Source organism: Crinia signifera, chromosome 2 (genome assembly GCF_055691185.1).
Source record: "Crinia signifera chromosome 2, ASM5569118v1, whole genome shotgun sequence".
NCBI lineage: Eukaryota > Metazoa > Chordata > Amphibia > Anura > Myobatrachidae > Crinia > Crinia signifera.
This window is the reverse complement of record NC_139218.1, coordinates 212,873,756-213,081,064: the sequence shown is the minus strand read 5'-3', so window position 1 is coordinate 213,081,064 and position 207,309 is coordinate 212,873,756. Positions and strand designations below refer to the sequence as shown.

General features: G+C 43.2%; 1 protein-coding gene and 1 pseudogene across 6 annotated transcripts; both read right to left on the bottom strand.

Annotated features, from left to right (window-relative positions):
* Positions 1 to 5,259: 5,259 nt before the first annotated feature.
* Positions 5,260 to 170,432, bottom strand: KCNQ4 (potassium voltage-gated channel subfamily Q member 4). Of its 6 annotated transcripts, none has more exons than XM_083173678.1 (14): positions 169,739 to 170,429; positions 74,197 to 74,287; positions 68,764 to 68,890; positions 51,013 to 51,188; positions 49,067 to 49,192; positions 39,696 to 39,806; positions 39,514 to 39,609; positions 32,402 to 32,490; positions 28,270 to 28,314; positions 23,621 to 23,838; positions 19,459 to 19,561; positions 15,963 to 16,094; positions 14,222 to 14,363; positions 5,260 to 12,134 (listed from the first exon to the last, which is right to left on the bottom strand). In XM_083173678.1, the coding sequence occupies exons 1-14, from the start codon at positions 170,014 to 170,016 to the stop codon at positions 11,916 to 11,918; spliced, it is 1,953 nt and encodes a 650-aa protein (XP_083029804.1). In that variant the 5' UTR covers positions 170,017 to 170,429; the 3' UTR covers positions 5,260 to 11,915. The 6 variants fall into 6 exon arrangements, with proteins under 6 accessions (XP_083029804.1, XP_083029802.1, XP_083029803.1 ...); XM_083173676.1 differs by lacking the exon at positions 28,270 to 28,314 and adding an exon at positions 29,813 to 29,953 and having other exon boundaries at positions 169,739 to 170,428; XM_083173677.1 differs by lacking the exon at positions 28,270 to 28,314 and adding an exon at positions 29,813 to 29,953 and having other exon boundaries at positions 19,459 to 19,558; positions 169,739 to 170,427.
* Positions 170,433 to 172,340: 1,908 nt separating this feature from the next.
* LOC146060905 (U2 spliceosomal RNA) lies at positions 172,341 to 172,471 on the bottom strand (annotated as a pseudogene).
* Positions 172,472 to 207,309: the final 34,838 nt, after the last annotated feature.

Sequence of the window (207,309 nt, the reverse complement as noted above, 5' to 3'; positions counted from 1 at the left end):
GATTCCATTTGCGAAGGGTTGGCCATTTATTTAGACACATACCTACAGCCCTGCATCCAGAAACTTCCCACATACCTGAGGGATTCAGGAGCCTTGTTGCTAAAATTGGCAGAAATTACCACGCTCCAAGACAATTTAATCATGGCCACTATAGATGTTGCCAGTCTCTACATGTGCATTCTGGCTCAAAAAAATTGTGAAAAACCCCATGCCGACATTTTGACTGTCGACCTAGCCCATGTTGACCTAATGACCTGTTGACCTAGACCCATGTCGACCTAGACACATGTGGAGCTTGACCCATGTCGACCTAAACCCATGTCAACCTTGCTGCCTGTCGACCTAGTGGTGTCGACCCAATGCTTTTCGACCTAGTTGGTGTAGACCTAACAACCCACACCTGTTTGATGTCAGGAGACCTCATAAATGAGCTTATTGTACCATCTTGTGGCTTTCAACAGTATTGCTCAGTGTGCACCATTAAAAGTATCCATATGAAGTAGCTAAAAGTATCATTACCACAGCCAGCAGTGTGTGCAATTCAAAGTATCATGCTGAATAATGGCCGCAAGAAAGCAAATAAGCAGAAGAAGCAAATAAAATGTGTGCTGAGGCAATTTTTACTTTTATGGAAGGCGAATCTGTATATTAGCATTTTAGAAGAAAGTATTTCAATTTGTTTATATCATTTTGCTGCTATATTCTGCCATTATGGCAAATTATTCTAAATACTACTTATTGTATTATTAAAGACATTTTTGTAAGATGAGTTTTCATGATTAACTCATCATTTACAAACCCGCCCTGGGAGAGGTGATATGGTGATTAAACCCCGCCACTGAAGGGGTTAAAAAAACTGGCGTGAGCTCCTCCCATGGCTATAACCAGCTTCGGGTTCAAAGAACTGGAAGGGTAGTGGGTAACAATTTACTGACTGGTGTAGGAGGCGCAATTGATATGAGATGCTCTGCCAAGCTGCAGTGTGGAAAGGGGGTAGTCAGCCCCCGTCTGGGTTCAAGAAAAAACATGAGAAATACCCTTACCCAGTTCTAAACTTTGCTATATGCTACATGGATCCGGACCAGTCTCCCTTCCATCTGGGGCCCACACTTGCTTCAACCAGGACAGAGGTGTTACACCAGGAGAGTGCTACTCCACAAAAAACCTGCCTTAGGGGCCACTCTGGACACATTGTATACTAAAGACAAGTTGCTTTCCAGGAGACATTATAGGAACGGACCCATCTACCTGTGGACTTTACAAAATACAGTATCGTATGAACTGGACTATACCATATATTCCTCTTCTTTTTAACCCCCCCCCCCTTATTTAAAGGGGTCTATTGTGTTTTATGTTTTTTTAATAAATACTTCATATTACTTTTTTTACCCAATTGGCACACAATTGTTATTTACCAATAATTTGTTGTTATTGCATGCGCAGTCTAATGCCAGGCAGCGTCTGAGCTAGTGCTCAGACGCTGCCCGGCTTCTCCCATCCTGGGCAGCGTCGCTTTGCGCAGCGTGACGACGTCAGAGGTCACGCTGCGCAGGCCACACAAACAGCCGCCTCGTCCTGTGCGCACCGCGCTGACCTCCGGCCGCCTCCGTGATACCGCCCACCCACCCAGGCACTCGCCTCTTACCGGACCCCGTAGCATCGCCCAACGAACCACCCAGGCTGTATCCTCCTCCACTTGCTTACAAATATACATCAATAATAAATATAAATGAAAATAACAATATAAAATAACATCATGCATTTCCTGTATCAATGATATATTTTTGTAAAAATACCTGAAAAGGGAAAAAAACTATCGGTAAAAATAACTTACAAAAACTACTCATGAATAACAACATATAGAGTTTTATTGATAAGTACAGGATTCTTTAGTTAAAAAATCTGTCTCTTCAAAATCATTTTATTTATTATTTATTTTTTATTATTCATTATTTTAAATTTTCCATTTAGTGTTCAGTGTCAATTTATCTCCAATAACAAAAGTATGTGTACCACCTTTCGAGATCAACATCTAGATAATGAAAGAACCTTTTTGCTACAAATTGTCTGTTTTTTATATATCTTAAAAAATAACTATTTGGATGTATATACAGCTCCCAAAAAGATCCCTATAATGTCCACAAATCTAACCTCACCTTATATATGCCGTTTCTTTATCTTTATTTCATTATATTTCTTTGTTTATATCTTCATTTAGAATAATATGTGTTAATTACCACAAGAGGGCGCAAATAGTACTAGACTTCTAAGTGTTTACTGTGTATGAACAATAAAGTTGAGTGATAAGTCTGGATTAATGTACTAGAGCTCACTTCCTAGAATAGCTCTGCCCCGCCACAGCAAACATCCCCAAAACCATGGAGATGAACTCAATATCCCCCGGAAGCACTACAAATCCATAGATACACGGAGGACGTTGTGACGCGGTCACGCAGCGTCATTTGGTCACCCACATTGTGACGCAGTCACGCAGCGTCATTTGGTCACCCACATCATGACCAATAGATCTACATCACTTCCGGCAAATCAGGAAGCGATCAGGAAGTAACTAGCGGCAGGTGGAACGCATATGCGTTCCACCCACGCAATTCAGCCTAACACTAAGCTTTAAACACTCGTTTTCCCCCTCCAAATAGCCTCACTGGTAGACTGAACAGCATTGTTCAGATAGAATCAAATAAAATCATATAAACCACTGAATATGTGCCTATATTAAACCCGGATAAGACATATGACCTCCGACCCGGAAGTAATACATTATGTCTTATTGCTTTTTCTTTTATATTTTCTACATTTCCACTGTATATAAAAACAAAATGAAGATACTATTTATTATGTATAAGCTACTACTGTCTCCTGTTTAACAGAAAATAATAAAATTGTGAATTTTAGAGTTGATTGTTCCAATTGAATGACAATTGGTCACCTATCACTGGGGGTATATATACAGCTACCCTCCACACCATAAGGCACCTTTGAAAAAGCCACAAGCTAGTGGCAAAACGCGTCAGGTGTAGCCCCTCACATCTGTGTCATTGGATCGCTTTATGACCTTCACTATCTGCCGTTTGGGATCACAACTTCCACCTGCCTCTGGAACCCTTCATAGATACAGAACTCCAGGTGAGCCCTGCCATCTTAGCCACCTGTAGAGACTGTGTTCCATCCTAAACCTAATCGACCATTGGGTCCCCACCACCTGCTCCACCCACCAGAGTGACCGGGGTGAACAGCCATCCAACCTCCAGGTGAGCCAGCAACACCATAGCCACCTGTTTTGAGGTCCAGGATCCCCATAATAGGGTCACATTTGGAGAACCAACACCTCTCCTTCCATTCGTGTGTGCTAAAATTACTGTGACTCTCATCTATCCAAGTCACACAAAGGAGCTCTTCCACCGTAAGGGTACAGAGTGCCCCACTTTCCATAAAAACATCTTTGAAGGGCCCAGGATATAGGGACTTATCCGGAACCCCCCTGACTGACCCCTCCAGCGGCATCAAGCAGCTCTCCGTGTTATAGTGAGGACCAGTGAACCGGCATCCCATCAACCTTCATCTATTCCCATTTGGCAGATCACCTACCAAAAAGTGCACCCACAAATTGGACAGACACTATCCGGGCAGTGTCCCAGGTGCCTTTCTCGATCCAACCACAGAGTGAGATCCATTTCAATACTTTATCAATGTTTTTTATTTCAATGTATGTACTGTATATGTAATTGTGATATTTTAATTGATTTATAAACTTTTTCATATATTTACTCTAATTGTGTTCATTGTAACTCCAGCGCTGCTTCTTTGTATATTTTGTGTATTCTCCTCCACGCCCAGCTCCATCGCCCACCGGCCCAGCTGCACCGCAATTGTAAGTAAATAAGCGGGCGGCCGGGCTGGATTTTGTATAAGGGAAGCCAATCCCGGGATTGGGCATTTTTTAATCCTGAATTACGGGATTGAAAAAATGCCCTGGGGTTGGCACCCTTAGTAGTGGCACAAGATGCCTTACATGCTCCCACATAATTGAAAATAAAACAACAAACATTGTTTTTAATATTTTATTATGCTTTATTAAATTTGTTAAAGATCATCCAATCTATTTTTTTAATTATTGGTTTTCAATACTTGTGTGCTGCTCCAGTCTCTTTTTCTTTATGGTCTTTCCACAGGACTAACTGTCCCGTTCATTGAGCAGCTGCAGGAAACTTCACTCCTGGTGAGCACCCCCTGGTACTGCCCCTTGTGGGTCAGTCCTAGTTTCCATACCACATTTTCTTGAGATGGCAACATTGGCATACATAGTGTTTATCTTTGTGTACACATGGGAAATTCTGAGATGGATCTTGGTTGTTTCTTGACGTACAGAAAAAAGTAGCTTCTGAATGTGTGCAATGAAGAGAGCTATCACTTCGGAGTCTTGTCAGAGTTACTCACCAGTAGTGCATATGCAGTCTGTATGCCATCTATCTTGTACCCAGCACAGGGTAGGTGTACGTGGTATCCCCTGCTCCCAGCACAGGGTATTTGTATTTGGTATCTCTGCTCCCAGCATGGTGTAGGTGTATGTGGTATCCCCTGATCCCTGCACAGTGTAGGTGTATGTGGTATCTCCTGCACCCAGCACGGTGTAGGTGTATGTGGTATCTCCTGCTCCGAGCACAGGGTAGGTGTATGTGGTATCTCCTGCTCCCAGCACAGGGTAGGTGTATGTGGTATCTCCTGCTCCCAGCACAGGGTATTTGTATTTGGTATCTCTGCTCCCAGCATGGTGTAGGTGTATGTGGTATCTCCTGATCCCTGCACAGGGTAGGTGTATGTGGTATCTCCTGCTCCGAGCACAGGGTAGGTGTATGTGGTATCTCCTGATCCCTGCACAGGGTAGGTGTATGTGGTATCTCCTGCACCCAGCACGGTGTAGGTGTATGTGGTATCTCCTGCTCCCAGCACAGGGTAGGTGTATGTGGTATCTCCTGCACCCAGAAAAGGGTAGCTGTATATAAAGGGTGTACATGTCAAAGACAGTTATAATTGCTGCATACAAAGGTGTTGATGGCGGCTGACATGTGGCATACACAAGGAGGGGTATAGTAAGGAATACCTCTGTAAATTTGCATAGTGATTGTGTTGCAGGTGCGTATGCATTATTTGTTGCAGTCTACAGGAGTAAAGCATTCTCTGTGCGTTACCTTCTGCGTAATCCAGCATTATGAAGAAACTAATAAAAACCAAGAGACATCCAACTTTCTAAGTAAAACTTTAATGAAACCAATAAATTAGTGAGGTACATAACAGTTCTATTGCAAACGCATCTATTTCCAAGTCAAGTTTCAGTAGCTCAAAGCATTCTCCTAAGCCCTTCTAACTAGTTATTCTTCCCCTTAGGAAAATAATCCTCCCTATGCCCAGTGGTGTCACTGGGAAGGGAGAAGCAGATACTGTCTGTTTTTGGGATGAGCCTCCTACATTGGATGCAGATTCTAGCTCCATGCTGGTGCATGCATAGCATTCGTTTAGGGAGTGCAGGGTCCTAACATGAACCCAGTACCAGGATACAGGGGGCACCAATCAGAGAAGACTCTCACCTCACTATTAGACCTGTGTACTATGCTGTCAGAATTAATAGTTAAACCATTTTAGTAAATCTCTATTTTGTATCCATGGCAGTAAAACAGAATTGTTTGAATATAAAAGTCAGATACCAGACGCAGAGTATGCATACTGTAGTTCCTAAGAATCAAACTCAGCACTGCTAATGCATTTACAGCTGACTGAGCGATGGTTTCCAGCTTGCTGCATGTCAAATGCAAAGTGCCAGTTGAGTGCTATTCTGACGGGTCATCATGTGCATTGCTTTTAACATCTTACAGATGAAATAGCCACACTATGGGCCTGATTCAGAACTGCTCACTGGTATGCGAGTTTTTCCAAGTCCAGTGAGTAGGTAAAGTCCTCCCCACCCGAGTGAAATTCTGCCCATGTGCACGGCTGCAGATGTGGTCACAGCCGTGCACATAATGGAAAAACCATTCGGAATCACTCATCATGGAATGGTTTTCCCCTCTATTTGAAGTGCTACAAAGGCTGTGGGGAGAAGGAGGTCGCTGATGTCGGCAGAGGCCCTCTTTCCTAACGGCCGAGGAAGGCCTAGGTTTTCTGGGACATGCCCAGAGAATGCTGTGTTACCACTCCCAAAGGCCCTCAGGGTGTCAATTACCCTGCGAGCTGTCTTCGTAAGGACACCTCGCACATGCACACAGCATACAGTGCGCATGCACAGCTGTCCCATAATCGCTCATGCTGCGAATTTGCAGCAGAGTGGACAGGCCTGAATTGGGCCCTATGTACTTGAATTTTGTACAGGATACTTGCTTACTTGGTGGCATATGTATAAAGAGTGCAGTGCAGTGCATGCAGTCCCTGAGTCAGGATGGACTAAGCTGCCTACCCTCCACCAATGCAATGTGTTACCCAGCAGCCATCAGTTCCATGGTTTAGGTGAATTCTTTGTGAATTTGGTGCCTGCACCATGTTTTTTGGAGAAATCACTGGAAACATGAGCGCCATATCATCTATAAATGGCCTATATTTTCAGGGGGAGTTGGGCCCGGACATTAAGCTATGACCCCTCGTGTGTTAAATTGTTTATGTCATTTACAGCGTGTTGAGAATGACCGAACACTTCCAAATGTTCCCACATAAAAGCTAGGCCATACTAATGTCCTCTCCGCTGCATTTTGTGTGCTCACAGTTCCTTAGAACTTTAGTAGTCATGGAACACACTCTTCTCTTCCCAAGAACCACCCTTCATCTCCTCAATAACACAGCAATGAGTGTGCACTTCTCATTATATGTCAATGGGTTTAGAATTTGGTCATAGCACCTAATACAGTACCCAACCGAACAGTATGGAGCCAACACATGGGGCGACTGTGCTGAGCGATCTGAGCAGTGCTGCACAGCAATGTGTGCTGAGCGATCTGTGAGGATCAGTGTTCTCCGGTGAGAACACTGGCCCTGCCCGGCGATTAACTAGATTTATCCAGCATGCAGGATCTTAATTGCCCTGCGATAGTGCCGCGCGGGGCCGTGCATCGCTATCAATATGGCCCATACGCACAGAACGATGTAGAGGCATTTTCTAAGAGATCTAGTCAGATTAATTAGAAAATGGCCTGAAATCATCCCATGTGTAGACCCCATAGTTAAGTTTAACCAAAGGATATAATTGATACAGTACATTCCAATAATGTCTTTACAAAGAACAGTAAGACCAATGTCTATATTTTATTTGTCTCAATGTGTAAGACGACTTAGGACTGTCTCTGTACGAGTTTTTATACAGAGCTAAAGAAGAGGTGAGTGGTGGGCAAATCCTGAAGTGTTAGCAGTATAGTGTCTAATCGCAGTCTAATTTGAATCTAAATTAAATACTGAGCAAACATTTTGCTATGGAAGAGAAATAGTTCTACGCAGAGCTTTGCGGCATGTTGTGTCTATATATTTCAGTGTTGTGGGCTGCTGTATAAAACAACTGGGCAAAAATGAATAAAGGTGTAGATTTGTGGGTGCTGTGCAGGTGTTCTAGTAACCCGAGTGTCCCTCTACCATGACAGGTTGAGCAGCAGTACATAGATACCACCCACAGTATGCATATTACACCGTTTTGGAGGTGTAACCTATCATTAAAAAGGTGATAGATTCTGACAATGACTGGTTCCATATTCTTCTTCACACTATAAATGCTAAAAAGTAAATTGCTTTAAATTGCGGACATTCCAATATCAACATATTTACAATTTATCAGAATTGAAAAACTTTGAGATACAGGTTTGATCATGGAGGAGGCATTTCCCTGTGCACATCTAATTTCCTGTCAGTAAGAAAAAGTAACGACATTACAGGGAACCCTTATAAACCTAAACTGTTTGACAACAGAGGACAACAGTCTACAGTGAGGTAGATAATAAGGTTACAAACATACATACAGAATTTTCATTACTATCAAGGTAAGTAACTTTTACGTATTAGACTGAAGCTTCCTTTAAGTCAAGATACATAATTATATAAAGTATCCCTTGGCTTTACTTCCACACACCTACTACAGAGCCTGTCCTGATTGGTGCATTATGTTAGGGATGTGGCCTTATAGTAATATGCTGCGTGGTTTGGGTGGATCTGGTTTATGTGGACAGTGGGAACTTATTGCTCTGATAGTCTTGCAACATTGGGAGGTCTGCTTTGTGCACCTCTACATGTGCCCTATTCATCAATAAAACAGATAAATAGGTAACTTTTTTGGTGAATTATTTTGAATGACTTGATTCAGGCAGAGTGCTCATCTTTGGTCCCATGTCCTGTCCATAACAGCAACCAGAGGTTATATTGTCTGAATGCATAATTGTAAGTGAATGTTTGCTATTGCTTTGGAACTTGTGTAACTTGTTTTAGACACAAATTCAAATTCCAGCGCCCCAGTTATGATTACCAATGGCTAGATATACATTTCTAATGGCCTTGGAGCAGTTTGCCATTGCAGGAGAGGGATGATAGAAATGAGCAGATACAAGCACAGCTAGTGATAAATCTGTATAAAATGAAGGTATGGAACCCAAGTGCATGTTGGTCTTACCTGGAAGCTACATGCTTAGGATGTGGGATGGGGGAAGTCATGCTATGTGCATGTTACTGGAAGACTACGGAAGACAGAGCAATACAAGAAAGCACAATGCTTTGCATATATTTAAATATTGCTTCTCCTAGAGAGACAGCTGTGCAAATAATATTACTGAGTGATCATAGTAGATCACCCATGTACATACACATACAGACCACATATTACATTCTACATTCTTTATACGCAATAGTCTGTAAATACAGCTGCGCACAGATCACGCTCTCACACATACAATAGCTGAAATTCCATGCATGTACAACGTAATCTCAGTAATGGGTGTTTGTGTAAAGATATTTCATTGTATACATTTATTTTTATATGGGAAAAGTTTGAGAACAACATAGCATAGGTATACAGTGGTATAGGCCATCGCAGCCTTATACAGTCAGACCTGGCAGATATGGTGCCGCAGGATCAGGCAATCTATGCCATCACAGCACAGCCCAGCCCTCCTTGCAGGCAGTTTAACATTTGGTAGACATACAGAAGATGATATGTTCGGGTACTGTGAGGAGATGTATGTGAACATTATTGGATTTGGGAAATAAATAAGGTTTCATTACTTTATATATTATTATATACTTTTATACTATTATTTCACTGGGAGGATGGTGCCCATCCGTAAAGGTTTGCAGCTGAGCCCATTGTAAATTTAGGCTTGGAATCCAGCAGAGTGTATGTTCTCCCGGCAAAGATCATGATCTTGACCAAGCTAGCACTAAGAATCCCTGTATTAGAGTAGCACAGAATATAAATAATTTCTGCCCTTTACGTCAAATGGAGGTTTTGTGTTTATTGCTTGTGAAAAAAGGGGATAAAATGAAAAGGTCAACAATAACAATGTTAGCATTCATGATTACGACACAGTGTTGACATTCATGATGTCAGTACTGTCAGATTGTCAACATTAGGGTTAGGCTGGGAGTGGGGGGGTAGACTGCGGAAGGGTTATGTTTAGGTAACAGGTGGTTAAGGGTGTGGGGGTGGGATTGTTAGGGATAGGAAGCAGGAGGATCAAGGTAAGCTGCGGAGGAAGGGGGTGTGTTAGGTTGTGCGAGGAGGGGGATTTAAGGTTAGGCACTAGAGGGAAGGTTTGGTGTAGGGAATAAATTTGGGGATAGAAGGGAAACATGAAGGATTGGAGACCTGACCCGGAAGTGAGAATTCATCGCTAGGCCACCAGGAACAATATAATTCGACATTTCACCATTGTCTGTATGATGAATGCTGACAAAATCAATATCTCTGATGTGCTGCTAACTGTATCATTGCTCTATTTCCATCCCTTATAGCAAATTGAAGTATTTCTTGTGCAAAGAAAAATCTTGTTTTTGCAATTTATGCCTTGAAATGCGGCATCTGCTTTATGTTTTTTCCGGGATGCAACCAGGACGTGTGGGATGTAACATGATGTATGTGCCTTCTGGTCTGCCTATTATCCTAAGAAGACATGTTTATATTAAATATTCACAATTTTGCTCCACAAATCCATTCACCCTGTTCTGATGGTTCATGCAGTAGCTGACTTGCTGCACGTAAAAAAATAATGTCCCTGTCATCTGACAGTATAAATGTATAAGGAACAATTTACCCTGTGCTGAATCAAAAATAGCAACGTTTTGTTCAATCCTACTTTGTTTAATGTGGAATCAACCTAAAAAGGATAATGATAGGGTTCAGAGGTGGATGGACTACACTATTATGTCTGTTACAGCATACTGCCATGTTTCTGGGAAAACCTACCGCTCAAATTGAACAACTTAAGTGTTCTGCTAGCATAAAGGAACGGCACAAACTTTATCTACAGCTCTTTCCCTGCTTACAAAGCCCGCATTAAACATTAAACAAGAAACAGTCAATCAAAGCAAATAATTTCCATGATATCATTTCCTTTACCCTCAGTATTTACTCACAATGCCAATCAATAGCACAAACATCAACAAAGTAAATTCTATCTGGAAATGTTAAATTTAGGCTCTATACACACTAGAGGATATAATGATATTGCTCAGAAAGGTCTTTCTGAGTGATATCTTTTACTATTATCTTCTAGTGTGGACACTTAATATTGATAAAGATGCGCCCATAAACAGCATTGTTACAGAGCAGTAGTGACCCCTGTACCACTCCGTGTTGTGATGACATCACACATAGAGTTCGGAAATGATGGTTCGATGAAGTAGAGCACTGGCCAGAGATTAGAGTTTCTCAGGCTGCCTGTCCATGGTATCCCTCAAGTGCTCCACTGATCTCTGGAGTAGCGCTACTGGCTACGGGGTGAGGTTCCAGGTATGCAGGCGCCATGTTACAACTACAGTGCCTCCACAATGGACCTCCACCCTGTGTATTTACATACCCCTAGTTATGGCCCTGAAAACTTTCACTTGTATATATTTACACAAACACCGCACTTGCTGATCTATACGCACATATTACAATTATACTAAGAATACAGTCAACTCAACAAGCATTCCTGCTAAACACAAACATATGAAGACATCAGTTTGTCATCAGTCACCCACTCATTTCACGCCATCAGATAAGTTATTCCACTCCAGCAGGTGAAATTCTTCAGTATCTGATCTGGAAGATGTCCATCTTCTACCTCTGGAGATGAAGTTTGTATAGCTGAAATCCATGCGTAAAATCAGTTTGTCTCACTGTCAGGTTGAGCAAAACATTTCATTTACCAAAGAGACCATTTAGTAATAAGCTCAAGTTTCATGTGCACCAACTTCCCCCACACTCAGGAGATGAAAGATAGACAAGAGCAGCATCTGCATAAGATCTTTGAGGCACTTTCTAGAGGCTAAGTGTTACAAAAATGGCACTCGCCAACTTCGCAGGACATTGAAGCAAGAAAGGACAATGTAGAAGGACTGTCGCTAATTTTGGCCACACGGCAGCTCATTGTTGCGACCTTATAACGTGACATCTTATTCACCTCACAAAAGAGACTGATGGTACAATGGCAATGTGATACGGATAGAATATATGGCTTGTAAAGTCCTTCCTCTGTTACACTGCCAAATTAAGTGCCGTTCCCAGAGGAACCAAGGTACAATTGCATAAGAATAATCTATGTGCATTGTTTCATAAGATGCAGAGAGTATACAAGTCTGTGGTGTCTCTGTGCCTGTAACAATGGTGGAAAAAAGTCAGACTCCCGTATACCAATACAGAACAGAAGAGACATCCTTTCCACTGTGCCGCATAGCCTTCAGTCCATGTTGGTGCTGTCAGACCGAGAAATGTTCAGTGTCTGTGCAGACACAGATATATCAACCTGATCCACAGGGCTATGGTAATCAGATGTCATATCCTGGTCTATTAGTGGCATATGCATGGAAGACATTGTAAAGGAGCTGGTAGGACCCTTCCTTAAACACTGGGTGTAAAACCCAAGGATTACATCAAGTTTATCTTCAATGGACTGGACCTGCAAAAGAAAGACCTTATTAATATTTGACATTACAATTTAAGGAAAAAGACATGATGGTCACCTGCAAGAAGTAGGAGCTTGCAGTCAGTGGTGCTCATTCTGTGCCATACCTCTACTGAGACCACGTGCTCTGCAGCATCAGTTAAACAACTCATTAAGAATAATGGCAGCTGTATTCAGACCTTCTCTACTTATATAATGTAGCTACAAGCCTACCTACTTGTAGATCAGATCTACAGGAAGGTAGGCCACTAAAAACAAAGAGAATTGGAATATGCAACATGAGGCTGATGCTGAACTGAATATAGGGCCTGATTCACTAGTGATCGGTCCCCGGCGTATTTGCTCTGGGGACCGATGGTGCGGCTCCGCGTATGCCTATAAGCGAATATATGCATGTACAGGGGCGCTGTGCGAATGCTTTTGGCGACTATCACAGCAGAGGCATTCGCACAGAGAGGGGGCGGGCAGGTAGAGGACAGGGGGCTGGCGCATGGGGACACCCGCATACAAATGGATGTGTCAGCGTACATGTCCATTCGCATGCTTCCACGGCATTAAGCCATTCGTTAAGCAGCATACGACCACTGCTTAGCGAGCTGTACGGAATCAGGCCTTTAATTTTGGTTGTAGAGCAAATCTTTTGTGTTCTCACAGAGGGGGAAATTTACTAAGATGTGTATTCTACTTCACATGTGATGTTGCTATGGGAAACCAATCAGAATCTACTTCTTATTTATTTAGCACCCTATAGAATATAGTAGACAGGATCTGATTGGTTGCCCATAGCAACATCACATGTGAAGTAGAATACACATCTTAGTAAACTTTCCCCAGTGTGTCTGATTCAGATGTGGTTGGAGGAGCTATCGCTGTATCATACATGGATGAAGCAGAGAGAGCAGTAATATGTTAATGCAGCAGGAGTTGTCATGCCTTCTGTATGCATTATTGATCCCAGCTGCATCCAAAAAAGCAGCTTTGCATCATCTGCTACACCATCAGCTGGCTACATGATCCATGGGTCTTGCAAACTGGCCGCTGCAGTTACAACATACAGTAGATGTCCTCCAACTGCGATCCTGGCCTTCTCCCTCCCCGGCAACATCGGTAGCACATGTCTGTTTTGGAAAATGAAGGCTGTTGCCGTACCCTCCCTGCCACCAAAAAACATCAAACTGGCTGATGCTGTAACATATCCTCCATCGCAGACCCATACCCCTGGCACACATCGGTATTTTGCAACATGAAATGCAGCTCCGTCCTCATCTGACTAAGGCCCAGTGTGCATGTAAAAACAGGTGATAGAGAGTTCTTTGCGTTTCAGTCGCATCTACACTTATGACTGAAGAGGCGTAACAAGCCATTCTCACATGGGCATTGTTCAGCGAGGGCATATAGTTGACAGCAATTGTAAATACTACCGTTATGAGGATTTCAAATAAGCTTTACTTTCCTTAAAAGTAATAGCAACCCATCCCACCAGTGCTGTCACTATAAGGGCCAGGGCCTATTTCCTGCACTCAACTGATTTTCTATGGCGGTCAATTACAGTGAAAAGCTAGTGGCACCACAGTGACAGTAATTTCACATTCCTGAAGGCTGCTAAGGTTTGTACCTACATAATACAGATTGGGTCTGTGTGAGTAACCCTTTATAAGTGGTTGGTGGACTGCGCATATGAACAGTCTTTTGTGTGCATGTGCAGGTCCACTGTGTGATATGCAATGTCGCTGGGCCGATTGCACGTAGCATGGCGAGTCGTGGCAAGGGGCGGCGGACTCGCATCACACCCATGGGAATGCTGGGCGTTCCAATGGAAATGCGAGCGTGCCCAAGTGTGCCAGGGGCAGGCGGCTGATGTCACATGCGAAGGGATTTGTCTTTGTGACACATCCTCTTGCATGGTTGCAAGGGGATACAGGGAGGGGGGGGGGGCAGCTTACTGTGTTAACCAAAATGAGGGCCACTGTACTAACAGGTGTTTGCAGCACATGATGGTGAAATGTCAGCTCATAATTATAGTGTGCCTTTGTTACATACATACACATGTTCCTGCACATGTGAGGGAGATTACTGCTCACCTGCCTCTCTACCTTCACCACTCTTCCCATCATGCTCAACTCATCAGCGGCATCTGCTTCACTTCCGATAGGAAGCTTCTCTCCTTTCTCTCGTGGCTTCTTCTCCATAGGGATAGGGCCGCGGCCAATGATCTGTTCCACCCTACAACAAAATTGGTTACCAGTAAAATCCATGACACATACCTCTTAGCTTTCCGGGATCTGGTTGAGAAGTACTCTATTAGTAATGCCGCATTTTTTATGTACTTACAGATTAGGTACTATATTCAAACTATGCCCCAGGCGATGGTGAGAGAGGGGGCCCAGAACCCTTTGACTGCTGTTTTCACCCTGGGTTCTACAGGTCCATACAGACTTAGGTAATTATATTCAAATATGTTACCAACAGATCCTGAGACGTTATGGCAGGGGTGGCTGCGCTGTGGCACTCAGACGTGCCATCGGTTGCCTCTGACTAAACATTTAGAGAAGACCATGAAGATCTTGCATTCTGCTATGCTGCAGGAGGTACACTTGAAGACCCTGCATAGAGCTTACATGTCACAGGCGCAGCGCAGACACTTTGTTCCCTAACACCACCTTTTTCCATAGTATGTGGGACTGTGTAAAATAAGACGGTTCTGGAATAAAGTTATGGGATTGATTAATGATGTATGTGGCCTACGCCTAGTAAAGGACCCCTTAGCTATGTTGATAGCGAACTTCTCTAATTGGAATCTGGAGAGAAGAAAAAAAATATTGAGCCCATTCCTAACGGTGATAGTAACGGTAGCTAAAAAGGTGGTGTTGCGTTCCTGGACGTCCCCCTCGACACCGATGTTGGCGTCGGTCAAGGCAGATCTGAACAATTTACTCTACTTTGACAGACGTGCCACGCTGCCGGACATAGAGAATGGGGTAAAGCGTTTCCACAAAAAATGGGGAGTCTATATTGACTCGTTAGATCTTCCTGTGAAAACACTGATTTTTTTTAAATGTTTGAGGGTACCACATGGTATCTACTTAGGACATTGACGTGAGGCACGCTGGAATATTTCTGCAACGGAGGGGAGGGAGGGGGGGTGTTGTTGCTTGGGGCAGTTTCAAAGGGAATTTGTAATGTAATAATACGTTATCTATGCCTCAATTATATTTTCACGTTTCATATGTATAACTTTATGTATGTATCCCTTCAGAAACTTAATTTGATTTTGATACCATAATATCAAAAATATAAAATTAGCAACTTGTGAACTATGTTATATTGTCAATTGGAAATAACAGCTGGACTGTGCTGAATGTTGTAAATTCACAATTGTTCAATAAAAATGTATAAAAAAAAAAAAAAATCCATGACACATAAAAGGGTGGTGGAAGTGGAGGGCAGAGACCCACATGATATCAATGGGACAGATCATTAAATCACTGATAACATTTTGTTACAGTAGCTGTGCTGCTAGTCACAGACAATTCTGCTAAAATAATCATCATATCATTTAAATCAGATCACGATTTATTTGCAAGATCTTCTAAGAACATAGAGCCACTAGCATGTGTTTTCTCAGGGCTAATGACTTAAATCATATCATTGTATTGTATGGTGGCACTGCATGCACCTTCATGTACAGTGAACTACTATCTTGCACTACAACATGTTAAATATGAAGCATATGGAGCCAGATTCAGTCCCGCTTGCTAGGCAGCGTATATACGCTGCCTAGCAAGCAGGTAAGCTTCGCCTGATGAATGCCCGCCTACTAACCGTGTCTGCAGACTCTTTATTCGCCCAAGCATGTCCAGATGTCCTGCAGAGTACTGTTCAATCACATCCTTTACGTCATATGGACGGAGAGTCTCCTTGAATTTTCTCTTGGCCACCAGAAATTTTAATATCCTGCATACAAGGAAACACGTTGGGAGAATAAGAACTGAGCCACCTCTCTAGTTAGCAGTATGGGGTTAATGCTCCTGTCTCCAATAGATACCGTGGCACCCGGTTTCCACTAGAAAAGGTAAAGATTTCTCATTACCTATTACTGACTATAACAGAGTAGCCCCCCCCCCCCGCAATGGTGAGTTTGCCGTGGCTGCTTGGCAATGCACTGGCATGCAAATTTGCATGGGAGGGAACAAACCAGAATAACCCCCACAGACACCCAGTTTATTCATTCACCAAATACCTACAGTTTTAGCAGGTTTTCTATTGGATGAAGCAGGCCCGACCTGTGAAATGCATCATATAAAAATAGAAACAAAAGAGTTACCTGCTCTACTACTGAAGAAATTAAAAAATCACTGGAAAACTTGGGCAGACTGTAATTATTAAAGACAATTAGTGCCCAATTGAGGACACTACATTCTACTCTTTCAAGTTTACATGATCTCATGACAAATCTTTACCTGTATTTTGAAAGGTGGTTCAAATTAAAATGCAAACTCTAAAGGGCTTTAAAGGTGCCCATACAAGGTGCGCTTTGCGGGTGCGATGTGTGCTCCCGCGCAGTGCAAAAAGTATTGCTGCACAGCGCGGGGCGGCTTAAAAGCTTCTACCCCCTATGAAAAATCGCTGGTCAAGGGGGAACTCGTTTAGTAAGTTTGGACCTTTAAATGGCATCTATTCTACACACTGCAGTTTATCTAAAATTAGAATTTTTAGCTTATTTCTACAAGGAAGAAATGTAATAGGGAGCATGAAGCCTCTGGTGTGTGAGTTTGTCTAAGAATAGCTGTATTTGTAAAAGCATCAATCAGGTACAATATACTGCTTTCATATCGCAAACCATGGTCAGTCCTGGGTCACTGCTTTCATACTTTACCCGGCTTGGCCATTATATACAGGGCGACCCGTGTTTAACCTTTCTTTAACCTGGGTTGAATTGCTGGGTTGCTTGACCTGGGTAAATTATTTTGGTGCTTTCGACCCGGCAATAACCTGGGTAAAAAGTGCGATGTGAAAGGGGTATTTCAAGGCAGATCCAACCTGGTGTTGTCTTGAAAATTATTGCAGCTTTAAAAAAAACTCCCATTCTAAAACAAACTCCAGCACCTTTCCTCGCCCTATTACATTTACACCAAAAACATATGTAGTAAATATAATTTCACAGGATAAGGCTGGGGCCAGACATAGCATTTCAGTGGGACCTGCTTGGCACAAAGGAGACTGTACACAGTCTCCTATGCTGCCGTCCACACATATGCCGCGAGGCCGCAGCCGCCAGATACACCAGCAACTTGCTGCGATTGGACTGGATGGCAGATGACAGGATTTCAAGAAGAACATATACATTTGAATGTATGTGTTCTGCTTGAAATCCAGTCAGCAGTGGCTGGATCCTGTCCTGCAGGATCTGGCCAAAAGGCTGTGTGTTACTCCATACAGTCTCCTTCAGGCCTAGCGGGTCCCGATGACCACTCTGTGTGGCCCAAGCCTAAGAAGATTCAGATCAGACACAACTTGCTAAAGTTATCATAGGGTTAGTAGATCTTTTTGATTTATAGAGCACCAACATAAACATTAACCTCTATTGATATTTGTAAATGAGAGCAGTACCTGAATGGACAGTTAACCAATCATAATTAATTATGAACAAGAAATTTCAGACAGAAGTCCTATCTCAAGTATCAGCAGTTATTCAAGTGTCTTGCAATGAGTATAATTATATAAATTAGGCAACTTTTTTTTTTTTTACGTTTTGTAAGCAGCGGCAGCTACTGCCACTGGATAAATGTATTTGAAATGTGCTGGGCATTACTGGGCAGTGACTGAGAGGTGGCAAAGGGATGGTCCACCTTATGGGAGTAGTGTGGGCATGTTGCTGAAGTGTTTGCTGACACTGACGCTTTATCGCTCACCTATCATAGAGCTGGTGCAAGTTTCTGTGGTGCATTACAGTGGGCCTCCCAGTCCTTGCACAGTCAGATGGTCGCTTGTGCACCAGGGGAAGAACTGATATAAGCATTTGCATATTAGCGCAGATGTGGCTGCATTCAGAAGACCAGTGCAAGAAGTTTGAAAGTTTCAGAATGTTGACGCCAGAATACCAACAGCCAACATCCCAATCGTAGAGTGTGGCAGGTTAAGGTCAGGGCCAAGGAAGGTGGGCAGGGTTAGACACTAGTGGGGGGACTTAGGGTTAGACTGTATCGAGGAAATTAGGCTGCAGGGAGGGGGGGGTTAGGTTTAGTCACTTACACTTTGGGGGGGGGGGGTGTCACGGTTAGGCTGTAGGGCGGGGGCTTAGGTGTAGGTGGTAGGGTATGGGTTAGGGTTAGTCACTAGCGGGGAGGTCAGGCTGTGGGTTAGGCTGCTAGAAAAGAGGGTAATTATACTTACCTGACCACTGTTGGGATTCCCTCCTACAGGATGCTGGCATCTGTATTCTGACCACCAGTATCCTGGCCGCCAATCATGCTTATGTGTCCGGGCTAAGGCAAAAGATGCTATAGCAGTTACAGTGGCGTGTGAATCATTACCAGCTCCTATGTATTATTTATGATCTATTACATTTAGCCATCGGGTGGCGCTATTACAATGAGCAGGCTGAATCGCCAATGCTCCATTGCATGTAAGTTTGGTGCTGTACCCCTTTCTCTGAGGGTTATAAAAACAGCTCACAGAAGAACAGCCTAGCCCCTGGTAATGTCCATAGGCTCATTGCACAGTAGCAGCCACTACTACCACAACCTACAGTTTCATATCTACACCATCTATACTCTTTTCAATATACTGAAAGCTGCCTGACATTGTAGCTTGGGGTGAGAGATGTACCTATTTCTGAAGTTACGTTCAGACTACTAATATTAGTGCTGGAGTGATCTTCATACTGCCAAAGAAGCTCCAAGCTCCTTTGGCAGCTGAAAGGAGCACAAAAGCACTGTCCTGTAATGTAATCTACCCAAATTGCTGGCGGTAAGCCCCATACATAATAGAGGAGAAATGAAAAGATAATGACCCCTTCTGTCAATATCGATAGGTTTGATGTAGAAGCATGCAATCACCCATAGACTCTGAGCAATGTAGGCGATTTTCCATTGCAAAGCAGCAAATGGGCCCAACATCGCTCCAGTGTGTACCCAGCACTTCAAATTCTTTCACACCGATCTACAGTTTGACTTACAGCAACAAGCACACTGAGCCTACACACTAGGTATTCAGGCTCTGACCTTGCTGTTGGCAATTTATGTATGGCTTTCCTATTATCCTCATTTCAGTGTTACTGCAGTGCCTCAGTGCTACTGTGTTTGTACATTACATTCACCTAAAGGCTCTGATCAAGGTTTTCACAGTTGGCATAACATCTTCCATGGTGAGATCACTGGCGAGTCTCTTCTCATCAGTACTATCTTCTCCGACGCCCTCTGCTGGCAGAAAGCATAATGTTCACATCCTTGAGAGAAAGGTACCACTTTTCATAGAATAAAATGAGCACTTACAGTATCAATACATCTGACTACTAGTAATGCTATGGTATGTATTAATTACACAAATACACCAGTTATACAGGTAAGAGCAAGGGGTTGTTCTCAGGTTGCAGAATGATTTGATACATAACTCTACTTCCTAATACACTACTGCAATAAAAATATTTAATTTTTTGGCCTTAGTATTTAAATAAAACAAACTGATGAAAAATACACATCGGGGTACAGTTACTAAAGTGCGTGTACAAAGAAGCAGATAAATATTTCCCATTGTGGTAGATTAAGAGGTCCATTTAACATTCAATATATACAGGTAAATCCCTGAAATCACCAGTTTACCTGCAATATTAAGTATCCCCTCAATGTATCAGGAGGTGCCGCAGCAGGAATCCTGGATACCTGCTGCGATCTCTCCTGCTATGATGGCATCTGCATTGCCCATAGGTTTCCATGGGGAATGCGATGCTGCCCAATGTTTCAATATCGGGCAGCATCGCATCGGGTACCTGGACTACTGCCATTCTGAGATAGCCCATCATAGCCTATGGGCTACAGACCGCACTGCTTGTAAAGCTGTGCACTCAGCGGGGTCAGTGGGGTGGTAAGTGCTAACCGCCCATGCGCAGACCCCCGGCACCCGGCTGAGCGCATCGCATGGACAAGATCCTTTGTATATGCGATCCGTAATAAATGGGCGCCTAAGAACCAGGGATAAGAGGATTTACACAAATAATGGCAATGTGACATTTTTCTCACATACAGCTATCACGTTACAGTGGAGTGACATAAGAGCTTTGTGTAGTGCTGGATAATGATGTCTGCTTCAGATGGAGGACATGGTAGACTGAAGAGAATGTGTTTATAGTGCTGGATGATGGTCATGGAATGAGTAACCGTAGAGATGAGTCACTTTGTCATTCACACTTTTCTCTAGGGAGTTATCTCTATGAAGTATCTGACTGTGCATTTGAATAATACTGGTGTGAGTACTTGTTTTTGGTGAGGCCATGACGTTGTTTATGTGATTTGTTTAACCTAAAGTAGTATATACTGTAGATGAGTCACTTGTAAAGAGTCATAGGGTGAGTAATCAATTAACCTTGAGTTTTACCGTGTGACTAAATGCCGGCAAAAATCCATGCGGCGCACTATTTATTTAAATAGCCTTTTGTTCCATGCTGAAATATTGGGATCTTCACACGGAACCCCACTGAATCTTTGTAAACTGCATCACTGCTAATTGATTTTGTGGGTTTTTACATGGATTTTTCTGTTCATTCCGACTCTGTGCAGGACTGCAGGGACTAAAAGCAGGGTAAATCCCCGTAATTTAACATTTCCGGCCCGTCAATTAGCAGCAGGGTAAATTCCCCCATAATTTTGTCTTTCTTGGTATTTTTGAAATGGTGGTGTAATAGTGCACGTGTGGTGGTATCTGTATTTAGGAGGTTATTCTAATTGATTCGCTCACCTGGAGGGGAGCAATTTTTAGAGACTGCGCATGCGCATAAGCATTTATGTGCATGTGCAGCCTCTTTGTGCGAGCGGGCATGGCGAATTGATTATTTGCCACCTGGTCGCACACAGCAGTGTGGGTGGGGGGTATGGGGCAGAGGGCCGTGGTTGCGCCCATGGGAACGCCCATCATTTCATGGGCGTGCCCATGAAAACACTGGGTGTTCCCATGGAAATACACCGTCAGCAGATATCAGCTGCCTGCCCTCTTCCCGTACAGGGCGACGCAGATCTAAGGCCAGCAGAGACTGACTTAGATCTGCGAGCGCTGGTGAAATCATCCAATGGTCGGCGACCATCTAATGATTTCTCCCACACACGTAAGCTGCGAATGGAGGTTTATATGACTCGCAAAGCTGCGAATTTCGCAGCTTTGCAAATCAACCAGAATAACCCCCTTAGACTGTAGTTCATATAATTAATTTATGGATTTGCCTCTATTTCATGGCTTGTATTGATTTCCTCTCTAGTGGTGGGGCTTTTGTCTATATTGAAGTGATGGTATCTCCAGTGCTCTAGTGCAGTGGAACTAAAGTTTCTCCGTAACTTTGCATTATGGGTCAATATTTATTGGAGGTCATTTACAAGCCCAAAATGGTAAAAAGCAGCTTTGGACACACTTATACCCCTTTTACATTGTGGACCCGAGTTGCGGATCCCGGGTCCGGTGCTTTCACACTAAACTTGTCGCCCATTCTACAGAGGGCGACCCGGGTTTAACCATTCTTATAACCTGGGTTGAATTGCCCGAATACTCGACCCGGGTTATAAGGTTTGGTGCTTTCACACCACACCTTGACCCAGGTCGTTACATCAGCAATCTGACAATATCCCGGATTCGGGGTGAATTGTGAAAGGGACCTATGGAACATATGGTCACAGAGCAAGTCAGCTGTGACTGGAGGAGCAGTTTGCTCAGGGTTGAGGGGGATGTTCCATTTAATGAGGCATTTCTAGTGATGTATGAAATCAATGCACTGATGCGCCTCCTTTTCAGCAGCAATTCAGAAATAGAAGTTAATTTTGCAGGACTAGGGAATGAGAGAAAGGTGTAGAGATCCCCTTTTAGGGGTAAACTTTGTGTGGATTGGCTCAAAACTGCCAATCTCCTGGTCACCTTATTTCTAATAGCTTTAATTCCATGGTTTTAGTGGGACTAGTTTTGCAACTCCAGGTTGCATGTTCAAACTGAATTTCAAGCAAATTAAAATAACGTTACAGTACACACACAATTGTCACATGTAAGACAATCTCAATATCCCCTTAAGACGCCCATACACGGTACAATAATTGGATGCATTTTGGACTACATCACATCGCGAGCGATTTGCATACAATTTGTGTGCGATTTGTGTGCGATGTGATCCGAAGCTAGTTCAAAAAGAATGTGCAACACTTACTTATTGAACTGTGCGATGGGATGTGCCAGAGCGGGCATTGCACCTGCAGAATGCACCATGTATGGGCACCGTTACTCTCATGTAATGTAAGCCAGTGTTCCTCAACCACAGCCCTTTAGGCACACCAACAGTGCAGGTTTTATGGCTATTCAGGCTAAGGCACAGGTGACTTGGCCCTTCATTCTGGTTGACTCGGAGTCCCAGAGTGCCTGCCCCAAATAAATGCCCCAGTGAATATATGTACCCCCCCCCCCCCCCCCCTAGGCAACCATGTGAGGGGATGTGTTATGAAAACACATCCCCTCGCATGTGCCCGCTGCTGGAGAAATCAATCGATGGTTGCTGACCATCGAATGATTTGTGCAGTGCTCGATAATATAAGTCAGTGGAGACTAACTTATATTTGCAGGCTTCCGGCCCAAAGACAGGGTGGGCAGCTGATGGGCGTTCCCATGTCGAAGTGCCGCAGCACCCCCCACCCCTCGTGCGAACGCCACACTGACATAACAGGTTGGCTACGGCGAATGCACAGAAGTCCTGTACATGCGCATATGACAATATGCACATACGCAAAACTTCACCATCGGTCTTACATGCGCACGCACAGGGAACTTTTGGTAACTAGAATGAGGGCCTTAATTTGTACCTCAGTCCGCTGAGCCATAAAGATTTGGACTGATGGTGTGCCTGGAGGGCCGTGGTAGAGGACCACTGATGGAAATTATATATAGTATAAACCAAGAAGATTTTTAAGGTGAAAAACAGAAAAGCCTATTTTATTGAAATGAATGGAAGTAAAGTGTTAGATGGTTGTACTTTTTACACTTTTCCATATTGCCTGATTCAGACTTTATGGACATCAATACAGCTTGATGGATTTTTTATTTCTGCGGAGGTGTCTCTCAAGTGTGGAGGGCAGGTGTGCAACCTGACATATACATCTAGTCACATTGATGCATAACCAGGAAGTTCTGCAGTAAGTACGGAGTGTGTTTTGTAAATGGCCTCTATTGTGTATCTTAACATTACTAATGCTGATAGTTTTCAAGAAAAAGCCGTTAACATTGAATTTCTCTATACTCACCATCTGCCTGAGGTTTTGATTTAAGTCTTAAGGATGCCCGAAACCTTGTACGGTCATTAAAGCTCCAACTTTTCTGCACCTTTGTAGGGCTAGGTGTTTCTGCTGTGTGGTCTGGTACAGGAGAGGTTTGCTCTGGAGGAGCCAAAAACTGTTTGCTCCGTGTGCTCTGTTTGGGGACAGCAGCACCTCGTATTCGATCTTTTAGTCCTGCCTTATTACTGGGGAACAGCAACAGAGAACACAGACAGTGGGTGAGAAAGATGACGTAGAAAGCAGGCAAATGAAATATTTGATGAAGGGATTAGAGAGTCTGAGGGATGATAAATGAGGAGGAAATAAGAAGGGTGTGAAAGAGATAGCGAAGTGATAAATGACAAGGTTATCTGGCATGTTCTAATTGTGAAGATTGTAAATAATTCAAACAATGGAACCCTTTACCATGTTACTAGTATGAGTTAGAGGTTTGCGCTTCTTAAAAGAAATTCATGCATGTTCTAAACTGAATGACCTGAAATACAAACAGTAACTCAACATGGTGAAAAAAATGTGCAGTTAGGGCTTGGAATCCGAAACAGAAATCTTGGTTATCTCTGTCCCAAAATATGGAACAGTAATGCAATTATGCTGAAACATTACCAATCAAATAAAGGTGGATGCAATTAAAAAAGGATTGGCAAAAACATAGCAAAAGCGACCCTAAATAACTTTTTTTATCACCATGACGAGTACTCATGCCAAGAGCTATCAAATAAGCCATTCTCGGAAAACAAAGGGGTGTGCCAGCGCTGGCGGAATAACATACACAGACGTTCCCAAAGATAAATAATATTTAACATTAACTAGAATTAAGATAAATGCAAATATAAATATAAATAATATTAATGCTAAACACAATATATAAAAAAAATAAGAAAAGGTATATATCACAGACGTGACTTCAACTGTGGAGTATATTGTTGATAAAATTCAGTAAAAAGTCACAAGTTTTTCCAAACTGAACATGAGATGATCCACTGATGGGTACTGGAAGGCTGAGGGGTATATTGCAGTCCCTTTAATTGCAGATAAGTCAGAGTATTCCCCCAAAAAGCTGTATAATTTCAAGAGCTAGAGATATCCCGAAGGCGACCACTACTAACAGTACACAGAATTTCCCTGAATTCATCTGGGGGTTGAGCTTTCAGCTTTGTGGCTCCAACTCTATGGAACTTTCTTCCTCGCACAGTGCGAGAAGCCCCCACTGTAGAATCATTTAAAAATAGACTAAAGACTTACCTATTTACTCAAGCATTTTACTGATATCTACTGTTAAGCTTGTTATGTATTTTGAGGTGTAAAGAAAATTGTGAGGCACTTTGAGTCCTATTGGGAGAAAAGTGCTATATAAATATCATTATTATTATATCTATATGGGATATCTAGCCCAATCCCTAAAATTCACCAGATGCTGAAGTGGTCGCTATCGGGATATCTTGAGCTCTTGAAATTATAGAGCAATTTTTTTCAGGAATACTGTGACTTATCTGCAGTTAACGGGACTGCAATATACATAGCATTCCAGTACCCATCAGTGGATCACCATAAAAACTTGTGACTTTTTTACTGAATTTTATCAACAAGATACACCACAGTTGAAGTCACGTCTGTGATATATACCTTTTCTTAATTCCTCATATACTGTGTTTATCATTAATATTATTTATATTAATATTGATATTTACATTTATCTTAATTCTAGTTTATAATAAATATTATTTATCATTGGGAACCGTATGTGTATATCATTCAACCAGCGCTGGCATACCCCTTTTTTTCAACCATTTACGTCTGTTTAGGGGAGTGACTACCCCTTGCCAGCCGCTGATAACTGCGCACCACACATCTACTTATTCTCGGAGAACAAACTATTCTGCATTACACTATTCAAGCAAACAATCTGCTATTCAGAAAACACATTCCGTTTCAACACAAACCTCACAAAACTACTTCAGATTTCAGATCCATTTATAAAGCACCTTGAATGTGACGCCCACTTCTCCTGCAGATATCCTCTGGGAGTGTGTACAGTACAGTGCAGTAGTACATGCTGCTAAGGCAGGCGATCCTTCACACCTCATTCCTCTACTGCCATCCTGGGAAACAATCTGCATGCAAACATATCTTAAGGACACTCTTAAGTCCTTGTCTACCATTTGATTCATGTTCTCATGGCAGTGAAGGGGTTTAATTTTACCCTCTGTGTGCCAGCAAAAGTAATTTTACTACTTTTTTTTAATGCTTGTGCTGGTACTCAATGGGTTAAATTAAGTACTTACAGTTTTTAGGGGAGTGACAATAATACCACAAATGAAACATACACAACAGTAAGGATGTCTATGTATTAGGATTTACATACGTTGTATTACACCCAGGAGGCCTGCATTCTTTTACCCCACTTTCACATCGCATAACCCGTGTTGATCCTGAGTTGTTGCCAGATCCACCTGGGTCTCTAAGCGGTGTGAAAGGGTCTTTTCAAATTTCCCAGGTCCAGCAACCCGGGTCGCTCCCAGGTCAGACCTGTGTCCAAATCCCAAGTGCGACCCGGCATTTGCGATGTTAAAGGGGTATTATTGGCCAACCAACCATCTCATCTCTTATGTTGCCCTCCTTACTCTCGCCTTTCTCATCTCCAATCCATCCTTAACATTGTCTTTTGTCTCTCCAGCTTGGCATCTAGCTTCACTTTACATTGGCTCCCCTTCACCTAGAGTCCAAAGTCAACACCTCAAACCTACCAATAAAGCCCTCACACAATAAATTTTTCCCTACATGTCTGACCTCATCTCCGTCTCCACTGCCGACGTGACCACCCACTTTATTCTACCGCCTCTCTTATTGGTAGACTTCCAAAATGCTGCTATGCGCATGTGCAGGGCTTCGATGTGGGCACCTTTGGAGACTTGCATAGTCTCCGAGGCACTTGCAAAGAGGGGGCGTGTATGAGGCAGGCAGGGCGTTTACCCATGAAAATGTTGGGCAAACTTACGAACAGGGCCACCATCTGCCTTCCAGGGGAAGGCGGCTGATGTCACCTGATGTCCTGATGTCAGCTGCCCGCCCTGTTCATTGGACCATCAAAAGATTTCGGGTCCGCACGCAAGCCTGCAAATGGATGTTTACGGAAAATGCAGGGACATTTGGCTTGTAGTGGGGGGTGGGCATTCGGGCCTGATTCTGGTTCACTTGCAAAAGCAAACTCCTTCTTTAATGGACAAAACCATATGCACTGCAGGTGGGGCAGATGTAACTTGTGCAGAGCGATTTAGATTTCGATGGGGTTTGTACTTTAAACTGATATCTATATTGCAGTGTAAAAATAATGCAGCCAGTATTTAACCTGCACAGAAACAAAATAACTCACCCAAATGTAACTCTCTCTGCACGGTAGCAAGGAACCGGTAAAAAAGAAGGCTTCTTTAACCGCTTCTTTGCCGTGTTCCCTTGCAGTGTGAATGGGTTGTTGTTACTGGGTTGAGCGACCCATTTCCGATTCACACTAATGGAGCAGCACCAGCTCTAAGTGCTGCCTCCTCCCCCGCCCCCGATAATGCTTCGCCGCTCTGCCCCGCCCCCGCATAACATCAGCGAACTGCCAATATTGCCAGTTCGCTGAGGGGAACGGACCAAAATGCAGGGTTACACTGCAACTGAAAAAAGCGGCGGGGGGGGGGGGGTTTGGGTAATCACTCTAGGGTGAAAAATCCATGGGCGCCACTAGGTGGTATGTTTTAACCAGCAGCTCACACACAGATGGAGGTCACTCCTCAATAAAAAATAGCATGTAGAGAAAAAAGAATGATATGTGAGGCGCTATAACATGAATTGGTTAATTCTAATTAGTCAAGAAATTATTTTGATCAATTAGGTATCACAAGATTAAAAATATAGGTATTCATTTATATCAGAGTAAATATAACAGAATAAAAAATATATATAATATATGTAATTTGTTCCAAGGAAATGCAACATGTAAGAAATAAGTATAATATATATAGCAGCTTTGATATACTTATATGAGCTTTGGGAATAAAAAAAAACCAGTAAGTAAGTGGTATACTTATACCAGTCAAGCGGATTGGTATGTATATATATATATATATATATATATATATATATATATATATATATATATATATATATATACATATATTATTATTATTTTTATCCTGTTATTTTTACTCTGATATAAATTAATAAATATATTTTAAATCTTGTGATACCCAATTGATCGAAATAACTTCTTGACTAATTAGCATTAATCAATTCATGTTATAGCGCTCTCCACATATCATTCTTTTTTCTTCGCACCGCAACTGAACCATTTCAAAGTCCCGGTGCGACCCTGCATTTTGCAATGTGAAAGCAGCATTAGTTTGCGATTTCTTTGGTTTTCCTCACAGAACTATACTGCAGGTGGGAATATGTAAATAAATATGGATTTATAAGCATCTGTTTCCTGTTTTCCTTTAACCCAATACATAGAAACCCTTTGACAATTTCTGCTGGTCAGTAGAAAAGTCTTGCTAATGGATTGTTGGAGAGCAGGCTGGTCTAATGCCTTATATAAACAGGCACATGCAGATCATCCCATTCCAGTAGGTAAATACCTGGGCTTCCAGCCAGCATACAGACGAAAGAAACTCCGCTTATTACTGTAAAGAGGTCATGGGTTACTGTTACACACAGTCCAGTCTGATAAAGAAAGACATTTTTGGGTAATATCAATTGTACATTAATCTGTACATTTAATCTACCAGCTCTGGTCATAGAACAATGGGAAATAGAAGGCAAACATATTATTTAAAAAGTTCCGCTCTACTACTCTTAGCCAAGTATGGGTGTATTCCTTTACATACATCCCTGCTACACAACATGACAAGGCAGAAATGATTCCTGATAACACAAATCCAATGATGGTCACGGTGATACTGAAGAGAAAAAGAACCTGGAGAAGAAATATATCCCTAATTACAGTCCTTCAATCCCATATGTGTGTGTATGAGTGGTGATGGTATATTACTAGCTGTGCATCAGAGAAAAATAGTTTAGCTTTACTGTGAGAAAAGAGGGATTGTAAAGTGAGATTAGTGATGAAGTTTAGGGAGTAAAGATAAAGTGACATCAACAGAAAAAAATACTGACAGTCACAAAACAAACATGGAGAACACTGGAGACTTCAGGCAGAGGGGCTGGCAATGCTGTGTACAGGAGAATGCAATGCATACTGCAATTATACAGTGTATATCACATTGCATACCACATACAGCACCCATATACAGAGTATTACATAATGCACACTGTATACTGCACTCATATAGAGTATATCATATTGCACACCACATACAGCACCCATATACAGTGTCTATCATGTTGCACGCCACATACAGCACCCATACACAGAGTATATCACATTGCACACCACATACAGCACCCATACACAGTGTATATCACATTGCAAACCACATCCTGCACTCATATACAGAGTATATCGCACTTCACACCACATACAGCAACCATATACAGTGTATATCGCACGTCACACCACATACAGCAACCATATACAGTGTGTATCAAATCGCACACCACATACAGCACCCATACACAGAGTATATCACATCGCACACTGTTCTGCAACACTGTCATCTGTGTACATGAGTAATGCTCATGTGACGCCTATGCCGTAATCCTTTATATACACATGGCCACATGATGATGGAGATTAGTTTTGATTTTGACCAGGACACTTTTGTAATATAATTTCTGTAAAGAAATTGTCATTGCCACATATTTAAAGCATAGTTACTTAAGTGCTAACTGGCAGCACTTGCAGCAATTAACAATAGACCCTCTCGCACCCTTGTAACCTGCAACAGAGAGATTTGTATCTATAATGTTTCTGTTGCACACATGGAACATTAAACCTCGGTATGGAGTTTCCAAGTACATTAAAACCTTCACTTTAAGAGCAAACGATTCAACCAGCACAACACACTGCTGTAAAGTCACTGACAAACAGGAAGGTCACACTGCTATTCATGCAACTTTCAGAAATCACACAAATATGCATTGCTTTTCTCTTTTGCAGGCCCCTCTGCCACGAAGACACTGGGACAAACATTGGGCTTGGTAACACTGGCGGGGGACCCATACCTTTCCCCTGCACAGAAAGGGGGTGCTGCAGATTTCAGAGCAGAGGGGACTGGGTGATAGCGTGGAGACCCCTGACAGAGCCTAACCCCTCCATTTCGGCTGCGGGTTCGATGCCAGGTATCAAACAAAAGAAGCAGCTCTCTGAAGGGGTCAAATATATGATAACAGGTTACATTTCTGAAGGGGAATGGTGGGAGATGAATGTAGATCTTTAGAACAATAGTGTCCCTCTCTCCCAATAAAAATTATTGGAAACTCCTTGACATCACATGGCACAAACATATGGGTACTACAAACAGCCTTTTTCACTTACTGTGAATGTTCATAGTACAGAATTTGCTATGCAGGGCCTGTTGTTTATCATTCTCCATTTGATTACTTTTTGAAGTTTGATACATCTGGCCCCTGATAAATGGTAGCTAGAAGATCATTGGTTGCTATGGACAACTCCTTTATTTGTCCTCTTTAAAATGTTTAATAATTGATTATGTACAAAGAAGCTCCATTGCATTGTAGATCACGTATGAGGACACCAGCTAAGAAACAATTTTCAGGGAAGGTTGCTTTTTTTGAAGAACACCATGTGCCACAACACATCTTGGCTTTGCACACCTCAAACTGCACTCATCCACTAACAGTGCACCTTGATGAGGAGAGGTACTGTACAACATTGTTTTTGTGGTGCAGAGTGGAAAAGTTATAAACTCAAGTCAAAGTCAGAACCTTTTTTTATTTTCTAAAATACCTCTCAATGTAGCATTAATAATGGCTTAAATAAATCATGAGAGTGAGGAGACTTGGGCGCTGTTTATATTACATAAGTAACTTTTGTGTTTGGGAAGCTTATTATTACATTGCTTTGAATCTGCCTAGTAATGCATTTCTCTGCTGAAGACGTATACTTTTAGTGGGACCCATTAGGTGGAGAAGCACTTCTGCATGTACATTAGCCACCTGCAATAAAACATTCCCCATGTACATTGTGGTGCTTAAAATAAAATACAGAACTAACAAACATCACTTCTCAAACATCGGTTTTGTCTTGTAAAAAATATAGGCAGACCTACAGAAAATTCCAGAACAGCATGCACCTTGCATGCTAGTACATATTGTGAGTCTGTGGTAATCTGCAAGGTTTGGACTCTTTTGTGGAAACAAGCACCAGTATTGTAGAATAGCCAAAGTAGCTTTATAATACTGCTTCTTAATTGCTGGGGTTGTTATGTCAGAGACTGATACATTATATATGAATATATGTATTTTCTTTCCTCTCTCTCTCTCTCTCTCTCTCTCTCTCTCTCTCTCTCTCTCTATATATATATATACACACACACACACATATATACACTTACAGTACATACACACAGCATCTTTTGTCGTTGGTATCAGCACTTGGTAATGTAGTTTTCTATATACCAGGTGGGGAAACTGGAACTGACAGGCCTCCCATGTGATAGCTCCTCCAATGGAGGTTAACTAATACATCTAGGTTTAAAATTGTTTCATAAAGTGCCTTCTCACTTGGGGGCCCATTTATCAATAATCGCATAATATTACCGCACAGGATCCCATTGTAAAATGTGATCCTAACGGCGGGATGTATCATCCCTTGCTCGCAAGAACAGGGTTTCAAAAGGAACCCGTCACTGTGATGTGCTGAGCCGGGCACCGGGGGAGGGTCTGCGCATGCGCGGTTAGCACTGACCCTCCCCGCCAACCGCACTAACCTGGCAGCAGTGCGGTGTGTAGCCCATAGACTACAATGGGCTACCGCCATCTAAGAATGGAGGTAGCCCAGAGATGTGATGCACTGCTGCCCGAGGTTGATACATCAGGCAGCTTCGCATCCCCCATAGAAACCTATAGGGGCAGACGGAAGACGGCGCTGCAGGAGGGATCACAGCAGGGTCCAGAGATTCCTTCTGCGGTCCCTCCTAATACATTTGGGGGGAACTTAATACTTGCGGCTAACCCCCAAAACGGGTGTTTTCGGGGATTTAGCCACAAATATAGAATGATAAATGGGCCCCTTGATCTTATAGACTAAAGTTTAAAAATGTTGGACACATTAGATGAACTAGAATGGTTAGGAATCTCTTATTGTTTGACAGCCAAATAAATAACCAGTTTTTGTCTAATTGGAGTCCAGTGTTTGTTTGAGTGCAAAGAGACACCATATGGGGGCAGATACAGTAAGCGTAAAAATATTTCTTTTTTCAGGGACCGTGCAATCATCCTTACTCTGATGTCATTTTTGTGTCTGTTTACTTACCGGAAGCAGTGGTTCTGATACATATCCTAAAGTCACATGCTGTTTACAAGGTCCTGTACATAGTTTTGAAAACTATTTGCGATGCTATGATATAGGAGAGGAAGGGCTGGATATTCTTCCTGTGAAACATCCTGTTCAAGTAAGTCCAGAAAAGCAACTGAACCCCTTCAATTTGTGCAGACTAAAACTTATGAGGTGGTTTTATACATGATAAATGACTGCTGTAACCATGCATACACATCATGCTGGCATGTAACAATGGGGGGACTGATCCCTCTTTCTATAGGAGACAGCTTGTTAGGAGAGATAGGACTCACCTGAATGAAGGCAGGATACTGTCGTAGTAATACCATGTGGCTGTGAGGTAAGAACGACTCACATCTGTTGAATACAGACGCCAGGCAGCCTTAAAAGAGAGAAGACTATTATGCTCCTCACATTGTGACATTTATTTGGTTGCATAAAGTCATTGACATAGTATGTGCTTTATTAAAGCAATTCCTTAATTTAAATGTTAATGCTGTAACACAGCCACAGCATCCATATCAGGTATGTACTTCCTGAGAAATCATCACTAACAGAAGTACACACCACTGCAATGAGCCATCTGTGCAGCTGGGTATACACTAGAATGACTTGTCCCCCAACCTGCTGCAGCACCGACCTATTCAGGTAAGACCAGCTGCTCGATATGTTCTGCTGGCGTCACGTCAGTCCCTACAGCCAGTGTACAACGGTCGGCACATCCCTGCAACCAGACTATGAGCAATTGTTCCCAGACATATTGGGTGTACACACCGTCCAACCCACTAATGACAGCGAGTGATATACCGCTAGCTAGTGATATATTGTCCGTTTGCTCAAACAATAATTTGCCCAGAGTTCACCCAGGATAACACATGGGACATTACTGCATACAACATTAAATGTAGCAGAATGCTTATATTGTAAAGAGTCCAGGGTAACCATTCCTAAATTCTTTATAAACATAAGTTACTGTTGTGTTTGACTGACACATTAATTTAAATCCATTCTTTCAAAATTTCCAGTTGATTACATGAGATACAGTCAATCTTGGGGGAGAGATGTTGCCCATATGTAGCAAACAAATTCCAGCTCTCATTGCATAAAAATATAAATTAGTAAAATTATGATTGGTTGCTAAGGGAAACAGCTCCACTTGTTCTCTATGAGTATCCCGGGATTGAGAGTATCTCAATCCCAAATCCTGGGATTGAAAAAATGGCCTGGAATTGGCCACCCTAAGGGCCAGATGTATCAAGCTTCAAAAAGTGATAAAATGGAGAGTGATAAACAGCCAGCCAATTAGCTCCCAACCCCCAGCTTCTACCTGAATTGGCTGGTAGGAGCTGATTGGCTGGTTGTTTATCACTCTCCACTTTCACACTTTTTGAAGCTTGATACATCTGGCCCTAATTCTGAATGCCAATATTTCATACCACACCCATTTTAAGCACTTTTATAAAGAATCGTATATGAATCACGTAGCACAGATAGCAGGTGAGATTTATCTAGTCTACAGTGTGTAAATCGCTGTGACGACAGCAAATAAAAAAAAATATTATGAGCTGTAAAAAGATGACCTAGATTTAAGTGCAACTTGTTGCTTCTTATGCATACTGTATTGCAGACAATGCATGCAGCACACACAGCTGCTGGTGAACATAACTGAGCAGTCTATGATTAGATTGTGATTTGACGTGTCACATTTACTTAACACTCGTACATCTTTTACATATTTGTCTCCAAGTCTGTTTAACATTTTCTTTTGTATGCAATCACTATAATAAGGTTTAGAGTGCTAGCTTTGTGGATTAGTGCTCTGCAAAACATACTCTAAAGATCACACCATTTTCCACTAATAAGAGACTCTGCTTTGTGTTAACTGTCAGAATACTGAGTTCCTTCTCTCTCTTTCCCTCCTAGGTTTGACAGTTTCCAGCATCCATAAAGTTCCCCCCACCTCAAAGTATAACACCCTCCATGCAGAGGAGCTTAACATTTATAAACCAGCTGCTGCCAGGGGTTAGAGAGCGGGGAGCCCTGGGCTTTTTTATTTTGATAGGAAAATAAATACCTTCCATAGCAACCTTCTACTTTCCCCTAAATATTATGGCAGAGGAGAGAAAATTCACTTACAAGGATGTGAATTATGCATATCGAACACAGACACATTTAATAACAAATGAACATAAGTAATATCAGTAGAGCATTGGTGTACTTGCAGCAGCTACATACACATACACCTGAACATTTATAAACAGAGCATGTGTGTACCTCAAGGGTAACTAGTGGCGTGTGAGTGGTGTTGTCACTCCCAGGGAGCAGGGCCAAGGGTGAGGCACAGTACCACATCTAGCAGCCTGTACAGCCACCTGGGACATCCTGCAGATGTTCCGGGCAGTGGCATACTTCTTTGGGCTAGTTCGCCACCCCCTTGGTGCACTGCCCTAAAGTCATGTGCTCAGGGGTGGAGATGGTACAGGGCACAGTGCAGTTCTGTTCTGGTACCGTGTATATGTCACTGTATTAACTAATAGTTCCATAAAGATGGGAACCTCAAATTATTAAGTGGCTTCCAGATTTTTTGAGACTTCTCTTAAAGCTATACACCAAAGGAAGCCAAGAGATAGTGAGAGAAAAGCTGCATAGACATAAGGAGGAATGGGAAGTGCTGACACTAAAGGTTAGTCCCACGCGTCCACATGCCCCATTGTGATGCTACTGGCCTATTTTACAAAAGTGAGCTAGTAAATATGAGTCCGTGCATGGATGTATACCTCATCGTGGAGGCATATACGGTAGGTAAGTCGACACTATGAAGGTTGAAAAACATTAGGTCGACCACTAAAGGTTGACACATCAAATAGGTTGACATGGCTTAGGTCAGAAGGTCGACACAAGCATAAGGTCAACAATGGGAAAGTCGACAGTCAAAAGGTCACCATGAGTTTTTCACGTTTTTTTTTCAAAACAGGCAGTATTTCATACCCTACCATCCACTAGATTGTGCTGTGCCCGAAGCATGGCAAGCACAGCGAGCCATGCGAGGGGACGAGGTACACTGATACAGTGTACTTATGTTGAAATTTGGGACAATAAAATGTGAAAAACTCACGACCACCTTCCCATTGTCAACCTAATGCTTGATTCGAACTTCCAGCTATATCGACCTTCGTTGTGTCGACCCTATGACCCATACCTGGCATATGTAAGGCTGCTGTAACTCTTGTGGTCTTTGTGTTGTCACTGAGCAATTGCTGTTCACTTTCCTACCAATATGTTGTCACTCCGCCAGTGCTTTATGTCCTGAGATGCTTGGCGAGACCTAGATGCCTCTAGGAGAATATCCAATTTCATACTGTTGCATCCTTTTCGCACTGCATAATGTCTACAACTCTGTTCGTATGCAGCTGCATATGAACAGATTTGTAGTTTACTGGGTCAATCTAACTTTTCTCGGTACTCTTTACCTAGAACGGCGCCCATCGCGGTGATCGCGACATCGCGGGCAGTACATAAACGGCCGCGACGCGATGCCCGCGATCACCGCGATTTTCCCATAGGGAACAATGTTAAAAAGCCTGATTGACCGCGATTTTGCATTTAATGCCTCAATGCCCGCGATTTTCACATAGGAATCAATGTTAAATGGGCTACAGAGCCCAAATAGGCAGAATTAACCCTTAAATGTCCCCCCAATTTTTGTACGCCACCCCACGATCCACGCCAACCCGAAGCGTGGCGAGCGCAGCGAGCCCGCGACGGGCGGCGGTACGCGTCCTCCGACCTTTTCATGCCCTACTATCCACGTCGGCGTGGAGTTGAGAATAGAATAGTGTGGCGAGCGTAGCGAGCCACCGAGCCCGAAGCGTGGCGAGCGCAGCGAGCCCCGCGAGGGGACGCGGATACCTTCACAGGTAAACGCGTCCCCTCGCGGGCTTCACAGGTGTCCGCTTTTCGCCACGGATACCTGTGAAGCCCGCGAGGGGACGCGTATATCTGTGAAGGTATCCGCGTCCCCTCGCGGGGCTCGCTGCGCTCGCCACGCTTCGGGCTCGGTGGCTCGCTGCGCTCGCCACACTATTCTATTCTCAACTCCACGCCGACGTGGATAGTAGGGCATGAAAAGGTCGGAGGACGCGTACCGCCGCCCCTCGCGGGCTCGCTGCGCTCGCCACGCTTCGGGTTGGCGTGGATCGTGGGGTGGCGTACAAAAATTGGGGTGACATTTAAGGGTTAATTGTGCCTATTTGGGCTCTGTAGCCCATTTAACATTGATTCCTATGTGAAAATCGCGGGCATTGAGGCATTTTAAAGTAAAATCGCGGTCAATCAGGCTTTTTAACATTGTTCCCTATGGGAAAATCGCGGTGATCGCGGGTACACGATTTTTATGTACCTGCGATTTACCCGCGATGCCCGCGATGACCGCGATTTTTTACCCCCGACGCCCGCGATTCTAATCGCGGGCGCCGTTCTAGGTAAAGAGTACCCTTTTCTCATTGTGTCTAATTGTGGTAGCACAGATGCTACATGCTGCTGTCTGGTGCAGTGGTGGGATGTATGGCGCGGCTCAGTCATAGTAATGCTCGGTCTCTTCCCTTATATCTCAGACTAATGTTTCTTTCACTGATAACGCATCCAAATACACTAGTGGTGTATAGGGTATGCATGATTTCTGCTTTTATCTTTGTAGCAGTGCAAAAAGGACTGTATGTATGGCAAGGAGGCATGCCTGCAGGCCTCATTTCCTGCACCTCATGGCTCCTATTTTTCTCCCCTCCCTCTACATCATAGGTGTCAAACTCAAGGCCCGCGGGCCGAATCCGGCCCGCCAGACCAACTCTACTGGCCCGCGCCGCCAGACCAAGTCTATTGGCCTGCGCTGCGCTGCCAGTCTATAAAGCCGGCTGCCTCCTGAGAACGCTGTGGTGCTGAGCGTTCCCAGGAGTCCTTTGCGCTGCCCGGCGACGTGCGCGAGTGCGTCATGCCGTCATGCCCGCGCAGTATGCTTTGCCTTTGGGAAAGGAGCGTGGGGTGCGGCTGCGGTGACGGCTGTCCTGTCCTGCCCTGCCCTGGCGCGCGACGGAGGGGGGATCTTTTTGCCTGCTGCCACATCATTGCAGTAAGTGGCTCTCCCTCAAAAAAAAAATATATATAATAAAAATGCACGAATGCTGGCTATGGTGTGACTCACCTGCTGCACGCTGCAGCACAGAGTCTTGTCACATGGTGGCTTGGTGGGCTGCTGGTGGCATATTGAAATAAGTATATTTAATGTACTTTTTTAATAAATAAGTATTTGAAATATGCTTATTTCAATATGCCACCAGCAATACAGCCCACCAAGCCACCATGTGACAAGACTCTGTGCTGCAGCTTGCAGTAGGTGTGTTATATATTAATAAATATATGAATGATGCTGGCTATGCAGTGACACACCTGCTGTAAGCTGCAGCACAGAGTCTTGTCACATGGTGGCTTGGTGGGCTGCTGGTGGCATATTGAAATAAGTATATTTAATGTACTTATTTAATAAATAAGTATTTGAAATATGCTTATTTCAATATGCCACCAGCAATACAGCCCACCAAGCCACCATGTGACAAGACTCTGTGCTGCAGCTTGCAGTAGGTGTGTTATATATTAATAAATATATGAATGATGCTGGCTATGCAGTGACACACCTGCTGTAAGCTGCAGCACAGAGTCTTGTCACATGGTGGCTTGGTGGGCTGCTGGTGGCATATTCCTATACGCATAGTCCTATACAACCGGCCCTTTGAGGGTGACCAAACTGCTGATGCGGCCCCCGATGAATTTGAGTTTGACACCCCTGCTCTACATTGTAAGCTCCAGTGGCATAACTATAGAGGGTGCACCCTATTGAATGTATATATTTTTTTAACTAATGCAGTGCCGAGGGCAGGTTGGGCCAGGGGACAGATGCCCTTGCTCCCCCCACCCAACCAGTCCCATTTTTAGTATCTTGACCAACCGCTGGGATCTGTGGAGCTGCAGGGTGGGCTGTGCCCTGTCAATCACCATAGAGTGCCCATCCAGTGAGTACAGTGCAGACTTGTGGCTTTGACTCCTCTCTATGCCTCTGTCCTTCCTGGCTGGCTTCCTGAGGACTGTTAACATGCTGATAGTGCTAAACAGCAAGGTATTGTAAGGATATTATACCTCCTTCCCCTATGCCCTGTCATCCATCTGTCAGACTATACCCACATATGATGCCATGTCCCATCCTTTTAATCCCCTTGTCTGTCCATCTATGCCCAACCCCCATCCTTCTGTCCAACAGTGCTCCTATATAGTGATCTGTTTGTCTATGATGCCCCCACATCCATGTCTATGCCCCCAAACAATGCTGTCTGTCAATGCTCCTCCCCTCTGTGCCATAGTTATGTTGTCAGGTAGTATCTCTCCTGCTGGCTACCCCTCCCCCCCCCCCCCCTCTTTCTTCCTGACACGTTCTCTCTCCCTGTCTCTCTGTTAGCTACCACTCTCCCGCTACCTCTGACAAATGTACTCTGACTGTCAATCACATAGTGAATAAATCCTCTCTGTGACTACTGCCGCAAGACTATCACGGCACATATACTGTAGATTTTCGCAGATGACTACTTATCACTCAACTGCAAAAATATAGGGTTTCCGTCCATCTCTGAATTAGGCCCCTTAGTACATAACTGGTATGTTCTACTGCTTCATGACCTAGTCCCACCTCTCCCTTGGCTAACGGCCACTTGTAGTTCCTGCTTGGCATGGAAGATACACAATATACTTCAGCATTGGGGTGGGGAGCTGGGAGTAGTTCTAAAGGTGCCCATACACGTTACAATTATTATATACAATATTGTATACAATATCATATCTCATCGCATTTTGGTTTTGCGATGAGATGAGATCTCGTACAAAAAGTACCATATATACTCGAGTATAAGCCTACTTTTTCAGAACATTTTTTATGCTGAAAAAGCCCCCCTCGGCTTATACTCGAGTTAGGGTCTCACATGAGTCAATAAGTTTTCCCAGTTTTTTGTTGTAAAATTAGGTGCCTCTGCTTATATTCGGGTCGACTTATACTGAAGTATATACGGTATGTGCTGCACATACTTTTTGTACGAGATCTCATCTCACCTTATCGCAAAACCGAGATGCGATATTGTATACAATAATTGTAACGTATATGGGCACCTAAACCTCCACTAAGGGTGCCCTTGTACCTATTTCTTCTCATGAGACCTTGTGGTTGACTCAACTATGAGACCATCTAAACAAAGTAAACAGCCATACAACTATGTATTTACTATTTACACAACTATAGTCACACTTATAAGTGTCGTAATAAAGAAGGTCCCAACAAGTACTCCTATGAATATCCAATATGTAGCCATACCTGTATAAGGTTAGCTGCTGGGGTCCGGCGCTTCTCAAAATGTTTCTGTCTGTGCTGTTCTTGAACTTTAAGGGCGAATCCCGAGCCCAGAATACCCTGTAAGATAAGAATGTCTTATTACACCGCTTTCACCAGTTGATAATGGTGGAAGAGGAAAGTGAGGGGGAAGCTTGTTTACTTACAGCAGGTAGTGCAAAAAAAGAGATCCCCAGTAGAGCAAACCCAGCAGCCAGGACTCTACCAAGCCAAGTACGAGGTGTCTTATCACCATAACCAATTGTTGTGAGTGTAATCTGTCAGCAGACATGGAAAGACAAAAATAATATTCAGTGTAAATATGTTCTGAAACAGAACAACTGTAATAAAAATACTTTACAGTTTAAATACTAATGAAGATCTATGCCAATATTATTAAATGCATTGTTCAAAAAAAAAAAAACATGTGTTTTGAGGTAAAATAAATAGCTTATATTGAGGCAGATGTATTAAGCTTTAACAAGAGATAAATCCAAGGGTGATAAGGAGAGATAAACGTCCAGCCAATCACCTGCTAACTGCCATGTTACAGGCTGTGTTTGAAAAAAGTCAGTAAGCAGGTGATTGGCTGGACGTTTATCTCTCCATGGGCCTTATTCTGGTCTGTGCGGCCGGAGCCAAATATGCGGCCAGGATCGTGCGTCCTAAACCCCGCCTTCCGTACGGATCGCTCACTCCGTCCGAATGCGGTAAGCCGCTGACCGCACGGAGCACGAGTGGATTTCTCATGTATACACCTCCTCCATCTCTGGGAACCTCCCCCATCATTCGATGGTCGCATACCATCGAATGCAGGACCGAATAGTCAGCCAGCTCCCGCGAGCTCAGACCACTCGGGCATTTCTCCGTGCAAAAAGCAGGGATCTGGGCGGGCAGCTGACATCCGGCAATGTCATATGTCCGCCCCCTACACGTGCGTCACGGCCGCATTACCATACGTACGCCCAGCGTTTTCATGGGAACACCCATGAAACGCGGGGCGTATGCATATGTTAATGAGGCCAAACAGCCGTTCAGGCCCCTCTCCTCCCCCTGTTCGTAGTGTAAACAATTCATGCGGAATTTAGACGTATGTCCCTTTCGCACATGCGCAGATATGCCTCTGCACATGCGCAAACACAAAACATCGGCGGAATGAACGAACGCGGACATATCCGCACCAACCAGAATAAGGGCCCTTATCACCCTTGCATTTATCTCTTGTTAAGGCTTAATACATCTGCCCCATTGAATGAGAAAGCCACTAAATCCCAAATATTTACATTTTCATATGAAATTGGAACACAATTTAATGGGATCTGATACACATTAATACATTGACAACCATCCTAATAGGTTGTGCCACCAAATAGCTCTGACCCATCGAGCCGTGGACTCTACAAGGCCACTGATTCTTCAAGCCCACTCAAGGTGTCCTATGGTATCTGAACATTCCCAGCAGATCCTTTAACTCCTGTTGTGAAGCCTCCATGGATCATGGGCCTTATTCAGATCTGATCGCAGTACAAATTTGTTCTCAAAATGCTCCAAACCATGTGCACTGCAGGTAGGGCAGATGTAATATGTGCAGAGAGAGATCAATTTGGGTGGGGTGTGTTGAAACTGAAACCAACATTGCAGTGTAAAAATAATGCAGCCAGTATTTACCCTGCACAGAAACAAAATAACTCACACAAATCTAACTCTCTATATAAATGTTACATCTGCCCCAGCTGCACTGCACATGGCTTTGCCCATTTTGAGAACAAATTGTGCTGCAATTAGATCTGAATAAGGCACCAAATTTGTTGTTCCAACACTGATGTCCTGAATTGAGATTTAGGCAATTTGGAGGCCATGGCAACACCTTGAACGCTTCATCGTGTTACTCAAACAACTCTTGAAAAAAATTGTGCAGTGTGGCATTCTGCTGAAAGAGACTTCTTCCATCAGACAATGCCATTAAAGGATGTACCTAGTCCATAACAATGTTTAGGTATGCAGTAGATGTCAAAGATGCAGCTTCTGTATGAACTCTGTCCATCTATGAATTAGGCCCCCAGTACATATATTGCGCCTGATTCTGGTTCACTTGCAAAAGCAAATTCTCTCTCTAATGGACAAAACTATATGTATTGCAGGGGGCAATTGTAACATGTGCAGAGAGAGTTAGATTTGGGTGGGGTTTGTACTTCAAAGTGATATCTATGTTGCAGTGTAAAAATAAAGCAGCAGTATTTACTCTGCACAGAAACAAAATAACACCCAAATGTAACTCTCTCTACATGTTACATCTGTGTATACATGAGCTTCTTTAAATCGGATTGGTACCTTTTGTTTTGTTATTTTTTTTTGTTTTTTTTTTAACCCCTGGGTGCTTACAAGAAAAGAAGAGGACACAATCTACACTGGATAGTATAATTTTCTTTTCACAGGCACCCTTCTGGATTATACATGGAGAAGTTGACTGAACCTATGGCCCTTATTCTGATTGAGTCGGATGGCTCAGAGTGCGGACGGACAGCCGATGGTTGGTGTTTGCGCATGTGCAGAGGCGTATCTGCGCATGTGCGAACGCCTCACACGTACGAACACAGCGTGAGGTTCGTGCAGAAAATGATCATACGGAACTATCCGAGCAGGGGGTGTAGAGGGGCGTGAAGGGCTGTTTGGGCTCATTACCATATGCGTACGCCCCGCGTTTCATGGGTGTTCCCATGAACATATGGTTATGCGGCCATGACGCACGTGTGGGGAGTGGACAGTTGACATAGCCGGATTTCAGCTGCCCACCCATATCCCTGCTTTCATACGAAGAAATGTCCGAGTGGTCTGAAGCACTCGGTGATGTCTGACTACTTGGTCCATCATTGAATGGTCGGCGACCATCGGAGGATGGGGGAGGTTCCCACAGATGGAGGAGGTGTTCACATGAAACATCCACTCGCACTCCGTTCGGTCGGCGTTTTACCATTCGTAAACAATTCATGCGGAATTTAGACGTATGTCCCTTTCGCACATGCGCAGATATGCCTCTGCACATGCGCAAACACAAAACATCGGCGGAATGAACGAACGCGGACATATCCGCACCAACCAGAATAAGGGCCCTTATCACCCTTGCATTTATCTCTTGTTAAGGCTTAATACATCTGCCCCATTGAATGAGAAAGCCACTAAATCCCAAATATTTACATTTTCATATGAAATTGGAACACAATTTAATGGGATCTGATACACATTAATACATTGACAACCATCCTAATAGGTTGTGCCACCAAATAGCTCTGACCCATCGAGCCGTGGACTCTACAAGGCCACTGATTCTTCAAGCCCACTCAAGGTGTCCTATGGTATCTGAACATTCCCAGCAGATCCTTTAACTCCTGTTGTGAAGCCTCCATGGATCATGGGCCTTATTCAGATCTGATCGCAGTACAAATTTGTTCTCAAAATGCTCCAAACCATGTGCACTGCAGGTAGGGCAGATGTAATATGTGCAGAGAGAGATCAATTTGGGTGGGGTGTGTTGAAACTGAAACCAACATTGCAGTGTAAAAATAATGCAGCCAGTATTTACCCTGCACAGAAACAAAATAACTCACACAAATCTAACTCTCTATATAAATGTTACATCTGCCCCAGCTGCACTGCACATGGCTTTGCCCATTTTGAGAACAAATTGTGCTGCAATTAGATCTGAATAAGGCACCAAATTTGTTGTTCCAACACTGATGTCCTGAATTGAGATTTAGGCAATTTGGAGGCCATGGCAACACCTTGAACGCTTCATCGTGTTACTCAAACAACTCTTGAAAAAAATTGTGCAGTGTGGCATTCTGCTGAAAGAGACTTCTTCCATCAGACAATGCCATTAAAGGATGTACCTAGTCCATAACAATGTTTAGGTATGCAGTAGATGTCAAAGATGCAGCTTCTGTATGAACTCTGTCCATCTATGAATTAGGCCCCCAGTACATATATTGCGCCTGATTCTGGTTCACTTGCAAAAGCAAATTCTCTCTCTAATGGACAAAACTATATGTATTGCAGGGGGCAATTGTAACATGTGCAGAGAGAGTTAGATTTGGGTGGGGTTTGTACTTCAAAGTGATATCTATGTTGCAGTGTAAAAATAAAGCAGCAGTATTTACTCTGCACAGAAACAAAATAACACCCAAATGTAACTCTCTCTACATGTTACATCTGTGTATACATGAGCTTCTTTAAATCGGATTGGTACCTTTTGTTTTGTTATTTTTTTTTGTTTTTTTTTTAACCCCTGGGTGCTTACAAGAAAAGAAGAGGACACAATCTACACTGGATAGTATAATTTTCTTTTCACAGGCACCCTTCTGGATTATACATGGAGAAGTTGACTGAACCTATGGCCCTTATTCTGATTGAGTCGGATGGCTCAGAGTGCGGACGGACAGCCGATGGTTGGTGTTTGCGCATGTGCAGAGGCGTATCTGCGCATGTGCGAACGCCTCACACGTACGAACACAGCGTGAGGTTCGTGCAGAAAATGATCATACGGAACTATCCGAGCAGGGGGTGTAGAGGGGCGTGAAGGGCTGTTTGGGCTCATTACCATATGCGTACGCCCCGCGTTTCATGGGTGTTCCCATGAACATATGGTAATGCGGCCATGACGCACGTGTGGGGAGTGGACAGTTGACATAGCCGGATTTCAGCTGCCCACCCATATCCCTGCTTTCATACGAAGAAATGTCCGAGTGGTCTGAAGCACTCGGTGATGTCTGACTACTTGGTCCATCATTGAATGGTCGGCGACCATCGGAGGATGGGGGAGGTTCCCACAGATGGAGGAGGTGTTCACATGAAACATCCACTCGCACTCCGTTCGGTCGGCGTTTTACCATTCGAAATACAAATCCGTCCGATTCAACTAGAATAAGGGCCTATGTGTCAAGATAGGTAAGTATGGATGCGTGAAGGGTGTAATAAAGTTATATTTTATTTGCATGGGTCTAATTTATTTTCGTATTGGCTCTGTGGTGGGACTACAGGTCCCAGCGGGCCCACTAATTGTAGTTCTCCAAGTCCCGGCATGTGTGGAAGGCTGGCTGGGCCGTATAGTTCTACTATAGAACCCAATATCTATTTTTTTTACTTTTTGGTTACTTATTTTTACACAATCAGCCCAGCGTCCATAGCCCGTTATTGGGGGGTCCCCACTTCCCCAGGCTGTCCAGCCACCGACCACAGCAGTAATGCTTTGACCGCGGGACCATATATAATAAGAGTCCCCCGGATGTGGCGTTACCCTAATAGCTTTTTGCACCCCTACTCCTTTTGTCCTCCATATGTTGGGAACCAGGACTTGGCCAAGAGCTGGTGCTGGTTATAAAATACCAGGGGACCCCATTTTATTTCTCCCCCTGTATTTCTGCAACCAGGACTGGCTCAATGAGCCCGGGGCTGGTTTTGCTCAATGGGGGGGGGAGGGGGGGAGCCCACGCTTTTCTTTCAGTTATTTAATTATTTTTCAATTGTTTTACACAGAGAATGAAGAGTATTTTTCTGTTGTATTTTCTGCTGAATTACCAGCCATATTCAGCAGTACTATTGATACTAAATGAACACATAGAACTCGGCCGTATATGGCCATAGAAATCATGGCCATATACGGCTGAGTTCTATCGATGGATTTATTTAGACACCACAATCTAGAATTCTACTAATTTACCAGCCGTATTTGACATATATTGGGTAAGAATATGTGCATTCATACTCATTCGATCTTAGCAAATTTCCCCCTTAGGATTTCTTTTTTAGTCATAAAGAAATTGGTATACAAGGTGCGGCTGTTAAATAAGGAGACTAGTGCTATAATTTACATTTATAATTTTCCACATTTTGGTTTGTGTTCGATGTTCAAGGCCTTCCGGACGTTAATCATCTTTGATATCCTCATGACTATCACTTAAATATTTTGTGCCACTCATACATGTGCAAGTAACTTACAATCTGCCTCTTAAACCTTGGTAAGTGTACGGAAAGATTCAGTGGACATTCTGTTTAATTTAAAGTTGCTCTACTTTTGAACTAAGCTTTTTTTTTACGACACACAGGAATAATAACTTTTTGAACGCTGTGTGACAGAAAACTATCCATACGAGACTGGGGAAACTTGCAAAAACTTTTCGGGATAGTCCAAGGTCAATGCCCCTCACTCCCTTTCAACTCATGCAGTATGGTTTATTTTTACATATACAGTCTTTTTATTTAATAGTCACAGCTTGTAAAGTTGCAGAGCATAATTGGATTTGATTTTTCCTTTTTACCCTAGTTTGAGTGTTTTTTCCTTAATTTTGTGTCTGAGTTTGATTATAGCGTACTAGATACTTTAGGATTATTATTTTGGCCTGACTATGTTGAAAAGTTCATTGTGTATTAAACGGGACTATTTGGTGCATTTTTTTTAAAGACTGTTTATTCAAGGATTTTGTATAAACAATTGGAGGGAGGGTAGACAAAAGAGAAAATGGTAACATGGGTGTAAAGGGAGGTAGTTTAGCATTTAACATAAAATAATCATGTAAAAACATATTTGGTGCATTTGAAAGTTAGGGTGTGGACACATACAGTATGTATCAAAGTCATTCAGGACTGTATGCCTGCATTCAACAAGCTGACTAGGAATATCTAATGTCAGCTTATCGTCTAATATGTTCCTGACCTTGGCATCAACCCTTTTTACAAGATAGTATTGTCTTTCGCTTAATAAGGAGTGATTACATGCGGTTTGAATTAAGATTGCAGTTATATGAGTCATAGTAACATTATTGTCACTACCCCTTCTAATAAATATACCAATTCACAAAGCACCTGCTTCCGAACATGACAACCTGCTGTAGAAGAGGGCAAGGAGACACAGTAGACAAGTTTAGATAAAATAAATACTCCAATTGCTTAAATGTAGATTATTCAGCACAGAAATGTATAGACTTTGGTATGTATAACAGATACAAAGATAAATACAAGATATTGACTGTGCCCAAGACACTGCAGCCCGTAAACAGCCAAGGATATACCACATCCAAAATAACACTAGTAGAACAAAAAACATTGTCACCAGCACTGTACCCCTGTGCTCTTACAAGCCTGAAACACGTTGGTTTGTGGAGGGAACAGCTGGATAATCCTGTTGAGACCATTGCTGTGAGTCATACTTAGCAATTTTTTGGGGCCTCCCTAATCTGGATATGGGGAACCCTGATAGTCTCCAGGTACCAGGTTGTGTGTTTTTGTTTTTACCTTGTTTTTTACCATTCATATTTTGTCATTTTTCCATCTATGGAATACAATTTTTATTGTTTGTTGTGACACTAGTGTTTTTCATTAAAATACCTTTTTGTACGGAGGATTTCATCTCACCGTTTTCTTCATGCACTCCTTGAGGGAAGAATTAAAAAAGGTACCATTCAGTGAATATATAGGGAACTTTATCTAGGAGAGTTGTATACACAAGGGACACGATCTCTGTGGATCCAGGGTCAAATGTGCCATTGACAGATGTGTGGGATATAGAAGAACAAAGTAAACTTTATGTGCACATAGGTCACAAAAAACAGGTCAGTGAGTGTTTTCCATTACTCATTGAATGGTATAGAAACCCCTATATGTATATAGGGCCTTGACCCAAGATCAGATACCAATGAGTGGATCTAGCGACCAGATCAAGGAATTAACAGCTTCCATGAAATCCACCTTGGTGGAATATTTGTATTTAGTGTGTAAGGGGGTACAGCACCAGCGACAACCTTTTTGTTCTACTAGTGTTGTTTTGGTATGTATAAGTAATCAATACGCCTTTCATACTAAGCTTCTGATCCTGGATATTGTTTTTTTTTTTTTTTTAATACTATTTTCATAGAAAATTAGGATTTGTTGTTATTTTCTTAAAAAAACTACTTGGCATTTGAAAAGTTAATGATATTCAAAAAATGTGTTTCTTTACTTCTATTAAATAATTACATTGTTATTATTATTATTATTATTATTAATAATAATAATAATGTCTATTTATACACTGACCATACTCTATAGCACAACATCCTACAGTTGTGTTGCCTAGAACCAGGAGGGTTCAATATCTTACTGGGGACAAAATTACAACATTTAAGCCTACCACTCCAGTAAAACACTATAGAGATATTAAAAGCTATAAATTGGGGTGTGCTATATCCAATACACTCTGGGATTTCCTTCATTTGAAAGAGGAGTGACCCCTCTCTCCCATGATGTGTCCCATGAGAAGTTAAGATGTTCAAAAATGTTGGTTGGCTTCTAATGTCCAGATCTCCACATCCTGCCATCAATAAATACAGGGTTCTCCACATTTGATGCACAAGATTGTCTAAACAAAAAAATAAAATATATAAAATGCATTATCATTTTCAAGTGCAACATTATTTAGAGCTTATATTTTATAGTTAGGCAGCTGAGGATTGATGGAAGCTCTATGTGCACCTCACACGCCCTCAGAGGCAATGCTCTTTCCTCCATCAGATTTTTACTATGAAACATATTTATCACAAACTTTTTTGGTCCTATTACCTGCGATCGCTGATTGCAGGTAATAGGCTCGACCAGGGCTATCTTATTAGTCCCAAGAAGTCAGTTTGTCACGGCTTATCAGGGACTTTGTTTGCCGGACTCAGACAGGCAAAGCAAAACCCCCAAAAGCAGCCCTGTTTTCTCTGAACCTGTGTGATTTTTTCTGAGAAACGGAAACTGTTTTATCAGGTGATTCAAAAACAGGAAAAAACTGAACAAGACCAGAAATATTTGCCAAAAACTAACGTTTTTCGGTCCTGGTGTTTTAAAGTGGATAATTATATATCCACTTAATGTTGGTATGATTAATATAATTTGCATAAACTCAGAGTGTGAAAATACATTTTTTAAGGAAATTTTCTATTCTGCTCTTATCAGGAGATGAATATACCGTGCAGCCGCATGTGAGGGGATGCGTTAGCAATAGACATCTCTCGCATGCTAGAGGGGGGGATTTGCAGGGTGGCGGGAATTCGGACGGGCTGCGTTTACCTGTTTGCTAGGCTGCGATTCATGCAATTTATGATAAATAGGTCCCTTGTGAGTCTATAAGAGTGACCCGGGACAGTGACAGCAGAGCCATTCACTGACACGAACAGCAGAGAACTGGTTTACAGGTACTGTACTGTAAATGTCTCTCCTTAATGCCAGTGGCTGATGCTCCATGTGGCGACATTGTGGGATATTGGGGATGTCACGTAATGGTTAGAATATTCCAGAGGAGGCCATATTTACATTAGTAAGATGCAGAAGTTGTGGTTAGTATCCAAACATTGTATTTGATAAGACTTAATCATCTACATAGTGGCATAATGTACAGCAGATGAAGAAATCCATTGATGTTAAGTATAAAAGACACATATACTGTACCAAGCTATACATTAGTTAGGTGGTATACATTTTTGAGTTACCAGTAACCTTAAGATAAGAAATGGGAGAAGAAAAAACTTACCGTCCCCCACCAAAGAGAGTCAGCATAAGTGGAAAACTCCTTATTAGCATCTTTCTCTGCCAGGTATACCAGAAAGGAGGCAAAAATTAGCACCAGAAATCCAATATACCATGCGGTGATCAGCTCCTGGAGTGACAGTGGAACAATACGATCATTCAGATGGACAAGGGTAGATAAAGTCTCTCTGAAAATACTACATTTTATATAACTATCAGGTGAAAATGATAAAATAGTACTTGTGTATTATCACGGCGCCTGTTACGTAGTTAGCATAGCGTCCCTGTCAGAATAGGCGTAGTGTTCCCGCGGCCAGCATAGACAGCGTAGTGTAGTGTTCCCGCTCGTTTGCGGCTAGCCGGAGCTTACGTAGTTAGCGTAGTCAGTCTGGCGTCCCTGTCAGTATCTTAACCTGCCTGACCTGACAGGTGTGAATGTGTTCCTAAAACACCTCCACTATCCACGCCAGTCCGAAGCGTGGCGAGTGCAGTGAGCCCCGAGAGGGGCCGTGTTACGCGTCCTCCCGACCTTTTCATACCCCCACTATCCTTGTCGGAGTGGTGTTGATCTTCTAAAGCGTGGCGAGCGCAGTGAGTCACCGAGCCTGAAGCGTGGCGAGCGCATCAAGCCCCGTGAGGGGACGCAGAACACATGTAAAGCAATGCGCGGCTCTCGCTACGCTCGTCACGATTCGGGCTCGGTGGCTCGCTGAGCTCACCACACTTTATAAAGTCGACTCCACACTGACATGGATAGTGGGGGTATGAAACACTTTATTAAGTTAACTCCACGCTGACGTGGATAGTGGGGGTATGAAAAGGTCAGGAGGATGCGTACGCTCGCCGCGCTTCGGGCTGGCGTGGATAGTGGGGGTTTAAAATGGAGACATTTGCCAGTATGTAACATGGAGCACTGGCAAGTGCCTCCTAGCACCACTCATAGGTGGCATGCCTCTGCTATCAGTTCGGAACTCAAGGTCATCCCTGCCTCTCTAAGGTAAGGGCCAGGTCCCTCAGGCAGTGGGGCCCACCCTGCTCCCTGCAATGGGCCATTCATTCAACATTGCTCAAAATGGTCTATGGGAGGGCCAGCGGTTAACTCATTGCAGGTATGGGCAGCAGTGTGTCCCTTTGTCCTCAGGGCCCCAGAGTAATGCACCTGCTGAACCAATAGTAGTTCTGCCTCTAGTGGCTTAAATGCTAGCTAGTCAGGATAGAGCTACTGTATGTTAGGGCTTATAATGATGTTAGATCCTGTACGTGGAACTACTGATCGATCAGAAGAATATTAGTGACCATCAAGAGAAACTGGATGTGTGTTTAATGCGATTTGATATCCTGACAGTAAAGTGCAAGCACAGAGCACAACAAATATTGCAGAGGAGCCATGACATTGCCATTAAATATAGGCACAGATAATTGTATTATATACAATAACTAGTTTGTGTCAGTGGATTCCACACACACATTTCTCAAATAATCATTGACTGGTATAGACATAAAAAGACTTTAATACATTTCTGACCATATATATTACAGACTAGTACAGTGGTTCCCAAACTTTTATTGAATCACTGCACCCTAGAGTATTCACAGCACCCCTAGTGCAAAAGGTTTTTATTGAGAAATTTGGACAAAATATATTAAATGAAGTAAATTGTGTTTAAATGTCATCCTTAAGGTAAATTATGTGGTGAGGGATAGGATTACCTTCTGTTTGTACACATATTTTATAATTAGAATCCCCAAACAATAGTTTTACTTATTATACTGACCAATTTGAATTACTCTTGGACCACCACCCTGAGGCGCCCCTGCAAGTGTCTTAAGGCACCCCAGGGTGCCACGGCACACAGTTTGTGAACCACTGGACTAGTAAATCTACTGTTTTTGTTGAAAACATACCAGAGTATATTCCATGATTACCACATTTCTAGTGTGTAAACTTACCTTACTGTGAGCATACACCACGGAACCCAGCAATTTCCAGGTGCCTCCTCTTCGGTCCATACGCACCATACGCAGGATCTGCAGGAATCGCATACTGCGCAGGGCTGATGTTGCAAAGATGTTACCTTGAGTCCCAGCTGCGATCACAGCCAGGGAAGCTACCAGGACTATGAAATCTACAAAGAGAACAAAAATAAATTATTCACTAAATATCGGTTTATTAATCTTGAAATACCTGAAAAACACACTTGCAGTCTCCTGCCTAACAGTAATGTTCTGCTGTCTTCATTGTGTTCATGTATTGACTTAAAATAAGCATCATTTTTATCATACAAAAGCAGCCTTCCAAGACCTCTAGAGAGAAGGGTCCATGTGAAGAAAGGAGATAAAAATCAAACAAATGCAGTTTAGTATTTTAACTGTTTTCATTTTAATATAAATTGTGTGTAAACACTGCAAACAATATATGTACAAACATTGTTTAAATATTATTAGTATATACAAGCAAGTTCCAATACCATCAAGCAGCGTTCATTAGAAAATGTGTGTACATGTATTATGTATAAAGAGAAACAATCATCCACCTCAGATGTCATGTGATGGATACAGTGTACCTCAAATACCTGTGTAAAACCTGCCACAAATTTGATATAGGTCGGACAAGTAGATGTTTGAAAACTAGGATTGGAGAACATCTGAGAAATGTTAAAAAAGGTTTAGAGAGTCATGCTTTATCTATGCACTTTAAAACGACCCATAACTGTGATGTCAAAAACATTTAAATTCTTTATGAAATAAAGAAATTTAACCCCAAAGGTAGAGGGGGAAATCTAGGAGCCAAATTGACAAAAACAGAGGTAAAGATTGAACAAGTTTTGAACAAGGATTTCGAATTAAAATAGTTTTTATAATGCTTTTATATTATTTTCATTCCCTATTACATATGTTTCTATTATACTTTATATGCTGCTTTTTTTTTTAAAGTATTTTATATGCATTTATTTACACTTATTTTTTTTCCTTTGAGGATCACAAAAACATTGATTCCTGTCCTTAAAAATTAAAGTATGAGGCTTCAAAAAATGGCTGCCCCAATTCTACTTCCACTTAAAAATGGAGAAAAAATAAAAACTTTATGTGAATAGTGCCAAAACCGGAAGTGGACAGTGGTGGAATGCATTCCTGATGCCAAACCCGGAAGTAGGAATTCAATGGACCGCAAAAAAGAGTCACTTCTGGTGACGCGCGATTTTGGCACCATAAGCCAGCCAGACACATGAAAAACATGGACTGGCATCCGTTTTCTATATTATGTATTGTTTGGGGTTATTAGATGAAGGATAATCCATGTCTGGAAATAAGTGTTTCCTTATTGTGTTTGGGGAGGTATAAAAATTGCCCACTGGCCCCATTTTAGAAGTAAAGGTCCCCATACATGGTACGTTTAGCGGATCCATTTTGTACTTGTAAAGCACGCATCGCATGCCTTGTGCATGCAATGCGATGAAAAGCAAGTACAAAAAGTATGTGCAGCACATATTTTTTGTACTGTACGATGAGATGATGTGGGAGCGCACATCTCAAAGTACAAAACGGATCCGCCTTGAACGGACCTTAAGCCTTGAGAAAGATAGCTTGTCTATCAAAAATGGTCGGCCAGAGACTTTTTGATGCAGAAGAGGGACTCCACCTTGAGGAACCAAAAGGACTGCAGGGATGCCTGTGTTTGTAACATCTTGTGCCTTTATGTCTACTTCTTAAGTGGACCACCCCACTTGGTGAGATTCCGGTCTGCATGGGGACCTTGATGTTTTTAATATTTTATTTTTATAAAAAAATGTGCTGCACTATTATGTGATTTATTTTATTTACACATATCCGTTGGGAGCATGTGAGGTGGTTGCCTTTGATGACATCAGTGTTGTTCCAAATGCTTCCATAGTCTACTTTTCTTGTAGACCACCTTCAATGGTACGGGTTGTGAATACCCTATGATATACTTTGGAATTGTAGATCAAGGGGGGTATGCAATGTGCCGCCGCTATTTCTGATGTGGGAAATAGCGGCGACTCCCTATTCAATGCTGTCTTTAATGACAGCATTGATGTGGGATCACGGCAGAACGGGCTCGACTTTAGAAGATGTCGGGCCCATTCTGCCGATAACGGCTGTGGATTGTCACAATCCCGGCCGCAGATCGACAATCCACGGCCGTTTTCGTGGCCACGCCCCCTTTGCGCCGACATTGCAGGCAGGACTTTGAATCCCATCTGTCGTTATGTGGTTGATCAGACTGCAAACGGGCCAGGATCACGGCTGTCGGTGGGGATCGACAGCCGTGATCCAAAATTGCATACCCCCTTAATGTTTTAACAATACTTCACTATCCTCTTGTATCTCTTTTTGGGTCTAACTATACCGAAAATTGGGGAACATCCAATTCCTAGAGTATCAGCGCACAGAGACAACCAAGTCCTGTTTTTGGTATTGTATGCGGAAGTGTGAGGTGTCACATTTTATTTTGGAAGTATCTCAGAGCTGCTTAGCGCACCATTCAATTTCTTCACTTTTTAAGTAGTACCTGTGTAATACCCCTTTCAGACAACCCCCCCCCCCCCAAAAAAAACACGGGTATTTCCCGAAAGCAAAAACCCAGGTAAGACTCAGCTAAAAGCTCTGACCCCCTTTCACACAGCATAAAAAACCTGTGAATTTCCCATGTCGAACCCTTTTACACAGAAGACTGATTAATGGTGAGGTGAGGTGAAAGGGGGCGTGAGAAAGAATGAGGTGATGGGGGCAAGATAGCATGATGGATCCAGGTGATGGTGGGTGAGGTGGTGACAGGAGGAGTGGTGAAGGGGTGGCAAGAGCGAGTGAGGGGGGAGGGAGGAGGCTAGTCTTATGCTTAAGTAGCCTCTTCCAGCCTTCTGTTCATTGACGCCAGGCTACCTTTCTGCCCTGCAGCGTGCTGTACAACTCCAGTTGCCGGGTGCTGCTGCTGTTCCCCACCACTGCTGCTGCTCCCCCATCTGCTGCTCCTGGCCGCATCTGCACAGTGCCTTTCTGTGTATTAAATCGAAGAAACCCGGGTCGCACCCTTTCAGACAGCCAGCGACCGGGTTTTTGGAATTAAGACCTGTGAAAAACCGTAAATTTCAGGGTCAAAGCGCTGGCATTTTAGACCCAGGTTGACCCTTTCAGACAGGAAAAAAACCCTCCAGGATCAGGGTAATTCCCGGGTTTTGTTTTCTGTCTGAAAGTGGTATGAATGGTGCATATGTGGTAGTTGTGTTCTCAAACATATTGGATAGAACTAAACAGAAAGCTTTCTTTGCTGGGCATGCCCAATACACTAATGCTTATTAGGGTGTTGTTTTTCCCTCTGGATAAAAATACAAATACAGTATGTCTATTCTGTAAATGGTGGATCAGCAAGACAATGTTTTTCAACTGAAATGGCCTCAAATTTTTCTAATGACTGCTCTGAGCTGTATTCTGTCAGGTTCCATCATTATCTATATATGTCTAGTGTCTGTATGTCTCCGAAACACTGCCATCTGTTGGCAGCAAGTAGAACTACATCTACTTGCTTTCAAAGCATTTGCTTCGAGTGGGCTTACTAGTCTATATATGTCTAGTGTCTGATTGTATGTCTCTTTATTTCTCCCAGATTATTACATTCCTATATTCTTACCATCTGGTGAACTAAAGTTTGAGATTAAAGTTTAATAAATTTATAAAGCAAATGATCCATCCAAACCAGACAGGTTATGTTTATCACCATTTGATTACACATTTACAGTTGTCCCATGGTGATGTTGATTAGGTAGTGTTCCGTGATGTGTTTGATTCTGTAGAATGTATCTCCGGAAGGTGTCCTAACTTCATTAGTTGTGTTAGACTGCTGTTTTTCTGCTCTTACAGCAAGGATTAGCATATATGGCTGTTATTCAGGCATCCTTCAGCTACGTAGGGGAAACTCCAAAAGGATGCCAGCTCTCCTATATAGCATAGGTCCAATTCATGTTTGTAGTATGCCATACACATGTTTTCGCAAAACAAAGCAATTATCAGCAGACTGCAGCTGTGCCATGATCACACAGTGCACGTTCCAAGGTACTGTATCTTTGTAATCACTCTTGAATTTCCATTTTATATGCAGTGTGATTGACAGGAAGGGACTGTTTTGGGGAGTTAACTTGGGAGCAGAGGCCAAAACAGAGGAAAATCATGAGATGTGTATCTGCCTTCAGTTGCTTTCATGTAGAGAAACATGGAGTCAACGTCGCTACTGCCATAGCCTGTGTTGTCATAGGACAACCCTAGAAGGTCCATTATTATTGCTTTGGTGCTGCTGAGTATGCAATTGTGGAGGACTTTGCGATGGCCCTGGGGGTGTCTATCTTCTTTTCTGAGTGGCTGCTTCACTTTTGATTAGCATTTCTGTGACCTAGAAAAATGCAACTGCTTATGGGTTTGCATACAACATGAATTAGGCCCAATTTGCTTTGCAGGAATTTATAGTACTATATGGTGATGAAATGTTGCTACAGTATCTCTTGCAGATGCGTACAATCCTATAAAAAGGCCATGCTAGTAGTGGATGAGAGATTCTGAAAATCTCTTCACCACTTAAAATTTGATAGTGACTGTGAAAATAGAAATTACATCTGGTATTCAGGTATATGAGATAGCAATGCTCACAGGTAGTCAGCTGGCACCAGGACATACAGTATGTGATTGTTATTATAGTTTTACATAGGTCGGTGTGGTAACAGACAAATATATATACAGTAGCTCCAAGCTTTCAGGAGTAGTGTATAACAACAAGGTATGCTGGAGATGACTAGGAGAAGCAAAATAATGACAGTGAAAAAATGGCCATGTATGTAAGAAGCCAGAATCTGGCCAAGGGGAGGAGGTCACAAGCAAATGCAGGCAGCAGACAAGAATGGTCGTTACACAAGCAGATTCAGGAAGGGCGGCAGATTTAGATGGTCAGTACACAAACAGGGGTGGCAAACATGGATAATCAGGTAAGAAAGGTCAGCAACAAGCAGGATATTCAGATATGAACTACATTACACAGAGGCTATTGCTTACAACCTGACCATACTGCTACACTCCAAGTTCGGAAAGGGTAGATGGTTATTTAAAAAATACTGGTAGGTAATCCAAACTTCATCACACCCCCAACACATTCCAACCTGTGGGGAGGGGGGAGAGTGATGAGATTTCAAAGATGAAAAAAATGGAAGGGAGACAGAGATGACAGTGAGAGAGAAAGGGGGTAATGATAGAGACAATGGGGAAGAGGGGACAAAGATAAGACAAACAGAGAGGAGAAAAGATGGAGGCAAATGGAGGGGGATGGCAATAATGAGAGATAGAGGGAGAAAAAGGTAGGTGGCAAGAGGTGAGAGAGATGCAGATGGGGGTCATATAGAAAAGAGACAAGAGTATGACAAAAATGAGAGAGTAGTGAAGTGAACGGGGATGAGAGAGGGAGAAAATGAGGAGGGAGACAGATATGACAAACATACAGATGGTAAAACACATAGATTTAAGAGACAGAAGGGTCACATGTATGACCATGGACAGGATGTACTAAGAATTGGTTCTGCGATGCGGTACATTGCTCCCCTTACCGCAAACATACAGTACTAACCGCATACGTGCTAACATATGTGATTAGTATAATAGTATAATAATAATAATAAGGACAACTCTCCTAATAAGAACTGTCCATTGTGATGTCAGGACTTCCAGGTTTTGGCCCCAAGAGTCCCTCTACACATAGAGGTGTGAGAGAGATAACATGGGAAGGTGGCAGGGATGAGACACAACTAGCCTCCCAGTGAATGACGGGTACAAAAATACTAGTTACAGATGTGTCCTCATTCAGCATTACAGCGATGCATATGGGTCATGGGTGCAAGCATACACATAACGCCAGGTAAAAGTGAGACGCCTGTCTGCGACCATAGAATGATGGGGGAGGTTCCCTGAGATGGAGGAGGTGTATTCATGAGAAATACACTTGCGGTCCGTTCGGACAGCTTCTTACCGCATTCGGACGGAGTGAGCGATCCGTACGAAAGGCGGGGTTTAGGACGCACGGTCCTGGCCGCATATTTGGCTCCGTCCGCACAGACCAGAATAATGCCCAATGTGTTTTCATGTTCCATATAAAAAAAAAAAAAAAACCATAGCTAACACCTGCAAATTGAAATAGGTCACACACATTTAAAAAATACAGTATTCCCAGATGGTACCTCTGAAATGTTATATATTATTTTTACTTGCTTTACTTACAAACATGAATCAGACCTTAACTGCATCATTTGTCCATAAATTAAGCCTTTTATTTACAATATGTGTTGGCCAGTTCCTGACCATTTAGCCATCATTTATGAATAGCTGTGTTATTATTAGCACTGCACAGTTTATCTGGTATTGAAACACTACTGTATAATGTAATAATATCTTAACAAAAACTACCTAAATTTCGTATGATAACTAAGCCTACATTTATTGTGTTGCACTGATATGTTATCAATCTTTTGACAAAATTCATGTATGGATAAGAGCGTGAACAGCTCATACACAAACAGAAGTATGCTCAATACATATGTGAAAAACATTCTTTGGGATAATAAGAAACGGGATGCAGCTGTTACATCGGAACTAGAAAGTGTCGACCGGGTCCTTAGGTTGACCGGCGGAAGGTTGACAATGCATAAGGTCGATATGGGTTTTTAGATTTTTTCCCTCTTTGATTCAAGAACAGGCGGTAGTTCATGCGAGAAGCATGTCGAGGGGCTGCCGTACACTTAGACAGTGTACAGAACTAGACGTCTAGATCTAGATGCCTAAAAAAACTGAAATAAAAAAATACACATTGACCTTCCGCCTAAGGACCCTGTCGACCTTCTGGTGCCGACCTAATACTGTGTACACACGGTCCGATTTCCTTTTCCGATGTTGACGATATAGTCAACATCGGATCGGCATCAGATCGACACCGGATGCAGATCGCAAGGGTTTTAACCCTTGCGATCCCGATCCGATCCGCGTTCACGTATCGGAAGCCAGAAAGTCTTGGCTGCCTTGTCTATATAGTGCAGATCTGTACTATATAGTCAAGATAGGATGCAAATCGGATGTGCCTTAAGATCCTATCCACGATCCTATCTGATCAGATCGTGGATAGGATCTTAAGGCACATCTAACGTGTGTACACACCTTAAGGAGTGTCGACCTTTCTTGGGTCGACCAAATGATCCATACCCATAAGAAACCAGTTTCTGTAGACTGGGACAGATGTGTTCGAATGGATGAAAAAGTGAGCTTTAGCATATATCGAAAGCACTGAAGGGAATGGGCCGAATTCAATGGTCTATAGCACACGATCTCCTGTCTAATGCAAAGGGAGATTTATGTTGTTTTCATGCCGATTGTGCTCAATAGGGTTGGGATCAGCCATGCATAGCAGCTAAACCCAACCAAACTAATGACCAAAAGTCCTGTTTGAGTGCTCAAACGGGGGACTTTCCGCAGACTTCAGCTCTTCACCCCGGGGGAAGGGGTAAGCTGAAATGCTGGTGCCAGCAGCCTTACACACCTGATCAGAGCTACATTTCAATAGCTCTTTTGGGCACCCTCTGGTGGCTGTGATCTCTCCCTGGATAGAGCAGCCCAGCTTCTGTTTAAATACTGCAGCCTGGTACTGTTTGTTGGAAAGCTGTACTACGCTAGCCACCCCACAGTACCCTCTATTGGTGACTCTGCTACAGTGTTCATAATTTACAGTGCCCTCTACTGGTGACTCTGGTATTGCTCATATTACCATCGCCCTCTATTGGTGATTCAGTCACATGGCTCTGATATATTTTAATGGATCCACAGCACCGTCTATTTGCTATTGCTGGTATTCTACTGAAATAACCTGCATAACAGGACCTGCATAATTGGATTACAAATAACGGCACAGTTTCAATTTTATTCTTCATTCTCATTGGAGGACATTATCTTGTGGGACAGTTTAGGTTCCAAACAAACTGAACACAATAAATATATCCATGCCTGGCGGATAATACGGATGCAATACCAGCAGTGATTATATGCATACAGTATATGCCTAGTTATGATCACCTGATTCCTGACCGGTTCCTGAATAATAAATCTTTGTCGCTGCTCATTGTTGTAGTCTTTACTCTGTGGGGTCCTCTGTGGGGTCCTCTATGGGGTGTTCCATCTCCTGCCACGGGCTCTTACAGAAGAGACTATTAGAAGGTCCTGAGGCGGCCAACGTCATCTTCAAGGAGAACAGGTATGACATTACTCTGTTACAGGGGTCTTGTTACACCACTTTTCTAAGCGATCTGACTAGATCGATTAAAAATGGAGCACTGATCGCTCTGTTTGTATGCCCTGCAGCGATGGCGCTGTGCAGTCCCACACTTTGCTATCGCCCACAGGGCGAAAAATGCATCTTCTCTGCATCAATATGCAAATTAGATGCACAAATGAAACGATCGTCGGCTTCAGGGCCACTGTCTAAATGTTAAAATATTTGTTGTTATGCTCCTTATTCTGAATGATGGCTCAGCGTAAATGTGTTATGAGTAACCATTAAAAAACTTATATGTATATGCGGGAGACCGGGTGCCAGATTAAAGCACGGTAAAACGGCGGGGAGGCTGAGAGCGGAGTCAGTGATCACACTGACCTGGTAGCTCTCGGACCACCCAGACACCGACCGTCCCTGTCGCCCTGCAGCGCAGTTAGAAGCCGCTAATGATCCAGCAGCCAGCTAAGATATTGAAAGCCGGGGATCCAGACACAGGCGGCTTAACCGCATTTCAGTTACAGCATACGAGGCACCTTACAATATTTAAAAAGTAAGATGTTATAGACTATTTAAGTGTAGGCTGTGCGGTGAAACCCGATAGACCATATTTTTTTGAAAAAATGCATGACGTGACAATTAAACATTTTCTTGAATGAATTGTGTGACTTGCAATATTAAACTTTCAATTGTCTCCTAGATAATTATAGGAGATAATACACAGCCCCACATATCCTGATATTTAAAAAGTACAAAACTCTCACATGTATATATTAATAGCTGAGACAGAAGTGAATTAGATACATATTAAGTGCAATAATACTGTTACAAGTGAAACACAAATAAGGATTCAAATTGACAAATGTATCAATCCACTCTGCAAAAATAGTAGAATTGTGAGATCTTTATAAAGAATAATATATTCTGACTATAAAAAATATACAATAAAGCCTCACACTCACAAACTATAAGCATAAGGACCGTAACTGAACACATTAGACAGTGGCCCCTTTTGTTTTAATTCACTTATTTTCATTTCTTTTTACATCTATCAACTATGTTTTAAATATTTCACCAATTTTATCCAGACCTTAATAAAAGTTATATCTTAGATTACATTTATCTAATAGGATTAACAGTGCACCCTATTACTTTCTTTTTTCTATGGAGTAGTAGATGCACAAATACTCTGCTGATTAAATGATATGCAGCATGTCCAAATTCTGTGTGCGACTTCATCTGTATCTGCATACAAAATGGAACGTTACAGTTCTTGTAGGAAAACATTGTAGAGCATTATTTCATATGCACATACTTCCACAGTGTCACACATAATATAAGCATACCACATATCATTTTAATCAGAAAAAGCTGCTTGTATGGCCAAACTGCATCATTTTGAGTAGAAGATGGCGTGGCGTGACTAGAAGGGCTGTTAGTTGTGAGGGAGGCTAGATGTAATTGGAAAAATGTCAGAATCAGCTTTATTGGCCAGGTACATTTGCATATACTAGGAATTTGATTTGGATTGCTGTGCAACAGACAGTTAGGTAAGAGTTTAAAGTGACAGTACAGATATACACGACACATACAGGTATATGCTACATATACCCTGGGGAGGTTGATGGACATGTACAGGGGGGACACAGGAACATATACCTGCCAAGCTGCACATCGCCTAGGGAGCCAACAGCAGCGCCACTGGTCGCCGAAACAACCAGGTATGTAACGCTATAAGCAGAGACACTACAGTTATCACACAGGGAACATATACCCGCCGAGCTGCACAGTGTCTAGGCAGCCACCAGCGGCGCCACTGGTTGCCACAACAGCCAGGTAGGTAACAATATAAGCAGAGACAGGGGAGACATGGGAGTACATATGGCTGAGTGCACAGTTCCTAAGCAGCCATTAGCAGCACCTTCTTGATCATGCTGCTCGCGGGCAGCAGCAGAAGTGCTCAACAGTCCATCTCCCTACAGCCCTCCACAGGATGGACATAAGGCTGTAGGCTTGGGAGGGCAGAGTGTTAGGGCCCTGGCTGGAGCTGGAGGGGAGCCAGCGTGCAGGGAGAAGGGGGTAGAGTCAGTCAGTGAGGCCGGAGGCAAGAGTTGGGGGTTTGTTTTGGAGTTTTGGGCCCTAATCTCCCTGAGGTTGTACCCAGGACAAAGTAGAAAGGGGGCTGGGGACCGCGGCCATTGTTTCACCACCTCTCATGCTGGGATCATCCACTTTCTTCCTCACCTCCGTCCTCCTCCGGCCACAGGCTGCCGCGCTGGAGGTTTCCGTTACTTCCATTGAGGCTGTGGGGACGCGACCGTTGTTCTGCTGGCGCTGGGGTCATCCACTTCCCTCCTCATCCTCCGTCCTGCTCTGGCCACAGGCCGAGGGGGGGCATCACTGCCACTGAGGCCCGCTGCTCTGCCGCCCGCCGCACAAGGTGACCTTGAAAAAGCTGCATCCATCAGCGAAACGCGTTGGCCCAGGCACCCAGCCTACCCACCCCTTACGCTGCTGTTCCAGTCATCACCCACCACCACCTGAAAGCTTCAATAGGAGAACCAGACCTTCACTGGCCATAAATACACTGACCGGAGCGTAGTGCATACCATCTGAAGGCAAGCCGCCTCTCTAACCACCCACCCGGGTCACTCAGTGGACCACCTACAAACACTTCTGATATTCCAACCAGGAGGAACGCCACCCCCACCATTCATTTGGAGGAAGTACTGTATGGATCCCACTTTGGTCAAGTCTGGAGGATAATTCCATCATCCTATCTCCCTGCTTCACATTGAACTGTGGACCTTTAAAGGTGATGTTACACTAAAACTGGATGCATCCCTCATTCCCTCTTGCTATTTTCCCAATTTTCGCCTAATACTTGGTATTCTAATATCATATTTTATTTGTGCTAATTTTAGTGTGTTATTTGTACTAATAAAGTGTTTTTTTACTTTACCTTGTTCTGCCATCAATCAAGCGCAATCTATACTCTTTACACATAGTTCCAAAGTTGTCATGTTTGTTTTCCCTTGCCCTCAGCCAGACTTAGGGGGGTATTCAAACTCGGCCTCTATTTCTGCAGGGAGAAATAGCAGCTGCCGTCTATTCAATGCTGCATTTCCGACAGCATTGAAGGTAGATTTTGACAAAACAGATCCGACTTTAAAACAAGACGGATCAGCGAACAGGGACATCTCTTGATTTGACCAGGTTAATACCATTAAAATGTACATACTCCCTTGGCTATCATACTTGTTCAACACTTTGCCTGTCCCTATCCCAGTTTCGACCCTGGACATTTTTATTTTGGTAAATGGTAGAACACAGATGAAGCGATCCATCTTAACTAAACTGGTGCCAAAGAGTGGCCTTTGTTTCTTGTCACTTTGCTCTAAATATTACACAGCACAACAATCACATCATATCTCAGCATTCCGACCCAGATCATAAGAGATGGGCGACTCTTGAGAACACAATGCTTCAGGACAGGAAGGTTGAAGGAATCATATGTCTAGTCCTTTGATTTAGGCATGTACAGAGTAAATTTGGCCCAGCATCATTTAGGACTCAGTGTTCTCTTCCTTCCTTGTGCTTCTACCAATATTTTCACATTATCTTTTTTGTTGCCTCTCAATCTCAATCTCATAACATGTAGCCTCTATCCGCATTTGAACACCTTAGCATCTACTTGATAGGTCTTGAAAGGCAACATATATCTATTCTTTCAAACCATTTCAGCCCCAACCACTCTTCATAGGGAACACTCTTGAAGTCGTTTGGAAAGCCAATTTACCAGCTTCTATTGATGATGATGGTCTGCTATTAGGTCCAGGAATGTTAGTGTTATGAGACAATAAATTATACTAAGTACTTTCTAAGCTTCATGCCAACCTTTGATCAACATCAAGCTCTTGCTGTAGATAACGTAGAAAGAAGGGTACATTTTACAACACTTGATAGTCTTGTTACCTTGTGGTAACTGATATCATGTATTATAGGTTTGACTCTGCCACTGGAAGTGTTGTAATTCTATTAGGGTCCCCATCCTGGATGCCATTAGACATCAAGACAAGCTTAAGCTCCATATTTGCAATGTGCAAAATCCTTAATTTCCAAAAATTGGAAACTCCAGTAGATCCCTCAATGATGGCCTTCTGTGCCTGTGTCCTTTTGTGACCATTATACAGAATGATACAATAAAAAGTTTTAGAATATATCCAGAGCGCTGTCCGTAACTTTTCAAAGGATGGGATTCTTCTCTCTTCTTCAATTCTCACCAAATGGATTATGGGGAAAGAAGTGAAGAATTTAATGTGTAGGATTGTCACTTTAACTAAAAAGGTTTAAGGAGAGAATAGATCTGGCCGGCTATCTGGACTTGCACTTGCATGGACTGCCTTTCTGTTTTCTGGACATTAATTTGAGGTACTTTTGTGTGGTGGATTCTCGGACATTATAGACCAATCTGGAATGTCGTTTTTGCTCGGAGAGTCCGTAACATCACCCACCTACTTACATTTTTTTCCAGTAGACTTCGAGGTAGATCCTTCTTTTTATATATATGTATTTGAGTATAGGTCGTCTGAAATTTCAAAATAAAGATACCCAGAGGTCTCATTCTTTATTGTGAGTTCTTGGTACGCACATAAACAGAAACCGTTATATGCATTTACCAATGTTTAACTGATTTAGTGAAAACATACGTTTATATTTGAACTGGTGGATTTGGTGAAGGCTCCTAACACCAAAAAGATACCTTTATGAGCTTCTCTTTTCACACTTTATTGTGAGTGTGGTACGTCATGTGAAATTCACATTTATTCTCTCCTTGAAACGTTTTAGTTAAAGTGACAATCCTACACATTAAATTCTTCTCTTCTTTCTGCATAATCCATTTGGCGAGAATTGGAGAAGAGAGAAGAATCCCATTCCTTCAAAAAGCTACGGCCAGCGCTCTGGATATATCCTAAAACTTTTTATTGTATTGTATATTTACTTGTTTTTTTGGTTGAACAAGTCTTTGGGATATTTTGGAGTTGCTCCTCCTCTACAAATACACCCTGGTCTCTCCTATCCTCCCCTCCTTATGCTCTTTCCCTTTCTATCCCTAACCCTCTTCCCCCTTCAGTTTTGTCAAACTGCAGTCTCTATTTTATTTAGTTCTATATTATATTTATTTCTGCCTCTACATGTTACCTTTCCCTACTCCATCCTTTTTGATGCTAGGCAATTAACTGGGTTTCATTTTCCTACAAGTCTAGTGATAATGCGCGTTATACTCCTGGACTCCTCATTGTCCTTTCGATAGTTGTTCAATGCTGTATGGGCTTTTCTTGCTCAATTATTTGCATCTTATTCATTATTGTTTTGTTACTCTGGTTTTATTGTTTAGCTTTCTGGTAATTTACTGTTATTGTACTGTATATACCCATTACATTGTTTTCTTGTTTATGGAAATAAACACATTGTTTTCAAATGCACACATTATTTCAAGACCTCAAGTATTTGAGGTAATAAATGAATGTTAATTTCAATTATATATCAAATGCATAGCATTCTCTATATTCCAACAAGGTGTAACAAACTGAGAAAATGCTGAGTATAAAGAGTACAAAACTCAATGAATACTAAAATACTTCAATTCTTAAGTCTGTCATATAGCCAAATGAAACTAAGCACTAAGGTACAAAAATGCTTCATTCAGCATGTTTATTATTCTCTGTGAGATCATGTGACTACTGTAGCTCCACAGGGACAAATGATCCCTAGTTCATCATGCATGCCATGTTCAAGGTAATGGGACTAAACACTGTACACCTTAAATGACCTGAACCAAATGTGTTCTTCCAACAAGACTTTTTGCTGACTATGCAGGATGGAGGAGAAAAACCACAACTAATATTTCTACATCAGTTATGTGTCTAATGAGGACTCCACCCTGAAGGCTTCTATCCATACTCTGCAGGGATTTACTAAAAAATGACCTTTAAGACACATAACTGATGTAGCAATATTAGTTGTATTTTCATATTGCTTAGTTTAGAGATATCAACTGTAAAGCAGAAGAATAATGTTAATTTAAAAAAAAAAAAAAAAACAATTTGAACAACATACAAGCAATGGTGTAACTTGATATCTTCCACCACCTTAAAGGACTTCATAGGACTAGGTCTAGCAGCAAAAAAGTTGTGTAATTAATATGTGTTCATTACTAAAGCGATGATCTGGCAACCCTACATGCAACCCATGCTACAACATGATTGGAAATACTTATTTGGGGATTGAGTACATGCACTTGCCCCAGGGCAATATAGTTTTTGGAGCTGGGACAGATTCAGAGTGGGTAGCGGAGCAAAAATGGCAAGAATCTTTAAACCTAAATCAAACCATGGTGTAATGCAAGGGGTGGAAATATCTTCATTGTTTTTATTTTATTTTTATAATGAAGGGTAAACCGACTGCCAGTGCTCCGACAGGGGGATCCCAACTCACAGGGGCTATTCTCCCTTGTGGGAGTCCACGACCCCCATAGAGGGAGAATAGAACCTGTGGCGAGCATAGCGAGCCACCAGGCCCACAAATGGCTTCTCTGCGCTCAGCCCCTGTTGGAGCACCGACAGTCGGGATCCCAAGGTCTGGATACTGACTATTGGGATCCCTACTGTCGTAGCCCCATACCACACCCCTACATCTGCCCTACCTGCAGTACAACATGGCTTCAGTATATTACCTGGGCAGGTTTGTCCTGCCCCCAGAAATACCCACCACAGCACTTAGGGGCAGCCCCCCCCCGTCGCTCACCACTAGCCAGTGCAGTCCTGACTGTCCACCCCGGATCACTGGGTTTCTCCTGCCACTGCACCTGCCACCATTCAGACAGCAGTGACCAGGCAGCAGGCTAAGGGATGTTCGAAGCAGCTCGGGCGGACTCGGGCACCTGAACTACCGAGTCCTCTGAACTTTACCGAGCAAGGCCTGCCGTCTGCTCACTGCTGCGAATAGTGGTAGCAGCAGCGGTACAGCGGGCATACACCAGGGTCGGGAGTCAGCACTGGTCGGATGGAAGAACCTGGGCGAGGGGGGGGCGACAGGGGGAGTGCCCCCAGTGGTGGTGTGCAAGTGGTGGTGCAAGCATCCAGGTAAGATAAAAAAATTATAGAGCAAATACCCGAGCCAGACCGGACTGTGAGGAGATGCCGCACGATGAGTTTGTTTACATCGTGCAGCTTCTTCTCCCGAATACCGCTATTGGCCACCTAGCGATTTGTAAAGCGCAACGGAATCTGCTGCGCTATATAAGAAACTGTATATAAATAAATAAAATAAATGAAGCAGTGATAAGGGAGGAGAAATTATAAATTGCCTGGTACATTATCACCGGCCAATCAGCCCCTAACTGTCCCTTTTTAAACCCAGCCTGTTACTTAACAGTCAGGAGCTGATTGGCCAGGGAACCAAAGTGGTTTCTCGGAGTAGAAGCTTAAGCAATAGGCCTGGCGGATGTTGGACTGAACATGATTAACTATGCCAGTTGTGAGATTGCATAATTACCTCTGTGATATGCCTTGATTTAAAATGTACACGTAAATTCTGAGTATAGAGTCTATAAGTATACTGCACTATCTGCACCCCCTTTAATACTTTCTCTCTCTCTCTCTCTCTCTCTCTCTATATATATATATATATATATATATATATATACACACACACACACATATATTCATGCATGTGTGTAATTTTATACCTGCATTCTACACTAATTCATTGGTGAGGCAGGAGTTGATGCTTTGTGGTATTGCTCTCTCATGGTAAAGGGAAGTTGTGACACTCATTGTTTAATATTTGCTGAGCAGCCCTTTTCTCCTCCATAATCCATCTACTAGCCATGACATTGCTGGCTCTGCAGTATCTCCCACTAGCCCACCTCTCCATATTTTTCTACACTACTACAATGGGAGACAAAACCCCATTCTGCAGCTGCTCAGCTGACGGGGAAGATGGAGAGAGGAGAAAGTCTTTGTCCCTCAGGAATGGGAACATCTGGAGGATATATAAACCAGAGTAGGAAAATAAAGAAAAGAAGGAGAGAAAGAGGCACTGGCTGGTTCACATCAAAGTACACTAAAAATCAAGTCTGTACCTATGAAATGAAATTAATACAACTGATTGGGCAGCTTCACAAGCAATGCCATACAAGCTGCTGCAAAAGACTAGAGTAGATAATAAGATTACTCTTATTTGACTGATAACACTTTGGGTTTGATTCAGAGATGATGTTGTGGGGGCTCTAGCGCCCTTTTCAAAGGTGTGATTAAAGGCAATGTTAGTTTCAGCCTTCCCCTTGTGCAATAGTGTATGTCGAAACGTACAAGCTCTGAGATGCCCATTTTCTGCAGTAGCCCCACAGATCACCATTGCTTCTAGCATCAACACTTGTGTCTGCTTTTTTCAGGCCCAGGTAAAATCTAACATCGACACTTGTGCCTGCAACAATCCCGTAGTATGGCAAAAAACACTCCTCGCTTTTCCTCTCCAGCTCTACATTTGGTGCCAACATTGGCATTATGGGCCTTATTCTAGTTCACTCTTAGAGGCAAATTCCTTCTTAGCTGGACAAAACCATGTGCTCTGCAGGTGGGGCAGATGTAACATGTGCAGAGAGAATTAGATTTGGGTGGGGTTTTTCTTCAAAGTGAGATCTATATTGCAGTGTAAAGATAAAGCAGTCAGTATTTTCTCTGCACAGAAACAAAATAACTCACCAAATCCAACTCTCTCTGCACCTGTTACATTTGCCCCCCTGCAGTGCACACGGTATTGTCCAACTAAGAAGGAATTTGCCTCTAAGAGTGAACTAGAATAAGGCCCTATGTGTGGTTTGTCTGCACCGCTGAATAACAATTCCTGCAACACCTTGTTAATGTGATTATTAACATCTTGTGTGCCGAACGGGGGGGGGGGGGATATGGAAAGCATAACCCCCACCCTGCGTATTTGACCCCCGTGCATCAGTTCAGACTGTCTGCCTGGATAACACTTCTGGGCATGTGCAAGATTTTACTATTAAATCTTAAGTGCAGCCTGGAGACAGCAGCAGGGTTAGCATTGTCCATGCTGTAAGTATAGAAGAGATCTACCCAAGGGCTGGCGAAGCAGACACAGCCGCTTTAACGGGCGATGTATGCCTGACAGATAGTCATACATCGCCTGCACTGCAAACACTAAAGAAGCTTCAAGGGGGCAGTGGCGCCGAGCATTAAGTGGCGGGCTACCCCTAGTGCACGTTAAGTGCACAATTAATACATTTAAATAAAAAAAACAACTGATTACTAGCGTTAAGTGCAGCATATGCACTTAACGCTGGTTCATACACCTCCCCCTGAGACACTTACCGATAATACAAAAAGGCTTCCTTGCAAATCTTAGCCGACCTTTCCATCCTCTGTAACGACAGCAGCACCCAGCAGACCAAATTCGAATTACGTACTCCATACCAAACACGACAATCATCACAAATTCCTAATGAACACAAAAGTAAAACATGTCATACAATGAATGTAGCATTCTGTACACAAGCATAGATGAAACGATCCACTCAGCTATTTTGTTGACACCTCTTAAGAAGCAAGAGTTTAAGGGGGGTATTTAATGTGTGCTGATATATCCGATACCTATTCAGTGTGGCTGTTCTCTACAGCATTATCACCCAAGCAGATTCAACATTTTTAAAGTAGCCACACACTCGCCATGCAGCCACTGCAACCCGGCACATGGCCAGAGATGTGCAAGCAACTTGCTATGTAGCGTGCGCAGATCTATTGAAATCGCATAATAAAGATGTTTGGAGATCTGCAGAGATCTATGAATCCGCTCCCAAGATAGATTTTCTACTGCGATCCTCTACACTTCTCCTGCCTTCTATGCAAGCCTCACTTTTGAGAACCCAGAACTCATAACATTTTACCCACAATCTCTTGCAGCACTGCATATTTCTCATTTGTACTAGAGACTAATGTGTTGTAAAGTAGGTTTCCATGAGCTCTTTCCAAAATAACGCTACTGTGGCATGGAGAATTTTTACCCAGGCTGTGGACAGGATTCATTGCTATAGTGGGGTTTTCACAGCTTAGCAATTATAAGCCAACCAAACATTCACAGATTGAAAATGGTTGGAATACAGTGTGGATCATTCAGTTTGGTTTCAATACATGTCCATCTGCCAAATGTTGATCAGCTAACTGCAATCTGTGCAGATCACTAGAATACACTGTTCCCTGTTGGCTGCACTACAATGCAGTGTACGGCCAGCATTTACTTTCAATTAAATCCCAAATTGATTGGGATCGGATCGGGATCGGATCGAATGGTACACAAAATGCATTTGATTTAATGTATAATACAGATCTGTACTAGATAGTCTTGCCTGCCAAGACTATTTTTCTATTCGATTTACACTACATGGGAGCGCGCACTGGGATCAAATCTACATTGAATGTAGAAAAACCATTCGATGCCCATTTGGTTTTCTATTTGATTTTGCTTCTATAAGCAAAATCAAATAGAAAAATAGTGCATATCTCACCGTGTGTACCCTCTATTACATTACTTATCTCTTCAGCGAGGTCCAGCGATATCACTCTTTGCTCTGCTGCTGGATGCCTAATGCTGCCAGTGATGGGCTGCTGTGTCATGTGCATGTGTGACACCCAGTCTGTGCATTTGCTCCGCCAGGACATAGCAACATTCAGTAGGCGTTGCGTTTTTCAGAAAGGCTTTTGCTGAGTGCCTGTTGCCGACAGTAATAGCCATATAAATATCTTCATCTATAGATGGCGCAAGCGCTACAGTAAAAATCAGCCTTAATTTAAACTTACCGCTGTTTGTTAAATACTAAAAGGAGGTTGTAACAACTAGTGATTGCTATAGCGGTTACAGAGGTTATTCTGGTTGACTCGCAAGGCTGCGAATACAGCAGCCTTGCGAGTCTACAAGATGCTGCCTGCCTACATGCACGGACACCACCAACCCCCCCTCGCACACCGCGATACACTGCACAGCTGCACATGGATGCTTAGCATAAACAGCCATTCGCAGCCTTGGGTGTGGGGGAGAAATCATTATAAGGCCGGCGGCAACTATCGAATGATTTCTCCAGCAATCAGAGACCTGCGGGCACCCTCTGTGGGAAGCGGGCAGCTGACATTCACTGACGTCAGCTGCCAGCCACCTGTATTCACTCATTCATTGGGGAACTACCATGAGAACGCCCAGCATTTTCGTGGGAACGCCAATGAAACGCTAGGCGTTCTCATCAGCGAATCCTCTGTTGAGTGTGAGTGCCCAGCCAATAACCTATTCGCCATGGCCACTCACACACAGTGGCTGCACATGCACATAACAAAGTACATGCAGGGGAGCGTATCAATCAGCATAGGGGGCATATGTCTCATAGGTCCCTATGTTTAACATTTGCCACTTCGCCTTTATCCTATACATAGGAAGATTAAGAGCAGGGCCCTCCTACCTCTATATCGGTCTGTTACTACCCAGTTTTTTTTTTTTAATCACTGTTGTCTCCAATTGTAAAGCGCTACAGAATATGCTGCGCTATATAAGAAACTGCAAATAAGTAATAAATGATCCTTTACCATATTGGATGTACTGATCTCATGTGTAGAAAAATAGTAGTAGTCATGAGTCAACACAGAAGTGTCTCATTGATATAACAATGTTGGGTCATGTTACCTATCCTTTTCTACAGAAATCCTGTATGCAAGAAGAATGCAAGAAGAAAACTGTTTTTGTTATGACGGACCAGTGACACTGATCCATTCTTCCATCACACTGATCTGACAGAATTGGGAAGGTCTGGTTTCCTAAACCTCAGCAATGTACCCTCTGCTATCTCTTGCACCTTTCCACAAACAAAGACAACTGTGCTTAATCAAAGGAGAGACAAGGACTTCTTAATTTAGACTTTGCCTCCGGAGTGAGCAATCCTGACGTCAGCCATTTGAGACGCGGAGACGGGGGACAGGAATTGCAAATTAGATGAGAAGGGGATTGTGGTGATCAGCAAAAAAAAAAATGGGATTAGGAAAAACAGATGATTATAGACAAAGCTTAATATAAACATTGTGTGTCCTATTTGTATGTTTCATTCAGTTAAAACAATATATTTGCATTAAATTCAAGCAATACAATTAAAACTCACCAAGTGAAAGAAATGTTAACTCACTGTTTACCAATAGAAAGATGTAAAACACCGATAAAGTTAGTGTTTATGTAAGCAATGCCACTGATTGCAGCGAATGGGGCGCGCATGCGTGTAGACAGCAAAGATAACCGCAACTCCATCTGTAGATCACCCATTTAACCAGGTGCCTATGTGTGTATGGGTGATCTGTGCTAACCAGTGTTCTCAGATTACAATACTAGTTATTTGGCTAGATCTTGACTACATGTACATGTCAAGTAATGCGCGTCCCCTTGCGGTGCTCACTTCGGGCTGCCGTGGATAGTGGGGGTGTTTCAGGAACACATTCCCACCTGTCATGTCAGGCAAGTTAAAATGGTCAATGGTTCCCACACAATGTAATAAGCGCTGACTGACTACGCTAACTGCGTAACGCTGACTGACTACGCTAACTACGTAAACTCCGGCTGGCCGCAAATGTACTGACTATGCTGGCTGCGGGAACACAACGCTGAAACTGACAGGGATGCTGAATACCCTAACTACACTGGCTGCGGACGCTGACTATGCTTGCCATGGAAACCCTACGCTGATTATGACAGGGACATTATGCTAACTATGTAACAGGCGCCGTGATAATACATAAGTACCGTCAAGCCAAATACCACACCCAGTTTTACTATAAAATGTTATCCTAAAATGTATTCCTTATATTTATGTACCTCCCAGCTATCCCTCTTTAGGGAGCACTAAAAAGAAAACACAAATTACTTTGTTTAAAGAGCTACTCACAAGAATTTTTTTAACCACTGATTATCAGCACAATTTAACATATATGGCAGCTGAGCCCAGAAACTCCGCCTGGAGGGGTAAGGAATACAAAAGGTTTCTCTTGAACAAGAATTGTCACAATACTCCTGTAATGAAATAGCTTCCCCATGCCAAGGTAGATACCAATGTTTTTTCTGCCTGTGACCATTATTAGTTAATGAGTTATGCAACAACAAGCATTTGACCAGTAATTAGGTTCCTGTGTGAGTCCCTTTGGACACAAAACCATTGCATTCATCATCAAACTTGACATAATTAAAAGATTATTACAGATTGGTTAGTAGGCGTTCCTGAGCTTTCCTTGTAAATGATCAACATATTATTAACACTGTGATTTTTTTTTATGTGTTTTATATCCAAATCTTACACAATTGGAATGCTAGGCAAACAGGACTATTCAGTATATTTGATTTATTTATTAACAGTTTCTTATATAGCGCACACATATTCTACAGCGCTTTACAGAGAATATTTGAACATTTACATCAGTCCCTGCCCCAGTGGAGCTTACAATCTATATCATACTTGCCTACCTGACCCTCTCCATGCGGGAGAAAATGCTCTGCTCCTGGACTTCCCTGGTAATGTATGATTGCCATCACCTGTAGGGAGCTAGGTAAAGGTGTTTCACCACAGGTGCTGGCAATTATACATTACCAGGGAAGTCCAGGAGCAGAGCATTTTCTCCCGCATGGAGAGGGTCAGGTAGGCAAGTATGATCTATATTCCCTACCACATGCACACACACATTCATTCTAGGGTTAATTTTGTTAGGATCCAAATAACCTACCAGTATATTTTTGGATTGTGGGAGGAAACTGGAGTACCCAGAGGAAACCCACGCAAGTACGGGGAGAATATACAAAAATCCACACAGTTAGGGCCATGGTGGGAATCGAACCCATGACCTCAGTGCTGTGAGTATATTGATTTAACTCAAGAATGGAACAGGATAGCACAAGTAAATAACTACTGTACTGTATATTCCAAATAATTCAAAGTCTCCAGGCCACAGCCTGTGACATGGCAGATAGGAAATGTTTGGTTGGTTGTTTATCACTCTCCATTTTATCACTTTTAAAGCCTAGTGCATCTGGCCCCTAAAGCGAAGAATCTAATGTGGTGCTGGTATGTTTTGACACAGTGAGTGAACATTGGCTCACGTGCAGAGAAAACGGGGGATTAAATATTTGGAAGCTATATTTAGAAGGCTTGATTCTGATCATGGTATGACAATGCTGTGCTTCCACATCATAGCAAAAAGTGATCTCAATGTCTACAACCTGACCTATTGCTTTACTTCATCTACTGTTTAACCCTTTGAGTGCCAACACTGCTGTGAGAGATCCTAAAAATATCTATTAAAAATGCCAGCACCGCTGACAGCGACTGTTCTTTTTTTGGGTGCAATATTTAACTAAACTTCAATGAATTGACTTGGCTGTATTTGTATTTATTTATACTAAAAGAACAGTCGCTGCGAGCGATGCTGGTGTTTTTAGCAGATATTTTGGGGATCCCTCACAGCAACGTTGGCACTCAAAGGGTTAAAACCTGTCAAATGTACATAGCAATAATTCTCAACCATTAACAGTTTACACAGAGTCTTGTAGTGTATGACAAGATAGTATAAAAGCCAACCAGCTGGAGAGAATCAGTGAGACAGGCAGATGGGAGGGGGCTGCAGAATAAGTGGAGAGATGAGGGAGAAGACAGTGGAATGTAGTTAGATTAAGGGGTCCAAAGCCGAAGTGGGCACAGGAGAGTCATAGTAAAACATAGTAAATAGGCTACTCACCAGTATAAATAGGCCTTTGTTGGATAAGTTATGATATTCGGGAATTGTGGAGAATACAGAAAGGACCAGGCAGCTGAACACAAGGAAGAATCTGTAAAAAGAAGAGAGCAGAGACATCAAACATAAAAGTATAGATGACAAGTAAACCACTGTTGTAAATGGAATTTTTGTCTACCATAATATTCTGACTGTATGACACTAGTAATAGTGTTTTTATCCTTATAGAGCTGGATGAAGGAACATACTGTACCTGTACATAGACTTATGACAGTCCTCTTTTGGCTGCAAGCTCTAACAAGCGGGACCCTCCACCCTCCTGGTTCCTACCTTCCACTATCTGCAACAGTGACTTTTCTCCCTTCTGTCTGCCCCTTCCAGACATGGGCTTACCGAGTGCTACTGTTATTCACTATATCTACTCCTTGTTTTACTTTTGCCCCTGTAATGTCTGTTTTATACCTATTTAAATTTTATATTGTCAAATTTGTTTATTTTACTGTAATTCTCCATGTACGATGATAAATACATTTTGTGCCACTGTATAAATAAGATTTAAAGAGATAAATAGAATAATAATAATGACTTTACACTCCAATATCCCTTTTGGACTCTAAGGCCACTTGATTTATTGGGGTTTCAATGTCTATTTGGCTCCTGACTTTCTTATAATCACACGACTGTGACTAAAAGAAAGTGCATGTGCTGTTTTATAACAAAATTTAAGTGCATTTGAAATTATGCACGATAAATGTAATATTCCATTCATTATTCTTGCAACCAATAAATTGCATCTAAGGGTTGTGTATACTTATCACCTGCTAATAAATTAAGGCAGTGGTTCCCAAACTTTTTTGAATCACAGCTCCCTACAGTATCAGAAATTTTTGTGGCACCCCTAGGTGAAAAAATGTTATGGAGTAATTTAGAAAAATATATTAAATTAAGTAAATTGTGCTTATATGTCATCCATAGGGTCAGTTATGTGGTGAGTGACAGAATTTGCTTCATATATTTTATGATTAGAAGCCACCAGCACTGGTTTTGCCTATTACATTGACCATAAATAATTTTGAATTGGTCCTGGACCACCAAGCCAGGGCACCCTTTCAGGTGTTCCGAGGCACCCCAGGGTGCCACGGCACACAGTTTGGGAACCACTGAATTAAGGGAACATTTTATATACTCACCGACACTGGAGTATATCTTTTATCAGCTTATTATTTAGAAAACTTACACAATCCACCTCCCGCTACTTGGATTCCCGCCTGAGCACTACCCAGACATTGACTTCCCTGTATCTTAAAATATATGTCTGTGTTCAGATTGCAGTTATTGATACATTAACAAAGTCTGCATTACCTTAGTATAGCCAAAAGAGGGAGCAAAATACTCAAGTTTAAAATGTAATGAACTTTGAAACACCCATGGAAGAACATGAACAAGTGCAGGTTAAGAAGCAGCGATGTACAATCTATTGATACTGTATTAAAACTTTTGGATGCAGTAAATAGGGGACATATATATGAATTGTCGAGAATCACAGGCATGTATTATTATTCACATTCATGAACAGGAGCACTTTTGTGCAGGCACCGTTATGGCTACAGACTCAGAGGAATGTTGTGATTGGATACTTGCTTAGTACATACCTCCCAACTTCTGCCGTGATGAAATAGGGACACTCGTGCGGCGAAGCGGGGGCGGGGCGTATGCAAATTAGGGCTTATGCTAATTAGCCGCGACCTCATTTTCATACGAAAATAGACGCTGTGCGCATGCGCACAGCGTCTTTTCTACTAGATTGGGGGGTCTCCCAACTGCCACCCCCCGCAGCGGGACAATGCCTGCCGCGGGTGGGACAGCGGGACAGGACCCGAAAATCGGGACTGTCCCGCTGTAATCGTGACAGTTGGGAGGTATGTTAGTACACACTGGACAATATACGTAACAGACCAACAAAATATATATATATCGTCAAGAGTGTACGCACTATGTCGCTCTTGCCCGTCATTAGCTACATCCTCCATCATCTGTATATGCAGGATGACGGAGGACATCAATAACGAGAGCCATGCTCATGGGTGCCGATTTATGTTTTTGCTGGTGGGTGCTCAAGCCAAAAATATAGGGGCGTGGCTTCATGGGGAAGGGGCATGGTCACACAATAATACCAATTTATATTACGCAGCACAGTTGTCTCCAATATTCAAATTACGGCAGCAGAGTGCCAAATACATAAATGCCCCCACAGTACCTGTGCCGGCAACAGTCAGCACAGCACGCACAGGCTGGCCCACCCCACGTCCACGTATTACTCCGCGGATGTAATACACTGTTCCCGCAGTCACAGCATACTGTTTCCCAGGCGGCGGGTCCGGCAATGCCGGTGCTGCAGATGCAAATTAGCAAGTTAATACAGCGGGCCAGCAGCAGGACTCGGGCCCGTGGGTGCTCATCAATTTCCATGGAAGCTCGGGCCCTTGAGCACCCACAGTATCAGCACCCATGCCCATGCTAAGGAATGCATCAATGCCCCCGCTCGGGAGACCCCCTCCTGTCATCACTCATCGTTGCCAGCACCGACAGCAAGTGTGTATGCACTTGCAGATGCCGGCACCCCTCCGGGTCCCCAGCGCTGCCAATCTCTCTGGGTACACACATTGTTTAGTGTTTACTAAGCTTTAGGCTACAATGGCTAATGCAAGAGTGCTCTTAAGACCCCCATACACTACCGCAATTTGGCCCGATTTCACTTGTTCCCAAAGGAACGGGCCAAGATATCAGCCCAAATCAGGTGCGTATGATGTCCAACCAGGTCCAATGCGCGGTTCCGTGCCTCGGAACCTCCTCCCAAGGGCGGGGAACAGGGGTCGCATCTAGCACATGTGAAACGACTGCATGTGATATATCGCATGCGACCTGCTTCCCAGGCAGCTCGCAGGGATCGACTGGCCATACACTGCTGTGATCTGTTGGTACTGTGTGTATGCTCCTACGCCATTAAATATTATGAATGGAAAAAAAAATGAACAGCAAAATAAAAATATAAGAAAGATAGATTGACATATCACAGTCCTCCAAACATAATATAGTCTCAATGTACCAATTTTTTAATGCATTATCCAGTATGTAACCAAGCTACAACATGTTTCCCTATTACCACAATGTAGTGTATAGTGCCTTTGCCTGTGCTTAGCAGCATTTATGGGAATATATAATCAGACACCAGTTCAGGGGGGCAAATGCCCCTTCTTGAAGGTCCTTACAATCCTTGGGACCTGGGCAAGTGCCCAAGTGTTCTCATACATTAAGAGATGGCCTGGTCTATGACCAATATGTTTACAATCTATGATCCTTAATCAACACTGTATAACAGCACCTATCTATGTGCTATCTAACTGTGTGCTAACTGGTGTCCTTTCAACCCAATGAACAAACTTGCAAACATCTTCTTCACTATCATGTGCCAGCTAGTGCCCCTCTTCGCCAATACCATGTATTCCAACCTGTATCCTCAAGCTAATGCAGTAAGCCAGGCGGCCTGGTTTTCGGAAACTAGAAGCAATTATTTGACTAAATGACCCTTAAAAATCTAGAGAACATCATGGAGGCACCAAGCAACCACCAGGATGGGGAAAGGATACATATGTATGACCGATGGTGGGGATGCCAGAGGTCAGTATAGAGATGCCAGAATCCCACAATTCCCTCCCCTAATGCTACCGCTCCCCGCATACTTATGGTTGGCACCCCAGCAGTTGGGATCCCGGTGCCTGCATTCTCATTGATGTCGGCATTCCTGCCACGTCAGTATTGTGGCTGCCAGCATACCATCCGCCGGGCGCGGAACACCTCCCTCAGAGAGAGAGAGAGAGAGAGAGATGTCTGGCAGTTATGTACAGGATATAGTTTATAACTAACATGCGGCTTTTGACAGGAGAAATTTTTCTGCAAGTTGTGACTTACAGGCCCGGTGAAGTAGGTGCATGGGAGCAGTGGGTGAGGGGCACCGTGTGTGCTAACACATAGGGCAGAGGGCTATGGGCCTGTGGTGGAGGGGAATGGCAAAAGCCCATTGTGCTGTGGGGCCACAGTGAGCCAATAGGGATGCATTTTTCAAAACCTTAAGGCCCCCATACATTAGGCTGGTTTGTTCTGAGGACAAGTTGGACATAATTCCCCTTGAGCTCCCCCCAGAAGATAAATCAGCAGCCGAACCCGCTGCCGTCCACCCCACCCTCAAGACCCGCTGCTGCGCGCTCAGCAGCTGCCGCCCGGACTTGCTGCCACCAGCCCTGCTGCCCACCCCACCGGCAGGAACCCAATACAAAAGTACCCACGTGGCGCTGATGCAGGAGGTTCAATCTCTAGGGTCCGACCCGATGCCCATGGGACCACGTAAATTACCTGCCAATATATCAGCCCGAACTGTTGGAATCGTGTGAAATCGGACCAAATCGCAGTAGTGTATGGGGGCCTAATACTAACTACAAAAAAATTTACCTGTGTGAAAAATGGGCAGATTGCTAATTAAAAAGATAAAATACAAATAAAGCCACAGCCACTATTCTGTCTATTACACATTATTGGGCTTTTATTTTTATTATTATTATTATTTTTATTATTTATTATAAAAGTCAGTGGAGACGAAGACACGGTGCCCCATAAGTGACACCGAACCTCGCCGCTGTCGGCCGTCGGCCCGCAGTTCACCAACCACCGACCATTGGAATGGTGGCGAATTCAGCTTCGTCCGAACAGACAAGAATCACCTCCTGATTCTTGTCACACACAAAAATGTTTGCATTCCACTATAGAAGTGAGTCATATACATTGTAATCTGATCTTTTTTAATCTGATTACAAATCAAAAAGTGAATGATTGCTCCACAAGTGTTATTCTTTAATAATTTTACCTGCATTTATAATATGAAATGCATGTATATACTCGAGTATAAGTCGACCCGAATATAAGCCGAGGCACCTAATTTTACAACAAAAAACTTGGAAAACTTATTGACTCAAGCGGGACCCTCACTCGAGTATAAGCCGAGGGGGGCTTTTTCAGCCTTAAAAATTGTTCTGAAAAAGTAGGCTCATTGTACACCTGATGGCTGGCTGCTACACATTCGTGGTTGTGCGGTCAAGTCTGAATCGTTCCCCTTGTTGGGTGGAAAATATATAAATGTCTCCAGAATTGCGGAAAAAGGATGCATTTAACACAAGGCTTTCTAGCAAACTACAAAAAATGCACCAACTTCATAACAGAACATAATGTAAAAATGTTCTGAGAAATAGCATCTATGTCCCAATGTTGAATTTCACAACAATAAATAGGTGGGGAAAAATGTTTGCATCACATTTTATACATCCAGGCGTATATTTTCGAGTTGAAGGATTGGCCATACTCTGTTAACGGTTAAAATTCTGTCCGCTGAGCTCCACATAAGGTGGAGTGAGAGAGGAGATCAGCTCTGCAGACGTTGCATTGTACCACTTTAACAACTGCTGAGCATTAACAGAAATTAAGACGGACATTTATTTGCCGGCTCTTGAAATGTTTAAACTGGGATTTTAAATATTTAATAAGGTGCGAGGCTGCCGCAGAGAGAATGAGAGAGAGAGAGTCATGCTGTGAGAAAGGAGGGGATGGTGTTGTAAGCAGGAGGGAGGCTGTGCATTGTATTTTAACCCCTCAGAGGGAAATAATTACACACACATACTATTTAATTTTGTAACATATATCAAAATTTGGTAACAGATCTACTGTCACTGTTTCTGTCAAGCTGCTTAGTGTGTCTTGATATTGTGGATCACAGGATTCTTAAAGGGTGTATGGGAATATTTAACATTCTGATGCAAATTAGTCTATTCTAACTATGTGCCCAATTCAGACCTGCTTGCTCGGTTGCGTGTGTTCGGAGCCCAGCGAGCAGGCAGCTGCCGCCCTGCCGCACACCCCCCCCTGCCCATGTGCACAGATGCTAACAAGTACACAGCCGTGCACACAGGGGGAAATCATTCACCATCTAATGATTTTCCCCCTTCTCGCATCGCTGAGTGAGCCACGATTCATTTGGAGCTGTGAAGGCCGAGGGGAGAAGGAGGCTGATGATGATGTCAGCGGCCCTCCCTCCCAATACACGAGGAATGCCTGCCTTTTTTGGGGCATTCACAAAAAATACCGGTGACATGGCCTCAAAGGGCCGTACGGTGTCAATCAACCTGCGAGCAGCAAGCGAAGGCTAGCCTTTGCGTGCTGTCTTCGGGTAGACGGCTCCCTCATGGGCACTGCATAACGTGCACATGTGCATTTGTTCGGTGATCGCTCATCCGGTAAACAGGTCTTAATAACTCGCTATGGGCTAGATGTATCAAGCTTCAAAAAGTGATAAATTGGACAGTGATAAACAACCAGCCAGTAAGCTCCTACCTGTCATTTTTCAAACCCAGGATGTAACAAGTCAGTTAGCAGCGTATTGGCTGGCTGTTTTCACTCTCCAGTTGGTCGCTTTTTGACGCTCTATATCCTTTACCCATTTAGGGCGTTATGTATTAAAATACATCGCCGCCCGCCCACAGCAATGCCAGCGCATATATACTATCATATGCGGCTGGCATCGCGGTGCCCCCCCGCGATACCTGTACTGTGGTGTGCGGGGGGTCTCCGTCACCTCCCTGCCGCCTGGCTCTCCCCTCACGCCGGGGACAGCTAAGCAGGCTGTCCCCGGCACCTCCTCCTCCCCCCTGCAGCCGGAAGGATGTCCGGCTGCTTCACTAGGGGGAGGAGGGGTTTACCTTCAGGAAGGTAAGCCAGAGGGGGGTGGGGGGGGTGGGTGAGGCGGCGGGTTTGTGTTGGAGGTTGCAGGCGGCGAAAAGAAGCCCATAGGCTTCTATAGGGTATCGCCACCCAAAGGCTATACCCTTCAATGCAGTATCAGTTTTGATACATTGGAAAATGCGGTAAAACCAGGGGTTTTACCGCATTTTTAGTTTGATACATCTCGCCCCTAGTCTGACTTTTAGCTATCTGTTGTTTGATCCTTGTGTATGATATGTGTGATTCCATAGAAGACTCTTAAAGTGCATACACACTGAGTGATTTTCACCCGTCTAAGCGACTTTCCCAGGATGAGTGGTGGCGGCCAGCAAAGATGCGGGAGGGCCGTTCACAAATGGCAAAACTGAGCTGCTTTTAGCTCAAAACAGTGCGTATGGGCCTTTATAATGACATACAGAATGCCATCTCCTTTCACAGATGATATGCCAAAATGCTATCAGATTTGGGCCCTTATTCTGGTTGGTGCGGCCAGAGCCGCACACGGTGCTCTGGCCGCACAAACCAATCCCCGCCCACGAGACGGATCGCCACGGCCGTCCGTACACGGACGGCTGGCGATCCGCATAAAAATGGTGGGGCGTACGCCTCCACCATGGTGGGAGCTGCCCCCTGCATTCGATGGTCGTCGACCATCGAAGGCAGGGCCGCACGCCACAGCAGCTCCCGCAAGCTGAGACCACACGGACAATCGTCCGTGTGTTAGCTTGTATGGGGGCTGAGAGCTGACATCCGGCGACGTCAGCTTTCCGCCCCCATCAGTGGCGTCATACCCTCATTAGCATGCATACGCCCCGCGTTTGCATGGGAACGCCCATGAAACGCGGGGCGTATACATAGGGAAATGAGGGTATGAAGCCCCTCACGCCCCTATACGTCCCCTTTGCGGCGGACGAAATACGTCTGCGGCGAATGGGGCTGCACATGCGCAGATTGACCTCTGCGCATGTGCAGACTAAAAACATCGGCGGTACGGCCGCACGCGGGCCGTACCGCACGATGCAGAATAAGGGCCCTGGTGCCAAAATCAAACAAAACGATTAGCTGTACAGTATGTATACAGTACTGTTACTGTAATGGAGCACTTTTCCGGGATAATAAATAACAGGAAGTGTATAGTACAAACTCGTCACCTCCTTCTATCAGCACAATCTTTAACAGCTGCCAGGGGATGAATTTGACTTACACCACCTCTTGTTCTAGCATCACTTCCCCCGAGAGACGCTGCACACACCCGTCTTGCTTACCTTGCACTACTGTGGTCCGCTGTAAAAAGTCTATACAGTCCTACTGTCTGCTCCCTGTTCTGTCAGCCTTGCTTCTCAAATTTCTTCAAAAGCATATGAGGAGTTAATGGAAAATCTGTATACAATAAGTGAATTTTTACTAACATAAGGTGCTGTTTGGTAATAACAATTATTGGTGATTTGCATTTTTGTTGGATGTTATGTAGGTATAGAATTATAGGTACTTATGTAATATCTGGGCTCCCGTTTTTCTTATGAGACCGTGTCCCCTCGCGGGGCTCGCTGCGCTCGCCACGCTTCGGGCACGGTGGCTCGCTGCGCTCGCCACACTATATAAAATCAACTCCATGCATATTTGGATAGTAGGGGTATGAAAAAATGGGGTTCATTTAACATGGGAGCCCAGATAATACATAAGTACCGAATTATACCCCTTTTATACCAAAATTGCTGGGTCGCACCCAGGTTTTTGATCCTGCTTCAAGCCGGGTACAACCCGGCGTTTTCTGCCTATTACACTGCCGCATCCCCCAGCCGCCGCTTGGAGATGACGTCATCTTCAGGTGCCGATCGCCGCCGCCGGGACCCGGACCACTGCGCTGAGGGCAAGCCCAGCACCAAGGTAATCTGCTGGGCTGCGCCCAGCCCCATGCACCCCCCCAGCCCTCGTCCAGAAGGTGAATGGATGCCGCACACAGGCATCCATTCACCTTCTCCACTGCCGCCGCTGCTGTCTGCGTAGTATAGGACCTGGGTAGAAGTCCCGTGTAAAGGGACACGGCGTGTCCCATTTACACCGCTGCTGACCCGCCGAAGACCCGGGGTTCTGCGGCGGTGTAAAAGGGGTATTATTTATACATTTATGTAATAGTAATAAAGGTATCTGTGTAATTTATCTTATGAGTGAGAAATACAGAGATCTAGACAAGGGATTAAAAGTGTAAAAAACATTTCTGTATGTCACAGCAGTGAAAACTTGAATATATTCTGAGGGCAGCATATTCCCTAAAAAATAAATTGAAATACAGTACTAGGTACAAAGCAGTTAATGCCATAGAACAATGAGGGGAGGGAATGACAGAATCACGCTACAAACTCCAAATAGTATTTTTTATATAGATTTTTTCCCTTAACCAGCATTTCTAAATGTAGAAAGCTCTGAGTGCAGTCATGTGCTTCCCAGATGATACACTAGTGCCTATACTGCACAGATCTGAGCAGTAACACTAGTTTAGTGATCGCAGGAGAACGGCTTAACCCGCTGGAGAACAAACCGTTTTTATTGCTGGAAATGATATCTCATCCATGAAGCAGAGTGTAGTACATAGTCCCTGTTTTGAGGTACAAATCTGCAGGAAAATTAGGCATAACCAGAAATTACTGGGCCCATAGGAAATGTTAAAAATGGTCTCACGCTGTTCATACACTGAGATCTTATCATCCTACCAACGTCTTCTCTATCCCTAAACACTGCAAAGCACTGATTCAATTTGGCACAAGTGCAAAATATACATTCCTATTTACCATGAGTAGCTGCTGAATCGTGGTTCTTCCTGAACAAATCAAAACACAGCCAAATGGAGCAGCTCCTTTGAGACACACATTTTCATTTGGATCTAGCAGAGCCTTATAGCAGTTGCATATTTCTAGCTATGATAAGGCAGTTATATAGTTCTATGGTTTCTTATGGTAGCATTTTTATCATGGGTGGATCTGGGGAGGAAGCAGTCTTTAAATGTAATATCTGCCCACTACCCCTGGCCGCAGATTCTCACATATTAGACTACATTAAGCAAAGGTATAAACTAACAAACTGGTGTACTTATACACATTTGCAAAACCAATAAGGAATGATCCTACTAGGTGCGAGAAAGTGCGGCTATTGGACACCTCTACCTCTGGACATAACCCCCCCCCCCTTTCCTATGTTTAGGTCAGCAGTCACTAGGTTGACCACTATTGGTCAACAATTTTAGGTCGACACCTGTAAAATGGTCGCCATGCACTAGGTCGACATTGACAAAAGTTGACCCAAGAAAAAAGTCAATGTGAAAATGGTCGATATGGGAAAAGGTTGACACGAACTTCACGGGTTTTTGGTGTCTACGTCAACATATGTAGCGCGTGTGATCCCCATGCTTCCGGCACGGTGCCTCACTGCGCTTGGCACACCATTATATTCTTACTATGCCCACTGGGATTGGAAAGTATGAACAAGTGTGTTAAAAAAAAAACCTTTTCCTGTGCCGACCATGTTTATGTCGACCTAATCACTGTTGGCCAATTGTGGTTGACCTAGTGCCTGTCGATCTAGACACTGTCGACTGGATACCACCCCACACAATCCTGCATATAAAAAATATATTATTCCAGGGCAGATTGGGCCATGCAGGTGGCTGGCGGGGTTTAGAGTTCCCACATACGCCATTCCTATAATTATTAGACGTTACTGGCTGTGAGCTTCAGTTCACAGTAAAAGCTAAGCAAGAAGAAAACTGCTTGATAGTGGAATAGTAAAATGTGAGATGTAAACAATATTTTCATTAAAAATAAATAATACTAATTCTGTACTGACTATTCCTTTTCAACATTAAATCTTGATTTCAAATTTTCATAGTAATAACATGGGGGGTAAACAAAAACAACAAAAAAGGGGGAAACAAAGGGAGTGGGGACTGAGGGAGCAGGGTGTACAGAGGTATTGATGATTTAAAGTAATAACAAAGAAAAAGACAAAGGAGGTAAGATAAGCAAAGTACATCGAATATGTTTGACATCAGAGGCCGTTGAAGGCGACTCGTTTAAAACAAAAGGAGAAGGCTGAGACTGTGACATGGTATGTGTTGATGGAGCTCCCTTTCCCTCTGTGACATAGACATGCCATGGGAGCCCTTTCATAACAGGAGAAGAGAGTGCTGTGGAGTAAGGGGTTTTCCAGTGTTGAGCAATAGTGGCTCTGGCGTATAGTAGAATATGGCCTAAAACATAGCGGGCAGACTAGGGTACTGAGCTAGGATACCAATGTAATAGAGCCACAGAGGGGTCTGGAGATAGTGTGAGACCGAGGACTTCAGAGATGAGGGTAAACACTTTAAGCCACAAAGACTGTATAATAGGGCAATCCCAAAAAAACATGAAAAATAGTACCTTCATGGCTGCAGAGGCGCCTGCAAAGTTTAGAGATAGCAGGCCTTATTCTGTGTAATTTAGCTGGGGTAAAGTACAATCTATGGAGTAATGTAACATGCATTTCAGCATGATTGGTACATTTAGAGAGGTAAAAAGAAGACCGATGGATAGTTTCCCATTGTTTGAGAGTAAAGGTGCGGTGGAGGTCATTCTCCCAATTCAGTTGAGCAGGGGACTTAACTAGCGAATCCGGAGGGGACAATAAGTCATACCAAAAGGATATGGCACCACGTGTTGAAACTGTAGTTAATCTCTTCAAAATATGGTTAGGGGGGAAATGGAAAGACTTGGGAGCTCCACCCACCTTTTCTACCCAACATTTATATTGGGAGTAATAAAACCAAGCTGAACGACCCAATGGAAACTTTTCTCTAAGGTCAGAGATTGATAGAAGATAGATTGTGAAAAGAGGCCTGTGAGGGAGTCAATACCCAGGCTATCCCAATAGGAGATAAGGAGATGAGGCAATAATATATCTAAGGCCCTAAGGCAGGGGTTCCCAAACATTTTTGAATCACGGCACCCTAGAGCAGTGTTTTTCAACCAGTGTGCCGTGGCACACTAGTGTGCCTTGAGCTGTTCTCAAGTGTGCCCCCACATCTAGAGATGCCCAAACCCATTTACAGCAACCACCAGTTCAAATGTTATTTACTGGTCTCTTCTTTTCATGTAAAGGGTCAATGTATTTATTTTTGTTATTTGTGGGGATCAGTGTGATTGTTTTTAATGTGGGGGCCAATAGGTTTGTTTTTTTCCTGTGTTGGCCAATGTGTTTTGCCCTGTGGGGATCTTAGGGTGTGCCTTGGCAATTTTAAAGTCCTATTTAGTGTGCCGCGAGGTAAAAAGGTTGAAAATCACTGCCCTAGAGCATCAAAATATTTTCAAGGCACCCCTAGGCCAAATGCTTCTTATCGAGAAATTCAGAAGAAAAATATTAAATGAAGTGCATTGTGTTTATATGTCACAGTTATCTGGTGAGGGGTAGGATTTTCTCAGTTTGTCCACATATATTATGACTGTCAGCCACCAGCGCTGGTTTTGCCTGGTACATTGACTATAAATAATATGAATTGATCCTGGTCCACCAACCCATGTAGGGAGGGTACAATCAAAATGGCTAGAATGTCTAAGGTCCCATACTCTCAAGGTGTCAAGAACAGAAGCAGGGGACAGAGGGGAATTAGGTCGAAGTTTGTAATGACTGTTCCTAACAAGGCAGTTAGCTAATTAACCCTAGTCACAATTTCATTACATAGCTGTCTCCAAACATTACTACCAAAGGTTTTGCATATGAAGATTATAATCAAGAGCTTAAAACATCTTTAGCCCTTTGAGTGCCAAATGAATTTGTCAAAATAGGTGTGTTGAATTTATACAACAAATGTGAGCGACGCTAGCATTATTAGTGGATATTTTATTATTTATTAACAGTCCCTGCCCCAGTGGAGCTTACATTCTATATTCCCTACCACATGTACAAGCACACAAATTCATTCTAGGGTTAGCTTGTTGTGAGCCAATTAGCCTACCAGTATATTTTTGGATTGTGGGAGGAAACCAGAGTACCCGGAGGAAACCCATGCAAGTACGGGGAGAATATACAAACTCTGCACAGTTAGAGCTATGGTGGGAATCGAACCCATGAACTCAGTGTGTATTGCTAAGCATTGGCAGTGTACTGCCCAATTATTATATTTTGCACATCTCTCACAGAGATGTTGGCAATCAAAGGGTTAACCTGCATCAGCACAGCCAAGTAAATAAATGGACCTGTACACATATGTTTTCTGACAAGTGTTTGCTTCACATCAATTTAGACTATTAACGCTTGGTAAAATATAATGGAGTACTATGTGAACGCTCACTTAGTGCCTGTGAAAGCACGGTGGTACACCATGCCACAGTTCAGCTAAGGCACAGTAATGAATGCATCTCAGAGCTCTCCTGAAGAAAGGTCAAATTATATACACTTCAATAAGCACATTTTTACAACACTCACCTATATGTAGACTAACAATTGAATGCTAGTTCTAGGTTAATATAGCTGATCAGTAAATTCTGTGATGTATCACTTCCTTCAGATATATTGTTCTTCCCTGTACAATAGAATATTTCTGAACCCTTGCACAGTAATATGCACATCATGCACTGATTTTCTTGTTAAATTATTATCTCCGATCCCTAGATGACAATGTTTTGAATTCACATAAACACTTGGGGAATAATGCTGAGTTGACTGTACATTATATCTGTTTGCGGCATCTGTAGGTAGATTAAGACGAGAGAGGGCCGTGTGTGGGCTCTCTGGCAACAGCTGCAGCGCGGTTGACACTGTCTACGTGCATCTGTGCAAATCACTGGGAAAATGGCTGCTGCGTCAAATGCCCAGTAATGCGTCAGTTGCCACAGAACTCTGGAGGGATAAGTATATGGAGTGCCGTGCCCCCTAAACCCATTTGCCCAAGTGCACCGCACACCCTGCACCCAGTATAGATATAGCAATAGCTTGCAGACTAAATCTTGCTTATTGTAGCTCATTTGTAGACAAATTTATAAATTAATAACTGAAAACTTTCTATAATTTTCCTGTATTTTCATCAATGTTGTCCAAAGGCTGTAGGAAGCTGGCTGTCTAATCTCAAAGCAGTATATGCCACACTGCAGGCAGGGTAGCTCATTTTGCCCACCACAAGGTTCTTTTCCCTCTCTATGGGGGTCGTGGACCCCCACGAGGGAGAAAAGACCCTGTGCTCCAGGATATTGGCAGTCGAGATCTTGGCATTGGCATCCTGACTGCCAAGATCTCGACTGTTGGCATATTAACTACAACCCAATCTAATAATTAACACGTCCCACTCCTGACCTTTTTGCACCTCACAGTGACATCAGGCAGTACTAGAATTAGAACACTTTAAATCCTTAAAAGAGCACACAATGGTGGATCTGGCTGCTGCCAACATTTTTCTGAAAGTACTGATTCAGAGAAGGACCAAAAAAAATGGATTGTTTGCGCACTACCCTGATGTTAGAAGATAAGCGCATGCACAGGATATGTATTGCACATGCACTGGAATTCTATTGCAAGATCTCTCACAGTTGCCCAAAGCTCCCATTTGGGGGAGGGGCAAGGGCATGGATGGCCTTGGCATGGGTGCCACCTCCCCTTTTCTTGGAGTGAGGAGACCAGGGTCTGCATCTTCTGATTCATATTTAATGGCTTTGGCTCCAGAATTGCAACAGCCTCAGGCTCACTCTGATGGCCTATATTTTGCAGAGTGAACCAATGCTTCACCTTATTCAACAGGTTCTCAAACACGGTCTTCAAGACCCCACACAGTGCATGTTTTGCAGGTCTCCTCACAGAATCACATGTGAAATAATTAGCTCCACCTGTGGATCTTTTCAAACGTGTCAGTGAGTAATGAATGCACCTGTGCACCTTATGTAGCGGTCTAGTGTAAACCTCATGTCTATTTCTGTTTGCTGCATATTTTCACATTGCTGCTGCATACAAAGGCACACCCGAATTTTATAAAATAGTTCCAGACGCCTGCACCTCGGACCACCAACAGCTGCAGTACTGTATGTCAATTATGCTGTGGCTTAGGGGTCACTGCAAGCAAACTCGCAGTCACAAATCAGTACAGGTACAGTACAGAACCTGCACATGTGCTGATCACCAAATATCAGCTTTTTTACGCAAACCATTCATTTTGTGTGCAGCTCTGAATCAGACCCATATGTATGTATCATCCTCCTCATCAATGATGTCAGGAAAATCATCTGTCGTACCCCAGTTTTTCATCTTCTTCACAGCAATCTAGACTTGTTTACCCATTTTATGAAAGATGACTATTACTGCTTTCACATCGCAAAATGCAGGGTCGCACCAGGACTTTGAAACGGTACAGTCCCGATGCCACCTTGTATTTTTCACTTTATGGCCCCTTCAGAAAACCGGCAATATTGCGGGGCAGAGCGGCGGAGTGTCATCGGAGGCAGCGCTTAGAGCTGCTGGTGCTGCTCCAAGCACTGCCTCCTCCATTAGTGTGAATGGGAACTGGGTCGCTCGACCCAATTAACCCATTCACACTGCACAGCAACCCAGCAATGAATCAGTAAGAAACCTTCTTTTTTACCGGTTCGTAATGCCGGGTTGCTCCCGGATTGCTTTACCTGGTAACACCTTTCAGATTGCACCAATTACTGGGTCGAACCGGCAACAAACCGGCATGAACCCGTTAATTGTGCGCTATCTGAAAGGGGAATATGATGTTCTTCAGATAACATCAATTTGTCTACATGGTTGGGCAGTAGGATTGTGTATAAAAACGTCTTTGTTCTGAATACCGATTGGTACAGATTAGGATGTGTTCCTCTGTCTGAGGTGCAGTTTGCAGGGCAGTCAGAACATTTTCCATGGTGACTTCTTAATGGATCATAGAAGGAAAATAAATGCTATAAGCTACAGTACACTTAGTCTTTGTGAAGATTTCACCCTGCCTGGAACTTTCCCTTGCGATCCTCATAGGGATCAATTATCCTTTTACAGTTACATTTCAGTTGCCTTATGGCTGGAATGCAGCTCAAGCAGGCAACAGCATGAGTTAATTGTTTTGTAAACTATCCGCTATTTCTGCTATTTTCCTGTAAGTTGTTTAAGTTTAGGTACTGTATATTATATTTCAGTCATTAATTGCGTTATATAACAAATATGGTTATTCTGCATTTAAGTGACTACTTCTGTAAGTTTGTGTCTATTAAAAGGTATGCGGCTACTGGGTAGACAATGTCTAGGTCGAGTAACTAGGTTGACCACTATTGGTTGACAGCGACAAGGTCAACACCTTGAAATGGTTAACATACCCAAAGTTGACATTGACAAATGGTTGACATGGTCAACGTGAATAAGGTCGACATGAGTTTTATTTAATTTTTTAAGGTGGTTCTTCATACTTTACTATAAAATTGGGTATAACGCGGGAATACAGGTTGAGTATCTCTTTTTCGAAATGCTCGGGACCACGTGCATTTTGGATAAGGGAATTTTTTCAGATTTTGGAATATTTTTTTTCATATATACCTGGCCCCCCTATGGTCCCTGATGTCCACGGTGTCCCCCGGTGGCCTCCGGGATCCTCTTCAGCGGCATCTCCGGTCCCAGTGGTGCATTGCACGAGCGCGTTGGTGACATCACAGCACGTGCGCATTCGCGCAATGCACCCCTGGGAACTCAGATGCTACTGAAGAGGATCCCGTGGACATCGGGGATGAGGTAAGTATGAAAAAAAGGGACTGGGGGAAAAACCCAAAATATTCTGAAAAGCCACAGTTTTCGGAATATTTCCGTTTTTGGAATACACGGATAAGGGAGACCCGACCTGTATAATAGTGTGCCAAGTGCACACATGTCGACATAGACACCAGATAACCTCATGTCAATCTTATTCAGGTCGACCATGTCTATGTCGACCATAAGATTGTTTCAACCTTTTGCCAATGTCGACCATTTCAAGGTGTCAACCACTAGTGACCATTGCTCGCCCTAGTGACTGTCGACCTAGATATTGTCTACCATTTATACCATAACCCTACCAAAGTGAGCTCTGTTTCTCATGGCAAGGCAATTCCCCCTCAGCCTGCAGTCAGACGGTGCCCTTTGCCTGCATAGTGCTAGTGGCGGTCGGCCTGACTGAGGGCTGAATGCAGTTTGTAACTGGCCAGAATTTTGTTTAATGCACATGCATCTAAGTCACACTGCGCAAGTGTTGCGATGGTCTTACGACAGAAGCCGCAGTGTGGATTTAGATGCAGGATGACTGACAGCAAACATCCATTTGGAGGAGTGTTGGTTAAAACACAGACATGTCGTGACCATTTGGGGGCATGTTGCAGCCAACAACTGTATGCTTAGCGCTCCGATGGCGTAACCAATGTTCCTAATGTATTGTTGATGCTGGAATCAAGTGTCAGCTCTGAGAAGCTGCAACTGGGTATCTCATTAACGGAGACAACACCTTCAGTATTTGCATATTTTCTTGGTACTTATGTATTATCTGGGCTCCCATGTTAAATGCACCTCATTTTTTCATACCCCTACTATCCAACTACGCATGGAGTTGATTTTATATAGTGTGGCGAGCGCAGCGAGCCACCGTGCCCGAAGCGTGGCGAGCGCAGCGAGCCCCGCGAGGGGACGCGGTCTCATAAGAAAAACGGGAGCCCAGATATTACATAAGTACCATTTTCTCTTTTAGCAGCAACAACCAGATGTGCATGAACCATTAAATCAGGCCCGGTGTGAACTCAGATGTGCAGAAATAGGTGGCTCAGCATGCATTATCAATGCGCTTTATAACTGGAAATATGCTCTACATGCTCTGGTCCATAGAGCTAACAGTGTTTTTTTTATTTTATACCTCTCTCTTTCTTCATGGCTATGTCTTCCCTTCTCTTTTCAGCGCACCTCCCTGTTTTTGTCCTTTTATCTTCCCCTTTTATTAAATCTCTCACTTTCTTATCTCTCATTTTCACTTTCTTTATTTGTTACTCTTCCTATTTATTTATTTCCTGTTACTCTGTCTCTATTGCCTCCTCTGTGTCTCTTTTTACACCTTCTCTGCAGTGGCACTAAGAGAGGGGGGGGGGGGTGTACTAATTTCCCATGCCCGGTTTGGATGGAGAGACCCAGTGGGGCCCCCTTTATTTGCAGCAGCAACTCTTCTCATCCTAGAACACATGCCTCTCAACATTCTGTCCATGGTAGGGCGCTGTGCGTGCAGGAGGAGGATGGATGTTGTGCACAGCGCACAGCGTCTATTCACAGGGGACAGGGGGGACTGCCAACTGCCCCCCTCACCACGGGACACTGCCGGCCCCGGGAGGGATGTGGGAACGTCCCAAAAAAAGGGACGTTCCTGTGAAAAATGGGACAGTTGGGAGGTACAGTATGAGCACATGCTGCTTTTTCGCTGAAGTATGGTCAGTGCAATGCTTAAAGTGCATTTTTTTCTCTGTATTTTATTCTGAGTGCATGGGCCTGCCTCCTACAATTAGGCTATGCCCCCGAAAAAGGTCCTGTCCTGCTCTACTGGTTTGCCCCTATAGCTTTCATGCACATCTGGGTCTGTCTATCTCCTTCCCCAAAGTTGCTTCCCCTTCCTCAGGGCCATCTTCCGTTTTTCCAGTTGTTGCCATACCCACAAGACACTTACTGTGGTTGCAGAGTGTGGAATCATATTTTAATAAGACTTAGCAGTAGATGCCCGCTGTGCTGCTTAGGCTGTACGTATTGAGGTATTTATTATTTATTTATTAACAGTTTCTTATATAGCACATACATATTACGCAGCGCTTTACAGAGTATATGATCCCTTGTTCTTCTCTGTATGTGGCCTATGCATCCCTGTGTGCCCTTTTACTATTGTCTGTATTGTTACACATATACAGTATTTGAGTAAGTGTAGTTGATTGAAGAAGTGTTTGGAGTTTTGGTGTTTGTTATGGTGGAACTCTGAAATTAATATCACCGACGCTGGTGGTAGGTGTCAGAGTCTGTACCAGCTGTTATTGAATTCAAACAAATGGACAATTATTATCACCGGTCAATTTCATTATATAGACTCACTGCTACCCAAGAGCAATAAAAAAATAAAAAAGCATGTAACAAGAGTGAATGTGCAGATGCAAGGCTTTGGGCAGAAAAGAGGCAATGGCCCTTATTCTGCTTCACCCGCAAAGGCAAATTCCTTCTCAAATGGACAAAATGATGTGCACTGCAGGGGGGCAGATGTAACATTTGCAAAGAGAGTTAGATTTGGGTGAGTTATTTTGTTTCTGTGCAGGGTAAATACTGGCTGCTTTATTTTTACACTGCAATATAGATCTCACTTTGAAGTAAAACCCCACCCAAATCTAATTCTCTCTGCACAAGTTACGTCTGCCCCACCTGCAGTGCACATGGTTTTGTCCATTTGAGAAGGAATTTGCTTTTGCGAGTGAACCAGAATAAGGGCCAATGTGTATATATATAAAATCACCTGATAGCAAGTAATGTAACCCTAACATTCATGTTACTTTTATAAAGTAGCCAATAATAAAACATTAGACACAATGGGTGAGATTTAATAGGATGAGAGATTCAGAAAGTGAGAGATTTGGGAAGAAATCTCCAGGGGTTTTTTTTAAAGCGACAATCATTTACACTTCAAAATCAAACTGGTTTTGCAGTGTAAATGATTGCCGCTTTAAAAAAAAAAAAATACTGGAGATTTCTTCCCAAATCTCTCACTTTCTGAATCTCTCATCCTATTAAATTTCACCCAGTAACTTTGTTAATGTTAAAGTTTGGTATTTGGAGAATGGAGCTGCAGCACAGTTCAAAATTCAAATATAGCAAAAACACCAACTGCCAGTGACCCAGTTGAAAAGTGGGTGTGGCTACCCTATTTGATTTTCAACTGTGCCTCTGGAGCTGGAGCCGCCCATGTAAATAAATCAAACACCTCCCATTCTGTTATGTTATAGCTTTTCACAAATATTTTTGTGAGTATTGTTATTAGCCCTGTTATATATGGCAAGTCAATCAAATGCTCAGAGTTATTGCTGCTGTAGGGTGCATAACAACACCCCTCTTGTGTGAATAACTATTGCACGCACCACAGCAATCCCCTGATTGTGTAGTAGAAAATTACTGCAACTAGGCTGTCTCGAGGCTGATAATGCAAAGCTGAAAAATGTTGCAGAGAGGCGCACTCGCCACCCAAACAGGTGCTGAGTCAGCAACAAAAAACCACAATGACTATATCCAGACACTAACAGGGAAATTTACTAAGAACTACTTTGTGTACGAGAATGCAGCTTATATAATAAGCTGAGGAATTCTCAGGATTAGTATTTTCCGATGGTGAAGTCATTCTTATTTGGCTGCCGGGTTTACTAGCAGTCAAACATGGCCTACTCTGAAGAATCGCACAGATCAGTGATATCTGTGTGATGCTTCAATGTGTTAAAGGGAAAGAGTTAAAGTTAAATTCAGAATTCAGTTTTTTCAGAATCGGAGTAATAACTGCATGTTTGAACAATGAAGGAAAGACAAGTAGTAGAGAAAGAGAGGTTACAGATTTTAGTTAAGTATGGGATGAGCACAGGAGACAGAGATTTACTTATTTATGAGGGTATAGGGTCAAGAGGAGAGGTAGTAGAGTGGGAGGAAGAGAAAAGTGCAGATACTTCATCTTCATTCGTGGGATCAAATGAAGTAAATGCGTCAGAGGGCTAATGCAGGGAATTGAGCAGATCACCAATTGAGTTGGAGCATACCAATTCCTCTCTGATCTTGTCAATCTTATCCCTGAAGTAGGAAGCAAGATCTTGTGCATGGACAGTGGCTTGGGTGAGGGAGGGTTGAGATGCTATACTGTGTAAGGGTTAATTTTTCTTCTATACTTTCTTCACTACAGACCACCAAAAAAGATAATTTCCTACATTAATAATTCACAGCATCATGTGCGCTCACATTAGCCTTTGTAATCTTAACATCCCCTTTGCCCCTTGTCTAGGTTTTATAAACCATATCCCTTCCTCTTTAATTATACAGAACTCTCTTACATAGGCTTATTATGAGCTATGCATTCTGGAATAAGTGTATTGACTCTTAGAGTCTGAGCAAAACATAATGTATTTCTTTTTAATTTATTGATTGTACTACTGGATAGTAAATAATTCCTCTGCCAAACAAAGCACTCTGGGTTACCATACCACATTCATAGATACATATAATTATTTGTTTATTACTTAAATAACCATGACACAGTAAAACTCAGTGATAATAAGAGGACATCCCCTCCATCACAAAAGCAACTGTCTCATTCCTTCAAGGTAGTAAAGAGTTTTTTTGGCACAGACCCCAGATTACAGTGGCAATTTCCATATCTCTGAAAATAATGCTCGTTGAAAACCTTACAATAAGAAACAAATGTATACAGAATAAGTTTTTCAGGGCAAAAGTATACTTGGATGCAGTCCCTGATAGGTATAGCTCTTGCAGATACTGGTGAGTTGGTGCAATATGAAGCAATCATAATTATAACAATCAGTATCCCTGGCTCGCCATTTCTAATTAGCTTATTGTGCATTGCCCCCTCTAGAAACCAATGGGGGCTGCTTTCCTCACATATTAACCATATTTTGTAAGTGAAAGCATTCCGGAGCTTGGCCCCAGTAGCTACCGCCATTTGATGATGGCATTAGCCATTGGAAACTACATGCCACATGTTGCAAAAAAGTACTGTAGCATCCATTACCGTTACTCACCACTTGCGTGAGTTTGCTTATTGGACACGTGCAGTAATGATACCATACCTGGGAAATGAGCTAATACACATTGCTGGTGCATGCTCCTAATGGAGCCCCTGTACCTGCATGTGTATAACAGTACAAACGGGATGCGGTCCATTTACCTACAATCAAAATTCTGACGGTCAAAATACCGACAACCGTTTACCCAAGGTCAAAATACCGACAAGGTCAAAATACCGACTTGTACATACTTTACCATCCCAGTGGACATGGAGGGGAGATATAATAGTGTGCCCAAAGCACGGGGTTCATGTCGATCTATGTCAACATACAGACCTAAAAAAAATATGAAAAACATGTGTCTAATTTTTGACCTGTCTATATTTTAAATGTAGGTATTTTGACCATGTCGGTATTTTGACCGTCGGTCAATTGCTGTCGGTATTTTGACCATCGGGATTTTGATTGTAGGTAAATCATACCGAACCTGTACAAACTGTCAGTCCTTAATTTCCTATGGTCACAAACTGCAGCAATAGTAAATGATAATTATTGGGTTTAATTTGTAAACATGCGTGTTTTTGCTACATTTGTCAAAGCATGCCATTGGTTTTGCTATAAATTGCAGCTGAATGTATAGCCTGAAGGTTCCTGACACCTCAGGAAATGGGAAAATAAAGTTGTGGAGAGAAAAATAATTTGCAGACGCCACTGAACAAGTATTACCCCCATATATATATACCCATTTGAACCCTAAATTTGAATTGACATTACCTAACTTATGCATGTGCCTCTAGGCACATTCAGCAAGAAGCACCATACCCTGCCCATTGTGGCCTACAAATCCATGCATAAAAAGTGTGCATTTGCTGAAAAATAGGCATGTGACATCACAAATGATGATTGCATGATAAATAAGATGTAAATAGTCACAATAGTTAAGGTTAAGAGGCATGTACACAGTTCAATCTCAGTGGCCGTCGATACTGATTCGATATATGGGACTCAGCGGGTTAATGGAATCGAACAGGAGGTAGGAAGGGTGGCAGTTCACCAATGTTCCCATAGTTTCGTAGAGTGTAAACGAATGGCTGCTATACAGTGGTATTCAAATAAAATTTATTATAAATTACAAGTGTCAAAAGAAGTCTGCACTATAGTTATGATATTTTTTTTAAGTATAAGTGAAAGTCACAAATATGAGAATAATAAAATAACTTAAGTCATGCATATGGAAAATGCGTAAATGTAGTTGCATAGATCAGAAATTATTATAACAATAATCATTTTTTTGTTCTCAAAATAGGGCCAATTAACACTGGGAAAATGGATGTAATATATTAACATCTGCTTATATTAACAAAACGGAATCCAAGTTGTTTTGACCCCTTCATTACCAGGATAGAATACTTATGTATAGATTTAATTAAGTTTCAGTAGTTTTTAGTAGCACAATTTAAAATCCTATTAACGTTATTTAAAATGTTTATGTAATACAGTAATGTAGAAACAGCTCTAAATGAGTCTGACTCCTAATTACAATTAAAGATAACCTTTTTTACTGCTGTGAAATTTGAAGCTGCAATGATGATAAATTGTGTTTCAGCTAGAGCAATAAAAATAAACAACTGTGGTTCATTTAAATACAATTCAAACAGAGTTTTTATTAAAAAATCCATTACTCCTGAGACACCACCCTAGATGCATTGCTACACACTCCAGTTTCTTCTTTCCCGGCACACTTGAAAAATAAATAACCCATTAATTTATTCACCCTACTTAGCTTGGCGATCCACCGGAAAACGACTTCACCTCCCAACTACTGTATCTATGTTTCTACCGTTGACTCATAACACTGGTTTTCATGGAGGAAACCCTGATACTGTATTTACTAGTTTACTCCGCTCAATTCACCAATTTTTGGAAGAGGACCAGTCTACGGTTATGAGCTTGTCCCACTTGAGGGAACAATACCCCCTAATCACCACACCCTTGTTTTTGCATACTTCCAATTGCAAAGCTATATGATAAAACTCATCCCCAGACTTTTAATGGTGGAGTCTGATAAAACATTTGATACTATGGTGATCAACCGTAAGGGAGGTCATATGCCCACATCTTTGCTTACAATTATGTCCGTGTAAAAATAGACCTCTCCCAGGTTACCACAGGGTTGACTCATTGGTCTGAGACCTTCCCGGATCTTACAAAAAAATCCTTTATTAAGTCATTAGTCACACTGAATAATCTCCGCCTCCTTCATGGAGATGCAATTCAAAATACTGCACAGGGCCTACTATACACCCAAACTACGTTATCTAATGGGTGTATCGGATAATGCCAATTTTTTTAAATGCTCTATTCCAGAAGCCGACATGTATCATTGTTTGTGGTCCTGCGATATAGTGCAATCCTTTTGGTTTAAAGTACAACACTACATCAACCACACACTATGTATCCCTTTGACTGTAACAGATTCTTGGGCATTTTGGAATATCTACCCCCCTAACGTCTCTACTATTCCACCTCAAGCAACTAGAGGTCTACTAGCTAAGGTTACATCGGTTGCCAAAAAAATCCCATACTTTCAAATTGGATACATACTTATACGCTCCCCTTGCAACTTATGCTCCCACGTCTACAGTTTCTCTTTCAGATGGACTGGATTGAATGCTCAGTTGATATAGAATCAAGGGCACTGAAATTCTTTAAAGTTTGGTTGCCATACGTTACTTCCCTTACAGATCTTGAAAAAGACCGTATTAGACAATTCATTAAACTGTCTACATGGTACAATATGGCTACCCTAGAACTAGGACAACCCCCCCCCCCCTCTGATACTTCCACAAAATATTTGTATATGGTGACCACTTGCATTGTTAATATACAACCACTTCTTTTTATGTTCCTACAGTGTATTATGTTATTTATATTACTGTATTGAAAAATGCCATTTCCCTGTACTGGGTTGAATATGCATTGGATTTTATATGCATCCCTGTCACGTATGTACCTGCTATATGCTAATTGATTATGTTAATTTTTTGTACCCTTTTTATACTTAATAAAAATATATTTTTTAAATCCATTAATTTTTTTGTAATACAAATACATTATAACTCATATAACAGAAATAACTACAGTGTCAGATATTGAAGGTTGTAAAGGTTAAGGTGCCCATCCACTAGTCCGATTTGGGCCTTTTTTATCTGATTTAGACGAATCGGGCCGAGAAATCAGATGAAGTGGCAAATCTGATGTGTTTTGTCTTTGATTCCGATCCGCTGAATGATCCATTGAATCATCCAGCTGGGACTGGGATTGCGTACAATATATTGTATGCAAAAGGAACAGGTGAGTTGGCAGGGTATCGCATGCTAGGTATCGCATGTGATATGGGGACCTTTATTATGGGAATACACATACAGATATAATGCCTACCAGCTTTAATTGTATACTTCTACTTATTAGTTTTACCAGGTACAGAGGAGGAGTGCAGGCAGTGTTGGTCTGGGGAATAAAGGGCCCACCGAGGAAATGCAGTAATGCAGTCTCCTGTGCAGAGGTGTGTCCAGTCTTTGGGGTATGGCTAGCCACCACAGAGGCTTGGCTAATCATATAGTAAATAGTGCTAGTGTATGCATGATAATGTACCAGATTAATAACAGGAATGCGCTATAGAAAATATACCCTAGACCTGTGCAGTATAAAGTAACATGTGTATAATGTGTAATTCAAATGCCCTGTCAGGAACCTGATTCTTAGATGAAGAGGCAGGGCCCACCGAAGGCTTCCTCCGTATCCCTATGGGCCAGCCAAACCAGGTGCAGAGTGCAGGTGTCACCACCATACTTGCCAACTTTTAACTTTACTCTTCTGGGATGCAGATGACAGCTTATGGGGATGGAGCTAGGTGCAATGCCACAAAAAGTGTTTCTATGAAATTGTAGGATTTTCATAGAAACACAATATATGTTCGCATTGTCTATATTGACATATACCTAGAGCTGTAATTTTTGGTATTTTACTCTAAATCAGTGAAGGATGAATTTTATCTTTTGAGATGGAGACACAGCTTTAAATCTGGGCATATTGGAAGTTCTAGGACTATAAGAAGGACACTGAGACTCATTTGCAAATGTTGTGATTAAAGAATCTACCTGGAGAAAATGTTATTGTATCTCTAAAGGCCCATACACACTGGGTGACTTTGAGCTGAAAGTCGCTCAAAACACCCAGTTTGAGCGACTTTCAGCTCAAAGCCGTCCAGTGTGTGTCCCCCGGCGATGAGTGCTGCTGCGTGCTCCCGCATCATTGACGGGAAAGCCATTCATCTGCTGGTTATACCAGCAGATGAGCGGCTTTTAGGTGGGCTTTGCATAGCTCTGCGCTATGCAAAGCTGTCCTCCCCCCTCCGTCGGCGCCGGGCAGGGGGAAGAGGGAGCAGCTTTCCAGCTTCCAGCTGTCCATACACATTGGGCATAGTAGAGAAGACCATCTGCTATAAGACTCCTAACCTACCTCAGCTAGAGGGGGCGATTATCTAAGACAGAAATGCGGTAAAAACCCCGTTATCGGGTTTTTACCGCATTTCTGTATGCTCTAACCCCCCTCCGCAGTTTTATCGGGTTTACTGGCTGCAATCGGATACCCTGTCTTGGAGTATTAGCTTGTTTCACACCTGGATCGTCCACTGAGCAAAAATTCCTTCATATTCTAAACTTGGGACACCACCACCTGCACAATAAGGATTACAAAGGCGCATACCATATCATTGAGGACACCCACAATCCATCGGGTTTACCATCTTCCTCCAGCGCTCCTTCATCCGGCAAGGTTTATGGACCCCACAACAATCTAGCCTCAGGACGTTAAAATCCAGCATCCACAAGCACCTCCATAAAAGGACACTACCAAGGGAATCCATGCCATAAGTATTACCCATATTCTTGTATTTTATTATATGTACCCTTATAATATTTTTTATTTTTATTTTTAAATTCTTTTTGTACTTTGCTCAATTATGTCTATATGTATTATTATTTTGTCAAATATTTTATACCTATTAAGTGGCCTTAAATCCACATATTATTAAGCAAATAAAACCACGTGTATATATTCTTTGAATACCATATTGATCCAATTTCTAGCGCTCCACCTTTTCCCTTTGTTTTCTCTATACTTTATTTAGGGGTGTGACACCCCCTAGCAGGAGCTGCTTGGCACAACATCCTATTAGGCGCTTGTATACTCTTAGCCGCAAGGCTATTAGTTCAGTTAGGGGCTGGTTGGCTGGTAGTTTAGCACTCTCCACTTCATCCCTTTTTGGGCAGGATGCAGCAAGCATACATTTTGCTTATGATGCAGCTCTTCACTCTCCGCATGCATATCAGTGTTTACTTATGCCGCTTGAGGGGACAGTGCCTGAGGAGAGGGAGAGATTGAAGAGATAGGCAAGATAGTATGTGGCACATAATAAATGCAAATCCAAAGCCCACTCATACTTATGATTAGTTAAAGATTAAACTGGTCAGTATTTTAGTACAAAAATGGAACTACTATGTCATCCTTTTTGTTCTTATCTTTCGAATGCAAAGTTCTAAAAGTGAATACAAGAGATGAACACAGACATACAGATGTCAACATGTTCATCTTTATTAGCGGCTTGCTGTATGGCGCGCCAGACTGCAACTATTCACAGCTGGCAATCATTCCATTCATTACTGTGGATGTACAGTTGTGGACACATTGGTCACGCATACACATCGCACAAAGGAGAGCATATTATAAATTTTAAGTATAATGTTCCCTTAAGAAGAAAGGCAGTCTGTAGATAGCCATTACACTTATACTGTATATTTGTGATCCTATAAATATAACTTAAGCAATCAAACAAGTACATAAATACACCTTAATACCTGCGGTTTGTGCATTTTAGGAATTCAGAGTAAATAAGAAAACGCCAAAGACTTTCATTAAAATGCAGGGTTGGATCACAAGGCAAGGTTGGATTAGTAAAGGAGACATTCGGGATCTCTCTAGTACATTCTCATAGCTCTGAAGGGTGAGAAATATTTAAATCCATAGTCACCTGCTTAGGATTACACTGAGCCTCTTAAAGAAATGGCAGCTCTATTGCCAAGATCAGAATTAAGAGACAGGCCATCATTCTGCACACCTCAGATGTCAGTCCAGGGGTCCTGCCATGTCTTAGCTTCACTCAGATAAATGACCTCAAGAAACAGAAGAGAGCTGACTGATATCTTGGCAAACTCACTACTAGATCTAATTACAACATAAGACAATCCAGTTATTTCACCCATGCATTGCAAAAGACTTATTAGGATAACTGTGAGATCACCAAATATCTGTTGCACATACAGTGATGTATAACGCCTTAGAGAGAGAGAAAGTAGAGAAGGTAACAAACTAATCAGCTTTTAACTGTCATTTTACATTCTGTGCTTGCAAATGACAGAAGTTAAATGGTCGGTACTATATCACTATACACTTTTTCTCTCATCAAGGCTTGATATTTTTCCACCATAATGACTGCAGAACAGAACACCATACAATGATCACAAATTAGTAGCAGCAGACAGATTCTGCTAAATCTTGTAGTTTTGGATTAAAAAATTTGCTAATGTCTAGGAAATAGTTATTTGCACCCCTTCTGTGCAGGAAAGAAAATAGAGGGGTATTCTATCTGTGCTGATATTTCCCGACGCATTGAATGTGTCCGATCTGACTTTTTAAAAAGTCGGATCTGTCTTGTTGGAATGGCTGCGGATTTACAAAGTCACAGCTATTTTTCAACAATCCGCGGCCGTTTTCGCCGATCCACAGACTTTACGACACTCGACAATTGGAACATTGAATTTAGGCTGTCAAGTTATAGTCCTATCGGATGAAAAAGGCCCGGGATTCCGACTTTCGGGATGTTCTGACAGTCCGTATCCCGGATTGAATACCCCCCTTAGTGTGAGAGTAGGCAGCATACACTGGATGCCGGATGAGTGACCAACAGTCGGGATTCTGATGGTCATTTCTCCAACATCAGAATCCTTACTGTCAGTAGTCCAACAGTCGAAATGCCGACTTACACGGGCAATTTTTCCTCATGCAGGTCTATGACCCTCATAGAGGCCATCACAACCGAGATCAATGTTTGGATTCTGAGCCAAATACACAGGCATAAATTTACTAAGATGGGAGTTCTTAGTAAAATAAATGATTTATCTTGGTGCACCAATCAGAAAAAAACATAGTCATAAAATCTAACTTTTATTAGTTTAATTGTAAAACAAGCGAAATATAAAAAACAAACATACACATGTACACATGTACCCAACCTCTCTGTCCTTAAAGTCCAGCCAATTAAACCATATACCTCTAAAGGCTTTGGGGAAATTTACTAAGATGTGTATTCTACTTCACATGTGATTTTGCTATGGGCAACCAATCAGATCCTGTCTACTATCTTCTAGTGGGTGATAAATACATAAGAATTATATTCTGATTGGTTGCCCATAGCAACATCACATGTGAAGTAGAATACACATCTTAGTAAATTTCCCCCTTTGTGCCCAACATATGCTAAAATAACGTCCGTCTCTGTATACATGGTGCAATATATTGCTCAGTGTCTCCTTTTCATCAGCGACCAGAGATGTTGTCACACTGAGATAACTGCCTTAGCAGCTTTAGTCACAGAGTATAGATTTTTGGGGATTTTAAGATTGGTAGTGGGGACAAATGAACCCAGAACACATGGTCCACCTGAACTGGTTCCCCTAGAATTTTACCAGCAAAATGAATCATTTCATCCCAGAAGTGGTGGAGGCTTGTGCATTGCCAGGTCAGGATGATGACATTTCTGCATTAAAATTTTAAACTGTTGTAATGGCAGATTGAGCTGTCACTAATACATGCCTCTAGTTTATGCAGGTTAGGAAAAGAAAGTGGACACCTGATTGCAATAATATCCACCTTTCCAGTGACAATGGTTAAGATACAGTACTTTTAATATATAAATACACAAACAATTTGATAAAACAATTCAAAATATTTGGTATCCATTTTCTCGGGAATAGTAGTATTTTGTTTACTATGAAAAGAAAAACATATAAAAATATAAAAAATTCTAAACTACAGAGAAACTGTTCAAATACTTTTCCCAGTTACATCTCAAATATGGTCTGCTTAATGACTATTTTGTAACTACAAAATAGTCATTAAGCAGTTAAAAGGAAATTTCTAGCCACAAATGAAAACAGGTATTAATTAATTAATTAATTAATTATTAGTAAAATCAATACGTGGTGTAGGAAGTCCCTAATCTACTCATAACATTTTTCTTTACATAAACGTCTAGAATTTATAAGAAGCTGTATTTTAATTTGACAAACATATGAGGTATGCACATAATTTTATGAGTTACAAATATGATATAAGCAGTTATTAGAAAGAACGAAAGCTTTTACGTTCACTTTTAGGAAAAGTGTTTAAGATGTCAGTTCTTCTTTATCAATTTATTGCAACGTACCTACCATTTAAAGTGTGAAGGAAACGGAAGAAAGTTAAATATAAGCAAGGGATAAAATTCAAATATAAATATATTCAAGCATTTTTTTTCCAATTCTGTGTGGCTACAATTCCTCAATTTCTCTAACTTGAATGGCAAACTGTGCACATTTTATGCCATGCAGTGCCCTCAGAGGCATACACACAATATCCTGGTGGTCAGGATGCCGATACAGAAAATCCCGACAGGGGCTCCGTTAGTAACTTAACCCTCTACCCCTAACCAGGGGTGGATTAAGCCTTCGGGGGGCCTGGGTCACTTTAGACAGGGGGGCCCCCTCCCACTTATTACTGGCCGCAAACTGTCAAAACACAGAGTAAAGGCAGTAACTTGGTCAATGGGTAACTGCAGGGTGGGGGATTAATATATATATATATATATATATATATATATATACATGTAGGGTGACGGGCGGCACTCTCGGACCTTCAGAAGTGTGAGATGTCTGGAAAAAAGATCTTACAGCCAAGTGTAGATACTTGGCTGTGAGATCTTTTTTCCAGAAATCTCACACTTCTGAAGGTCCGAGAGTGCCGCCCGTCACCCTACATGTATCAATTCCCTTGGGGAAGGCACCCGGCAACATAATAGCCTACATTGGAGTACCTGAGTGCCGAGCAAACCATCCACATATATATATATATATATATATATATATATATATATATATATATGGAAAGAAGAAAAGGGGGGTTTCAGGGTGCACTTAACCTTTGCTAATTGAACAGAATCATTCAAATATAATAAAACATTTTAATACAAAACTGCCCAAAGGGCATAGCACTGTACAATAAAGGTTCTAATCACTACAATAACGAATTTTCCAACTGATGTACAGTCACAACGGGTATTTCTATACGCCCATAAGCCCAACGCGTTTCGTCATTTACATGACTTCCTCAGGGGCACAATGCGACAGTTGAATAAGATGATCATACAATTATGAAATGAGACAAATTTCTCCAAGACGGTACATGATAAAGCGAACGTGTTTCTCAGGTAACATCAGAATGATTCTATGGGTTATATTCAATTGTTTTTCACCAGCATTTCATCTCTCTAACCTCAGGCAAAGACGTAGCAAAACCTGGCAATAATGAGTCCAATATACGCATATGATTATCGATGAATGATTCCGATGTTTGGAGCTGAGCAGTGTACACCTATTTATTGGATCACTAATGCGATTTGTGGACGTATCAAGCAAAAAACTATATTTATAGTGTTTGAAAGCCGTTACTTTCACCTTAAAGAACCTGAGGTGCCATTATTCTATATAATACATTCAGCAGCCAGTGGACTTCTGATCGTTTATAATTTTTGTTACCTGAGAAACACGTTCGCTTTATCTTGTACCGTCTTGGAGAAATTTGTCTCATTTCAGACTGACCCTAGCCATCCCTGCTAGTGCCTAAACCTAACACCCTCACCCCACTGGCTAAATCTAACCTCCCCCGTCTAACACTAAGCCATATCAGGATTCGGACATCGGCATACTTATCTTTTTGGGGTTCTGGCCCCGGTCCTCTGACCACAATACATCATTAGTGCATCAGGGCTGCTTTTTCCATCATAGTAGGGCCTGCCCAGCAGGGTAGAACCAGCCCCAGTGCTTTGAGTATGGAGGTAATGAGCAAATATAATCATAATAATAATAATAATAATAATATTGTTCTTTACAGGTTGACTACTGATCTAACAAGGCCAGGTCATGATGGTACTTGAAGAAGCACAAGTACCACATATGCCGGCATCAAGGGCACGCTGGTGCTTGTAGTTCCCCTGTAATAACAAATAAAATCCTGCAGCAAAGTAAAAAGTCATTAATTAAAAAACAGTCACCTCATTTATTTGCACTAGGGTTGGTTCTACCCAAGAAGTGGGACCATCCATTTTGGACTATGTGCCTCAATACCTTTAAGAAACCAACCCGATGCTAACTGGCCTAAGGCTAGTTCAATCATGGCGAGGGTCTCTTCTCTATGGTTCGACTAGCCCTGATTGGTCAACTCTTGCTGACAATTGAAACATGCTCTTTGTCACTCGATATTTCCAATACCAGTAAAGTAAAAGCACTTGTGCTGGACCTTTTAAAGTGGTGGGCATTATGCTTTTATTCGCTTCAAATGATTTCAGTTCTAGAAAACATGCTGTGAAGCCAGCGATATGTGGCTTTATAACACACCACATATCGCCATAAGGTTGCTGGCACAACCTCAAAATCTCAACCTACTACTTTTGCCGAGCTTGGTTGAAACTCAATGAATGCTCACTGGAAACTTGCAATCTATTGTATTTCATCTAAAATGTGAGTATTGTGCTGAGTAATGATCTGTCAGGACCTAGGATAGCTCAATGTGTTTACTGGCCAATAATGAACAGGAATGGCTGTGAATTTCTCAGACTTGTGCAGGATCTCCTACTATTGATTAGCCATTGATCATAGCTGCCTGTTAAGTGTTGTTCCGACAGGTCATCACTATGGAGTCTCAGATGAACAGCAACCTCACATTTAAAAAAAAGACTGAAAAGAGTACCTCCCCCTCCTCCACACGTGTGCGCACACACATACATACACTTGAGGGTAACCTGATAACTACTCTGTGGAAATCAGCGTACCTCATTAATCTATTTACAGCTTTATAAATCCCTTTAGTTGCAATCTTTCAATTAATTTGGTTGATTGATTAGACTCATTTGAAAATATGCAGCGCTGCACAGTGAGGGTCTCTCTCCAGTTGTGCTTTATCATACAAGACATGGGGGAAAGTGTTGAGTTTCTAAAAGCCAGTAAAAAGACAAAGCTTTAATGTTATTGTTTCTTTTGCCACCTCTATCTAGAATTAGACCCACTATAATATAGAATAGTACTCAACCAGGGAGGCATCATTCAGAGTGAAAAATCTGGGGTCAGTATTGGACAACAAAAAGCTCTGTAAAGCCTAAAGACCTATTTGTCAATTAAGTAATTTATTTGGATACATAGGGACAAATTCATTTAGCCCCATTAATGTAACAGGGGTAAAACAAGGTGGTAGCCTTGTGTTTTAAAGCCATCTAAAGTGAAGGGAGATTGTGGGTCGATAATCATTTGCGTATATTGGACTCATTATTGCCAGGTTTTGCTACGTATTTGCCTGAGGTTAGAGAGATGAAATGCTGGTGAAAAACAATTGAATATAACCCATAGAATTAAGAAAATGTTCCTGAACCTAGGTGTTAACACAGTGTATGCATCCAATAACAGGCCATTTATTGTAGCTTTATTTACTGCAGCCATCTGAATCCTGGCGTAGTGATACTATGATTTCTAGATATAACTCTTCCTCCATTTTATCAACAAAATAGCTGGCACATACCATTTTTACATAGTGAGGGGTAGAGCGGTTCAACTCTAACTCGACTACAGAGAAATATAAAACGTTATTACAGCTGGTGGACTTTATTGAATGGTTGTTATTATGTTCAAAGTAAAATCTTCTATGGTTTTGGGGTCTGTGTACTAAGCATTAGGGAAACAAAGTGGATGGAGATAAAGTTACAACAAATCAGCTCCTAACTGCCATGTTACAGTCTATAATAATAAATTGTGCCTTAGCCAACCAGCTCTCAACTGACATTTTTCAAACAGAGCCCAATTATCTTTACCAATATCGTTCAGTGTGTATACTCCATAACTGAGACCCACAGGATATTGATAACTATATCGGCCAGAGCCAGCAAAGTGTAGTGTGAATGGGGCTTTAGAGCTATAGTCACAGAAAATGTATAGACTCACCAATCTGCGGCCAGATATGTCTGGTAGCAGAGGCATTTTATTATACCGGCTCACTTTGTGACATCATATTTAATGGCTGCAGCTGTCGACCTAATGCGTGATTAGCAGGTTGACCGTACACACCACTAGATGAACCAATATATCTACAAGATATATTGACATTTGGTGTGCTATAGGTACAAAGCAATTTGTCAGAACACCGTTTGCAGACTTATTATTTGTGATATATCATTTATTGATATATCGCATAGTGTGGAAGTATACACATGCAGTTGTCCTAACAATTTTTGGTGCACATATCAATCCTATAACAATACAGAAATGCAAACAGTAGATTTATCATGTACCATGATATGGTTGATATAGATATGTCCTGAGAGCCAAAGTTTAGAAATGGACATTATCGGGCATATTCAATTAGCGGCTAATTGCCATGCTAATGGTCTATCCAATTAGTAGGGATTCACCATGCATGAGTGTGCTCTGTTCTACACAGCTTATTCAGTAATCCATTATTTTAGGTGCGGGGGAAACGGCTATTTGCCTTTCCTCACACAGCGCAATTATTACCTGCGAATTGAATATGTCCCAATATATTTTAATACAGTATGTGTAATTGAAGCTGGCCACTGGTTAAGCACCTACATATCAATACATATAATGGATACAGATATGTGAGATATGGAAAATTAGATAGCATTTTTTCAGTTGCAACAAATATATATATACATAAATAGACTGATCACTATACCAGGGCCAAAATAATAAACCTGAATGCACAACAAACAGTAACACTGTATCGAAGGGCAATATGACACCTCAGTGGTGCTTCGATCAAAGCACCTAGTAACCATGGTTGATACTACATACAGAAGGCAACAGAGATGAGGTACAGAAACCAAGCATAAGGATTAACTAGGACCTGATTGTTACTTATATCAATATACACAAGATGCTCAAATTCTATCTATTCTAAGGAGGTGATTGGGAGCAAAGATGTTCATATTAACTACAAATCCAATCTATTTCTATTCCAGTGACAAATATAAATAACATGGTACAGGTTGAGTATCTCTTATCCAAAATGGTAGGGACCAGAAGAATTTTTGATAATGGATTATTCCATATTTCAGAATATTTTATATTTAAATGATGTATCTTGGGGTATCTTGCATTTATGTTGTACAAACACATTAAACACATAAAATACACACAAATGTATTTTATTTGTACATAAAACAAAGTTTTTGTACTTTCTGAGGCACTGAATTTGCATGCCAAGCAATAATTTTCTTGCACATATTTAGTGCCAGTTACATATCATGTTCCCAGTAGTGCCAGTTACATATCATGTTCCCAGTAGTGCTGTTACATATCATGTTCCCAGTAGTGCTGTTACATATTATGTTCCCAGTAGTGCTGTTACATATCATGTTCCCAGTAGTGCTGTTACATATTATGTTCCCAGTAGTGCTGTTACATATCAAGTTCCCAGTAGTGCTGTTACATATTATGTTCCCAGTAGTGCCAGTTACATATCATGTTCCCAGTAGTGCTGTTATATATCATGTTCCCAGTAGTGCTGTTACATATCATGTTCCCAGTAGTGCTGTTACATATTATGTTCCTAGTAGTGCTGTTACATATTATGTTCCCAGTAGTGCTGTTACATATCAAGTTCCCAGTAGTGCTGTTACATATCAAGTTCCCAGTAGTGCCAGTTACATATCATGTTCCCAGTAGTGCTGTTACATATCATGTTCCCAGTAGTGCTGTTACATATTATGTTCCCAGTAGTGCTGTTTCATATCATGTTCCCAGTAGTGCTGTTACATATTATGTTCCCAGTAGTGCTGTTACATATCAAGTTCCCAGTAGTGCTGTTACATATTATGTTCCCAGTAGTGCCAGTTACATATCATGTTCCCAGTAGTGCTGTTACATATCATGTTCCCAGTAGTGCTGTTACATATTATGTTCCCAGTAGTGCTGTTACAGATGTCCCCAGTATGTTTTTATCAAGAATTTTTGTATGGTTTTCGGAATAATTTGGATAATGGATATTTGGATATGGGATACTCAACTTGTATCCGGTTGGCAAGTTGACATGCACAAGGTTGATATAGCCAATAAGGTTGACACATGAAAAGTTTTTGGAATTAAATTTCTTTGCACTTTTTCATATATTGTCATCTATGTAAAATCCGATTGGGAACAGTAAGTCGACATTTTATCGACTATTTATCCTTCTGGTATTACGCGTCCGCTCGCCACACTATATAAAATCAACTCCACGCCGACGTGGATAGTGGGGGTATGAAAAGGTCGGAGGACGCGTACTGCCGCCCCTCGCGGGCTCGCAGCACTCGCCACGCTTCGGGTTCACGTTCATAGTGGGGGTGGCGTGGGGGTGCATTTAACATTGTAAGCCCCCATTAGGGTGCTTATACAATTTAACATCACATCGCATTGTATGCCATATACAATGGTATACAATTTTTAATTGTATACCATCGAGTGCCAATCGCATCGCATACCATCGCATGCCTTATGGTCTGCGATGCGATGGGCGCCGTGATAGTACACAAGTACCAAATATAGACTTAAAGTAGAGATAATGTGTCCTCATACATCATGGCAGTGTTGCCCCCATTTTGAAGGAGCGACGGGCCAAGAGCATCGTCGGATGCAGGGGCATAATACTCAGACTAAGGGGGTCATTCAGGTTGGTTTGCAAAAGCAATCTCCTTCTTTAATGGACAAAACCATGTGCACTGCAGATGTAACATATGCAGAGAGAGTTAGATTTGGGAGGTTATTTGGTTTCTGTGCAGAGTAAATAATGGCTGCTTTATTTTTACACTGCAATTTATATTTCAGTTTAAACACACCCCACCCAAATGTAACTCACTTTGCCCATGTTACATCTGCCCCACCTGCAGTGAACATGGTTTTGCCCATTAGAGAGAGATTTTGCTTTTGGGAACCAACCTGAGTAAAGGTGCCCATACACGTTACAATTATTGTATACAATATCACATCTCATCGCATATCGGTTGTGCTGCACATACTTTTTGTACTAGATCTCATCTCATCGCAAAACCGATATGCGATATTGTATACAATATTGTATACAATAATTGTAACGTGTATGGGCACCTTAAGGCCCTAACTGCACACAGGTGTCTATCTGAAGGACAGCCAAAGTAATCTTCACCACTGAACAAAAAAAAAAAAAATGTTGTTATTCAGTGGTCTGATAAACTGACTGCAGAGCATAGGGGAGCCTCCACCAGTGGGGTTAGGTTATTACCATCATTGACTGTAATCCAAATTATTTTTAAGAAATGTGGCGCAGCGCAAATATCCCTTTTCAACAATAGCAGGATATTTTTGGGGATAAATCAGCTTTTAATTTTGTAGTTAAGTTCCATTGTAGAGAATGGGGCAATACAAAATGGTATTCAGTTATGTACTCTGCCAATTCTGTCCATGGGACAGGTCTATGTGACAGAGAGAGACCTGGCAGAGAACATTTTGCTCTGATAACACTGCTGCCTCTGTTCCTTTATCCTTACTTTTTCTCTTGTAGTTTTCGCTAGCTCTGGCCTTTTCTTTGTGTCTTTTATTAGCTAATTAATGCCTTCCTAGAACCTGAAGACAATTAGCAAAGCTGCAAATACTCATTTCAATTAGAAGTTACTCAGTGAATAAGGGGGACTCCTTTGCTGCTGCAGGGCAATTAACCCGCTTTCACATAAGTCTCTGGCATTTCTTAGCTGCTCACGCTGCTACATGCTATTGGTGTAATCAGCATCACAGAATGCAGGGCTCAGCCTGGGGGTGGTGAAAGGATTTATTGCATTTGCAAACAGAACACCTCATATCAGAGACCTTGTTTTTTTTTTTAGGCCCACCCATGTAAATTTACAATTAGCTAGCATAATTAGTCATTTTCCAAAAGCAAGCCTTAAGAGAACGTGCTATGCGATGCTCTGCGGACTTAATTACCTGTCAGCAGAAAATCAGACCAAGTCAACATAGAAATACACAGTGGAATGATAGATTTTTAGGGTTAGTTCACATGGGTGATTTTATTGCAGGAATAATTGCTTCTTATAAAGTCAGCTGCATGGCACACAGTTGCTGTCACAGTGAAAAGGAAAATAGGTTCACATAGATTCAACTGAACATGAATAAAAATAAGCTACATGGACCATTTTCTTACTACACCTTCTTATTTTAAGGTGATAAATGAAACACTGATCTAAATGAAAACTATTGTTTTCAGCAACAAAATGCAGGCAGGACTAATACCATAGTGTATGGTCAAACGATATTGGCATTCCGACGCTGAGGCAAAGACATTTGGCCGTTCCTGCACTGTGAAGGAACAGGAGAAATGTCTGTCGGTGAGCCACAGCAGTGCATAGACTGCCCGATGCTGCTGACTTGCAACTTTAAAATATTGGACGGTTGGTGTAATGGTTAGCATTACTGCCTCACAGCACTGAGGTCATGGGATACCCACCATGGCCCTAACTGTGCAGAGTTTGTATATTCTCCCCGTACTTGCATGGGTTTCATCCGGGTACTCTGGTTTCCTCCCACAATACAAAAATATACTGGTAGGTTAATTGGCTCCAAACAAATTAACCCTAGAATATCTGTGTGGTAGGGAAGGTATAGCCAACTCCAGTCCTCGAGAGCTACCAACAGTTAACGTTTTCCAGATCTCCTCACAGAATCACAAGTGAAGTAATTAGCTCCACCTGTGGATAATTTATAATGTGTCAGTCAGTAATGAGTGCACCTGTGTCCCAGCTAGGTGATCTAGAAAACGTAAACTGTTGGTAGCTCTCGAGGACTAGAGTTGGCTACCACTGTGGTAGGGAACATAGATTGTAAGCTCCACTGGGGCAGGGACTGATGTGAATGTTCAAATATTCTCTGTAAAGTGCTGCGGAATATGTGTGCGCTATATAAGAAACTGTTAATAAATAAATAAATGGACACCTGATCAATGTTTTCAGATTGGTTGCATAAATCTCTAGAAATGTATGGAAGATCGGACAGATAATTATTATGGAAGTCGAGTTACACACACGCCATTTTAGGATAGTATGGCCGCCATTTTGGTTCGCAGAGTTGCGCAAATAAAGTTTCCATACCCGAGTATGCGTGGCAAAGTGGACCAGAAGAGTAGCCATACTATCACACATAAATTCATAAATACATACTGACCCTAAGTAAAATATAGTTAAAGGTTTAGAACGCCACACATAGCTTAGTTAGCCCTGCATACATCTATCTGTATCGTGTTTAGTACCGTTCCGTTCAGCTCATTATGCGAAGTATTCCGGTCATTGCGAATATATCGCAATGTACATTGCCCGAGAGATATGGACATAATCCATATTCCAGAGACAGTTTCTGTTGTAAGTAGTTAACAAAGGAAACTAGCTCAAACCGGTTCTTATCCTTGCTGACGCCGAAACCACCAAACAAAGGACTCTTAAAGTTCACTCCCCTGCACCTGGTCAGACCAGGTACAGCGTCTAACCTCCAATCACAGTGGACCGGACATATGATCTCTGACCAATGAGAATGGCCTTTGACCTCCCCCTTCTGACCCTATAAGATAGGCGACCCAGAGCAGCCAAACTCTCTTCGGCACATCTACTTTCCCTGGACCTTCCTACCGGACTATAGTTCATTCCTGAACGATAGTGAGCTCTGACCGGACTGCGCTTCGCATATTTGATGAGACGGGTAAACGGTTGCATTAACGGTATTTATCCTTATTGTATTGATTGGCTGATTGTGTCTTGTATCTGTTTTCTCTCCCCTTAGCAGAGTCTGTTTAGTATTCATTGTTAGTATATTGTATCACCTGTTATACCTGTTTACTCTTATTTCTGTAACCCCCTTTTGTCCATTAGGGACTTAAATACAAACCTTTTACGGAGTTCTAATCTCCTTATTCCTATTCAGTGGTCGTGTCTGTTTATTCGCATAATAGCGATAAGGTATATTGCGGACACAGTCCGATAAGGTATATTCGCAGATTAGAGACAAAGTACTGCGAAGGAATCTCTGAATAAGGTATTGGTTCTTGGTATACATAATACAATAAAAGGTACGCTACGCTGCGCTACGCTTTGTTCGCACGTAGCTAGGTATAAAGGGTACGTTGGTTGCGGACTTATTACGTAACCAACGCTTTTCACTTATCGTCACTCTGGTTATATTTTAATCACCATTAACAATTGGGGGCATCGTCCGTCCGCTCCACATTCCAGAACTCAGTACCAGGCGTGCGACCCGACCTATACCAGCAAAAGGGTGGAAGTATTTATTTTGTTTCCATTGCTGGATAGGCCGAGTCCGCGGCGGTGCGGGGTTCGGGAAGTGCTAGCGCTGAACCCGGAGTACAATAAGTGAAAGCCACGTGTGTTAAAGCATATCATACCTAAGTGTTTAGTAGACTGTACTTCTGCCTGCCACAAGTAGTTTAACGGGGTATAGTGTCTTGGGCTGCTTGTTTATTATAGTATATGTACCACGTGCGATAAGGTTCGCACACGTGGAGTCTGTGTTTATTATAGTACATAGAGGATCCCCTCTGTGCAAAGCTATAACTTTTTGTTAGTTACTGCAAAACCAGGGACTCAGCCACGTGGCGACAAGTCCTGGGCCTTTTTGCAGTAACTTAAAGCGTCTATTGTGTATTACGCAAGGTGCGCGCGCACGTGCCCATATCGGGAAATTTTCGCATCTTTGTACGTGATTTACGGATTAAGTGCGGGATTTATTTCGCATCTTGATACGTAACTTTCGGACGGAGTTAAGGGATTTATTCCACATTTAAGCGCAATTACTGCGTATAGCGAAACCCGAGTGCAACCTTGCAAATACACTATAGAACACGTGGGTGGCCGATTCATCGGCGGCCTGTGAACAGTGCATGTACACACGTGGCTGTTCATTGGTACTGCACATGCAGCACACATAGGAATTCAAAGGTGAACAGTATTTAACCACCAGTTTTATTTAAACAGTATAGCAATATACTGCGAATGAGGCGGTGATTAATAAAAGAAAATAAGTTTTTTTCTTTTTGTTCATTTTTTTTTAAACAAGCAACGCAAGCATTATTTTAATAGATTCCTATAGAGTGTTATAAGGGATTTATACCTGCATAAGTATCCAGTGAAAAGCTACCAACTTGGGAAGATTTTCTGTACAGAAATATTTCAAATATATGCATAAGACCAAGGTGTAACCAGCGCCCAGTGTGAAACATAACTGAGGCGAACGGGTGTGTGACGGCACGACTCAGCGCAGTGTAGTCCAGTGTAGGACAGTCCAGTTAGGACCCGGGTTCACGTGACGACGTGCCCATAGGAACTGCCCCTTCAGTGGAATTGATTCCGCTAGGAGGGTACAAGAAGATACATCGGAACGCACTTGTTTCCGATTAGCTACTTTAGAAATCCGATTTTTGGGGGTATAGGAAAACAAGTTTGTTATACCCTGGAAAAATTGTGCCGCGCCAAGCAAGTTGGCTAGAAGTTCGCTGCTAGTTGAAAGACTTGGTGATTGAGTATCATACCTCGTATCCTTCGCACCTGCTTGACTGTGGGATGTTCTAGGAAGCTGTAGAAGTGAGTGTTTGGGGAGCTCTCAGATAAGTAATAACCCACCGATTATCTATTAAGCTGTGAACGTTTATTCCTGTAATTATGGGTAATAACGGGTCACGCTGTGATAACGTGCATGTTAGGGAGGAAGCAAGCCGGCCAAAAGGATCGGCTGCTTTTATTATGTGCAAGAAGCACGGTGAACTCGCAGTTGTTTACCAAAATAAATGGAGAAAAATGACACAAGGCAGCAAGTTAGAATTTCCCAGTGTTGGTAGCTTCGATCCGGAAATCTTATCGGCAGTAAAAGATGAAATATGCCTACTCTCCAGTCGTAAGGAGAGAGTGAAGCATATAAATATTCTTAAATTGTGGCAGAAGGAAGGACAGGAACAATGGGGAAGCAGAGGTTTGGCAATACCTGACGCAATCAGCCACAATATAAATGCAACCGCCGCCACAATAGAAACAGCTCCCCCACCCCCATATGTGCCGAAGGGGATAATGACTCATAAGAAAAGTATAAGTAATAATGTATCCGTTGCTAACCTGTACCCTGTCTTATCCCCTTACAAGGAAGCCCGAGAGGAAAACGAGCAGCTGTTGGCACTGGCCGTCTCTCATGCAATTAATATGATTGAGGGAAAAGCTCAACCCGCTGTTGAGGCCCCAGCACAGGAGGAGGAGACGGCTGATGCCAACAGCATAGTATTGGACTCAGGTAATGATGCACCACACAGCACAGACACAATTGACTCCCAAGCAGGTCCCAGTAATGCGAATGTGGTACAAACATACCCTGTACGCACACTGGAGGTTCCCTATGGTAAGGCAGACAGAGAGGGTGTGATACCTACCAGAAAGATGACCATGCTAAACCCATGGACACGGTTAGAGCTGCGGTCCATCATTACAGATTTCCCTGACCCAAGGAAAGATCTGGCAGTGTGCCGGAAATTTGTAAGGGATCTAGGAAACTCTGATGAGCCCACCAACAAGGATTGGAGAATCATGTTGAGGGCCTGTCTCCCCACTCACATTGACATCCCGAAATTCATTCAGGATAGTGGATTGAAAGTGGACAAGGAGATAAATGATGAGATCAACCAGGAGAATATACGCCTGATTAACTTACAGTTGGGAGTATATTTTCCCGCGGCAGTAGAATATAGCAAGATTTTCACCATCAAACAGAAAGATGGCGAAACTGCTGCTGATTATTTTACAAAAGCCTTACTGGAGGTATCAAAGTACACTGGTGTCTCCGAGCCTAAGGACGACCCCCACCTGAGGGAGATGATTGTCTCTGTGCTGGTGGAAGGGCTTAGGGAAAACCTGAGAGCCAGAGTCCAAACTTCTTTTCCAAATTGGCGTGGAATGACAGTGGATGCCCTACGGGAATCTGCTGTGGACCACGACCGCAACATTAAGAAGCACAGGGAACTGCAAACTGACAAACTGATGATGGTTAGCATCCAAGCCCTTACTAATGCCCCAAACAAAGCTGCATACCAACAACCACGAAACACCAGGGACACAGGTAGAAAACCAATTATCTGTTACAACTGCAATAGGGAAGGTCATTACTCAGCTCATTGTAGGGCAGGAAACCCCAGGAATTACCAAACACATAAGCGAGAATGGGAATCTCACAGAGGTGAGACACGGAGATACCCAGCCCCTAGACAATGGGAGGAGACAGACAGGTCACGCAACATGCCTCCTCCCCATCTGATGGCTGACACTGTGCTAAGGGCAACGCAGGTCAGACAATAGGAAACAGGTCATACCTGTATCCTACAGCCAGTTAGATTAACTCAACACCTTGGAGAAGAACCTCAGGTGAAGGTTGATATAGCTGGAGTAAGGCAAACCTTTTTGGTTGATACAGGGGCGGCCAGATCTGTTCTCAACACTCCTCTTCACTTGGGTTTCACTAACCAATCAGTAGCGGCAATTGGGGTAACAGGAAAAATACAACATTACCCACTGACGAAACCAGCAGAGGTTACAATCGGGCCTTTGCATACCAAACATTCTTTCCTGTTGGCTGCAGCGGCCCCGACTAACCTTCTGGGTAGAGATTTACTATGCAAAATGGGATGTGTCATCTATTGCACCCCCGATGGGGTATTCCTGGACACTCCTAAAAATCTTACACAAGAAGTGCAAGATATGCTGGACAGTCCTCAGAGGCTAATGTTGTGTTCTACTGTTGTAGAATCAAATCCATCTAGGGTAGCTGAAATTACAGCACAAATACCGGGTTCCCTTTGGACTAAAGATGGACAGGACGCTGGGCTAATGGCAAATGTAGCTCCAGTAGAAATCCGCTTAAAAGAAGGCAGGATAGCCCCAAAAATACCGCAATACCCTTTAAAACCTGAAGTTGAGCTAGGAATATTTCCAGTGATCCAACGATTGCTCCAACAGGAAATCCTAGTTAGAACTTCCAGCACGGCCAATAGTCCCATCTTTCCTGTGAAAAAGAGCGGGGGGAGGGGCTACAGACTAGTGCAGGATTTAAGAGGGGTAAACAAGGTAGTTGAGAGCCAATTCCCCGTAGTGCCAAACCCAGCTGTCATCCTAATGCAAATCCCACCTCATTGTACTCATTTCACAGTCATTGATTTGTGTTCAGCATTCTTCTCCGTCCCTTTGCATCCTGACAGCCAGTATCTGTTCGCCTTTACTTACAGAGGAGTACAGTATACCTGGACACGACTCCCCCAAGGATTCATAGACAGCCCCAGCATCTTCTCCCAGGCCTTGCATGATTGTTTACAATCCTTTCAACCCATGAGTGGTTCGATACTGATACAATATGTTGATGACTTATTGTTGTGTTCTGAGTCACTGGAGTCATCAGTGGATGACACTAGACAGCTGCTGATGCATCTCTCAGAGACAGGACATAAAGTATCAAAGGATAAGCTGCAATTATGCCAGACCAGGGTTAAGTATCTGGGCCACTGCCTTACCCAAGGGCTGAGACACCTCACCGACGACAGAATCCAAGCGATTCAGAATATGGTACTGCCACAGACCCAGCATCAGATCCGTACGTTCCTAGGCATGTGTGGATACTGTCGCAACTGGATCCCAGGTTTCTCTATTCTGGCATTACCACTACAAGAGATGGTTTCCTCAACTAAGCCAGATCGGGTCTCTCATACTGAGGAATCTGAACTGGCTTTCGAGGAACTAAAGGTGAGCCTAACAAAGGCCCCAGCACTGGGAATGCCAGATTATGGGAAACCCTTCGAATTGTACGGAACTGAATCAGGTGGGTGTGCGGCAGGAGTGCTTGTACAAAAACATGGTGATGCCAACCGACCAATAGCGTACTACAGTGGCCAGCTGGACACAGTAGCACGCTCACTCCCAACTTGCTTACGAAGTGTGGCTGCAATAGCACAACTAGTAAGTAAGAGTGAGGACGTAGTGTTGGGACACGATTTAACTGTTCATGCTCCCCATGCTGTCTCTGCCCTCCTAAATTCTGCCCAAACACGTCATGTGTCCTCAGCACGGTTCACTAAGTGGGAACTGGCGCTGATGGCCCCAGTAAATATTACCATCAAAAGATGCAACACACTAAACCCAGCCACATTCCTTCCTCATGTGCCTTCCAAGGCACAAAGGGTGGAGGGTGATGGGAATGTTGCTGAATATGGTAAAGCAGAGTTTAGTGAGAGTGAGGACAAACATGATTGCATGTCCTACCTGAATCAGACCTTCACAGCACGTCCTGACATAAGCGACAGCCCATTAAGTGAGGTAGACATAACCTTATTCACAGATGGTAGCTGTCATAGACAGACGGACACGGGAGAGCTGTGCACAGGTTACGCAGTAGTAGATGGAGAAGGTATTGTGGAAGCTGAACCCTTGGGACCACCTCACTCAGCACAAGTAGCGGAACTGGTGGCACTAACCAGAGCATGTGAACTGGCCCAAGGAAAATCAGTCAACATATATACCGACTCCAGATATGCTTTCGGAGTAGTCCATGATTTTGGAGCCCTATGGCGCCTCCGAAATTTCATGACGGCGGCTGGCACACCAGTGGCGCATGCGACATATATTAGGAGACTTCTGGGAGCTATTCAGCTTCCAGACAGAGTGGCTGTTATCAAGTGCAAAGCTCACACATCAGAGAAGGACCCGGTGTCACTTGGTAACAGCCGCGCTGATGAGGCAGCGAAAAGGGCCGCATGCCCTGTAAATATTTTCACCCATCCTACCAACCTTTGTACACTGAACATAGTATCCACATCCAAACTGATAGACATGCAGAATTTGTGTTCCCCACAGGAAAGAGCAGTATGGAAGTCGAAGGGATGTGGCCAAGAGTCTACCGGACTTTGGAGAGATGGACACGGGAAACCAGTGGCCCCCAGGGCATACCTTCCTAGTCTAGCCGAGGCGGCCCATGGGCTGACACATCTTGGGAAGGAAGGTATGTGCAAGCTGGTAAAGGCCTACTGGTGTGCACCAGGGTTCGCTTCTCAAGCAGGTAAAGTGGCAATGTCATGCCTCACCTGTTTGAGGAAGAACGTTGGAAAAGCCATCCCAACAGAGCCATCCCACATCCCTCCTACAGAAGGCCCTTTCCAGGTAATACAAATCGACTTCATACAGTTACCACCCTTTAGGAATTTGAAATATGTATTAGTTTGTGTTGACATGTTTTCTAGCTGGGTGGAGGCTTTCCCCGCTGCCTCCAACACTGCTACCTTTACAGCAAAGAAAATATGTCAGGAGTTTGTCTGTAGGTATGGTATCCCAAAGGTCATTGAGAGTGACAGAGGCACTCATTTCACAGGAGAGGTCTTCCAAATCATGTGTAAACTCCTGGGGATTAATAGTAAACTTCATACTCCATATCGTCCCCAGGCGAGCGCCAAAGTTGAGAGAATGAATGGTACTATTAAGAACAAATTGGGTAAAGTTATGGCTGAAACAGGGTTGTTATGGCCAGAGGCACTGCCTATTGTGCTGTATAGCATTAGGACCACTCCCAGGACTCCGCTCAACTTGTCCCCCTTCGAGATATTGTTTGGTCGGCAGCCACACATCATGATAGACCCACAGGATGATCTCAAATGTAACAATGAGCTAACTGTACAGTATCTCCTAAAGCTAAACAAACAGCTAAGGGAGCAACAAAAGCAGCTGAAATTACTGAACCCTGATATGCCTACAGAGAATTGTCATAATCTTAAACCAGGAGACTTTGTTATGATCCGAAATTTTTTACGCTCAGGTTGTTTGATAGACCGTTGGGAAGGACCGTACCAAGTTTTGTTGACCAGCACTACATCAATTAAAGTCGCAGAGAGAGAGACTTGGATACATTCGTCCCACTGCAAGAAAGCCAGTAACCCAGAGTCCCAGTGTGCAGAGAGCGAGAGAGAAGAAGTGTCGCTAGAAGCATTGTTTCGGGAACACTGAGAAGCAGCCAAGGTCGAGCAACCTGAGCGAACAAAGGTCTAAGAGCAGAGCAAAATAAAAGTCCCCTGGTAGAGATGATGGAAGGACTCCAAGCAAAAGGTTCACAGCTATGCATATATGTCTTTGTTTTCTTTCTGTGTTCTTTTATTCACCCAAAGATACTCGGTGGCTGCCACATCCTAGAGCGATCGGAGCGGAGTTCTGACAGTGTAATAATGGACCCAGATATGGGTGAGGTAGAATCCCTAAACCAGCTTGACACTTTGCCCATGACAGGAGAAGGTAAAAGGTATGAGGGAAACGTAGTTCAAGGGCTATGTGATGAGTTATTGTCTGGTGAGTACTGTGTCTGTAGATATTGTCAACCTAAAATGGAAGAAGAATGCATCCAGCGATGTCAGTCGACAAGTAAGGCAACTACCGGCCGACATCCCTTGAGTGATTACCACTCACTAGTGGGTAAGGTTTTAAACCAAACAGAATGCTGGGTGTGTTCACAAGTGCTACATAAAAGGAGTAGTGTAGGCCTAGTCCCATACCCGCTTAATATTTCAGAGATAAGCGTATTAAATAAGGGGAGGCCATTGGATAAGAGATACCTGTATACCAGGTCCCCTAGTCTTAGATTACACCCATACCAAGTGGATAAATCCCTGGTATGTATGAACTTCTCAAGTTCCAGAGCGATTGGTACTTGGGAAGTGACATGGCATAACCAGACAATAACTTACTCCCAGCGTCCAGATGGAGAGCCTATTGATAAAGAATTGTTGTTAAAAATCCGAACCAGTGGGAGACACTATAAATATGTCTACACGGTGAAGAGAAGTAAAATGATGGCCGGCAGAGTATCAGCCGGCTACTGTAATGTAACCCTACAGCCAGAAATCTGTGAGGAACAAGTCAGGGAACAGGGGACGGGGATGTTCTTATGGATAATGTGTGACAAGATCATGAAATACTCTGTCCCCTATTTTCTCCCTGACGATGTTTATTATATTTGTGGTAGGAGGGCGTACAAATGGCTCTCCATGAACTACGTTGGTATTTGTTATCTAGGCAGAGTGTTACCGGAAGTGATGACCCTCACACATGATGAGATGATGAACATACACAGAGGTATTTCTCCTCCTTACACTCATACCCATTATGACCAAATCCATAAAAGGGATTTAACCATCAGGAAAGAACCCCTAGCTTCCGAAATGATACACGAGTCGTTCGGTATCCAACTCCTCATTGCTTTAGACATCACCCATACCGCCAGAGGAGTCATAAATATTAAATATATACAAGCATTAGCCAGCTTGGTAGATAACATCACTGAGATTTATGATGACACCTTTAGATACACTGGAAAAGAGTTGCAAGCATACAAAAGAGAGCTGGTCCAACATCGGATGGTGTTGAACTATCTGACAGCTATGACAGGAGGATATTGTGTCACCCTTTCTACACAGTTTGGGGTGAAATGTTGTACATACATCACCAACAATACTGAAGACCCAGAAGAAATCATCGATCACCGGATGGATGAGATTCTTCAGCTTAAATGGGAATTTAGAAGGGAACATAATATCAGCCTGGCAGAAATAGGTAACAAAGTTAGTGAATGGACCTCCTGGTTGAATCCAATGCACTGGTTCTCTGGTTTAGGAGAATGGGCGCAAGGGATCATAGCTAGCATAGGAAAACTCCTTCTCTGTATCGGTGGTGCCATCATAGTCTTTGTGCTATTGTTCAAATGTATAAAGGTGGTGACCCGGGGAAAGACAAAACGTACCGAAATCATGAGTGTAAGAACGAGAGATACAGAGGAAGACCAGGGTTTGGTATATGACCCTAAAATCGAAACCACCTCCCTTTAAGGAAACCATATTTGTGAACGTGTATATGTTGTAACCACCCCTGTTTTTATTTTTATCCCAAAATTGTACATTATCCTTCGTGACCCTGAGTAGGTTGTTCGATAAATGCGGCCCATCGTTTATCCATGATCCTGGATCGGCCGAGAGCAGATGGCTTACTCCCCTTATATGTTTAATTCATGTATCCCAATTTCTCTGTTAGGATTATGAATTTCTGTATTGTCGTGTGAAATGTTTTTATATTGTAACAGTTTTATAATTACTGTTAAAGGGTGGACTATGGAAGTCGAGTTACACACACGCCATTTTAGGATAGTATGGCCGCCATTTTGGTTCGCAGAGTTGCGCAAATAAAGTTTCCATACCCGAGTATGCGTGGCAAAGTGGACCAGAAGAGTAGCCATACTATCACACATAAATTCATAAATACATACTGACCCTAAGTAAAATATAGTTAAAGGTTTAGAACGCCACACATAGCTTAGTTAGCCCTGCATACATCTATCTGTATCGTGTTTAGTACCGTTCCGTTCAGCTCATTATGCGAAGTATTCCGGTCATTGCGAATATATCGCAATGTACATTGCCCGAGAGATATGGACATAATCCATATTCCAGAGACAGTTTCTGTTGTAAGTAGTTAACAAAGGAAACTAGCTCAAACCGGTTCTTATCCTTGCTGACGCCGAAACCACCAAACAAAGGACTCTTAAAGTTCACTCCCCTGCACCTGGTCAGACCAGGTACAGCGTCTAACCTCCAATCACAGTGGACCGGACATATGATCTCTGACCAATGAGAATGGCCTTTGACCTCCCCCTTCTGACCCTATAAGATAGGCGACCCAGAGCAGCCAAACTCTCTTCGGCACATCTACTTTCCCTGGACCTTCCTACCGGACTATAGTTCATTCCTGAACGATAGTGAGCTCTGACCGGACTGCGCTTCGCATATTTGATGAGACGGGTAAACGGTTGCATTAACGGTATTTATCCTTATTGTATTGATTGGCTGATTGTGTCTTGTATCTGTTTTCTCTCCCCTTAGCAGAGTCTGTTTAGTATTCATTGTTAGTATATTGTATCACCTGTTATACCTGTTTACTCTTATTTCTGTAACCCCCTTTTGTCCATTAGGGACTTAAATACAAACCTTTTACGGAGTTCTAATCTCCTTATTCCTATTCAGTGGTCGTGTCTGTTTATTCGCATAATAGCGATAAGGTATATTGCGGACACAGTCCGATAAGGTATATTCGCAGATTAGAGACAAAGTACTGCGAAGGAATCTCTGAATAAGGTATTGGTTCTTGGTATACATAATACAATAAAAGGTACGCTACGCTGCGCTACGCTTTGTTCGCACGTAGCTAGGTATAAAGGGTACGTTGGTTGCGGACTTATTACGTAACCAACGCTTTTCACTTATCGTCACTCTGGTTATATTTTAATCACCATTAACATTATATAGTGTATGCCCAGCATTAAACAGGATCTCTTGCAGAAACAACTTGCTGATCATCACAGACTTATGTTTGATCACAAAATAGTCTTGCAGTCCCATGTCTAAAAATGACTGAATAAACATCCTTTATTCCAAATGTCGGGTTTCTGCGGTTCGGCAAACAGGAGCTAGTGGATACACTTAAATTAACAGCTGTCTAATATGAAAAACGCCTTTACTTTGTTCTCACTGCATTACCTTGACTTGCCATATGGCCTCATTCGTTCTGGAAACTACGGTGATTTTCCTAGGTGAGGGTTAAAACAGTCAGGACCTTTTGCAATTAGCATTCCCTTCTTAACCCAAAGGACTCTTGTGGTGACCATCTAAATGTTTCCACTAATAAGTGCTGAATTCCTACTCAACCTCTCTGTAAAATACAAATGTATATAAAGGTATGAGAGGAGCTAGGATAAAGGTCCTGATTCTGACCCATGCGAAGAACCCCAAAAGTCGTCTGCAGATCAATTATCCCGCAGCATCTTATTAAATCTAACCCTACCACATTGAGCTACCCAACAGTTGCTTGACCCTCATATACTGAATGTTTGTTCATATCTTGTGACAGAAGAAGGTACATTAAGAATGCTTAATAAAACATTTATAAAAAATTCTAAATAAAAACAGGAAATCTGTCTGTTTATTTTAAAATACAAAGAAATGTATCTCTAAAATTCACCAAAACCTCAAAAAGATCTCAGTTCTCTGACTAATTCACCCTTAAAATATATCAATTAAGACAATCCTGAATGGCTACTGTTCTGATAGAAAATGTATATAGTAATATACTGTATAGCAGTCATTCACAACCATTGTTTTATTTATTTTATTATTTATTAACAGTTTCTTATATAGCGCTGCATATTCCTTTGCACTTTACAAAGGAGACAGTGACACAACAAACAGGGTATTTACAGACAGTCAAAATTTAGGAGGGCCCTGCTCGCAAGCTTACAATCAATAGGCAAGCTTACTATCTATTCTATATAGTATCTATTTATCTATAGAATGTTCTCAAGGCCCACTAATGGTCCAGGTTTTAGTGATATCCATGCTTCAGCACAGGTGACAGATATTTTGATTTAAACACCTATGCTGAAGCATGCATATCACTAAAACCTGCACTGTTAAGGCCCAAGCACACTAGTCAATTTTGAACTGAAAGAGTCTCACTTTTTGCCATTTGAGCTGCTTTCAGCTCAAACCCCCTAGTGTGTATCGCCGGGCGATGAGCAATAGCACTGATGCGGCTCCCGCATCATTGCCGACCACTGCCCTCCTGCATCCAGCTTTCTGGGGGCGATCTGGCATTTGCAATGTTTTTTTTTTTCATTGAGTGATTTTTATTTAAATTTTTCGATACACAGAATAACATAGCAAACATAAACTACTTTATCGATTGAATTTGAGGAAAAAAAAAAAAAAAAAAAATATTAACCCCTTCCTGACAGAGCTAGTTTTTGCGTTCCTGACAGAGCCATTTTTTTCAAATCTGACATGTCTCACTTAAGTGGGGATAACTTTTTTTTGCTTTTACTTATCCCAGTGATTATGAGATTGTTTTTTCGTGACACATTGTACTTCAAATTAGTGGTAAATTTGGGTCGATACAGTCTGTGTTTTTTTGTGAAAAATACCAAAATGTCGTGAAAAAAATGGAAAATTTAGCAATTTGCAAAATGTTAAATTTTCTGCTTGTGAGACAAATAATCATACCACTCAAAATAGTTAATAACTAACATAGACCATATGTATACTTTATGTTGCCATCATTATTTCAACTTCCTTTTAATTTTTTTGGACACTAGGAGGCTTCAAATATGAATAGCAAATTCTCAAATTTTCAAGAAAATTTCAAACACTGATTTTTTTAGGGACCAGTTCAGTTCTGATGTGACTTTGAGGGACTTGTATGTGAGACACCCCCATAAATGATGCCATTTCAAAAACTGCACCCCTCACAGTATTCAAAACAGCATTTTGGAAGTTTGTTAACCCTTTAGGTGTTTCACAGGAATTAAAACAAAGTGTAGGTGAAATTTCAAAATTTCATTTTTTTTGCAGATTTGTAAATTTAATACATTTTTCTAAGGAACACAGTACATTTTACTAGAGAAATGTGACTAAAAATTGATTCCCCCAATTCTTTGGTTTTCATAAATATCCTATATGTGGCCCTAGTGTGCACGGTGACCAAACCACAGGCTTCATAATAGAAGGAGCACCTACTTGATTTTGGAGCCTCCTTTTTATGAGATTATTTTTTAGGCACAATGTAGGTTTCTAGGCACCATAAGATGCTAAAAGTTAGGTACCCCCCCACAAGTGACCCCATTTTGCAAACTACACCCTTCAGGGAATTCATCTAGGGGTATAGTGTACATTTCAAACCCCCAGGGGTTTCACCAATTGTGGTACAACTGGGCAGTGAAAATGAAAAAAATAAATTTTTCATTTTCACAGCTCAGTTGTATCAAAATTGGTGAAACCCCTGGGGGTTTGAAATGTACACTATACCCCTTGATGAATTCCCTGAAGGGTGTAGTTTGCAAAATGGGGTCACTTGTGGGGGGGTTCCACTGTATGGGTGTTTCGGGGGTCATTCAACCAGAATCTGTGCTGCAAAATCCAAAAATCACTCCTTCCCTTCTGAGTCCTGCCATGCACCCAACTGGTATTTTTTGGTCACACATGAGGCATTGCCGTACTCGGGAGAAATTGGGGCACAGATTTTGGGGTGCTTTGTCTCCTTCATTCCTTGTGAAAATGAAAAATTTTGAGCCAGATCTGCATTTTTGTGTAAAAAAATGTAATTTTTTACACAAAAATGCAGTTCTGGCTCAAAATTTTTTATTTTCACAAGGAATGAAGGAGACAAAGCACCCCAAAATCTGTGCCCCAATTTCTCCCGAGTACGGCAATGCCTCACGTGTGACCAAAAAATACCAGTTGGGTGCATGGCAGGACTCAGAAGGGAAGGAGTGATTTTTGGTGGCGGAATGAATGGTGGGTGCTATGTCGCATTAGCAAGACCCCCGAAGCACCAATACAGTGGAACCCCCCCACAAGTGACCCCATTTTGCAAACTACACCCTTCAGGGAATTCATCTAGGGGTATAGTGTACATTTCAAACCCCCAGGGGTTTCACCAATTGTGGTACAACTGGGCAGTGAAAATGAAAAAAATAAATTTTTCATTTTCACAGCTCAGTTGTATCAAAATTGGTGAAACCCCGGGGGGTTTGAAATGTACACTATACCCCTTGATGAATTCCCTGAAGGGTGTAGTTTGCAAAATGGGGTCACTTGTGGGGGGGTTCCACTGTATGGGTGTTTCGGGGGTCATTCAACCAGAATCTGTGCTGCAAAATCCAAAAATCACTCCTTCCCTTCTGAGTCCTGCCATGCACCCAACTGGTATTTTTTGGTCACACATGAGGCATTGCCGTACTCGGGAGAAATTGGGGCACAGATTTTGGGGTGCTTTGTCTCCTTCATTCCTTGTGAAAATGAAAAATTTTGAGCCAGATCTGCATTTTTGTGTAAAAAAATGTAATTTTTTACACAAAAATGCAGTTCTGGCTCAAAATTTTTTATTTTCACAAGGAATGAAGGAGACAAAGCACCCCAAAATCTGTGACCCAATTTCTCCCGAGTACGGCAATGCCTCACGTGTGACCAAAAAATACCAGTTGGGTGCATGGCAGGACTCAGAAGGGAAGGAGTGATTTTTGGTGGCGGAATGAATGGTGGGTGCTATGTCGCATTAGCAAGACCCCCGAAGCACCAATACAGTGGAACCCCCCCACAAGTGACCCCATTTTAGTCACCAGCTTTGGGAGGGGGGCTGGCGCTGCGGCTGGCGGGGGGGTGGGAGGGGTGCTGGCGCTGCGGCAGCCGGGTGGGTGGGAGGGAGGGGGGCTGCCGGGTGGGAGGGGGGGGGGGCTGGCGATCGGTGGGGTATATACACACACACACACATATATATATATATATATATGTGTGTGTATATATATATATATATATATATATACATATATTTTCAGTGCATATATTTTATTTTACAACTTTTTCAGCAGCTTGATGCTGCTGCTGCTGCTGCGGGGGGGAGGGGGGAGGAGGGCAGCGCTGCGTGCGCTCCAGACGCTCCGGGGGAGCCGTGGGAGCCGCTGCTGCTGCCGGGTGAGTGCCCGGCGGGTGCGAGGGGTGGGCTGCACATCGGTGGTGATCGGTGCTGTACCTGACAGCACCGATCACCACCGATCCCTGTGTTACCGAGCGGCTTAGCCGCCGGTAACACAGGAAACGCTGTGAATGGCTGTTCAGATTTGAACAGCCAATCACAGCGATCGCCGACCGGGGGGGGCACCCCTGCCCCCCCTGGGCGGCGAGGGGGGATGTCTGCTGTCAGGGACAGCAGACATCACCTAACTGTCACTGCGTCTCGAGACGCAGTGACAGTTAGAAGTCATGACGTACATTTATGCCATGTGTCGGGAAGTACCTCCCGGCCATGACGTAAATGTACGTCAAATGTCGGGAAGGGGTTAAATAAAATAAATAAATAAAGTAAAAAAACACATATCAATACAGTAATAAATTATATGTTACATTAGTAGTGGTATCTTCCAATTGAACAGATAGCGTTATCAAATTCACATGAATTAATAATTAATCTTTAATTAATAAAATTATATCTTATGCGATGAATATTTTGATGAAAGCCAACGGGACGAGATAAGATAAAATTTAGATTCTGTTTTGCGATTAATATACAAATATCTCTCATGTAGCACTGTTACATTTACTAAGGAAATCCAAGCCTTAAAATCAGGCCCTGATGAATCCATCCAAAGTCTAGCTATGCAAACCTTAGCCAATGTACACAAATTAGTTGTATATTGTCTCGAATGTTTATCCAGGACATCATTACCAGACACTCCAAGGCAACAAAATCTCGGTGTTAGCTTATTTAAGGGAATTCCTGTTACAGATATAGCTTGAAGCACTTTAGTCCAAAATAATTTCACCACCGAACATTCCCATAATAGATGCCAAAATGTTCCCAAGTTGCATTTACATTTAGGACATATATCGGAAGTTCTTCCTCCAAAATGTACTAATCTAACTGGAGTCAGATACGTTCTATGTAGAATAAACAATTGAATTTGTTGAAATCTAATTGAAGCAGTGGAATTACGAGGACATGTAAGTGCCTCATTCCATTCAACCTCAGACAACCCACCCACCTCCAATTCCCATTTCTGCTGCAGATTCGGTAGGTCATCAGTATGATGATACGATTGAAGAAAATTATATAAACATGAAACAGCACGTTTAGAGCCCAGTTGTAGGAGGAATGTTTTTAAAGGAAAGTGTCGAATAAGAGGAGGTCCCTGAGGAAACTGCAAAGACAATGCGTGACGAAGTTGAAGATATCTGAAGAAATACATAGATGCAAAATTAGATTCATCTTTCAGCTGATTAAAAGATTTCAAAACTCCCTCCTGATATAGCTGACCCACAGAAATTACTTCCCTTTCACCCCACACCATTCTAGGCTTAAGGGAGGTAAGTTTTGAATAATTTAGAAAATTCCATAAAGGAGTGTCTGGGTCAATATCCCGAAACTTCATTAAAACATGTATTTCTCTCCATATTTTTTGTGCCTGAAAAACCAGTGGTATTTTCTTTTGTGAAACAATTTCACTAAACAATGCCTGAATGGGTGAGAGTCCATGTTTCATTTCTAAAACCAATAAGCTCGGAAGGGAATCTAAGGGGCAATCCTGAAGCCATAGTCTCAAATGAGACATTTGCAATGTTTAGCCCCCAAAGTGACCTGGCAATACAGGGAGGAGGCAGCCCTTGGAGCTGATGCTACCTCCTCCCCATAGTGTGAGCAGGACCCAGGTCGCTCGACCGGGGTTACCCATTTACACTGCCCAGCAACCCAGGTCCGACCCAGGATTAACCCTTGTTTTAACCGAGGATGGACCCGGGTTTTTTCAAATGGCCCTTTCACACTGCACAGTGTCCCTGGTCAACCTGGCAACAAGTTATTTGTGCGATGTGAAAGGGGTATAAATGTACTCCCTTTAGAAAAGACATGTCCAAACTATGGCCCTGCAGCTGTTGTGAAACTACACATCCCAGCACGCCTTGCAAAAGTTTTAGCATTCCCTAATAGCAAACCTGTGGCAAGGCATGATGGGATGTGTACATGAATAATTTGAACATGAATGCTTTAGGATCAAGGCAAAAAGCGTCACTCTGGTCTCACTTGGGACTTTGTGGATGCTAACATATATCTTTTTGGAAGCACCTTGGAGAATATTGATTTGCCAGGAATACCCCATTGTATCATAGGGATCTCAGATATATTTATTAATTTCTATATTTCAGTTTGGGCATATTATTCAGTCTTTTAAATTACACTTAGAATCCCTATGGAGACTTGATATGCAATCAACTAGAATAGTCTGTGCTATAAATGGAATCTTTAAATTGGTGCACAACACCAACATCCGCTGCTGCCGATATCCCGCACACTTTATGGAACGTATGCACAGTCCACCCAGCATCATTAGCAAAAGCATGTTTCTCATGCAACTGGCAATTGTCACCATTTAACTGCTCTAGCTGTATGGAAAAATAGGCGGTATGATGATGTCCCAAGGCAGGTACCCAGCTCCAGCTTTGCACACTGACATTTTCCACATTTATAAATGACCCCAAGTGAGCCTATTTATACACATATAAATCAGAAATGTGAAACAAAATCGCAGATCCCAGCCCACTCACACCTTGTAAACAGAATTTATAGACATACAGGAAAAACACAGTCCGCACACTGCTTGCAAATGTCCGCAACTGTCCCATCACTTTTATGAGAAGCAGATAATAAGGACATAGTTAAAAGCATATATATTTTTACATGGAAAGAGAGATTTATTCCATCGTTCATGTCTTTGCCAGGTTCAAGAGCTTGTAACACATGAGGGGAAAAATATGTTAATCTCCCTTGAATCTTGTAAGATTCCTAAGGAGTGAGTATGGCTGTCAGAGAGAAGATCAGAGGACAGCTGTGAAAGAAGATCAGGACCACAAAGACTTTGCTGCCAGGATTTCCCAAAACAATTTTAACTGTGCCCCATTAATGCAGGCAGTTTGAGAAGATGAAAAGTGCAGACATACGTATGCGCTAGTTAATGTGGAAGAGACAACCCCAGTAAGTGACTCACATACATTGGGATCTTAACAGTGTTCCCTATCAACATGAAAAAATTAAATTTTCATATAAAATTGATAGTGCATATCTTCCAGCATTTCTAGAAGCCAAGAAAGGATGTAGACATGCCCACACATCATGGAAGCTTTGCATATATATATATATATATATATATATATATATATATATGATCTCCCATCCACGGAGCTCCATCATCCCTGGCCTCCGGAGCAGCGTGGCGGAGGAAGCGGCGGGGGTGGGCAGAGGAGGCGGTCGGAGGGAGCAGAGCCGAGGAGGCGATCTGAGGGAGGAGATGGTGAGGAAGCGAGCGCTGTGTCCCTTGGCGCAGGATGCAGCGACACCCGGCCAGAGGTGGGCAGCGCTGTGCCCCCTCCAGCACCATCAGGCAGCACTGCGGGGCCACCCCAGCAGCCCTATTGGGCAGCGCTGTCCCCCCGGCAGCACCATCGGGCAGCATTGCGGGGCCCCCCAGCAGCACCATCGGGCAGCGCTGCGGCCTCCCCCATGGCAGCACCATCGGTCTAGGGAAGACCCCCCACCGACAGCACCATTGGTCCGGGAAAACCCCCCAGAAAACAAACTACAGGATCGGACGATCACCGAGCACACTGCTTTTGGGGAAATGGCAGAACAATGCAGGTGGGGGAAGGGCAGGACCTGCATCACGCCAGCTATCACCCAGCCAGGTGAGGGGGCACATTGACCATGGGGGCCCCAGCATGACACCCAGAGGCCGGCAGGATCACCCTCCCCCCCAGACCATGCACAGGATTTCCCCCCTGCAGACCCCAGCGGACTGCACCAGCTCAGAGGCAGAGACACTCTCCTGGCTTCATCACTCTTCTCCAGCCTTATTGACTCCCCCCCCCCCCGCAACCTGCCCTGACCCCCACGCTGGCCCTTCGTACACCAAGATGGCACCGTGTGCGCAAGCATACATGGCCAATAAAGTTGATTTTATTCTATTCTATTCTATATATAGCCGAACACATCTTCAATCACTAGAACGCACTATGATACTCATACGAAAGTTGGGTGCCAACTATTATTATTATTATTATTATTAATAATGATATACTGTATGCACTGTAATTTAGGTCAACATTATATCAACACATTAAAGCTTACTTATGTTTGTAAATAGGCTTAATACATAAAAAGTCAATTTGCGAAGCGCAGCCCAAACTCTTGCAGAATATTCTTACATCCTGGCAGTTCACACTCAGTAAGTTGATATTTGTGAACACTTTATATGTACTAAGTGGAAACATAGATGTACTTCTAACTAATTACACACGTTCTGTGTATTAATTTCTTCTCTGTTATAAATAACTTCCAGTGTCACAACTTGGTGTAATTAATTATAACTACAGATCTGGCAGCCCGCCCTGGAGAATTTTGTTTATAGTAATAAAAAGTGAACATAAATAAAATAAATGTAATTGTTTTAATAAACATCTTTCTAGTACAGTGGTTCCCAACCCTTGATTAGGCTTCTCATATATAAGTACCGCTCCTCTTAATTTGAAATATCCACAGTACTTACGAGTGGAGTAGAAATAAGCTGTATGCATATCCTTATGCGTGTTCTTATATTAAGGAGTAGCGGATTAGTGTGCGGTCAGGAACGTTTCCGTCTGTGTCTGGACGCTGGCTGTGTACTGTCTTTGGGGTTCTAGCTAATGCCTGTTAATGCTGCTGCTTCTTCTATTCATGTCAGCATGGGGCAGAGTAAAGCTGATGTCTGAAGGCATCGCAGGTAGCTCCCAGTGGTTTGCTGTTCGGGCAAAAGCAGGAGGAGATGCTGATGACGCTGCAGACAGACCGAGAAGTGATGCAACGAGGTTTGTCTGTACGGTAATGGGAGACTTCTTCCGCCATCGGGAGACTTCTTCTGCCTTACCAATTTTATTTTCAAGTACCTCAGGATGGGAACCACTGTTCTAGTGCTTGTTGTCCGAACCCCACATATATTACCCACGGCTCTTCATAGAAAAATTAAGGAGGTGTAGTAAGTGGTGCTTCTGTCACTATATGGGAATTGCCAGAGGTTATAGCTGTGGAAACCCCCTTAGTAATGTGCAGCTTATACAATATGGAGGAGATGTATCAAACTTACTAGATATTGCCCATAGCAACCAAACAACTTCTAGCTATAATTTAATATAAAGTACTTCACAAATTATATCTACAGTATAAGCTGGTTACTATGGACAGCTGCTCCACCTGGCCATTCAAGAAGGTATAATGCATCTCCCAAAAATTGAGAGTTGAAATTGACTGTGTCATTCGCTCACCAATAGAGCAAAGGGCATGATTCAGAGATGGATGCAACATTGATGAATGCAATGGAGAGATTTTTTTGGTTATTGCCGTGATGGGCTAAACAGCAGTCGAAATGTGGGCTTATTTGCAAAGTAAGTAATAGGACGAGAGTATATGTGGGAGGTAAGAGGGTAGTGGCTACTCAAATGCAGATGTTATGACTGTTTTGAGGGTTTGTCACAGCTGAGATCTAGTACGCAGTTAGAATGGCTTAAGTGTTTTACTACAGACTACCATGCTGCGCAGCCTTAGGGCCGGGCCATATATAGTGGCACAGCGGGTCCCTATGCTGCCAAACATTAGTTTTTGTAATCGCACGGGAGGACGACCGGTTTTCACAGTGAACACATACATTTCAATGTATGTGTACACACAGTACGGCTGCACACAAATTACACTGCGCCACACTTTGTAACACTAGAAATGCTGCGCAGCCTTATAGGGCCTACACACATGCCGATATTAAGGCATTTTCTAAGCGATTTTGCTTAGTTTGGCAAAGTCGCTTAGCAAATGCCCTCACATCGGTGTATGTGTGGGGGCTATATCGACAGCAGTGCGCGTCCCCGTGCGTCTTTATCGCTGGCCGAGATTGATGGACAGTGTCCATCAATCTCGGCATCGGCAGGGTTCTCCCACCAGAGAACACTGGCGCTGTCTGCTCGCTTAGCACACAGAGCTGACAGCTCGCTCTGTGTGTGGGCTGTCAGCTCTGTGTGCTATGCGATAGCGGCGCAGCACAGCCCGACCTAGCATAGCTAGGTAGCCCTGCACACATCGCTATGTGTGTAGGGCCCATTAGAGCCGGGCCATATATAGCAGCACAGCGGGTCCCTATGCGGCCACACATTAGTGGCGGGGCCGCAGCAGCCCGGTCCTACCGCACAGCAGGTCAACTGGTTTTCACAGTGAACACATACATTTCACTGTATGTGTACACACAGTGCGGCTGCACACAACATTACACTGTGCCGCACCGTGTAACACTAAAAATCAAGTCGGCAGTGGTCGGATACTGTTCTGCAGAATCCAGCCACACCGCTGTGTGTGACTACCCCTTCCTCCTTGCAACCAAGCCGATACAGCCGCTATGTGTGGCCCGGCCCTTAGGGTCACGCAGAATACCAAATATTAGGCTTCTGAGGGGCAGGTTAGACACTAAGAAGATAGGGTTAGGCACTGTTTTATTGGCTAAGCGGTTTATTTATGAAGATTCCAGTTGCAAAACCAGCCACTTGAAGTCATGTTTCTGCTCAATATTTAAAAGGGCAATGCCTCTACTAGCCATGCCTTGCTAATAAAAAACATTGCCCTTTTAAATACAAACTGACTCTTCACAATAAACCGCTTATATTTCCTTACATCAGCATCCTATGTGTACTAATGCCCATCACTAGATCATCCCTTGTGCCTTCACCTATGAAAAGTTGTGGGGTGCCTTGTTCAATGCAAATAGTTCAGCAATGTGAGTATATACAATGTGCTTATATATACATACACCATCTCCTTATATACCTATATATACATTGTGGGTGATTCTGGTTAACTCAGTAAGCTGTGAAGCTTGCAGCATACCGAGTCTTAGAAACGCTGTCCCAGTGAATAGTTTGTCAGACAAATGCACTGCATTGATTGATTATTTCAGACATGGGGTACATTTTTCTAAAGCTTGTTAAAATGAAAAGAGGTGATGTTGCCCATTGCAACCAATCAGATTGTGTCTACTATTTCTCTATTGCTTACTAGAAAATGAATGACATAATCTGATTGGTTGCTATGGGCAACATCCCCTCTTTTTATTTTTCGAAGCCTCAGTAAATTTACCACATAGAGGCAAGGCAAGTGATGTCATAACATCCAAAATGACATCACTCAATTTTGCCTGAGGCAGGCGAAACTAAACCCATGATAAGTACCAGCAAAGGGGCTAATAGGATAGTAGAGTCATTTACAGCTGCTAAATGGATACTGGTCAAAGATCTCAAGTAAATCACTGCTCTTCCAAACCATGTCACTATTCTTACCCCATTCCAGTGTTCAGTATGTACAGTACAAGTAGCATGTGATTTGTGATAGAAGCAAAGTTTCATAAACACTAGACCTAAGAACATTTGAGATAAAACAGGCCAACTAATGCATTGTTTTAACACTGCATTCATTTTTTTCTGGCTATGTACTATGCAGTTACATTTTATTATATTTGCCTATGTTACGATACCTTGGAAGTGGCGTCAGACAGTACTTAAAAACACCTGGTATTCTCTGATTGAGGCGCTTCAATCATAAGTTCCTAAATGTGCTGCTAGCTAAGTATGCTGCAGAAATCAAATCTGGCCTTTACAGGCAACACTAGAAATGCAATCACATTTCATCTTGTTTCCTCCAATCTATATAGCGTATATATGCCTTAATCCCCTTCTTATACTGTATGTTATTTCCAATCTGTATGCAAAATGCTTGTTAGCTCTCAAAATACTTATGCACATATAATTAACCAAGCACTCAATCATGGAGTTTGATATTTAAAATAGGTGTAACCTAAAATAGATGTGTAAAGACCAGCACTTCCTTACAGAACTGAGCTCAGGTAAAAATATCCAACTCGTCTCTCAAAGCACAATGGACTATAAGTGCAATTCAAATATGGGCACGTTGTTTGCAAGCATATTGCAACACAGTTTTAGAAAAAAAAGAAATGGCTCTTATTTTACCCTGATTCTGCTATAACACATTTCAATGATCATGTACTGTACTTTAACAGGGTGTAAATACATTTTTTAACTACAGTATAATACAGCAAAGTCTACTGATGACTACTTTGGAGGGGTGAACAGGACTGAATATATGCCCTTGGCAAAATGGGTCACGTTGGAAAGCATTTTTTATTCGGAAACAGGGGTGGGAAATTATTAGAGCTACTGTAGCTACAAATTAGCAAGATTAAGCAAAATTTCAAGGACTACTAAAGGGCTGTATGGGCAGAGGTAGGAGAGATACAGAGAGACACAATTAGGAGCAAAATCAAAAAGGTTGAAACCGTTGGAAACACAAATATGGACACTTCCTTTCTAGATTACTAGATGATAACCTGTATACATTGCTTCCAAAATGCAGATGTGCTTTGGAATGTGATTTAGAAGGTGATGGTGGTTTGGGTAGAAATGAAACATTAGCATAAAGGGTTAGTTGCACCACCTATCACAATTTAAATGCATCCCGCCACTGATCGCATACATTGATTCATTTATTAACACATTACACATGTAGCTTTAAGGAAGGACAGCTCCCCCATTATGTATGCGCTATATAAGAAACTGTAAATAAATAAAAATAAATTGTCCTTTGTGGTGTGGGGATTTCCAGTTGTATGACCCAGGGGTCCTGATGCCCATGGGCGGCTGTCACTCAGCACATACACAAGCTGCAGGGAACACTGTGATATATCTGATTGGACCCCTCTCAAGGAAGGATGTGCAGAGAAGCCAATATGCTTCTATATGCTTCTTTTAAGCTTTGTGCCTATTGGGAATGTGGTCAACCTCTGAAAACAACATTCTTGCAGGTTTCACCATTGCTGAATCAGATCACATTTGCTGTCTGGTGATGCAACTGCAATAGATGTTCTATTCAACCTATCGTGATGTACTGCAGTATTTAAACTTCCTGCTAAAGATAAACATTAGAAGTAAGCTCTGCTCTTCAGAGTGCTCAATAATTGTCTTATTGAGATAGAAAGTTAGACATTATACTACTGAAAGTCCAGAATCCTAGTTACATCATTTCAAGACAATGTTGCTAAAGCAGAAATCAATGTGCATCTGAGGTCCTCACCTCCCACAGACATTAGGGAATGGCTAGCAGTATTGACCTTTATATGAATATGGATTATATTTCAGTGGTTTTGTAAAATCATAATCCAGGATCTATAGTTACTTGGATACAATGGTTGGAATATAAGGATTCTCTCAAATAATGTTACTATCCGTTGATTAAACTCATCTAAATATCTTTATATTCTCCTACTGGGATTGTCCAAATGTTGTTTACTATTATAATACTAAATACAAAGCCATATCTAAAGCCCCTCCCCTTGAGAAGTCGCATTCGATCTCCCTTTAGCATGTGATAAATTGCCTGTGAACGCATTCCCCACCGAGTCAGTGGTCAGACATGCAAGCAGGTCTGATCACAGACTGATGTCAAACACCTGCAATTTATCCACTTTTCATCTGATTTCTCAGCCTGATCCATCGGAATTGGGTGAAAAGTGGCCAAATGGCTCTAGTCACAGTGTATGACTAGAGCCACTTATCAGTTCTACACACCACATCATAACCCTATGATTACACTTGCTCTCATTTTGTAATGATGATGAAGATTCTGTTTTTTTTTTTATATTCAAATGCACTCGGGCAGAGGCGGATTGGCCATTAAAGTTACCGGAAAGTATCTCAGTAGGTGGCCCGACCGTGAGGCTGCTGGATCCCTGGCCCGGTGCCTTAAATTTAAATAGGGGGGTAGGGGATGGGGAGGTTTGGAGCTGTCCTCCCAGAAGGTTTGGACTTGCTTACAGGGGGAACCACCAGTGAGCTGCACTACCTGGGGGCTCCTCCTCCTCCTGCTCTAGGGATTAAAGAAAAAGAGAGAGAAAAGTATGTCTTAGTTAAAATATAACCTTTAATGGTTTCATTAAAACGATGTTTTTGAAACCATTAAAGGTTATATTTTAACGAAGACCATTTAGGTCCACCGGTCAAAGACATACTTTTCTCTCTCTTTTCCCCCCCCCCCCCCCCCCCCAACCGCGTAATCGGACCATTAGCATGAGAACGCTCAGCGTTATCATAGGAACGCTCATGAAACGCTGGATATTCCCATATCTAAATGGGCCGGCCACCGCCACACCCCCCCCCCCCCGACCCACCGTCCGCAAGGTTGCAGCATGGACCCATGCACATGCGCAATGGTAAACATTGGTCCCATGCCGTTGCACGTGGCACTGCGAATGGACATGAACAATCCACCAATCTGCTCATGCACATGACATGGCAGCTGTGTGTGTGTGTGTGTGGGGGGGGGTGCTGAGAGGGATCCCAAGATTTTAATACAGTAGCAGCAGGAGTTACCCTTCAAATGAACAGCTGACCTTACAGGGTTTGCTTACCTTTATGTCCCTCACATTCCAATTTGATATCCAAAAGATTCAGCACTGTTATGAAACATATTCTTAATGCGGTTAAAGTCTTAATGGCAACTCTTTGGAATAAAAAGAACCACCTAGATTGCCAGCACTGAATTATATTTGGCAAACATATCACGTAGAATCAATTACTACTGTTTTACATGATACTCATAATAAATTTATTCAAATACATTCCCCTTGGCATCTCTATTATGAAACCAACATTTATGCTTATTTATAAATGTAAAATCTTTTATGAAAAGGGTAGATTAGTTCAAACAGCTTGTGATGGTGTCTCTTTATAGTTTTAGGTTTCTTTATTACCCATTTCCTATTTTTTTCCGTATTGCGCACACACAGCTCCCTCTTAACTATGGACTAAAGCCCCATACACACTAGAAGATAAAGTTTCACTTGTTCTTCTAGTGTGTACATTCAATATTGTTAAGTTGAACGTACCCGAGCATTGTTAACGACCCCCTCCCTCATCCAGCATGTTCGGGTGAGGGAGGCCCTAGGTAATGACGGGCATGCTGCATCGGCAGCACGGTTGCTGCTCCCCTCTACCGTTGTTAACTTCAGAGCTGGCATCAGCAAGTGTGTATGCACTTGCCAATGCCAGCACCCCCTGGTTTATCCCCCTTGCCGCCAATATTGGTGTCAGCAGGGTCGTCTAGTGTGTACAGGGCTTAACTTTGTTAAGATCTTCTTATTTACCGCAGCTTTTTTAAATGTATCTACTTAATTTTTTTAATTGCTTTAGATTTTACTGATCAATTTAATTATATTAAGTAACATTGATAGCACAATGCCGGCTCCGAAGTGAGCGATGGTGGGGGGCAGTGTTCCCTCTAAGCTGTGCGCGTGTGCACGCGCACACAACTCACCGAGCATGCGCACAGACATTACAATAGAGTGCACAGTAATTTTAGTGTAGTCATTTTTTCTTTTACTATTTTTTGCAATTTTGGTGACCCCGGACACTGTGTATAACAATATGGCTCTGCTGGGCTGGCTGGCAGTCAGCCTGTAAGCCCACCCTTGGTTGCCGGGGTCTGTCAGGATTGGCTCCCCTGCACATCTGATCTGTGCAGTGCAGAAGAGCCAATACGCAGATGCCGCCTTCCCACTTTCCCGTCCTCCCGCCTTACCACCATTGCTGTTGTCCACCCCTAGAATGTGCTGGCACCACTGCTGCCTGCCACTAAACAGCCTGAGCCTGGGGTCGGCTCCCAGAGATGGGAGTGCCAACAGAACACAAGCACGATAGCCTGCCCGCCCATGACATCAGATGCTGAGGTGGCGGCTGGCACGGCAGCACTCATCGGTCGAGAAGACTGGAGGAGCCTGTAGATGCCATTCTGCACTGGGTCTGGTGAATAGTTGAGCAGCTGCACAGTGCTGGTCTGCTCTGTGGGGAGAGGGACAGAAGCCGCAAGGCTGGAGGCTGTTCAGCTGGCTAGTGACTGCAGTGCTTAATGTGGTGGGGGGAGGGGGGCATCAAAAGGGCACAGTATTTTCTCCTCACTGCACCTCAGGACAGGGCCTGCCTGGAAGGGGCCCTGTCCTGAGGTGCAGTGAGGAGATGGGAGTGGTGTCAGACTTATAGGCTGCTTTTTTGAATTGGCAGCTTTTTGGTATTGGCAGTAATGTGTAATGGGCATTACAGAGTACATTTCTGATGTGTGTTGATGACCCTGTTTATAAAGCATATTGTGAATTTTGGCTTAATCCGTGTAGCATTATGTGAATTTTGACTTATTGCCTATGGCATTAAACAGTGTTAGTTAATTACTGTAATTATTAAAAATTAACCATTTCGTTTACTAGGCTTTTATACCGTTATGTGATGCACAGAAATTCAAATTTCTTTCCAAAGTTGCACAACCAATATCTTTTGCCGCAAACAGCCTTCATAAAATTAGAGGGAACATTGGGGGGGGGGGGGGGACAGCATGGGCTTCGTTAACGAGGGCCTCTCTCGTCTGAAGATGCTGGATGAGGGAGGGGGTTATTAACAATGTGCGGGTGCAAGCACTATTAACCATATTGAGTGTACACACTAGAAGATATAGTGAAAGGGTTTTCTGAAAGATATCTTTCACTTTATATTGTAGTGCATATGGGGCTTTAGTTCATAGTTAAGAGGGAGGGAGCTGAAGTGTGCAGTAAGGAAAAAATAGGAAATGGGCAATGAAGAACCCTATGCATATATAGAGAGAAAGAGAGAGAGTGTGTGACAAGGTATCGCATACAGTAGATATGGATAAAGTCTATGGGCCTGATTCCTGGTGGTTTGCAACTTTAATGGAATAAACTATGTGCACTGCAGGTGGGGCAGATGTAATATGTGCAGAGAGAGTTACATTTGGATTGGGTGTGTTCAAACTGATATCTATATTGAAGTATAAAAATAAAGCAGCCAGTGTTTACTCTGCACAGAAACAAAATAACTCACTAAATATAACTCTCTCTGCACGTTACATCTGCCCCACCCACCTGCAGTGCACATGGTTTTGTCCATCGCAAAGCATGATGCATTTGCAGAACCAGTCACAAAAAAAGGAACATCGTAGAGTACCTTCCAACTGCGCTAGTCAAAGGCATCCATAATATTGCTAAAGCAACAGGCTGACGTCAAAGACTCACTGGGAAAACTCTTTGGCACGTCTGCATTTGGACGAACACACTCACAAAACGTCATATTTTCTCCCCTTAACATTGGCTTCCTGTCAAATTGCGATTGCACTGAAGCAGAATACGTACACAAAATAAATCACAAATTGCAAGCGCCTATGCGATAATCGACCAGATTGCTTTTTCTTATCTTAGCGTTCCTTGCTGAATTAGGCCCATAGCCAAGTGTTGCACTTTGTGATTTCCTTACTTCCCTTGAAAAAGTTTTTATATATAACAAGTCAAAGTACATAATATTATCTGCTCTTCCAAAATACAAAAAGGCACAGTATTAGTTCACTCTAGACTCCAATTGGGTGAATACTTATGTGGTTTGATGTTACTCTTTCACTCAATCACCCCATATCGACCGACTGGCATGAAAATATTATATTTATAATATTACATATGCAGGAGCGTTAGTCAGGTAATGTCTTAATACAGTCCTACAACTGGTAGAACAGGAGATTGCAACTTATGTGTGGTTTAATATTTTAGATGCTGACCTCCTGATCCCATAGAATCAGAATCATAGAATAGTGGTTCCCAACCTTTTTCTCTCCCATACCCCTTGATTAGGCTTTATATATATATATATATATATATATATATATATATATATATATATATATGAGTACTCTTCTCAATTTTAAATATCCACAGTACTTACAAGTGGAGGGGAAGTGAGCAGTATTATATTAAGGAGTAGCGGAGTAGTGTGTGGTCAGGAATGGGGTCCCTCTGTGTCTGACCTCCGGCTTTGTACTATCTCCGTGTCAGCGTGGGGCAGATGAGCGCTGATGTCTGAAGGCAGCTCACATTGATGATGCTGCAGATAGAACTAGAAGTGACGCAACGTGGTTCATCTCCATGACAATGGAAGACTTCTTCTGCCATCTAGAGACTTCAACTTCTTCTTTCACCATTACCAATATTATTTTCAAGTACCCCCTACTGGTCTGCAGTGTACCCCCTGGGTACAAGTACCCCAAGTTGGGAACCACTGCCATTGAATAACAAAAACACTGAGCTATTCCTAGCTCAATGTGTATGGGGTTACAGGGGGTCAAGCTGGATACACAATACTAATGTACACATAGTAATTGTACACCAGCATTTCTGAACACTGCATATTTACAGTATAAAATATGCAGCACTGTAATTGTACAATCATATATTGGGCTAGGACCTTGTTTTCCTAGCACAGAGGAGCACTTCATCTGTTAGAACTCTGGGTTTAGTGTGTTGGCAGCTGAAACACTATGAAAGCACTCACATGTGCCAGGGGAACAGGGTTCAGCAGTGAATGCAGTGTCCCAATAGTAAAGTGGTTTTACAGTCAGATTACTGCAGTTTAAGTGTTTTTGACAAAGATTTTTACAATAGTTCTTTTTTTGGTGATGGGAAATTGTATTATGTGTAGGTCAGATATGCAGGTATATAGGCTGTATAATATTTAACTACAACATACAGAATAACTGTGCAACTACAAATTTCAGCATTTTGCTATAATGTGAAGCAATCAGTTATCTAGCATACTGAGTAATAGTTGCATAAAAGAAGAATCACAGTTTAGTTACTTTCAAATACTTAGAGTGGGAGGCATCAAGCCTTGTAGATATAGAGAGACTTAGAGATGTTGCTCAAAACAACCAATCAGCTTTTATAATTTTCTAGCAGGTGACAGTAAAAGCTGAGTATTGATACAGATCATGGGCTTCCGGTCGGGTCGGGGATGGTCGCACACACGCGAGCTCCCATCCACCGGAGCTTTTATCCCCGGCCCCCGGACAAAGGGCGCCCTGATGGCTGAGGACGGAGGGGGAGAAAGAAGGGAGGACCTTGCGGGTGCACAGCTATTGGCGGCACGGTGACCACCCGGCCGGGACAAGCGCACCGCCACGGCCCGGCATGAGGACTACCTCCGTGCAGGGGGTGCCTGGAGGAGCCGGAAGAGGATGCGGCACTGGACCCGGCCACCGGTGAGACACCAGCGGCGCACAGCTCGGCCCCGGGATGACACCAGACGCTCAGGACCCAGCCACTGGCTCAGTCACCAGCATGACCTCTGAGGCGGTGGCGACCCCCCATCGGCACCCAGCCGACCCCCATTGGCACCCGTGACAGGAGAAGAGACCAGGCCTGCAGGCCCCAGCTGCTGATCCCCAGCACCATCAATTGACAGTCAATAGGTCAACCAATAATGGTCAACAGTAACCAGGTCAACACCTTGAAATTGTCGACATGCCCAAGGTTGACATTGACAAAGGTCGACAAAAGCTTATGCTCGACACAGGCATGGCCGATATGAATAAGGTCGATGTGCGTTTATCATGTTTTTTTGGATGACTATATCGACATGGACACTGTATTAGTGTAACCAGGGGCGTAGAGAGGGCAGAGCTGGCAGAACGCGAGCTCCAGGCACTTAAAAGGTCGCAGGCCACTGGAGCCACGCACTGCAAACGGTCCCCCGGCAGTCTCTGGGCTGGCACATAAAACAATCACAAATAAATATTGGGCAGGGCAATAATAATAATAATCATTGATGGGGGAAGGTTTTGGTGGAGGGTGTAACTAAATCTACTGTAACATAACAGTAGGAAAGTTGGGGATTTATATAGTAAATATAATAAATAAGGGGCCCATTTATGAAGGATTGCATATACAATGCAATCTGGGTGCACATGTTGGTGACGTTCCGAATTCATTACAGGGGAGGGGGCCTGAAACATACCCTTGCTCCGGGTACATGGCACCTAGCTACACCGCTGAGTGTACCGCGTCACCTTCGGGCACTATTATATTACCACTCTATGCCCACTCGGATAGTAAAGTACCAAAAAACACCATTGAAAAAAAATAATGAAAAACTCATGTAGACCTTATTTATGTTGACCATGTCTATGTCGACAATAAGCTTGGATCACCCTTTTATCAATGTTGACCTTTTGTCAATGTCACCCATTACAAGGTGTCAACCTAGTGTATGTCGACTTTTAGTGGTCGACCTAGACATTGCATACCCAGTGACCGCATACCATAAAGAATATGGTGAACACCATGAACTAGTACTTAGACTAATATAAAGGGATATAACCTTATGCCAAAGGTTTTGGTTTATTTATTTTTTGTATTTAAATTCATTTTAAAAGAGAATTACAATATAAGCACAGGTGCATAGAATACCTTTGAATCTGTACAGTAGATCTGTTGTCGTATAAATGGCAACATATATATCTGTCTGGACAAGTGGTCTCAGAGGGTGGATTCTCCCTCTGAATTTAATTCATATTGCTCCTTCTAGGAAAGAAGAGACACTCCCTTTAATGTTTAAAAAAGAAAACTAGTGAATCGGTCTATCGCACATCCAGCTGCCAATGAATTAATAATACAATGGTCCCTCAAAAACCTTCACCAACACCACAGAGAAAAGAAAGTGGAATACAACTTATGAGGCGCTTGGGATCTTGAGTACACCAGGATTCCTCCCGTGCAATTGTCATAAAAAATAAAAAATAGATAAAATAGTGAAGTACATTTTCAATAGATTTCATTAAGTAGCTTCATAAAACATATTTTAAAATGACATAAAAAAAAAAACTTCAACAATGCAATAGAGTAAGAGCTATTCCTTAGTGCACAGAAAATCCATAAGCTGACAGAGGCTAAGAATTACCGGGTGTGAAGGAACTGACATGCGAGCAGTTTCCAAGAACAGAAATGTGAAATGGGAAGAAGGCTATATATTGGTAACGGCCGATGTTAAATCGCTTTATACCATAATTGAACACCAAAAAGGTATAGATGCACTAAAAAGGGCATTGAGTAGGAGTGATCTAGACATAGTTCTACAAGACTTTTTAATGGAAGGAGTGCGTTTTATTTTAGAGAACAATTATTTAATGGTAGTTTTTATCTTCAAAATGTGGGCACCGCGATGGGCACCAGGTTTGCCCCTAGTTATGCTAACATCTTTATGGGGCAGTGGGAGGAAGAGGTTATCTGGAACCACTGCCCCTTAGGGGCGAACCTGGTGTTCTGGAGAAAATATATTGACGATTGACTTTTTATATGGAAAGGTGGGGAGGAGTCATTAAAAACATTTTCAATTACTTTAATATAAATCAAATTAAACATTGAATTTACATTTGAGAACAGTTTTAAAGAAATACATTTTTAAGATATTTATATATATATATATATATATATATCCAATTGCTTTGTCAAGAATATATATATATATATATATATATATAATATATATATAGAAAACAATAAAATACAAACTACGAATTACAGTAAGCCCACTGATTCGAGTGCTTATATCCAAGCCACCAGTTGCCACCACCCCAACTGGCTCAAATCTATACCAGAGGGAAAGTTCAGGCGGTTAAGATGGAACTGTACAGAAACAGATGTATATAAAGATCAAGCAGTGGCTATGGTATATAAATTTATATCATCAGGATATGAGGAAGAAAATATTAATTTGATCAGCAATAGGGTAGCTGAATTAGACAGAACACAACTATTGAAACCACTAGGTAATACAAAAAGAAAACACATCTAAATTTGAGTGGGCCTTTGTTAGCAGCCAGTATAAAACATTGGAAAGGTCAATCCAGAAACATTGGGAAATACTGCAAAAAGACCCAATAATCTGAAAATTAATACCAGATCGACCAAAATTTATTTATAAAAAGGCACCCACCATAAGGACAAATTTGGTAAAAAGTGCAGTCCCCCCAACAAGATCAATGGCCATGATCAAATCTAAAGGCTTCTTTAGAGTTGGATTATGTTTGGGCTGCAGGGGGATTCCTGGAGGATTCTCAAAAATAAATGAGGTGACCATTAATCAAAAAGTTTTGAAAGATTTTATGACGTGTAACAGTAGCAGTGTTATTTATGCCATTGGTTGCAAATGCAACCTGTGGTATATTGGACGTACATCTAGGCCACTATAGTAACGCATTAGTGAGAACCTTAGAAATATAGGAAATGGCGTTAATACTCATGCACTGTCAGAGCACTTTAGGCTGCATCATAACTGCAGCACAACTGAAATTATAACCTTTTGTGGATTGAGGCAGATCAAGGAAAATTGGGGACAAAAGGGATTAGCTAAACAGTTAGCAAAGGCGGAAATGCAGATGATCTATGATTTAAATACCCTAATCCCTGGAGGCCTCAAGTCCGATTTTGAAATTAAGTGGTTTCTTAAAATTGGTACTGTCTTTTATTAGTTTCTATTAATATTAGTATGATTCATGTTTTATTGTCACCTTTTTAAGAGACAAATGGATATGTGAGGAGAATGTTTCACAATAACCGAATGGGAGGCATTGCCTAGTAACAGAATCACAAAGAGAAAAAGTTACGATTCACGGAAGTGACGTTGCGGCATAAGAAAATGCTGCTGGAACATGAAATCCGCACGATTCCTAAATCTAGACACGCCCGCCCGAAAGTGACATAGCAGCACCCGACACTCTGCTTTGTCAGAAAGCCATGGTTGCAGGGGATACCTTGGACGCCGATCACAGCGACAGGAAGTCCTGCTTCTCAGCGAAGGACTACGGCACCTGTAGTTTCCACATTAATTAGAGTCTAGCTGAGATGCGGGAAAGGATTAGGTATATAAAGCATTCATATACAGATCTTCAGTACACCTTGAAAAAGTCCTTCAAGGAGGAAGAAACGCGTTGGTGAACTGTAAATGAGCTGAGAAGCAGACGGAGGAGCCGGGGGATTATTTCACAGGAAGCCCAGCAGATGTGCCGCTGTGAGACTGTTCTATACCTGTTGGGAACTGCTGGCATGTCAGTTCCTTCACACCCAGTAACCTAAGGAATAGTTTTTACTGTATTGCATTGTTGATGTCTACTCCCTTTAATGTGTCATGCATTACTTCTTACAATAAAGAGACGGGTAATGGAGACATCTGTGATACAAAGTGATCATAAATTTGTTTGCTGGCTAAATCTTGTGGAAGGTTTCATTTTTTTTCAAAATATATTTTATTGAAACACTATAAATCACAGTTTACAATTAGATGACAGAGAAAAAGGTATTGAAATTGGCAGGTACAATATGAAATCAAGGTTCTTATTCAATATTATTATGTCAGATGTACAGTTCGACATTGAGTAAATATGTTGGAAAAAACATAAGTCGTGTCTGTGTCTTCTTACGTGGCGTGTAGGCCAGTACGGCCCAGGGCTGTCTCAGGGAGTGCATTATAACAGGATTTACTGTGTTAGACATCCAAAACCACCGGAGGGTCCCCTGAGATAGTTCTCAGCAGATACCATTGCGTATCTTTGAGTGAGTTATGGAGTTTTGTTCTAATTTCCAAGGAGAGTATTGTTATGTAGCTCTCCCAGGTGTCAAAGAGTTTTTTAGTGTATCGTTCCTTGTTCAGTAAACATTCAATCCACTCCATGTTAAAGACATGGAATAACTTTGTCTTGAACAGCTGCAATGAAGGGGGGGTAGTGTCGATCCATGTCTGCAGGATGGACTTGCGCGCAACCACGCTAACAATCCCCAAGAGTCTTTTGCACCCCCTAGTTATTCTTTGATCCTCCGGCAGTATGCCGAAAATAGCCCAATGATCTGTGAGGGGTACATAGTTCACTAAATGATCTTGCGCAAACTTCCTAACCTGTAGCCAGAATAATTAAATTATAGGACAATTCCAAAAGTAGTGATACAGGTTTGCCTCACCAGTCTGACACCTCGGGCAGGTTGCCGAGGGGGTCATCCCGGCTAGGAATTGCCTGTGGGGAGAAAAGTATGCTTTGTGAAAAATGTTGAGGAACATCTCCTGGTATTGAATAGCGGGCAGTAGCCTTCTAGAGCGCAACAGTGCCTTGGACAACTGGGTACAGGTTAAGTACGGCATTATTTGGGTCCAGGCTTTCATGCCTGTGGTGATGGTGTCGTGATCTATAATCTGCCGTAGGAAGTTATAATGTATTGATATGGCCTTGCGGTCGGCCACCCCAGACAAGAGGATCACGTCGAGAGTGTTCGCCCAGTCCGTCTCTGAGAAGTTGCGTGTCACCTCTAAGGTATAGTGCTTAGCCTGCATATATATGCAAGAGGGTGTCTGCCCAATGTTGGGAAGGCCTCCGAAGCCTTGTCAAATGACATTGGCTTTTTCAGGTCCCAGTCAATCAGAGCTCTGACGGAGGACAGGCCCTCGGCACGAAGACTCCTAAATGGGTGGCCGGCCGCACCATGTTGAAATTCTAAATTGTGCAGGAAAGGTAAGAAGAGGGATTTATGGGCGTTCAGATGTAGCCTATGTCTAAGGATGTGCCATAATCTGCGAGTTTACCACAGCAAGGGGTTAATTCGGGTCTGTTCATCCACCTCCCCATCATGAATGTGCAGAAAGCTCACCAAACCACCGTCAGCTAGGAATTCCCCTTCTATTTGTGTGTTAGCGTAAACTTCACTCCCGTGCAGCCAATCCCTTAAAAAGCGGAGTATGGAGGAATGGTTATAATGTAAGATATTAGGGAAGTTTATTCCTCCATTAAAAGCTGGCTGCTGCAGTTTATATAGCCCAATGCGGGGACGTTTTGAACCCCAGATAAATTTCCGAAAGTGTGAATCTAGCAAGCGTAAATCGCCTTGTGTCAACAGTAGTGGTAGGGCCTGGAGTAGATACAGCCAGCGGGGGAAGGTCACCATGGAAGTTTTTTTTTTTAAATCTGCTTACCAACTGCCGATGCTGTGTGAGGGGAGCAACTGCATGGTTTGGGGTAATGTAGAGTAGAGTGTGGGGGGTGGGGCTGCAGGGTTTGAAGTACTGTAGTGAAGTTTGGTATAGTGTGAGCGGGAAACATCTGCAGGGTAAACAGTAGTGTAGTATAGTGTGTATAGGGAGCAGCTGCATTGTTAGATGTAGTGTACTGTAGTGCAGTGTGTGGGTTCGGGAGGAGTAGGTGCAGAGTGAACAGGAGTGTAGTATAGTGCATATGAGAAGCATGTGCATTGTTAGCGTTAGTGTAGTGTACTGTAGTGCAGTGTGTTTGAGGACTAATTGCAGGATGATCAGTAGTGTAGTGTGTATAGGGAGTAGCTGCATTATTAGGTGTAGTGTAGTATAATGTAGTGTAGTGCAGTGTGTGCGATTAGGTTGAGAAGTAGTGTATTATAGAGCAGGTGTTAGGGATAGTGTAGTGTACTGTAGTACAGTGTGTGCAGGGAGCAGCTGTATTGTTAGGGGTAGTGTAGTGTGTGTGCTAGGAGAGAAAACTGAACTTTTGTAAATGTATTTTCATTATGGGTGATGGTGAGTGCTACCTGCATTCTCCTTGGCAAGTATTTTAATCACTTAACAAAATATCTCTGGTGAGTCTGGTGATGGTGAAGTCTGCTTCCATCAAATATAGGAGGCCATGGGAGAGACAGATGTAAATTGCACTTTCGATCAAGCTGTCAATGTTAATGTGACAAACCCTTAGCATGTTCTCCCTCAGGGTTTTATTAAAACATTATATGCCCACCTGCCAGTGTGCTCTTTTCTCCTCCCATCCCTCCTACAGGCTCCAGTGCACAGACTTCTGGCCTTTTCTGCTACACTGACGGGAAATGAGAAGAGGGAGGGGAAAGAGGTTACGCCAACTACTCCATACTTGTTTAACAGCAGTCCATGGGTTAACAGTTTATTCCATTCCCTTAGCCAGGGGAATTGAGATGAAAGCTTGCTGTTCATTCAGAACTGGTAACAGAGCCTTCTGTGTACCATTTAGTACTGAGAGGCCTCACAGTGAGATGAAGCAGACACAGCAGGTATTCAAATGTTTGTTGGGGACTCCTTGAGCAATACTACAATGTGATTTCTGGAGTAGTCATAGGCTAAAACAGTGGTTCCCAAACTTCATTAGTGTTTTCTTATTGGTACACCTAGGCCTAAAGTGTCCTATTGAGAAATTCAGGGAAAATATAACATTTTGTAAATTGTGCTTATATGTCTTCCTTATGTTGTTATAAGGTGGCTGCACCTTTGTTTGTCCACATATTTTCTGATTTTCTGGTTTTGCCTTTGACATCATTGACCATTATAAATTGTGGCACCTCTGTAAGTGCCGGAGCACCAGTTTTAGAACCACTGGCTAAAACATAGCAATATTTGCTTTGTAATAATAATGGACACTAAGTTGTTACTAAGCATGACTTCTGTTTGAAGTATACAGATAAAGGAGCACTGCACAAAAAAGAGGGTGGCAAGACATGAATACTTTGATGGATGAATTATTGAAGGGAGTTTCTGGAATCTCCATTTTAAAGTAATAAATATTTAATAGAAATATTATCTCTTGTGAGTCTAGTTATAAATATAATGCCAACGTACTGGCCTAGGCTGGTGCCATGCTATTACTACAAGAATCATACTTTCAATTCTCATTAAGTGACCGATTCAGGATCGCTCGTAGCTTTTGAAATTCGACCTAGCCCCGATGGTCGGGGTTTGCGCAAACTCCGGGCACCAAACGGCTTTGGCGAGTTACACACTCACTGGGCCATTTACTGCAGGGAGGGAGGGCCTGGGGCGGAAACAGGGCTGGAGCAGAGGAACACCCAGCATTGATGTTACATGACAGCGCCTGACCCTCTTCACCGATGAAGAGAAATGTGGAGAAAAATCATTCCATGGTTGGCAAGGAGTTTCAGTAATCGGTAAGCAGCGAGTTTTGATGCTTCCCAAGCTAATCTGAATTAGACCCTAAGTACACTACATGTAACTCTGTCTTCACTGCTGGTTTAAAGAGTAAAAATAGCTAGTTGTTTGAATTACAAAAGTCACATTACATAAAAATATAAAGGGGCAAAAACTTCTGTGCATCAGCATTGCATAGTGATTGATAGGACAGCACGGATGGTGTAATGGTTAGCATTACTGCTTAACAACACTGAGGTCTTAGCTTTGATTGCCACCATGGCTCTAACTGTGCAGAGTTAGTATATTCTCCCTGTGCTTGAATGGGTTTTCTTCGGGTACTCAGGTTTCCTCCCACAACCCAAAGATAAAATATAAGTTTAATTGACTCCAAACAATTTTACCCTAGAATGTCTGTGTGTGTGCGTGTACATGTGGTAGGGAATATAGACTTTAAGCTCCACTGGGGCAGGGACTGATGTGAATACTCAAATATTCTCTGTAAAGAGCTGCAGAATGTGTGTGCGCTATATAAATAACTGGTAATGAATAGGAAGGAACCATTTCAGGGAAGTAACCGGGAATGGTGGCAATAAGACAGGCATGTCCCTGCCTGATTGTGAGCCCGGCCACGATACAAATGGCCGCTATTTGGATACCACAATAATGACTATCGGTCATTATAGCTATATATGGTAATTTTTATTGGCCAAAACAGTATCAGAGCTAATAGGACATCGCCCTTAGGATAACAGCCCTTGGTTATGTCTTTGAATGTCTAGATTTCATCTTCACTCAAATATGTATTACTTATTTTAACATCTTTGTATAAAGAGAAAAAAAAACTTAAGGTTTCTTTTTGCCACAAAAACCATGCTTGCATATCTGTAAAACACATATGCGAGAGCTGTTCCATTTGACATTATGAGGTAACTGGAAAGTTTGTCTTTAAATACCAGTCTAGAGAACCAGACATTACACAGAGATGTTGTCCTACCAGAAACCAGAGGATATGCAAGCCATGCCTTCAAGTGTTAACATGTTCAGTCCCTGCTAGGAGAGACTAGGATGCAAAACTGTATTATGACAAATTTTACAGAAAAAAATGCTAGTCTGTGTTTTGCACAGTAGAACTCTTTATTGGGTAACTACTATATGCGATCGTTTTTTAATTTTCCAAGTTTTCAAATATAAACCGATATACAGATGGAGTACAAGCCATCCTTGCTGGCGGATCGCCAGAAAGTCCCCGCTAGCGACCCGCCAGCAGCCTCGCCAGCGAACATACTGAGACGCGCGTGCGTCTCACTCGCACGCACGTCTCAGTCTCCGTCGCCAGCGCGACGGAAACCCTGTCCATCTCCGCTTCAGGGAGACGGACAGGGTTAGGGGGGGTTAGGGGGGGGGTGCGGGCAGGCGGCGGGGACCCGGGGGAACGGATGGAAGCGCCGTCGGAAGGGGACGCGCGTGCCTCTCGTGCGCGCGCGTCCCCTTCTCGCCATCGATATGGCGCTGGCGGGGGATGGCGGCTGGCATCGCCAGCGCCATCCCCTGCCAGGATGAGCTGTACTCCATCTGTATCAGGTAGATGGAATTCTTCTACAAGTAATTCATCTAAAGCATACATGCATAACAAATTAGGTCTGCAAGGTTATTGTTTATAGCCTGCTGACAAACACTTTAAATCGCCCATTGGTTTGTGCTATAGAGTTGGAATTATGCCTTTTTTTGCGTAAAATATGCACTACTGTGCTGTGTATGCACATACCCATAACTTACATACTGTATGTGTCCACATGTAGGCTCGTCATATATTCTACTTGGAGAGGAGATACAGGGGAAAAAAGCAGGCCTTAGACATATTCATGGTCGGCAAACGTCTATGACATTTGAAATGCTTAGGAGCATTCAAGAATTCTTAGAGCCGGCTGAGATCCTGCTTTGGGCTGGCTACCATTATCAGAGCTCTCTTCAATTGGGCAGCTCAGCCAGAAACTGACAGAAACAGGAACCAGCTGACAGGACGAAAGCAGTCAGTGAGGGCAATGGAGAGCATAAAAATGGCTGCATACATTCGCTGAGCTGCCCAATGCCTAGGCAGCCATCATCAGCGCCATTGGTCACTGCAACAGCCAGGTAGATAACAATATAAGCTGAGACAGTACCGTTATTACACAGGGAATATATATTCGCTGAGCTGCACAGCACCTAGGCAGCGCCACTGGTCATTGCAACAGCCAGGTAGGAAACAGTTAAGCATAGACAGTACAGTTTTAGGTTGCTATACAGTGTGCGAGACAGGGGAGACACTAGGTACATATTGCTGAGTGGCACAGTTCCTAGGCAGCCATTTGCGGTGCCATCTTGATCATTCTGCTCATGGGCAGCAGTAGAGGGGCTGAACAGTCCTTCTCCCCTACAGCACCCACAGAAGCCAGCCAGCATGGATGGACCTGAGGCTGTAATGCTGTGGGGGACAGCATGTCAAGGGCCTTGGTTGGAGCCATGTCTGGAGGTAGAGCCAGCATGTGGGGGTAGGGAGAGTCAGTGAGGCCAGGTGGGGAGTGGAGAGTCAGTGAGGCCTAGGACCAGCTGCCCCCCCAATACTGAAGCCATACCTCCTCCTTGGGGCTTTCTCTGGGAGGGGGCGTCGCTGGGTTCACCCTGGAGCTTGGGGCAGCTGGGCTCTCCACCACCGTAGGTCTTTTCAGCCGGGGCCCACAGGCCAGGAGTCCCCCCTGCTGCGCAGGACGGGATTCGGGGGTCTTTGTGTAGCAGCCGTGGCCGGGGTCTTGCTGTCCGGGACGGTGTCACAGCGCTTAGGGGACATGCCGGGGGCCGCGGCTGTGACAGCACCTGAGAAACTAGGTGCTCCTGCGTCCTCAGTCGCCATCCCGGGGCCGTAGCGACGCCTGATACATTTGGCGCTCCTGTGTCCTCTGTCTCTGCCTCCCTTGTTCTCCTTCTACCACATACTCCTGTTGTCCACGAGGCTCCCCTTCTCTGGGAGCCGGGGATGAAAGCTCCGGTGGACTGGAGCTTGCGTGTGTGCGGCCATTCCTGGTCCCACTGGAGGTCATATCAGGTAAGGTGCATTATTTTGTGGCATTTTGTGCATAAGGGCAATACTAATGTGGGGAATATATGTAAGGGGCTTTAAAGTGTGGCATTATGTATATAAGCAGCTCTATTACTGTGTGGACTAATGTGTATAAAGGGCACTACTGACTGGTATGATGTGGAGTGATACAGTGTGTGTAACACGAAAAGGGGCACTACTGTGAGGCGTAAAGTGAATGAGGGAAATTATTGTGTAAATTAATGTGAATAACATTTTACTAGTGTGTGCGTCATCTCAATTGGGTGTACTATTGTGTGGCTATGCCCTTTCCCAGCAAAAACATTCCCCTTTTTGGCCCATGCTCCTTCAACTTCAGAGTGCACTGTCCCAATTTCAAACCAAAGTGGTGGGGGCACAAATGCTCTTGTTGAAAAGATGAGGATTGCTATGGGTAAAGGATGTGTGTTGCTGGCTACTGCTTTGATCTGCAATTCTGGGTGTTGGATGAGAGTTGGAACTAACGGTGCTAGGGGCCACCAACCAAACTCTTGCCAAGTGCATTAAATTGGTTAGGGTCAGATCTGTGACTTAATTAGACTTAAATACATCCTCTGTTAATATGTATCTCATATATATTATATAATGATGATGATGAGCAGTACTATTGGCTGCTTCTGATTAGCTGTTTACATATGGACCTCCAGTTGTCTATTCATATTACTTATTTGTCATTTGCCTTTTGATTACTGAAGACATCGGATTCCCATTCTCTCTTTGAATAGGAAAGCAATTGATGTTGAAGTGTTTGCATTTACAGTAATATTTATATAGGGAATGCAACATTCACTTTTGTTGATTACTGTGAAGACATTTTTTTAATGTATCTGACACTTTGTGTCACTGTTACTGTATGTTGTGCACAAACAGGGTAAAGTGGCTGTCAAATCATATCTTTATACTATTTTTAGACGTACATACAGAAAATACTATTTTAATCTTGCTGTACTTCAGTTGAATGCAGTTTAAGCTATCTCAATTCCATATACAGACAAAAATATATTTTTTATTTCTAAAGGTGCATACACACTGAGCGATTTCCGCTGCCCATCGATTTTTGCCACTGTGAACGGCTTTCCACAGAAGGACGCTATGGAAAATCATTCAGTCTGATGGTAAAACCAGCAGACGAACAGTGGCTGCCAGGGATTGTGCGGCAGTGTGAATCAGCATTTACTGCTCATCGCCTGCCCATACACACTGGGTGGCTTTGGAGCCGAAAGCAGCTCAAACGGTGAAGCTGAGCTGTTTTCAGCTCAAAATCACCAAGTGTGTATGGGCCTTTACTCTTCGTTGCTTGGAGTGCACAATTCATCCTGCTCTTAATGATGGCCTTGATTACATAAATCTTATGTGATTGTACAAAGGGAAAGCTTTTCGCTTTGTGTAGAGAATCAGACTTTAGAAGAAATTATAACTCTACAAGACAGTAAAGCACATTTTTAGTTAAATGTTGTCTTTCAAGTATTTGCTTAATGTGCCGTTGTGTGTATTAGATGACAGGTATGCTTTAAGGACAGTGCTTAGGAATGAGATAGCATTCCCACAAGGATGTGCTCAGTTACCGTATAATGACAGAGAATGTGGAAAATGTAGTAACACAGTAGCAAAACAACACATGCAGTGCATTCATAGCTTATAGTCATTTTGGTGTGACCACAGCGTTTCCCGTTTACTATCCTTATATGCTGACTGAGCACTTCATGACTTTTATAATCCCTATGCTCCTAAGGGCATATTTACAATTATCAGGCTTCAAATGCAACAATTACAAGTTTCTTATCGCCACTATTCACAGCAGTAACAAAGGGATCTAAAAAGAAGGTAAATGACCGCAAAAGCCATAATTTCCCCTTTCTATTGAGAGCTGTGACCATTCTGGCATGCTCAGTCAGCAGACAATGCATGCTGTCTCTCCTGGCAATTTTTGTGAAACAGTAGCCCATAGGCTACTATGTGATAATTTCATCTGGAGATGGTATAAATTTTATTGGGGTCAAGCTCCAAATTGCTTATTCTGGAGCTTGGTAAATCTGACAGTGTTTTAGCCCCCATAGAAACTTATCACGGGCCTGGCTGCTGTCAAATATGGAGGTGCCACTCCATAGTACATTTAACGGATGCTTAACATTTGCCGATATCCCCTGAAAATGTGTGTTTACGAGGAATATCCCACAATTATTATTTGATAAATTGGCCCCTAGATTAGCAAAGTCTTAAGGTCGCCGGCAATCCCCCCTTGAGTTGCCCAGGACCCTCCCGGATGGCAGGATCGCATGCAATGTATCACATGAAGTCCTTTTGCATGCAATACATCGCATGTGATCCTAGCCAAGCCTGCCCAGCTCAGAAGCCATCCAAGAGATTGCTTGTGCAGCGGTACAACTTGCATCACATCTGCTGTCAGTCACCTGCAAAAGAGAGCCCAAATCGCTACAATATCCAATCCAGTAGTTTATGATGCATGTAAACATATAAGGTTTGTAATATTTCTGCTACCAAATCAAAAAAAAATGTGCCTTGATCAATTAGTGCTCTTCACACAAATATAAAGACTTAAGGTGGCCATACACTACTGAGAGAAGTCGCATCAGTGTATGGCCATCTGATCACCCTTGAGTCACCCGGGACCTTCCGGGGCAGCAGGATCGTATGTGACCCCGTTCCCCTTCTGGGAGGGGTTCTCAGTCAGACGTGAGTCGGGACTGCACATTGAATGGGATGGGATGTCGAACAAATGATTTTGCCCAATTTCACCCAATTTCTCGGCTCAAAATCAAGTGAAATCGGCTCAAGCATATGGAAGCCTTAAAGGAAAGATGTATCAAGATTTATATAGAGATAGAGTGGGGAAGTTACATAATGTAACTAAACAGATTCCAAAATATATTAGGCATATTGCTCAGTGTGTATGCCTGATATGGCTGTGCCTTCAGTGTTATGCTCACCGAAGGAGGGTCACGAACCCTGGTAAGGGCTTCCTGGAGACATTCAGGATAGGCTGTGTGGAATCCCAGCTGACGGACCTCTGGACGTCTTCTGCGTAGCCACCCAGGACCCCCAGGCCTAAGTCCACATAGCTCACAAGCGAGTCTTTGAGAACTGCCTTACGAAGTCCTTCCAGAATAAAGAGACGGCCTTGAGGAGTCTCCCTAGGTGCCAACGATTGGGAGGCCAGAACTTGTGAGGCCAAGTCCTGCGTTAGTCCTGCCACAATAATGGAAGACGGAACAATAGGTATTTCCTTGAGCGGAGTATCCTGAACTGACTGAAAGCTGTGGGAGAGAGCGTCTGCTTTGACATTTTTAGGCCCCGGTCTGAACGTATTGACAAAATTACATCTGGTAAAGAATAGTGCCCACCGGTCTTGTCTCGAATTGAGTCGTTTGTCTGACTCAATATAAGCCAAATTTTTGTGATCGGTAATTACCGTGACCACATGTTTTACTCCTTTTAGCCAATGGCACCACTCTTCAAATGCCCATTTAATAGCTAGGAGTTCATGATTACCCACATCATAGTTCTTTTCTGTAGAAGAAAACTTGCAGAAAAAGTAAGCACAGGGGTGCATCTTGTTTTCAGATGAGACCCTTTGCGAAAGCACTGCCCCGGCACCAATGTCAAAAGCATCCACTTCTACAAAGAAAGGGATTTCAGGATTGGGATGGCGTAACACATGAGCTGAGCAGAAGGCCTTCTTCAGCTGCCGCAATACCAATAGAGCCACAATGTCCGAAACAGAGCGAATAACTCTCCTGTAATAATTAGAAAAATCCAGGAATCTTTGGAGGGCTTTCAAAGTGGTAGGACGGGCCCAGGAAAGGACGGTCTGAACTTTATTGGGTTCCATAAAAAACCCTTTCGGGGAAATGACATAGCCCAGGAATGAAACCTGATCCATTTCAAATTCACACTTCTCTAACTTGGCGAAGAGCCCATTTACACTGAGTTTTTGAAGGATCATTCTGACATGCTGTCGATGTTCAATCAGACTCCTGGAGAAAATCAGTATATCATCCAGATAGACGACTGAGAAGCACCCTAGGAAAGAACCAAGGACTTCATTGATCAGGTCCTGAAAAACTGCTGGAGCATTGGATAACCCAAATGGCATTACCAGGTATTCGTAATGACCCGTGTGTGTATTAAAAGCAGTTTGCCACTCATCTCCTTCCCTGATTCTAATCAAATTGTATGCTCCCCTCAGGTCGATCTTTAAGAAGACCACGGCTTCTCTGACTTGATCAAAGAGAACAGAAATAAGTGGAAGTGGATAGGAATTCTTGATGGTAATTTTATTCAGTGCCCTGTAATCTATGCAGGGACGAAGGGTGCCATCTTTCTTTTTTACAAAAAAGAATCTTGCCCCCACGGGAGACTTTGAAGGACGAATGAAGCCCTTAGCGAGGTTTTCTTGGATATACTGATTCATGGCTTGGGTTTCAGGCACAGAGAGGGCATAAAACCCCCCTTGGGAAAGGGAGCCTCTGGAATTAAGTCTGTGGCACAGTCGAATGGACGATGAGGAGGCACAGTATCTGTGTCCTTCTTGGAAAAGACGTCTGCAAAATCACTGTAAAGGTGCGTACACACGGGGGGAGATATATTGCAAGCAATATATTGCTTGCAATATACTGCTGAGCAATATATTGCTCAGTGTCTCCTTTTCATCAAGCGACCAGAGATGGTCGCTGATGAAAACGAACCTCTGCTGGGGGTGCCGCAGAGGTAATTAGCTGGTCGCAGGAGCAAGCTCCTACGACCAGCGATTACAATGGGACCGCTTGGGTAATGCGTAGAGGAAGAGACAGGCATCTTTTACCACAATTAGGGCCCCACTGGACAATTTCTCCTGTCTCCCAGTCAATTCTGGGATTGTGTTCTCTCATCCAGGGTAACCCCAGGACCACTGGAGCCATGGGACAATGGTATAAAAAGAAAGAAATCTACTCTGAATGAAGAGCTCCTACGGATAATTGGAGAAGAAGGGTCCACAGGGAAATGCAGCCGTTGGACAATGGAAGTACTTCTAGCCCGCAGGCGGAAACGGGGAACTCTAATGCTATGGGTGTAAGGCCCAAGGACTTGGCCAACCCAGTATCCAAAAAGTTACTGGTGGCCCCACTGTCCAAAAAAGCACTGACCCCGGTTTGAATGAATGCGAAAAATAGATAGGCCTCAGCGAACTTCCTCAACACCACTTAGGCCCTGCCTTTTACTGGCTTAACAGAACATGCCAGAACCCTGTGACCCGGGCTTCCACAATAAAGACAGAGTCCCTTAGCCTTTCTACAGTTTTTCTCAGAGGTGGATAGACAAGTGGCCCCTATTTAAATAGGTTTCTCACTGGCGTCTGGAGAGGACTCATCCAGGTTATTGGAGGGAGAAACCCCAATTTCTTTCTCCCTCTGGCTTTCCCGAAATCGCCTATCAATCCAAATGGCGAGCTTCATTAGCTCATCCAGGGAGGATGGAGTGGAATACTGCACCAAGCAAACTTTTATGCGCTCAGACAGACCAATCCGAAACTGACAGCGAAGAGCCGGGTCATTCCACCCGGAATCCACTGCCCAGCACCGGAATTCAGTGCAATAGACCTCAGCTGGCCCTTGTCCCTGTCTGAGCGTGCGAAGGTTAGCTTCAGCCGAAGCCGCACGGTCGGGGTCGTCATACAACAGACCCATGCTAGACAAAAAAGAGAATGGTAGAAAGCATCCGGAGGCAGGTTTAAGGGTCTCCCTGTAGCAGGGAGAGAATAATACCGACTCGTTGGGCCTCAACGCCAGGTGAAGAAGGCTGAAGTTTGAAATACAACCTACATGCCACCCAGAAATTAAAGAATTGGGAGCAGTTTCCATCCAGAAGATTCACCTAGGGCTCAGAACTCCTTGATGTGGACAGTACCACGCGTTTATCCTGGGAATTAATCCTAGCCTAACCCTCAGAGACAGAACATAAAGATGACAAGAAACACCACAATCAAGATGCAGAGGAAGAGTCCTACTATAACATAAGCTAAATGACCCTAGTCCCTAATTGGGATGGTGAGGACAAGATAAAGGCAGGAACAAAGTATATCTTTACACAGATGAGAGCACATAAAGTATATACACAAACTGAAACAAATATAACTAAGGTATATAAATATATCCTTACACAGATGTGAGCACATAAAGTATATACTGTACATAGACTGACACAAATATAACTAAGGTATGTACAAGTATTAGCATGCGTGGCCTAACGCCACTGCCTGCACAGGGACCCCAGTGGGGCTAGCTACAAATGACAAATGCAGAGCCTGCTAACTTCAAACACTAGAGTGCTAAATGGAAAAGCTAGGTGGTACTTGCTTAGCAGGAAAAAGGGAGTCGCAGTCAGTCGGTATTTCAGGGTGGCCTCCCGGAGTTTCAGGTGACAAGTTGTTAAATGACAGGGACTGGACACCCCAGCAGAGCGAGAGCAGAGCCTCCAAACTAACTCTATATCCGGCGCCGGAGCGGCCCAAATGAACAACCTATAAAGATTTCCTCACAAAGTGTCCGCCCCGATTAGTAATGACAAGCAGCTGAACGCTGCATCAGGTGCGCTCAATGACTACTCCCTGCGGCTGCCAGGCGTCCCCGTCACTTAGGACACCGCTGGGGAAAAGGGAGTGCCAGCAGAGGGCGGGGTGCTGAACGCCTGGCAACAGCCGTGGCGACACCGTCCCTGCCCAGAAGTTTGGAACCGGAAGTGCCGTCCCCACTGCCTAGCAACAACTTACACATATTCCTTTTTTTTATTATTATTATTATTATTATTATTATTATTTTTATTGTGGTTTTGCAATAAAGAACATTGATACAATCAAACAAATATTGCATCTGTATTATATAAAAAAAAAACGTCAGAAGGTGCTATTTACTTGATCGGAATTGCACCAAGCTAGAAATAGCATATAATACATAATATATAGAGTTGACCCCTGTGAGTGGGGGGAGAAAAGTCTCCATCGGCTCCCCAAAAACAGTAAACCAATGGAATATGGGGGTAGTATTTGGTGGTGAGGAAGAGTGAGGCGTAAGTGAGGATGGAATTGACAGTCCCCAGTTTTCCTAAATAGCAACTGTTATTAAACTTACACCTATTCTTAAGCAAGATGAGCCAAAAGTGCAGGGGGTTTTATATTTATTTTTTTGAAAAGTGACATTTTTGTAGCCCATGTATGCATTTTTATCTTTTCGAAAGGACAGGATATATCACGGCCAGGGCTTGGACGCCTCATGTTCAACTCCAAGACCTACTCATACCAATCATGCTCCTGATCTATATGTCCCAATCAATAGCCCTGATATTATACTCACACATTTTGGGGGGTATTCAATGTCAGGGGCAGGGCTGTCGAGCAAGCTCGACAGCCCTGCCCCTGTCCCGTTCTCGCTTTGCTCGATTTGAGCTCGGCGGTCAGGATTCAATGTCCCGACGCCGAGTGGTGAGAAAGGGGCGTTGCCGTGAGCTGAGGGCGGAAATAGATGAGCACCGGCCGGGAGCTCGCCTATTTCCGGCTTTTCTCGGCAGAACGAGCCCGTCAGCTTGTGATGTCGGGGTTGTTCTGCCGAGAACCCCTGTTCAATGCTGTCGGGGAAGACAGCATTGAATAGGGCCCCCTAGCCATCTTCCCTGTCGGGAGATGGCTGCGGGAGCACGACAAACATTGAATACCCCTCTACTTAGGTACACACACATTAAGCGCTGGAATGCTATCCCTTCCTGCAATTCACCTTGCCTGTCAAGATACAGCGAGATACCCTACCAGGGCACATCCTACCTAGTCTGTTGTTTTACTGTTCAGTTATTTTTCTAATGATATGTCAATTTACATTTACTGTACTTATGTCAGTTGAAACTGTTAATGGGGCTTTGGACACGAAAGGAGTGTTGCCCAGTGTGTATGCACAGCTATGATGGGGAAAATAACCGGGCTGAAAATCATTGCATACACACTGAGTGATTTTCACCCATCCAAGTAACTTTCCCGGGGGGCGGACAGCTTTCCATAGCAGGACGCTATGGCAAGCCATCCACACCATTGCTCATCTGCTGGTGATACAAGTCAATTTTTACCAGTGTAGTCCCCCTCCCCTAAAGTAAGGAAATGATAAGAATAGAAAAATAACTTAATTTTAAAGTGCTATAATCAAGCACAACACAACACCATCTCATTAATACCCAATGCTGCTGCTTGGATGTCATCTCCAAGAGCCGCCACTGGAACTGCACCCATAGAACCCGCAGTGGAAGGCAGTCTCCCCTCGCCTGACTTGGTTTGGAACCGTGTTCCTAATCCTGGGTCAGACCTGGGACTTTAGTGGTCATCTTATTTACAGTGAGTGTGAGATTGTTCATGCCAATGGTGTCATACTGTATCTATAGTATCTCCAAAGTTGGAGTTTTCATAGGCTGATAGTCAAGCATGAATAGCCTGACCACAAGTTCTAAAAGAGTGTAAGGGGGCAAAGAGATTTTTGGTCAAGAAGTGAATACATTAGTGTTTCCAAATTACAGATTTTGTGCATGCACTATTCCTGGAGCAAGAGCTCACACTGATTAAAGAACTATAAATAGTTGCTTTGTAAGTTTCTAATATTTTTTATGGGACAGGCATCAAAGTCATCTGAAAAAGAGGGCCCAAACTCCGGCACTATAAGTTAATTCAAGTGTATGAAGCCATTTAAATGCAAAATTATACTGTGAAGGCCACAGAAGATCAGAGGAAAAACTCCGGAGTGGTGCATCCAGGAAAATAGCATTATCCTTGCAGAGTAGTTATTTCGTGAGAGCAAATCGGAGACAAACAGTATGTTAATATGGGAATAAGTGCAGGATGAAAAAGTGACAGAAAAACTTTAGAGAAATCAGTGGTCAATGCAAATGATGAATTTCAAGCAGGGAGGCAGACTACATGGGATTTCTACAGTTGGTCAAGGCTTCTGGAGTGGTCTAAAGTTGTGATCAGAGCCAGATTAACTGATAGGCCTCTCTTTGTTCTAGATCACGGGTGTCAAACACAAGGCCCACGGGCCAAATCCGGCCTGCCAGACCTCGTCATGTGGCCCGCGCTAGGAGATAGCACGCAGGGGCAGTGTGTCCCAGCTCCTGCCTAGGCCACCTCCTCTCACCCACCCCGCGCGCACTTGCTCGCCGGAGCTGCGGGGTTGGTTGCTGGGACTGGGACGTCACGCAGCTGGCGATCCATGCTGGACTGCTGGTAGTAGCGGTAACCGTGTGTGCGAGGCGGCTGACTGAAATAGGTTAGTAGTGTATAGCTCGGACTGGTCGCTGTACGTGGGGATCTCTGTCACTGAGGGTGACATTTACACACCAGGCCATGCTCTCCTCTAGTCACTGCGTGTCTATCTTGCTAGCCCACATTAAAATGTCTTTCCCAAAATGGTGTCACCTCCTCTAGCATCCCTAAGGCAGCTCTGTACCTTCTGTCCCTGTCTACCACTGAACCCTGCACCTCAATATAATTAGTACTGGATGTGGAATTCAATTTCTGCAGCATAGCTCTGTGTTTGATGGCCCACCATTTTTGTTATCGCATTGTTGTTATATGCATGTCCTGTTTCATACTGTTTTAAAGTACACCTTGTACATGTTTTCTGTCATTTGTACTTTTTGGGGGACCGGCCCTTTGAGGGTGACCAAACTGCTGATGCGGCCCCCAATGAATTTGAGTTTGACACCCCTGTTCTAGATAATCCAGTGTATAATTCCCGGGGCAATGTTATTGGGGTTGGTCCCATCCATAAAGGGGATCGACCACACTGCTAGCTGCTGTAAGGTGGCTTCTGCGATTTGGGGAAGATCTTAGTAGACTAAAATGACACTGAAATCCCTCCCAGAATACGGTGACCCTGTGCATCTTGCCCAAAGTGATGAAATCCACTAATAAAAAAAAAGACTGGATGTAAAAGGAGACACAAATGTAACTTTTCAGTCCAGAGGGTGACTAAGAACACAATAATGTTCTCTTAGGTAGGCTGTAGTAGGCGAAAAGAGCACTACACTCATTTTTATAGTTTCAAAAAGCAAATAAGCAATGTGCGAGAACCAAAAGAGGGGTGTATTTGAAGGAACACTAAAGCCCATATGTTATAGTCTGAGTTGCATCAACCAGCGTAATACTGGCAATTTAGCCTGCAGATTTAAAGTTCCAACAATTTAAAAGATTTCTGCTGCTGCTGCTGCTTTCAATCTACATGTTAGATGGACAAAATCTCACTGCTGCCTGCAAATGTTGCAGATACCTTTACAACTAAGGAGGGTATTCAATCCAGGATTCCGATTGTCAGAACATCTCCACAGTCGGAATACTGGCCTTTTCACTTTTGTCGCTAACTCAGTCGGAATTCAATGTTCCCACTGTCAGAAGGTCCGCAGATCAACAAAAACGGCCTCAGACTGTCGGAAAATGGCCATGGTTTGGACAATCCATGGCCGTTTCCGACACAGATTAGATTTTTTTTTAAATTCGAAAATGACAGCCCTTTATGTCAGAAACGGCAGCATTATATAGGTGAGGCCTATATTTCGGGTGTGGTATAGGGGTCCAACGTTGGGATCCCGACTGGCCGGACCCAGACAGCAGACCTATATTTCCACCTGTTGTAAATATTGGTAGATTGAATACCCCCTATGTCTGTTCTCAACTACAAGACCGCACTGTGCTTATTAGCAGAAATCAAACCATTTACATCCAATACAAAATACATTTAAAGCTAGGGGGGTATAAAGGTGTGAAGCTTCTTTATGGCTTGTATAAATGAAAGCAGTAGATAGGGAGAGAGAGCACATCCCTGAACCACAGAGCGGAGGAAATAAATGGAAATAAGATCATACCTGGCTATTTTTTAAAAATGTATGCCCCTATATTAACTACTTTTTGAATGGTGTACTATTGCTGAGACTAGACACAAACCATTACTTTTGATAGAGACATTAGCTTTGTTGGGCAATTACCAATGAAACCTAGAAATCAATAGGGAATTAAAGCACTTTTGAAAATGCTACCAGACAGTATTAGAATGATAGTATTGATAGGATATATTTTTGCTTAGAATTAACATCTCAATTGACTTAGTAACTTAAAACACAAATAAATCATTTTACAACATAGACTGTGTTACAAAGCAGACTGTGTTATTTTCTTTTTATTTAGGTACAAAATAAATGTTATATTTTAACAAAATGTTATACTGTTTAAAAGTCACTCCATGCTATATTTTGTTTTCAGGTGTTTGCATAACTAGTGTTGACAAACATTCATATTTTTATAAATCAGTAAAATGGGGTAAGTAGTTTACTCAGCTGTGCATAGTGAATGGAGTTTTTAATGTGAGCCATTAAAGCCCCTATTAATTATGGATCTGGCTTGCAGCAAGTTGTGGATACAACACTCCTTAAGGAATTTAATGTTGTTCCGGAATAAGAATACCTGTTTCGTAAAGAAACTGTCACCACAACGCTTACCGCTACTGATACTATTTACTAGTGGTAGAATTATCACTGCCGAGTTTACCCTGGCAGTGTCAGTGCACATGACATGTCGCTGATTTTCTGCAAGCACATTAGGCCAGATGTATCATGCTTCAAAAAGTGATAAAATCGAGAGTGATAAACAATGAGCCAATCGGCTCTTACCTGTCATTTTTCAAACCCAGACTGTAACATGGCAGGTTGTTTATCACTCTCCATGTTATCACTTCTTGAAGCTTGATACAAGGATCCAAACACATACCCCTTCCAAAAATTAACAGACAGCGGGTCTCCAAGAACAGATGCAGTCATAGGATGGCATAGATTCCCGCAGTCAAACTGAGTTTAATGAATGAAGTCCACATACGACATTATGTGGATGGCAGACCAGATCATGAGCAAAAGGTAAGCAGAAGTTATCAGTGATATCTCCTGCTTACCTTAACATTGATTGTAAAATAATCTTTTCAATTTATTTAGGAAATGGTAATTGGCCCAGTAATGTCTGAATACATCTTACTGCAACTGTATAATACCCCTTTCCTGCCGCAAGAAGATTATGTCATCTCCAAGCTCCAGCACTGTACCCATGTGCAGTGTGAACAGTACTAACCTGAGTCGGCACTGCAGTGTGAAACGGGTTGTCCCAGGTATGACCTGGCTTAGAACCGTGTTTCCAGTCAGATCAGGGACTTTAGTGTAAAAGAAGTATACCAAGACTTCAAAAACTCAGCTTGACTCAGAAAGACCAGAAACTCCTGGACCCTGTAGCAAGGGAATTCCTATTGTATGTGATTAATGCTGAATATGTAATTTCAAATGTGAAAGCGATCTATGCATACAGATACTGAAATATTAAAGGGGTTGTCCACGTCCACTTTTGTTATTAAATAGTGTGTAGTTGAGGTGTACCTGTGGCTAAACATAGGTGTGATATGCCTATAAGTAGTGGGATGCTGCTCAAAAGGGTGCAGTCATTCTGCTGCCTTGTCTCCGCTCTTTCTTTATAAAAACTAACCTGAGCCTACGAGTTAAGCGAACTGTACAGGTCAGTATTTATTTTTATCTCTGTATCTATCAATGGTTTGAATCAAGAAAATGAACTTCCTTACTTTTACTGCTGGAACATTTGCTGCATACACTGCTGTCAGGTTGCCTCATTTGTGGCACAGCTGTACACATGGCATGATGAGTCCGTACCTATTTGGACTGGGCTGGAATAGTGGAAACTTGTAGATAGACATAGTGGTGTACTGTATGTATAGAAGAGCATAAGCAATTATTCACTGTTCTATAGGCACGAATTATATATTTTCTACATTGTTTATATTTATAGTCCATTTTTTTTCTCACCATCACATTTTTTCTTTCTAAGCAATGTGCTATGGGCCAGATGCACTAAGCTTCAAAAGTGATAAAATGGAGAGTGATAAACAGCCAGCCAATCAGCAAATGTCAGGCAGGAGCTGATTGGCTGGTGGTTTATCACTCCCCATTTTATCACTTTTGAAGCTTAGTGCATCTGGCCCTATGTCTATAGTATCCTAATGTGTTGTGCGATTCCTAGTTTGCTCATTTCAACTTTTACTGTTCCTGGACCCTCTGAAACACTAACTATTCTTTGTCGCTATTCATGTGATCAAATGATCACAGAATGAATGAAAACAAATTTAAAGTTCATGGTTCTGTCCACATAGTTTAAGATGGATTATCTATCATTAAGGTTTTAGATCATACAAAATAAACTAGCAATGAAAGAGCGCCTGAATTGATATTTAAAAGTTACGGTAACATTAATATAGCAAAGGAAGTCTTTCAGAAGAGCCTGCATTTTAAAACAGTCATTTCCCAACAAACATACTTTATTGACTTGCAACATTAAATGTCTGGGAGTATAGCTGATATACACCGGTTCTTATTGCAGTAGAGCTGCAGAATAGTTCAATTGTAATGTGAAAGCAGGAAGTGAAAGAAAGTGTGTGCATGTAAATATGAGATTTTAAAAGAGCGAGAAAACAGCCACTCAGCAAGTTTGTGGTAATAGTATTCTATAATTATATTTCTTAAGAAACTCAGAAAACAAGAAAGGGGTAGGTGTCTAAAAAAGTCCAGCATTACTCACTTCCTATATCAAGGCTGTCCAACTGGCAGACCTGAGTTTCCCCAATAGATTTTCATGGTCCAAAACTTCAGAAAGTGCCATCATTTCTTCTTGTATTCAGCTCTGAACACAGTTCCAACTTGGATACTGCTTTCTTATCAAAGGCAGCACTTACCTATTTTACCTTACACAACTTGTTAAAATACATAGTCCTGCTCATATTGATGTTTGGTTTTAGTCAGACTTCATACGTTTATTTAGAGTTGAGATGTGTACTTACATATGGACATATTCCTTACGTCCCACATTTTACACCAGAAAACTATCAGTTTTTGTTGTCACAGATTACGCTCATTATACATGATTTCTCAGGGTAATTATAAATTGCTGTGAAGGCAAAATAGTACAGTAATAGATTATGCTTTAACTCTTGCTGTACATGTGCAAGCAGAGGTTAAAAGAGAAGGATCATCGGGAGCCCTCTCCTGAAGCATTTGGTCAAATGTAGCCCGTAGGCTAAAATAGCTAATGCCATTGGGGACAAGCTCCAAAAAAGCTGAAACCAGTAATATCACCCCTCAATTGAAAACATTGTGTGAAACAAGTGTGTGAAACCCATCTATTGATAAGTTTAATATCCTCACAACCTTTTTCTGTTATGTGCTGTAGTCAATCACCAAGCTGGGCTATAGAAAAATACAAGGCAGCTGTACTCAATTACCCAATGACATAAAGCTTTGGGGACTGTTTGCAACTTTGTGATCTCTACTCCATATCTACATTTGCAGAAGTCTAAAATGCACAAGTAGCATGTAAAATCAGTTCTCCCACAGCAAGCATTGCTGTATTTGTGGAGGTCTCTGGTAACACTGCAAATCTTCTTGACAGCATAGGACTGGAAGATTTGTAGAATAATGTTACATTTCCTAGCTGACAGACATTTTGCAGAGCATGCTAAGCACAAGTTTTTAGAAACAAACCCTGTTATACTTCAAAAGCCTCAGGAGTTTTATGGGAAGTGTCTTGCAATTATATTCTTTTGATAAGTGTTCTGCTTCAGATAACAGATCCTATACACAATACTATATTTGTCTGCATAATAAATGACGTTCCATAATGCTTTTTCTACAGATAGATAAGTCATAATCAAGGCAAGGTCATCCCTGAGGCTGTATATATATATGCAGCATGTGCAGTGCTGGCAGCCGGGGGAGTGTGCCCAGGCTACTACACACACCTATGCCGCCAGCAGCAGCAGCAGCAGCAGGGATGGGTACTCACATGAAGACATGGTACACGAAGGCCCATCCCCGGGGTCTCTCCAGCACATTGTACAGATAGTTCTGCAGCCGCCGGTATCTCTTGTGGGAAGCGGAGCTCCGGGGCGGCCCCGGGAGCGGGGTGCCCAGTAGTCCCAGGCGCCTGGGGCTGGCGCCCTCCGTTTGCACAGCGGTCAGGGCCACGAACTCCATGCCGCCACTCTCCTGGGCAGATATCGGGGCCAGGGCCAGAGAGGGCACCCGGCCATTGTCCTCCTGGGGCTGCGCCCCCACTGCCATGACTCCCTACAGGGGTGGCTTCAGCTCATCACCAGGGCAGCAGCGATCGGTGCCCCCCGGAGGCGGCAGCCAGGTGTATGCGGGGAGCGGCGCTAGGCTGCCGGGGAGCGGGGAAAGTTTGACAGGGACGCAGCCGGGGGGGCCGCGGGCACAGGCTCCCGCCTCACTCGCTGCCAGGAAAGTTTTGGTGCCATCACAGAGAGAAGTTACCGGCCCCGCACCAGCCCGCCTGCCGCGCCCGCATCCGCAGCACCCCGGCACTGGCAAACCCTGGCACTGGCAGCCTAGCACTGGCAGCAACCCGGCACCGGCTCTCGGCAGCTGTTCTGTCTCCGCCGCTCACTGTTCTCCTCTGTCTCACACACACTGTCCCGTCTGCCGCCGCCTCCTCATTACACTGAGAGACCACCCCCTCACCCCGCGGTGGGGTCCGACCCAGGCACCCCCTGTGCTGTGCCCTCTGCCTGCTGCCTTCCCCCCCTCTCTCTCCCCGCCCGCTCCTGTCTCCCCGCAACTTGTACCAGACCACGGTTTCGTAAAGTAAATAGGGCAGTGGACCCACGGGATGGTGTGGCAGAGTATGTGTGTGTCTCTGCTGTCAGCCTGTCACACTGGCCGTGTTTTTCTCACTCTCCATATACTTTCCTTCCCCTTGCCACATGTGCTGCTGCTGCTGCTGCCGCCGCTGTAGCCGCACATTGGACAGGACAGCTGCTGGAGATGTATAGAGCAGGGCATGTGCGAGGCGTTCATACAGCTGCACCCATGCCACCCTTGTTAGTCGCAGCTGCCGGCACTGACTCACTGTGCGCCGGCTGCTGATGCTGATGCTCCGCCAACTGGGCAGGTGCGATTGTTGGTACAAATGATGTTTCAAGATTCCTGTTGTCAATCTTCAAGATTCCTGTTGTCAGTGGGGAATCTCTTCGTAAAATCACTTTTGTGCTGCTAATACTGCACACCGTATATTTTTAAACTCAGTACTCTTAAACAGTTCATATTTTCCAGGTCTCCTCAAAGAGGGGATCATTTATCATTTAATATTCAAAGATTATTCCTTGAAAACACTCATTTAGGGGGCCATTTATTAAGGATCACATATACAATGCAATCTGAACAAAATATTATTGTCCATGCATGGACCACATTGTAATATCCACAGCTTTCCAGTCCAGAGTCCATTCTCGTAAAGGATCCTTGAGGGGTCCTTTATTACGGTGTAGGATCGGCTGAGAAAGGTGACAATGTCTTTGACAGGCGTGTGTGGGCTTCGCATTGAAACCGTCACCTGCCTCTTCTCTCTTTGAATAGGGCAGTTGCCCACAAAGTGAGAGAGAGGGGACTCAGGCTTTTCCGCTTTCACCGCTTCCCAATACCTCTTGCAGATTGCGATGGAGGCAAATGTGGCTAGAAGATGCCTCTGAAGAAGCTCTGCACGCTGAGTATTTCAGGTGCAGAGAATCCTTGCTCCAGGACCATCTTCTTGCCGAAGTATTCAACCGTCATGTCCGGCACCTGTCCGTCTACCTCCTTAAGCTTCATCACCATGGTCTGCCTCATCCAGGGCTCCAGGGACGGAAGGCCCTTGGAGTGGTCCTGGACAGGCACCGTTGGTGGTGACGCAGAAGGAGCATTGGAGCTAGGACCGGCCAATCCAGTCGGACATTTGGCCGGTGACTTGCTCCTCTTCCCGGGCTTCTTCCGAGCAAGGGGGGCCGAAGTGGAGGCTGAGGCCAGCACCAGGACTGGAGCAGCTGTGGACATCCTTACGGCTTCTCAGGGCAGCCGAAGTCGGGGCGAAGGGTACTTCTTCGGTGTCGAGGGGAGGAGATGAGGAGGTCGCTTCAGAGGGCAGAGCAACACAAGTCTAACCCTCCAAGGAGGCTAGAGAGTGATGCATGGCTTCAGAGGCCAGAGCAATGCAAGTGTAACCCTCCACCGAGGCTGGGGAGTGTTGCAGAGTTTCGGAGGGCAGAGCAGAAAGTCGGACCCTCGGCGGCGGCTCTGGAGCGGTGAAGACTTCAGAGGGCAGAGCAGACAAGTCTGACCCTCCTAGGCAGCTCGGGAGTACTGCAAGGCTTCGAGAGGGCAGAGCAAACAAGTCTGCCTCTCCCAGGTGGCTTGGGTGCGTTGCAATCCTCTTTTGGCGAAGTCCTCTTCTCCTCGCAGTCGGGGCGAAGCATCTTCTTCCTTGGCGTCGAGAGGAGGAGGGTCGGCAGTCGCTTCAGAGGGCAGAACAGAGCAAGTCTGACCCTCAGTCTTGCTCCGGCTTCTCCCTCTTCAGGCGATGTCTTCTCCTCCTCGCAGTCTCGACGTCTTCACTCTTTCGCTCTTCTCGGCCTAGCAGCGGTAGTCCTAAGAAGGACCATTGTCGGTCCAAGAAACAAGGAGCAGAGCTGCCTCTCAGAAAGAACAGATAGTACACTTGATCTTAGCCAAAAGGCAGAGAAGCGATCAGAAGGGCCCTTCTGAGCCATATCTTTTACTCAGGGGTGTAACTGGATATTTTTAGGCCCCATAGCAAAAGTTCTTAAGGTGTATATAAAACATATTACTAAGACAGTAAAGATGGGCCCCCTTCAGCCATGGCAGTTACACCCTTGCCTTTACTAACTCTGTCCAGTGTGTACACTCAGCATCGTTAACTATGCATGCTCCCGCACATTGTTAACAACCCCTTCCTCATCTGAACATTTAAGATGGGTATGGGTTATTGAGTAGACCCAATTTAGGTCAACATTCATTAGGTCGACCACTGAATGTCGACGGGCCTTAGGACCACACCCAGCGGTGTAACTAGTACTTTGTGGGCCCCATTGCAAAATCTTGAAAGGCCAATCGTAAATCATGTCAAATGGGTCTACGTTCAATGGCTAAATAGTAGTGTGTAGTGCACATGCATGATGGTCTATGCATGCACCATGGTCACCTGATTGTACCAAGGTCTCCCAATGTGTCCACTTCTGACAATCTAACAAAAACATATTGGTAATTTAATTGTCTTCTTTAAAAATAAAAAAGTAACCTTAGTGTCTGTGTGTATGTTGGGTTTGGGGCAGAGGGTCGACTATAAGTTGGCAGTTATTAGGTCGTTATTGGTTGACAGGCCATAGATCGACACATAAAAAGGTCTTAGGTTGACCAGGTCGAAAGGTTAGAACAAGCAATAGGTCAACATGGAAAAGGTTGACATGAAAAAAGGTCTACCTTGGGATGTCTATATTGCCGTACTTCGACATGGACACTGTATAAGTGTACCGCGTCCCCTCGCATGGCTTGCACCGCTTGTGATGCTGTGGGCACACTAGTATATTATCCCTCTATGTCCACTTGGATAGTAAAGAATGAAAAAAAAACTTTTTTTTTTTTTTTTTTTTAAATAGGTTGACCTCTTTTAAAGTCAACCTTTCCCATGTTGACCTATTGCTTGTGTTGACCTTTTGACCATGGCCTAAGGTATGACCTAAGGCAGGGCTGGGCAACACTGGCCCTCCAGATGTTGATGAACTACACATCCCAGCAAGCCTTGCATCAGTTTCAGCATGGCCACATAGCAAAACTAATGCAAAGCATCCTGGGATGTGTAGTTCATTAACATCTGGAGGGCTAGTGTTGCCCAGCCCTGGCCTAAGGTATGTTGGCCTAAGGTATGTTGACTTTTTTTATGTGTCAACCTAAGACCTGTCAATCAATAGTGGTCGGCCTATTGACTGTCAACCTATTTATTGTCGACATGCTGATCACATCCCTGTATGTCTTCAATAATAAACTTAGGGGGCAATTCACACTCTGCACTTACTTGGGCGATGCTGATTACTTCACCTTAAGCCGAGTGTTTAGTCACAGTAACCACCATTTTCTGACTTAAGCTGGGTACACATATATACAATACCTGTTTTCTTGTGAGCGTTCGATCGACCATACATGCGACCGGCCGTCTACAAACACCAGCCGATACGCACGTACACATCTGTACAATTTTACTTGCGACGTCCGATCTACTCCCGTCCAAACAGTCGCAAGAAAAAGATTGTACCACCGTACACACTCTCTCGATTTGGGCTATTGACACGTCATATATAAACAAAATTATCATACTGGGCTGGGTTAAGGGCATACCAAAACAAAGAGGCATGAGTGAAATTAGTCAGCTGGCAGGGTGACTAAACTGCTATATAGACGGGGTACGAGTCTAAATAGTCAGCCGTTAGGGTGACTAGGGACAGACGTACGGCAAATCTCTATAAAGATGGGTGCGTGTCTACATGTAGTCAGCCGATGGGGTGACTAGAGACAGGGTACCCCAAGAAGGGTTTGTCAAAATGATAAAAACAGATCATAGCAGATATACATATATATATTTAATATATACTCAGTATTGAAATGCTATAAAGAATAATGGGAATGAAGCCATACATATTTCAATGATTATTTCTTTAAATATACATGGGGAGATGTAAACGCATCTTGTGCTGTAGGAGAGATCATGCAACTATGGAATGCCCACATGGGCGTTCCAATTTTGCCAGTATAATCGCAAGAACGGCCAGCATATCGATCGAATGTGCGTACACACTGCACTTTTATTCCAATATGGGCTCGTCCGGTCGGATGAATATTAAACAGCACTGAACTTTCGACCGACCGAGAATGGACGGACAAGACCGTTTCTGTACGTTTATCGATCGTACAGAAGGAATCGGAACAGCGTACACACCTATACAATCGAACGACTGTTTGACCCAGAACGGAAGAATGGCCCAACGATTGTATATATGTTTACTCAGCTTTACTTTAAGTGCAAAATGTAATGCTGTTTTCGCATGCGCTAAGGCAGAAAACAGCTATTCGGCACTAATTTAGTTGAATTTCTGCTATATGAAAAGATAGAAATATAGACAGACAAAGTAGGTGACATGTTTTGCACATATACGAATTTGACATTTGTGATTTGCTGTGTGACTGATACATCATCTGAAACCACATTTTAACTGCAAGAAAGTAAGCATGTAGGGAGGAAGGAAGGGGTAAAAGCAAGGCATTTACAGTCGAAAAGAAAAAAATGTTGAAACCAGAGAGAGAGGGAGGGAGGGGTAGGGGGAAGGATGGAGAAAAGTGCATATTATAGGTATCAAGGGAATAGCAATACTACTCGTTAGTAAATGCCCCGTTAGCATTACTAAACACATTTAAAGATCAGAGGTAACAGCAGGAGTTGGGAGGGGGAGAACAGGCCCAGATGCCTGCAGACAGAGCTGGTGAGGCTCAGTAAAGCAAAGATTTTCATTTAGTGGCTACTTCTCAAAGCATCTCCATATGCCTATTGCCAGTGGTGTAACTACTAATTCTGCTCCCCCCTGCCGAAAATGCAGGGGGGCGCCCCCGCTAGGTTTAACAACAAAGGCCCCCCCAATGCGGCCGTTACCTTACCCAGTGGAGGGGAGCCGGGGTGCGGTGGAGGGGAGCCGGGGGGTGCGGTGGAGGGGAGCCGGGGTGAGGGGTGGATGAGATGTTACCTCCTGTCACATCTGCGCCTGGTCCCCGCTCTCCCGTCTACTGCTGCTAATCAAAAGTGACACTTGGAAAATGGCTGCCTACAAAAAGCAGACGAAAAACTGTCTGCAGTATGGGGGCAGCCATTTTCCGAGTGTCACTATTTGTATTAGCAGCGATGCAGCAGCAGTAGCCGGGACTCGGGAGAGCTGGGACCCGGCACAGGCGCTGGCGGCAGAAGGCAGTGAGTAATGTCTCGCAGCCCACACCAGCTCAGCGCCTCCCTGCCACCGCGGGGGCTGCGGGACGATAGTTACGCCACTGCCTATTGCAGTACCAGGCATGCACATTTTGTATTTATATTCTTTTAACTTGTATTTTTAGATAGCATAGTAGGTTAGCCCAATATTGCATTCTGTAGTGTAGAGCATAGGTTCTAAAATTCAATCCCCAGGACCCCAAACAGGCCATATTTTCCAGGTCACCTGGCAGATGTACAAAAGACACATTTTAAAAGTTCCACAGGTGATGCTAAATATTTCTCTTTTTTTTATTCTGGAGCCCATTTATAGAAAATTGCATTGTCTGTGTGATATTAGTATGGGATCATTGGATCGACCGAATGATGGTCAACAGTCCAGGGTCGACACCGTTGGGTCAACATACTCCAAGGTCGACAGGTGTCTAGGTCGACATTGCTCAAGGTCAACAGGTGTCGACACATGTGTTAGGTCGGCATGGGTTAGGTCGACAGTCAAAAGGTCGACATGGGATTTTTCACTAACCCATGTCAACCTAACGCATGTGTCGACTGTGTCCCATGTCGACCTAGACACCTGTCCACCTTGAGCCCTGTAGACCATCCAATATGTTGACCCAATGGTGTCGACCTAATGACTGTCGACCATCTTTAGGTCGACCCATCTACTGTATCCTGATATTAGCATACAGAACTGCATTGCAAGATGCAAAACTTAAAGCCAATTATATACTAGCCAATGTGTGTACCCAGCGATATTGGCGGTAATGAGGACCCAGCATGGACAAGTGCATACACATTTGCTAATACCAGCGGGGAACTTGCTGGATGCAAGCATGGCCATCTTTAATGAGGACATCCCTCATCTTAAAGGGATACCGTCATTACATCAACCCTATTTAGGTCAACATGCATTGGGTTGACCACTGAAGGTCAACAGGCCTTAGGTCGACACCTGAAATAGGTCACCTTGGCTAGTTTGACACAAGCATTAGGTCGATAATGGTAAGGTCGACAATCAAAAGGTTGACACAAGTTTCCCCTTTTTTTAAGTCAACATGTGCCGACAGGCAGTATTTCATGCCCTACAATTCACTAGGTATGTGGAAGAAGAATAGAACAGTGTGCCTGAAGCATGGTGAGCACAGAGAGCCATGTGAGGGGACACAATACACTTTGACGGTGTCGACATTTGGGACAGAATACGTGAAAAACTCATGTCGACTTTTTGTCTTTCAATCTCCCCATTGTCGAATTAATGCTTGTGTCGACCTACCAACCCTTAGCCATGTCGACCTATTTCAGATGTGGTCATAGTGAAGTAATTGGATTAAGCCCCTGAAGAAATTATGTAAATTAGTTTTGTGAGTATGAAGTTTACTAGAGAATTTAGGAATAGTTGTGTTTTTGTTATTTCTCATAAGTTAGAGGAAATATAATGGGGGTATTACCCTTTGGTCAGCTAAAGGGAGACTTACCCTTGAGTGTTAAAAGTGTGCACCCCAGCAGAAGACTACATGGATAATGGAAATGTCAAGTAATAGGACAAGCCCCAGTGGCGCACGCAGGGGGGGGGGGGGGGGGTGTTCTGAGTACCCAGAAAAACCCACATGAGTCTAATGGACCTAGGCTAAAAGCTCTTTCCATGGGTACAAGAATTTTTAAAATCCTCTACCACCCTGGAAGTTATGTATCAGGGCCCCTTCATTCAGCCCAAGGGCCCCTTCTCCCACCCCATCTCCCACCATCTGTGCAGTAGGGGCCCCAATACATTGCTATGCCTAAGGGCCTACACTGCTGTTGAAGCCCCTATAATACTTTAACTGACCCGGCATATAATAGGTCACCTAAGTGTCCATCTCCGTGCTTTGCTCTGCTCCTCTGGAAACCCCCTTCTGAAAATCCTGCGTTTGCCCCTGAGCCCAGAGCTCCATGTCCAGAGCTCCATGTGATACATAGGAGTAGATTTATTAAAGGCCCCCATACACTAGCCGATTTTGGTCAGATTTCAGCCAGATCAGTCCGATCTGGCCGAAATCGGACCAAAATCGGCTAGCTTTGATGTCCCCTCAGATCCGATGCGCGGTCCCGTGCGCATCGGATCTGCGTCGGGTGGTCGGACCTGCTGCACGTCCGACCACCCGACTTGGGACCTAGTGGGGCGGCGCGGCGGTGGAGGGAGCAGGGGGGGCTGGGGACGCTGCGGGGGACACGTCTGTGTCCCCCGCTGCGGAAGACAGCGTCTGTGCGGCGAGAAGGTAGAGGGAGCAGGGGGGGCTGGAGACGCTGCGGGGGACACAGGCTGCATAGAGCCGGGCAGGGGGAGCCGGCCGGGAGCTGTCAGTAATGAATAAAAAAAAAAAGCCCATACAATGAATGGGCGGCCTGTGATTGGCTGAGCGCTCTCTCAGCCAGTCAGCAATTGGCTGAGAGAGCGCTCCAGCCTAAGGACAAGTCGCCCTAGTGTATGGGGGCCTTAAGCTTGTGAAGTGATAAAAGTGTCTGTTTTTTATCATTGCCCAATCAGCTCCTACCTGTCATTTTTCAAACCAAGCCTGCAACTTCACAGTTAGGAGCTGACAGTGGCGGATTCAGGGGGGGGGGGCATCTGGGCACGTGCCCCCCTGTCATTCATTTTGTAGATGAGGACCAGAGCTTTCCAATGAGCCCAGCCCCATGTCTCTAGCCCCCCGGGAACCGGAGATATCGCCTGGCAAAGCTGTAAAAAAATTTCCCCATAGGATAATATGGGACCCGTCAATTCCGACCCCCACCCAGTTCCGACAGCTGCCAGTTCCCCCCCTGGCATCACAGGAGCTTGTGATTGAAGTTATTCAATTCCAAATCGCAGGGCCTTCAATATGATACCAGGATGGTCCATATCGGTCAATCGGTTCCAGAGATATAGCGTGTAAATCGATTTTTTTATTTTTGAAATGTAATTTCATGGCTGTTCATGTTCTTTGAGGGCAGATTACTCTGGAACCAAACGTTCCAGTTTTACTGGACCAAAATCATTCAAAGCCCACTCAAATGTTCTTCAATATTATACTTGTCTCATGTAAATGGGTCAGTTAGTTCCGAAGATATAGCCGGTTAAATGAGATAACTGGTTAAAGGGGGGGAGGGGTGGTTTTCTCTCCCCCTCACACCAGAAAATGCAGGGACTAGGCTGGTGTAAAAGGGGCCAACCTGGGAATGCATTTTCTGGTGTGAAATGGGTATTATTTCAAATAGCTGGGACCTGCAGTGCTCGGAATACAGCCAGGCTCTGCCACTGTCAGTAGCTATCACTTCTGCCTGGCGGCGGCTGTCCCCCATTTACCACGAGCATGTATTCCCCGTTGGCAATGAGCATGTAATCCCACATGGCAACGAGCATGGAACCTCTGGCAATGAGCATGGAACCCTTGGCAATGAGCATGTAGATAAGTAGCACTTACTGTATGTAGCATAATTTTTAATAGGCATTATGGTGTTTGGCATAATATATAATGGACATCATGCCGTGTAACTTAATGTGTAATGGACATTATGGTGTAAATGTTTAATGCGAGCCTTTGGTGGACAATGTCCCTGTTTATGAAGCATATTGTGAATTTTGTCTTAATCTGTGTGGCATTATGTGAATTCTGGCTCAATCCGTGTGGCATTATGTGAATTTTGTCTCAATCCGTGTGGCATTATGTGAATTTTGGCTCAATCCATGTGGCATTATGTGAATTTTGGCTCAATCCATGTGGCATTATGTGAATTTTGACACAATCCATTTGGCATTATGTGAATTTTGGCTCAATCCATTTGGCATTATGTGAATTTTGGCTCAATCCGTGTGGCATTATGTGAATTTTGACACAATCCATGTGGCATTATGTGAATTTTGACACAATCCATGTGGCATTATGTGAATTTTGGCTCAATCCATTTGGCATTATGTGAGATTTGGCTCAATCCATGTGGCATTTTGTGAATTTTGACACAATCCATGTGGCATTATGTAAATTTTGGCTCAATCCATTTGGCATTATGTGAATTTTGGCTCAATCCGTGTGTTATTATGTAAATTTTGGCTCAATCCGTGTGGCATTATGTGAATTTTGACACAATCCGTGTGGCATTATGTGAATTTTGGCTCATTCCATTTGGCATCATGTGTAAGGGGCAAGTATAATGGGGTCTAGTATTTTGTTGCATAATGTGTAGAAGTTGTATATGGTGTTGTACACTACACTCAAGGACATGCCCCCTGTTGAGTGGCCACACCCCCTTTTCCAGAGCGTGCCTTCGGCGCGCACAACTACATCCTTCACTTTTGTTGCCATGGTGGGCCTGCATACTTTAAATGCCAGGGCCTATTTTTAATCCCATTCCCACCCTCTCTCTGCCGCTCTCTTAGCATGTACACTGGCACCACTAACACTGGCCCTCCCCCACCTAAACCCTCTTTTATCATGGTGCCCCCCCTGTCATTTTATCCTGGATCCGCCCCTGGGAGCTGATTGGCCGGTGATAATAACCAGACACTTTATCACTTCTCCAAGCTTAATAAATCTGCCCCATAGTCACTACTCTAATGAATTAAATACTAGCAATTCAGTTGCAATCAGATGCAGCTAGCTAGTGATGATGATAGTCATCATTTTTTTCCTATGAACAAGCCCTCTGGTACCCGCCAGAGATATGCCTCCTAAAAGTCGTATCCACTGTATCTGGGGATTTATTCATGTCTAATTGTGTTGCAATTACCTTGACATGCTCTTACAATATGTTCTTAATGTACTAAGCCTATTTATTTAATATTTACCAGCCGCAGGGATCACACATCAGAGCTCCTGCAGTACTGATAGTTTTTGGGGGGCCCTGCTGCTGTGACTCCTGATATTGTAAAGTAATTTGCTATTTTGCAGCATTAACTTACTGCACCAGGGGTTACAGAGCAGCAGGGAGACCCCAAGATCGGCAACCCTCACTTCAGCACCAATCAGTGGAATTTAAGGAAGTGACTACGATTTTTACACAGTTATCAGCTTGTGCATCCATCGGCATTGCCACCGATTAGGGAGAAGGAAGAGGCCAGGGATCTCTGCCGCAAGCTGCCTGAGGATGACTAAAAGCACATGCAAATGGGGCGATTTTCCCCTTATTTCTAAGCGATCTGTCTAGTTCACTTTGAAATTAAGCACACATCACCCCATGTGTACAGCCCAGATAGGCAGTGCATGTAGTGTCTTATCTAGTCAGATCACCTAGCAAGTATAGGAAACACAGTGGTTAGCACAGATCACTCTATGAAGTGTTTATAGGGCGATATGTGCTAAGCATCTGTGCTAACTACATAACTAGTATAACTTAGCATGGTCCCGGCACATCACTGCAGCAGAAGGCATCTGCTTGTAAAAGACTGCTTCTGCTGTGTCACCATACAGCGCTTCCAATGAAGCAGCAGTGATAGCACTTCCAAGTACATCTGAATCAGGCCCATTTTTTGAGAAATGCATTGCAAAGTGTTGCCCATTCCGTATTTCCCAACTGTATTGAATTGCGCTGTCTCTGATAAATAGACTCTGTGCATGTGCACAGCATCTATTCACGTAGATGGAGGGGCTGGGGGCATGGCCAGCAGCTCTCAGAGTGCTCATGTCCCCAACAGTACCGAAAACAGGAGCATGGTTTTGCAATCGTGGCATCCTCATATAGCCATGCCCCCTTATGGTAGACCATGCACCAATCAGCACAACTCAATTGTTTGGAGGTACGCCATCCATCATTTTACAGTGCATCCTTTCTCAATGCTGTCTCATGATTTAACCCCTCTACTGGTACTATAGGTATTTTGTTTCACACCTGTGCATTTTAAGGGTTGAACAACAACAGTTAGTATGCACCCATAATTACATTTCCCGGTATCAAATGCAGTCACTTACTGTGTTGCAAAAGATGCTCAACTGGATATCATGCTGAATCCCAGTCACCATTATCTCAGAAAATGTGCGAGACTCAAGTTGTTTTGTGGTGTTAAAAAGGTTCTGTGGCCACCCACTAATTTAAGAATGCTCTCCTAAATGTGCAGTATCTAACCCGTGCTGGTCATTAGAATATCTTATCCTCCAAGGCAAAATATCATGTCTGCATTTAGATGCATAAGCAGACATAAGCTTTTCCAATTGTAAAGCGCAACAGAATATGCTGCGCTGTATATTAAACAATAAATAAATAAATATTAGGAACCATCATCGAGGAACAATGGCCTCGATTCAGACCAGCTCTATGAGCTGCGAATGCATTTGAAGCCGTGCACATGAGGGGAAAATCATTAGGAATCATTCACAATCAAATCGTTTTTCCCTCTGTCTACAGCGCCAAGTAAGTCTAGACCAGGGGTAGGCAAGTCATTTTTAATATCCGGATATTTCTAATTATTTGGACCGAGGTCCACAAAATCATATATCTGTAATGTAATTAATAAGGTTTTATTTTGGGGCCGAAAGTTATACAAAAATGTAATTATAAATTTCAGCACCAAAATAATCTAGACCAGGGGTGGCCGGATTTTGTAGCCCAGGATCTACTATTTTTACTCTTACCGGTAATCTACCAGCATTTCCCCCTTCTGTAAAATATTCCCTGCAATATGCCCCTTACACACTTCACATTACAGTTTGAGCCAAAATTCACATCATGCCCCACAATATGAGCCAAAATTCACATTATGACACACAGAATCAGAGAGATTATGTCCACCAACCCAACACAAAGGGTCACCTTCTGATGACAAAAACCAAACTGCCACATAAAACCCCAGTCCCTGTGCCCAGGGCCTCCAAGAGAAATCCTTGGCCCCAGTACAACAACTTCCTGGGGCTCCCACTGATGTAGCTTCCCACACACTCTGCAGACCCGTTGTGATGCCAATGCACCCATTACATATTATACCACATGCCATAATGCTCATTACATATTATGCCACACATTGTAGTGGGAAGTACACATTATGCCATACACCGTAATACCTATTACATATATATTACCACATGACATATTGCCCATTACACGTTATTCCACACACCGTAATGCTCATTGCAAATTAGTGGATTAACATGCTCATTGCCATGTGATTAACCTGCTCTGCCAGGGGTTAACATGCTCGTTGCCATGGATTTACATGTTCTGACATGGGTTACATGCTTTGCCAGGGGTTAACATGCTTGTTGTCATGGAGTTACAGTACATGCCCTGCCAGGGGTTAGATGCTGACTTCCAGAGTCAGATGTCAGCCCCAGCAGCATGCAGGGAGGAAGCAGACACAGAGCAACCAGCCACCCACCTTCCACCTTGGAACACAGTGACCTGGACATGGGTGGGGAACCAGGTCTGGGACTGCTGGGCTGGAGATATGGCACTGGCACCTGCTGCTGCTGGTGGCGGTTGGGGTGGGAATGTGGGGAGCGGGCGGGCTGGATTCTGCGGAGTGGGTGGTACTCCCAGGGGAGGTGGCCTCTCTCTGACCTAGTTCCTCCCGGCACCCAGGAACTACCTACCCTAAGTATCCTCCTTTTGCCGAGCCACGGTAAACTCCCAAGTTACGCCCTGGAGTCAAAGAGTGGAACGACACTCAGACAGACCTCTGTGATGCAGCTGCCCCCACGCCGGCCCACGTCTGCCCACATCCGCACTCCCAATGCTGCTGCCGCTGCAAAACAGCTGACTCCGAAGCACTCAGACCCGGTGCACTCCCACCAAATAATAAGAAAAAAACTGTGTGTCCAGACCAGGGCCCCCCTGACAGGCCCGGGTAAACTGTACCTGCCCCCCCCCCCCTCTCGGCACCCCTGCCTGTGCCCCTCAGGACCGCCCCCTCCCCCCAAAAAAGTTATGTTTTTACCATGGGGGCCACAAAGCTCCATCATATTGAACTGGGATGAAGAGAAACCACCCCCTTCTCCACCCCCTCCACAGCAACCACATGTTAAAAGTAAAAAAAAAGCCAAGCATTTTACACTTACACAGCAGTATTCTGCCCACTGCTGCCACACCTGTATTCTGCCTGCTGCCACCACCACTGTGTTCTGCCCGCTGCCACTGTATTCTCTGCACTGCCACCATTTCCGCCTCTGCTGCTCTTGTTCTCGGCAGACTGCCCCAGCTTCTCAGCCCTTAAAGTGCGCGGGTGTGTGGTGATGTCACCGGCACACCCTTGCAATGCATTACTGGGACCACTGAAGCCAGAAGAGGCTTCAGGAGGTGAATGGGGCCAGGAGAAGCATCAGCGATGTAATAACCACATCTCAACGGTCCGCATTTCAGCCCTTTGCGGTCCGGAGTTGGACCACGGTCCGCCAGTTGCCTACCCTTGGTCTAGACTCTCAGAAAACTCTCAGAAAAAACAGGGTTACCACCCCCAAATGGCCACAGGGTCTCAATTACCTTGTGAGCAGCCAGCAAAGGCTAGCATTCACTGGCTGTCTTTGTACAGGTGGATTACGCACAGCGTACCATGCGCATGCACGATCCTCCAATAATCGATCATGCTGTAAATTCACAGAACAGAAAGCAGGTCTGAATTGGGCACCACATTTTCCAACAACTTGCAACATTCCGCATGCCAGGAGTCGCCGCAATCTTGAAGCTCCAATCATATAATTACTCATGAAAGGGTCAATCATACGAACATAAGTACATGGTTCAATAACGGAAAACAAAGTGAGAAAAACAACATTTTCACTTTGGTCAGAAGGTTTTCTGATTTGTAAATAAATGACCCCTGACATAATTCCTTATGTTTCAGAATTACAGTGCATGTTCCTTATATGCTTCCTATTTTCTTATGGTTGTTCTACCACGTGTTTAACTACATTAGTAGATATTTTTTAAATGTAATTTTACTCTGTCTACCTTATTACCATCATATGTATATTTAGCTGGGTTTTTTTTCCACGTAATATTTCTGTCTCGTGTCTTTTTTCTGCCTGTTCTTTCTCTTTGTATACCCCCACTGTTTTATTTTCATTCTTATTCCCTGAGTGTTTATGCCAATGCTCATACTGGGTAAGTACAGCGCACACCTCTTCACAGTATTTGTAATGATAACCCTGTGTGCCTGATATTTTTACCTCGGCACATAAATTGCTGACTCTGTATTCCTTGGCTTAAACACTCTTTCACACAGATGGGGGCCACCAGGCTCTCTCGGTTCCCCTCTCTTGTTTTTCTTTTTGCAAAAGAAAACCATTTTAATCACTCCTTGGTTATGACACTTTTAGTAAAGTGCACAGAAAAAAAAAGTCAATTTTATATGACCTGCTTTATTAGTGTCGCGGTAATCAGATTCATACAACCCTTTGGGGACATTCACAATGTATATGATATAAAAACAATTAACACTGTGTGGGTTAAACTCACAAAAATGTTGTTAAGATGGTAAAACGATGGTAAGATAATTATAGTAAAAGGTAAAAGGTTAAGGGGTCTATTTAGTAAAAGTCATATAGTAATGGGATAACAATAAAACACAGCCGTATTTAAATAAAATGACTGCTGGGGCAGCAATCTTACCATCTTCTGCAAATGCAAAAAGCGGCAGCATATGTCTCTTGTCGGCACCGGCACATGTGCAGAGCGGGCCCAAGGGATCTGCAGAGCCATTGGTCATAGAGAGCAGGAAGAGATCTACTTTTTCTGTTGTTTCCTCCAATGCAAGAACACGTAATACCATCCAGAGATTTTCTTTATACTAAAAATTATGTTATATTACCTACCTGCAGGGGTTGCATCAATTTGTTAGGGAAGAGAAAAGGTCAATTGGCTGCCTGGTTATCACTCTCCATTTTATCACTTTTTGAAGTTTGATACATCTGGCTGACTGGGAGAAGGTTTCTCCAAAGGCATTGGCTTCTGCGCATGCAAGAACATGAGACCACAGAGAAGTCTGTAGAGACGAATGATGTGGTCACTTAACTCTAAGCACATTACAGGGATGCACTCCTATTGAAGCTCCTGTCCCATTGGGTGTATATTGATACGTACACACAGTATATCATTACCTACTGAATTGCGGCGACAAGAAATTTCAATTATTGGGTTTAAAACTGGAGTTAACGTTTCAAAGACTGATTTTTTTAATACCATATTCACAAATAGCTGAGAGCTCTCAAAGGCTCTCAGGGGAGTAGCTTAATCTGTGAGAACCTTCCCAATTACTAAATTAATTGGGTGGTTTAAAGGCATGATATGCAATTCACAGGAAATTGTGTCTTCATGTTCCACTCACATGGACTAAAGCTGGGTACACATATGTACAATTTCATTTTTCTTGCGACCGTTCGATCGACCGAATACACGTTCGGCCGTCCAAAACATACGACCGATCTGCGCGTACACATATGTACAATTTTACTTGCGACGTCCGATGTACTCCCGTCCAAACAATCGCAAGAAAAAGATTGTACCACCGTACACACTCTCCCGATCTGGCTATTCGCACGATAAAAATGTACACAACATTATCATAATGGGCTGGATTAAAAGAGCATACCAAAACGAGGCGTGATCACAGAACAAAGAATCGTTCGTGTAGTACAGTGAATAGAGCCGTGACTATTCAGATCCATTGCTAGCTGTACAGGATATACGTACGTACGTTCGTCTATCGGTGCATTTGGGCCTTTTTAATTATGAGCTTGAGGAGAAGGAAGGCTCGTGCGTGCATTTTGGCTGCTATGGCCATTAGATTGCAGGCTATTAAAAAAAGAAAAAGGACCAAGAATCGGAGCTGCTGGACCAGAGACTGGCTTCTGAGGAGAGACACCTTCTGCCACATGCCATTGCTACAGGAGATACGGGAGAACAATCCTGATGACTTCAGGAATTATCTCCGTATGGATGACGCTACCTTCATGGAGCTGCTGACACTGGTTACCCCTTTAATAGAGAGAGAGGACACCTATTTCAGGAGGCCTATTTCTGCAGAGCAGAGACTGGTGGCAACGCTGCGTTACCTGGCAACAGGCAGGACCCTTGCCGACCTGAGATTCACCACCGCAATATCATCTCAAGCGCTGGGGCTGATAATACCAGACACCTGTGATGCCATCGTCCAAGTTCTACAGGACAAATACATGAAGGTAAATATGGAAATTACATACATGTCCCCCATATGTATAGCTGTGCACATACCTGTACCCTATATGTATATCTTTACAATGCCTGTTAATTTAAACTTTTACACCAGTGGGTGGGGGGTCATTTTGATAAGGCGGGTAATAGCTTTGAGGCTGCAATGGGGGAGGGCTGATGGGTCTAAAATCAACCCAACAGATTATTAATACGCATATACTTTTATATTGCAGTTTCCATCGACCAAGGAGGAGTGGCAAATTATTGCACGTGATTTCCGTGATCTTTGGAATTTCCCTAATTGTGGTGGAGCTATCGATGGCAAACACGTCAGAATCATGCCCCCTGCAAAGAGTGGCTCTTTTTATTATAACTATAAGGGGTTCTTCAGCATTGTTCTAATGGCCATCGCTAATGCCCGATACGAGTTTGTATTTGTGGACATTGGGAAAAATGGTAGTTTCAGATGGAGGAGCCCTGGAGAATACCTTTTTCCATGACAAACTGAAAAAAAATGAACTGAATCTGCCAGAGCGGACTGTTCCAATGTGTTTGATGTTTTTTGGGTGGGTGGGTGGGCGTTCCTGCTACACCTTCTCGTGGCACCTATGTCATGGCAAGCAGTCTCACGGCAGCAATGCATCCCATGTGAGCAGGCCGGGATGTTCCCATGTGATGCGTTGCTGCCGTGGGACCGCTTTCCACTACATACACCACCATGTTCCAATGCGTTTGATGTTTTTTGGGTGGGTGGGCGGGCGTTCCTGCTACACCTTCACGTGGCACTTATGTCATAGCAAGCACCTGTATGTGACACTCTGTTCAGGTCCGACCACCGTTTTACCTCAAATAAACAAAGTGTTCACAGTATTTTTTGTCAGTATTTCTTAATAAATGTTAAGTGTTTATGCAGAACAATGAACATCAAATATCTATCTATCTATCTATCTATCTATCTATCTATCTTCTATAACTATATCTGTCAGGAATGCACACACAACGATTATTTATTTCAAAAGGAATGCACACACAACGAATATTCTTTAACAGCATGGCGCGGAAAGTACGGGGGAGAAGACTTCCTGTTGTTTACATGCTGCGCTGATGGAGGGATGACGCAGCTAGTCAACACCCACATGGGCGTGCTGCTTTTGGGAGGAATGATCGCAGGAACGGCTGCATATCGATCGAACGTGCGTACACATGTCACTTTTCTTTCGATATGGAGCCGTCCTGTCGGAAGAATATTAAGCAGCAAAGAACCTGCGACCGACCGACCGTGGACGGCCAAGAGCGTTTTTGGCCGTTTATCGATCGCAACGAAGGGATCGGGACTGCGTACACATATATACAATCGAACGGCCGTTCGTCCGCAGATTGGAAGAACGGCCCGACGATTGTACATATGTGTACCCAGCTTAATGCACCTACTTCCTTGACCTCCTACTCTAATGTCACTTTTTTCTATATAGTGTTTTGCCCTGACTGTGCCAAGAGTAACATTTAAAAAGCTGCTCACATACATTGCCCTTTGATCCAACACTTACATGATATTTACACACAGTAGGAAACGTCTGTGTATAAAAGCAGCCATTATCAAAATTCTGAATGCGTAATTTAGCATTTTTAAACTGTCCACTCAAAACTGTTAGGACATATGAGTATAGCTGTTGTTGTTTCCCTACAATTTCTCATTGACCCACAGAAACAGATGAGTTAGCCCCATTTACAGCTGAGGGTTTTCTCACCTTTGAGCCGAGGTCATTTTTTTTACATTTGTGCTCATCATATTTCAACATCATTTAATGTCATTACTTTTTTTATACAGAACCTACATAAATAATACCATGTGTTTTTTTTCCCAGAAGACTTTGTATTTTCCCAAAATGCCATTTAGTCTTTTATTTATATATAACGTTTATTGATTTTTTTTCTCAAATGGAAAAGAAAGGGAGACAAAGAGAAGTAAAAAGGGAGCATTTTGGGAACAGAGCAATAATTACAGAATAAAGAAGATAATGTATAAGACAAACATTGCGGTACCAAAAATAACATTACAATAAAAGAAGCGGAGGGGGCATTGTTGGCGGGGACAGCACCATGAGTATGTTAGTATGGGAAAGCAAAGAAGGAGAGGGGTCACTGGACATTACACCAGTCAGGTGAGACCAATTTCATGAGGTAAGAGTAGCTTAACTAAGGATTTCATTATAGTAGGTTGTATAGGAAACAAGTAACATATGGGCCCATTTACCAAGTATCGCATACACAATGTGATCTAGGCAGAATCATATTGGCCAGGATGGCATTTTAATATGCGATCCTATCGGTGGGATTTATGACCATGCACACGCAGCCCAAGCTGAGCCTGGCCCCGTGATGCGCTTAGCCGGGTGCTTGGGGGCCTGCAAATTCACGGTTAGTGGCCAAATGACCAGTGCGGTGTGCAGCCCTTAGGCTACAATGGGCTACCGCCATTCTGAGATAGTCCAGATATTGGTAAATCGGGCAGTATCCCATCCCCCATAGAAACCTATGGGGATGTGGCTGCCGGCAGCAATGGAGGGTTCACAGCAGGTATCAGAGATACCTGCTGTGATCAGTTCTACATACATGCCGGTGGTACCTAATATGTGCAGCTAATCCCCGAAAACAGGTGTTTTCAGGGAATTAGAAGCTAATATTACATGATAAATGGGCCCCAGATTTGCAAGTATTGGTGGAGTTGAATGCGGATGTCAAATGACTCAGGAAATCTGTGGCGGAGGGCCGGATGTGGCTAGAATTTAATATTATGCCACATCTAGGTGGTCCAGGCCTGAGGTAATGGATGGGTTATTCTGTAGGGAATTCATTCTGCATGGGGAATGGGGGATCTATCTTTAGTTGCCATCCAGAACGAGGTTTAAGAGTAAGTATCGTATCTATCCAGAGCATAGAATGTGCAAAGAAAATCTGAGACGCAGATGCAAGGTAATATTTATGTAGACAGGGAAGGCCAAGGGCATTGTCAATGGTGATTTTATATAACACCCTGAGACATGATCTAGTTATGATCATTAATCAAATATTCGGTGCGTACAGGGTGCAATTTTAGCACCCAAGATCACGTTGCAATATGCAATTATAATGGCAGGATGTATGATCAAGTGCCTCCAGGAAGAGGGACTCTTCAATGTGTTCAGTGAACCGATGGTGCTCCTGTGCATGCACTGTCCCACTGACCATACATACACAGCAGGTATTTCCATATATGGTTTTAAGACAGATATGGTTTGGAACAGCTAGAGAAGCTTGGATAGGGCATTAATTTTTTTGCAGACATTTGGAGAATTATGGAGACATTTTTGTTCCAGCAGGGGCCATTTAGTCTTTTTACTCATTCTAACACATCAAACAAAAAATGTAACCGGAACTCTGGATATATGGTTTCTTGATGATTAATATTAATATGTATATGTTTTCTCCCCCCTCTTTTCTGTTCTTGATTTTTGTTGTTTTTGAAAAATATTTTTTTAGCCAAATGGTTTTGTATAAAAATGTTAAGAAATGGAATCAAAAGAAAATGTGATTTTTGTAAGCTTCACCTTTCCAAATTGTAAAAAGCAGTATTCTATACGAAGGTTTTGACAAAAAAATAAATAAATCTGCAGCTAAAATGCATTGGTAATTGTTAAGGGATTTTAGGGATAGACCTCTCTAATAACTTTGTAACATCTAGTTCATAGGCTACAGTAGGGCCGGCCAGAGCATAATTTGTTGTTAAGCGAATATAGATTTGGTAATTCTTGAAGGGATAAACCCTTACATTCATCCCACCCATACTTTACAAAGGGACAGCACATGTCAAAAGTGCATCTCAAAAAGGAGTGTGGTCTCACAATTTTGTTGTCCAGGGCCCCCACAGTCCTTTATCCGTCCCTGGTCATGCCTCTTCCTTGTGGTCTTACAAGGAAGAAGCATGACCACACAATAGTCCCCCCATTCAAATTATGCCACAAAAGTATTAGTCTTGTTTACATTATACCACATAGTAGTATCTCTAATTCTTATTATGCTACACAGTAGTATCCTTTATACATGTTACACCACACTGTAGTGCCCCTTATACATAATGCCCACAGTAGTAGCGCCCATTACACAACTTGATCATAAACATGAAGTTTCAGTAGGCACGTACTCTCTTTTAGATGTTTTCTATAGTGCTGCTAAAATAAATGGTGGACAAATAAACTTGCTTCTTTAGAATGGGATTACTTTGTAGTAAGGTAACTGTATCTGCACAGCCCTGTAGTGACACAGAGTCCTTCAAATGTGGAGCTGATTGTGGCACTTCAGGGGAGTGGGGATGTATATCTAGGATACACACAGAGTGGGTGGTGTTGGTTGGCTGACATGAGAGGGGGATTTTCATATACCAGCAGGGGAGCAGGAGTGGAAAGGGCCAGCTGCTCTGACCATGTCACCTTCCTCTACCTCTTGTCTTCTCTTCATGTGCTCTATCCTGCTCCTCCCTCTCCTCACTGCTGAACTGACAGGCTATCTTGTGGAGGTGTATCTCTCTGGTGGGAAGAAGCTCCACTGGAATGGAGGAACTGTGGTGGGGATGTCACTAATTGTCCACTACTGCTTCAGGCTAACGCTGAGCTCACTGGGCTCACCAACACCCCCCCCCCCCCTTTATAAAAAAAAAAATTGTATTAAATGCAGCAACTAGTGAAGGAAATATTGGTCCAACTATGTGTAGGTAGAGTATGGTTGCCCAACAAGGTCTACAATATTCAAAACTATACAACCTGCAGCAGGGGTAGCTAAAACCATCCTCCTGATCTACCAACAGTTCATGTTTTTCAGCAAACCTGATCTATAGTAGGAATAAATGCAGCATGTTTGAAAATATGACAGTTCGTAGAGACTACAGCTGTGCACCAGCTAGGTGATTTGGAAAATGTGGACCATTGGTAGATCTCGAGGACCGGTTTGGCCACTCCTTGCCTACAGGTACAAGCAGCTACTTCAGATGCAGTTGGAGCTGCTATCGGGTAGCAATAACATGGTAATGCACTAGGACGTGTCAAGCCTCCTGCATGCATTACTGACCTGGACTGCATTTAAGCCTCCAACCACATCTGAATGAGACCCAAAATGAAGGACCCATTTGTTTTTTTGTGTGACAAGTATATATGAGCTTTAAATCCCCTCTGTTTATATTTGCAAAATCTATTTTTTCCCTATTAAACTGTTTAAATTATTATCAGTTAAGACTAGAGATGTGCAGGTTCAGATCTGCACATTTCTAGTTAAGACAGCACATAATTTTAACTGCCCTGTTTCAAGACAAGGTGCCCCACGTGTTTGTGAGCCAGTATGGGTAATATGCGACACAGTGGGCCTGATTCAGATTTGGTTGGAGTCGCTAGAACTTCAGCTTATTTGAAAGCAGAAGCCATAGCACTTATATGTTAATGCAACAGGAGTTGAACATAGTTGACATAGTTTGTGAGGTTCAAAAAATCAAGTTCAACCTATTTTTAAATGTATGCTATATTTAACCTTATCTATGACGATCCTATTTTCTAATTTTTGAAGAGGATAATTTTTTAAGCCAGTGTCTATGTGGTCTGTTTGCTATTTGTCTGTCTGGACATAATTATTGGTTGTAACCCTGGATGCTTTTTCCTCTAAAAATTAGTCTAACCCCTTCTTAGATATATTAATTAAATTGGCCATCACAACCTTTTCTGGCTGAGAATTCCAAATCTTGACTGCCCTAACTGCAAAGAATCCTTTCCTGTGTTGGGTGCGGAATATCTTTTCCTCTAACCAAAGGGGATGGCCCTGTGTACTGTGTAGAGGAGACCTCTTGGTAAACAGTGCACCTGACAGTTCCCTGTATTGTCCCTTGATGTATCTGTAGATATTGATCATATCCCCGCTTAAACTCCCTCCTTTTCTGTAACATAAACATTCCTAACCTGGTTAACCGTTCTTCGTAGTCTAAGGATGCTAAGCTTTTGATCAATCTAATTGCCCCTCTCCAGCTCTGTTATATCCTTTTATTGAAATGGTACCCAGAGCTGGAAGCTGCATTCTAGGTGGGGAATCGCTGTCTCGTCTCTAGCCTCTATACCTTTTGAGTACTACTGCAGTGAGTACTACAGCTAAGCTGGTTGTCTATTTGTACCCCCAGGTCCTTCTCCACAATAGATTTATCCAACTCTGCCCAAATTAGTTTATACTGTAGCGCACTGGTTTCTGTTCCTAAGGTGTCACTCCTTATGCATGTATTATTGATCCAAGCTGTATCCTGGAAAGCAGCATGGATCACCTCTGACACCTGCGTATAGCTGTATGACCCATGGGGACATGAAAGCCAGCCAAAAAAGCACCAATGTGCTGAAGTTTGCATACTCATATTGTGCATGAGATGTATGGTCCTGCAACATGAGACCCAGATTAACAGCAATATTTATGTGATTTATAGTCTGCTGCTGTTTGGGGACAGGGAGGAGGTGCTAAATGGAGGCATGTAGACTATGTTTTTGGGGAGTGATGATGCCAGAATCTCCTTTGTAGATGATGTCACAGGTGTTCCAATGCAGAGCAATACGGACAACTAATGCAAGCAGTTACTCTGATGCCTCCACCTGCATGAACATATTGTTACTGTTGCAGCTGCTTCCATGTAAGCAGAAGTGATAGCACCCTCAGCCAAATCTGAATCAGGCCCTCTGACTTTACTTCCTGACAGCTTCAGTTGTATGTGTTTTTTAGCCACACTCTGCAAAGGGTGGGTGGGGTTTAACCTTTACAGTCTTATTGTATACTCGGAGTATGAGGCCCATTTACCCTCTCATAGCCAAATGGTTAAAGATGCAGCATAGTTGCCTCCCTGAAATAGCAACAATCTCCCTCTCTCCCTCATTAGTCTAGCAATCTCCCTCATTTCTCCTAGCCCACATTACACTGTTACATTTTGAGGGGGAAAAGGAATGAGAGATAGATACATTTACATTGAATCATCAGAACCATCTCTCAGCACATTAGCAAGTATAGTATCTCTTACTAACTGCTTTGGGGCTCATCTACATTTGGATATAAGTAATTTAAAAAAATTCCTCTCAGATGTAGCAGTACACACCCACACTTCTAGGTGCCACATTCACAATCTCTTTTCACAATCTCTCCATATATGGAATTAGACACGCCCTTTGGGTGGAGCATGATATGCCCCCTCAATGGGGCGCTGTGTAAAATTCTATTTCCAACTATAATCTCCCTGAAACTAGTTTTCAAAAGTAGACAAGTATGAGATGCAGCAGAAAAACACATGACAGCAGCAGTTATGTTACTAGAAGATACAGATGGTCAATTTTTAAGTCGGCGCACGTGTCCTGAAAACCTGCCACAGTGTTAGTATAAAATGCAGACATGACTTCCGCAGAATCAGCCATAGAATGTATATAATGTGCCTTGAGCTTCAGAAGGCAAGGATTAGAAGGGGTTTTAGGATTCACAGAAGGAAAGGGCAGACTGGGTGGGGCAAGCAGCTCTAATCTGTCATTACATACTGTGCTTTCTGGAGCCAGGATTTCCCATACCCACAAAGCACAGCATATATATTTTTACTTGGAATACTCACTCAGTCCGGGATCTAATGGTAAACACTGCTTTTCAGACCAGCATAAATTTGCTGAAAGAATCTTTGTTGTGCTTAGTACTTGACTTCCTAGTATGAACTATTCCTAAAGAAGGCAGAATATGCTGGCACATTGGGCTTAATTCAGACCTGATCGCAGGAAAAATTTGTTCCTAAAATGGGCAAAACCATGTGCACTGCAGGTGGGACAGATGTAAGATATGCAGAGAGAAAGTTAGATTTGGGAGAGTTCTTTTGTTTCTGTGCAGGTTAAATACTGGCTGCATTATTTTTACACTGTAACATACCTCCCAACTTCTGTGTTGGGGAAATAGGGACACTCGCGCGGCGTCGCCGCGCGAGCGTCCGAAAAGGGGGCGGGCGTATGCAAATGAGGGTGTGGCTTATGCTAATTAGCCACAGCCTCATTTTTATACGAGAATAGACGCTGTGCGCATGCGCACAGCGTCTATTCTATTAGATTGGGGGATCTCCCAACTGCCACCCCCCGCAGCGGGACAATGCCTGCCGCGGGTGGGACAGCGGGACAGGACCCGAAAATCGGGACTGTCCCGCTGTAATCGTGACAGTTGGGAGGTATGGTGCAATATAGATTTCAGTTTGAACACACCCCACCCAAATCTAATGTGGCCTACACACATAGCAATGAGCGTTCTGAGTGATGCTAGATTGCTCAAATAGCTCAGCCCACAGCGGTGCACAGCAATGTGCCACTGAGCAATCTGTCAGTGCTAGGGTTCACCATGAGAGCCATGGCCCTGACCCCGATGATTAACTAGATTTATCCAGCATGTCACCAGGGCAATAGCAGCGCGCAAGGCCATGCAATGCTATCACACATGGGGCAATGTAGGGACATTTTCTATCTAGTGAGATTTGCGACCTAGTGAGATTGTTTAGAAAATACCCCTTAATGGCTATCGCTACACATAGGCCCATACTCTGATTGAGTCGGAGAGCTGCGTGTTCGGTCGGACGGCCGATGTAGTGTGTTTGCGCATGTGCAGAGACGTATCTGTGCATGTGCGAACGCCGCGCACGTCCAAATACGGCGTGAATTCCGTACAGAAAACAATCGGTCGGAACAATCCGAACAGGGGATGGAGAGGGGCGTGAAGGGCTGTTTGGGCTCATTACCATATGCGTACGCCCCGCATTTCATGGGCATTCCCATGAAAACGCTGGGCATACGTATGGTAATCCAACCGTGACGCACATGTGGAGGGCGGACAGCTGACATAGCCGGATGCCAGCTGCCTTGCGTTCGCACAGAGAAATGTCAGAGCGGTCTGGAGCACTCGGAGCTGTCTGACCGCCCAGTCCATCATTCGATGATCGGCGACCATCGGAGGATGGGAGAGGTGTTCACATGAAACATCCACTCACGGTCCGTTCACTCGGCGTCTTACCACATTCGGACGGTGTGAGCGATCCGTACGGTTGGCGGGGCTAAGAACACTCAGTGGCCGTCCGAAAATACGCATCCATCAACTAGAATAAGGGCCATAGTGTGTAGACACTATGGGGGAAATTTACTAAGATGTGTATTCTTCTTCACATGTGATGTTGCTATGGGTAACCAATCAGAATCTACTTCTTATTTATTTAGTACCCTCTAGAAGATAGTAGACAGGATCTGATTGGTTGCCCATTGGAACATCACATGTGAAGTAGAATACACATCTTAGTAAATTTCCCCCTATAACTCTCTCTGCCCATGTTACATCTGCCCCACCTGCAGTTCAGCATGATTTTGCCCATTTTGAGAACAAATTTGTCCTGCGATCCGGTCTGAATTAGGCCATATATTAGTACAACTTAATTTATACAAATACATGTTAATTAATGTAAATTACTATATAAAAAAAAATAAAAACTGAATTGAGTTATTCTTTACTTTTTAAAAATAAATAAATGTCTGATATTCCATCATATTGTCTGGAAAATAAGGATGTTAATCTTTGATATAATATAATCTGTAAGTTTTATTAATGTATTTATCACATACATTTTTTTCTATTTTAAAATTCGCATGCCGGTCACTGTAGCCTTGTTTCTTCTATATTCTAAGAATTTGTCGTTGATTTATGATAGTGACATGAGCGCTGACATGAGATCCAGGCCAACCAAGGGGCCACACTCAGTTTCTTAACAGGCAATTCCAAGAAGTTAATAGACAACTATATGACCTGAGTCCATGGCTCCCCTAAGCCAATGGGTCCCATATACTTCAGTCTGAGGCCCTTATTCAGATCTGTGCGGTACGGCCCGCGTGCGGCCGTACCGCCGATGTTTTCGCTCTGCACATGCGCAGAGGTCACTCTGCGCATGTGCAGGGGAAATCGCCGCACAAAAATTTTTTACGCCGCAAAGGGGGCGTATAGGGGCGTGAGGGGCTTAATAGCCTCATTTACCTATGAATACGCCCAGCGTTTCATGGGCGTTCCCATGCAAACGCGGGGCGTATGCATGGTAATGAGGCTATGACGCCAGTGATGGGGGCGGAAAGCTGACATCGCCGGATGTCAGCTCTCAGCCCCCATACAAGCTTTCACACGGACGATTGTCCGTGTGGTCTAAGCTTGCGGGAGCTGCTGGAGCGTGCGGCCCTGCCTTCGATGGTCGCCGACCATCGAATGCAGGGGGCAGCTCCCACCATGGTGGAGGCGTACGCCCCACCATTTTCATGCGGATCGCCAGCCGTCCGCGTACGGACGGCCGTGGCGATCCGTATTGTAGGCGGGGATTGGTTTGTGCGGCCGGAGCAACGTATGCGGCTCCGGCCGCACAGACCAGAATAAGGGCCATATATGTATTCCTCCTGTATGCGAGACATAGCATATTATTTAGGCACAATTTCCCATTGCTTACAAACCTCTTTCCTTGGCAGATTTCCTTTTGAATGCAATGAATGGTTTTAGAAAAATATCAGAAGCGTCAAAGCGTAGATGTTCAAACCTAAAAAACACCATTTGGTTCCATGATACTTGGTAATATTCAGGGCCTGATATATAAAATGGATTTTATAATACAGAAGACAGCAGGTGCTTGTGTGTGTTTCCTCTGGGTACTCCGGCTTCCTCCCACAATTCAGAAATACTGTATACTGGTAGGTTAAATGGCTCCCAACAAAAATGAACCCTAGAATGAATGTGTGCGCCTGTACATGTGGCTCCACTGAAGCAGGGACTGATGTGAATGTTCAAATATTCTCTGCAAAACCACTGAAGGATACGTGTGCGCTATATAAATAACTGGTAATAAAATAAAAGAAGAATAATGGTAGATCCAATTTGATGAATTTAAAGTGGATATTTGATCGTATACACCGTTGTTTTAATAAATCAGACCAGATAAAAAGGAATGTGGGACACGTCTGAGTAAAACATTTTTGGGGGCAAATCTCTACTTTCATCCTCTAATCTATCATGTTTTACAGACAGAGAGAAAGAGAAGCCTTGAATATGTTTCAATTGAGAAAATTGAATTTTTTTGATAAAAAAATAAAAATAATAGTCACCCATGTTTGAATAAAAGTCGAGGGACTGGGAAAACTACAGACAGGGCTCTTATTTTGATAGGTACTTTCTCCTTATCAGCTGTATTTATGTATCATGGGAAAACTGTGTAGGCCTGATTAAAGCACCAAATCATGGCTTAAGTCATTTGTCCAACTAGGTTCTCTGCCAGACCTGGCCAAGATCACTGAGCATTTCCAAGTAGTCGTTTCACTTTTATTTATTTTTTGATTAAGTGTTCCATTAAAAGTAAACAAAACCATAGTTATCACAATTTGATTGATAATTACAGAGGACCGAGGAATTCCAGGATTTAACTTATGAGTAGTCTAGAGCAGGGCACAATTCTGTTGAACACACAGTGTAAACCATTTCTTGCTGAGTTTCTCGAAATCCCTGCACTTCTTGCATCAGCATTCTCTGCAGATCAAGAGTCCTGATATAGCCATCAGCCTGTAAACGTTGGTACTTGATGCACTAACAAGCATTTTTGGCAGTCTGGTTTCAAAAGAAATATATTATTTGCATATCCATTTGTCAAACTGAAATCTGCCTACCTGTGCTAAGCTGTAATTTCTGAGCACACAGCTTTAAAAGTACAGTAGCAGTAAAAGTTATTCTGGTCTAGCTCAAGTGAAGAATTTCCCAGCCTTAATTTGAAAAGTGAGGGATTCCCTTATTAAGTAATGGGATATGACTGCAATGATTATTTATCAAATTAATTCTCAAAAGGACAAAACTATGTGCACTGCAGGGGGGGGGGGGCAGATGTAACATGTGCAAAGAGAATTAGATTTGGGTGAGTTATTTTTTTCTGTGCAGGGAAAATACTGACTGCTTTATTTCTACAATATAGATCTCACTTTGAAGAAAAACCCCACCCAAATCTAATTCTATCTGCACATGTTATATCTGCCCCACCTGCAGTGCACATGGTTTTGTCCATTTTAGAGTGAACCAGAATAAGGCCCTTTGTTCTTCAGTTATTGGGGTCATATCAGGTCAGAACTTACCTTTTGTGTTTCCTTGGGTTAATGTATTGCACGCAGCACCATCATTACCCGATTTCTACTGCCTTATTTATTTACAGTTTATTTTACAGCGCAGCAGATTCCGTTGTGCTTTACAATAGTAGACAGTGATAAAACAAACTGAGTAACAACAGACAGACTTGGAGGTAGGAGGGCCCTGCTGCAAGCTTACTTCCCCATCATCATACAGTAAAACATGTGATTACATCTAAGCTCCTTATTAAATGTTTGAAATATGTATTATAAGTAAATAATTGAGTATTACTATACAAAATAAGATATATATAAAACAAATGATGTATGGGCATAATCCTATTCCAGCCCACTTGCAACTTTAGACCTATATATGTTCTTTATTAGACACCATGGGGTAAATTTACTAAAATGGGAGTTCTATTGAAGATGGGATGTTGTCCATAGCAACCAATCAGATTCTACTTCTTTATTTAGTGCCTTCTAGAATATAAAAGATAGAACCTGAATGGTTGCTATGGGCAACAACCCATCCTCAGTAGAATTCTCAACTTAGCAAATTTACCCAATGATTTTTCTAGGTCTAGGAGGAATTCTATTGTCAGAATTAAATATTATTAACAAAACAATGCCAAGGAGGAGGGTACATCGATTTAAGTCATGTTTTGCTTTTTTCTAGGAGGAAGCTGGAAGTACTTCGTATGGAAAATGGGGAGGCTTACACATGGGTAATATTATTTCATCCAATGCATGGATGCAGGGGAAACACAATTATATATATCCTGACAGACTCAGGGGTGTAACATTCTATAACTTGGGTTTTGCCCACTGATGTCAGTGAAGTCCCATGTTATGCTTTCAGTTCTAATACCGAGGGCCACAAGTAATAGGGCGTGAGAACCAGAAAGTAAGAGATTTGGAAGAGTTAAAGCTGCAATCAGGGCCGGCGCCACCACTAGGCAGAGCTAGGCATTTGCCTAGGGCGCCGGCCACTGGAGGGCGGTAATGAGCCGCCTAGGAGAGGTACCATAGAGGTACCATAGAAAGCTGGGAGCAGGACAGGTGAGACACTAAGACAGTGGGCTTCCCTCTCCATCCCCCCATCCCGCCCGTGAATCAACGCTATCCTCCCCCCCTCTTGGACACGGAGGCTGCGGGCACCCATTGCATTATAGCCCGCACACCCTCCGGACCACAGGCGCCCATTGCAGTATCGCCTGCAATCTCCCCCCCCCCCCCAAGCGCCGGCTGCAGTATCGCCCGGACCCCCCTCCTCCCGGAGCTTGGCCGCCCGCCGCAGTATCGCTCGCCACCCCCCCCCCCCCCGGAGCGCGCGCGGGGGGGGGGGTGCATTGGGCGGCGGGCGGAGGATTTGCCTGGGGCGGGGGGGAGGCTTGCACCGGCCCTGGCTGCAATCAATAACATATAATAACATACAATAACTAAATCAACCTGGTTTTTCAGTGTAAATGATTGCCGCTTTAACAAAAATTGGAGAACTCTCCCAAATCTCTCACTTTCTGGTTCTCACACCTTATTAAAAGTCCATAAAGGGCTTCATTATACATTCACTAGCCATCATGAATACTCAGGAGAACTAAAGGGCTGATTCACACCTGCTCGTTGAGCAGCGAATTCGTCCCCGTCTCCGATGCGTATAGTCGCTCATGTGCATGCGGAGCAAACGTCTTTGGCGGGCGTTCAGAAATTAGTGACAGGCAGGGGCCGGATGCTGGGGTCCGCCCAGCATTTCATGAGCATGCCCACAAAAACTATAGGCGCACCCATGGAAATGCTGGGCGGACACCTGCGAATGCCCATGCCCATGCCTGCTTGGGGCGGGTAGATGACGACAGTGCCTACCCCAATTCGCAAAAGAACGGGCTAGATAAAGATAAGTCCAGGCTTACTTTTATCTGCAAAGAGGAGAAATCATTAGATGGTAAATATGGAATGAATTCTCCTCTGTGCAGATGCATGCGAGCGAGTAATGTAAGCACCACATCGGGATTCGGGAGGCGTTTGCCTGCTTGCTAGGCAGTAAATATATGAGTAGCGAGCAGGTCTGAATCGGGACCTAAGTGAGGACCTTTGTAGCAGATGGAGCAGTCCTGCTCGGCTTACTTGTAGGCTATATCCTGTAGCCATCACATTTGCTGCTCCAGTGGTAGCTCCGACGCTGGTAGAAGTATACAGTCAGCTTCTCTTTCCAACCTTTTGCAGAGAATGACTCATAGCAGAGAGTGGTGGTTTACACTCAGCTACAGAGCACATGTACCCATACCAATGTACTCTGTATACGAGTCTCCATTAGACCAAAAGGGTTTTTTTGTTTTAATTTACAAAAACAATAACTTTTTTTTTCAATGTTTTCTTGGAGCCGCTGCTGGTACCAGCACAAAGTACAATAAGATGTTTATATACAATATAATATGTCTCTTTATGCAGATCTCTCATCCCCAACAATTAGCAGACTGACTGCAGCCTATCTGTTAGCTCTGCACAAGCTGTTTCATCCCCCATTATCCCCATTCATCAACAATATGTTTCCGACCACAGGGCTGCCGTTGGCAGGATGTTATTTTGGTACTGCTCAATGCCTGATAAGCACATGATAAGTTGTGCATGAGAACCCCAGCAATGTTGTACTCCTTGGTAGATTGGTGTTATGCTCTCAATTCTAATTCTCAATTTGTCCATACTGTGGGCTGGATGCTCTAACATCTGCCGCCCCACATCGCCGTCTACCGCATTCATAATAAAAAGTACATGCACTAACATATGCGATTATTAATGCAAAGGGCAGCTCTTGTGGTAAGAGCTGTCCTTTGCGATGCGCTTCCAGCACTGGACATTTGGGTCTGAGACCACGTCGGCCGTGGGGCATGCTGGGAGGAATCTGTGACAGATCTCTCACACAGCGCTGCTGAGAAAAGCCCATAGGCTTCTATAGGGTATGAACATCTTTTTCTGGCTATACTCCCTGCAGACGTAACCCCGGCGGAGGAGCTTTAGTGCACTACAGGTTTTTACTGCATTTTCACCTTAATGCATCTCGCCCAATAATTGAATTGGTAGCAGGTAGCCACTGTTAAAGGCTACCTGCATCAAACCTTATCAGTTCAACCACACTAGAATTTCAAGTGGGACCAGTCAAATGCATAGGGCAGCCATAGTGATTAGTAAAACCTCAGTGAGCTGGGGAAGATCTGGCTTAAATACAGGATCAGATCAGACACCCAAAAGAATGACCTGATAACATGAGAACAGTGATCTCACGGTCTCTTCCAGGCTTAGCAGGAACCTTTGGGATTTCCATGCAGGAGAGCGACCCTAAATATATCACTCAGAGTCACACTCCTACAGCACCCCTGCCCCCAGTGTTTATAACATACAAAGCTATACTGTGGCATGCTAACATGTGCTCTAACAAATACAATGAAATAAATAATGTAACTAGATACTTTATTCCATTTATATATAAAACTGTTTGGCTATACAAAATGTATTTAATAAGAATACATTGAATGGAATTGCACTTACATCTAAAGGCCCATACACACTGGGTGACTTTGGGCGGTATTCAATGAGGCTGATTCGCCAGGTTTTTATGGCGAATTTGTGCTGTTTGGTGAATTTCTGACTAAAACGGTGAATCACCCTATTCAATGACCAGATGGCGAATACATTTCAAGGTTTTTTTCGCCATGATTCACCGAGTAGCAATCGCTGTCTTTTTATGGTGAAGTGGAAGGTGAACTTTTAAAATAAAGTGTTTTGTTTTTTACAATTGGTGTCAAAAAATCTGGAATTTTATTCTGAGGAGGGGCATGCTATTTTTATTCATGTGCTGTAAGCACATGAATATATATTTAATTTAAAAAAATATATATTTTTTTATTTTTATTTTTTTACACAGACCAGCCAGCAGGGGGCCGGAGCCGAGCCGCTCATTAGATATTCATATATTCACTTCACCCGATCATTACATATGCATGATCGGGTGTAGTGAATATACCCGGTCCCCTGCTGGCACCCCCGGGGCGCAGCTTGTGCTGCCTGGTACCCGGGGAGCCCACCTCCCCCCCACAAACGTTCTGGGGCAGGCAGGGAGACTTCCATCTCCCTGCCTGCCACCGTCCTCAGGCTCCCTGCGGCGTCCACCGCAGGAGCTCAAATTCGCCAGTCAGGGGCAGCGAGCCCCTGACTCGTTGAATATCGGTGCCGGCGAGGCTCCAGAACGCAGCGAGCAGTGGCGAATGTGCAGCGAATCCTAAACAGGATTCGCTGCATGTCGCCAGTATTCACATTGAATACTGCCCTTTGAGCTGAATGCTGCTCAAAACAGCCTGTTTGAGCGGCTTTCAGCTCAAAGCCGCCCAGTGTGTATGCCCCAGCGATGGGCGGTGAGTGGGCATCATTGCTGGGAAAGCTGCTCATCTGCTGGTATTACCAGCAGATGAGCGGCTTTGAGGACGGCTTTGCATAGCTCTGCGCTATGCAAAGCCGCCCTCCCCCCTCCGTCGGCGCCGGACAGGGGGAAAGCCGCTCAGTGTGTATGCACTGAGCGGCTTCCCCGCAGCGGGGATTGTCATCATCGCTGTCCATACACGCTGGCCATAGTCGCCCAGTGTGTATGAACCTTAAGTTACGTTTTATATTTAGGTTTTTTTAAACGTATTGTTTTAAATTGAAAGTTAACTTATGGGTTAGAAATTATGTATTTCATTTCTATTCCTGTTTTTATTTAAATATAAAAGTATTTTTAAAAACTTATTGTTAAAATAACTTCTCAAAACCAATAAAAATAAATGAATCACTTCTTAAATTTTGCAAAAAGTGCTCAATGTGAAATGAAAATCTCAACAGGCTGGAATGTAGCAAAATGTTTGAGGATAGATGTGATATACACCTTGTATAATACTCATTCAATGTGTGATAATTGTTTCCTTACTTTAGAAGAGTGTGGTGTGATTCAGAAGTGTATTTTTATCACACACATTACTGCATCTGTATGGTAATGCAGCGGCTGATTCGCGTCCATAGAGACGCTCACCGACTGCGGGCAAATCTGCTGATGTGCAGACAAAGGCGTATCGTCAGAGTGACATCGTCCACACCATAGAACATTAGAGCAACCCTATGGATGCTCAGAAAGTTAGAAGTCACATGGTGGCCAGTGCCAAATAAACTGCATATTTTCACACAGTCCCTTATATGCAAAGCTGGATTAATGTTCTGTTTGCATATTGTTATTGTTAATGTAGTATTACTCAGCAATAAATGTACTCTGGCCTTCTCCTCTTCTCCCCGCCTTACACCTATGCCCTCAGTGCATTCATAAACTCCTTAAGTTTTCCATACCAAATCTATGCCGATGACACCCAATATACCTCTCCTCTTCTGACCTCTGCCAGTTATCTAGCCCCCAACATCTCTATCACTTTTAACATCACCATCATCTCCCCCATCTCTAACACCACTGCTTAACCCCTTCCTGACAGAGCCAGTTTTTGCGTTCCTGACAGAGCCCTTTTTTTCAAATCTGACATGTCTCACTTAAGTGGGGATAACTTTTTTTTGCTTTTACTTATCCCAGTGATTTTGAGATTGTTTTTTCGTGACACATTGTACTTCAAATTAGTGGTAAATTTGGGTCGATACAGTCTGTGTTTTTTTGTGAAAAATACCAAAATATCGTGAAAAAATGGAAAATTTAGCGATTTGCAAAATGTTAAATTTTCTGCTTGTGAGACAAATAATCTTACCACTCAAAATAGTGAATAACTAACATAGACCATATGTCTACTTTATGTTGACATCATTATTTCAACTTCCTTTTAATTTTTTGGGACACTAGGAGGCTTACAATATGAATAGCAAATTCTCAAATTTTCAAGAAAATTTCAAACACTGATTTTTTTAGGGACCAGTTCAGTTCTGATGTAACTTTGAGGGACTTGTATGTGAGACACCCCCATAAATGATGCCATTTCAAAAACTGCACCCCTCACAGTATTCAAAACAGCATTTTGGAAGTTTGTTAACCCTTTAGGTGTTTCACAGGAATTAAAACAAAGTGTAGGTGAAATTTCAAAATTTCTTTTTTTTTGCAGATTTGCAATTTTAATACATTTTTATAAGGAACACAGTACATTTTACTAGAGAAATGTGACTAAAAATTGATTCCCCCAATTCTTTTGTTTTCATAAATATCCTATATGTGGCCCTAGTGTGCACGGTGACCAAACCACAGGCTTCATAATAGAAGGAGCACCTACTTGATTTTGGAGCCTCCTTTTTATGAGATTATTTTTTAGGCACCATGTAGGTTTCAAGGCACCATAAGATGCTAAAAGTTAGGAACCCCCCCACAAGTGACCCCATTTTGCAAACTACACCCCTCAGGGAATTCATCTAGGGGTATAGTGTACATTTCAAACCCCCAGGGGTTTCACCAATTGTGGTACAACTGGGCAGTGAAAATGAAAAATTATTTTTTTTACACAAAAATGCAGTTCTGGCTCCAAATTTGCCATTTTCAGAAGGTATGAAGGAGAGAAAGCACCCCAAAATCTGTGCCCCAATTTCTCCCGAGTACGGCAATGCCTCACATGTGACCAAAAAATACCAGTTGGGTGCATGGCAGGACTCAGAAGGGAAGGAGTGATTTTTGGATTTTGCAGCTCAGATTCTGGTGGAATTTTGGTGGGTGCTATGTCGCATTAGCAAGACCCCCCAAGCACCAATACAGTGGAACCCCCCCACAAGTCACCCCATTTTGCAAACTACACCCCTCAGGGAATTCATCTAGGGGTATAGTGTACATTTCAAACCCCCAGGGGTTTCACCAATTTTGATACAAGTGGGCAGTGAAAATGAAAAATTACATTTTTTTACACAAAAATGCAGTTCTGGCTCAAAATTTTTCATTTTCAGAAGGTATGAAGGAGAAAAAGCACCCCAAAATCTGTGCCCCAATTTCTCCCGAGTACGGCAATGCCTCACATGTGACCAAAAAATACCAGTTGGGTGCATGGCAGGACTCAGAAGGGAAGGAGTGATTTTTGGATTTTGCAGCACAGATTCTGGTGGAATGAATGGTGGGTGCTATGTTGCACCAATACAGTGGAACCCCCCCACAAGTCACCCCATTTTGCAAAGTACACCCCTCAGGGAATTCATCTAGGGGTATAGTGTACATTTCAAACCCCCAGGGGTTTCACCAATTTTGATACAAGTGGGCAGTGAAAATGAAAAATTACATTTTTTTACACAAAAATGCAGTTCTGGCTCAAAATTTTTCATTTTCAGAAGGTATGAAGGAGAAAAAGCACCCCAAAATATGTGCCCCAATTTCTCCCGAGTACGGAAATGCCTCACATGTGACCAAAAAATACCAGTTGGGTGCATGGCAGGACTCAGAACGGAAGGAGTGATTTTTGGATTTTGCGGCTCAGATTCTGGTGGAATTTTGGTGGGTGCTATGTCGCATTAGCAAGACCCCCCAAGCACCAATACAGTGGAACCCCCCCACAAGTCACCCCATTTTGAAAACTACACCCCTCAGGGAATTCATCTAGGGGTATAGTGTACATTTCAAACCCCCAGGGGTTTCACCAATTTTGATACAAGTGGGCAGTGAAATTGAAAAATTACATTTTTTACACAAAAATGCAGTTCTGGCTCGAAATTTTTCATTTTCAGAAGGTATGAAGGAGAAAAAGCACCCCAAAATCTGTGCCCCAATTTCTCCCGAGTACGGCAATGCCTCACATGTGACCAAAAAATACCAGTTGGGTGCATGGCAGGACTCAGAACGGAAGGAGTGATTTTTGGATTTTGCAGCTCAGATTCTGGTGGAATTTTGGTGGGTGCTATGTCGCATTAGCAAGACCCCCCAAGCACCAATACAGTGGAACCCCCCCACAAGTCACCCCATTTTGAAAACTACACCCCTCAGGGAATTCATCTAGGGGTATAGTGTACATTTCAAACCCCCAGGGGTTTCACCAATTTTGATACAAGTGGGCAGTGAAAATGAAAAATTACATTTTTTTACACAAAAATGCAGTTCTGGCTCAAAATTTTTCATTTTCAGAAGGTATGAAGGAGAAAAAGCACCCCAAAATCTGTGCCCCAATTTCTCCCGAGTACGGCAATGCCTCACATGTGACCAAAAAATACCAGTTGGGTGCATGGCAGGACTCAGAAGGGAAGGAGTGATTTTTGGATTTTGCAGCACAG

Bases quoted from the DNA above. Each gene is read 5' to 3' on its own strand.
- KCNQ4 (XM_083173676.1), bottom strand. From the start codon at position 170,016: ATGGCAGTGGGGGCGCAGCCCCAGGAGGACAATGGCCGGGTGCCCTCT. The intron at 51,189-68,763 runs GTAAGTGTCTCA...TTCTCTTTGTAG, and splicing joins GAAGCCTTTTTGTATTATCG to ATTTCATAGTCCTGGTAGCT. The intron at 49,193-51,012 runs GTAAGTTTACAC...CTGTCACTCCAG, and splicing joins TGGTGTATGCTCACAGTAAG to GAGCTGATCACCGCATGGTA.